The sequence below is a fragment of the Papio anubis genome, chromosome 13, assembly GCF_008728515.1.
Source record: "Papio anubis isolate 15944 chromosome 13, Panubis1.0, whole genome shotgun sequence".
Classification (NCBI taxonomy): domain Eukaryota; kingdom Metazoa; phylum Chordata; class Mammalia; order Primates; family Cercopithecidae; genus Papio; species Papio anubis.
In genome coordinates, this window is record NC_044988.1 from 28784358 (window position 1) to 29028150 (window position 243793).

Below are 243793 nucleotides of genomic sequence, written 5' to 3' on the forward strand. Positions count from 1 at the left end.
TTGGCTCACTGCAACCTCCACCTCCCGGGTTCAAGCAATTGTCCCAACTCAGCCTCCCGGGTAGCTGGGATTACAGGCACCCACCATCATGCCCAGCTAATTTTTGTATTTTTGTAGAGACGGAGTTTCACCATGTTGGCCAGGCTGGTCTTGAACTCCTGACCTTACGTGATTTACCCGCCTTGACCTCCCAAAGTGCTGGGAATAGAGGCATGAGCCACTGTACCCAGCCTTAGGTGGCATTTTGAATGTCCCCTCCCACAACATCCGTCCATCATTGGTGGCAGAGACCAGGGACCCTAGGGTGGGTCATAAATTCCCAGGCACTAAACTCTTTAAATGGACAAAGTGGCTTCAGTAGCCACAGTCAAATCTCTGAAGGAGGGCAAAGCTGCAAGTAGTTAGCAGCAGAGCCCACAGAAGCTGGGGTGTGGGCACACAGAACCAAGGGGGAGTGGGATCTGGGAAGGTTTCAATGGTGTCCCCCAAAGCTCTCATCAAAAAATGAATTCATGAATGAAGACCCCCAAAAGTTCCTTTATATAGAAAAATCTGATTTTTTTTTCTCCCGATACAGAGTCTCACTCTGTCACCCAGGCTGGAGTGCAGTGCGATCTCAGCTCCCTACAACCTCCACCTCCTGGGCTCAAGTGATTCTCATGCCTCAGCCTCCTGAGTAGCTGGAATTTCAGGTGCACGCCACTGTACCCAGCTAATTTTTGTATTTTTCAGTAGAGACAGGATTTTGCCATATTGGCCAAGCTGGTATCAAACTCCTGACCTCAAATGATCTGCCTGCCTCAGCCTCCCAAAGTGCTAGGATTACAGGCAGCCACCACATCTGGCCCCAAAAATCTAATTTTAACACATGGGACATTACTTTTTTGTTTTATATTATGCTTATTTACATCCCACTTGCCCAATGTTCTATCGACTACATTTTGGAAAGAAGCATTGCTCACCTAGAAAGCTAATTTTTCCTTATTTAGGCTACTGAGTGTATCAGTCAGAAATCTCCAGAGAAACAAAACCAACAGGTTATATATAAAGAGATATGGGCCAGGTGCGGTGGCTCATGCTTATAATCCCAGCACTTTGGGAGGTCAAGGTGGGCAGATGACTTGAGCCCAGGAGTTCAAAACCAGCCTGAGCAACATGGAGAAGTTTATGATTCCCCAATCTCTACAAAAAATTAGCCACCCATGGTGGTGCATGCCTGTGGCCCCAGCTCCTTGAGAGGCTGAGATGGGATGATTGCTTGAGCCCACAAGGCAGAGGTTGTCATGAGCTGAGATTGTGCCACTGCACTCCAGCCTGGGTGACAGAGTGGGACCCTGTCGCAAAAAAATAAAAAATAACAAAATAAAGAGATACAAGAAAATATTTATTATGGAAAGTGGCTCATGTGATTATGAAAGCTGAGAAGTCCATGATATGCCATCTGCAAATGAGAGACCCAGGAGAGCCAGCAGTGTAATTCAGCCTGAGTCCATAGACCTGAGGAGCTGAGGGGCTGCTCACAGAGCCTCCGAGGCTGCAGGCTTAAGAACCTGGAGCTCTGATGTCCAAGGGCAGGAGATGAATGTCCCTGTCTCCAGGAAGCGTTTCCTCAGTAAATCATACCTTCACATTTCAAGAGTGTGAATTTGCATTTTCTCACCTTTTTGTTCTGTTTGGGCCCTGGATGGATTAGATGGTATTGCCTACATTGATGAGGGTGGGTCTTCTCTACTCAGTTTACGATTCAAATGCTAACCTCTTCCAGAAACATTGTGACAGACAAACCCAGAAATAATGTTTACCAGCTATCTGGGCATCCCTTAGCCTAGTCAAGTTGACACATAACACTAACCATCACACTGAGGTTAGGGCAACAGACCCTCTCATGGCTGAGACAGCAGGACTGAGTCTGTTGCCAGAGTCAGAACTTCTGAAGAAATGGAATACCCAGTGCATGACAAGTGTACTATGAGAGCGAGAAAAATATCATCAGTAAGGTCATGAACCTAGCATGCAAGTGGACAAGATAACTCCAGGCCTGCACTAATAAGTAGGTGACCAAAGAGGAACTAGGATCCTGGATGTCCTCGGGCAGCTTGAGAAGGTGATCATGAGTACAGCATGGAGGAGGCAGGAAGAAGAGATCAATGTTAGGTATCTCTGTGAGGAACAGGCACATCGGCAGCAGTGATAAAGAGTCTACAAAATAATTTTTATGGCAGTAAATCTCTTGCATGATGAAGAGAAGGGCATATAAATGAAAATTCAAAAACTCAGAATAACATGATGGCTCTGTCCTAGTCACTCATGAGCAGAGAGGTACTCATCACCCACTGGCCCAGGGGAAGGAGTAAACATTAAAACCAGAATGACCTTCGTTCAGGGTGTTTAATTCAAATATGTAAGACTATTTGATAGAAATTTTATAAGCTTGCCTACATGAAGTGATAATGTTCAAATAATATATATATTTGAGATGGAGTCTCACTCTGTCGCCCAGGCTAGAATATAGTGGTGCCATCTCAGCTTACTGCAACCTCCACCTCCTGGATTCAAGTGATTCTCCTGCGTTAGCCTTCCTAGTAGCTGGGATTACAGGCGTCCACCACCACGCCTGGCTATTTTTTTTTTTTTTTTTTGTATTTTGTATTTTTAATAGAGATGGAGTTTCACCATGTTGGTCAGGCTGGTCTCAAACTCCTGACCCCAGGTAATCCACATGCCTCGGCCTTCCAAAGTGCTGGGATTACAGGTGTGAGCCACCATGCCTGGTCAATACTTTTCTTTCTTATGTCTCTGTTAAAGGACCTCCAACATAGATGGTAATGCAGTAGAAATATATGCGAATACAAGGGATGATCGCATATATCACTCCATTTATCCAGTCTAGACAATCAACAATTGGCAAACATTATTACAGAAACTATACCCTAAAATAATATCCTGGTATACAGACATTATTATGAAAATCTTGTGTGTTTTGAAGTCTTAAAAACAAACAAGGAAACAAAAAAAATAGTACATTCTGATTCTCAACTATGGTCCCAGGGTTGAGAATGGAATAAAGGCGCTCTGGAAGGCTGAGATGCTGCAGTGTGTGATGTTCCAGAAGGGAGCCCGGGCCATTTCCTTTCTGCCACATTTGAATCCAGAAGGTCTGTATGTTTCATGTGTCCTTGCAGTGGACAGGTACACATTGATTTAAAAGGATTAAGACCAGAACTCATCTAACCCTTGTCACACCCTTTAAAGGAAGCAGAAATAGAAGCCCTGACCACAAACTTGGGCTGGTTTCTATGGTTTGAAAATGTACAGTTAATCCAGACTATTATTATTTCTGAGCTTCAACCACTAGTAGAAATATGCTATCACCAAGGGAAGTTTGAGATTTTTATTACCCAACCTATAAGTGTAAAAAAAAAGGAACTGAAAATGAACTCAACCCATTAACCACTTATTAGGCTCTATGGTTTGCTTTGCTCTGCGTTTGGGGAGAGTGTTGTAGGGTCAGGGGCAGGGGATTAAAAGCATGTGATGGAATCTCTGGTCCTAAGAAAATGAGTGTAAACATCTGTGGTAAAAACGACGGATTAGTAGCGAATTAGAGCCATTCTGTGTGCTAAAAGTTTGAGGAGCTTTCTAGAAAGAAATTTTGTACATATTCCAAAATATTGAAGTGGGTAGGAAAGCCACAGCATTTGAGTCAATTCTCATCTTCTGATTTCTAAATGTGGATGAAGTCACTGCCTGTGATCTTGGGGAATATTTCCCATTGCCAGCAAAGGCTGCTTGATGAAGCCTGCAGCAACAAGCCTTTTGAGGCCCTGCGCAGACTCACCTCATTGCACCAACCAAAGGATCAAAGGATCCAAAGAGAAACTTCCTTGGAGTGGGCTCAGAGCTTCGCTCCTCCCCGTCCATCATCCCCTAGCACCATGGTCTAATTAATGTCCTTACAACAGACTCATCCTGTGACAGCTCCTCCTCCCTGGGGGTAGCCTGTCCTGTAAAGTGGGCTCCAACCCCCCTCTAGCCACAGTCTTCTACAGAAAGAATATGGTTGCAGGTGGAAACTCGGGAGGGAGGAGTCATGATTTCAGGTAGATTACTTGCAGGTTTCTGCTGACTCCCTTAACCACCTTCTACCACCACTCAATCAGTATTCTTCACTATGAGAGAAAAACAATTGGCTGTGCATACATTGTTCTCAGGAGACCCAGGGCTGCATAATAAAATACGTACAAGAGTCATACAAGGAACAGAAATTGCAAAAGCCTGATGGCTATCAGACCTCCTGAAAAGGCATTCAACATCAGGGTTTGTTTGCCTTTTAAAAATTGCATTTGTTTGCTTGCTTTAATGGTGTGCTAGTCAAGCAAAATGCATCTACAGTTTCAATGCTAACCACGGGCCACCAGTGTCTAACCTCTGAGGTAGACCATCCTTTCTCTTCAGTGAATAGGAATAATGACAAAAAAGAAAGAAGCTGTTTTACCATCTTTGTTTATGCTCATGGTTCTCTCTCAAAGGAAACCAGACATTTTGTCCAACTGTGTGTATAACAGCACAATTAGAAAAGAAATGTTTCAAAACACAAGATTTCTTCCTACTGCTAATGCCAAAAGCAAGGATCTAAAGGATCTAAAAATAACATCGATTTTTGAAAATATGCTTATTTGGTACTTCTTGAGGATAGTCTCAGCCTCAGTGAGAACAGTTGATAAAGTCCCAAATGCCTCTACTGGTTTGCTGCAGAGCCTGAAAGCTGTTGGCATTAGCAGTTCTTATTTTCAAATTTCTAAAAACAGTATTAATTAAATAATCAGATATTGAATGCCTATGAGTCATTAGCGATGGGCATTTTACCCAGGATGTTTCTTGCCTGCAGGAATAGAACACTGGTTGACTCAATAGCAAGGGGTTTCTTACTTGATAGACCAACTGGCAACCTCCATTGTCTAGCAAAGACAGAGGTCTATGGGAAATGGGAGGTGAGTTTTATTGTCTGACAGTCTTCCATTCGGAGCATCTCCACCTCCACTGTCTTTTTTTTTTTTTTTTTTTTTTTTTTTTTTGATGGCACCTTCTGTTGGCAGGTGTGAAATCTGTACAACTTCTGACACTCTTAAGAAATAGAAGATTTTCTCCTTCTTTAAATGATCCCAGTACATATGCATGGCCCTTAAAGCTGAGAGAATCTCAGGCAGGGGATGCCACCCACACATCCGTCAATGGGCATCTCACGTGACACCAAACATTTGCAACTTTTTAAATAACCGATTTTTTTTTTTTTTTTTGAGACGGAGTCTCACTCTGTTGCCCAGGCTGGAGTGCAGTGGCATAATCTTGGCTCACTGCAACCTCCGCTTCCTGGGTCCAAGCAGTTCTCCTGCCTCAGCCACCCAAGTAGCTGGGATTACAGGCACCTGCCACCGCACCTGGCTAAATTTTTTTTTTTTTTTTTTTTTTTAAGTACAGACAGGGTTTCACCGTGTTGGCCAGGGTAGTTTTGAACTCCTTACTTCAAGTGATCTGCCCGCCTCGGCCTCCCAAAGTGCTAGGATTACAGGCACAAGCCACTGCGCCTGGCCTTATCTGATTTTTTTAAAGCTTAATTCAGAGTGTGCATTGTGCCATTTTCCTTAGAAGACTGCTTATGGCTGTGTAGCTTCTGCAATACCCACTGGGAACTCTGACTTCTGAAACTCCAAATTCGCCTTATGAAAAATCCTGTCCTTCCTGGTAGTAGGGGGTCAGGAGGAGGTGGTGATGGTTAATGGTTACACAAAGTAGTTTGAGAGAATGAATAATACCTAGTATTTTATAGCACAATGGGTACAAAAAATAGTGTGAAAGAATGAATAATACCTAGTATTTTATAGTCAAAATAGTTTAATTGTACATTTTAAAATAACAGAGAGTATCATTGGATTGTTTGTAACACAAAGGATAAATGCTTGAGGGGATGAGTATCTCATTTGTCATGGTGTGAGTATGCATTGCATGCCTATATCCAAGTATTTCTTACCCCATAAACATATACACCTACTATGAACCCATAAAAATTAAAAATCCTTTCATTCTTGATTCTACCCAGAAAATTAATACTTAACCAAGTTGCTTGTCTTCTGTGTTAATTTTCTCACCATCTAAAAACACTTGACCCTACTTTCCAAACTATCTTTAAGTATTACATGTGTATAGATATATATACTTACAGACAACTCACCCAGAGCAATTTGTAGAAGTCCAATTAGTGAGTAAATTGTAAATATAGACTCAAAACTCTTTGATCGAAAACCCAAGTAGTTCAAATGCCAGATTTGCCATTTTGAACCATGTAATCTTGGGAAATTATTTGCCCCCCTCTGAAATTCTATGTATAAAAACGGAGATAAAACCAATCATCTTGCACAGTTGTTGTAAAGATCATACACATAAGATGATCCATGGACACCAGCTCAGCACTGTTTCTGGTATAGTTTGCTTTAAAAACGTTGATTTCCTTTTCAACTCGTATTCATTCAATTTTTTAGAACTTACATTTGCAAGACCAGGCACGGTGGCTCATGCTTGTAATCAGCACTTTGGGAGGCTGAGGCGGGTGGATCACGTGAGGTTAGGAGTTTGAGACCAGCCTGGCCAACATGGTGAAACCCCGTCTCTACTAAAAATACCAAAAAAAAAAAAAAAAAAAAAAATATTAGCTGGGTGTGGTGGCATGCACCTGTAATCCCAGCTACTCAGGAGGCTGAGGCAGGAGAATCACTTGAACCTGGGAGGCAGAGGTTGCAGTGAGCTGAGATTGTGCCAATGTACTCCAGCCTGGGCAACAAGAGTGAAACTTCTTCCCCCGCCTCAAAAAGAAAGAAAGAAAGAAAAAAAGAACTTAGATTTGCAGCACTTGAGATATTAAACATAATGTGAAAAGATATCATAGAAGTTGAGTTGGTCAAGGGTCTTTTCTAGTCCATCTACTTCAACCATGTCATTTTATAGACGAGGACAATGAACCCAAGGTTACAAACTAATTTGTAGCCAAGCCCAAACTCGAATTCAGGTTTCTGGACACCCAAGTTCAGGGCACTTGCCACCACATTGTCATAAAAGTGGTATTGTTAAATTTTTCACTGTTCATTTATCAGAAATGTGATTTGATGTAGAGCATTCCTTCAAATGCTGGATTTGGCGTTTACAGTTGGGAGAGAGGAGAAAGGAGTTGACAAATATAAAAATAAGTGCTAAAGAGAGAGAGCTACATGGGATAGAGAGTAGTAGGAGACAGAAGTTAGAAGACTTGTAAATAATGGCTAGAGCTGCTGGAAGGAAGAAACATAGTGTAAAAATTACAAGGATATTATTACAGATAGTTTTCAAAAGACTGATTCGCCTGTAGGGGGAGTAAACATCCCAGAATATATTAGGATGTGTCCTTGGTTCATTTGTTCTCTCATCTTTGTTGTCTGAGATGCTGTGAGACAGGGCTCTTTGATGTTTTAGAATAAACATAAATACTGTTAAAATCCCACAGCTTATAAGCCCCAGGAAATGAATACTAAACCTCCTTCTCTCCTCCCCACACAATTCTAAATACAAGTTAGTTTCATTTCAAAAGATTTTAAGAGACTGCCCTCCTCCCAGTTGCTTTTCTTCTTCTTATATTTTTAAAATGGACTTATGTCTGCAATAAATGAAGCATCTAGACTTTGAATATTTGTTTATTGAAATTTGACTTAATTGTCATGTTAACTAAGAAGAAATCTCCCCCAAGGCATTACTTCATAGAGAGGTACCCCGACTTTAAAATCTCAGAGAAATATTGTTCAGTGTTCTTTTAGAAATGCATCCCCTTCCCTCTAGACACAGTAATGATCAGCTGGTTTTATATGCCTGGCAACTGACTCAGGTTACAGAAAGAAATAATTATTGGTAACCATGTCAACCTATTGTGGGATGCAGGCTCCACTTGAGAATACACACAGGCACACTTTGAAGCTGGGAGTCTTCACTTTGTGGGTTATAAAACCCCAAATCATTTATTTCAAGGGAGAAATTTGGTTTTGTAATTGTAAAGACAATTGAAATTTTACGTGGTTGATGATTTTATCAGTTACCTCAATGTTTGACAACCTTGTTAAGCTGCTTTCTAGAAAGGATAGATTCAGTTCAGGCTCTCACCCTCTGAAAATTATATTAAACGACTTTGGTGGACTTGGTGATTTATAAAATCAGTAAGCTTCTCTGTAATGACTGTATTTGTATTTCTGTAAGTGTTTTGTATGAATGTGAGCAGCAAGCTTTGCAAAGGGATTAGGCTCACAGAAATGAATCCATGCCAGGCAATAATTTGGAAAGTCATATTTAAATCTTTAATTAGAACACTAAGTCCTAAAACTTAGCTTAGCCTACGGAGTCTCTTTATATGAATTAGTTCAGGGATGGTGAAAAATCCAGCAATGATTCTTTTATGTCATGCTCAATCCCCCAGAAAAACTAAGCTACACTTCCCAGATTTTCCCAACTTCTCTCCTTTTATGAGAAAATGGCATGAATGTAAAATATTAAATATTAAAATAATAGTATTGTTCTATTGCTCAGAACAATTTTCTCGCAAGTATTCTTTAATAGGACAATGGTTCTCAAACTTGGTTGAGCTTCAGAATCGTCTGGAGGACTGTTTAAACACAGATTGCTGGGTGCCACCCCCTAAAGTTTCTGATTCACTGCGTCTGAGGTTGGACCCAGTAATCTGCATTTCTAACAGTGCCAAGGCAATGCTGGTTCATAGGGAGCACACCTCAAGGATCACTAAAAATTCTATATGTGTATATATGTATATATTCAGGATGTAATTCCCAAATATGCAAACACACACACACATACACGTGCGTACACAGACACACACACACACCAGAGAAAGAGAGAAAGAGAGAGAGAGCAAAGGCAGCAAAATGTTAATAATTGGTGGATTTGGGTAACAGGTATTTGGGAGCTCCTTACTATTGGTGTGAATTTTCTCTGAGTTTGAAATTATTTCAAAATACAGTTTAAAAAAATTATACCTTATGAAGCTAACACTTGATGTCTAAACAAATAGAAAACCAGTACGAATCAAGTCTTCTTGGGCATTTGTCTTGAGTTCAAGTCATGCTCACCGCTTAACAGCTAATATGGTTTGACTCTGTGTCCCCACCCAAATCTCATGTCAAATTGTAATTCCCAGTGTTGCAGGAGGGGCCTGGTGGGAAGTGATTGAATCATGAGGGCAGACTTTGCCCCTGCTGTTCTTGTGATAGAGTTCTCAGGATATCTGGTTGTTTGAAAGTGGCACTGGCCCCCTACTTCTCTCTCTCTCTCTCTTCTGCTGGCCACGTGAAGATGTGCTTGCTTCCTCTTTACCTTCCGACATGATTGTAAGTTTCCTGAGGCCTCCCCAGAAGCAGAAGCCTGTACATCCCACAGAACCCATTAGCTGATTAAACCTCTTTAAAAAAAAAAAAAAAAAAGTTTCCAGTCTTGGCTGGGCATGGTGGCTCACACCTGTAATCCCAGCACTTTGGGAGACCGAGGCAGGCGGATCAGGAGGTCAGGAGATCAAGACCATTCTGGCTAACACGCACAGTGAAACCCTTTCTCTACTAAAAATACAAAAAAAAAAAATTAGCTGGGCATGGTGGCAGGCACCTGTAGACCCAGCTACTTGGGAGGCTGAGGCAGGAGAGTGGTGTGAACCCCTGGGAGGCAGAGCTTGCAGTGAGCCGAGATCACGCCACTGCACTCCAGCCTGGGCGACAGAGCGAGACTCTTTTGTCTAAAAAAAAAAAAAAAAAAAAAATCCAGACTTAGGTATGTCTTTATAGCAGCGTGAAAACAGATTAATACAACAGCCAACCGAATTCCTTCTTAACTCATCATCATGAATATAAGACTCCAGAGTGTGAGCACACATATGGATTTCTGAAGCAGGGGCTTGTGTAGTGATCAGAATGGGGTTTTTGGCTTCAGAAAGGCCTGGAGCTGATTCCAGAATTTGTCATTTACCAGTTCTGGGAAACTGGGAGTCACTTAACCCAAGGCTGCTGTATTGTGCTCCAGAAGGTTCCATTTACATAGAAAACAAATAATGTTCCCTGTAGTTGTACAAGGCCATAACCCTAATTTACACTTTCTGAACCTCAGTTTTCATATCTGTAGAATGGGGAGAATAATAACGCTTGGAATGGTTACAGAGATTAAATGACAGTGCTTATAAAGAGCTTACTTAACACAGTTGGCGGTCCATAGCAAGTGCTCGAGAAATGGTAGCAGTATTGAGGATGATGATAATGGTTCCTACTGGAAATTATGAATTCTCTTGAAGGAGAACTGCTCTGCATGGTCCTTTTCAGTTCCAGTTCCAATGCTGTGATCAGAGATGCTTCTGTTTAACAAAGGCAACATGAACTTTTCACCTTTATTATTGTTGTTACTATTATTACTATTTTCTCTTGGGGGGCCTTGATGAAAAGTTATTACTAATAATACAATAATTCTAGTGATTTAACTTTTGTCAAAGAGATCCATTCATGATTTTTTCACTCCATAAATAAAAATCATGTCTTCTTTGAAGTGGGCCACTTTTGTAGTACCATTTCTTGGGGACATCAAGATCCAGTGCCTTACTGATATGCCTCAGAGGACGTTTTCCCTTCAAGGACATACTGCACTAGAGATTTTTAGGATATAAACATTTATCAGTTATCTACCTGGGGAGCAAACAGGTTGTTGTTGGAAAAGTCATGCTAGGCAGAAAATCCAATTGGCCAGATAAAAATAAAATCAGAGAAGCAAGAAGTTAAGAGACAGGAGAATGATGTTCCAAGGGCTGGGAAGAAGTTCAGAATTCTGTCTCTTGAAGAAATTGTTCAGCGCTCTGTCCCTGAGTTGCAGGTGTGTGGTGGCAATCTATTTCTAGCCAAAAGACCACTGAGAGAATAGTAGATTGGGAAGCCAGACCACCTGTCTAGTCCCAGCCACATCTCTGAGTATCTCTGAGGCCTTAGCAAATCACTGAAAACTCTTTGTCTACAAAATGATGGAGTTGGATTATCTCGGAATCTTATCAAAGTATTGTTAAGCCATGAAGTCTGATATGGTTTGGCTCTGCGGCCCACCCAAATCTCATCTTGAATTGTAGCTCCCATAATTCCCACATGTTGTGAGAGGGACCCGGTGGAAGATAATTGAATCATGGGGACAGTTTCCCTCATACTGTTCTTGTGATAGTGAATAAGTCTCACAAGATCTGATGATTTTATAAAGAGTTTCCCCTTTTGCTTGGCTTTCATTCTGTCTCTTGCCTGCCACCGTGTAAGACATGACTTTGCTCCTCTTCACCTTCCACCATGATTGTGAGGCATCCCCAGCCACATGGAACTGTGAGTCCATTAAACCTCTTTTTCTTTATAAATTACCCAGTCTCAGGTATGTCTTTATCAGCAACATGAGAAGAGACTAATACAGAATCCTTTGTTGAAATAAATTTTATGAGAATCTTCAAAAGAAAATCAAATACATGCAGGGATGCTCAGTGGAAGTTGGGTTGGTGACTCCAGACGTTCACTCTACTTACCTCTTACCTCTGGCAGCTGCAGAGGGAAATCGGAGGAAACCCAGGGGCTCCATGGAGCACAGATTCAAAACCACTGAACTGAATGAAGTGCCTTCCAGCTCAAACACTTCATCTCCACCTTTGATGTATTTCCTCAAAGGAATGGTCATATTTGACACTAAGTTCCATAAAGTTTTATTCCTCAGAATCCTTTATAGAGCTCTTTTATCTTCCGACAGCTCTGCATGGAAGCCATTATTAAGCTAACTTTGTTCGTGGGCAAATTTTAAATCTATTTGCCCAAGGCATTTGACAGAGGCACAATAAGGGCCAAACTGAAAAGCAGCAAGCTTTGCCTCTGGTACCCAGACGGAAATAAGAGACTACTTTTAGCATTTGTTTCCACTGTCAGTCCTGTAACTCATCACGCAGATTCCATTTGAGTCATCTTTTTTTTTGTTTTGTTTTTTTGATGTTGTTTAATTCTAGCCTTCCACATAACTGAGTTTTCAGAGCTAGAAACCATGTATGGTGAACCAGCCATCATAAATGTTACACAATTTTATGTATTAGCTGCACGGAAGTTGCTGAAAAGCCTGAAGGGAAAGCAGATGGTTAAAAAAATACTCTGTCTTTGTGAATTTGGGGTACTTTGCTATGAGAAATTACAGATTATTATTTTCCTTGTTATACCTTTAGTCAAACAGATGGCACAAGATGGGGAACAGGAATTCTAGACAGTTTCCATGGCAATTGTTGGAGAGCCCTGGCCTCTTTGTAATGATGTGTACCGCAGTATCTAGGGCGAAGGTGAAATTGTGGGATTTCATTCTGCAACACCTACTGATATTAAGTCATCAGATGACATTTGCTGGGTTCCCATTGCCTAAAAAGCAATGTCCTAGTTATTGGGGTGGGGTGGGGAGGAAGATATCAAAGAAATTGAAGCATTGCCTTTTCTTTATAGACATTTGCTGTATTGAGTAAGCTATATATGAATAACATAAGAACACTATACAAGATACAATGAAACCAGCAAACGTGTCATTAATATAGGATTTTTTTCTTGAAACAACTGCTATCCAATTAAGCAGTAGCCAAACCACAATCCTTAAAAGCTGCGTGAATAATCAGCTTGATTTGTGGACCATATAAGAAGTATTATAACCCTGTGGCCAAGAGAATGGGTTCTGAGCAGACTGTCTGTGTTTAAATCCCAGCTCCACTATTTATTAGCACGGTGACCCTGTATCAGTTGTTGAACTTTGTTGTTGCTCGGTTTCCTCATCTATAAAAATGGGACTGACAATGGTATTTAGCTCATAGAATTATTAAAAGAATCACATGAGTTGATCAGGCACAGTGGCTCACGCCTGTAATCCCAGCACTTTGGGAGGCTAAGGTGGGCAGATCACCTGAGGTCAGGGGTTCAAGACCAGTCTGACCAACATGATGAAACCCTGTCTCTACTAAAAATAAAAAATTAGCCAGGCGTGGTGGCGAATGCCTGTAATGCCAGTTACTTGGGAGGCTGAGGCAGGAGAATCACTTGAACCCAGGAGGTAATGGTTGCGGTGAGCTGAGATTGCACCATTGCACTCCCGCCTGGGCAACAAGAGCGAAACTTCGTCTCAAAGGAAAACAGAAGAATAACATGAGTTAATGCATGAAAAAAGCTTAGTTCAGGGTAGGTATGCAGTACGTGTTGAGTATTAGCAAGAGGTATAAGCCTTCAATGTAAGTTCCTTCACTGATTTTCAAAAGGCAAGATGTAACTGAGCTGAAGTAAAGAAAGAGTAGAGTGGTTAAGATGATACTATTATCTAGTTCTGTGATCTTTGACAAGCAGCTTAATCTCTCTGAGCCTCAGTTTTCTCATCTGTAAAATGGAGGCTACTATACTCACCTACTGTAGTCACCTCATGGAGAAAAGATGGACCCCTCACCGAAGATTTGGCTTGGATGTAGAGAGTAATGATCACACACACACACACGCACAGAGAGAGAGAGAGAGAGAGAGAGAGAGATAAAAGCTTTATATCTCACACAATGAGGCTTTCGAGGGGAAGTAAGATGGGCTCCCAAGAGGTCCAAGAATGGTTTAAGGGAGTGGGAAAAGGAGACTGGCTTTGGGGTTTCGCGGAGATGGGAGAGTGGGGCTAGGCGAAGCTTCCGTCTTGCAGTAGGGTTTACATGGTTTGAATGTCCCACCAGCGCCACAGGAGGGCACACCTGGGCTCTTTCATCAGCTTGCCCAGATGTGGGGCAGAAGTGGGAGGGTCTGGTGGTGGGTTGAAAGCTTTCACTGGCTAAACATAAAAAATGCCAGTGGATTCTTTATCACGCTGCCATAGAGCGTTGCTGTGAGGACTAAATGAGATTACACAGACTCTGTCTTTAATTTAGTAGCTGGTAAACAGTAAATGCTCAATAAATGTTGCCCTGTGAAATACACTTTTTTTCTTAAAAACGTCAACTTTTAAAATTTCTCCTAATACAAGAAGCAACACCTGCTTTTTGCTTGTTCTACTTGTTTATACTAGGTTTGTTTTGAAACCTCAATATAATCTCTACATGTGAAGAAACAATTACCAGCGATGAAAAGGCTGTGCACTAAGCATTCCGTTTTAAATTGATTGTCACTTGGAACGCTCTTCCCCATAGAAACAATGTTATAAATAGAGTTAAGTTCCCAGAGGGACCCACGAATTCTTCCTAAAGTGTAATATAGCTAAAATAGTCCTTGACGGAGCAGGAAACTGAACCCTAGATCACCACCTGGGCCTCTCAGAATCCCAAACGCCACTGGCTCAAGGTGACCCTGGGTGAGACTGTACCCTAGGATTTTTGGAAACCCTGACAAAGAGGAGCTGGCGGAATAGGATCTGAACTGAGCACAGTGCGCTTGGTGGGAGACCACTGGCAGTGATGACTGCACTTCCCAGCAATCCCTAAATCAGACTCTAATGGGATCATCTTGTTGAGCTCAGATCTGTCCCACAGGCCTGTGGGTGGAGTGGGGCTTGTCCTGAAGGGAAGGGAAGCTCTTATTCCCAGCCATCCTAGGAAGAGGTCAATCCAAGGGCAAGAAATGAACTGTGGTGGGCCTTAGCCTCAGGCGAGGGGAAAACATGGTCCTTTTTCCTGGAGCTAGGGTCTGAGGTGTGGGGGGCCTGGAGTGGGTGGTTGGGCAGAACTGACTCTGGTCACAGGGAAGATTCCAGGACCAGGTCATGAGCCAGTTCAGGAACCCATCCTAAAATGGATGTGGGCCTGTGTCAAGGAGGGAAGTTATTTTTTGGTGCTATCTCTCTGGTTTCTACCTCCACATGCAATGGCAGAGCTTGGCTCTTCCGAGGTGTGGGCAATTATGGGAGGTGAGGTTGGGTGGAAGAGATGTCAGCAGCACCATGAAAGAGGGGATCTGAGCATGGAAGACGGTGAACTTCAGAAGGGAAGAGCAGCAGCGTAGGCCCAGCTGAGGAGGCAAAGGACAGCCAGGGCAAGGTTGCAGAAGCAGAAAAACATCAGCACCTCGCACAGCACTTATGATGTGCCCAAGACTTTTCCAGGCATTTTATGAGCACATTCAAACCTCTTATCCACTCTATGGCACATTATTAGTACCCCCTTTTACAGATGGGGAAAATGAGGCATGGAGAAGTTAAATAACCTGCTCAATATCAGACAGTAAGTGACGGAGCCAGAAATTAAGCTTTGGCAACTTGCCTCCTGAGGCTGGCGTCTCAACCAAATAGTTTATTCTCTTCCATACACAAGCATTCACCAGGGACAGCCCCGGAAATATTAATACATGGAAAGTCATTGAATAATACACAAATGAAGTTAGTGAATTAGGGCTTTTTAACATAGCAAGCTCTATGTGTATAAAGTATATGAGGCAAACAGTAAAACCCCTTGTGAACTTTGAAAATTTCTAAAGAACTTACCTTATGTTTAGAAGTACTGTTGTCTTACAGGCACTTCTGGCTGGAATATACATCTTTATATATCTAGTGTTTCTATGTGTCTATCTTTTTTACATACACTCAAGGGTCTACATGCACATCTAACTGGTAAGGATTTTCTTTTTTAATCATCATCATCTGGCTGGAATTTTTAACTAAACTCATGTCAGTTGAGTGATAGTATTTTTTGTGAAAGCATTGTCGAGAGGATTCCTAGAAGAGTTCATTATTAATATTCCTCTGACAACATGCCACAAAGGATTTTAGACAAAGACTTTTGATGCTCATTCTCTTAAAACCATTTTCTTTACCTACTATTCATATAAACACCCATCAAAAGCCTCATATTATTTCATTAACTGCAATCCTGTTACTCAGTCTTTCAGTAACCAGTGATATAAGTCATGAGGCAACTTGCCTACTTGTGAAAACCAATTTTTTTTTTTTTTTGAGATGGAGTCTCGCTCTGTTGCCCAGGCTGGAGTGCAGTGGCATGATCTCAGCTCACTGCAACCTCTGCCTCCCGGGTTCAAGCAATTCTCCTGCCTCAGCCTCTCAAGTAACTGGGACTATAGGTGCCTGCCACCACGCCTGGCTAATTTTTGCATTTTTAGTAGAGAAGGGGTTTTACCATATTGGCCAGGCTGGTTTCAAACTCCTGACCTTGTCATCTGCCTGCCTCAGCCTCCCAAAATGCTGAGATTACAGGCATGAGCCATGGTGCCCGGCCAGAACCAAATTGAAATGTAATATCCCGGGTCATAAGTTCAGACCTTACTTCCTCCTATGGTTTCTGCACCCACAGGTGATGGTCTGAAGAAGAAAGGCCTCTGGAAGAGTGAAAGTTAGCATAAGCATAGAGCTTACTTCCACATCAACTGATTGGGTGGTCTATGAATGATAACGATAACAATGTCTGGCACCGGGTAAGCAATTATTTATTACTATTATTACATCATCAAATAGCCATTATTAGTATTCCCTTTGGGGTCAGTGCTCTCTACTTCATGGCTGTAGGGATTTTTGTGTGTTTCGTTTACTGCAGAATTGTGAGTGCCTTTTAGAATAGTACCTGTCACATAATAGGGACTGAATAAATATTTGTTGAATATTAGTTAACATAGCTTTACGCCAACTTAATCTACTTATACATGGGGCAATTTGTGGACAGCAGGGCTATCTTTACCTCATTTCCTTTCTTTGATCCCATTTAAGTTCAGCTCTGCCCAGGTCCTGACCTCTGACTAGATACAGTTTTCATCTGTGCTACTTCCTTCTGGACTTTCAAATTAATCCTGATTTCCTTGGTTTGACCACGGTACCCTATAACGAGTGACACTCTGTTTTTTTCCTGCCTCGTTACTTAAGGGAGGAAATCCTGCCCTGCCTCTCACCTTGAGAACAAACTCTACCTCCAGCCTCACTGATTTTGTTCAAGTATTTATCAACTACATAGCAGGCAATCTGCTAGGCTCTGGAGACACAGTGAAGAAGAAGAAAGGCAGGCTCCCTAGCCTTTGTGGGATTGGGCTGTAATTTGTTTTCTTAATATATTAAGACCCAGAGGTGGGAAGGGACAAAGCCAGGTTCATCCAATGAACAGGTTGCAGAGCCATGAAGAGAGAGAACACGGCTAAACTGATTAGGCACCCAACCCGGCTTCCTGACAAATAGCCTCAGCAAAGCAAGTGACCCCCCCCCCCCCGCCCCACCTCGCTTGTCTTCCAGCTGCACCCCTTTCCCATTCTGAATTGTCCAGGTTATGTGTCATGGACCATGATAGAATGACTCATCTTTTCAGAGGGCACCCGTCTGCATCAGACTCCACATCTTGGGTTGCTATGTCTTGAGTTGTTAAAATAAGAATCAGAATGTTCTTATTCTTTGCTCTCTGTGAGTCAAGCCCTGGCCACCAGAAAAGCCCTGGTTGCCCTAAAGAACTTGGAGTCAGCTGGTCACAGTGACTCACTCTTGCAATCTCAGCACTTTGGGAGGCTGAGGCAGGTGGATCACTGGAGGCCAGGATTTCAGGACCAGTCTGGCCAACATGGTGAAACTCCATCTCTACTAAAAATACGAAAAACATTAGCTAGGCATGGTGGCACATGCCTGTAATCCCAGCTACTCAGGAGTCTGAGGCATGAGAATTGCTTGAACCCAGGAGGCGGTGGTTGCAGTGAGCTGAGATTGTGCCACTGCACTCCAGCCTGGGTGACAGACTGAGACTCTGTTTCAAAAAAAAAAAAAGGAGAACTTAGAGTCAGTAAGGCAAAATTGTCCTCCTTTGACCTAGAAGGCTATTGTATTTATGTTCCTCAGGATGCAAAGGGAAGATGAAAAACTGAACTAATGATCATTCTACATTTACTTGTATCTGTGGGTACCATATGACAATTATTTTTAGACAGACGCAGTGTCTTTCCCCTAAACTGGTGGGTCTACAACATTACAGAATGCACTGGAAGACTTGCCAACATACAGATGGCTGGGACCATCTCCCAGACCAGTTTTTTTTTTTTTTTAATTTTTAATTTTTTTATTTTTTGATGGAGTCTGTCACCCAGGCTGGAGTGCAGTGGTGCAATCTAGGCTCACCTCAACCTCTGCCTCCCAGGTTCAAGCGATTCTTGTGCCTCAGCCTCCTAAGTAGCTGGGACTACAGGTGCCAGCCACCATGCACAGCTAATTTTTTGCATTTTTAGTAGAGACAGGGTTTCGCCATGGCCAGGCTGGTCTCGAACTCCTGACCTCAGGTGATCCACCTGCTTCGACCTCCCAACGTGCTGGGATTATAGGCATGAGCCACTGTGCCTGGCCCGACTCCCAGTTTGTGATTCAGTGGCTCTGGCGTGGGACCTGAGAATTTGCCTTTTAAACAAATTCCCAGCTGATGCTGCTGCTGCTGCTGCCAGACAGGAGAGTACATCATCCTCAACAATTCCACTGTTTCCGTTGTTCCCTAAATAAATAATCCTGACCTAGCAGGCTTGTATACTTTCTCTTCCATGCCCTTTTGGTATCTTTGTACCTTAAATATCAGGGAGAATGCTCCTTTGCTTTCTATACCCAGGTCTTAGTAATGCTCTGTCTACCAAATATCTCATACCTGAGACCCCAGGGAAGTTGCATTTCAGTCTCTGATCACCGACACCGCATACCAAGTTTCTTCTTCGAAAATTGGGTTGGAAATGTTGGGTTGTTTAAAGTTTATTGCTGTGAAAACCCCATGATAACACAAAAATAAGCCCCACAAACTCTTAAAGGTTTTCTTTGGCACATTGATTCCACATTGCATTTCCAGAAATTTGTGTGTTTTAGAAGATACCACCAAAGTTTTATCTTATCATAATTATAATCCCTGTGAGTAAAATGCATGATCTAAAAGTTCCTGGACTTTTAAAATTTAAGCTTTGTACCCAGTAAATGATTATTGAAGCAGTCTCTGCGATTTGAGTACTGTTCTCAATTTCCTGTAGACACGTGGGGAGGAGGTGGCAGGGAAGCTTGTTAGAAATAGAGTACTTCAAAGATTCTAAGTTCCTTATAGTAACAAACACAATTGATTACTAAAAAAGAAAGATTGCATGTTAATGACTATACATCACAGTAAAATTTCCCCTTCAACTCTGCAATTTTACAGAGCAGTATGAAGCTAGGCATAGCCTCTACCAATATATCTACATTTAGAAGTCTTATGCCCCTGGTTGTCTTTGCTTTACCAGCCGGTCTTTCCCAGAGGCACACAAGAATTGAATTCATGCATTTGCATAAGAACAACACTGGCTAACACTCACGTAATGCTGACTGTGTCCTAGGTACTGCTTTATGTCTTCGGGATAGGTCAACACCGTTAATCCTCACTACCACTTTGTGAGGTAGGTACCATTCTTATCCTGGGGAAACTGAGGCACAGAGCTGTTCAGAAACGTAATGCAAGGTCATACTTTCACATTATTTGCCCAGCCAAGTAATAGCTCAGCCACTTTGGCTATTAGGTACTTATTTATTATTTGACTCCGTTAATATATATGAACTTGACTCCGTTTCGGTTTGTTTGTTTTTTGTTTTTGACAGGGTCTCACTCTGTCTTCCCGGCTGGAAGGTTGTGGTACAATCGTAGCTCACTGCAGCCTTGACCTCCTGGGCTCAGGTGATTCTCCCACTTCATCCTCCCAAGTAGCTGGGATGGCAGATGTGTGCCGCTATACCCAGCTAATTTTTGTATCTTTTTGTGGAGATGGGGTTTTGCCATGCTGCCCAGGCTGGTCTTGAACTCCTGAGCTCAAGTGATCCAGCCACCTTGGCTTCCCAAAATGCTGGAATTACAGGCATGAGCCACTGCGCCCAGCTGACTTCGTTTTTTTAACTTAAGTTTATTTTAAAATGGAATGTCATGTCTCTACTGTAAATGGAAAATCAGTATCACTGGTCATAAATAGGAGATAACTATGAAATGGATACAACTAATGAAAAACAATGATATAAATTCTAGCTTGAGGCTGGGCGTGGTGGCTCAAGCTGGTAATCTCAACACTTTGGGAGGCTGCAGCAGGAGGATTGCTTGAGCTGAGATCAGCCTGGGTAACCTAGTGAGACCCCATCTCTACAAAAAATTAAAAAGTAGACAGATGTGGTAGTACATGCCTATAGTCTCACCTACACAGGAGGCTGAGGCAGGAGGATCACTTGAGACCAGGAGGTTGAGGCTGAGGTGAGCTGTGATCCTGCCACTGTCCTGCAGCCTGGGCAGCAGAAAGAGAACCTGTCTCAAAAAAAAGTCTAGCTTGTTTCTCTTTTTGCTAAGAGGAAGGGAGGAAGGGAGGAAGGGAGGCAGTGGAGAAGGGCTACTATTGTAGGGGTGTTAAAAATATCAAAACCAAAATATAAATACAAAACAAAGTAAAGAAACAAAATAAAATAAAAATACGCATTAATACCAGAGTAAGAGTTTCTCCTTAATATAATCATAACGAATGAGAGGTTTCCAAATCTGTTTTTGTCCTTTCTTTGTTCTACGTCATCTAACTGCCCTGAACCTCACCTCAGTTTTCTATCTGAAAATGGAAACAACTTCAGAGGTTCAGATATAACATATAGCCGTAGCCTGGCACACGGTAGGTGCTCAGTAAGTCATTATGATTAACAGTCGCTTCGTGGTGGCAGACAAAATGTATGTTGGGTATCTTAGCTCTGTGTTTTATATCTGGACTCTCACTTGTACTTATTTTGTTCTAGAAGACCAACAGGAGAGGTGGGTGGGAGTGACAATACACATTCAGCAGTGACAACAGTGACAAGGCAAAGATGCCTTAGGGCTATTGATGTAAGAAATCTGTTCATCTTCTGGGAGACATTAGAGACCTAGAATCCATATTTCCATGATCTCGGCCCTAGGATCTTAATTTACAAAATTATTATTGGCTTCAGCGCTATCTATTAATTTGCTAAAATGTTTGTAGCCTTTCTTAAAAAAATAGAAGAACATGACTGTCTTGCCAAGCTCTGATTACATCCATACTCCAAGAAAAAATCCATACAAAGGGAAAATAGTTGCAGTTGGGGCTTTGGTCTATCTCAAGGGAATTTTTACTCCATGGGACAGCGCTTGGTGAGCTGCGTGCTGTGGAAAGTGACCTGGCCTCTGCAACCCAGCCTCTCCAAAGGGGAAGGGAAGGAGGGCGGAAACAACGCGGGAGGCTGAGTGATAGGTCAAAACCCCAGCCCTGAGTGGTGCAACACAATGCCAAACCCCCAAACTTCCCTCAGCAAGGGGGTTGGGTGGGGTGCCTGTGGATTGCTCAAGAAGACAGGAGGAGGAGTCAGTTCTGGTAGGAAAAAACATAGTGAAATGATGTTAGCTGTGATGAAAGTTTTGAGCATGAATTCCTGTGTTCATACTGATTCCTGGAACCCTTCTCAAAAAATGAGTTGGATCCTTTTGAGGGAAGCAGTTTCCCCCCGCCCCCCTGCCCCCACGGGTAACAAACAAGGACCTGGTTGGAAAGGTTGATGAGTGAGAGAGCAGCTGGGTGGGGACCTAGTGAACTCAAGGGCACGTGACCCTTTCTCAAAAGGCAGCTCACGTTCAGCTCCTGCCAGTTATTATCCATGCAGGCACGTGGATGCAGAATTGCAGACAGGCTGGTGATGAAGTGACTGTCTGCCCTCCTACATGCTGCTCCGTGATGCTGGGGCTTTCGTGTTAGAGTCTGCCAACAGGGGGCACCAGAGAGAGACTGGGTGACAGGATCTGTGGGAGAAGGGACTTAACAGCTTCCTATGTGGTCGCCAGACCCACCAGCATGACCCCGGCGCTTACTTTCTCCCTGGAAGCAACAGCTGGTTTCCGTTTCCTGCTTTCCTTCACACTCCCAGAACCAGCCTTATTGTGCTACCTCGAAAGTACCAGTCACTGCCAGGGACTCCCTATCCTCAGAGGCCTGAGTCTGAACTCCACATTTTCACTGAGAACTTCCCCCGCACTGAAGGCCACTACCTTGTCCAAGAATAAGCTCCTTTCCAAGGATGAACCAGTGGCCAATGGCTGGCTGATGCAGGGAAGGAAAGGCCAGGCCCCCAGCTTCAATTTGGGACACCTCTGGAGACCATCCAGTTCCAGAACTCTCTGAAGGACTGGTTAAGGCCTCTCGGTGGCAGCCCCTTTGGAGATCAGCTTCTCCCCTTACCCAATTCTGCCTTCGTCACTTCCTTACTGGTGCAGCTCCCTAAAGCACTCCCAATAAACTCTGCACGCAATTCTCTATCTCGGAGGCTGTTTCCAGGGAACCCAATCTAAGCCAAGGCTGCTTTGTTTGATGTACAAAGCATTGCTCTTATACATGAAATAAGTAAAGAAATAGAAATGCTGTCAAATTCACCAAAATATATTCAACTGGAAAGAGGGAGGAAAGGAATGAAGGTCAAAGAGTAAAAAGCAAAGTGAGGAGCAAGGGAGAATGACTGGGAGACTCTACAAGGTATATTAAATGGAGGTGAAGCAAACAGTACCTAGAAGCAGAGTGGTCATTGAGAGCATAATGACTTCCTTGGAGCTTTTCTATGAACCTCAGCATGTGTCATTCCCCAAAGCCAAGAAGACACAGCAGTCATCTCAGCCTTTTCTGGCACCCAAAGGCCTAAATGAAGAGAGCAGGGGAAATACTGCCAGGGACTTTATTTGAATGCAACTTAAACTTGCTCCACCAGCAGAGGCTCTCCATGGCCTAATGGGGGAGTGAGTGCCTTTTCCATCTGCGTCTGGTCTCTGGCGTGGGACAATAGCAACATGGCCTGTGCTCCCTTCCTGCTGAGTAGCACTGGGTGACAAGGGATAGACATGCTTCCAGAGTCCCAGCTTATGGCAGGGAGGCCACACTTCATCTCTTTCTGACACCTACCCAGCCTAGCTAGGAAAGAGGACCAGCTACAGCAGGAAGGAGTCTGAACTTCCGTTGTCTACTGCACTGGTTGGTGTAGAAGAAAAGATAAATGCAGGTTGAGGTTTGGCCTTTGTCGTTTCTCTAGGGTGCAGTATGTGAACCTCCATCATGTGTCCCAAGGTAACTCTTTCCGGAAAGTGAAATTGCTTTTTTATTAAAGTATAACATGTCCCTTTCCCTTCTACCTTCCTCTGCAACTCACCCATGCTTGTGTGCTCAGCAGGCCGGTCAGCACAAGCCAGAATCACGTCAAAAGGGTAGCAGTTGGGAGGCAGGGGTCAACCACACTGTAATATTTAACTGTGTTACTTAAAAGCAAACGGAGAAAATGCATTTTAAATTTCAACTTCAAAGAGAGGCCAAGGCCAAGGGGATTATTGTAGTATCTCTCCCTGGGGACATATTGAGGAATAATGTTTGAAGGATATGAGAAAGACGTGAGGCCTCTATTATCAGAAAGCAGCAGCCTTGTTATCTCCTTCCTGTTTATAGACCTGGCACTGGCCTGAGAGTGGAAGAGACACAAATAACACAAAGAAGTGTGAGAATGGGTCACACTATTCTGGGTGTCACTAAGTCACATCTATGAATGTGTATTCTGCTGAACAGCGATATAGTGAAGTCAGGTTGAGAGTGAACCACGTTAGAGATTGGATTTGCCAGGACATTACTCTCAGATGAGTGGTAAAATCAGAGCCCTAGTGAACACAGGCTTCTGCTCGGCAGGTGAACTTCAGCTGGAGTTCACAGCCATTTGGACTGCTAAATAGGTCCAGAATATTTCAAATGGCAACAGTCCACTTTTAGACAATCAGGTATCCTTTTTAAGGATATAAAATTACATTGGTCACCATAATTGTTTAAAGAAGTATCTTTGACACAGCTTCCTTCATCTGTCTATTCAATAAATAATGACTATGCCATCATTGCTGAGTATCAGATCCTGGGCTTGGAGCTATGAGTAACCAGGTAAAGAGGGGAGACAGAGTCCTTGCCTCGATGGGGCTTGTAGTGTCAGATGGAATCGAGACCTTACAACAAATAAATGCTTACAGTTGTTTTGTGTGTTATTCCGGGAGGACTTAATCTTATTCAGGAAACAAGGAAGACCTCCCTAAGGAGGTAATAGCCTTCTGAGACTTCAGTGAATAAGGGGGAGTTGGATACATGAAGAGATGAGGGGAGAAGAGAATTCCTAGAAAGAAAAGCACCTCCAAAGTCCCAGCTGTGAGAGAGTATGGCACGTATGAAAAGCTGGGAGCAGCCCCAGACAGGAAACAGTGAAGGCTAGGCAAGGGAGACAGTCAGGGACCTTTATAAAAGGCATTCCATGACAGATTTTTTTTTTTTTTAATGTAGTTTTTGAGACAGGATCTGGCTCCATCGCCCAGGATGGAGTGCAGCGGCACGATCTCAGCTCACTGTAACCTCTGCCCTCTGGACTCAAGTGATCCTTCCACCTCATCCTCCCAAGAAGCTGAAACTACAGGCTTGCCTCCATGCCTGGCTAATTTTTGAATTTTGGGTAGAGGTGGGGTTTTGCCAGTTACCCAGGCTGGTCTTGAACTCCTGGACTCAAGCGATCCTCCCATCTAGGCCTCCCAAAGTGCTGGGATTACAGGCGTGAGCCACCATGCCTAGTTCCATGACAGGTTATTGATTTGCAATTTCCCCTTATATTTAAATAGGAAAGTGACATGGTTAATAGATCCCTCTGTCTGCAGAGGGAAGAAAGAATTGGAAAGAAGGAAGAGATGACATGGGGAGGCGAGTTAAGGAAGTGAATGTGCTTGTCCAGAAGTGGGATGACAGTGGTTTAGATTAGGATGATAGTGTGTAGCGGAGATGGGTAAAAGGTATTTCAAAATTACATTTTGGAGAGGTGAATGGGAGTGAAATAAACAGCATTTGGAGACAGAGAATGTTGAATGTGATGGAGACGGAAGGGCCAAGAATGACTCCCAGAGTTCCAGTTTCCTTAGTTTGGGTAGATGGTAGTGTCCTTTCCTAATGCAAGAAACATAGGAGGAGGAGATTTGGAGTGGGCAGTGGCATGAGGATGGGGGCAGCTTGAAAGGGGACAATGGTGAGTCTGGCTTTGATTTTCAATTGCTCCAAGCTTTCTGAGTGAACATGTTGAATAGACAGTTGAAGACATGGGCTTGGAACTGACAGATAAATATAGAAGATATACAGAATAGAGATTTGAGAGTCATCAAAATAAATGAGGCCACAGGTACCTGTGGCTCCCTAGATTTTTTGAAGGGGATCTACAATGTAAAATGTGTTTTGCATTACACATGCACACTCCATAAATGAAGGTTAGCCTGAACAATTCTTAATCTGGCCATATGTGATGTTCAATCATATGCTATTATTTCTCCTAATGCTGGTGACAACATTCCACATTGATTTAATGATCCATCAGTGAGTGGCTACCCATAGTTTGAAAGGTCTAATTTAGAGAATGCAGAATGAGAAAAGAAAAGGGGCCAAAATAGAACCCTGAGGAAGTCCATTGTGTAGGGGTCAACTAGAGAAGGCGGTGCCTGAAAGAAGATAGTAAGGCTCCAACGGAGAGGTGAGCAGAAAGAACCCAGGGACCAGCAAGGTCTTTCCTTACATTTGTAAGATGAACAAAGCAGTTCTGACAATCGCCAGGTAACTTCCAAAGAGAGGAAGCAGTAAAGTTTCTACCTTGGGCTCCAGCAGACCAAGGAAGCTCTTCCTAAAAGCTCCCACCAACCTTCCCTTTTGTTTCATTCACCAAGATTGGTGACACAACTAGGTCCAAGCCAGTAACTGGCAAAAAGAGTGGAATGACCACACTTGGCTCAGGCTGATTAAAGTCCTCACTCTTCGAGGCTGGGAAGGGGTGATGCTGCCTGAGCACAGGGCAGGGTGAACACCTGAACCTTAAGGCTCTCATTACAGGAAGGAGTTAGCTTCCTTGGGAAGGGGAAGCTGTTGCCTGTACTCCTTGCTACTTAAAGTGTGGCCTGGGGAGCAGCAGCATCAGCGTCACCCGGAAGCTTGTCAGAGATGCAGAATTTCCAGTTCTACTCTCTTCCTGCTGAATCAGAGTCCGCACTTTCTTGAGATTCCCCAAATGATCCATGTGGCCCGTGTGAGAAGCCCCGGCCTAGACGCCAAGGGGGCCCACAGTGACTGCTGTGTTGACTCAGGTCACCCTGCTCTTTGTCCATTCCTCGTCCCACTTGTACTTCCATCACAAATCCCACAGCGCTATATATGCTTTGCAAGGTTTTGCTCCATTAACAAGTCCTCTTTCATTTTCCACAGAAGGAGGCAGAGTAGGGTCTTAGTGTAAAGGCAGCAACCTTCCAGCTGTGACTAGCCCGGGCCATCAGCATTGCTCCTTTCAATTACCCTGTTTCTGGGAGGCATGAAATTCTAGCCCAGGGCTGACAATGTCACTTGGCTGCTGAAAAGTTCCATGTTTAACAACTCTAGGTGGGGTTTGGGGGTTTTGTTGACTTGATTTTAAATTTATTTATTTCTTTATTTATTTCTTGAGACGGAGTCTCGCTCTGTCGCCCAGGCTGGAGTGCAGCGGCGCCATCTCGGCTCACTGCAAGCTCCGCCTCCCGAGTTCATGGCATTCTCCTGCCTCAGCGTCCCGAGTAGCTAGGACTACAGGCGCCTGCCACCACTCCCGGCCAAGTTTTTGTATTTTTAGTAGAGACGGGGTTTCACTGTGTTAGCCAGGATGGTCTCGATCTCCTGACCTTGGGATCTGCCCACCTCAGCCTCCCAAAGTACTGGGATTACAGGCGTGAGCCACCGCGCCCGGTCAATTTTTTCATTTTTTAGTATAGCTCCTTTTACTCAGTGCACAGAATTGCATGCTCTAGATTAGAACTTCTATACACAGGGACTGCGAGGCAACCCTCACCCTGAGGCCCCAGAAACTATTAAGTATTAGAATAAGCTTGCATGCAGCAAGTTCTCTCCAGTATTTGAGGCTCTGAGGCTTTAAGAGACACACAGAGGGCCTAGGAAATGTTCAGAGAAGAACAAATTTGCTTAGAGAATGGGAGGACCAAACCTAAGAGGGAATGTTAAAATCATTCACATACCTTAGGCTCAAGAAAGGAAGAAAAAGAAGTAATTAAACATGTACAATTAGATAACATTTTACTGAGGCATCACCCAACTAGTTCTCTTCAGTAATATTTGCTCTTTCTTTCTTTAAAAAAATCAGTTGTGCATACTCAGAATTTGATAAATTATGAAAGGATTAACATATAATGCCTTCCTTGACTTTCTTCCTACCCATACATTCATTCATATTTATTGATTACCTGTTATGTACCAGACACTCTGTTCTGACAATCTTGTTATTTTGCTCTACTTAGCATGAGAACATATTCTTCTAAAAAAACCATAAATGTGTCAAGATGGAAACATTAATCAATTTGAGACAACATTTCTGATGTAGTTCTAATAAAATGTAGCGGTTTCAATATAAAGGGCACTGTTTCCTTGTGTGGCATTCAGACTTTTATACTCTGTCCCCAGATGACTTTTCAGTCTCTTGTTTCCTTCCTAGTCTCATTTACCTGCCAGTCCTCTCCCATCAATCCACTCATCTTTGCCTTGAACTCACCAGACCCTTTCATGCCGTTCCCTTAGTTTAAGTACTTTTCTCCCTAAAATACCTTTTGATGCTTTAAAACCCTTTAAGCTTTAAGAGTGCATCTGTAGTATTCTCTGCAAAGGCTTCTGGAGTCTCACCATTTTAAGTTAATCATTCTTTCCTCTGTCTTCCTTGAACATGATGCTTCTACTACAGTTTCACATTTACCTGCTTTGCATTATGGTTGTTTGCATGGCTCATGGTAAGTTTTCAAAGGACAAAGAGCATATCTTATTCTTTGTGTTCCCTCCAGCACTTAGTTACATTCCTGGTGAGGTAGAATTAATAGTGCCCACCAAATCTTTCTAGCTATTTGAATCTTCTGGGCCTACAGTAGATTTACCCTTCTTGGTCTCCTGTGGTTGGTTGGGGACATGTGGCCAGTTATTGCTAATGAGTTATAACAAAGCGATGTGTGAACCCTCTGGGCCAAAATTGTAATCGTCAATGCAAGACCCTTCAGTGTCATCTATTCTCTTGGCTAGTGTGACTATTCATGTTCAGGAAAACAGCTACTCCCTCAGCTGCATCCTAAAGTGAAGATAAGGTCAACTTAGAGCAAAGTTTTAGCTGACCTATGATGGACTCTGTGAGAGAACAAGGAATACATCTTTGTCGTTTAAAACCATGGAGATATGAGGTTGTTTGCTACAAAGCAAATCCTAGCTGATCCTGATTGATACACTTGTAAATGACAGGTGTTTGATAAATACTGTGAGTCTAAAATATTTTGCAAATCTATTAGAAGCAGCAATTAATAACTAACATCAATTATAAATGTATTAAGAAAAATTGCAAATGTTAAAATCAGCTGTGCAGAGAGGCATTGTGATGTAAGATGAAGAATGTTGGACATAGGGTCAGCAGGGATGTGTTTGTAAAGTGACTCTAAATGACCTTGAGTAGGTCACTGATTCTCTCAGGACGCAGCATCCTTCAGCCTTGAAGGGAACTTATTTACGTTGCAATATTGTTGTGAGAATTAAAGATAGCAAAAGTAAAATTGCCTGGTACACGGAGGTACTTGGTACATAATTATGATTGTTTTAGGTGTATTTTTCATATTGGACCACGTGAAACATAAGAAACATGAGAAACTGTACATAGTTCAATTTAAACCAAGATATTCCTTGCTAGTCTTTCCTACAGATCAGCAGCAATTTTCTCCCTCCTTCCTTCTTCTACCCATTTTTCAAAAACTAAAATGTGGGCCCCTATTGATTTTTTAAAAATTAATGCACATTGTATATGTATATGAAGATATAATAATTTATGTCTAAGTCTCATTCAGAGAAAAAAATATTGTTAATGAATTATTCAGCTTCTTCTTGGGCTAGACATTAGTGACTCACATTAAATAAACAGATGCATTGAAAAAAAAAAAAGAAAGAGAAAAAAATAAGACCCAGGATTTATTTTTAAGCTTTTGTGACTAGACAATGGGAATCATCTGTTTTTGAGGCACTCAATTATATTTGTGAAATTTTTTTAAAATGTGAGCTTGATGATAAATCTATGTGAGGATAATGTTCACTACTTGATTATACTCCTGGCTATGAGGAGTCATTACTTCAGTCCCTCAACATAAGCAGAGCATGACTCATCTTTCTGAGGCAGTAAATAGCAACTTGGGTAGATCAGCACCATCTTTATACTTCTTAGAATACCTTTAACTTAGAAACACATCCCCTCAGAAATACTTTATACACATTGTGACATGTGCTGAAAGAAACATGGTGTTCCAAAGATAGGTTCTTGTCTCTAGGGCTCTAATAAGGGGGAGGAAAATCTCAACAACCATATTTTCCAATTCAGCTAAGGATTCTGCTTCTGCAATAGCAGCACAAAAGGAAAGCGGGAATAAAATCAAAATGATTTTGCAAAATGAATGAGCAGATTTAATCCTCCCCTATTTCCGAGTCAAACTTACTCCCTTTTTTTTCCCCATCCATCCCCTCTCTTAAGTTTCTGCCTTGGTCCTTACCTATTCTACTGAAAAAAAAAAAAAAATCAGACTGAATCATGAAGACTTATAGAGCTACTATGTGCCAGGAATTTCAATTTGTCTTAAGGATCTACAGTGCTGACATTTTTTCTCTTCTCAAGGACCTTATTATTTAGTGTGGAAGAAATAAAAGAATATGAGTAATTATTCTTGAGTATGATAAACAGTGAAGATTCATTCAAAATATAATCATTGAAAATACTGTTTTCAAAAAACGCATGTCATTATAGTAAAAAAGCAAAATACAAAATTACGTATACAACGTGATCCTAATTTTGTAAACAATACCCACTCATATCCTCATATACTCAGAAAAAAAATGGGGATCGAATTGGCAGGCTGAACACATCAGTCTACTTTCCCCCCACCCTTCAAATTCCATTAAAATACCAAACAAGAAAAGTTACAATCAAAGATCAGAAATTGTGAAGATTTCCTGGTATACAGACCAAGGACAGAATTGACTGACAGAGAAATCAAAGCAGAAAAAGACCAGAAGGAGGTTACTGCAAAGGTCAGGGCTGTTTTGTGCACTAATGTTCTAGAGAAATTTCAAGCTCAGGATTAACTTGTACAGTGCAGGGAGGGGCCTTGTCAGTAATTATGTGATCAATAAATTAAAAGATTGCATTATGGGCTGGGCGTGGTTGCTCATGCCTGTAATACCAGCACTTTAGGAGGCTGAGGTGGAAGGATCACTTGAGCTCAGAAGTTTAAGACCAACCTGGGCAACATGGCGAAACCCTGTCTCTACTATAAACACATACACACACACGCAATTCAAGAATTAGCCGGGTGTGGTGGTGTGCGCCTATGGTCCCAGCTACTTGGGAGGATGAGGCAGAAGGATTGCTTGAACCCAGGGAAGTCCAGGCTGCAGTAAGCTATGACCATGCCACTGCACTCCAGCCAGGGTGACAGAGCAAGACCTTGTCTCAAGAAAAATAAAAAATAAAATCAAAAGATTGCATTATGAATTGCCTGGCCTGTTATGATCTTCCCATCACTCTCACGTGCCGCATTTTTGGCAAGAGTGGTGTTTGCTCTCTGGTTAAAGCCTCAGTAACTGCTTTAAACAGTGAACCTGGGGAGTTTCCTATCAGAAGGGCTGGCTCTGGACAGAGAAGCAGAGCAGAGTTGAGTAACTGACATATACAACAAGGCGTGGCCGGAGGAGTGGTGGGAAGAAAAGGAAACCATTAGCTGCTTCTGACTGTGAGAAGTTCCCAGAGCACTTATGCTGGGGAGAGGAACCCCGCCCACATCAATCAACATGATCTACCTGAACACCTGCCAGCTTCTACCCCAACACTCTAGAGGATTATGGCTCCCATAATCAGAACTTTCATTCACTGGGGTGACTGTCACAGCCATAAAATAGAAAAAGAAATAATTGGATTTCTGGATTATTGAAAATACAATCACTGTTACTTTAAAAATCGGGCAGAATACTCAAATAGATGCAAATAAGTATTAAATTAGCAAGCTGGAACATGGGGTCTGACTTTTCCAGGACACAGTGCAAAGAGATAAAGAGAGTTCCAGAAGCTCCTACATCTACCAAAAGGGTTTGTAAGGAAGGGAACTCTGCCGCCCAGGCTGGAGTGCAGTGGCGTGATAATGGCTCATTGCAGACTTGACCTCCCTCAGCAGCCCCGTCCCCAACCTCCCCACCCTGAGTACCAGGGACTACAGGCACACCACCACACCTGTCTGATTTTTATATTCTTTTGTAGAGATGGGGTTGCCCAGGCTGGTCTCGATCTCTTGGACTCAAGTGATCTGCCTGCTTTGGCCTCCCACAATGCTAGGATTACAATATCCCATATTCTCACTATCCATAAGACTACTGAATGCATATTAGGATTTATTTGTGGATTTTGTGTTTGTTTTGTTTTTCACTAGAGTCTTTCCCACTGAGTGAAAATATTGCAATTTAAATTTACTTAGAATTTTTTCTTATGGCAAGCAATCAAGCTGATAAGAAGTTAGGTTCATTTGTTACCTTTTTTAAAGACAAATTTTAAGGATTGCTTTGTTTTTTAGTTTTGATTTAATTTGGTTTTTAATTATGTAAAATATGCATATAGTTCCAATGTTATAACTATTTTAAAGACACATTCAAATAAGTCTGTCTTCCAATTGCATCCTTCCTACCCTGTTCCCTCCCTCCTCCTAAAGGTAACCATTTTAAAAATTAATTTTATTTGATACTCTCATTGTTTCTTTTTGAAAATATTGACATATATTCATACATATTTGTATCTCCTCCTTTTTTATACTATAAACTTTGTTAATTGATTTGTTATCTTATCAGTATACTCTAGAGGACATCTTAGTAATACAGAGATATTACTCATTCCTTTTTACAACTGAATAGCATTGTGACATGTGAATGTACCTTAGTTTATTCAACTGGGCCCTTATTCATGGCCATTTGAGTGTTTTCAGTCTTATGTAATTACAAACAATGCTGCTACAATAAGTAAATCTGTACATTTAAAATTTTGTATTTTTGCCAATGTACCTTTGGTATATATTTCCAGAAGTGTGATTTCTGGGTCAGAAGGAAAAATGCAAATGTAAGTTTGCTAGCTGTTGTATTCCCACTTGTGATATATGAAGGTCTTTGCCCTGCAGCCTTGCCAACAGAGTGTGTTGTCACACTGAGATTTTTGCTGATCTGATAGGCAAGAAATTGTATTTTTACTTTCCTTATTATAAGTGAGGTTGAACATGTTTTAATTGTTTAAGGGCTATTTCCTATTTCTTTTAAAATCACTTATATGTTTATATATTTTGCTCATTTTTATATTAGGTGAAATTACTTATTATTTGGAAATAACTGACACTAAGAGCATGGCATATAAAAATGTGTGTGATTTGGGTCAAGGTGACACAATGGGTGGTGCTAATTATATTTATTAGAAAATAAGATTGGAGATAAATTAAGCATACTACAAAAAGGATGACAAAACAGTCATTAAACATAGACTAATGAAGTCATTAAAGATTAAAGCAAAAACTGCTGAATCATAAAACTAATAGAATTGTTTAAAAAGGCCTGATTTACTGAAGATACTACCCCCAAATGACAAAAAATCCCAAGTAGACTAGAGTAACTTCAGAAAATTATGAAATATAAATTTATAAAACAAAATAAAGTCTTTCTTTAAAAAAAGCCTTAATGATTATAAAACTAAATGCTGACTCTTAAGATCAATACATGAACAAGTAGTTTAGAAAAATCTATTGAAATAGCTATGGGTAGTCTCATCAAAAAAAGAAAAAAGGAATAAAGACACAAATAGCAATTGTGAAGAATTGGGAAGGTGATATACCTAGAAAATTAGATGAGATTTTAAAATTATAATTGAATACTGCATATATTATAACCATATATTATATTATAAGTGAATGTCGTGTGTGTGTGTGTGTGTGTGAACAGAATTGGAAGGCATATAAGTGGAATTTTTTAAAGGAAATTGTAAATTTAAAAAATAGACTTCAGGAGAAGGGATAACCTTAAAACCTTTAGGAGAATTTGAAAAACTAATTGAAGTTTATCATAAAGAAATGGTGCCAAGGATATCCCCCCTTCTGCCCAGGAGTTTGAAAGCCTGAAAGAGCATTGCTCTCATCTAACAACCAGAAAATGCCTGATAATCTACAAAAATCATAACGTTTCTTGACTCCATCAAAGAGCTGAGGTTACAGGGCAACTGAATAGCTTCAATCTAAGGAAAGACAGGAGCCTCCAATGGAAGCTGGGACACAAGCCCTGGCTCTCCTATGACGGGGCCCAGGAATAAGAGACACAAATGTCATACAAGACAGTAAGAATAATTCAGCTGAAGTTTTAAACTAATTGTTAGATGCCAAGTGTGGGCGAATGTGGGAGTACAGAAACACTGGGAGCTGTAGACATGATGGTGCTTTACACCCACTTCTGGGCTCTTCTCCCATGGATCTCCACCCAGCTGCTGCAGGAAAGTGTCAAGCCCCAGCTGGACTCTGTTAAGCTGCTAGAGTTGGGAGGTGGCAAACTCGCTTTCCCCCAGGGCACAGGTGAAACCCATGTGGCTGGGAAAAGTGAAAAGAAAAAGCCTTCTGTCAGGGAGGATCAGGAAACTATCCTGAGGTCAGATTGTCAGAGGAAACTAATGCTGGAGAAAGGGTAGGTTCACTGAGAAAGCCCCCGTCTCCAACACCAGGATCTTAAGGCCTACATAAGACTAAAGTGGATCAAGACAACAGAGAAACCCCCTCCCCCTACCACCCAGCTAGCAAGCACCAGGTAATAAGCATAGTCTACTGCTGAGGGAATAGGCAAGAGTATGAAGACCCACCCTCCTCAGGTGCAAGTACTCAGTGAAGGTCTAAAGTTGAGGATAGAGGAGAAACATGGAGAAAAACCCTTCAGCAAGCCATCCCTCACCCCAAGCACCGGTTAATACCAGAGGAATTTGAAGCCAGTAGTGCACTGAAGGGAACCATAATAACAACAAAACCCAGACTCAGCTCAACTCTTTACTAGATTCGCTCAACTCCCTACACCGAGAGGTGAGCAATGGCAGTTGTGCCCATGTTCAGGTATGGCATATCTACTATTTATCTCAGTCTCTACTGTCCTACACAGTACCTAGCAGTCAATAAAAAATTACCAGGAAAAAAAAGTAAGGAAATAAAAGGTCTTGGACCCAGTGATTTTATGAGTTCTACTACATCTTCGAGCAACACATATTTTGCTATCACTTAAGCTATTCAAAAGTATTAAAAATAGGAAGTGGTGAAAAGGGAAACAGAATATTACAGAGAATTTTGTAAAGTGGGCACAGAACCTGCTTCATATTTACAAGTCCCTGCCCATCATGCCAGGTGGTGTCAATGCAGGCAGATTCTGCCCTGGCTTGAGGCTTCTGATTTGATCCAAAATGGCCACAGAAGTGTGGTCTTCTTTCAGTTTTCCAAGGATCCCCAAATAAATTAAATTTGTTCTGGTTTATTTGTGGATTAAATTGACCTCTCTCTAGAACAAAATGTATCTTCCTGTTTGTCCGAAAGACAGGACCAAATTTCCTCACCACAACTTTATTTACAGAAACAGGCTGCTGCCCCATGAGCCATATTCTGCCAATTCGATTTTTTAAAACATTGCTGGAAAATATGATTTGTCTTGATTACTGAGTTCCACCCTCCCCACCCCTCAAAATCCCCAACAAATTTCACACTCTAGGCAAGTGCCCCGTGGTTCCACCTAGTCCTGGTCTCCACAGAGTCCCCGGGCCCGGAGACCCACTAGGTTCTGCCCAGGGTGAGTGGGGCCTCAGTGCTGCTCTCACATCAGCTTACCTTACTGTGCCATGCACTTTGCAAGAAGCTATTCTTTGCCAACCAAAAAAAAAAAAAAAAAAAAAACCTTCATATAAATCTTCTCCTGACTGGGGGAAAAGGAGGGGTGGGTGGAAGGTTTCAAAAGCAAAGAAAACAAGAATGGGAAAGAGGAGGAAGTGGCCAGTGCTCAGTGAACCCTCAAGTGTGAAAGGCTAATCCAGAAATCACTCAGTAATCACCACCATGAAATCAGGCAGGGCTGACATCTCTTGCTACACATATGCGCACCTTCCCTACCTCCCACAAAGCCTCACTTCCTAAACCAAAGTGACCTTCTGAAATCTGGCCAGTCTGCCTCAGCTCTTGGCCCCATGGCCCTCCTATGCAACAACTTCTACACACCATTAGTTTCCTTCCAAAGTCCCCACCAACTTCTCATTCACAGCAATACTCTTCCTGTTTTCAAAACAAGGGTATTGGACCATGTGCCTGGTAAACGGAAACTAGAGTGCATAGGCCTGTGAGACGTTCCAAGGCATTTGTGTATTGCACAGGAGAGTTTGAAAGAAGGGTGAGGTTTGGGGGGCTCTGATGTGCAAGGTAAGGCACTCAGTGTTCAGAACAATCCTCATGGGTCTGTCATGCTCAAAGGAACAGTATTGAAAGAGTGATTATGGTTTAAGATGATTTGACTGTCAACCCAATAACATGTTGTTGCTTATTGCCATGTCAGACACTTCTGCTGATTGGTGAATTTTTAAGAGGAAGAATAATAAGCAAATAGACTAGTTTAAAAGCAAGGGATCATTTCCTTGGTGGATCTCTTGAGAAGGAGATGGAAACAGTGATGGGGGACTTTGGCTTGGCCTCCACTGGGTCCCAGAACTTTTCTCTCTCTAGAGGTGTGAGCCATACTCCTCCAGCGTATCCATTTTCCCATCAGTTCCATACTGTGTGTGAACTTCGGTGAATCATCAGTCTCTCTCTTCTGCAGTGTTCCCACCTTTAAATGGCCCCTTACTCTCATAATCAGTGCTGAGTAGTGGCAAGGGGGAGAAAGTGGAAAAGTTGGCATGGGAAAGAAGGCAGATCCAGAAGATAGGATACAGCTCAGGTAAAGGGCCAAAGGCTCCTGAAATGACTCTTTAAGGCAACTTCTTAGTGTTCGACTGCCTCTTTATTACATTCTTTTTATTTTGCCCCAGCCCTGAAAATGGGGCCTGATTTTCTCTTCTGTTATCACAACTGCTCTTCTGCTAGGGTTTCTTCTACACCTTCAAGATGGCTGAAGAACAAGATGCTTTCTCTCCATGTCTGTGCTGTTTCACTGTGAGTAAAGCAAGTGTACATCTACTTTCATTTCCTTTTCAAAAATGTTATTACTGCTAGTGAGTGTGGGGAAAGAGGGCATACTGCAACATAAATAGGAGGGAAACTGCAAGTAATAAAAATTGTTTAAAATTACAAGTAATTGGTTTTAGTGACTCTTGGTCATTTTTGAGGCACAAAAGGGGAATAATGCTTATACAGCAGTGAGCCATGTGGTTTAGAACTGAAGCAGAAAGAAGACATTCATGCAACCAACAATCATGTGAAAAAAGCTCAACATCACTGATTATTAGAGAAATGCAAATCAAAACCACAATGATATACTATCTAACACCAGTCAGAATGGCTATTGTTAAAAGTCAAAAAATAACAGACGCTGGCAAGGTTGTAGAGAAAAAGGAATGCTTATACATTGTTGGTGGGAGTGTAAATTAGTTCAGCCATTGTGGAGGACAGTGTGGTGATTCCTCAAAGACCTGAAGACAGAAATGCCATTCAGTCCAGCAATCCCATTGCTGGATATATACCCAAGGGAGTATAAATCATTCTATCATAAAGACACATGCACACATATGTTCATTGCAGCACTATTCACAATAGCAAAGACATGGAATCAACCTAAATGCCCATCAATAATAGGCTGGATAAAGAAAATGTGGTACATATACACCATGGAATACTATGGAACCATAAGAAAGAACAAGATCATGTCCTTTGTATGGATATGGATGGAGCTGGAGGCCATTATCATCAAACTAACACAGGAACAGAAAACATATTTACTGCATGTTCTCATTTATAAGTGGGAGCTAAGTGATCAAAACACATGGACACAAAGAAGGGACCAACAGACACTGGGTCCTATTGGAGGGTGGAGGGTGGGAGGAGGGAGAAGATCAGGAAAAATAACTAATGGGTATTAGGTTTAATACCTGGGTGATTAAATAATCTGTCCAACAAACCCCCATGACACAAGTTTACCTATATAACGAACCTGCACATGTACCTCTGAACTTCAAAGTTAAAAAAGTGGGCACGTACCCGATATAGATATAGCTTAATATATAATCTCCATATATGTATGACTACACTCATAGCACATATTACAAAGCACACAAAAAGTAAAGATCAAATATTTTCAGAAAAAAGAAAGTATGCACAACAATGACAACCTTCATAATAACTCTTCATAATAACACATGATAACAGCGTCTTTTGCTTACAGTACGATGTTGGTTTTGTGTTATTACTGTAAAGTACAGTGGTGGTTTACTTACACTGTAAACCAGTGTAAGTAAACCAGAACTGTCTCAAGATGCTATGATGCTCAATTGTGTTAACCAGTTTATAATAAGTCAACCTAAGATTGATGATGGCAAATGAATTTCCAGGTATCCAAATAAATTTGAGGGTGAAGTGTAGTTCCTAAAAACTATGCTGATCTCTGTTTTTATCTGCAGCGTTGTATGTTATTTGACAATGAGAGGGAACACACTATCTTTTCAACCTAATTTTTCTTATAATTAAAATTACCATTTTAAGCATTGGTAATTTTTTACCAGCAAGTAAAGTTTTCTTTTTTTTTTTGTTTGAGACGGAGTCTCGTCTGTCGCCCAGGCTAGAGTGCCCTGGTGCGATCTCGGCTCACTGCAAGCTCCGGGTCCCGGGTCCACGCCATTCTCCTGCCTCAACCTCCAGAGTAGCTGGGACTGCCCATCACCACACCCGGCTAATTTTTTGTATTTTTAGTAGAGATGGGGTTTCACCGTGTTAGCAAGGATGGTCTCGATCTCCTGACGTCGTGATCCACCCGCCTCGGCCTCCCAAAGTGCTGGGATTACAGGCCTGAGCCACCGCGCCCCGACGCCGGTGAAGTTTTAATTACTCATAATAAAGTTTTATGATGGGCAAAAAGAGGAACTGAAGCAGAGTCAAGTTAAAAAAATTGCAATTATTTAGTAATGTATATTTAATAATAAACATAAACATACAAAATAACCTCAACAGTATTTCTCTTTCTTTTGCCTTTTAAATTTGTTTATTTACTTTTATTTGTACAGATTTAGGAGGTATTTCAGGTACAGTTTTATTACACAGATAGACTGTGTAGTGTTCATTAGTATTTCTTAGTCATTTTGAAGAAATATGGCTCCCTGTGATACTTCATATTTCCATATTGATTTTTTTTCCTTTTCTCATCTACCTCCCACAGATGCTGCAAATGTTCCCAGCCCTTTCCCCTTGATGCCCAAAATAAATTCCTCAAATACCCTGAGCCCAGGAACTATTCTTAATTTCACGTAAATTTTATGTAAAGGGACTGAGTCTTTCCATCCCCCTGCCACTTCCTGGATTTTGCTCTTCCATACCTAATTTCTCACCAAAAACACACCACCACCACCACCACCACACTGCTGTGGAATGACAGGAGCCTCCTCAAAGGGCATTGGAGGGGAAGGAACCGTCTGGCAAACTAGAAGGCAATGGTTCTAGTGTACTTTATTGGCATGAAGGAGGAAAAACTACAGAGAAACTTATTTGCTCATATGTTCATGTGATCACAAGAATGAGGCCTGGCCTGTCATAACCCCAGTCTAATTTCTGCCTCCATTTTTGTCTAAAACAGAGAAGCCCAGCTGTCTGATGGGCAGTTCCCATTGAGAGTACTCTTCCTCCGTCACCTGATTCCTAACATTATGCTGGGACTTTACCATTTACCTGTTCCTGGGACCCAACTCCTAGTGCAGACATTTCAGCTGGGGGTCCTGGGTCTTCCACAGATTTTTGGAATGATGACAGCATTGATAATAACAATATTGGTGAGGGTGATTACAGATAACCTTCATAGGGCACTCTCTGGGCCAGGTACTGTGATAAATACTTAGCACTGATTGTCTCCTCTGATTTTCAAAGTCTTAAGAGAATTTTTTTAGTTATCTACTACTGCCTAAAATATTGCCACAAAACTTAGCATATTTTTAAAATATACATTTTTTAAACTTTTGACCTCTTTTATTTGTTAAAATAGTCACATCCACATAACATGAAATGATTTGATCATAATGCATTCGTTGATTATGGCTCTTGCCATCTTGTGGCATCTAGGATCCTGGCTGAAACATCTTATCTCACAGCTTCTGTGGGTCAGGAATCCGAGTATGACTTACCTGGGTCCTCTACTTCAGGGTCACTTAGTCAAGGTGATGCTTGGGAGTAGAGTCATCTCAAGGCTCAGCGGGACGAGGATTCGATTCCAAGTTCACGTGGTCATTGACAGGATGCAGTTCCTTATGGGCTGATGGACTAAGGGCCTCAGTTCTTCACTGACTGTTGGCCAGAAACTGCCCTCAATTCCTTGCCTCATGGGTCTCTCCAATATGGCAGCTTCCTTCTTCAAAGGGTGCAAGCCAAGAGGGCAATAGAGAGAGTCTGCTAGAAAGATGAAAACCACAATCTTGGGTAGCCTCCATGGAAGTAACTTCCTAACACCTTTACCATATTCTATTGATTAAAATCAAGTCACTAGGTCCAGCCTACACTCAGGGGAGAGGATTACTTACACAAAGACATGAATATCAGGAGGTGGGATCCTTAGGGATCATCTTAGAAATCTTCTATCTCATGGTTTAGAGAAGGAGGGAATAAGAGCTGTTTTAAGATTACAAAGACAATATCAAGACTAGAAGATCAAGGTAGTTCAAGGTTAAAACTGAAGCTAATAAAGGTAAGGGCTAAGGGTTGGAATGGAGAAGTGCCTTATATAGTTTTTGATCCATAGTGTCTTCCTAATATCCATGTCTCCCAGCCCTAACATGAAGGTAGAGCTAAGGAGACGGTGGGTATGAGACTAAAGGTTATATGAGGGATTACTAGGTCATGGCACAAAAAACTGCTTCTCTCATTGGGAAAGTAAATGGAAAACAATGGTAATTGAGTAGTGGAGTGGAACAGCCGCAAAGAGGAACTGAAGCTATCTTGAGTAAAAGCAACCCAGGGTTCCTATGGGTTTTGGCAGAGACATGCCACAGTATCAAATAAAAAAGGGCAGAGCCGGGGCATACACCAAGTCTGAAATAAGCTATCCACAATCAAAGACAGTCAAGCTAAAGAAAACAAATTCCAGCCAGGAAACAGAAGGCTGGCGTTGGAAAGATTTTTTGAGGCAATGCTACGTAGAGCAGAGGTGTGGAGGAGAGGACAGGGAACATTTTTAGCAGCATCCTCTAAAATGAATTATATTTCATATGTACTTTTTGAAGGGGGAAAGATTGCAGGAATTACAGGCCCCAAATCCCCCCAAATTCCCGAGGCTCTGACTATTATAGTCCTTCTCTCCAGCACTCTCCTTCCCCTCCCACTCAAGCTCTTCATCTTGTCAACAGAGCAGGAATCGCGGAGTTCACATTCTGAACTTTTGTCTTGGAATTATTCCAGTATCATAGTGTGGGGGCAATAAGTGGGGATTCGTTGAGGGGGGCAAGACAAACATGTTAACAACCTTGAAGAAATGCCTTTTTAGTATAGAGAAAGGGAGAAGGAATCAGGAAGGGATTTCTTACCAAACCACAAAGATCGTTCTTTAAAGAATGCTAACTTCTCCAGCTTTTAGTGGGGAATTGCCCTCCATGGGGATTAAGAGACCAGTGCCTTTTAATCAAAGGAGGGCCAAACTGGGAACAGCTGAGTGTCCCACCCAACTCTTAAGAGCAAAACAGCTACACGAAGCCACTCCTTCCTGCAGTATACAATGCTGTTTTTTGGCTGATTCTCCGAGGATATTACAGTTACTTTCAATGGTTAATGAATAGCTTCTAAGTGCCTGTTTCATTTAATTGTCCAAAGGCCAGTGGGTCCCAGAGCGTATAAAGCTGCAAGCTGGCTAATGAGCTCATTCTCTTGGAGCAAGCAGGGAAGCAGAGGAGCGGCAGGGTCAGGTGCTGGGTTCCTGAGGTGCAAGGATGCAGAACAGAACTGGCCTCGTTCTCTGTGCTCTTGCCCTCCTGATGGGTTTCCTGATGGTCTGCCTGGGGGCCTTCTTCATTTCCTGGGACTCCATATTCAACTGTCAGGGGAGCCTGATTGCGGCCTATTTGCTTCTGCCTCTGGGGTTTGTGATCCTTCTGAGTGGAATTTTCTGGAGCAACTACCGCCAGGTGACGGAACGCAAAGGAGTGTTGAGGCATGTGCTTGGACAACACCTTGCTCATGGGGCCCTGCCCCTGGCCACAGTGGACAGGTACTTGCTGACAAGCAGAGGGACCAAGAAGGGCTGAGATGGTCTGAGCTGTGTTAAGATCTGAGTAATTTCTGATCCTACTATGGAGCGACTTGCATGTCCCATGGGCTGTCTAGAACCAAAGCTTTATTGTCAGGGAATTACTCTGGGGTTGTTATTAGGAAGAATGGTGTCACCTTTGGGGAAAAACCATGATATAGGGGCAACTCATCTCAGAGAAACCCTACCACCACCCCCAGTGAAAACCCACCTAAGCCAATTTAGAAACCCAGGCTCATTTGTTTTATCATGGCAGCTGTCATTAATTAGTGGCAGGTGATGGTTTGTTACTTCCCATAACCAGGTTCTAAGGTTCTAAGGAAAGCAAGTCGCAGACCAAATTCTGCCACACAACAAATGAGGAAACCAACATAAAATGAGTCCTGGAATCTCTGTGAGCTCAGAGAAGTCCCGGTTTACTCTCCTTTTAGGTGTTGTGATCTCATCTTGCGTAAAACATTCCTTCAGGGTAAGGTGATAATGTTCTAGAGGTAAGATTCATTCTATCTCGCCACCTCACACCTTAGGATAGTTATCATCAAAATACAAAACCAAACAGCAAGTGTTGTTGAGGATGTCAAGAAACTGGAATCCTGTGCATTGCTGGTGGGAATGTTAAAATGGGGCAACCACTGTGGAAAACAGTGTGGAGATTCCTCTATACATTAAATATAGAATTATCATTTTATCCAGCAATTCTACATTCTGAGTTTACACACAAAAGAACTGAAAGCAGGGATTCAAATGGATGTTTGTACAGCAATGCTTGTAGCAACATTTATTCACAATAACCCAAAGGTGGAGACAGCCCAAATGTCCATCAATGGGTGAGTAGATAAACAAAATGTGGTATACACATGCAATGGAATATTAGCCTTCAAAAGGAAGGAAATCCTGGCACATGCCACCACTTGGATGAACTTGAAAACATTATGCTAAGTGAAACAAGTCAGGTACAAAGGACAAATATTGTGTGATTCCACTTATATGAGTACCTAGCGTAGTCAAATTCGTAGACACAGAAAGTAGAACAGTGGTTCCAGGGGCTGGTGGAAGGAGAGATTGGGGACTTATTTTTTAACGAGTAGAGAGTTTTAAGGTGATGGTTGTAGAGCAACATGAGTATATTTAGTGCCACAGAACTATACACTTAAGAACAGTAAATTTTATGTTATATATATTTTACCACAAGAAGAAAAAAGATTAAGTTAATCTTATGGTCAGCATCAGGCAACAAGAAACCTCCTAATTCTTGGCTAGCCACAGGACCATTTAGGGATAACACCCTAGGCATCATTCTCAAGATACAGGCTACAAGACTATAAATTATTTTGCCCTCTTTGTGCAAGAGTAGAAAATATCTAAAATATTTTAGCCACTCTACGTATCTTGAATACAAGTAATCTTACCCATGAAGATCCACTTTCAGCATCCTTTATGCTACTTAATAAGATAAGTATGAAAACCAAAACTTATTTACAGTGTTATACTAACCAGCAGAGTTTCTGGGTTTGATTAAAAATTGTGATAAATGAAGTGATTGTAGAAGATGCCTCTAGAGTGATGATTTCTTTTTGCATAAATGTTAGAGGACTACCTCTGGAGTGTGAATTTCTGATACATGTAACTGATTGCCTTTAGGATATAGCTCAAATGGACTAACACATGCATAATATTACAGTATGCCAAAATGTTTGAAAGTCAATTATGGACATCGTTACACCCCCATTTTACTGCCTCTTCTCGCTGCATATACTTAGATGCTCATCCCACACAGAATGGCTAGCAAGTCAGCCTGGGAAGTCACATTTCTCCAAAGCATTTGCACTCAAAATGGATACCCAGGTTGAGATATCAAAGCAAATGGGTCTCCAGTGATGGAATTCAGGGGACTGGGAATGTGGATGGCAGTTGAAGGAGGGTGGGGTTGGGAGAGGTAGCTGGGATTTGGGGTAGGCAGCAGTCATCCTGGAACCTTTCAAATCACTCCAGGGAACAGCTCACCTTTCTGTGTAAAATGCCTTTACACATGTGCCCCATGACTCAGCCTTGGCTATTCCGAGTGAAGGCTGAGATTTATGCCTTACAGTAGACAACTTCTTCAGCGACTGGCTTTGGGCCTGGTAACATTTGGAATGGAGTTGTGGCTACAAATGGCAGTCCCTGTTCTGTTGTGGTTACACACCATAAACACTCCCTGTAGGCACTGGAAGGATGGCTCTATAAATACACAACTCAGCTGAGCTCACCGGTCTCTCTTCCTCTCCTCTCCCCCTCTCCCAGATTCATTCATGATGGAGAAGCCAGGTGGATTTAGCAATTAGCAATGCTGGGCAAGATGGCCAAGAGTACATCAGCCCCCGAACGAATGGCTGCTTTAGCCTACTGTCATAGAAAGGGTTGCAATTGAAATCTGCATAAAGTTGTCAGTTGGTATCATGTAAGAAATGAGTATGCTTGTATGTTTTCTTTGAAACTAGCTACTGAGTCTTGAAAGGGTGTTAGGATAGAGATGGGGCATCTAGTATAGTTCAGGGATCAGCACAAAGTTGGTTTTCATTCATTATTTTGTTGACTGTGATGATCAGAGAAAGTGAGTGCAATTGAGGGGATGATGCCATGCGAGAAAGGGAGCAAGGATGTGAATGGACTAAGTACTCGGTAGAGAGAAGTTCCCTTTCCAAAGCCCCCACCTCCTCTACTGTTGACAAGGATCTCACACTGAATGGCCCTGTTTCCATGAGTGAATGAGCAATAGAGAAGGAATGGCTTGGCATAACCCACTGGGAAAAAAATATGACTAGAGGCAGGCATCCTGTGGCTGATAAAAAGGTTCTTTTGGAAGAGCAGCACATTTTTAAAAAACTGGTGATGCCAGGAAGAGGTACATCTGTTTCAAAAATCCATGTTTCTTAACAGTTTAGCTTTGCACAATTTGAGCTGAGAGAGGCAGCCGTCTGCCTCTTTGGCATTAATGCCTAAATAACGCATGCATGTTTGTGCTGTTTTGTCCCCTAGGCCAGACTTTTACCCTCCAGCTTATGAAGAGAGCCTTGAGGTGGAAAAGCAGAACTGTCCTGCAGAGAGAGAGGCCTCTGGCATTCCTCCACCTCTATATACAGAGACGGGCCTAGAATTCCAGGATGGAAATGACTCCCACCCAGAGGCCCCACCATCTTATAGAGAGTCCATAGCCGGCTTGGTGGTGACAGCAACCTTAGAGGATGCCCAGAGGCAAGGCCAAGAGTGCTGAGGCAGAGAAAGCTCTCCAGCACTCATGATGCCGCCGCTGTGGGGGAGCAGCTACTGATGATAAAGGCAAACAAGGGACTGTGGAAGGAAAAGCCACACCAGGGACCCCACACAAGAGCTTGGGGAGGGGATGACAGCCCTGAATTCCAGACATAATTGACCATGCCAGGGCAGGGCAGGCCAGGGGCCCTGGAAGGGTGTGGCCAACACCAAGCAGACATTTCAGAGGATTCACACTAATCCTAACCCCGGCAGGCCTTGGGTCTCCAAAGGTGTTACTCTGAGAGCTCTGCTTACAGAGATTCTTTCTGCTTCTACTCAATTTCCCTCCCACCACCTCATCTCCAGCCAGGGAGGAATAGATGCTGGTTGTCAGGACAGCCACATGCCTTCCTGTTCTATATCACCTAGTAACCTCAAAGGGAAGGTTTGTTATTTAATTTATGGATTGTTCAGCCTTTGGCGTTATTAGCTTGTTTGCTAGTTGCCTCCAGCTGACCATACAACCAGAGTGAGGCAGTACTTCACATCCTGGGACATATGCCCTTGGAACCCATGAATGTTATTTTGTATTATTTTATTTTCATGATGTGTATTTTTTCTATGTAAAAGGAAAATGACTGTAATATTTGCCTTCAAGATGGTTCAAACACAAAATGTTAAATGAGCTGTTTTTTAAAAAGAGGTCCTTATGCAAACAGACGTGATAAGATTGCTTATAGACCCAAATGGAATAGACAGAATAGTTAATTCATAATACATGGAATTCCGGGTATAGGGTGGAATTTGTACTGGCCATGGATGATATTATACTACTTGATATAAATCTTATAAAGTTTAAAAAATATTTATATGTAATTCAAAGAATCCCCTTATAAATCTCTAAAATTTGAAAGAAAAGAAACTCTAATGGTGTATGTTCATCATCAACAGAAATTTCTTGTGTCTCAAGATACAGATCTTGACTTTTAGACTCAGGACATTCATTTTTCAATCTGATGGTTTCTCTTCAACTTTATTGTATTTTATTGTTTTGTGTTTTAAATACAAGAGGACAAGTCTGGTTGCAGGGTGGTAGAAAGAGGTGCAGCCTGATGCTTTTGAACTTGGGCCAAGGATCTTCATCTCTCCGGCCTCAGTTTTCTCCTCTATCAAGTGAGGCATTCATGCTGGCTTCACAGGTGTGGAATGCCTGTTATATGGCAGGCTCTGTGCCATGAGCTTCTCATGCGTGTTAGCCTCCATTCCATCTTTAAGAGATAGGCACTATGATTATTCCCATTTTACAAGTGCATAAAACTGAGATTTTGAGAAGCTAAGAAACTTTTCCAATAACACAATGACTTCTAGGAGGGTGAAGAAGGGTCCCTAGAGGGACATGGGAGGACTGGCTTACTTCATACTTGTGAGCTAGGTAGCCCTGTCTAACTTCTCTCCTTCTAGGAGATGGTTTGGATTTCTCTCTCCCTTCAGAAAATGGGCTGTAACAGAAAGTGGAGCCCCAGGGTTGCTGCAATATCTTAAAGCCCTTGGAGAAGCGGCAGAGATTGCTTTAGGGTTAATCGGCTTCTTTTAAAATATGCAAAATGTCCTCCAGGTTTTCTGCCTAGAAACTGGTCCCTCGCCTCATAGCATAGCTTCCCCCTGATCGTTACATGGATGATGAAGAATGATTCACAATGGAGACAGCCCTTGGTGAATGGGCACAGGAAGGGCTTTAGACAGTCGGTGAGAAGGATGTAGATCATTCAAAGAGGAAGAGGGTGGTCAAGATGGGATGGAGCCTCCTTTGTGGGCTCCTCTTCTCCATCATTGCTGAGTGCATAGATAAAGTGTATCCTGACAAATGCAAAAGAAGCTTCATAAAAGGAAATCCTTGTCCATGAAGCATGAATTTGGGAATCTGTTATTTAAATCCTTGGCATTGACGGCATAAAAATATGAAGGTCACTCATGGTTGTCCAATAAGGAAGTGATCATTTATTAGTAATGTATATTTATTATTCCTCTCTTGTCATCTCTTTCTATCACTCTACTAAGAGAGTTAGCCTGAAATTCTCCCTGGTGGTCTGAGCACATTCACTGACTTGAACAAGCACCATCATTGGTCTTTTCTCCAGAGTTTGCATTTGTAATAGATGGTTTTTCCAACTACTGGTAGTCAAGTGAAACAAATGTTGATTTTGGTTTACATAAGAAATAGTTTTAATCTATTTACTGCAATAAATTTTGTGCTTAAATTTTTCTTTTGCTATTTTTTTTTGCATCAGAAAAAAAATCAATAAAAGACCATAGTTCGAAGTATTATTCTCTGGTTAAACTAACAGTGTCAGAATGAGTTGATCTTTCTGCAAACCCAAACATTATTGAACTCTAACTATTGATCTGGAAAATAACCTGGGTGTGTCTTTTTGAAAATAAAATGCTAATAGTTATTTGTTGATTTAAGCATATATACTCTGAATCATGTGTCAAGAACAAGGGTAGAACACAAAGCAAATTCTACATTTGAGAGACCCAGCAATTAAAATCCACTGGACAAATCAGACAAAAGTATCTGATTGCGGTTCATAATACTATATTAGTCATCCCCTAGATGATTCACTCAAGGTAAATAGATACTGCCTCTGCTCTTCCTTCTCAGGTTTATAAAATTAATGGTCATGGACTGGAAACCACAGTTCCATGAATGACAGGGAGAGCACTTGCAACATAAGAAAGTGAAAAGAGAAAAATCCCTACTACAAGTCTTTGCTCATTCTCTTCTCTCAATTGTGGATGGTAGGTTCACATGTCAATGGGGAAGGGAAGTTCTCAGAGTTGAAGACCCTCCAGTATTGTAATCTCATAATGTCCCTTTGAGCAGAAAGTTTGAGTAGGCCTTACCACCACTCCAGAAGGTAAGGATAAGGTCAGTTATCCTCAATTATAGAATAAGTTATACTGCATCTTTTGCATATCTGAGATGTACTGTGTTCATTTTCGACCCTCCATGCAAAACCTTACCATTGCTTTTAATGACACTCCTATCTATCATTTAAGATTCTATTTAAATATACTGTCTTTGGTGAGGCATTGCTCTAGCTCCCCTGCATTGCAGGGCACATATTAGGTGCAAATAGGCATGGAAAGACGATAAAGACATGGACTTATAATTTATATCTTCTCCATATTCTGTAAGGTTCCATGACAACCTAGGCTGACTCACATACCAAGTGGGCTGTCAACTGCATGGGCTATTTCTTCTAGTAAGGACTCCAGCTGGTCGGAGTGGAACAGACATTCTGTAAGCTCTGCTGCTTCGGATAATCTCTTGCTGTTTGTAACTGTCAAAGGGCCAAAGACTGATTTACTGGCAGTTACATTATTTCCAAAGGCACACAGTTTCTCAGACCTTTCTATACTCAGGGATGGGAAGCTCCTTAAGACAGGTGTCTGGGATTTCAGTGTCCACATGTTTTGAGAGTATCCAGTGTGTGATCCAGCAACGGAATGGAGTCACACAGTTATATCATTACCAGCTCCTGCAGATGCTTTTCAAATTCCCCACACCCATATGAATGTCAAAGTAAATCCCATGCCTTACACTGATCCATGGGACTGTGCATGAAGCTGAGACTTCCTGTGCAGAAAGCCTGCATGTCACATGCAAGCCCTTCCGCCTATAATGTCATGCAACACAATTTGTCCTGCAAATACTGTGGATGTATACTGCACTCAGATCAGTACAAGTTGGTAAACAATCTCATTTTAATAATGACTGCCTATCTATTTTCAAGGACATTTAATAAACTCAAGATTCCTGGGTGACGCAAAACAAATTTTTGTTCTGGGGGACTGGCTAACGCCTGGAAGGATATTTAGCGTGTTTGCTTTCCTACTACTGCCACTAAATGCCTCTCTGGCAAATACACACACATTTCCAAACACCCGCCCTGGGTGAAAACCAGCATGTGATGTATCGTGTTGCTTGCCATTTTTCTGCAGGCACATGGTGTAATGAGTGAACCCCTCTGTAACAGCAGATCACCAGAGTTGCCCTGGCAGTTGCCATACTCTATCCATAGTTTCCTGTATGATTGACTCTTGCAATTCCCACGAAATTTTGGACCTTTATTTACTCTGTTTCTTTTTTTTTTTTTTTTTTTTTTTTTGAGACGGAGTCTCACATTGTCACCTGGGCTGAAGTGCAATGGCACCATCTTGGCTCACTGCTGCCTCCTGGGTTCATGCGATTCTCCTGCCTCAGCCTCCCGAATAGCTGGGATTACAGGCACACACCACCATACCCGGCTATTTTTTTTTTTTTTTTTTTTGTATTTTTAGTAGATACGGGGTTTCACTATGTTGGCCAGACTGGTCTCGAATTCCTGACCTCGTGATCTGCCTGCCTCGGCCTCCCAAAGTGATGGGATTACAGGCGTGAGCCACTATGCCTGGCCAAGTCATTTACTCTTAAAAAGCAGTGACTACAACTCCTTTTTTTTTTTTTTTTTTTTTAGATAGAGTCTTGCTCTGTTGCTCAAGCTTGGAGTACACGCTGCTCCATCTCGGCTCATGGCAATGTCCACCTACTGAGCTCAAGCTATTAGCCTGCCTCAGCCTCCTGGGTAGCTGGGATTACAAGCATGCACCACCACATCTGGCTAATTTTTGTATTTTTGGTAGAGACAGTGTTTCACTATTTTGGCCAGGCTGGTCTCAAACTCCTGACCTCAAGTGATCCACCCACCTCAGCCTCCCAAAGTGCTGGGATAACAGGTGTGAGCCACCATGTCCAGCCTACAGCTTCATCTTTAAGAATATAAAGAACATTATATGGGGAACAGTGACTTCCTGCCTCTCTCCTCTCCTGAGAATTAGGCAAGAGGTCATACACATATAGTTTGGCAAGAGAAGTTTGGATTTCATGTAAGGCAGAAATAATATCTTGGCAATGTGAATCAGAGCAGGTTCCAGAGTGACTGTGTCCTAGACCCACCAAAAGACCTTCCCTTGACAACATAGCTGAAAAAATCTCTGTAAAAATAGGCAGCTACGCAGCTGCTTCTTCTGGTGGCTAGGCCCAAGGCTTTGCTCTGCCTGGCATTCACAACCCTGTGCCCGCTTCAACCCCATGCATCAAGCCACCTCCTCAGGAGACCCCAAGCAAGTCTCCTCTCCAGCCATCCTAACCCTCAATTCCTAGCCTATCTGCTGACTTCACTCACCCTTGATGAAATTCTATAAATGTTTACAAATCCCAAGAAACTCTACTGTTTGGGAAACCGCTCTCATGCCACCATCTCTGAGTCTATTGCCTCTCTCTGTGTAGTCCCACAGCACATTGTTTGTGCCTCCTGTAACATTTTTATCTGATTATTTGTGTATGTTTGTTATAGCCTGCTATTCCCAAATTATAATCTTATAAGATCAGGAATAATGTTTCATCCATTTCTCTGCCCCATCTAAAACAGAACCCTGCCTAGATGAGTTGCTCAATCAATGTTCACTGAATGAATGAATGAATGAATCAACAGATGGATGGATGAATGGATGGACTGCTGGGTAAATATATATTTGGGCTACTGGCCACACATGACTCCATATCAAAACAAAGAAATATAATTTTTATGTAAGGACTAATTTACATTTGAACTTACAAGTTAGAGATCATTAAAAGTTCGGCAACTTGAGAAAATAAATAAGTATTTTCTTACCTAGAGCTGATACACCTAAGAATACATCTGAGTGTCCTGACTAACACATCCGTGATTAATGAACACACGGATGGCTAGCATGGACGTCCACTCATGAGACAAGACCTTGAGAACCAAGGCTATGGAATTTTATTCCAATAGTTATCAATCTTGAAAGGGTTTTTTTTTGGTTTTAGAATCTCAGCTCAAAGTCACCTTCCTATTATTTTGAAATGAAGACAGTTACAGTGGAGGTCTAGATGCCATTTCAGTTTCTGCTGACTCCCAAAGGCAGTTTTGAGTAACTTACCTTTTCTGTTCCATTTAATACCTGTCTCTAGTCATAATAGTGAAAAACAGCCCTTGCGGTTTTTCTGAAAGGCAGATTTATCAGGATAGGTCACCAGTACTGGAGTTTATCAAATGGCGAAACAAACAAATAAGTAAAAACCCACAATCCTTGGATAAGGTTGAAATTAAGAATTTCTTTTTTATTGGCCACTAAATGTCCTAGCAAGTTTCTGACAGAAGCATAGACAGAAAATGGAAACAAATACCTTACTGGGAATGTTTCCTTGCTTGCACTAACCTTGACTACAGCAATAATGCATTGCTCAACAGTCAAAGTGCACCAGGTCATCTCCGCAAATGGCAGGATAAGTGACTGTGCCGTTCCCAAAGAAGCAAAACAGATGCAAACAGGTCCCACGGGTGTCCTGGCTGAGTACAGAGGAGGCTGCTGGAGCTGCAGTACCCTTTTCCTAAGCAAGGAAAGCCAGCTGTGACCCCCTGCTTGCCGGCAGGGGTCCCCACCCTCCCCTCCATCATCCGGCCCATAGCTGTACCATCAATTACATTTTCTTCCAGCATCCACTTCATTTCCTACTTTTACAGCATTTCATCCTCTCCTTTTGCAGCCATTACAAATAAGATCAGAACCGTGTCCAAACAAGTGCATTAAGATAGGCCCCTATTGGCAAAGTCAAAGAGCTCTCACACATGGTGGTCTTTTTGTCTTCTCAAGAGGAACTTGTATAAACCCATGTACCAACATACTTGATGTAATCAAGGAAGGGTCTCCCCAAATTGTAAGCATTTAATTGTAGAGTCTTGTCAAGAAACTTCTTCCCACCTTTACAACTGAATGGCTGAATTTGAAAGAAGGTATCCAGCTTAATAGCTAAAATAATATTGTTTACAAAATAAGAGAGGAAAACACCTATTGATATATTTTGTTGGAAGTGTGCCATTGTGATCTGTAGAAAGCTTTAGAAGATGTGAGAGAAGGTGGTACAGGGATGTTGGGGATGGGATGGGGGAGGCAGGGCCATCAGGTGGGTGGTAGGAGTGACATGGGCTGTTGGGAGTTCTGTAATAAAACCTTCCCCCACTGTAGACCTGACATAGGATGAAAAGCTAAACCCTTCTCCACACTGGGAGTGTTTCCTTCTGCCTGCCCAGGGGCACCTGGGACTTAGGGTCAGCTTAATTCTGGCACTGTTCTCTCTTGTGATTTTAGAACATTTTCTCGCTTGGCACCAATGATGCACAGATGTTGTGATTAAAAGCTGCCTAGCCCAGTCATTGTCAAAAGGGGAGGTTCCTTTGTGTGACGAAATGTAGATATCAAATGATTGTGCAGCTTTAATAGACAGCTAAAGGCCCTGTTGCATTTGGAGGAATGGGACAAAACCAAAACCAAATGGAATTTTTTTCTTTTCCCACCCACCCTCTGTCCCCCAAAAGCAAAATATCTTTTGTTTTTCCAAAGTCATAAGAGGCACAAACAGGTAGCAAGAAGGCATCAGTGAAGCATCTCCCGCTGAGCACTCTCTTTGGCCCTGATGAGTGATCTTTCCGCTACTCAGGTGATGACAGTGGGTCCCCTCCGGCCAGTTCTCTCATGAATCTGGGATATTTTCAGTGCGATGGCTATGAGAGGGCTCAACACTGCCTGCAAAAGGAAAAGGAAAGTCTGTGAACAACTCAAGTCAGTTACATTTTGGGGCATCTGCTGGATTTCTATGATAAGCATCTGGACTTAGATTCCAATTCACTGTTTACAGGCAGAGTCTTCATGGGCAGGACATCTGTCCTCTCTCGACCTTTGCTTCCTCCTCCACCAATGGAAGTTGGAATGGGCGGGGCAGGAGAGTAGGGGGAGAAGGTGATCTCCAAAGTCTTAACCAGCTTCAAAAGAAATTTATTTATAATAGGAAAATGTACAGCCCAACTACCAAACATGAGAGCACTGTATGAAGACAGCATTGTGAATTAAGGGAGTTCAGAAAACTCCCAGTCTTCTGCTGCTACACCCTCATTCTCACTACACACACACACACACACACACACACACACACACACACACACGAGAATAAAAGCTCATTCTTCATCCTAGGGCCATGAATTTAAAGAACCTACAATCCTGATGTTTCTGAAATGACAGACCAATTCATTGGCCAATGTTGCAGAAATAACTGATCATGCCTTCCCATCACATAACACCGGGCTTATGAGGCACCTCAGTGGGTTCCCTGGAGGAGGTGGGCATGCTTTAGAAGCCTGAGGAATAGGTTCTTGGGAAGGCGAAGGACATGAGGAGGAGGAAGACTCATTTCTTTCTTATTGTTTCATGGGATTGAGGCATTGTTTTCTGAGGTGTGGAGCATGCAACACTCACGATTTTCAGTGGTGCGTGGATATGGTATTGCTAATAAACAGTGAGAAAATCAGTCTATTTTCCATTCCTCTTCAATTCTTCTGATTTCATCAAGGAAAAACTCTGTTTGCTGCCAACCAATCCTTCTGATTTCATCAAGGAAAAACTCTGTTTGCTGCCAACCTTTAACACTTTAACCAAGATAGTGCATGCCTCAGGCAAGAGTTACCCAGCTAGAAGGTAAAGTCACTGCATGTTTTTATTGAATTCATGTTCATGATGTGCTTATATTTATCAAGTGGGATTGTTTTTTCCATGTAGAGTACTTTTTATAATAAATAAGTAGATTGAGGTAAAAACAAAGTGAGTCAATTTAAAGACAAATATTGGCCATGCGTGGTGGCTCATGCCTATAATCCCAATACTTGGGAAGGCTGAGGTGGAGGATCACTTGAGCCAGGAGTTTAATACCAGCCTAAGCAACATAGACCCCATCTCTACAAAAAACAAAAATCACCTGAGTGCAGTGGTGTGTGCCTGTAGTCCTAGCTACTGGATAGGCTGAGGTAGGAAGATGGATTGAGCCCAGAAGTTCAAGATTACAATGAACTATGATTGTATAACTGCATTCCAACCTGGGTGACAAAGTGAGACTGTGCCTGTCTCTAAAAAGAAAAAATAAAAATAAAATAAAAAATAAAGACACATACTAATATAGAGATACTAATAGAAAAGAAGTTTGGGTAACACTACGATAAGGGAAGAAACAAAAATTCTGTAATTCAGGAAAATAAAGCTTGCATTTTGGGAGGGGAAAGGAATTCAGTTCCTTGTGGGCCCTAACCTATTCCCATGCATGAAGGGAGTACACGCATTCCAATCCACACAACAAGAACACAAGAAAATGCACAAGGTACAAGACAGCACAAGTAGTCCGTTGTGTCTTGAGTGGCATATAGATACAGAAGAATCCTGAGAGATGTGAGCCAGCCTTGTTGGGAGGGATCTAAATGCTAGGGTGAGGTGTAAGGATTTAATTCATTAGGCAAGGGGAGGCATTGAAGTGTTTTGGGTTGGAAGGTGACATCAGAGCTGTGCTTTGGAAATATTGATATGGCAGCAATTTATGGTTACAAGTATTAAATTATCTTACTCTATGAAGATGGCTAGATGGACAAGCTCACATAGACTCCTGGAAGCTGGAAGAAAAATGAAAATCTAGAACACAGGAAAGTGGCACTTTCCTCTGATTCCATGTTGATCATCTTGATTCGTAAAAACAGAAGGGATTCTTTTCCTCTTAATAGCCCAGTTGGTGCCCAGAAACATTTTATACTGGCACATTTTGCCAGGACATATCCCATGTGATGCCAAGATAGAGGGATCTCTATTCTTTAGGAGCAAAGTGCCCATTTTGTACAGAAATTCAATTTTTAGCTTTGTTCCTCTTCTTGTCTTCTCTTCCCTCTTTCCTGCTCCCCTTTTTTGGTTATGTAATTCTTCATTAACACCCATCAAAGAAGTTAAACTCAGACAGAAGGAGAGTGAAGTTAAACTTAATCACTTTAGCTGATGTTTTAGAGGCCAAATAAAGATAAACATATACTATCCTATTATTTTAAGAAAATGCAATGAAAATGAATTTGAAACTTACAGAACTAAAGGATTAAAACATATTCGGTTTTACATCACTGTAAATTTCAAGATTTTTTGACTCCACATCTTTAAGTGGTAGTACTTATTGGCAAAAGGGTGGGGAAGCAAGTTTTAACAAATACTGTAAACACCAGAGAAGTTCTCTTTACTGATCTCCACTTAACTCTACAAACTAACACATGCTTTTCACTTCAGTAAAACATCTTGACTCACATCCATAGCTCACTAGATGTCCGTGACCAATAGGTCACTCTCTAACACGCTCACCTACTCTTACCTTCAGCAGTTGCATTCTGTGTTTATCAGGAGTCAGTTAAGTTTGTTCCCAATACGTTAATGCCTATTGTACTAATTATTGAGACTATGCAATTTAATTATATGTAAACCAATGAAATGTGAATGCAAATAAGATGACTTTTTTTTTCTATGAAAATTAAGTTGAGTGTTTTGGAAAGAACAGATAATGGTGATTAGCTAATCCTGTCAAATTAGATGTGGGTGAGACACTACAAAATATTGGGGAGAAATTTTTAAGTTATAGAAGAATTAGTTTTTCAGATTGCTTCACAATTGTCATTAAGTTCCTATTGTAATGTAAAGGAATCAAAGACAGATGTTATAGATGATGAACTATGAGTGGGAATCTTTTGAAGAAAGAGGATTACAATGGTAAACAGTGTGCTCATATTAAAGAAAAGGTCTTGGACCAAAATCAAAACATTGGCAAATGCATGTACACTTATATGTTTTATGACAAAAATGTAACAGGATATCTGTGTGTATAGTGGACCTACTTAACTCTCTTTCTGGATTCATCAACCAAGCACTTGTCCCTTCTGTTCATGTCAGAGAAGAGGGCTTCTGTGGTACTTATGCAAGCTGAAGGGAAGAAGATGCCACATGAGGAAACCCCTGAACATGAGGATTCCCATCCTGAGCCAAGAGCCCTGGGCAAATCTGGCACAGATGCCATGGAGTCATCTGCCTTCAGGGAAATATGAGTGTTTGGGAAGAAGCACATCAAGGATAACTACCTCACTGATGTTCAGTCTTTTCAGCCATTTTCCAGGAACCACAGAACTTCTTTAGATTTTGTATGATCCTAGGAAGGCCTGGGAGGAAGTCCCTAAAAATACCCAAGATTGAATTTTTTGCCAGCTTTGTGGAAAGGAAACTTCAAGTTAAGCTCCCATTTTTAAGACTAATGAACTAATTTATTTTTTCTTCCCTGAGTGTATAAATTAAATAGTCATGTGTCACTTAATGATGGGGACACGTTCTGAGAAATGCATCGTTAGGCAATTTCATCCTTATGCAAACATTATAGAGTGTACTTACACAAACCTAGATGATATGTGTATTTTTATTTATATATTGTTTTTCATATGGGAAACTAAATGTCCCAGCACCATCGCTAAAGATCAATTATTTCCCCTACTTGCTTCACAATGTCAGTATCAAGTGCCATGTATCAGGTTTCTATACACGCTCCATTTCAATACTATGGGGCCACCATAGAATATGTGGTCTGTTGTTGACAGAGACATCACTACACCATGTATGATGTTATATATGTGCTAGAATGAGTGGCCACATCATGAGGGACAGCAGAAACTTTCTCTTATTCATTGCTAAGAAAAGTATCTACTGCTTACGAGATACTCAATACATCTTTGTGGAGTACATGAATGATATATTTGATGAAAAGATGATGAGGCAAATAGAGACTCCTGAGGGCATTCCTGGAGGACATTGTGTACATGTGGGAGGGTCAGCAGTACTGGGATTTTACTCATGTTTTTCTTTAGAAATCACACCTCTGATACATGTAAGCCCCAGACACTTCTCTCATATCATCAACCATGCCTCATACTGGGTGGGAGTTAATTTTCCTGAGGCAATTGGACAGGCCATTGGAATGAGGAGCAAAAAAAGGGGTTATGAACTGTGGATGTGAGTTTTCTAACATGGAGCTGGAAGCACAGAATTTCAAAAGCAGAGAGGAATGTGGATTGGTGTCGTTTGATTTCTTCATGGCACAGATGAGGACGCTAAAGCCCAGTGCGACACAGGATTGACCCACGGTCACACATCTGTTTGGTGGCTGAGCTGGGATAAAAACATAGAGTGGCCTCCTCTACTGCACTTTCCATCATACAGTTCTGCATATAAGACCTGAGAGTGACAAAGATAAAGAGAGAAAGACAATATGCACTGAATGGGGAGGAGCAGGGAAATCGTGGGATCGTCACCCTGTTGGACCAGATGAGTCCCACATCAGATGAGGAGCTGGGTAGGATTGACCAGTCTTCCTCCCTGACCAAAACCAGGCAGACAGTGGGAGAAGAGGTGTTCTCAGTTATGTGGGTTATGTGAATGTCCTGGAAACTCCAAAATGACCCTTTGTGAATAAAAGAAATAAATTAACAGAGACTTTAATAAATTATGTTAGAGTATAGCATTGTTTTTCTAATTCCAGTGTTTTTTAGAGTACCTAACATATTTTTTCTACAGTCAAGGGTAGGAAGCAGTGACTGCTTATCTTGCTCCAAACCAAGCAGGTCACGCATCCTTTCAAGATGGCATCTTCTGCCACCTTGCAAGGTTTTCTGGACGTTTGCTTTTGATTTTAATTGCACTACAATATTTATCTGGATTACTGAGTATTTTGGCATCCACACCCACTTAAATTTTGCACCCAGTTAACCTCACATTAATCGTAGCCCACATAAATCCTAGATTAGGTTTTAACTTGTTCATACTCCCCGGAAAGGCACAGAGAGTTTCTCTTTTTACTTTCTCTCCCATCTTCTGTTTTGCTTTATGTCATTGTTATAATCCACTTTCATGTAAATTAGATTCATTAAAAAAAAAGAAAAACCTAACAAACTGAACTTCTTACCCTGGGACAAGCAATAGACAGGAGGGATGTAAATGATCGGAATGTCACAAGACTCAAAGTAAATAGTTAACTGATTTTTTTGGAGGAAAACAATACCCTAACCAGAATCATAATCACTTATCAAGCAAGATTTGTCAGAATTTTTGGAGGGAACCTAGTGCTGGGCTGGTCTCTATGAGGAATGTGCATTTGTACAGTCAGGGAAGGAGTGGAGTCACGAGTGGAGAGTGAATAGGTGTGGATGACGATAATTACCATAGTTCATCTTTTGGGGCAGTCAGTACAAATCAGAGAATGCAGGTCATCCAACAACAGAAAACACTGACATTCTGGCATCCATAAAATAGAGATTTATAACAAATGCTACTTTCTCCTGATCCCTAGGATCAACTAACAACACTCCCACTTTGTTTAAAACCTGCTAAACCTGAATGCCAGGCTTTCTCTCTGGATTTTATGCAAATATTCATTTTCAGTCAATATGCTGTTTGCATAGTCTAAGGCAGTGGTTCTGGAACTTGAACATGCACCAGTATCCCCTGGTGGGTCTGTTAAAGTGCAAACCGCAGCACCCCTCGTCCTGAGTATCTGATTCAAGGGGTCTGGGTTGGGGCCCAAGGACTGACATTTCCAGCAGCTTCCCAGGATGCTGTTGGTCCAGGAGCCACATTCTGAGGACCACTGCTCTAAGGTATGCTAATTATTGTGCCTGTCAAATGCTTTGCTCCAGCCAAATCCCAGGCTGCACTGTTTGCATCACATGATTCCAACCCTTGGCTGCAGCTGATTGGACCAGAAGTGGCCATCTGATCTACAGGTAGCCAATCCAGAGGCTGGCTAGCAACCTACAATAGAGCCTGGGGCAAAAAGTTCACCTAGCCTAGCAGATTATTAGCCTCAGGGATTTGAACTGTAAGTAATGAAAGAACGGACAGTTAGTAGTGGGAACTAAAGCAGGAGGTTATAATTAATTAACCGGGAAGGCATAAGACTCCATGGTAACCCTGGATTATGAGAAAGCAGAGACTCTGAGAAAGATGACAAAAAATGATAAGAAAGCAGGGTGAAACCAGGAGAAGAATTAAAAAGAGCAGAAGGAAATAATAAACGAGTTGGTAGAGAGAAAACAATGGCATGATTCCCAGTGATCTCTAAAGACCCACTACCTCCCACTAGGAAGTCCTGAAGTGGTAACTGTACTCTAGGTCTAGTCTCTGAGATTTGGCCATGTGACAGACCCCACTCTTGGCTTTCTTGAGCTAACTTAGATCTTTTTGCATATTAAAATCAAAAATTTTAAACAAATTAAAATAAAACCACAATTAATAAGATAAACACCCGAAGTGTATTTCTCTTAGATTGTTTTGAGGTATCATCATGGTCCAGTTTTCTACCACCAACTAACCAAAAAGCTTTTTTTCTTATGAAACGTAACATCTTGCAAACCAAAATTAACTTCCTCGCCGTGCCAGTCCATGGTGCCACCTTCTCTTTCCTGCTAGGAGCACATCCCTCTGAGCTCTCCATCTGCTCAGCTAGAAGTATTCCTCGGTGGGTCCTTCTCCCTCTCCTGTACATCCAAGCAGTTGCCAAACCCTCTGATTCTATTTCTCCCCATCTACTTCCTCATTCTCATCCCCACTGTTTCCTTAACACAGTGCCCCACCATCTCCAGCTTGCATGAGTCTGCTGTCTGTTCTCAGTCTCATCAGAGAGAGCTTCTTTTCACAGGAGACTTGTTCACGTGAGCCCCTGATGTAAAAGGTTCAGATGGCTTCACCAAGGCTGTGGTCAGCCCCTCTCAGCCTGGCTGTCAGGCTCTTGACATTTAGATTTCACCCTCTGTTAGGCAGAATAATGGTCCCCTAAAGATATCAGGTCTACTTCCCCAACTCTATAAATATTACCTTATTTGGGGAAAAACAGGGGTTTTGCAGATGTGGTTAAGGAACTTGCAATGAGAACATTATCCTGGATTATTCTGGTGAGCCCTACAAGCAATTGAAATTATTCTTATAAGAGAGAGTCAGAGGGAGATCATATACACCCAGAGAGAGAAGACCACGTGAAGGCGCAGGCAGAGGCAGCAGTGATGTGGCCACAAACCGCCGACTGCCTGTAGCCCCCAGAAGCTGCAACAGGTAAGGGAGGCATCTCTCCTAGGGCCTCCAAAGGGAGTGTAGCCCTGCCCAGTCCTTGGTTTCACACTCCTGGCCTCCTGAGCATGACAGAACACCTTTCTGTTGTTTCCAACCACCCAGTCTGTGCAATCTGTTACAGCAGCCACAGGAAATGAGTACATCCTTCATCTCCGCTCCTCCTCCCCAATCCCCTTCCTGCTCCTTCTCCCATCTGCCCGCCCCCATTAAGCTGTGATCTCCCAGTCTGAAGCAGCCCCTGCTCCCACTTTCTCTCTTGTACTTTTTTATGCATTGTTCGAGTTTAGAATGATTTTAAAATCTCACCCTCCCTCAAGGCCTCCTGCATGAAATCTCTCTGAACACCCCTCCCCCACCCAAGTAGGACCTCTCCATTCCCTGGACCCCTCTCTACTAATTCCTGTTTTTTCTTTCTTTTTTTTTTTCTTGAATTATAGGAATTTGTTGGGGAGTTTTCTCTTCCTTCACCACACTTCAACTGAAGTCTAAGCTACTGGGAGGTAAAGTTTTCTTAAAAGTCTTTGTTTTCCTTCACAATACGTATCTTGCCCGAGGAGATGCTCAAAATAATCACTGGTGGGTTTGAAATATTCTGTCAAAAGTGAGCCATTAGGTGTTGAAGGCGCTGGGGTGATCTACTGAGAGACCACCTTGCTCTTTGTACTCCTTTCATCCAGAAGATTCATCCCGATTTACGAGGAAGAGATGAAGCTAGCCACCCATCCCCCATGTGCCTCCCCATCAATCTGACTGAGGGTCCGGGCCTTTGTGCTCCTCATTACCTGCCTGGGAAGGCTTAATAGGCACTTGGATGGTTCCAGCTGAGCCACTGAATGCTAATGTGAAGAAGGGGCTGGGGTGGTGGGTTAATAATTCCAGAGGTGAAAGAAAAAGAAAGCTGCCCAATCCAGGAATGTGGTGAAGGGAAAAGGATTGTGCATTCTGGAAATGGTGTGAACCATTTCCTTGGATGTAGTGCCGCCAAAAAGGAAAGGAGGCACTAGGAGGAGGATTGCCTGTGGGTAGTGGCAAGGACCACCAGGGAAAAAACTCTATGCCCATGCCCAAAGCAGCACAGCAGACAGGTGGGCGGGGGGTCAACAGTCAGAGGTGGCATGGCTGAGTAGCTAAGAACCCCATTGCAATGGCAACCACAGAGACCCACTCTCTTCCCCAGGGCAGCATGAGGCCTCCTGTGCCTTCCATCCCTCTGGACTGTCTTTGACGATCTGGAAAAGGGGAGGGAGCCCCAAATGATCACTACTGAGCTTCCTGTCTATTCAAATAGGGGGTGGTGAGCTAGAAATTGTTTGATTTGTACGATACAGAAATGTGACATCCCTCACATCCCAAAAGTCATGGAACAATTCCTACCTGTTACGATGATAAACCTGGAGTCACCCTCTGGCTTCATTTCCAATACAACTCAGTGTTGGAGACAGGTTCTGATTACATTGCCCTTCAAATCCTCAACATCCATGCAATGTAACAGAAAGAGCCAAGTACAAGGCTACGTTATAAGAACCCCTGCCCACCAGGATGCCAGGGAGGGGAGCGGGAATTCATCCCAAGCTCCTCTAGCCCAGCAGGAGTCCTGGCAAAGGTCTGCCTCTTCTGGGAGGCTGTCCCCCAGTCCCTTGTCCTGTGCTCACCTATGGGGGGGCACCTTTTCCTAATCTGCACAGAAGCACCCTAAATGCTATTTTACCCTAAAGGCTTAATGCTGTGTGTTTACAGTAGCCCAGGTTCTAGGTAACAAAGATGACTAGCTATTTTAAATCCATTTTGGAAGCCTACAGAATAGAAATTATCACTGAAAATGAAGTCAAAGACATTTTTGCTAATAAAATTAAATGAAAATACTAAACATTGCAGACATGTTGATCCTTATTATAATACATACAACCCCCATCCTAACTTTAATCCCCTTTTCATGTCATAAACCTACTTGTCTCTCTCGATCCCGAATGGACCTAAAATTAGCCAAATTAGACAATATGAAAAATGACTACAGATAAATCTGGATTTAGAGCCCAACCCTGAGAGAATCAATCTATCTTGTCAATTTCAGGAAAATAGCCCGTCTCAAAAGTTCTCTTCTGAGGAGGAAAAAAGCTATTCCAAGACAGAAATAGATGAAATACTCCCAAAGAGGCTCATCAAAGCGAAACTAAGCTAGCATTTTGGGAACGCAGTGACCTGCCTGACAGAAACCTGATAGACCAGGGAGGCTTGGCCTCCTTCTCCACCACTCTCCCCACGTTTGCAATTGATTTGGGACTTTAGGAGGTGAAGGCATTTAGAGTGCGAATCCAAAATAAAATAGAAGAGTAATGAGGCTGATTTTTTTGGAGACAGAGTCTCACTCTGTCACCCAGGCTGGAGTGCAGTGGCATGATCTTGGCTCACTGCAACCTCTGCCTCCTGGGTTCCAGCAATTCTACTGCCTCAGCCTCCTGAGTAGCTGGGATTATAGGTGCACACCACCACACCCAGCTAATTTTTGTATTTTTAGTAAAGACAGGATTTCTCCATGTGGGCCAGGCCGGCCTTGATCTCCAGACCTCAGGTGATCCACCTGTCTCGGCTTCCCAAAGTGCTGGGATTACAGGTGTGAGTCACAGTGCCAGGCCTGATATTTTTATTCAAATGTGAACTCTAATTGGCTCCATGCCCTGTGGGGATGGAGAAAGGGAGACAGCAAGAGCACTGGCCACTGTCTGTGGGAGCAGCTGAGAGGCTTTAGGCACCATCTCTGAGCCCTTTGTGCTGCTGAATACTACCAACCCACCTGCAAGAGTTGACAGTTTGAATTGTTAGGACTGTTTCCCTGGCCACGGTTTCCCTGTTCCTCTCTTCTTTCTTTCTATCCATCTCTCCCCTCACCTTCTGCCACCAAAACATTGAAAAGATGGGGAATTACTAATTGGTTCAGATCCCCATCCCTCCCTCTCATGTCTTCACATTTCTATTCATTGGGTATATCCACACTAAGCTTCCAGGTTTCTTTCAAATGGAATACACTTGCTAGTTTAAAGGGAAACTAGGATCTCCTCTGCCTTTACCAAATGGTTAGCAGAAATAAAACTTCAAGATTGAAACTAGAGGTTAAAAAAACCAAAGGGCCATTGCCTCTCCAGTTTGTTACTCAAAGGACTCTCTCCATTCTCCATTGTCCTCCCTTTGGTCAGTGTTCTCAGTCCTCATTGCCATTTTATATAGTTTGTGCCTTGGATTCTAAGTTTTGATTCTTTAGCAATTTTTTAATAGCTGGCACTGAGTACCCAAAATGTGCCAAGCACTATTCCAAAGTCATGCATTGAATTAATCTCTAAATAGTCTATGAGGTAGGTGGTATTATTCTCATTTTACAGATGAGGAAACCGAGGCTTGGAGGCATTACATCACTTGTGCAGTCACACGGCAAACAAGTGGCAAAGCTGAGCTCTGAACCCACTCAGTACTGTGATTTTAACCTCAAAGCTAGCCTGTATCTCACTACCCTAGATTGCCCTTATACTGAGGGAAATGTTTTCATTTTCTGAAAGTTTAAAAATATATTTGTCTTAATGCCAAAAGTTTCCCTGTTTCCAGGCACACTATTTGACAATTACCTTTTTAAGGATTGTGAAATATAACAATCACAGGGAAATGAAAAAAATTTAACGTACTCTAATTATATGTAAAACGGATGCTTGTCCTTCTGAAGACAAAGCCTATCTAAGTTCTAAATGGACCCATCAAGTCATTCTCCCTTGTTAGCATACTGTCAGCACATAGCGCCTAGTCCAGTCTTTTTCTTTAGCAACACCTTTTATGATATTAAAGGGCTTCCCTTTGATTCCCATTCACAGAATTTTTATTATGAAGAGATGATACATTTTATCAAATGCTTTTTTGTGTGTCAATTTTGTTTTCACTTTCGAATTCAGTTGCCCTTATAATACTCTGTATTCTTTCATTCCTCAGCATATAGGTAATTTTCATACGTGTCCTCTGTGGCATGAAAAGAATTTACACATTGAGTTGATGTTGCATGGTGTAGTATCTAGATATGTCTATTACATCAGGTGTGTTAACTAAGTCATTTAAATATGCTATGTTCTTACTAATTGCTGTCTACTTATTCTAATAATTACTGAGAGGGGTGTTAAAATACTCCAGGGCAATTGTGGATTTATTTTCTTCTTACATTTTCATCTCTCTCTCCCTCTTTTTCCTTTATAAATTTAAAATTGCTGTGTCTTCCTAGGAGATTTAACTCTTATCAGTTTGAAGAGTCTCTCTTTATCTTTAGCAATGCTTTTGACCTTAAAGTCTATTTTATCTGAAATAATAGAGCTAGTTTTTAGGTTATTATTTGTATATATCTTTTTCCATCTTTTAACTTTCAAATTTTCTGTATTTTTATATATAAGATACATCTTTTATAACGAGCCTATAGTTATCTTTTTTTTTTTTAAGAAAGGGTCTCACTCTGTCACTCAAGCTGGAGTGCGGTGGTATGATCATGGTTCATTGCATCGTCAATTTCCCAGGCTTGAGCAATCCTCTCACCTCAGCCTCCTAATTAGCTAGGACTACAAGTGCACACCATCACACTTGGCTAATTTTATATATTTACTTTTTGTAAAGAAAAGGTCTCCTTATGTTGCCCAGGCTGGTCTCAAACTCCTGGGCTTAAGCAATCCTACCACCTTGGCCTCTGAAAGTGCTAAGATTACAGGTATGAGCCACCATGACATTGTCTGTTTCCTACAGCAGTTAGTTCACTTATATTGAAAGTAATAACCAATAAATTCAAGTTTAAATTCACCATCTTATGTGCTTTTTACTTGACCTAGCTGTTTTTCTTTCTTGATTTTTTAAAGTTCCTATGTTTTCCTCTCTTAAGAAGTTATGTAATTTTCTTCTATTTTTTTTTAATGGTTACCTAGAAACCACAACATGAATCCTTGACCTATCAAAGTCTAATATTTATCTATACCTTTATTTTCTTCCAATATATTCAAAGACCTTACTTTAACTGCAATTATTCTCATGGTGTTTAGTTATTGTGGTTGTATAATTTAATTCTCCATCATATTAATATACATATTTCAGCACAAGACATTATTATTAATGTTTTATACAGACAATGTTCATTTATACCAACTCCTATTTTTAACATTTCTTTTATTCCCTGCTGCATTTTATTCCAAATATTCATCTGGGATAATTTTCCTTCTTCCTGAAGAATATCCTTGAGAATTTCTTTTTGTGTAGATATTCTCTCAGCGTTTTTCTGAAGATGTCTTTATTTTGCTTTCATTTTAGAAGGAAAGTTTCACTAGATTAAGAATTCTAAGCTGTCAGTCTCCTTATTTTTAGTGTTGATATAGAAAAATTAGTTGTCAAACTATTGCTTCTTTGCCTTTGATTTTCAGCAATTTTAGCCTGATGTGTCTAGATGTGAATTTATTTTTATATATCCTGCTTAGCTTTCTAGAACCAGTGGACTGACCTCCTTCTTGGTTCTGGGAAATCTTCACCTATCATTTTTTCCAGTGTTGCCTGTATCCAAGTCTCTCTCTCCTCTTTGGAGACTCCAACTAAATTATGTTAGCACTTCTCACTGTATCCTGTGTGTCTCTTACCCTCTATTCTGTATTTTTCTGAATATGATCTTTCATTGTCTAAAGGCAGCAATCTTATATTTGTTCTGCAAATCATAAGGACTGAACTGAAAAATCAGATGCATAGTCCCTTCTGAAATATTTTAAGTTCACTTATATTCTTCAGCTGCTGTTAAATCCATTTATGTTCTTAACTTTGGTTATCTTTCTCAGCTCTTTAATTTCAACATCTTGATATCTTTTTACAGTTTTCAGTTATTTGTTGATGTTTTTACGTTCAGTGCGTTATTTCCATGAACATAGTGAAAACAACTATTTTACAGTGTGTATTGAATAAATTCCAGTATCTATAGGTCTTTTTCTGTGGTATGTTGTTTCTGTTGATTCTGGTACATGTTGCTTTGTGTATCCAAGTGCTTTATAATCTTTTACTGTTTGGTGCCCATTTTGTTTGAAAAATTACTTATAGAAATAACTGGAGACCTAGAATATTGTTTGTTTCCTTAATTTCATTTCATGAGACTCCCGAGGGAGCCAGAATATCAGAGCCATGGATTTATACTCCTCTGGAGTACAGTCTGTATACCACTTTTGGAATGGTCTTCTTTAAGTTTACAACCGAGAGCAGGGGTTGTTATCCCAGGATCTCTGCCTTTGGTGTGTACTTAACTAACCACATGAAAATGCCACACAGGTCTGCCTTTTTGCTGCCTCTTTGGTTAGTCTCCTGGGTAGCAGAGGCAGACTGTAATAGACCAGTCCTCCTCTACCTGGACCTGATGCCTGTCACCTTTACCTTGTGCCAGTCATCAAAAGCACCTCTTCTTTAGTACCTCTCCTAGATAGACAAATTCCCTAGGACAGAAAGAGCTTTGGCTCATTTCCCTGAGTGCCAACCCTCTTCCTGTTCTTGTTACTGTTTTATTAGGTCATTGGTCAATCATGCTTTTAATAAGATGCTTTAATGTATTTCTTTGAGCTCTTTTCAGAGGGAAGGTTAGTTTGAATCACCTAATCCACCACTACTAAAAGTTAGAAGTCCTTCATATGGAAATTGTGTTGTTTTGTAATCATTTTCCTGCCAATATTTAAAAATCAAATTTCATTTGAAAATCCAGATATCTTGCTTCTTTTAAAATCAGAAAACCTGGCAACCTTGAGCTCACATATTAACAAAGCAATAATTAAAGACAGCTGAGCATCACCAGCGTGCCCACCATGCTCTATTGTCTTAAAATGGCTCCAATCTAGGACTTACTGCCTGTGTTGGTGGGCGACTGAATTTGCTACCACTGAACAAGCAATAGTGGACTAGAGGCAGTGAAATAATTTTAACATTAGTAAGTATAAATTTTACCTGGATAGTTACATATCCAGGAATCTGGGGCATTCTAATTTAAATTTTCTCTTTTTCTGAAGTAGAGATTTTTGTATTATGAGGGCCTTGAAGACTACTGTGGAGGGCTGGCAGATTTGCATAAGGAGCCCAGCAACCATTTGGGGAGAAAAAGTACTGCAGTCCTCCACGTCCCCTATTATGCCTATGCCCTGAGATGCAAACTCTCAGCATGGACTGAACTGCTCATGACTACAACAGAGAACTAGGCCAGGCACGGTGGCTCATGCCTGTAATCCCAGCACTTTGGGAGGCCGAGTGGGGTGGATCACCTGAAGTCGGGAATTCGAGGCCAGCCTGACCAACATGGATAAACTCCGTCTCTACCAAAAAAAAAAAAAAAAAAATTAGCCTGGCGTGGTGGTGCATGCCTATAGTCCCAGCTACTCGGGAAGCTGAGGTAGGAGAATCGTTTGTATCTGGGAGGCGGAGGTTGCAGTGAGCCAAGATTGCACCACTGCACTCCAGCCTGGGCAACAAGAGCGAAATCCCATCTTAAAAACACAACACAACACAACACAATACACACACACACAACTATATAAACACAAAATCCAGGAACTGTCTCCACTCAACCCAGCCCTCCTAGGAGCACACCAGAGCTGGCAAAGCAGCTGTGCGAAGACATCACCAAAGCAAAGAGGCTGAGACTCCAGGCCCACTTTGGCAAGGAGAACTCCTGGCTGAGTGGAGCCCTGAGAGTGTGTGCTCTCTCCCCTCCCATGTTGAGGGGTTGCCAAGGCCCAGGCAGGGTCCTTCAGTGGCCGGATGGTGGAGGCTCACCCCACTACCTCCTTTCAGACCTACCCATGGTGAGGTTCACCCCAGGGTGGTGATGCTGCTTCTCTGGGAGAGGAGTTCACAGTCTCTCTGTACTTCCCACCACTGCCACCCCACAGCCTACTTGAGGTAACTAGTTACAAAGTAGCACAGTGGCATTCTCCAGCTTCCAGAGGGTACAGCCTTATAAGAAAGGACTAGCCCTTGGGAAAGGATTTGAGGACATAAAAGGGAATAGGAGGACTGAAAGAGAGACCACACTTCCTACTAGTCTGGAATTGTGGGGCTTGAGGACCGCCTCTGACAACATTCTTAGAGGACGGATTAAGGTGCATTAACTGTGCCAGATTGAAGATGGGAACGCTGGTCTACTCCAATTTACTTTTCATAGGTGGGTGAGCACCCCATATTTTTTGAAGGCACATAATAAGGACCTTAGTTAAGGTCTTGGACTCTGAGGCCCAAATGTAGGTTCAAATACCAGTGACGCCGTTTAGAAACAGTAGATTGTTCAAATTCTCAGGGCCAAAGTTTTCTTATTTGTAAAACATGGATGGATAGCATGACTACCTATAGCATTGGATTGTGGTGAGAATGAGATATAACACACACAAAACACATAGCATTCTGCCTAGCCCCCATACAGGGCGAGCACTGATATGTCCTGATGAACACTATTATTATTACCACTATCATCATCGAAGCCATAAGCCTGACTTGCTATTAATAAAAAAGAAGGCTACAAGTGAGTGGACCTGCATACCAGTCCCAATGAGCTGACCTTTGGTAGATAGTCAACAACCCTTCTAGCTTATGTTTATTTGCCCATAAAATAAAGTTCATGTTATCTTTTTGATAAAAGATAAAAAGAGATTAAGAATGTTGAGGTGTTCCCAGCTCTTGGAGTGAGAAAGCCACTCAACTCAGAGGCAACATCTCTCTGTGTCAGCGAGAGGGTCAGTGACACACCCAGTGGAGGAAAGCTTGCCTGCATTTTTGTGTGCACCATGCCCTATATATCGAGCCAGAGAGAATACAATCAGATTGCAGTTGCATAAGACAATGTTGACAAGAGAAGGAACGGACATCACAGCTTTTGAAACACATTCCTTAAGGGTGTATCAGATTCTAAAGAAGTTAGCAAAGACTTCCACATTGAGCAAAGCAGAGTGGCAGAGTTGAGGTGAGTAGCAGAAGCAAACTAGAAGAGAACTTCTGCTACGAGGGCCACCTGAGTCTTATGGAGGAGGCAGTAGTGGGACAGTCATTAACACCAGGCACTAAAAACATGGAAATGAGCCCTGTAAACGAGGAGAGACTCTTCCCCACAATAGAAAGACTATTAGTGAAATTAATGGATGGTTAATGCACACTTTATGAATGCAATTTTGACAAAGGAACATGCTCTTTTATGGCCTTTGCCTTTAGACTCTGCTGCCATTTAACCTAACATATTTAAAGTGTTTTAAATAATTGACCTTTTCCTAGTAATTGAAGTTGTGCTAGACTGTCTACCCACAATTTCAGCAAGGCTTTGTGCCTTGGCAAAATCAAATTAGAACTTTCTTTAATTCATCCACGTTTATTTTGAATCTCTCAGCTCAACTAGTATAATTGTGTGAAGAAAACAGTCTAACACTGCTGAGTTGATATTGAGGAAGGGTTTCTACGGAGATGCAAATTGAAACTGATTTTCTTGTTTCTTTTTTTGTTAATTGACCTGAGAAGCAGGAACAAGTCTTTAAGGATCTTGGCACATTTGTCTGGGTTATTTTCTGCATGTTTTATGATTTTCCTAAATGAGGAAGAAATAGAGGCCAGGCACCCCTATAAATGCATCCTATTTGGTTTGGCCTTAGAGGGTTTATCTGGTCTGGAGACAATGTCAAGCCTGCTAAGCAGAGGTGGAAATAAGGATCCCAAAGGTCATCCATCACAGGACTTCTCACACTTTTATTTTTCTCCGTTTTTTTTTTTTTTTTTTTTTTTGAGACGGAGTCTCACTCTGTCACCCAAGTTGGAGTGCAGTGGTGCAATGTTGGTTCACCGTAACCTCCGCTGCCTCCCAGGTTCAAGCAATTCTCCTGCCTCAGCCTTCTAAGTAGCTGGGATTACAGGCACCTGCCACCATGCCTGGCTAATTTGTATATTTTTAGTAGAGAAGGGGTTTCACCATGTTGGCCAGGCTGTTCTCGAACTCTTGACCTCAGGTGATTCACCCACCTCAGCCTCCCAAAGTGCTGGGATTGGAGGTATAAGCCACCGCAGCCAGCATCCGTTTTCTTTTTTTAGAGACAGGGCCTCCTTCAGTTGCCCATGCTGGTCTTCAACTCCTAAGCACAAGGGATCCTCCCCACCTCAGCCCCCTGAGTAGATGGCACTCTGTAGGCTAATGCCGCCACGCCCAGCGTTAGGACTTCTCAAACTTCAATGTGCACATGAACCACCTGAGGAGCTTGTTAAAATGCAGGATCTGAATAAGTAGATCTGGGCTGGGGCCAGAGATTCTGCATTTCTAAGCAGCAACCAGGTGATGTGGATGGTCCAAGAACGACCCTTAGTGTAGCAAAAGTATAAAGCACTGTTAATAACAGGGTAAACGTACTTTCTTTTAAACTTTTTATCGACTCTTATCCATTAAAAGGAAAGCAAATTCATAATGACTGTAAATTCTGGAAAACATGGGTTGATATGAGTCAGAGTCAGCGGCTTGATTCAACAATATAGAAACACTTACATGGTCAAAGACAGTGTAAAATGTAAAACTGGGAAATCTTAGTATATCATCAAAGTCTCTTAGCTTTTGTTAGACACCACACCGACTATCCTGACTGTAATTCCCAAGAATATAATTAAAAGCAAAGAAACAGAACAAAAACAACACAATTGCTACTTCCTAGGGAAATGGGGTGAGATTCCTTGGAGACTGGGTTTGAGGATCATTGTTAATGTGACTGAAATGCACTAGTACATTGTTAACAGCTCCCAGAAGCCCCATTCACACGGGCATGCAATGTCACAGCACTCCCTGGCTTGGGGTGACTACTGAAATGTCACGTGTTTGCTTCCCATTCTTTGTAAGAATTCACCAGGGCTCATATTCATACTTTCTTTCTTCATCCCATTTATCCATTAACGTTTTCCCCTTTTCTTCTGACATAGTGCTGCTCTTCTGAAAATCATGTGTAAGCAATTGCTTTAAAAAGAAAAACGAAGAACCCTTTTGACAAGAAACAAAAGACCTGAAAAAGGAATTTGATTTCACAAATACAATCGTTTCCCTTTCATGTTTGGCTGCAATCAAAAGCTATGGAGTTCAATCTCAGAAGCCTAATGCTGGAGATTTCCAGAGAGATTTGATATTTTTTCCCCTAAAACTTTACAATTCATCTATATATACAAATATACACAAATACAAATGTAATTTTAAATTTTACAGTGTGGATGGTTTAGACAAACTCATGTTGATGCATGCTGTATTGAATGTAATCAGAAATTGTGAATAATGTGTCATATTCAGAAACCTATAAGGCAAGGGTCAACAAATTATAGTCCTTAGGCCAAACCCAGGCCACCACCTGGTTTTGGTGCAGCCATAAAAATGGTTTTTATGATTAATGGTTGGGGGAAAAAATAAGATTTTGTGACATGTTAAAATTATCTTAAGTCAATTACAGTGCCTATAGTTTTATTGGAATATAGCTTCACTAATGCATTTATGTATTACCTGTGACTGCTTTTGTGCAACAGTGGCAGTTGAGAAGTTGTAATTTGTCTTCCATAAGTGCATATGTTGAGGTCCTAATTGCTAATAGCTCAGAAAGTGACATTATTTTAAGATGGGGCCTTTACAGAGGTACTCATGTTAAAATGAGATCATTAGGGTGGGCTGTAATCCAACATAACAGGCGTTCTTATTAAAAGGGGAAATTTGGACCCAGAGACACACCAGAAGGAAGATGATGTGAAGAGACACAGGGAAAAGACAGCCATCTATAAGCCAAAAAGAGAGGCCTGGAACAGATCAACAGCTCCTTCCCTCACAGCCCTCAGAGGGAACCAGCTCTGTCAACACACTCACCTCAGACTTCTAACCTCCAGGGTGAGAAACAAGTTCTTGTTTTGTAAGCCACCCAGTTTGTGGTACTTTGTTACATCAGCCCTAGCAAACTAATACAGCTAGCAAAGCCTAAACTATTTACTCTCTGGGACTATTCAGAAAAAAACTTGACTCCTGCTCCAAGGAACCAGTTTTTCTGTTTAACCCCTTGAAGCCAGAGGGCACATGCCTCCTGCCTAGTCAAGAAACTTCAGGGGTCCTTTCTTCAATGAACTTGCCTTTCATCACACACCCACTGCAGTGTTCAAGCCCTTTCTCTCTGGTAAAAGAGCTTGGAACAACCAATGGATTGCACATTATTTGGATGAAATGAAATCATTGAACAACCCCTGCTTACTACCTCTTACTCCAAGCCAGGAAGGTAGTGAATTTGTTCCATGAATGGAGAGACAAGTAGAGAAACTCCACTTCATCCTTGAACCTTCTGACAAAGCATGGTACATCTAAAATGCCATGTCATGAGAGCCCTGGGAGCTCTCAGAGAAGACCTAGGTTTTTAGAAGCTGTCAGTTGTCTTGGGACATTTCTCATGGATCCAGTTTGCTCTCTGAGATGGTAATTTGGAGGGAAAAGGACAAGTCAATTGCAGTATAAAACAAATTGCTAAGTAATCTGGGAATCTTTTATCCTCGTGTGATAAGAAAACCAGTCAACACCATTATTAATAAAAATAATGGTGGTGAAACCCCTTCTCTACTAAAAATACAAAAATTAGCCAGGCATGGTGACACATGCCTGTAGTCCTAGCTACTCAGGAGGCTGAGGCAGGAGAATTGTTTGAACCTGGGAGGTGGAGGTTGCAGTGAGCTAAGACTGCACCACTGCACTCCAGCCTGGGACAGAGTGAGACTCCATATGAAAAAAAAAAAAAAAAGGCAGAAACAATAACATTAATGACAATAAACATTTATTGAACATTTATTCACATGTCAGGTATAAACCAAAAATATAATTCTAAGCCCCAAACTGACTAAATGGACATCTCCCTGCCCCCCATTATTGGCCAAAAGGATCCCGAAAACTAGTCCAGGCCGTGACAGGAAAAGGGGATAACATATGCCTCAATATATCCTCCTCTCTGGAGCTTAGGTGTTGACAGTTAGAGATTCTAGGACTGACAGAACAGACTCTTTGCAGCAATAAGATACCAAATTCCAACCTGACCCTGATACAGCATCAGATGACAGATAACAGACACTGAAGGAAATCAAAGCATTTTACCCCAAAATATATTTCTTGGACATAATTTGGGATGGCTCTACAAAGCCATCTTTTGTGGGGGAAATCTGCCTTCTGTAGAGAATCCCTGTCCCTTGCTAGATCTTTTCTGGAGAGTCTGACACCCTTTGAGGTCTAATAAGAGATATTGACCATCTATTCTCTCTGAAGCCTGCTACTTAGAGGCTTCATCTACATAACAAGAACCTCAGCTTCCACAACTTTATCTTAACTCAAACATTTGTTTATACTGACTTTACCTCTTCTGACAAAGCTTAACTTTTTCAACCAATTGCCAATCAGAAAATCTTTGAATCCACCTATGACCTGAAAGCCTCTCCTTCTTTGACATGTCCTGCTTTTCTGGGCCAAGCCAATGTATACTTTACATGTGTTGCTTGTGTCTTTGCCTGTAACTTCTATCTCCCTAAAATGTATGAAACCAAGTATAAGCCAACCACCTTGGGCACATGTTCTCAGGACCTCCTGAGGCTGTGTCACAGGCCATGACCTTTAACCCTGGCAAAATAAAACTCTAAAATGATTAAGGCTCATCTTGGTTGTTTTCTTTGATTTACACAGGCATTGTGCAAAACTCTTTACATATATGAATTACCTGATTTAATCATTACAGCAATATAAAATAAGAAGTATATCTATCTCAATTTGACTGATGGAGAAATTAAGTTGCCCAAGATCACAAAACTGGAAAATGGCAGAACTAGGACTCAAAACAAAAATAGCTGATTTCAAAGCCCAATGTTTGTATCAGAGGCCATCCAGCCTTGATGGTATGCGAAAAAACCAAAATCTTCTTGGGGTGCTGCCTAACAATTTTAGCCACCTGAGAAAGTGACAGTGGTTTTGTCTTTTCCTCTGGCTGTTAAGCTGGTGTTTTCATTCTAATGCTTTGACATCTTAGGGCCTGGCTGACTCTGGAAGGTTTTGTTCTTCCCAGAGTTAGCTAATTCTTAGAGACAGCAAACAGCACACCCTGGAGCTTACCTTTCAGATGCAAACCAGACACTTCCTTTCTCAGCCCACACAGGGCTCTCAAATTGGGCCACTATTTCTCTGCCCTAACCACCCCAAGGCTAGGTACCAGGCAATTAGGGACAGTCCCTATGCCCCAGAGCCTGCTGAAATTATTCAAACAAGCTAATCCTAAACCTGCTCACCATGCTTTACCTTGCCTTTCCCACAGAATCCCCAAAAAGGCTTCACCCACATTTTCCCTTTGCTCATTCTGCCTCCTGTCTGACCCTGGCGCTTACCTGTGTGATCCTGTGTGGCGTGTTGTGCCCCCTCCTCTTGGGAACTGTGAGTAACAAACTATCAGTCATCTCAACATCTGTGGGCCTCCCCATACCTGAATAATAATGAAGTCTACATTTTAAGCCACTCTCTCAGCCTCATCCACCTTCCATCTCATATCATGACGGTATAGTACACAGGCCCAGCCTGCCAAAATATGCCTCATGTGATGATTTGTACCAACAAAAATGCTCAAAAATAAAACCAAAAACACAAACACGACGCCAAAATTGTACAAACCTCTAACGGCTTTCCCTCCTGCCCAAGGCTTAAGCATTCTGGCATTGAGATGCTCCTCCCTGGAGTTTGTCAGGCCTGCCAGCATTCCTGGGAGTCAGAAACAAGGGATGGGAAACTCCCTCACCTGCATCTGGAACAGGAATTCTCATTCTGGGATTAGGGCATCGAACTTAAAATCAGCCAAGAGTAGACAGGAGAGCAAAAACAGCCACATTCTCCCCTTGACAGCTCAGATCCTGTATTCTGCATGTGAATGAAGCATGACTGTGGTGGGAAGCCCAGGCAAAGCTGCCTCCAGATGCTGGCTAATTGCACACACTAGTCCAGAGCTTCCTTCTGAAGGCCACAGCCAACCTCCAAGTTCACTGTCAGTCCCCATTTGTTAAGATACACTCTTATTTATTATATAAGCAAAGCAAATGATTTACTGTACACCAAGGAAGGACACCACTTCAAAGAAAACCGGAATCACCACCAGTTCATGAGACCTGGGTAGCTTTCTCCTGAAAGGCACGGAAACGTGATTGTGCTGTGCATCTGGGCTGGAACAAAAAGGCTGCTGGGAAAGGCAGATTGTGCTGGACACAGCTTGTCAAACCCATTCATCTGGCAAGAGAAGTGATGACCAGTGACCTCTGGACTTGTGTGACTGTTGCAAATTCATTCATGCTCCTTTTTCAGGCTGAGTAAACAAGATCCAGCAAGACTCAGTGATTTGTGGATATAAACATCGCTGGGTTAACCAATAGCTGGTTAAGCATGTGCTTTAGACATGGTAAAACCGGCACCAAAACAAAAGACGTTTTGGTAAGAAGCTGATATTTAATATTTTAGAAATTAGAATAGCATCATAAGGAAAAAATCAAAATGTTTTTAGGTTTCCTTATATTTATTTTTAAAGCTAATTTTGTTTTTTATTTTAAACGACATGCAAGAAAGTAGGGAGGAGATACAATTTTTTTTTTAAGAGTTCAGGCTTTCTCAACTGTAATCCAAACTTGACCCAAAGCCAGGATCAAGGCATGCCTTTTGGTTCTTTAGTGTTCTGTTCTTAAGACCACTGGTTCTCGGGATAAGCTGGCGATGCTGATATTCTTGCAAGATTTGGAATTAAGGGCCTCTTTTGTATATATTGCCATGAAGGGACGTGTGAGATGGGCTCTGTCTTTGGGATTAACATGAGTGGTTCATGGTGGCAGTCCGTAGTTTCCCACAAGTCCCAGACTGTGTGTAGTGTGGATACACAGGGCTTCGCATACTCAGTACCTTGAAAGGAGATCTGATCATAATGTTTGGCCAAGAAAAAGGCTTATAGTCATAAAAACTCTAAAAAATCCTGGTCTACGATAGACACTAGGCCCTGGCGGAATCTCCCAGATTCCTAACCAAGGGAGTTTTTCACATGCCATCAGATGACCAACCCTCCCAGGGGTGTTCTCAGCTCCAGGGAAAACAATATGTAGTAATGGCAGAGTATGAGTCCAGATTTCAATATCTAAGGGAGGAAAAGAAGGACTGTTTGCCCCGGTGTTTTGTTTGCCTTTTCAGAAAGTACTCATCTAAGTAGAAATAGAAAAAAACCTATACATCTTTGCATCTTTCCAAGTTTAATTCCCCTCCAAGAGCCAGTTATGAAAACACAGCCATATTAAATTCCTTTCTACACCGCTAGAGGGAAATCTAACCCACCTGACCAGAACTTGTTTCTTCTTTAAAAAAAAAAAAATTATAATTACAGAACTAAAATTTTAAGACTGACACTTACTTTGAGACATTATCCTGCTCAATACTTTCTACTCTTGCCCCTGTTTTAAAATTATTTGAATACATGTAGGCAAAGAGACTTAGAAAAGCACAAACCAGCCATCCTAATTGGGCAGGAGGCTTGACAGTTGAGAAATTGTTCTAACAGTCAACCTGAATCTCTTCCAGTTCAGCTTGAGTTTATTTCCTCAAATTACATATTCATTAGTTATGGAGAACAGCTGGTCCTCTTTCCCCGCCTCACATTATTCCTTAAATTCCTGAAGACCTCCAAGTCACGCCTCTCGTCTAAGCGGAAAGAGCCAGCTCCTTAACTTGGTCCTAGAGGTTAGAGCCCAACTCTTCACCAAGTGTTTCTCTTCTAAACTCTCTCTTCAACACTTTGCCCTCCCCCATAGCTCCAAAGTGCAGCAATACCGACCAAATTCTGAGGAGAAAAATAAAATGAGGTATTTCCTCATGTTTTCCCTCATACATATGGCTATTAATATATCCTTGCTCAGGTTTTCTTCTTAAATAACAATGTTTTTATTTATTTTTAAAGCTGAATTTGTTTTCATTTTTAACTACATATGGGAAAGTAAGGAGAGGAGATATAATTTTTTTTCAGGGTTTGGGGGGCTATAAACTGTAATCCAAAGTTGACCCAAAACCAGGACCGAGGCACAACTTTTAGCTCTTTAAATCACATATACCTGGTATGGTCCCAAAATCATGCTCTCATACACACATGCATGTACACACATATACATATACAAAAATCTTTATCTTGTCGTGAAAGTACATGGCTAAGTGAATGAGGATTTGTGTCACTTCTGAACTCCATTCTGTTTCTCTTTCACATCATGTGTATTATATTCATTTCTAATTTATTCTCCAAGTTTTTGACTACTCACTCTAGATCCCCTATGAACTAGAAAAGATATCCAATATTTATTTAGAATATTATTTCCACAATGTTTCTAAATCCTATTCATTGCTAATTCAAAATTAGTACAGAAAACTGGTTGTTTTTAAGGCACTGTTCACTTTTATAACTGTTGTTAAAGGAAAAACCTTAAACAAATTTAAGAGTTTAACTGAGCAAAGAACGATTCTTGAATCAGGCAGCCTTCAGAACCAGATAGGTTCAGAGCAACTTGGAGCTGCCACGAGGTCAGATAACATTTATGAACAGAAAGAGAAAAGTGAAGTACTGAAAGCAGAAGTGAGGTCCAGAAACAGCTGGATTGGTTACAGCTCAGTTTTCGCCTTATTTGAACACATTCTGAAAAAGTGGCTGCCTGTAATTGGCTGAAACTCAGCCGCTGTGATTGGCTGGGACTCAGCTACTTGTCACAAGAGTAGGTTATAGTCTGTTCAGTCTGTTTACACATCCAGTTAGGTCATAGTTCACTATGCATGGAAAAACCTTTAGGCCGAACTTAAATTATGTAAGGAGGCAGCTTTAGGCTAAATTTCTCTTAACAGTGTGGAATAATAAACACATTTGGTGTTTGTCCTCAATTTCTGGCACAGAGCTCCTAAAACTCTTGGAACTTCCTGAATGATAGGAGTGTCCTTTGTTATTTCAGCCACAGCAGACTTTATGCTAATGAGGGACTCTTGGTGAGCCCCAACATAGTTTCAGGTGGAGGGCTGGCTGCCAGAGGAACCAAACAGGTGGCTACAGGGCTGTAACGTTCAGCCCCACCCCGTGACCTACAGGGAGGGGAGCAGGGCTGGAGACCAAATTCAACCATCAAGGGTCAATGATTTAATCAACCGTAATTACCTAGTGAAACCTCCATAAGAACCCTTCAACAGGGTTTGAAGAGCTTCCAGGCTGGTGAACACATCAAGGTGCTGGAGGGTGTCTTACTCAGAGAGGGCATGGAAGGAAGCTCCACACTCCTTCTCCACACCTGGTCCTATGCATTTCTTCCATTTGACTGTCCTGGGTTCTAGCCTTTATAATGAACCAGTAATGCTAAGCGAAGCACTTTCCTGAGGTCAGTGGGTCATTCTAGTGAATTATTAAATCTGAAGGGGGGTTGTAGAAAACTCTAAATTTGTAGTTGGCAAGGCAAAAACGTGGGTAGCCTGTGCACCCTATTTGCAGCTGGCATTCCTACTAGGAGCAATCTTGTGAAACTGAGCCCTTAACCTGTAGGGTCTGGGCTAAATCCAGATAACATCAGAACTGACTTGAATTGTTGCACCCAGTTGGTGTCAGAGAATCATAGAATTGATTGATATGAGGAAAAAGCCTCTCAATAACACTGAACTGAGGCTCCAGAGGTAGCCTTGGACTCAAGCACAAGTAAAAAGAAATTCTCTTCTGGGCCTACAACGTTAACATGGGCAACATGGATTTTGTTATAAGAAAGACTTAGTTTGAACCTCCAGTCCAGAAACTACCCACTCCATGAATCTGAATTGCTCCCTGACTCAGTTTCCTTTCCTGCAAAAGCAGGATAATTCTGCCATGGGGCTACTGGAACGATGAATAAGATAAAGGATGTTTCTAGAATGGAGCCTGCATATTGCAGGGACCTTAAAAATGGCATTTATTTTATTCAAAACCTCAGTCATAGGAGGAAACCCGATGATAGCACAAACATTCATCCTGAATAAAGAATATTTCAGCTTCTTGTGTGATATAATTGGGCTGAGATATTCCAAAGTAATTAATGGTCAATATTGCAATAATTTGGCAAAACTACATTGGGCATTTACCACATACCAGGTGCACTAGGGCTACAGGGAACTAATCTGACAAAGTCCCAGCCTCCTGGTGCTTCCATTCAACTGGGTGGAAACAGACAATAAAATAGAATAAACAAATATATATAGATAAATATATATACATATATGTAAGATGAGGATAAACGCCATGGAGAAAGCAAAGCAGGGTAGGGAGGTAAGAAGTACCTGCATGTGAGGGCTATTTTATATCAGGTGGCCAGGGACGCCCTTACCAAGAAGTAAGGAGACAAGCCATGCAGATGTCAGAAGGAAAAGCATTTCAGGCAGAGGGAACAGCCATCATAAATAACACAAGGCAGAGCGTTCTCATCGTGTTCACCAAACAGCAGTTGGAGTGGAGAGAGAAGCGGGAAAAGAGATAGGAAATGAGGTCAGAGGGAGAAGGGGGCCATTTCCAGTATGTCGTTCAAGATCATGGTAAGGGTTTGGGCTCTTCTCTGAATGAGGTGGAGGGGAGGATTTTAGCAGAGCTATGAGGTGGTCTAACATGTTTCAGGAGAATCACTCTGATTGCTATGCTGAGAACAGGGTGGGTAGAGAATGGGCAAGTGTGGAGGGAAGGAGACCAGTTAGGAGACTATGTACTGCGCTAGAGAGAACAGTGCTTGGCCCTGGGTGGAAATGGTGGAGGTGGTAAGATGGGGTCAGATTCTGGGTGTGTTTTGATAGGATTTACTCTTGAATGAGAAGGACTGAGGCATGAAAGAGAGGAAAGAAGAAGTCAAGGCTGAATCCTAGGGTTTTTTGGCTTAACCATTTGGAAGAATGGAACTGCCATTTACTGAGATGGAGAAGAATGAAATAAGCAGGATGCTGGAGTTTGTTTTGGAGGCATGCACAGGAGGCTGGTGGGAATTCAGTGTTGCACATGTCAAGTTGGTGATGTCTATAAGACATTCAAGTGGAATCCAATAAGCAACATAAATAGAAGTCCAGGAGACAGAGATCAATGTGTGGAACGGTATTAAAAACAGGTGCCGCTCATTCTACAGTTTTAAAGAATTCAAGGTCCTGCTGCTAGCACTTCACAGTTCACTTAGCTCTTTGCTATTCAACGGGTGGCTCCTGGACCACCTAACAAGGCTTGTTAGAAGCTCCAAGGCTTGTTAGAAATGCAAAATCTCTGGCCCTCCTCATACCTGAGTCAGAATCCACATTTTAACACATTCCCAAGGTGATTGACCGGTAATTAAAGTTTGAGATGCACTTGTCTAATTAATATCATCCGGGAAACTTTTAAAAATCTACAGGTCCCACCTCAAAACAATTAAAGTAGAATCTCTAGGACTGGGGCCAAAGCATAGGTACTTTCACCAAGTTGCCCGAGTGGTTCTGATGTGCAGCCTGGGCTGAGAACCACTGAGCTGACTCTTCTCATTTCTGTATGTTCCCTCTTTCAAGTTTCGTTGCTAGTGTTCTTAGAAAGCCATCTCCACAGAGATATGCGGTTCTAAGAGAGGATGCACGCTGGTAGCTAATCATGTCTCCTGGTTTATTGGGGACAATCTAAACATAATTACAGTTATCTTTCACTCACAAAAGTACAGATCCCCAACTTTTGCTAGTTCTACTTAATGATTTTTCAATCTTATGATGGTGTGAAAGCAATACACATTCAGTAGAAACCGTACTGTGAGTCCCTATATGACGATTTTTTCACTTTCAGTATAGGATTCAATCCATTTCATGAGATATTCAGCACTTTATTATAAAATGGGGTTTGTGTTAGATGATTTTCCCCAACCATAGGTTAATGTATGTTCTGAGTTTGTTCAAGGTAGGCTGAGCTCAGCTCTGATGTTCCGGAGGCGAGGTGTATTCAATGCGTTTTCAACTTATGATGGGTTTATTGGGGTGTAACTCTGTTATAAATCTAGGAGCATCTGTATTCTGGTTTAGATTACAAATCATATATTCTCCCTATGTAAAACAAAATGGCTCTATACTTTATTTCTGGATTACAAAGTCTTATTAAGAACAGGTAGAACACAATGACAGATGACCTTTGGTTTGACAGGTGAATAAATATGAGGGACCTGGTGCTTAGGTATTAGTCGTTAAAGCCTTCTAGGTACAGCTTATCAAAAACACATACTTAAAGCCGGGTGTGGTGGTTCACACCTGTAATCCCAGCACTTTGGGAGGCCGAGGCAGGTGGATCACTTGAGGTTAGGAGTTTGAGACCAGCCTGGCCAACATGGGAAACCTTGTCCCTACTAAAAATACAAAATAAGCCAGGGATGGTGGCAGGCATCTGTAGTCCCCGCTACTCAGGAGGCTGAGGCAGGAGAATCCCTTGAATCCAAGAGGTGGAGGTTATAGTGAGCTGAGATCATGCCACTGCACTCCAACCTGGGCGACAGAGTGAGACTCTGTCTCAATAAAACAAAAACAAACAAATATTTAAATTCCTCAATTTTCAGGATGACTGGGGGAAAATCAGGCCCCTCCCGAGGACTGGGGTGCCATGGGGTGTGACTGTATTCTGCAGTGAAAGTACTAAAGCCAAGGGTTGATTAGCCACAGGCTGATTATCAGTCTGTGATTTTCCTAGCCCTTAACAAAACTTCTCCTTCCTTTTCCTTTTGGATCTTCTATTGTTCCTTAACTACTCCACCCACAGGCTGAAAGGGACAAGGGAAGAAGGTCAACGAGAAGCTAATTTAGCAGCCCTGCTAATAAATTGGATGGGAAATAAAATGGAAACAATTGTACTGTTTCTGGTTACCTGTGATTTTAAACGCTTTTGGCTCATTCCTTTTTCCAAATGATTACCAGCTGGTTTGAGGGTTCATTGAAGGCCTAGTGATTGCTGGTAAAATTAAAATAAACTTGTATTTTAAAAACTAGGTAGTCTTCCAGCAACAAGCCTTTGGAAGCTTTCCTTCCTGATTTACCAAGGACACAGAGTGGGATCAGGGCAAGCACCTGCTCATTTCATCAGGGCCCTCCCCGGCCCATCCTCTCCTTACCACCAATTCGTAGGCACACATGGATAGAATTTTAAAACAATATTTTTGATGTAGATAAGAAATTATTTGACATTAACTTAAAACAAATAGCATAATCACTGTTCTACAAAAGGATGCAAATGGGAAATCTACATGTGAAGGTATGGTCTAAATGCATATAGATTATATCACAAGTTTTCCTAATTGCATCACTAGGATTGTTATGAGTACGTCTGCAAGGCAATCAGTGTAAATGTTTAAAATATGCTCTGTTCACATGTGTTCAAAATGTCTGGAAAAGAAACTATCCATGGGCAAAGTAAAATAGCCAGATGCTAATAAGCCAGTTGAAGGGAACTCTCTGTTCTCTTGCAAAATAATTTGAGTGTAGATGGCTATTGAGTTAGCATGGGTAAAACGTTAAAAACTCCCTGTTGAATTGGAACAAGATTCACAATGGAATCTTTGCAGATTAGAGAAGGTGGAAGGGGTTCTTTCTGTAGCTGAGAAAGCAACACAAGCAGGTCTTTCCAGTCAGGCCCTGATCAGGAATAACACTAGCGGCTTCAGGAGTACATCTTACTTTGATCTCTGTTCACAGTTAATCAAAGGCTTTTTGGAAGGCAGAAGCAGGTGGTCCTGGAAAGCAACCTTATAAGGAGCCTCCAAAATGCTCCAACTTAAAGGCTTAGGTAGAGTTCAGCAGTAATTAAGACAGGTTGGCCTGCTGAGAGAATCTTGCTTTCCCTTAGGTGGTTAGATTTCTTTTAAAGTCTTACTCTATGATATATCCTGACTCAAAGCTATTATGCAATAGGGCTTAAGTTGGTGAGTGAATGATGTATGGTATTTTAACAAGGAGTTCTATTTTAATATAAAACTTTTAGCTAGATCATGTGCTACATCCTTGGGGGCCCATCTAGCCAGGTCTAGGAAAACTCTTGTTTCTGAGGAGAAGGGAGGGCAAATCAGCAATTGCAACAGGAACGTCAGTGAAGGGATTCACCAACCCTTCAAAGTGGCAAATTCTTTCCACCAACAGGATGAGAAATGTGCAGTCATGGGGACCAAAACCAGCATGACTTATGTTTCCTTTACTCACACGACCTTCTAAGAGTAAGCCGATGGAGGTTTTCAGCTTCAAAGGAAGCCTGGGGGCGGGGCAGGTGGGTTGGAGGATCAAAAGCACTACTTTTGTGGACTGCCTCAGGGAGAGACTCGTGTGCATAGGATTGTTGTGACACTTGTCTAATGGCCTGGTCTCAGTCCAGCGTGGAAGGTAAATAAAAATAAGCAAATATCACAACCACTTACCCTGTGCAAATAGGGAAAAGAATGTTGAGGAAAAAATAGCCCGGAGTCAGAGTGAGTCAGAGTTGGTGAGGCCAGGAATATCATTCCTCACTCTGTACGTAGCTCTGGACTTTTAGGCCCCTGCTTTAATCTCCCTCCCCAACATGAGATGTAGAATAGTGTTTTATTCGGAAAGACAGGGTAAGCCTCAAATTCTTGCATGATTTGGTACTATCTTGGGCGAAATGTACTCACTAACAAATTATTTTGGCAGAGTTTGGCCCATCCCCTGCATGGAAGGGCTATGATCCTGAGAGGAAAAGCCAAGGTCTTCACGCTGGCCACATGCTTTGCCCACTCATGCTCTTGGTTAACCCTGAGAACAGCTCTCAGCCCCCTCCAGCCTCTCCTGTCCCATCTAGGATGATTTTACTCCAGGCAGATCTCCTGGCTGCAGGGGTAGGTGTAAGGATCTTAGCACCCATTATTACCAAGTTCTTTGAGACTCTCCAAAGAAACCGACCATGAAAAAAAAAAACACAACAAACAAAAAACAAAACAAAAACAAAACACTAAACTACTGACAAAGAAAGAAGACCCTCCCAGGTATCTTACTCCATCAGGGCAAATTATAGCTAGAAATTCTGAGCACCTCTAAAATCAGTAGCAGTGAGTATTTCTCTGTTTCTCTACTTTTCCACAAAGGAAGTATGGCAGGTAGAACAAATGTTTTCATCTCAAAAAATCATCTCATCAAGGATCTTGCTTCGAAACCTGGATTGAAGACCAAGAAGGCAGGAGCAGCCAGCTGTATAGCTTGAAGTACCCAACATTAGAGTGGGTTGTTTCTGGTATTAATTAATGTTGCCTGGAGCGTTAATGCATATGGGAGTAGAGAGGCTTATGGTTGTGTTATTTATGATTTTTCCGAGTTCTTAATTGGCCTTATTGTTGAAAACATGAGAAGATTTTGCCAAGCACAATCTAGCTTAGCCTTGTTAATGTCCTTCCTTAACTTAAAAAGCCACCGATATCCTCTCCTCTCAGAGTAGACAATATAGCAATCTCAGAGACAGATCCCATCTGTATTGGCACCTCAAGATCATGGTCCAAATATCTGGAGATTCAGAATTTACATGAGCATAGTCAAGGCTCTGAGAGTTTCACCAGTTTGACTCTAACGCTAAATTTCCTTGTCTATAAAAGGTGCCTTTTCTTTACCCCAATTAACAAACCACTGAACATCAAGAGAGGACAGTTGTTTGGGACATGCTGGTCTAAACGGATTACAATTCGATGCGAGAGAGCAATTTTTCTGTTTCAAACACTATAATGAATGAATTAAACTTGCTTGGAGTTGCACCGAGCTTGTCCTCCAGCTGAAATTATCACCTACCTTTCCAGAAGGTAAAATAGTCCCATTAAAGCCCCATGGAGCTAAATTTGCCAGGAGCTGCAAGACACACTGCTGGGAGTACAACTGTTTCTGTACCTGTGGCTCCTGGTCATGGCCGCTGGGGTCCCTCTCGTAGCTCTCTGCGTACAGTCTGAGGGTGGCCCGCACACCACTGGAGGAACTGAGCCGGAAGATGAGCCGTGACGCATCCGAGAAAATGATCCTCAGGCCCTGAGACCGAGAACATCCAGAATGGAGCAGTGAGCAAATGAATACACAAGTAATAATCATTAATACCTGTCATAGAAATCAGCATGTTTTTATACCTCAACACAATCAGAATCAAGACTATTTATATATTGGCTCTGGACACAGGGCATGTGATGAACCTACTTAGAGTTACCCATTTGTCTCTTTATTCTACTTCCATTGCTTTGTGGTTAATGTGGGGAAAGAGGAGCAAAGCTGTGAACAGATACTCGAGTTCTCTTGGGCTAGTGATATGGGAATCAGAAAGAAGTGGAAGTCACAAGGATGAAATGATATTCAATAAATATTCCTAGGGCCAAAGTTTGTCCCTTGTAAATCTGTGGATGCAGTGAAAGTAGGCAATTTGTCTATTACAGTAAGATGGATTGCCCATATTAAAGTTACCCCAGCATGAGGTTAGGCTGCAGGTTCCTCTGCTGGCAAGGGAACCCTCCAGTGAAGTGCCCAGGGCTGGAGCCTCAGCTAGGCTCTGAGGGTTGCCAAGTACACTGCCATCCTTTTGTCTCTGTCCTTTCTTCCATCAATCAAGAAAAGTGACAAGTCTCAATTATTTTAGGAGGTTTATTTGCCAAAGTTAATGACGCACACCTGGGAGACAGGTCTATGCCTTTCTCCAAAGATGATTTTGAGGGCTCCAAATTTAAAGCGGAAAGGGCAAGATATTGAGAGGTACACAATTTTCATGTAAGAGGTGGGTAGGGAAAAATAGTCATTCATGCCTTTGTCTGGTTCATTGAAGCTGCATTTTTTTTTTTTTTTAACATAAGATGACATGGACAAAGGAGGCAGAGGAAAATTGCAGGGAATCTGCATTTTACATAAGATAACAGACAAAACTGGGCCAGGGGAACAATCAGATGTGCATTTATGTCTGGCAGGCCAGGGGTGGCTGCACCTATAAACTATCAATTTGCATTGTCATGGTGAAATTTTAATAGAAACACCTTTAGAGTAAAGATCTAGTAGCTCACCAGGAATTCCCTTGTGGGCAAAGCATGGGGGAGGCACTTAGCTTTCATCTTGTAGTCATCTTATTTAGGAACCAAAAGGGGGAGGCAGGTTTGCATGACCCAGTTCCCAGCTTGAATTTTCCCTTTGGCTTAATTTGTTTGGGGGTTCCAAGACTGAATTTCCTTTCACACTTCTTACCTGACTTCTTCTTTGGCCTGACCACCAGAGTGGGGTGGGGTCAGAGCTGTGGCCTCACCTACTAGTGCTGCCTAGGATTAATTCCTCATTGGCTCAGCACAGCTCCATTCGCTATATATCTCTTCTCAGTAGAGGCAGGGATATTGTAAAATTATGACCATAAGATCATACTGTGACTTCTGTTGAAGGAAATGAGTTCTCCTAAGACAACTGATAAGGTAACTCTTGTAAATAAGCAAATTGGCAGGGGCCAGGGGAAGGAAGAGGAGGGAACAAAATAATATATCTGGTGACTTGTTATTTTGGAAAACTTAGATGTCTCAGGAGACATTGATATCAGGCATTCTCCCAAAGCAATTTATCCTTGAAATTTCTCTGGCCTCAAGTCCTGTTTAAGAATAAGCCATTAGTAAAAAAATATATATACCTGCTGCATATGTGACTGCAATTGTTTACCCCCACCACCATCTGGTGGTATCTGCTAGGGGACACTATGGTTCCATCTGAGTGGCTTTCTGCTTTTAAGTTTCCCAAATAAATATTTTAAATTCCCAAATAAAAAGCTTCAGTTTCTTTTGGAGTGGTTCAATGTCTGCCACAATTTGTGTAACCAAAGGGAGCTATCTCCCCTACTGGCAACCAATCACTCTGTAATACTGGCTTTGCAAACAGGATATTATTATCCAGGATTTATTCACTGGGCAAACATTTTAGAGCAGCCCTTATGGATTAGGTACTGCACTAAATCCTGGGTATATGAATATAAAGACACAGTAATTGCCCTCCTTAAGCCTGGAGTAGTTTATTACAACGAACAGAAACTGTCTTCTTAACCACCTTATGCTGCTGGAGAGGTGAATAGTTACAAAATTCCAAATGGAGCAAGTGAAGCATTTACTGACTGTTTACAAATCCCTGTATTTCAAATTATGTTCAAACTGACAATAAAGCCCCAAAGATCTCACAATTATATTAATATTCATAGCCTTGTTTTTACAAACTCTTTTGAAGCTGTTACTTATGTTTAAGCCTACATTCCCATTGTCACTACACATGGGGCATGTGACTACATGACTCTGCTCAGAACTATGGCTTACCCATAAATTGATTAAAGCAATATCTAAGGATGAGGTCCTAACCCACCTGTTGCAGATTCCAAGTCACTTGGGGCTACTTCTTCTGATGAGCCCCTGGACTCAATCCTTTAAAATACCTCCCATTAAACAATTAACCTCTCAGATTCATTTTTGACTAGTGAGGGGGAAATTTAAGAATTCAGGTCATACCAAACTATAAACATGTGTTGTCTGCTCATAACTAAGCCTTTTAAAAATGAAATAATGTTATTGTTTTCCCCTGTGGTTAATTATAATGTCTTTGACTGTACTACATGCTACACACCTAGAAGATTGTTAGAACTTCTGTCTGGTAGCCTGGAATAGATTTCTCACTTGGAAAGGTGATGAAGATGTGAATAGCAAGCATCAGTCACTGGAAATGGTCCAGCATCTTCCCTCTTTCCTAGGAAACCAACCATGAGATGTTAACTGAGAATCCGTGTTGCTTTTCAAGACCATTCCAGGTGAGGAACATCATAATTCTTCTTCTCCACAGGGAATGGAAGGGTTTCTTTAGAGCCAGCCTAGTTCTGTGCTGCAACAATCCCAGCACCATGTCGGCTGAGGGCCCCTTTTATGTGTGAATAGCTGTATTGGATTGCTTTGGGATCTGCATGTTCTTTCAACGAACATAATGAATTTGCAACCCAAACACGAGCCATGTTCTTTCCATCATGTGCCATCACACAATAGCATTTAAACTATGAAGACAAAGTTACCACTGACCAAGACTTGCAAAGTTACCAATTGTTCCTGAATTTCAATGAAAGAATACCAATAATCGCATTTTTTTTTAGGTTATACCAGGGGTTGGCACTATGTAGACTGTAGGTAAGAAGTTGACCTGCCACCTGCTTTTATGAATCAAGTTGTATTGGGGCACAGTCATGTCCATTCATTTATATCTTGTCTATGGCTGCTTTTGTGCTACAGTGGCAGAGATGAATAGTTGTGGCAGAGATCATCTACCCCCCAAGGTATAAAATATTTACTACCTAGCCCTTTACAGAAAATGTTTGCTGACCCCTGGTATAAGACATTACATTATTCACAACATAGAATACTTGCCCTTTATCCCTGCACCAGAAAATAGAAAATATAACCATTTGAATTATCCAAATCTCAGTAGAGAGAAATTATGTTTATGAAGATTGTTATAAGGATATAAAATCCCTCCATTCCCTGGTGTTCCAGCTTCTAGTCATAGGTTCATCTGAACCTGTATTTGGCTCAAATCAATTTACCTCTCACCACCTACTGCTAACATAAATGAATTTATTAAATTGCACTTTAGTTTTATGTTCTCACTTTCATTGCAGGATGCTACAAGCTATGTCTTATAAAATCCACTTTTGTAGTCACTAGCAGAAATATTGTTAGAGGCTGTATGAAGCTCTGCCTGAGACATTTCTTCAAGAGCCAAGTATTAGGAAAGCCTTTCCTTCCCTAAGGAACTTGTATTCTTTTTCTTTCTGACAATAAGAACTCTGCAACTAACCACATTTCCCTCTTCGATATGGCTGCCAGGATACTTAATGCCAAATTTGAGGTTCAGCCCAAGTGGATCCTTATGACTTGCATGACTATAAATTTTTCTTCTTCTGTTCTTGACTCTACTCTTACTCATACATTCCCTAGTCTTGATTTATGTTTCTTATTTATATTCTAACAACTTCATTATGTGTGTTTTTGCCACCACAAGTCTTGACAAAACAAGGCTCAGTGAAAATGAATAAAACAAGTTTCCACTGCAGTGTTAACCCTAAAATTTTGGACTTGCTGAGTTATGACTTTGGGTTCTTCATTAGCTAACAAGCTCTGGGAGGACAGAGCCTATATACCTCGTTCATTACCATTTTATCCACATAGCTTAGGACAATGCCTGGCACACAGTAGACCCTCCATAAACACTTGTTGAATGAATGTCACTGCATGTTCGACAACTAAAGTGAGCACCACTGCAGTCCCCCTGAGGCAGTCTCAGAGAGCCTCCCTTCACATTTAGCAAGGATCCACAGGCTACATGAAAACACATGCACATTCTTCATGGTGAACTAGAGCTGATGTATCTACCTTGAAGGGTGGTTGCAAAAGATAAACTAATAAATAGAAAGTGCCTGGCATAGCATCATCATGGCAGGGCTTGCCTGTTTACTCCTCTGCCATTTCTCAAGATGTCCTGAGACAAGGGCCAGTTTTGGCTAAAAACAATGGAGTTGAACCATGGTGGGTTCTTGTCCCCAGAAGTATGGTCTTAGACAAACCATTAGCTCATTAATTGCAAACTGCTACCTATTGGAATCAGTGGGAGGTCTTTAAAAAATGGTGCCTGGCTCTCACCCCCAAAATTGTGATTTAATTCTTTTGGGGTGTCACTTGGGCATTAGGATTTTAAAAGCTCTCTGGGTGATTCTAATGTGCAGTAACTAATTGCAATAACCTCTTTTTTCTGGGCCACTTGCCTCATCTATCAAGTGACTGGACTGTGCTACATGTCTGTTATAAGGAAGGTCCCTTTAGGATTTAAGGTTTCATACATAGGCTATCACTGCGCTGGGATCTTAGGAAGGCTGTTAACACAGTGAGGCTAATAAATCAACTTCATGCCACTGAGTCCTGAAAGCTTCCTCCTGGGGCCTTGTCAGCAGCAGAACTACCTCTTGAACCATCTGACATTATTATTATTTTTTTTAGCACAATCTTTGAAGGAATTCCTGGAGCAACTGTGAAAGAATTCATGATATCTCCCTAGCCACAGCAGCTAGAGTAGCCAGAATATCCAGGATGACACAGAGCCACACGCTCAAAAAAGGGAAAAATATGCTCTCCTTTATTAGAAGAGAATGTTAATTATATGGTGGGGAGGAGGGTGGGTATCAAAAGAACACTTCAGTTCCAGCTTAGTGTTTTCCTTCCTTTTGAGTGCCTGTGGTTGTGAGCTTTAATGATGACAATGGAGTTCTGCTCACCTTAGCTCTGTCCCAATGAAGAATGGTTGTTAAAGGATTTCATATCCCTTGTCCATATGCAGCTGTCTCCACACAAAAATCCTGCAGTGTGCTTCCAGTTATCACTGTAGCATCTCTTTTTCTCCCTGGATTTGCCCCCTCTTTGATTTACTGTTTATGAAGAGTCAGTTTGGAAATGGTACAAGAATAGCAACTGGATAAACTCAGGCTAGAATGCTGGCTCGATCACTTTTTAGCTGGTGGTCTTGAGTCTCTTAAGCTCTCTAAGCCTTAGTTTCCTAAAAAGCAGATGAAAAATAATACAGCCTAGCTTATTGGGTTGTTGTGAGTGTCAGATCAGAAAATGTATGTGAGAAGTGCTTTGAAAATTATCAGTATCACAATATATAAATATTATTCTTATGCTAAACTTTTAATCAAAATGGTGCTATGCACGAAGGCTTTAGTTAGTAATCATTTGCAAAATATGAAAGGTTGGAAAATTTAGGGCGTAGCACCATTTTCATTGAAAGTTGTTGGCTTGTGATGTGATGGTGCATATTTATTTATTTTTAAATTAGGCAGAATTAAGGTTGATTTTAACTTTGCTCTGCCCTCTGAAATCACTACTAAACTCATGGATCTCTTGCAATTTATATTATCTTTACCTCTTATTGAACTGGCTTATTCCTTCATAATTGGTCAATTTAGACCCTTAACATCCTGAAAGAAGGATCTTAGAGTCGTTCTTGCCGATTTCTCTTTTTATTGAAAAGAAAGAAGTTAAAACACTTGTCAAGGTAACATATTTAGTAAATGGAGGAGCTTCATTTACTTCCATGTAGGTCTTCTGACTCTAGGCTTACAATTTGAGGTTGAACCATATGCAACTACTGATATTCATACATTGCTTTTCATGCGAAATATCTGAAAAATATCTTGTGTTTTGTATTTTTCCCAAAGCTGACACAGAGCCTTATGCAGAGTAGGTGTCTGATAAATGTTTCATAAATAAATGTTAGAGTTTTTACTGTTTTTTTTTTAATTTTTAAAATAAATCCTTATGTAAATCAATACAGGGAAATCTGTAAGTTGCTAAATGCACACGGAGCTGCCAGATGTTAGTTTGGAGACTGTAGGACATGTTGCAGCCAGGCAGGGAAGGGTGAACTGTACATTACCAACAGTTATTTGGCAGCATCGAACCTAGTCAAATACTGACTTAGGATGAATTCCAGGGAAAACAGCATATGGCCCTGCAATCTGGTGCAGTGTCGCATATATAGTCAGTTGGCCACACCAGGCATGTGAACCTGGAGACAGGATGGCCTTGGAAGAGAGAGACTCTGCGAGCCTAACTCAGATGTTATCTCCCACAGGAAATCACAACAATTTATCTGGAAAGCGTCAAGGTGAAGATACTGCTTTGTAACATCTGAACCATATTTTGTAGAAGCGGGCATGCAGCCTAGAAAGCAGGAGATTTGGATTGAACAGACATATCTTTCCACACACACCAAAAAAAAAAAACCCACCTAGAATTACTCATTTTTCTTTAATTCATAGAGTTACCTGTGAGCATGAGTTCAAAAGTGGTTGAGCAGGCAGCAGTCAGTCCATAGGGTGCTTTTGTGTGAGTGAAAAACAGGTGCCCCCTCTCCCCTCAGCATGGATAAATTGCAGAAAACCATCCTTCCTTTGGCTGGCTTGGACTTCAGCTTCTCCTTCCCCATTAGGCTGGGTGCCTTTGTGCAGTGTGCTGACTGCACAGCCATACTCAGCTGCCCTGCTCTTGGGAGCAGTTCTCACCCAGTCTTTTTTTTTAAAACCAACCAGCTCTCTTGGGGGCTAACAATTGTAAAGAACTATCTGGGGAAGTCAAGGTCAAATGACTCCTTACATGTTCTTTTAAAGCACCCACCTGGAAAAGCCACCCTAGGTGATGAGAGGGCTGCTGAAGGCCAAAGATTTGAAAACTATTCCTCATCCAAATTCCAACTCTCAAAACTGGAACAATGGAACAAAATCATGCACGTTCTATTTCCCCATTTCTTTGGCCAATGACTGCTGATCCCTGTTCACACAATATCTACCCCAGTTCTGGGATATTTTGGAGTCAGACACACTTTACCCAGACAGCAGCATAGATTCCTCCCTTAGTTTCTGTGATCATTTGCAGCTTTTCCCTTTTATATTTTTATTTCCTGGTGAAGCTCACCCACCGACAACACAGAGACAATAGTATTCCAATAGAAAGTAATCATGTTGCCATTCTAGAATGCTTACATGTTTGCTACACATTTTAGGACAATTTTACTACTGACACTTTAGACAACAGTTCTAAAAGAATCAACTTACACCAGGATAAGGTAATTCTTTATAACAAAACTCCAGTTAACCAGAAACAGGGGGATAAGAACTTCCTGACTAGCCAGAAACAGTGTCTCCCTCATTCTATTATCTTTCTTGCCTTTTTTATAATTTGAGATGAGGTCTCACAGTGTTGCCCAGGCTGGTCTTGAACTCTTGGACTCAAGCAATCCTCCTGTCTCAAGTAGCTGGGACTACAGGCATGAGACATCACACCCAGCTTCCCATTTTATTTTCAAATCAGCTGACAGGTTTGCACTGAATATGTGTTTGGCCTTCAGAGGACAAATAGGAAAATCACAGGAAAAGTGGCTAATAGAAATTTTTTTTTAATTCATAGTTTTCAAAATGTCCTAGCACAAGGCATAGTTAGTGCAATACAGAGCCTGACTGTCTTTATTTTCCCCAACCACAGTGTTGTAGAATGAGCACTGAAGTTGAGAATCCTAAACACAGTTATTGTAGCATCCCATTGAGAATGCCTATAAGAAACCTTGGCTCTTTAACTGGAGAGCTAAACAACCCTATAACCACCACATTGGACTGAAGAAAAGCACAGTCTGATAAAACGGTTTCACCTGGGCTGCCTTCTACCCATTTTTCAGGGTATGGCTTAGATATCACCTCCCCATGGAGAGCTTTCTAGAGCCATAGTCTAGTTCCCCCTGCCATGCATGCCAAATAAGTTCTTCCTCCGTAATATTGTTCAACAAACTCTACGGTAATTAGAGCTTAATATCAATGCATCTTCCCTACTGCATTTTAAGCAGCAGACAGGAATCTCAACTGTCCTGAATACTGTTGTATCCTCGGTGCCAGTGAGCTGACTGGCGTCTAGTAGGTGTTTGGTAAATATTCACTGAATAGATGAAGATGTAAATGAATCCACCTTTAACAACCTTCACCATATTGGACTAAGTTAGGAAAGGAATATATGTTTATGGCAGAGATTCTTTTCAACATCACAATTTTCAAAGAAAAGGATTTTTTTTTTAACCCACATCCAATCACAATATACTAAATGTGATAATAGCCCATTCACTTAAACATTTCTGTGACTCAATGTAGAAGGGCTATTTGTGGGTATGCTAACTTTCAGATTTAACCAAATTCTATAGGTAGGTTAATCAGTTTGACTAAAATGATTTCTGAGACTCTACTTCCAGATGCGCAAACCACACTCCAGCAAATGGCACTCCAGCAAAAGGGACAATGATAAATTGTTACGATTACAGTCTCTCAATTAGTTCATTGATTAGAATGTTATCAAAGTTGAAGTTGAGGCTGGGTGCAGTGGCTCATGCCTGTAATCCCAGCACTTTGGGAGAACGAGGCAAGCAGATCACCTGAGGTCAGGAGTTTGAGACCAGCCTGACTAACATGGTGAATCCCTGTCTTTACTAAAAATACAAAAATTAATTAGGTGTGGTGGCACACACCTGTAATCCCAGCTACTCGGGAGGCTGAGGCAGGAGAATCACTTGAACCCAGGAGGCGGAGGTTGCAGTGTTGCAGTGAGCCAAGATCATGCCACTGCACTCTAGCCTGGGTGACAGAGCAAGACTCTGTCTCAAAAAACAAAACAACAACAACAAAAACAAAAAGTTGAAGTTGAAAGTTGACTAGCTAACTCTGAAGAGAGAAGAACTCAATCTCAAAGCTTCAGATTCTTCAGTTGATACGATTCAGTTGCTTTTATACAGTGCTGGGGACAACGTCTTAGTGAGCTTCTTCATATTTGTTGACCAGGGGTTGGTAGCATCAAGGTACATATTAAAACACCACATGCTGGAAATAAAATGTGATTTTGAGATTGCCAATTTACTGTTTCTAAATACTGAAATTAAAAAGAGCAGACACCTTCTTGCAAATTAAAATAACAACTCTAAAAGAAAACTGACTTCAAAATCAGTCTTCAAAGTGTACTTTTTCTCTGAACTGAATTCAAATGGTTCTTTTTTTCCGGGTTAAGGACAACATCAAAATGTTTCCACGTAACCTGCTTAACTTGAAGAGGTATTAATCAGCTCAGAGTTAGCCTGACATAATCAAATTGGACTTGGTTTTCCACATCAGCTAACTGGTATGCATTTATTTACATTAGCTTTTTAACCATCAGCTGAACTGTTACTTGCAGATGACTTCAGCACTGGAAGAGTTTCATGATTTTTGAGCTTGTTAGATAGAAATACAGGAGTCGGTTTGGGAGGCTGAAGTGGGCGCATCACTTGAGGTCAGGAGTTTGAGATCAGACTGGCCAACATGATGAAACCCCGTCTCTACTAAAGATACAAAAAAAATTAGCTGGGCATGGTGGTGCACACCTGTAATCCCAGCTACTCAGGAGGCTGAGGCACAAGAATCACTTGAACCCAGGAGGCAGAGGTCGCAGTGAGCCAAAATCACGCCACTGCACTCCAGCCTGGATGACAGAGCCAGACTCTGTCTAAAAAAAAAAAGAAAGAAAGAAAAAGAAAAAAGGAAAAACAACAATATAGGATTTGGATGAGTCATAAAAAGAGACTCAGTTGCTTAAATTTTGCTCCCAAAGTGTCAAGGTTTCTCATTTCAAAGTCAATTTTCAAAATATAGGTCATGGTTCTGGATTGATACCCACCATAGTGGCAATATGCTGTTTCTCAGTGTGGAGCCACTTCTGTCACACTGTCCTTCACTCACAATACCAGGATTGGAGTATTCCTTCTATCAGAGCTGGGGGAGCCTCAAAACTGCGGCACTGAGTGGGGATTCCAGGACTTAGGCCACATGTTAGAGATGGAGAAGAGATCATAGTAAGAGACAATCTTGATAATATTCTTTGGGATATCGACGGTGAAGGGAAGAAAGAGCTCACCTAGCATGATGGATGGAAACCCTCAATGTTTGCACAATGAAGTTGCCCCTGAAGAAAGAGTGGCTCACCCTGCAACCCATACGAATCACACAACTCCTGTCTGTCCTATCTCTTTAGAAGGCATAAATTAGGAACTTCTTTAACTACTTAGCAATTTGATCAAAGTGCTCCCCTATTCTCATTGCAGCTATTGGCTTATTTTTTTTCACTCATACTTGAAGAAAATAGCATCAGTCAGTCATTTATGTGACTAGATTTCGCTTGAAAATAGTGACATTCCTCATGAAGATAGAAGGAAGAACTGCAGTTGTTGAACCATGCCTCATGAAAATGCTTTCTAAATCAAACAGAGTTTCTCTTGGGCCCTGTATAATGGAAAGCACACATCAATTTTTCTCTTGGCATCCAAGGCCACACATACATCAGACACTTGGAGGCAGCCATAGTAAATCCCATGAAACCAAACACACCACATTGAGGCCAGAGAGGTCCCTGGGAGATCATGTCAGGGGTTGACAACTTTAGGGTTTCCTTCTTGCTCCTTGAATGGCCCCACAGAGCCAGGCAGGATAGACTTCACGGAACATTTCCACAGCAGCAGGGTTCGCAGGAGTGGAGTGGTTATCACCAGAACAGGATTTTAATTTCATTTTGGATGGAGAAGCATTTCTACTTTATCTCTAGAGATGTATGTGAAACAGCATTTTCTCCATGGTTTATTTCCTGACTCTGACCTCAGGTCAAGGACATAAAGGAGACCAAGCTGCCTCAAAAAACCTTTTGCTTTCTGAAGCAGAGTGTGTGTGTTGGGGGATGAGAGAGGGGGAGAAATGTGAGTTTGAATTAGTTCCCAGATGACTTAGAAACTGAAGGGGCCTTCTCAAATCTTTACGTGACACTGCAAAATTGTGTGTTTTTTCTCTGCTTTTCTTATCACCTGTGGTTCATTAAATGTTTTTCCAAGGATGCTTTTTTGATATAAATAATTTTATTTAACCAATTGCTATCATTTGTTATGTGCCAGGATTTTAAAAGTATTATCTTACTTAATTCTCCCAAAGGCTTATATGAGATAGCCACAATTATTATTCCTATTTCACAGATTTCAAAAAGGCAGGTAATAGGGGGGTTGAATAGCTTGCCTAAGATACCCAGCAAGGAGGTGACAGAGTTGAGGCTCAAACCCAAAACTTTCTGACTTTAAGCCTGCACACCCAAACACTGCTCACACGATTTGCAGTGGCACCAAGGTGCCTTGGGTGCTCTGGAGCACAAAGCTACGCTTGAAGAGAATTTCTGGATAAAACAGGAAGAGCACAAATTTTGTTTAACAATTCACTGATGAAAATTATTTCTGTTATCTACTTTTTTTTAAGTAAGTAGAATTTAACCCAAACAAGAGATAACTGGGAATCTTCCACTACCTTGGGATCATCCATCTGAGCCTCAAATTTTACTGCAAAGTACTTTTAAAATATAATAAATAGAAGAATTGCGTGAGTGTTTTCTAACCCAAGGGCACACTGATTATTACTTTTAAAAATATACACCTGGGGTGTGTGTGTGTATGTGTGTATGTATGTGTGTGTGCGTGTGTCTGAAAGAGAGAGACAGAGAGAGAATAGTTGTATCCTTTTCTTGAACTGATATTCAATCAAATTAAGGATTCTGGTCAGGGGGAGGGTGCTGATATTTCTTGAGCATCAGTTAGGTACTTGCCACTGTACCTGAGGCTTCGCATGACTTTCTCTTCAAACCTTCCCCATGATGCATGTGTGATAACTATCACTAGCTCCTCCCCTCAAGTTGAAGTTCAAAGAAGTTAAATAACATGCCTAAAATCACAAATCTAGGCAGTGACAAAGCCAGCCTTCAATCCTGTGTCTGACTCCAACACAAGAGAATACTGAAGAGAACCACAGCAATCTGCCTCCTGTAGGAAGCAGATACTTGGCAGTATTATGTCTCCTCTGAGCTTTGCTAACAGAGAGATATAGTTCTGTTTCTCCTTATAGAAATAAAATCTCCTTCTATCTTAATTTAAAAATCATCCATAATATAGTAGGTTGTTTTAAAATAACAGTATTTTAAAATCACAAAGACATAATAACAAGGGTTAGCATCAAAGGTGTGGAGAAACTGGAACCCTCGTATACAGTTGGCAGGAATGTCAAGTGGTGCAATTACTTCTGAAGACCGTAGGGCAGTGCCTTTAAGGGTTAAACATAAGTTACCATTTGACCCAGCAATTCCACTCCTAAGTGTGTACCCAGGAGAACTGAAAACCTGTCTCTGCACAAAATCTTGTAGATGGATGCCCATAGCAGCATTATAGTGAAAAAGTGGAAATACCTCACATGTCCAACAACAAATGGATGGATAAACAAACTGTGGTACATCCATATGATAGAATATTACTTGGTAATAAAAGGAATGAAGTACTGATATATGGTACAACATGGATGAACCCTGAAAACATGACACTAAGTGAAAGAAGCTAGTCATAAAGGACCAGGTATTATATGATTCCATTTATATAAAATGTCCCAAATAGGCAAATCCATAGAGACAGAAAGATCAGGGGTTGCCAGGGGCTGGGGGTTGGAGGGATGCTGGAGGGAAGATGACAGCTGAAGAGCACAACATGTCTTTTCTGGGGCAATGAAAGTGTTCTGAACTGGTTGTGGTGATAACTGCACAACTCTGTAAATATACTAGAAACTGTGGAAGTATGCCCTTTAAATGAGTGAACTGTATGGTATATGAATTGTACCTCAATAAAGATATTATATATTTGCATTTTAAAACTGTACCATGAAAAAAACAAATTATGCATTTGGTAGGCTGTCAATAAATATCCACTGAATGAATGCACTGAGGTACTTAATGGCTATTTTAGAACACTAGCTTATTTAAATTCAAATAAGTCTTTTAGATGTCTGTAGTGTGAAAAGTATGCTTATTTTGCACTATGTTACCTAAGTGTGCCCCAGACTCAACTATCCCTGGGACTGAATGCTGATGAATGCTGACATCCTGAGAGGGTCTCCACAACACTGCTATGCAGGGATTCCACCTCTACCCAACAGGACCAACTGTAGCAAAGGAATCATCTGTAACTTGCCAACAATGGGGATGCTGCTAAGTATTAACTAACTGGTCTCTCATCACCCCCATTGAGCCAAACCCAGACCTGCAGAGAAGCTCTAGTGTGTCTCAGGACTACCAGCCAATGAAGATATCACCTGGGTCCTGGAATCTGGGGAAAGGAACAAAAATCTTCTTTCTTTACCAGAAACATTCCCAGAGCAGATCCTGGTGGCATGTATCTATTTATAGCTACATTTGAGCTCAGAAGAGCAAAGAAGAGACTGGGGGAAATCAATATTGTATCAGTCCGTTTTCATACTGCTATGAAGAAATACCCAAGACTGGGTAATTTCTAGCAGAAAGAGGTTTAATGGACTCACAATGATGGTGGAAGGTGAAGGAGGAAAAAAGACACATCTTACATGGCAGCAGGCAAGAAAGCATGTGCAGGGGAAGTGCCCTTTATAAAAACATCAGATCTCATGAGACTTATTCAGTACCACAAGATCGCACAGGAAAAACCTGCCCCCATGATTCAATTACCTCCTACCTGGTCTCTCCCATGACACGTGGGGATTATGGGAGCTACAACTCAAGATAAGATTTGGGTGGGGACACAGCCAAACCCTATCAGATACATTCCAGTGTAAAAATGAAAACCAACAGTCAGAGTTATTGAGGGGGAGGGGAAATGAAGTAAATAGATGAACTGGAGATCCAGTTGAGGAATTGGCCTGATGTGAACAGTTAAAGAAAATCCAAGGAAAAGGTATCCAAACACTGAGTACACTGAGGAAGAGATAAGGTAGAGGAATACTGGATTAACAGCAAAACAAATAAGCTCAACAGACAAGCTTCTTGCAAGTAGATAAAATCCATAACTGAGTGCAGATTAGACCACTCCCTCAAAGGAATGGTTTCTAAGCCTTCCTTGTCAGTGAGCAAAAATATCCCAAGGATACTTTAAAAAACACATTATTTTATATCTCTTGAATTCTACATCAAAATGAGACTTGGATCTAAGAAAAGTTTGTAAAATGGAAGTGGGAATGTGGTCCAAAACTGGAAAAGTTCTATCCAGGGCACAGGGGCTCAAAGATGCCAGCTGAGCTCCTGACTTCACATCTCCAAGGACTGATTCATTGGTGTTATTTCAGAGTGAATTCAGTCCAGTCTACAAGCAACCTTCCTTGAGTGAAACAAAACACAACAAAAGATATATTGTGCACCCCATACATAAAAGATAGCTAGGAGCTTTTGGGTATTTTATTTCATTTCATTTCTAAAGCAATTCTGTGAAATAGGTATTTTACAGATGAGGAAGAAACTATGGCTCAAATCAAGCAACTTTCCCAAAGCCACACACTACTAAGCAGTAGGGGTAGAATTTTATTCTGAGTTTTCTAAATTCTTACCCACTATTTTCTCTACTGCCCTGTGTATTTTCAAAGCGGGGTTGTAATCAATTTGTTGGGTCAGGGAAGGGCTTCTATAATGAAGGACTGGTGTTTTGATAGAGATGAAAGATCATCTAAGCTAACCAGAGAGAGAACTAAGCTAATCAGAAAGAGAATACCAAGATAGTAACAAGAGGCATTAGACTTTGGAGTATCTGCAAGTCAAGGGACCGTAGGACAAGGAGGACATAGGAAATACTAGTCAAATTAAAATAGCAGTAACTGCCATTGTACGTAGTCCCAAAATATCTGCAGCTTTGACTTAACACTCTGTACTTATGAAGAATATATAAAAAGATAAGAATTTGGAAATTTTAGAATGGAATTTCTCTTAACATTGCTCAAGGTATGTTATTTAGACTGTAAACATTAACATGTGCTTCCAGAAGGGGCAATATTTGCTATGGCCAGTAAATAAACCAAACTGAGAAGAGAAATAATCATAGTAGCTATCAACTTTGCTTACACAATTCATAAAGACAAGACCTTAATAGAAGCTGCAGTTGATTTACCTACTTATCTATGATGCTCAGTCTGAACCACATGTCTTCCTTTTGGGTTTTCTGGGTACCAAACCCACCCAGCTAAGCTCCTGTAATTTTTTTTAGTGACATAAGTAAAATATCCCTGTACGTAGGGGCGCAAGGACAGGGATCTTTAGTTCTTGGTAACTTTTCTGAATCCGTCACCAATAATGGCCACCACATACAAGCACCTGCAGCTACAAACATTTCAGAAGGAAATATTGGGTCTGTATTTATTTGACATATTGGTCTATCCATTACCAAGTGGAAAGAATACTGGACATAGAGTACTCATGTTATTTTGTTGTTGTTGTTGTTTGTTTATTTTTTTGTGCGTATGTGTATGTGTGTGTGTGTGTTTGAGACATGGTCTCACTCTGTCTCCTACGCTGAAGTACAGTGGTGTGATCATGACTCACTGCAGACTCAACCACATGGGCTCAAGTGATCCTCCCACCTCAGCCTCCCAAGTGGCTGGAACTACAAGTGTGTGCCACCATGCCCAGCTATTTTTATTTTGTATTTTTTTGGTAGAGATGGGGTCTCACTTTGTTGCCCAAGGTGGTCTCGAACTCCTGAGCTCAAAAGTGATCCTCCCACCTTGGCCTCCCAAAATGCTGGGATAACAAGTATGAGTTACTGCGCCTGGCCAGAGAAGGCCGGTGTTCTAATCTACCCTGTGCACTAACTTGTTAGGTGTCCTTCATCAAGGGCTTTCTTCTTTCCTGGCTGCAGAGCTCTCATCTATAAAATGAGGTCATCTTAGATCATCCCTAAGGACCTCTCCAGTTCTAGGACATTTTGGCCACTGGTTCTGCCTGATAACCTGTCTTAGTGATTTCCTGGAAAGTACCTGTTTCTTGGTCACAGTGCCATCCACAGGGTCCACGTATTCAAAGCTATCCGTCTTCGCCACACTGTAGACATGGCTCCCCACAGCAAACTGCTGGCCAATGAAGGATTTGTCTGTGACCAGGGCCTCCAGGTCCCTCATGATATAATATGTCGTCTTGGGATCCAACCCCTCATAGTCAAACCTGGTGAGGACACAGGAGGAACAGAAACCAAATCAGAGAACCAGCAACTGGGTGGCCCGCTTACAGTCATCTAATCATTGGTTCTGTTTTCAGGGAAGGACAGTACAGAAATGCACCTTCAACTGATCTCCCCTCCTCCATCTGACCCTTACAATCCATTCCCCATACAGTGGCCAGAGTAATCTTGTAAAAATCAGATCATGCCACTTTCTATTAAATCCCTCTATAAATTCCTATCACATTGAGAACAAAACTCAACACCTTAATCTCGGTCTATCAGGCACTGTAGGATCTGCCCTTGCCCACCTCTTTGACACGACTTTGTTCTGTCTTTTTACCCTTGTTCACTGACTCCAGCCACACTGGCCTCTTCTCCAGTGCGCATTGACATTGCACCCATTCCTGCCTCTGGGCCCTTTGCACTTGCTGTGTGTTCCCTCTACCTTGTACATTCTTCTGCCAGCTCTTCAAATACCAGGCTCATTCTCTTCTTCCATTTTCAAACCCATTGTCACCATTAGAATGTGACCTTCTCTGACCATCTGTTTAAGGCAGCTTCCCCACTCTGTCTTCTTCTCTCATCGCCCTTTATATTTTCTTTTGGTAGTTACCCCAAACTGTATGTATCTTGTTTTTATATTTGTTTATCTATTCATTATCTGTCTTTGGCCACCAGAATGTGAGCTCCAGGAGGACAGACACCTTAGCTGTCTTGTTCTCTGCTACTTCTGGTACATAGTAAGTTTTATGTAAGTAGAATGGAATGAAAAATGGGAGAAATGGAAGGAAGGAAAGAGAGAGAAAACAAGGTAAAAAGAAAGGGAGAAGGGGAACTGAGCATGCTATAGAACTCTTGGAAACTTGGAAGACATGTCACAATTGTTCTATTCAAAAAAGACCTCCTAGCCAAGAGTAGCAAATGTAACAATGGGACTGGAAGTCAATTAGAAAAAAAAAAAAAGACTAAAAATAATACCAATTGCATTTGTCATTGTGGGGTTTAAAATATGGTGATGTATACCAAGAGTTGGCACAGTGCCAGGCACTGGTGCTTAAAAAAGCTAACTACTTTTATTTGCCATCACTACCATAAAGAAACTATCTTTCACAATGTCAGATGGTCTTGGCTGAGACCTAATGGCACACCTAGGAGTGTCTGTTTAAGAAGGAAGCCATAGGAGGGGCAGCTCACCCAAGTCACTGTGGAGGATCTTACATTTGGGCTTCCTGTAGCATAGAAAAAAGGATGTGAGTTCTCAGAGTGAACTGGAAGAAGGAAGCTCTAAATAGTTGTTACTACTTTTTTCCGCTTAAAATCTTTTAAGACATCCAGTAAACATCAGCATATTAGCCAAGATGCAAAATATGGAAGAATACCATGTCTAGCAATGGGTCCCCCGCACCTATATCCCTTTCTTTTATTCTCTTCCTCCTACACAAGGTGTTTTTTTCTCAGCCTCAGACGGATAAAAAAGGAACTCCCTCAGAACATTCTTTTTCAGCAGTGCATATATTCTGAGACTGCAGTGACTTTAAAGGTAGACATTTGGGGAAGATAGAGACCTAACAAAGGAGAAAGGGGCAGGAAGACAGGAGAAGAGAGTCTAGCAGGAGATAGAGAGGCATTGAAAGAGATTCAGGAGTTGAAAAAAATCCACTAGTATGATTGATCACATTCAGTCTAGGGTTGAGAATCATCAGATTCGTTTGCTCAAACGTTCACCTTCATATACAAGCAGGATCTAGCACTGCCTTCCACCCCCAAATCTCCATCTGACAACCACCAATAACAACACACTTTCAAGGAAGAAACCCTGAAATGGAGGATTCGTTCTGGAGTCTACTCATACAAGGAAAACAATCTGGAAGATTTTCTCAGATATTCAGGCTCAGTATTAGTTAAAGTGAAATTGTTTTATTATTTTCAGCTTGCCAAGAAAATTGTCAAGCAAGGAATAATTACATTTCCCAAGCACCTTTTAATTTGTCATTCGCTGGGGGTTGAAGGAAATGTTTACCTTTCATTCTATGTATTTCTCCTCCCTTTTTCTTTATCTCTGTGATCTTTTTGGACAGAAATCTGAAACATAACTCAATGTCCTAGAAGAAATTAAATCTATCGCATATTATTCTCTAATATGGTATTTGTTATGAAGAAGTAATTATCGTGTAAGCTCTTGGCCACAAAAAATAAACTACATTATAAATACAGTTATCATAACACCGATTATTCAAGACACCAGCAGAAACCTAGATAATCATTCCACAAATTATGAGGAACACATCTCTGATTCAAAGCGATCTCACTAGGCCAGAGGCTGTCAATCATAATATATTTTGTCATGTTGGACTTTTTGGAACAGCTTCATGCAACTGAAGAATGTCATCTGCCAATTAACTCTTGGTATGCCAGGAAAAAAAACACACACACACGAATCAGGGGGTTTTGGTACTTGTTAGAAATAATGATGAGTAAACCAAGTTTCTACCTGTCCTGAGAATTCATTTTTTATGATACACTGAATAATTTGAGGTGTTTTGCAAGCTATCACATCCCCAGCTTTCTTGACTAAATGGGAACTAAGAATATGATATCATTGTTGTCTACGTCTCCCAGAAGATTGCAATCTCTTTGATTTAACGAGTACAATCATGGACTTCCTTATTCTCTGATACACATCTAAGTAAAAGGCTTCTTAACAGAAGAAATAATCACCTTATAAGGGAAGCCTAAAGCTCTCTTTCTGTCCCTTGAGCTCTTGAAACACAACCAAACATTCAAAGTAGTTAACTATTCATAAACAAAGCAAAATGAGTCACAATCTTTCTGTTTTTAATACAGAGTCTCTGAGACTATCCAAGGATTCCCTTGCCCCACCTCCAAGATCTTTACAGTTAACATCGTTTCCTACTCCCTCCTCCTACCCCATGGCTTGGTTCTTGTTATGTACACACATCTAGCATACCTAGGTTCACACTCCTAGCAAGTAACCACACTTCCAGAATACTCTTACTTTCATTTACTTAAACAACAGGAAAGTGACATAGACCCCCAACCCTAAGTTCCTACCCACTGATCTTTCCTTTCCTTCCTTCCAAAATAATGGTTTCCTTTTCTGTACTTCTTTTCCCCTGTTTTTTTGTTTATTTGTTTTGTTTTTTGTTGTTTTTGAGATGGAGTCACACTCTGTTGCCCAGGCTGTAGTGCAGTGAGTGGTACGATCTCCACTCACTACAACCTCCGCCTCCCAGGTTCAAGCGATTCTCCTGCCTCAGCCTCCCGGGTAGCTACAGGTGGGCACCACCAAACCCAGCTACTTTTTGTATTTTTAGTAAAGAAGAGTTTCACCATGTTGGTCAGGCTGGTCTCAAACTCCTGACCTCAGGTGATCCACCTGCCTCGGTCTCCCAAAGTGCTGGGATTACAGGCATGAGCCACCATACCTGGCCTGTACCTTTTTTCATGAGGATAAAACTTTAGCAATATCTGGGGCTCTTGAACCATGAGGTTCCTTCAAAGGGTGCCAGCTCAGGCATCTTGGACATTGAACCTGATTATTGGTGAGGAGGTAAGACAGAGGTAGAGAGAGGATTATGAAAGCACCCCAACCTGTCACAGCTTCTGTGTCTGCCTTTTTTCACTTGATAAATATGGATGGAAAACCAACAAGAAATGCCTCTGGTTTGACTGCATGACTCTCACAGCCATGATAGTAACTAAATAACTTTTCAAAGCTCTGCAGTTCAGAGTTCGTCTTGAGATGGACATCTACCTTATAAGCATTGATGAAAAGATTACAGAGTGATGTCATGAGGAGAAAGGAAATTGGTGCCTTCCAGCTTGGTAGCCTTTGACACTATCCCCAACCATCTATAAGGGGTGATTCAGCTCCAGCCTCTGTGTTCCTCAGATCTTCTGGGAAGATGCCTCCTTTTTAAGGTTCTAGCCCATTAGTTTTAGAAACTTGTTCTAGGAGTATTTCTTCAGGGTCCATACAGAGACCCTTCCCCTTCTCCTCACCTGCAATAGTAGTGGCGGCCAAATTTGGCCCAGTGATCTCGGACAATTTCCTCCACACTCTGCTTTCGGGCAGCAATAATGGAGAGCCAGACCAAGACAGCCCACAGGCCATCCTTCTCTCGGAGGTGGTCAGAGCCTAAGGGTGAAAGAAAAATTCTACTGAGGATTCATTTCTGGGAGCAAAGCAAAAGCTAAATGAACTAAGAAGGCCAGTTAGCAATTGAGTGTTATGTAGACATCATCACCTCTTTATTTTCTTCAAAGCACTTGTCCTTATTTGATGATTTAATGTCCTTATTTAAATGATTGGATCTATTTATCCATTATGTTAAATATGTGTCTCCTGATACATTTGCATTTCTGAAAAATATGCAACTGAAATTCAAATAAAATAACAAAAAGTAAAACTTGGATTCTGAAGGAATCAGAGAGCCAAGTTGACATCTCATTAGCCCAATGAGATTATTCATTTATTCAGTAAATATTTGGTGACCGCTACAATATATCAAGCATTGTTCTACATCTTGGGGTAAAGCAGTGAATAAGATAGTTCTTTACTCATAAAGTTTGAATCCAAGTAGATGGAGTTAGGTGGAGAAAGGCAAAGAAAAGTAGATAAGAGAACAAGATGCATCAAATAAGGATAAGTGCTTTGAAGAAAATCAAGAGGTGTTGATGTCACAGAGCATAACAGCACCAAAAGCTGCTTTACCTAAGGTGGGCTGGCGGTCCCCCCACCCAACAGATATGTCCCCCTGGAACCTGTGAATGTGACCTTATTTTGGGAAATACTCTTTGCAGATATAATTAAGTTAGGAATCTTGAGGTGAGATTATCTCAATCTCATCTGGATTATCCAGGTAGCACCTAAATACAATGATAAATGTTCTTATAAGAAGAGGAGAAGACACAGAAGAGGAGAAATACAGAAGGGCAAGCTATATGCAGATGGAGGCAGAGATTACAGTTATGCCACCACAAGTCATGGAACGTGTGGAACCACCAGAAACTGAAAGAGGCAAGGGGAATCCTCCTCTACAGCCTTCCAAGGAAGCGTGGTCCTGCCAACACCTTGGTTTTAGACTTCTGGCCTCCAGAACTATAAGAGAATACATTTGTACTGCTTTAAGCCACCCAGTTGGTGGTGATTTGTTATGACAGCCCTAGGAGATTAATACAGATAGTTAGGGTTTGCCCCCTCTAAGGTAATGGCATCTGAGCTGACACCTGAGAAGGAGTCAGCCACGCCAAGATCTGGGGATGATGTATTCCAAGCTAGGGCACAGAAAAAGCAAAGTTCCTGAGGTAGGAATGAATAGAGAAGCTAAATCCCACAGCTATTCATACAGAAAGAGTTAGAAGCAGTTCTTATTGCATCATGCACACAAATGAAGACTACAGTCTAAATGACCAGCTTCCTGTGCAATGAGAACCCAGAAGAGTGTGTCACAGGCCCATTTAGGTATCTGTTAGCCAATTATAAGCTCTTTCTGAAGTGAATAAAGCCCTGAATGTAAAGAAATGTGTTGTATTGCGAGACATGTGGTATTCTGGCGAAAGCTTTAGAATTAGGGCTTAAGCCAAATTGCTACCTCACAGATGTGTGGAAAGTTATTACAAAGTCATTAATTCCCCTGAGCCTCAGCTTCTCATTTGTAAAATGGGGACCCCATCACCCATTTTGCAGCATTGTTTTATCAACTTAATCAAGTTAAGAGGACAAGCTCTAGAGTTAAATTTCTCATGTTCTAATCCTGGCTCAGTCATTTAGCTTTGTTTGCAGTACTGATCTGTAACCTATGGACAATAACAGCCCCGACCCTATGGGGTTACTGTCAGGATTAAGCAAGCAAATATGCCTAGATGTTTAGAACAGTGACTGGGATATCACACATTTTTGCTGTTGATCTTGTTAGTGATTTTAATAAAGCTGTGTGCATTACCGCAAGGTGCTGATTCCTCAATACACACTTTCAGAAATTGTTCTTGGTTATTCATGTAATTTTATCCTCTAACTCTAGCAATAGTAACATCTTAAGAAACAGGACTGGGTCCATGGGGTGGACCTTCTTGCAGCAGGGCAATGAGAATGGACCACAGTGCTCTTGGGTTTCAGAACTATGAAACGTACGTAGAAAATATGAAAACCGACAAGGGAGACCCAATGCCACAGAGCTGTTTAACCCCTGAAAATGGGATCAAACAATACTTAAGTCAAACATCTTTGACAACTTCTAACTAAAGCTACAGACCATTTATCGTGCTTGTGACATTTATGGTGTTAAATGTTAAACATTTTTTCTCAATAAGGAAAACATGCAAATGTGAGGGTGGCCGTGAAGGTACTAAAATCAATAAGAGAAAGGATCAGGTTTTTAGTTCTTCCTATACACTGATCAAGGGTCTGTTAATGGCACTGCTGGATGTCCAGTTGTGGTTGACTCTGGGTTAATAGGACCCTGGGCATTAATCATCACACCATGAAGTGTCTTTAGTCTCATCCAGTGAATTCTTCACACTGCTACAAAAATGGAAGAAGTTTGGAAGACTGAGTTAGCTCCATGGCCAACTGCCAAAAAACAAGTCTAGGAAACCCTGCCCAGTGGGATCATTTCAAAACCTTTTGTCCTTTTATAGCTGAAAAAAAAAATCACTTTTATTTACTGGCTAGAGAAAAATACCCTTTTGTTCTAAAACGTGGGCTTTGCATACCTTCGAACTCCAGCTGGATTACATTACCTAGAGATAGAACCGTTAGATGCTGTTAAATCTGTGAGATAAGATGTCATAATTTAGTGCTAGAGGGACATAAAGTTCTTTTAGTTGGATAAACAAAAAAAAACCCACCTCAACATTTGTAGCCAATTGCATAGTAAATTGTGAGTTGGCTTGAATATCCTTGCCTCCAAGTTAAACATTTGCCAAGGTTAATAAGGGGCTGATGATGAAGTAAAATTAACAATGCCCTTTAGAGTTCTTTGAATTTGGGACAGAGACATTAATGATGCTTCAATTACACAGATGTTTTCACTGGATGATTATAGTGTACTTTGGAGTGGGTTTGGGGGCTATAACTCTCCTTTTAAAAAGCCTTTCAGGCAAGTGAACGCTAATGCTGTATCAGCGACAGGCAGATTAAATAAGAAATGCCAGAAAAGCACAAAGGCATCAAACAGTTTTCTAAAATCCCACTATAAACAGAGTAAAAATGGGAGTAGAAATGTTCACGCTATATATATAACAGGGATAATAGGCTGGATATTTTTAAATGTTTTCATAAGTCAATAAGAAAAAGAGAAACCTCAATGGACAATGGCATGAAAGGGCACAAGCATGCAATTTTCAGAGGAAAATACTAACAGTCAACATGGGAACAAAAGTTCACCCTCATTGTGGTCAAAGAAAAGTATGTAAAATGGGATACCATCTGGGGCCTGTCAGGTTAGCAAAGGTTGGACGGGGGAAGAGTTAACTTGGCAATAATGATCAATAGTCTTTAAAAATATCATTCAGCTTTCAACCCAGCTACTTTATTTCTTAACCTTAAGTCATAGGACATACAATGAAGTAGATACAAGGATAAAGAAAAATTGGAAAAATATTGTTGTTTTATTTTTCTGAGACAGGGTCTTGCTGTCACCTGGGCTGGAGTGCAGGGGTTCGATCATGGTTCACTGCAGCCTCGACCTCCCAGGCTCAAGTGATCCTCCCACCTCAGTGTCTCTAGTAGCTGGGACTCTAGGTGCACACCACCATGCCTGGCTAATTTATTTATTTACTTTTTTAGAGGTGGGGTCTCACTATGTTGCCCAGGCTTAATTGTTGAACAATAGGATCATTGTACAAAATTTATTCAAAACCTTGTGTGTAGAAAAAATAAATAAGAATCTTTGGTAAGACAGAAAACCATGTTTATTCAATTCTTTTTATTTTATTTTATTTTTATAGTTTCAGGAGGTACAAGTTCATGGATATATTGCCAAGTGGCCTTTAGTGTACTTATCACTCAAATAGAAAACATTGTATCCAATAGGTAATTGTTCATTCCATTTTAATAAATGAAAAATCAGTTTACTAAAAAAGAATATTCAGTATATTTTTATAAAAAATATGTGTATATGTGTGTGCACAGGTAAACAGAAGAATATTCACCAAACTGTTAACATGGATATTATCTCTGAAGTGGTAGAACTGCAGATGTTTTTCCTTTCTTTCCTTTTAAATATTTTCACAACAATGTGTTATTTCATAAGAAAAAAATAAAATTGTAAAGTTGTTGGCCGGGCACGGTGGCTCACACCTATAATCACAGCACTTTGGGAGGTTGAGGTGGGTGAATCACCTGAGATCAGGAGTTCGAGACCAGCCTGGCCAACATGGTGAAACCTCGTCTCTACTAAAAATACAAAAAAAAAAAAATTAGCCGGGCATGGCGGCAGACACATGTAATCCCAGCTACTTGGGAGGTTGAGGCAAGAGAATCATTTGAACCCAGAAGGTAGAGGTTGCAATGAGCTGAGATCACACCAATGCACTTCAGCCTGGGCAACAAGAGTGAAACTCCATCTCAAAAAATAAAAATAAAAATAAAAATAAAGAAAGTTGTCAATGGTGCATAGAAATTCACATTTAAAACATGCCTTTTCTAGAGTCATATAGTTGGGCTCATCTAGTATGTATTTTTTTTCTGATTGTCTTCTTTTGCTTAACAATATGCATTTATGGTTCCTTCATGTCTTTTTATGGCTTGAGAGTGCATGATTTTTTAGCACTGAATAACACCAGCACAATTTTTGAAGCTTGCTGCCTGGCTCAGGACATTGCAGGGAGAATGTACCCATATTTCCAAAGCTGTAAGTACCACTCACCTTGCCTTTCTCATCCAATGTAGCCCGGCCCAAAGCCCATGCAACCTTATTCTGAGCAGCCCTGAGAAGCAGCCATTTCCACCCACACACCAGAAAGAGGGCGCTCAGCTCTTCTCTGCCATAACTCCAACAAAAACTGGTACAAAAAAAGAAGGCCGTTTTTTTTTTTCCCTAGAGAAATATCACTGTTCCCCCTCCACTCAAATTAAACTTTGAATTTTCTCAATCTTCAAAACCATGCTACGTGAACTAGGCAGTACACTAGTAAGTATATTGCCCTCACAAAAGAAAAGGAAAAATAAAGACAATGCTCAATCATCTTAAAGGTGTTTTCTTCACATGGAAACACCAGTGTGGACACAGCTCAATAAAGCATCACATGCATTACTAACAGATCAAGCCACTACAGCTGAAACTCAGATAAGGAAATTCTAAATTTGTCAATTAGGAAAAATGTAAGTCAATTTGCACCTGTTGCCAACTCCAAGTTGTAACATAGGTTAACAATTTTCAAGTCTGCACTGCACATTAGAATCACCTAAGGAACTTTTAAAAAATACCAACTCTCAGGTCTCACCCTGAACCAATAAAATAAAAACTTTTAATGATGGGGCCCAGGCATTGGTATTGCTTTTTTAAAAACTCCTTGGGTGATTTTCACAGGCAGCCAGGCTTGAGAGCCACTCCCTTCAGCAGAAAGGCACCGACCGTATGCAGTCTCATGTTTGGGGCAGATTGCCTGAGGGTAGTGAGTTAGGCCTCTTCCTCTTTTTACTTGAATGTGGTGCTAAGGGAAAGCAGCCATTGGTCTCCCATTTAATGCACGGCTCTGGCCTTGCTAACATGAGGGTTCTCACTGGAGTCAGCTTCAGTATCAAGGTCTCTCCTTGCCATTTTCATCTGGAAAACTGAGGACCTTGCCAGCTTTGGAATGACCAGCTCATCCTGGTTTGCATGGGATTTTCCCACTTTTAGCACATAAAGTCCCACATCCCACAGAACTTCTTAGTCCTGGACAAACCAGGATTGTTGGTCATACAATAAGAAAGGCCACTCACTCAAAGAGGTTCCTGATTATTTTTGAAGCACAATTACAAAGAGGATAAATTCCATTCTAAGAAGAAAGCAGCAAGGCACCAGGCACTGTGCTAGGGGATTTTATGCATCTATTATTTAATTTCCACAATTTGATAGCCCCCTTTTACAAATAAGAGATTGAGCTTAGGTCATCTGTATGAGGTCACACAGCTACTAAGTGGTAAAAAGAGGGTTCCAAGCTGGGCAATTTGGCTCCAAAGCCTATGGACAACTGCCACTGGATTATCCCAGCAATGCTGTGGCCCTCAGGAGTTGCAAGAAAGCAGGTAAAGCATCCTGTGTGGTGAGAGCTGGGGCAGGCTTTCTAAAGGACAAGCTGCAAATTTTCCCTTTATTTCTCCAGTTTACATTTTTTCATTTAGAAATGGTTTTCATTAATTTGCAGTGAAATTCTCTTCATCCTTTTTCAGCTACTCAAGACAAAACTTTGTCTTCGAAAAATAGTGGAGTTATGAGGTTGAAGTGGGGCCACTCTTTTTGGGTGGACCTGAGATTTGAGAACATGCTACAGAATTGCGATGGAGATAGATCGATCGGTACACTGATAGATTGATTTTCATTTCTCAAACCACTTACGTTCAGATCTTTAATATCAGGGAAAAAGCAAGACTCACTGAAAAAAAAGTCACCTTTCTATGCTTAAAAACATGTTCTTAAATGTACCAATGTTCATCAACTAGAGAACAAAGCTCTCCCACATGTAAGTCTGTCAGTGTCAGGTGTGAGCGCAGAAGAGTCAGACAGCAGCAAAGGACACATCCTGTGCTGTGGGCAATGTGGCTCCCAATGAATAATTCTATGTCACAACATATTTAATAAGTAAAATAATAATAAATAGTGTTTCACACAAGGCTGATATCCTGACCACAGCAACACCCTATAAACTCCCTGAGGGAAGGGCCTGTGTCTGAAATTACTCCTCACTCTACCCTGGGCTGGATCATAGAAGGTGTGCAGTAAATGTTCATTGAATGAATAAATGAATGCCTCTCTAGTATGTAGTACATTTAATTCATCAGATTTGCTCCTCACTAAGGGTAGCTAGTTAGAAGCAACCTGAAATATCATGATGGAAGAAACCTACAGATCATCCCCTCAAACGAAGTTGTCTCATAGTGAGGAAATTGAATCACAGAGAAGCTAAGCTGTTTGTCCAAGAGAGGGGGAGTCAAGATGGAAGCTGGGTCCCTTAACCTCTCATGCCATGCTGTTTACATGACACCATTCTCCCAAGTTCCCTGGCATTCCTTCCATCTTCATCCAAAAGAATAACCAGGAGGGGACTGGGGAGGGTGGGAAATGACTCATCAGCATGACCTGAAAATAGCAGCAGCAGATACTGTGAAGCCAGCAAGGTAGGGTTTGAATTGTGGCTCAGCCAGTGCGACCTTGGCCAGCGGCTTGACATTCCTCCCTAAACCTCAATGACTTCATCAATAAAATGGGGTCATTAGGGTCCCTACCCCATCATTGTGAAGACGACTTTAAAATAAAGTACAAGCAGCGCTAGGAATTGTGTCTATCATTTAGGAGGCATCAAGCCATCTATCTCAGAGCAGGGAGCACATTAACCATATCATGGCCAGCCAGCTGGCACACTTCCCTCACAGAGCATACCAGCGAGCTCCTAACTCATATATCCCAACTCATTTTTTTTTTTTTTTTTTTGTCACCAAGGCAGATAGGAACAACAGGACTCTGAGTTGTCTTTTTCTTTTAGATGGAGTCTCACTCTGTCACCTAGGCTGGAGTGCAATGGCATGATCTTGGCTCATCACAACCTCCACCTCCTGGGTTCAAGCGATTCTCCTGCCTCAGCCTCCCGAGTAGCTGGGATTACAGGCAACTGCCACCACACCCGGCTAATTTTTGTATTATTAATAGAGATGAGGTTTCACCATTTTGGCCAGGCTGGTCTTGAACTCCTGACCTCAGGAGTTCACCCTCCTTGGCCTCCCAAAGTGCTGGGATTACAGGTATGAGCCACCACACCCAATCTCTCTCTCTTTTTTTTTTTTTTTTTTTTTTTTAAAGAGACAGGGTCTTGCTATGTTGCCCAAGCTGGCCTTGAACTCCTGGCCTCAGGCAATCCTCCTGCCTTAGCCTCCCACATAGGCACAAACCACCATACCCCATTTAAGAGTTATTCCTTGACAGGTCATACACTGAACCAAAAATCTCGCCAGTGGCTTTTAAGGTTGAAGACCTGTCACTTCTACAGTCACTATACTGTGTTCTCAGTGGGGCCACCTAGTAACTAGTAGTCTCCTAGAATGCAGATTGGGAAGCCTCAAAGCACAACTTTAGGGATTGTATCTAAATCCCAAGGGACAGTTCTCCTTGTTAAAAATCCCTTACTAGACACTGGGAAAAGAACCCCTTAGTCGGTTTGGAAGTCTTCAGTCTCTGACCAGAGGCCATGATGTCCCAGTCAGTCCCAGGATACTCTGGTCAGTACAGATGTGGTCTCAGAAGCCCCACTCCTTTGTTTCTGCTCCACAATTAGGTGTCACACAACACTCCCTCTTACCACTTTTCATCAGCTTGGAGGATTAATAGAAGGATCAATGGAACTGGGACCATTGAGACTCCAAGAAAGGGATCTCAGGTAATGGAGACATTCTTCCAATGCTAACTGAGAGTTCTGTTTCCTAGCACAGGTGTTGATCATTTACAGAAGATCCAGAAGGGAGTTTCAATTTTCTGGCTTTATAAGAAGGCTCACGGGGATGTCAATCATAGCACCTCTGTGCTCTGGCCCAGCCTAGATTGAACTGCATACATGCACTCAGACTGTTTCAAATAGCCCCACAGAGAAACTGCTCATCTAGCACTGATAATGCTGTCATCATGGCCTCCTAAACCCACATCTGCAACCCAGCCAAATTTATACACACTGGCCACAAACAAGAAAAAGAAGTGCAGTAGGACCTCAGTAATCTGAAATGCATGGCTATATGGCCTCTTTCTCCCTCCTAGAGACTAGAGTTGGCAGATGCAAAAATAGACAAATGTATAGGGAATAACCATCCAGACAGGCAATGGACTAAAGTTTTCCTATATTTTACCTTTTGAAGACATAAAATAGTAAATGTAATAATTGTATAAATAAGAGACAGCTAAACTTATTCAGTGTTTGTGCAACAGCACTACTGTGAACCCAATCTTCAGTTAGGATATACATCATTCATATGTGAAATATAAATGAAGAAAGAGGTGTGGCCCTAAACATGTTACAAACTCTACAACTCTCAGGGGAAATAAAATGTTCATTCACAAAGTAACTGGAGAATAATAACATAAACCATAAGACAATAAAGCACAAAGTGACTATGCTAAAGTCAGTAAGAATTTGGTGCATACAAAAGATCACTAAAGCTGGAACCTAGCCCACTATTGAACATGGCTATTTCTGTTATTGTCAACAACCACATGCATAAGAAATAAACAAGTTAATACAACAAATTATAAATACTTTAAAATCTGTTTATTAACACTAGTTTCAGGAAGGGAGATCTTCCTAGAAGCATGTTGTTAGCTATTAGTTTGTACTGACGATTATAATGATTGAGAATATTTAAAAATTATATTTTATATAATTCTAGTTTTATCATTCATAACATTTCTCCCCATCCCTTTCCAAATAGTCTATATTTGTGCAATTTTGTTTTATAAACCTTCCCAAATCTTGGGATACCCAAACACCCAGATCTTCAGAAACACATCCATTTAAGGATGACAAAAAGATAACTACTAGTAATGCAAGGAAGAAATGACAAAATGAAAATTCTTTGTTTCTTCCTTCCACCCACCTACCTTCCATTCATCTTTCCAGCCTTCCTTCCCTTCTACCATTCATCCTTCTATCTTTCCACCCATCCTACAACCATTTACTTAGGGCCGAACATTTATCAAACAAATAGAGCTGAACAAGATAGACATGGGCCCTGTCTTCAGGGCATTTACAATATTGGCATGGAATCCATGCATGGAAGCATCCAGCAAACCTCAGAAGACTGGAAAGATACTCAGGAGTCCTTGCGACACAGAATACACATATACTCGGGGCCTCATCTTGTGCTAGAAATTGTGCACATATGAAAACAGTCAACCTCAAGAGCACCAGGCTGTACTCAGAGTTCACAGTGGAAAAATTTGGTGTGACAAGTATGGACAACTCATGCTAATGCCAGGAGCTCTGGATTCAATTCCAAATTTCTAGAAAGAGATGAATACATACAAGAGGTACATACTAAGTGCTTATCAAAAAAACACTATTATTTTTGTGAAAGACTCAACAAAGTACTTACTTGGAAATAATAAACATTGTTACATCACTTGATTTTTGTTGGCAAATTTGTATGACTATTGACATTAGTTTTTCAAGAATACATAGTCAAAAGCAATAGTGGCCGGCATGGTGGTTAATGCCTGCAATCCCAGCACTTTGGGAGGCCAAGGTGGGTGGATCACTTGAGGCCAGCAGTTTTAGACCACCCTGGCCAACATGGCAAAATCCTGTCTCTACTAAAAACACAAAAATTAGCCAAGGGGTGATGGCGCACGCCTGTGGTCCTGCTACTTGGGAGGCTGAGGCATGAAAATCGCCTAAACCCAGGAGGCAGAGGTTGCAGTGAGCCGAGATAGTGCCACTGCACTCCAGCCTGGGCAACAGAGCAAGACTCCATCTCCAAAGTAATAATAATAATAATACTGAAGATGGTAGCCAGGCTTGGAGATCTTCCAGGCATTCACAAAGAGAACCATTCTTCAGTATACCTGTGAGTATTAACACAGCTCTGGGCTGTGACAATTTATATATTCCCAAAATGGTATGACTTCTTAGAAAACTAACGATAATGATGGAAACCAATAGAACATTTTCAACAAATTCCCCCCAAAACTTCAAAGTTTTTGTTTTATCAGATCTTAATGTTACTGTTTTAACACAGTATGTTTTTGTGTATGGGAACAAGCCCAGATTTCTTCAAATTTGGAACTTTAGAGGAGTAGCCAGAATGCCATTTAGATGAACAATCTTCTTCTATTTAAGTCTGAGGATTGACAAAACAGTCTCCTTTTCCCTTGTAAAGCAGTTTTCTGAGACCCTTCCCAGGAAGTGGGTGCATACCTGGTCCCAGCACAAAATATAACTTGTCTTCTTAAGTGACCTTGGTTCTTCAATAGAGCAAGAAATGCAGGCTTCTTATTTTCCAGGACCTGGAGCTTTCCAAGGGAGAGAAGTTCCAGCACTGACACCTGTCACCAGCTTATGACCTTGGCAAGTTCTGAGAGCTGAAGATGCTGGCAAGGGAAATTTTCACTCAGGATATATCTTTCTTCTTTTGAATCTATCCTTGGGCAAAAGCTTAGCATTCTCAGCCTGAGGCAGATCTGTATTTTGAAGCTTTCTTGGCATGAAACTACACATTTCTGGTTGGTACTCAGTTCCATGACCCAGGCATGCTGGAAAAAAGCCTTCAGTTGAGAAAGCTTGGATCAATTTTAGAAGTTCCCCGCCTGTACCGAGGCTAGAATCTTCCATCTTTCCTCCTGTAGTTAGCCCATTTAATTCTGAAAACCATATCCCAAGATGGAGAGCGCCTATGATCAGCTGACTTTTACAGGTTGTGAATAAGAGTCAGAGAGGCCACACGGCTTGTCTATAAATAGTAGGCAAGGGTCTCGAATATGGGTCATCAGCCTGATATTCCTGTGCCTTTGTACTGCCACGTCCAAACCTGGTGTGGCATCTCAGCACATTCTTGCTACTCATTCTCGTGAAAAGCAAAACTACTGGTTTTCCCTTAAGCAATGTTTTCTATTCCTGACTGCACATGGGAATTACTTGAGGATCCGAATTTAAAATGCAGGTTCTCAGGCTCCACACTGCCAGGGATTCAAAGTGGGGGTGGGGTGGAAAATCTGCATTTTTAATAATCTTTCCTTGTGATCCTGCCACAGCCAGCTCAGTGCAGTAAGGAAGCTCAGTGCAAGAGCAGAATAAAGCTACTTTCTCTTTCCAAGGCTGGGTGGCCTAACTCCTTCAGACCTTCGATGGGGCATTTACTGCTGAGTGCGGGAGAGAGAGAATTAGTCATTGTTTTCATGGGAGAGACTAATTAGCACAGTGGAAAGTGTCATACACTTTAGGGCAAGGGACTTGTCTTTTAGTTCCATTATAATTTTTTTTCTTTTCTTTTTTTTTTTTTTTTTTTTTTTTTTTTGCCATAGTCTCACTCTATCTCCCAGGCTGGAGTGCAGTTGTGCAATCTCAGCTCACTGCAACATTTGCCTCCCAGGTTCAAGTGATTCTCCTGCCTCAGATTCCCAAGTAGCTGGGATTACAGGCGTCTGCCACCACACCCGGCTAATTTTTGTATTTTTAGTAGAGACGGGGTTTCATCATGTTGGCCAGGCTGTCTCAAACTCCTGACCACAAGTGATCTGCCCACCTCTGCCTCCCAAAGTGTTGCGATTACAAGCATGAACCACCACACCCGACCTGTTCCACTGTAATTTAATTCAAGCGGAGAACTTTTCCAAGCTCCATGGGCACGAGTGCGTCACTTAACCGTGTCCTGGGCTTGGGGGCTTTATCTTGTCTGTCAAAGCAGCCTAAAGTCACTTTAACCTGCAGAATGGCAGAGAAGGCAGTATTTTAAAGCCTTATACACTGAAAACTCTCTTGTGCTCCTTTAAAGGAAAATGATAGATAACTATAAATTGAGAGACTTTTAAAACTACATTCAAGCCCAGCCTATGTGTTGCAATCGGCATAGCTGTCTAAAAACAAAGCTTGCTGCCGTGTCTGTAAGCAGACCTCCCACCATGCAGAATGTGGCATCCTATTTCCGGTTGACTCACGTCCCAGCATCCAAGATGTACAGGCAAAGGGCTTCAAGAATTGCCCCCTCACCTGTATTTCCAATACTACTTTTTGAAACTTCCTTCTCTACCCTACCCTATACATCAAAGGTCAGCAAACTACAGCCCATGGGCCAAATCCAGACTTAATTTTTTGTAATCAACGTTTTATTCAAACACAGCCTTGCTCATTTGCTTATGTACTGCCTATAATTGCTTTTGTGCTACAATGACAGATTTGAGTAATTGTGATGGAGACCTTTGTCTCACAATCTGGGGGCCTCTTGGCCCCCAAAGCCTAAAATATTTGCTATCTGGCCCTTTATGAGAAAAGTTTGCTGACCTCTGCTATAGAATCAGTTTTTAAATTTAGACTTTTTTGACTAAGACCTACAATAAATACATTTTTCCATGCAACCTGCTATACCCATACACACATGTACGCATATTTACATGCACACATGAACATTTCAAAAACAGGATCTTTACTGCATGAAATGAACATGCCCCCACATTCCCTGCTCTCCCACCTCTATTCCTCCCTGGACATCACTCCCTGGCAAGACCTTGCTCTTTCTTCTCTATGTGTACATCCACTGCCCCAATCCTTCTGTAAGCACTCATTTAACTTCCATCTCTCATAAAGTGTGCTTCAAATCTCCAGCCCAAAAGCACTTTCTCCTTTTGTCCTCTCCCATAGCACACTTTCTACTCCTCAGCTGCGGTGCTTCAAAGTTTCTGCTTTGTAGAGGAATCATCTATGCATCTCTCTTTCTTTCTCTCTCTCTCTCTCTTTCTTTCTTTTTAGACAGTGTCTTGCTGTGTCACCCAGACTGGGGTGGCATGGCTCATCATAGCTCACTGCAGCCTGGAACTCCTGGGTTCAAGAGATTCTTCTGCCTCAGCTTCCCAAGTAGCTAGGACTACATGTACATGCCACCCCCTGGCTAATTTTTTTATTTTCTGTAGAGATGGGGTCTTAACTTCGTTGCCCAGGCTGGTCCTAAACTCCTGGGCTCAAGTGATCCTCCCTCCTTGGACTTCCAAGTGCACCTTTCTTATATGCCCTAAAGTGCTCAGAAATTCGGAAGGGTGTGGTGCTGAGCATTTTGTATTCTACACACTGTCCAACACAATGCCTGGTACTGTGTCAGCACTGAATAAATGTTTATTGAATTGAAATAGGCAAATATTTATTACTAAAAGCGTAACATGGCTTACACATGGAATGTTTATCTCTTTAATTGGAAACTAAAAGTCTATAATATATTATAAACACTTAATAAATGCTTATAAAGACAGAGAAAAGGGATAACCTGTACTTACCATTTTTCATTCCAGTTTCTAGATTTGTTTTACTAACTAGTGACAGAATTATTGTATACGATATATAATTTCCAATTTTTTGAGTTACAGTCACTGGTCTAAGCACACCAAAGAGGAAGGAAATCACTCTATTCGTTAGGGCCCCAGCAGAAAAAGGGTATACTAGTTTTGGCTGTCCAGAGCAGAGCTACCATCTGCATATCCTGAATTTAGACAGTAGTACCTGAGAAAGCTTGATACGGTCTCTTTTTGTCCCAGGAAACAAAAATGTGTGACATCTCTCGTGTACTATTAATTGTAGTGTTGGTAGGGTCCAACTGATTCGTGTAAGAAGAGAAAACATCCCAGGAAAAATTCCTTCATGAAGCCCAACATGACTTGAAATACTCATTATGATCATTTAGAGTGAATTTGTTATAATCTGTTTAAGCAGGACCCATAGGACTTATTCTCAGAAATTCAAGTATGAGTTTATACCAGGAAATCAATTATGATATTTCATTATATTCATATAACAAAAAAGAAAAACCATATTAATATATCACTAGATTCTGACAAGGTACCTGATAAATCCAGCAGTCATTTCTAATAAGACTCTAAGTAAATAGGAATGGGAACAATAGTCTATATAAACATGATAAAGATTTTACCAATATTAAAAAGCAATCATCAAAACAGATGGTAAAATATTAATACTAAATCCATTGCCACTAAAATTAACTTTTTATTACTTATTATTTTGAAGATGATAGCTACTGAAATAAGATAAGAATATGAAATAAAGGGTGTATGTATGTTCTCACTTATAAGTGGGAGCTAAATGATGAGAACTGATGAACACAAAGAAAGAAACAACAGACACTGGGATCTACTTGAGGAGGAGGGTGGGAGGAGCGAGAGGAGCAGAAAAGACAACTATTGGGTACTGGGCTTAATTTCCGGGTGATGAAATAATCTGTACAACAAACACCTGTGACACGAGTTTGCCTGTGTGACAAACATTCACATGTACACCTGAGGAAAGAAAAAGAGAGACAGAGGGAGAGGGAGAGGGGAAGGGTTGTAGATATTAGGGGAAAAACAAGAAAAATATTTTATTCATAGATTATATGACTGTATATTTTAAAATCCCAAGAGAATATAGAATTTTTGGAAAAAATCCACTACAATTAATATGATAATTATATTAATAATTACTATAATTGCAACTAAGGAAGTTGCAAACCAGAGAAAAACCATATTAATCAATAGCTTCTCTTTACACAAACATTAAGCAAATTAGAAAGGAAAATTAGGACAGCAGCATCAAAATTAAGGCAATTTTAAAGCTCTACAGGAAATATGACCCAGTTTCTTCAATGAATAAATAATAAGGGCAAAATGTAAAGAAGAGAAATGTAGATTAAAAGAGACTTAAGAGACGTATCAGCCAATTACAATGTAAGATATTTTAGATCCAATTAGAACAAACTGTTAACGGGAAGGGGGAAAATGAAGATAGAGGAAATTATTAAGAAATTACTTTCGGAGTTCCACTTGTGTACTTCTCTTTAGGATATGGAAATCAGTAAGAGAAAGCTATTCCCGTCCTAGCAATGGTAAAAGACCAGGAAATCTCAAACATGATAAGTTTTCTTGAACTCAGAGATCTGAGATAACAAGACAGTCAAGTGAATTCCAAAGAGAAGCCACTCCAAGGAGAGACAGATCCTGAAAACTCTCTCAGCTTTGGCAAAGCACAGGAGAAAGAGGAGGCTGCCATAAAAAACAGATAATAAGAAATCACGTAAGAGTTTAAAAAATTCTTAAAGGCCTAGTATAGGCTCTCACGTTACTTTAAAATCATTTGGGGTCCCAGGTACAAGGGGCACATTTTCAAGTTATTTTCCACAGATCTCCACTGGGTCCTCACAAAAAATTAGGAACAAAGAGGGAAACTTGGTGGTACAAGTATGCAAGCAATGATCAGCTGCCGCTGGGAAAGCATGAAGCCCTTCTGCTCCTCAAAACCCTTCTCTCAAATGAAACAAACGCTTTACGCTCCTAGGTGTACACGCTGAAAACCTTCTCATCCCCAGGTCCAGAAAAAGATCTATTGTCTCTGAGAGACGGGCAAAAGTAAGAACCCTTCTGCCTCTGGGGAGAGGGTATGAAATCTTGTGGTCAGAATCCTGCACCAACACTAGTCAGAGGTCAGTGCTACCAGGGAAGGTTTAAGAGCCTGGAGATAGAACTCTATTTTGTGTCACAGACTTGCAGTCGCTACTGAAAACTAAGGGTGAAACAGGACCACTTAAAAACCTCTCCAGTACCCTTCCCCAGTTCCAGTACCCAGTAAAAATATGCCACTGCTGGGGGAATTTAAAACCTGTGGTTCACTGAAGGTTAAAACAGAAACAGTAAAACCCAAATCCAGTTCACCGCTTGACTAGGTTAACTTAACCTTCCACACTAATTGCCCCAAAAAAGAGTTGTACCCATTTCTAGGCATAAATACAACTGACCTGAATATCTACTGTTCTTATCCACATATTGTTCAGCATTCAGTAAAAAATTATGAGATCTACAAAAAGCAGGAAAACCCTAACCCTTGTCAAGAGATAAAGCAATCAACTGAATCAAAGTCAGAGAAGAACCAGAGATTGGAACTATCAGACAGGGTGTTTAAAATAACCATATCTAATATGTTAAATGAGCTAATGAAAAAGATAAACAATTACATAAACAGATGGGGAATTTCAGAGAGCTGAAAAATATTTTAAAAGAGTCAAAGATAAATGCTAAAAAAAAAAAAAAAACCAGCATCAGAAATGAAGATTTCCTTCAACAGGCTCATCAGCAGATTAGACACAGCTAAGGAAAGAATCAGTGAACTAAAAGGTGTTCCAATAGAGATGATCTAAACTGAAACACAAGAAGAAAAAAGGGGAGAAATAAATCAGAACAATGAAGGTAAGAGCTCATTTATCATCACAAATTATCTAACACATGTGTAATTGGAGCCTCAGAAGGACAAGAGATGAAGAATGGGGAAGGAGAAATATTTGAAAAAATAATAGTTGAGCATTTCCTAAAATTAATGAACAACAACAAACAACAGAGCCAAGAATTCAAGAGAACCCCACACAGAGTTAAACACATACATGCATACACCCCTAGACATATCATTAATATAATAAGACCTTTGAAAATCAAAGATTAAAAAAAATTGAAGTCAGCCAAAGGCAGGAGATTTTGGGGTACTTTACATACAGAGGAATAAATATAAAAATTAAATCCAACTTCTTGGAAATGATACAAGCCAGAAAACAACTGGATGACATATTTAAAGTATGTAAAAAAAGAAAATGTTTTTAATATTTTAGGTGTGATAATGGTACTGTGGTTATGTGTTTTTTCTGAACAAGAGCCCTTATATTTAAAGATTCATCTTGAAATACTTATGGATAAAACAATAAGCTACAGAGGATTGCTTCACAATAATCAGGGAGGAACATTCCCCTGTGGATGAGGGTAGAGATAAAGGAAGACTGACCACAAGTTTATGACAGTTGAAATGGAAGTGACAGGAACATGGGGATTCAATGCAATATTCTCTCTACTCTTATACACTTTAAAGATTTCCATAATATAAATTTTTAAAGAAAGAGAAATTTCTAAAAAGAAGAAACAAAATGGACAAAACAGGTAAGCATATCACAACACATACTCTACTAGGTTTTTCTGACTTTTTTGCCTCTATTTAACTGTTCCTGTGTAATTCACAGAAAGTTCACAGGTCTCCAAACTGAGATCACAAAAGGCTGCAGCCACCCTCCCCAGTAACATCAACCCAACAAAGCCTACCAGTGCCAAAGCTCTCTTCCCCACACAGATTGCACCGTCCTGAGTCCATCAGATTTGAGAAGAATCTCCATCCAGCTGGGGTCTCATATACAGGGACCTTCATTGATTTGGCCACTCTGAAAAACGAAATTTGAGAAAAGTCGATTCATACACCTCATTTTCAGTTTTTTCTCAGCATAGTAGGGGAAGTCTTTAGGATCTACTAATTCCATAGCTAGATTTCAGAACAATTTGGGTAGTGTTGACAGATTTCAGGATATCAAGTCATAAGTTAGAAAATAATAAATAACCCATTTCAATGGTTCTCAATTTTGCTTTCTCCACCATATAGAAAATATTAAGTTAATATACAGAATATTTTTTACATTTGTTTCACTTCTATACATTTTTCTTTATCTTTTTGGAAAGAGTCCACGTGGGGATATCAGAATCTAAATTAAGAGGGTATTTGGGCACAAACACTTTGCAACATTGTTTAACAGTATCTACTAAAGATGAACTTACCCATATTCTATGAACCAGAAATTCAACTCCTAGAAATTACTAATGACATGTAGCGGACACTGTGATGTGCTGCTCAGATTTACCCCGACCACACCCACCCACCTGCTCCCCAATGGACACACACGTGCACACACACATACACACACACTTTAGACATCTTAGGATTAAAATATGCATCCTACCAGCTATTAGGAATGCTGATTGCTGACAGCTCGCAGATGTGGCCCCTATTCTTTGCCAAAGAGAGATGTCTCACCCCAAATCATGTTCCCATGCCTGGGTTAATCCACATTCAGTGACTGGTATAAAGGGTTGTTTAAAGACCTGGCCTCCTTGCCCCAATTTTGCACAACTCTAGAGGGCCATTTCAGCTCCAGAGCTCCCCACAGGTTGGCTGAGGCCTTTGTTGTGACTGCATTTCAATCCAACTTCTCTGTGTTCAATCCTCCTTTCTCACTCCCCCATAAGTTTTTATCTTGAATGCAACTTTGATCGTGAAGGCAGAAAGGAATAAACTTCCTGAAAGCAAATATCTCTCAGAGTTGCTTCCTGGGGAACACAGTGTGCAATGTTGCTCAACCGGGTGTATATATAAGATTTTACAAGAATGATCATAGAATCACAATTTGTAATAATTGAAACAATCCTAATGTCCATCAAAGTAGAATGGACAAATAATTTGTGATATACAATGTAATACTATAAATCCTATTGTGCAAACTATGGCCACATGCAACAATTTGAATGACTCTCGTAAATACCACCCAGACAGGATCTGGATTATGATGGCTTGACTTACAATTTTTCCCCTTTATGATTGGTTTATCCAGTTACAATCCCATCATAAGTTGAGAAGCTCCTATGACTTATGGTGGGGTTGTGGTTTCTACTGAATGACTCTCGCTTTTGCACCATCATAAAGTCAAAAACTCTTAAGTTGAACCATCATACATCAGAGACTGTGTGCTGTGTTGCCAGCATTAAATGCATTTTTGACTTAACGATATTTTTGATTTAAGATGGGTTTATCAGGATGCAATATCATCTTAAGTTAAAGAGCATCTGTATTAAGTGAAAGAAGTCAGTAACAAAGGTATATACACCGTATTGTTCCACTTAGATAAAATTCAAAAACAGCCAAAACTTATCAATGCTGTCAAGTTTCAGGCTCAGAGAAGTCAAGTTTTTGTTCAAAGTCTCACAGAGGTAAGGGGCAGTGCTAGAAATGGGACCCAGATCTGCTTAGTTCTCCTCATGTTCCATTCCATTACACCATCCTGTCTCTTCAAATGTCTTAGTGCTTCATGAGGGATGTAGATCTCAAAGCAGGCTAGGGAATGAGCTGATACCACAGACATTGGCCTGAAGAGTTTCATCTTCCCCACATGCTAGCAACTCAAAGAGAAAAACACCAAATGCCTACCAACAGCAAGATTTAGTTATTTAAAGGCTGTGAGTGCAGGGGATGACCATAGAGTGGGATCAATGAGGGTCTTGAGAAAGAAGAGGAAGAAAGACAAACACAGGATAAAATACACCACATAGTAATGATTCCTTTAGGTTGGCTTTGCGGCCAGCTAAAGGAAAAAAACATCTAGAAACTCTTGCCATGGGAAGGTGAACACCTCGCTTTTCACAAACCCCAAATACAACGAATGTGCTCAGGACTGAAAAATTGTGTGCTGCCTCTTCCAGTTTGTATTGAAAAGCACTTTTCAGGTGGTCAGCTGTTATTTCAAATATTCTGTCTTCTCTCTTTTTCAATGGTTTAAGAAAGATACAGAATCATGCTTACATCCTGGTAGGAACAATGAAAGAAACCATCCACAAACTGTACAGCAAAGGTAAATTTTCATTTACCTTTATAATAACATTATTTTCATGGTCAGAAGACTATGGAAGGTCAGAAAAACATTAATTTCATCGTCAGAAGCTCAAGGAAGAGAGAATAAGTCACACAGAAGCCTTCTGGGACAGCACATAGTCAAGCCTGGGTCAAAGTTAATTCAACAAAGATGAATGCATATGGATGACAAATAAAATGCGCAACATGGGGCAGAGGTGAGGGTGAGAGTGAGGGTACAGGGTGTGGGGATGTATGTTCTCTGACCAAAACATTCTTGTAGGTTCAAAGCCAAGTTGGCAGGTCTGAAGGGAGGGAAAAGGATTTCCCCAGCTCCCACCCTTTCGAATTAATCACTGTCAGGAGGTCATCAAGCTGAAGGCTGTGGCTGGATTTTAAAGGAACGGATACTTTTATAACTATGAGCCACAGTTGCAGCTATCCAAGCCAAAATAACAATATGGGTAATCAAATTCCAGGATGCTGGGTATGAGTTAATTGTGTCCTAGGGTCAAAAAGGAATTTCCCTCTCTCCTCCCTCTCCTGAACTTGGGATTCATCCCAAACACAGCATTCAGCAGATACCATGCGTTAGACAGGTTTTTGGCAGGAGGCCCCTGGAATCTCTGAAATCCTCTAGTACAAAAGCTGAAAACGAAGTTGCCCATGCTGAGGGGCTGAACCCTTCTCCCCAACTGCTTGCCATTGTGTGGGGGAGATAAACATGAGAACTCACTTGCTAGGAAAGGCCAGAGTGTGAAGGGAAAAAAGGAAAAGTAACCTGGACCACATTTTTCCTGCAAGTGAGAATGAGCCTGAAAACTATGCTGGATATAACTCTTTAGTCTGAATTTTAAAACCTCCTAAAATGTGACTTAGGTTGGAAATTGTCTCAACCTAGCTTTCCAACAGTTTCTCCCCACTATTCCTTATGTGTTCTATGCTGCTAACAAGATGAATGATTTCCTATTTTCCAAATATACCCTTAAGTTTTGTTGCTGTATATTGCCCAGTCCTTTTATATGCTATTCATTTTTCCTGGATTAATCCTTCTTTCTCACCTCTGTCAGAATACTTCAAGTTGCCTGAAGACCTACCTTAAATGCTTTTCCAGCATAAAGCCTGTTATTTCATTTTGTGCTCTTATAATGGGATTGCTTGTACTAGATAATTTATAAAAAATAGAAATTTATTTCCTACAGTTCTAGAGGTTGGGAAGTCCAAGATCAAGGCACCAGCATCTGGTGTGGTGAGGCCTTCTTGCTGCACATGGCAAAGGCAGCAGGAAAGCTAGCCTAATTCTGTGTAAAGGCTTTTTTATAAGGGTCTTAATGCTATTAATGAGGAAGGAGCCCTCCTGGCCTGATCATCTCTTAAAAGCCCTCTCTCTGAATACTATCACATTGGCAACACCTGACTTTTGGAAGGAATGAAGTTCCAGCATGAATATTGCAAGCGACAAAAACTTCCAAACCATAACAAAGCCTGTGGCAAAGACTCCTAGGTGGTCAAAAATCCATCTCATCTTTTCGGACACACAGGTGGACTGTAGTTCTCAACCTCCCTTGAAATTAGCTGTGGTCATGTGACTGAGTTCTAGCCAATGAAACTCAAGTTCTAGCCAAGGGAACCCCTCTTTCAGATCTGGCTATAAGATCTTTTCATTTTCCACATTCCTTCTCCTTCTGCCAGCTTGATGTGGACAAACCCAGCAACCTTAAAAGCCTTATGTTGAAGATAGCTGACCCACGAGAGTGGAGGACCTGGATCTCTGAATCACCATCTGGTACAGAGTCAACTATGAATCAGGAATACCTGTTTTTAACTTTAGGAGATTGAAAACACCTTTTTATGTGCTTGAGTGGTTATACATCTTGGGGATAGTTTTATAGTAGCAGCTACACTATCTTAATGAATCTAGTCCTTTCCTCATCACTGAAATCAATCCACGTGACCCTTCCCGCTGTGGAGCTGCCGTGGTATAGGTCTTTATGTTCACATTGTCCTTGCGCATGCTGTGTGCTGACTGAACACTTTCCCTCCACACACAAACACTATCAACACTACCAATGTGCTAGAACTTCTATGAGGGCAGGACCTGCATCTTATATGTCTTCATGGCTCCTTCAATGTCTAGAATAAAACAGTGCCTCTCCAGACTTGTCCTCAATAAATGCTATATGATTTCAGTTGACTAATAAATATTATTTAAGGAGCTGTTAAAAGGGTTTTTAAATAGCAGGGGACTAAGTAAATCTATTTTTATGGTCTTTTCTCCTTGAAGTTTTCTTTAAAATATAATTAAGTCATTTCTGCATGTTTTATCTAAATTAGTCATTTTGAGAAAAGATAATTTCTCCAGGTATTAATTAGTGGGGCTATTAGGATGTGGCAAAGGCATATCTTAGAAAGACAGATCTTACAGAATGAGGGGCAGTGACTAAATGATCATCAAAGGTTTGAGGAGCAAAAGGACACATTATTTTTATCTTACCATTCTGATGGTCACGCTACCCTTATGTGATCAAACAGGATAGTAAATACAAAAGTACCTTAAAAGTGCCCTGAAAGCTCACTAAGCATAGGGGTGCTGACATATCCACCTTTGTGCCTCCAGTGTCCTGGCCAGTGCTTGCCCATAGTAGGTATTCAAATATTTATTAACCCAAAGCACTATATCATTATGTATGATAAGAGTCGACCGGAATATCATATATTGATGATTCTTTGTTTACCTTGCAAGAAAGTAGCCAAATAAACACAGGCTGATCATATCAAGTGCATGAGGCATATCCAGTGCTCTTGGAATCCTCCTTCAAGAAAGTTGTGACAGATTTAAAGAGCACAAGATCCAGGTCTCTCTTCCTTTCCTCTGTCTTCAAATGTCCACTTTCTTGAGAGCCAAGAAGGGCCCATGGTACTATTTTTTACACCCTGAACTCTCAGACCCCTTTTAAGACCCTCAAATACACAGATTAGAAAAAGATATTTGTGTCATATATATCTAACAAAGGACTTACATGCAGTTTATATTTTAAAAAACTCTTTTAAACAAGGTTTTTTTTTCTTTTTTTCTTTTTTTGTTTTTAAGGCAGATAACCTTAAAAAATAGGCAAAAGTTTTGAACAGGCACTTTACAAAAGAACATATTCAAATAACAATTAGCATATGAAAAGATGCTCAACATCACTAGAGATCAGAGAAATGCAAATTAAAACCACAGTGAAATATTACTATGTATCCACAAGAGTAGCTGGAAAGAGTGGTATTGCTAAGTGCTGGTAAAGATGTGGAGCCCTGCCGGGCGCGGTGGCTCAAGCCTGTAATCCCAGCACTTTGGGAGGCCGAGACGGGCGGATCACGAGGTCAGGAGATCGAGACCATCCTGGCTAACATGGTGAAACCCCGTCTCTATTAAGAAATACAAAAAACTAGCCGGGCGAGGTGGCGGGCGTCTGTAGTCCCAGCTACTCGGGAGGCTGAGGCCGGAGAATGGCGTGAACCCGGGGGGGGGGGGGTGCAGTGGGTGGAGATCCGGCCACTGCACTCCAGCCCGGGCGACAGAGCGAGACTCCGTCTCAAAAAAAAAAAAAAAAAAAGATGTGGAGCCCTAATGTACTGTTGAAGGGATGCAAATTATTACCAATTGTGGTGTATTTATTCAATGTGGTATATTCACACAAAGGAGTACCTTAGGAAAACAAAAATGAACTGCCTGCCATTAGATGAAACAATAAGAATGAATGTCATGCTCATAACATTGAGTAAAATAAGCCAGACCCAGAGGAATATAAACTGTATGATTTCATTTATGTATCATTCAAAAATAGACAAAACTCATCATTGATGGGAAAAGTCAGAATAGTGGTTACCTCTCAGGAGGAGAGAGAATAAATGATCAGAATGGGGAACAAGGAAGCTTCAGGTGCTATTCTGTTTCTTGATCCAGATGGTAGTTACAAGGTATGTTCATTTGGTGGAAAATTCCTTGAAGTAAACATTTATGAGTTGTGCCTTTTCTGTATGTCCATTATACTTCAATTAAAAGTTTATTTAAAACAAAAAGCTCTCTGCAGTGGTTATGACTAAGTGCATGTTTGAATTAGCGATGTTTACATAATCCCAAGAAACAAACTACTGAAGATGGAGTTTAATAGCATCCTGGATATACTGGTTAATGTCTAACAGACATTTAACACAACAGCCCTCAAGTTAGCTCTTCAATATTTTCACATTGATGAGTTCACTCCCAGATCCCTTCTTTGATGGCTAGCACTGCTGGCTGGGGCTGCTCTATGGTAAAAGGCTTATATGAGTTTGTACTTTAAAAGTCTGTTTAAGAAAGCCTACCTGGTTCATATATGAATGAGGCAGAGTTCAGCTAAACCTGGTTTTCTAATAGCAATCTTAAAATCTACTCTTAAACCCATTTTTTTGGATGGAACAACTCACACTTTCAGGTATTAATAAAATAAACATAAAAAATGAGGCTATCATAATAAGGGAACTATAAAAGTTTTTCAACCATATATATAAATTTTAGCAAAGGGCTATTCAATCCTGGGACCTCCATTATTTCAGCCTGGTCTAAACCTCAAAATCCACATATTAAATAACTCCTTCCTTGCCTGTCTTATCAGAGAGGTTGTAAGGTTCAAATGGGATAGTATATAATTTTGCAAAATGGCCTACAGAGTTGCAATATTGTCACTGCTCTTAGTACTGGACCTTTCACTTAACCCAAAGGGAACTAAATATATCATTTAAAGAATATTTAAAAGAAAAAGCAAAAGATAACTGCATGTCTCATAGTACCTCTAAACTTCTAGCGTTTGACCAATTATAAAACATATAAAGGTGGACCCCAACCCCATGGGCCTTTTTGCCGCTTTACCTAGAAGCTTCTCCACTTTCATTTTAGGTAGGTGTCATGGGGAAAAGGACTCTTTCCAGTTAGATCTTAAATTTTGTTAGGCAACATTGGCAGGCAGATTTCTGAAAATCCTGACTTTACTGGAAAGAAACAAAACAAAACAAAACAAAAACTTGGCTTTAGGAAATTGACCAAAGATCCAAGAGAAAAATAGTAAAATTGAAACTACCACACTCTCTTCAACTGTTAAATAATCTGGACCCCTACATCTGGGAAATTAACAAGTGTCTGTATTTACAACCTTGATGCTTGAGCACTTTAATGTAAGCTGTTCCTGGCTCTGGTTATTTTCAAGAAAATAAATTGCCAAGGGTCTAGGGCTGGGGAATTTTAAGTCTCAAGTGCTCCAGCTAAGTTGAGAGATAGTTAAGAGACAATTGTCAGCTACCCTTCAGGCTTCCATGAGTTGTTCCCAGACTAGCAAGACATGAATCATCTTCTTATCTTTTTGTTTTGTTTTGTTTTATATTTTCCAGCTTATACAGACCTCTTATTGAAGCCTTTTGGAAGATGTAAAATCAGTTCATTCACTCCTATAAACTAAAAGTGGTAATCGCTGACATGACAGCTCCAACCCAGGAGATAAAGCATTTCTGTAAAACAAAGCTTTTTATGTTTCTTAAACTATTTTTGTTTGTTCTCTTTTCTATGTCCAATTGGCATGTTTTCTTAGTATTATGAAATCTTATTGAATCTATGTCATAAGACACAAGCGAAAGGACACATCTAGGCACTGTACATTAAATGAATATACAGCAACTATAAATGGATACTTGCTCTAAAAGAAGAAGAAAGAACAGAGAAGACTAGTATTTGTATAATGCTGCTTCACTACTCTATGAGTAACAGTAATTCTATGAGGCATGGGTATCCATTGAAATACAATGGCATTATCAGTGTTCCCAAAGCAAACACCTGTTCCTTGCTATGGTGTTTCATATTGGATGCTGTTTCAGCAAGGCCACAGGGACTTCACTGTCTGTCCCGTGTTCTATGAGGGGGGGATAAAGAATGGCCAGAATATTCTAAAAGTTGGGTCTAAATATAAGAAAAAGATTGATAAATGTAATCACATTAAAAATTATAAAATTTCCATTTGTCAAAGACACTCAAAAAACAAAGTAAGCCATAGATTGAGAGAAGATAGTTGCAATGCATAAAATGGAAGGATTAATGGCTAATCTAAATGAAGAGGTCCTACAAACTGATAAGAAAAACTCAGATGACCTAAGCAAGTCACAAAGGAGGAAGACTGATTGGCCAATATGAAAATACATAGTAAATCAGGGAAATGAAAATTAAAATAACAGCCAGGTATCATGTCACATGCATCACGTTAGCCAAATAAGAAAAAAAGAGGCTTGGCACAGTGGCTCATGCCTGTAATCACAGCACTTCGGGAGGCCGAGGAGGGTAGATCACCCAAGTTCAGGAGTTCAAAACCAGCCTGACCAAGATGGCAAAACCCTGTTTCTCCTAAAAATACAAAAAATTAGCCAGGCATGGTGGTGGGCACCTGTAATCCCAGATACTTGGGAGGTTGAGGCAGGAGAATCACTTGAACCCCGGAGGTGGAGGCTGCAGTGAGTCGAGATTGTACCGTTGTACTCCAGCCTGGGTAACAAAGTGAGACTCTGTCTCAAGAAAAAAAAAAAAAAAAAAGAGGCCAGGGCACAGTGGCTCTTGCATGTAATCCCAGCACTTTGGGATGCCAAAGCGGGTGGCTCACAAGGTCAGGAGATTGAGACCATCCTGGCTGACAGGGTGAAACCCTGTCTCTACTAAAAATACAAAAAAAAAAAAAAAAAATTAGCCAGGCGTGGTGGCGGGCACCTGTAGTCCCAGCTATTCGGGAGGCTGAGGCAGGAGAACAGCATGAACCCGGGAGGCAGAGATTGCAGTGAGCCAAGATTGTGCCATTGCACTCTGGCCTGGGTGACAGAGTGAGACTCCGTCTCAAAAAAAAAAAGAAAAAATCTAATAATACCAAATGTTGGTGAAGTGTCATGAGAAAACAGAAAAGAAAAAAAAAACAAACACAAGATTATAAGTTGGTACACTCACTTTATACTCAGAGTTGTTTGAGAATTCCTAGTAGACTTGATCATAATCCAGCAAGCCCCACTCTGGTATCTTTCCTAGAGAAACTTGAACCCACGTGCACAAGAAGATGAGGCTCAAGGATGTTTACTACCACACTCTATGTGAAAGAGAAATAGAACTAAATCAGAAGCAAGCTATTATCCATCAGAAAGGCACTAGACAAGCTGTAGTTTATTTCTACAGCGACAAACAGCTATAGTCCAAGGCCACCAAATTATAGAATGCAAAAGAGCCACAAAAAAGAAATTGTATGTACTTTTGTCTTGCAATATTATCTCAGACTCCTGCTATTCCAATTACTGTTTCTTCATCAATAGTCCATATTGAAAACCTAGTGGGATATTGCTCAAACTCTTTAATAACAGGTTTCAGATATTTGCAACACTGAAGAATAAATGGGACTAAATGAAGAGACAACACCACCTGGCTCAGAGAAGAAGCCAGAACCCACCAATGCCACTAGGGCTGTGGAGGAACTTGGAAGATCCCCCATAACTATGCCTCTGATGGCAGAAGGCACGTCTGTGCACGCTAGCTGCAGCAACTATAATTAATTAGCCTGGGCATTTCCCAAGATTCTTAGTGTCTTTTATTTACATGAATAGAACTCAAAACCTTTCCTGTTTTTTTTTTTTTTTAACTAAGAGATGCTGTTGACATTTTGTGTGCTATGAACATTTCCCCTTCCTTTTCTCCTGCTAACCTGTCCACCAATATCACAGAAAAGAATTCATCAGTCCTGTATATGGTTCTTATTTTTGGCTCTCTTTAGGGAGTTCCTGCTTTTTGGACAATAGATTAGTATCTCTCAGGGCCAAAACTCTACAGATTCCAGGTGGAGATGCCCTGAGCAGGGCGACATGCAAACCTTTGGGTTCCCTTTGGGAATGTGAGTGTCAGCTGTCCATGATGGGTTCAGAATACTATGGAGTGAACACCACATTCCACCTGTTTCATTTCATCATGTAACTCTGATCTGTGACCCAATGGATGACGCACACTGCTGTTTCCTATGAAGCCAAATCAGGTCACAGGCTGCTCTCTCTGTCTGGTTCCGAGAAGACAAGCATATATCAAGGGATGCAGAGGCAGCTACCCCACCTGAAAGGAACCTCTTCAAGACTGCACTTATCTTCCCAGGGTTTTCTTTGGTCACTCAGGTTTGTGTTTAATTTTATCAGTAAGCATAAGGAAAGGTCATGCCATACTAATTCTGCTCTAATGTTGTCTTTTAAAGAAACACTTCAGTTTAATGACACATAGTTATGAGGAAAGGGAATATTGAAAATATCCCTTTTCAATATGATGCTGCTTCAGTTCTTTGCACACATCATCCACTTAGGTAGGGATACTCCTTGTATCAGTGAGGGCCCCAACAGAATTGATGGCACACTCAAAACTGAGTAATTTGAGAGTTTAATACAGGAACTGTTTACACAGGTGTGGCTAGTGGAGAGGGCAAGTAACATCAGGGCTACCAGCATCCTACTCCTAGATTCATTACCGAAATCCAGGGACAGATCTGTGTGGAGAGGGCTGCCTGGCAGGAACCTTGACCTTCAGAAGAATCATGTTGCCAGTCTACAGAAATCCTATAGAGAGAGAAAGAAATCCCTGCCTGCATTCTCCTCCTTCTGTCTAGTAACTGCAGTGCTCCCAATTGCCAAAGCCCAACTAAAATCTAGAGGGAAGAGGGGGTCTCTTGATAGTCCCTGTAGTTCAGTCTGCAGGACGGGGAGCAGAGAGAAAGAGATGGAGTGGAGGTCTTGAAGGCAAATGAAAGACACCAGTACACTCTTCATCCATCCCCTCCTGGACTCAGAGCACTTCCTTACTTTCCAGGTTTATCTAGCCAGTCCTCTCTTTGTACTGCCACTGCAAACCCCAGGAGTTAGACACTCAGCACAGGATATTGCGTTAGATGCTGGGACACCTAACTCCCTCTCTAATCCGAAAGCTTCTTGAAGGTAAGTGCTTAAAGACACTTGCTCATTTCATGCAAACGTCATGGGGCCCATCAGAACATGGACTCCTCCTACATTAGTATAAAGATGATTTAGATTCCAGAACTTGGTCTTAAAATACCAGTGGAAGCAAATACATGGGATGATTGAAAGTTTGAGATAAGCAGGGAGATTACAGCATGTTCACACCTATAATCCCAACACTTTGGGAGGCCAAAGATGGGGGATAGCTTGAGTCCAGGAGTTTGAGACCACCCTGGGCAAAACTCCTGGCTCAAAAAAGGAAAAAGTACAAAAATTAGCCAGGTGTGGTGGTGTGCACATGTAGTCTCATCTACTTGGGAGGCTGAGATGGGAGGATCGCTTGAGCCCAGGGTGGTCTGGGTTCAAGGGTGCAGTTAGCTATAATCATGCCACTGTACTCCAGCCTGGGCAGCAGCAAGACCCTGTTTCAAAAAACAAAACCAAACCAGAAAGCTTAAGATAAATTAAATGATGGTGGATGAATTTCCCAATGGAATTACATACAAAGGGTTGGCTGAAAAGGTTAATAACCTTTTATGTTAATTCACCAAGTCCAGTGCTATAAATTTATTATGAAAAGGTAAGAGACTATGGTAAAAGTGGCCTCTCTACTTTGGTGGGATGTTTCAAAACCAAATGCTCATTTCGTAGTAAAACTTCACAAAGAGTAGAGTATACATTTCTCACATTTACACAGAGCACCTTGTGGGGTTGATGGTTTCATTCAGCACACATGGGAAATGCTGGCTAAGATTTACCAACCAATATTTTCTTTATATGACTATGATAATGGTGGAGTTCTAGGGAATTTACTCCCACTGAACACTTTTGAAGAGCAAGGCAGAAGGAGTATGTTAAATGCTCTTAACTCACATCAAGGATTCCCAGCAAGATGCCTTGTCCAAAGAGCCTTGAGAAAGGAGACGTTGGAAGGGGATGCCTTGGAAGCAGAGATAACTCCTCCTCCAGATCCTAACTTACACTAAGCTCTGAACTCAGCAGGGAGGGGCAGCCCTGCCTTAGCGTCCACTCTGGGACTAGCCTAGTGGGGACAGCTGGAGGCATGGTTAGTGAATGTGGCTGACAACAAGTCTGTTTGGTATCTGAGTGACGTGTGCTCTGTTCCCCTGAGCAGTCTTGTTCTGGGGTTCAGACCCAGGGAAGGTTGTAGGGGAAGAGGAAGGAGATGGGAACAGCAGCTGTTTGCATTCAGGATCAACCACCCAGTGCTACCTGCACTGAGACCGATCCTCTCTCAGAGGGCCTAGTCGTCTCTGGGAGACAGAGACCAAAATAGGTTGGTGAGAACAGGCAGTTCCTGAGATCAACTGGAGAAGCAGAGACTCCCCAGGGAGATGAGAAGGCCACTTAACTGACCCTCCCCCTTCTCTGGAGACTAAGGCAAGGACCATGTTTGTCTGTGTGGTTCTATTCCGTGCTTAGGTTAGGAGAAATTTTCTACTAAGAAGGGCAGGGAGCTTTTACTTCAAGGACTAACTGCCAGAGAACAAGCAAGCCTGCTGGTGGCAGAAGGGCAAAGGGCTAGTAGAGAAGTGAATGGAAGACTCCAGGGCTTCTGATCTTGGAACTGCTTCAGGGGCAGAGTCTTGTGGTGGGGGAGGGGGCTGGTGAGCAGTCCCTTTAGGTCAAAATCCCACAGCCAACACAGGAGGGAAGTAAAGACAATGGAGCAGGAGGAATACCTCTCTCTTTGTCAGACCAGGGCTGAAGCCCAAGCTGTGCCTTTTGTGCTAAAGATATCCCTTCTTCAAGACCCAATAATTTATGGCTATTAAAAAGTATTGCAGCACACTGAGTTTCTCAGAACACTTTAATGCCATCTGCGAAAGCGCTGTCATAATAAATACTCAAATGCAGGGTGTTTGCAATGGGAATAATGCCCCCTTGGTATGTGGTGCCCTTACACAGTGCACATCCTGTGCAACTGGATGCAGCAGCTCACCATTGGCTTCACCTGAATTCAGGCAGAGTAGAACCTACTGTCCTCAAATCCCCTAAGGACATTTATGGTGTAGCAGGAAGTGGACTACACCCTTCAGATATGGTCACACGATGAAGATGAAGAGTGGCCCTGAAAGCCTTTCACCATCTTTGAGCTGTTGAAGACACAACTTTGAATGGCATATTTTATTTTTTCCAATTGTGTGCCCTGTGCAAAAGCATTTGGTGGTGGTAAACTCTGTGAATGTGTGTGTGTGAGGCCCCATCCCATGTCACACTAAAAATATTAAAATACATCCACATCTCACATAAAAATCTACTTTTTGCCCCAAAAGAACCTGAGAGAATTTGTATAATTTTGCTTTTGAAATGATGAGGCTACAAGTCACTCATTTAATTAACTACTGGCAATGATATTACTCATGCACACTCTGGAAACCTTTCAAAAGAAGATAATATATCCTACAAATTATTCTAAAGTGTTATGGTGATTTCTTGAATATTAAATTTAAGAATAAAGTGACAACATGTGGTATTTTATACATATTCAATTAAGCAGTTAATCATGTTGGTGCTGCAGATGTCTTCATTTTGGAGCTTATAATTATTTTCAGGTCTTTAAGTAGGTTCATGAATATCAACAGTCCTAGGCAAGGGGCTGAAAGTGCCAATGAGGGATAAAATGCATGTGCGTGTGTGTGTGTGTGTGCTTGTGTGTGTTTGTGTATGGATGTTCGAGTGGGTAGGTGGCTGTATATTTTGGGGACACAGAAGGATAGTTTAACTCATCAGGACCTTAGGTTATTTCTTGCACAATAAAGTTCCAGGAAGAATCCTCTACCCTTCCTACAACATTCTGCATATCTTGTTTTTACTTTCATAAGGTTCTACAAATTTATTTCTGAACATTCCATCCCAGAAATTCTCTCAGCCAGCTCACATTTTCTCTGTCAATTTCCAATGCAGTTAATTATGCAGATTTGGAATATGAGATACAGACACATGCAATCCCAGCACACTAACCCAGCACTAAGCTATTGACTGAGTTTCTCTGAAAATCTTGAAACAATGTTCCAAGAGGCAGAAAAAAGAAATGATCCTTCACTTACATATTTTCTAGCTGGATGAAATATGACAGTGGATTTTTTTCCCTTCATGAAACCAAATGTGCATATCCAATCCAAATAAAAGTAGCAAATTGACTTCATATGATGTAAACTTTTATTAAACTTGCAGTATGATTACACATATGGAATTCCCAGATAGTGGCCTTAAAGGCCTAACCTAGCAAATAAGCTTGGACAGCATTTCCCCCTCTTTTTGGCAAGCTGTAAAACATTCTGAGATGGGGCAGAAGGTGGTACTTAATTATTCACCTTCTCGGAAGAGGTTAAAGTTTTTCACACTTTCTTGATAATAAGAACCACCTGGGGTGCTAATTAAAAATGCAAATTCCTAGACCTCTTTGCTAGAATATTCTGGGTTACAGGTCTTGGTTAGAGCCCAGGTGTCAGTACTTAGAAGTAGTGTTTTATTGTTGTTTTGTTTTTGTTTTTGTTTTTTAATTTCTAGAGATTTTTGTTTTTAGGTAAGTTTAAAATAGTTAAGACAAACTGTATGCAAATGATAGTGGTCAATTAACACACGCAATTGTATATATCTATTCACAGTTTCAATAGCTGAATTTTGATGCACGTATTGTACAGTGTTTAAGAGGTCCTCAAAGGATATTATCTGATTGGGGGTTCAGACTTGAACTGACATTGAACATTTGTGCTGGTAAGAGAGTCTACCATGTGAGCATGCTGACTATGCTAGTCAAACCACAGCAGGCTGAGGTCCAACTCTTGCCTCCCCTTGACATCTCTCTTAAATGTAAGCAAAGCAACTGTCCTCCCCACCCTATCCCCATAGCTGTAAGCATCTCACTGGATTTAAAATCTGACAGACTGGGGTTTGAAGTTCCACTCTTACACTATTAATTCGGTGACACTTGCAAGCCAGTCATTTATCCTGTCTTATCCTTAGTTCCTGCATCTAAGATTAAAGAGGCTGTGCAGTAGAGTGAAACAAGGTCTGGCTCCTTGGGTAGACAAACCTGGGTTCAAATCCTGACACCCACCTTTCACTAGCTCTGGGGACTTGGGTAAGTCACTGCTTTTCTACAAGCCTTCATGTCCTCATAGGCAGAGATGAGGGTAGTTGTGACACACGATAAACACTCCATAAATGCAGCTATCATTTAACAGGTAGAAATCCTTACCTTGGGTAGGGGAAAGCGCTTGTGTGAGTTGAAAGTGCTCTGACCATGGGGTCCCCATCAGAGGGCACCCATAGCTGAATTTGACCTTGAGGAAAAGAATCTCTCCTCTCTTGAGGAAATACTCCTCAATTTCACTTTCCAGGGACTCCAAAGGCTTGCAATTCCCAGACAAGCCATGCTTTTTGCCCTCCAGGACTTGGTGATGCTGCTTCCCTCACTTCGGCTAGCTGAGTCTTAACTGTCCTTTCAATCTCAGCTTCTGGGAAGCACCACTAGAGCCCCAGAGCTATAGACTAAAGGTCTGTGTCCACTCCAAATTCGTATGTTAAATCTTAACCCCCAACGTGATATTATTAGGAGGTGGGGCCTTTGGGAGATGATTAGTTCATGAGGGTGAAACCCTTATAAATGGGATTAGTGCCCTTACATTAGAGACTCCAGAGAGCTCCCTCAACCTTTCTGCTACATGGGGATACAGCAAAAAGACAGCCGTCTATGAACCAGGAAGCAGGCCCTTGCAATACACTGAATCTGCTGGGTCCTTGATCTTTGACTTCCCAGCCTCCAGAACTGTGAGAAATGCATTTCTGTTGTTTATAAAACCACTCAGTCTATGGTACTTTGCTATAGTAGCCCAAGTGGACGAAGAAGTCTAGAATGAGCGGTCCCTCCTGGGGTTCCCCAGACACAGTCAGCCCACCATCTGCTGTCCCATAGCACCTAGAGCATTTCTGCCATAACACCTTTCACACTATGCTGTCCCCCGCATGCATCTCCAGCAGCTTCAGGAGGAGAAGGGCTGTGTCTTTCTCTGAATAGCAACTCAGTTCAGGGTGTGGCAATGAACGGGGCTTGAGGGGTGTCTATTGATTGAACAATGATCTCCAGACTACGTTCCAATGGGCGTAAGAAGGATTATCAAAAACTCAGGGCTGAAGAGATTCTAATATACAGAGCCCCAGCTGGTTTGCAAATCACTGCAGGTAGCAAGTGGTGCTCCTGCTGCAAGTGGACTTTGGCTGCACACAGAAAAAGAGTTTGAGAACCCCTGAGCTAACTGAGAAGAGAAGGGAGGTCCTGGTTAGTGCAGGTTTGTTAATGAAATTAGCATGACTCTTGGGTGCTGGGTGGAAGCCTCTGATTGGGAACAGGCCTGCCCATGAAGGTGCAGGGGTCTCAAGAGAGGCCGCACACAGCCTTCCCTAAGTGTATCCCCAAATAACCTGTGGCCTGGGTGACTCGGCTACCTGGGTGCCCTGGGAACAGCATTGCTACTGCCAGACCTGTCCCAGAACAGAGGGTTCAGATCTTTGGAGGACACATACTGTCACATTTCTGTAATTTTAGCCTCTCCTGCAGATTTTTGTTTACTGGGAAATATACCTCAAAAAGGTGGATTTCAAAGAAGGTGGATTTCAAAGAAGGAAATGAGTCTAGGATTAGAAACTACTGGAGAAGATAACCTATTTGCCTACAAGTAGAAGCACCTCCTCCCCTCAAAGCCCCTTTTCCTCTTCCCCATCTTGTAAAATAAACCATAGTTTATTTCAGTGAAATTGCTATAGGTTTACAATCAATGCTTTCTTTTTCTTTGCTCCAATTTAATTTGTTTCTGCCCCTGGCAACCCAAATGCCTGTATTTAAACAACCAGTATCCTCAGACTACTAACTGGAAAACTAAATTACCGAGAGATTAAATAGTTTGTCCAAAGCTACGAACTGTAAGTAGCTGGGCAGGGAGTCAGGCCCTGTCCTGCCCAATTCCAGAACCCATTCTCTGTACACTGAATCATGCCAAGATGTTCTTAGGGACCTCTACGGGTATTTCTGGCTATGTTTTGCCTATAAAAGATTGTTTATAAAAAGTGTGCTAGATTGAAATAGTGGAACTGTAGGAAATACTTGCTGCAAAGACCAAAAGTATAGCCTTCTTTTAGCAGTAGTAGTAATAATAATAACAGGTAACTTTTCAGCATTTACTATGTGTTAGGCACTGTGCTAAACACTGTAAAAAGATGTTATCACCTTTATCCTCCCCATTCTTAGTAGAGGATATTGAGACTCAGAGAGGTTATATGACTTGTCCAAGGCCTCAGAGCTAGTACAAAAAAAGCCCTGTGGTTCAAAGCCAGCTCTCTCTCTCTCCAAACTCGAGCCTCACTGTACAGAAATGAATGGTACAGTGCAGGCAGGACAAACAGAAACCTTAAAGAAGCAGTGGTTGCTTCTCTGCAGCCATCATTATAATTCACAACAGGGAGGCATGTCCAAGTAATATCAGGATGCGCAAGTTGTGAAATTTTCACTAAAAGTCAGAAGGCCAGTGGTGAGATGGGATTTTAGTGAAAACTAAGAGGTCGGCTGCATTTGTTAGTGAGCATGATCCTCAGACATTTTCCTCCCTCCAGCTTGGCACCAGCAACCCCTTGTGATTTATGCTTCAGAGACACACAGAGTTTGCAGGCACCAACTCTGCAGTAGCAAAGAAAATGGATGGGCTGCCTTGGGATGTTTTCCCTGCACGCACCACGTTCCCTTAAAAGGCCTGCAGTGTATATACAGTTCTGACAGGAGGGCAGAGTTAAAGAACGGCTGGGCCGCTCTTCCCCCTTATATGGTCAAGTATTACAATGGCATCCTCCCTTCTAATTTATGAAGCAAAGGAGTGGAGGAATGCCGATCAGGAGATGGGAGGATGTTTTACCAGAGAGATGATATAAAGCTCATCTTGCTGGCAAATGACTTATAAGACCAAGTGGAACAGAACACAGACTTGATGAGTTGAGTTTCTTTTTAACTCTAGAGAATAAACACTCTTATTCCTCTCTCGAATGTCAACATTTCATGAAGCCAAAGTATATGCAGAGCTCCTCCACCCCAGTGTTAGAGAAAGTGAAAAATAAAGCAAGAATAAAAACCTGTAGACTTCATCCTTCATAAATTTATCTCCCTCCTTTCCTAGTCTTCGTTCCCCCATTAAACACATATACACACAGAGACATGCACGGCACATACACAACCAATCAGGTGTCCAAACAGAGACAACAATTTCATTTGAAACAGAACACAGAAAGAAGATAGGGTATAAGTCCTCTACAATGAGTTCTTCTCCCTAATGGGCCTTGGCCATGTTGTTAGAGGCTGTAGACCAAGCTTCCCCATTCACTCTCTATCCTAAGGCTGGACCCAATGAAGACAAGAGGGTGTATGAAATGAGAATGTACAGGAAAGTGCGTTGCATATTGTAAACCATATAATATCCATAGTTATTTCAAACATTGTGGTAATGTCCTCCCAGAATTATTACTTTTTAAATTACTATTTATTGGTTTTGTTTAATACATAACTGGTTTTCTTGGATGTAACCGAATATAAGTTATGACATTATTTAAATTACTTTCACCCTTGTTATAATTCACTTTCATTTGGTCAGTACTCTGGATTTATTTGGAAGGACATACTGGGCCAAATGAACTCTTCTATCCTACCTCAAAAAGCCAAGGAATGCTTGGCATCCATGCTACGTTTTAATGGAGCATCATACAAGGTAGTAGACAGAGAAAGACTCAGGCATTTTATACACATAAAAAATATTCCTTCACTATTTGTAAACCACATGTATGTAAGAAACACCTTGATGTGAAACTGATTACTTTTAAAAGGCACTTGGAGATCCCCAGATACATGGTAGAGCACAAATAACTACACTTAAGAAAACAATGGACAACACTCCCTTCAGTGTAACTCCCCCGTATGAGAGGTGTTAGTGTAAATGTTTAGCCTGGAGGTTAAACTTCTTAAAAGCAGAAATTTACTAAAGCAGGCACTGCTGAGCCCCAATAGGTAGAACTTGAAAAGGTTCTATTTAAGATCTTCATGCAATCAGAACAATAAGGAAAACTCACAAGGTACTCATGGCAGACTCTCTATCCTTTGGGTTTATTGCATGGCTACACTTGAGTCAGAGTGAACGAGCAGGTGTAAGGAGAGAATGCAAGATCTCCATGTTGTGTCCCAATATGCAGGCAGTGGAGCCCCTGGCTACCCTAGCGTCCACTGTATTCCAAGCATCCTCACACTACCTAGGGGGCCTAGGAGGGAGTTTTCAAAGGGTATGTCCAGTTGTTCAACTTTAAACATTTTCTAAGTGCTTGCAGCTCCAACTGATGGGGTTTCCTTCTAGCGACTGGGAGTCAAACAGGTGGTGTGCAGGTCTTTAGCTTTGATCACCTGCATTGGAATTACCTGACAATCTTGTTTAAAATGCAGATTCTTGTGTTCTATTCAGGAAGAATGGATCAGAATCTCTGGGGATGGGGCCCTGGAATCTGCATTTTACTAGGGATTTTTTTTCCCCCCACTAACCTAATCCTGATAAAATTCTTACACACTCTAACATTTGAAGACCACTGCTATAAGCACTAAAAAAAAAATCCTATTGAGTTTAACACAGTTTTATACTTAGCAAAGAAATTATATGGCCCTAGACCCAAAGTATATATTTCTTAAGATTTGTAACAAAAAGGGATATTAGGGGACATCTAGTTCAGCCTCTTCAAAACCTTTGCTTTAGAAAGCAAAGGTCCCGGCAGAGTAACTGACTTGCCCTGGGGTCTTAATGCCAGCGGAAGGCCAATCCCTGTGGCAGTTCTTGTCCAGGTCTAGTTCCAAAACTATTTGTTTTTCTGCCATAATACCCACCACACTCTCCACTCCTTCCTGTACCCCTTCTATGCCTATCTGCACACCCTCCAGGGGTGTTTAGTTTAAAATGTAGAATAACCCACCATGGTCATCTGAAAGATGTTGTTTCTGCCTTTCAAATACCCAACCCCTGCTGAAGACAAGAGATCACTGGTTTACTTTTGTAGAACTTTTCCCCTCCCCAGTGTATGTCACTCAAGGTGATCTCCTCTTGCCTGGCCAAAGAGTGGGCATGCGACTCAACTCATACAAAGAAAATGCTGAATCTTGAGTGAAGTGAAAATGGGGCAAATGTATGTTGTTTCTTCCTTGATCTGGAAGACAATTCTCTGAAGAGATTGCCCATACATAATTCCTACCACCTAGGTTCCTATTATTTTTGAGACCAGCTTTTTCATTGATTCTGGGTTACTCCTTATCCTTCCATTGCATTCCTTTTAAGTAATCTAAAATTGGTCTTGCTACTAGCACCCCAATAATTCTACTTGACCCATTTCCTTATATCATAACCATAAGCACTAGCATTTGACAGAATCCTATGGAAAGAGAAGTTAGGGTTAAATATCTCCCTTTTGGAAGCAGAGAGGATGTGAGACTTGCAGTTGGATGGGTGGAGATGAGGCAGTACTGGAAACCCCAGTCTCCCTCAATGCCCACCACTCTACATATTCCAAATAGCTCAATATTCCTGTCTTTCATCCCAAAACACCCCGTCCCTGAACTAAAAGGCTATCTGTGCAACTGAAAATAGAAAGTCTGCCCACAACTGCAAAGTCATCCAAAAAAAAAAAAAAAAAGAGAGAGAGAGAGAGAGAGACTCTTCTAAGTAGTGCATGCAATCTCCTCACGATCCAGTGCCAAAAAGCAAACGGGCTCCACCATATCTGCACAAGCAGACAGATTGTCCTCCTTGTCAGTCTGGGTTTCACCTTTAATGTTGTCTCCCTGGGACAGCACCCTGATCCCTGACCTACACTACATCTGCATGCAATTTCCACATAATAGGAGTTACTTTAAAGCCATAAATGCCATTAAGAGGCCTTTCTGCCAAAACCCATATTGCTCTTTTGTTACAAAGCTATACAAATATTTATGTTTTCTGTTTGACTTGGCAGAACAAAAAACTCTTAGACTCTCTACTGCTCTTGCTTTGAAAAGACCCCCTATCTTCTGCTGCAAGTTACTTGCCATTTACTGTGATTCTCCAAAATAAGTTCTAACTTTTTGGAGAAGAGTTGATAAAGAGGTCTAGCATTGGTAGTTGCCCCAGAGAAGTGGTACTCAAGCTGTGCAGCACATTAGGATTAAGAGGAAAGATTTAAAATGTATTTTAAGGTTTTAAATTAACCTACAATGAAATTGACTTTTTGCTGTGTTCTGTTTTATAAATTTTGACATGTGTAGATTTATGGAACTAGCACCACAATCAGGAAATATAACATTTCCATCACCCACAGAAACTCCCTAATGCAGTCACACACCTCCCTCCACCCCTAGTCCCTGGCAGCTACTGCTTTGTTTTTGTCTCCATAACTTTGTCTCTCTGAGCATAATATAAATGGGATCATACAGTATGTGACATTTTGAGTTGGGAACCTTCCATTCAGCAAAATCATTTGAGATGTATCCAAGTTGCGTGTTATCAGAACTTCTGTGTAATTGCTGAGTAGTATTCCACTGTATAGACATATCACAGTTTATTATTCACCTGTTGAAGGACTTTGGGTTGTTTCCATTTTAGGGGCTATTACGAATATAGCTGCTATAAATATTTGTGTACAGTTTTAATTCTGTAGCTATAGAATAAGAGTGGGAGTACAGGGTCATACGGTAAGCATCTGTTTAGTTTTATAAGCAATTGACAAACTGCTTTCCAGATTGCCCCTTTTAGCATTTCCATCAGTACTATATGACAGCTCTAGATGATGTGCATCCTCATCAACACTAAGGTAATTTTTATTTTAGCAATTCTAATTGTTGTGTAGCAGTATCTCATCACAGTTTTATTTGCATCTTCTAATGGTTAATGGTGTTGAACACATTTTCATGTTCTTATTTGACATCCATATATCCTCTTTGGTGAAGTATCTGTTCAAATATTTTATATAATTTTAATTGGGTTAACTGCTTTAACTCTTTAAATATGTTGAAAAGATTATGCCTTCTCCTATGAATTGCTTTAGCACCACTGTCAAAAAACAGTCACATTTATTTAGGTGTATTTCTGGACTCTCTATTCTGCTTCATTGTCTCTGCCTGTGCTGATAACACATTGCTTTCGGTTAATTAGAAAGTGTGATTCCTCCCAGCACTTTGAGAGGCCGAGGTGGGCAGATCACCTGAGGTCAGGAGTTCAAGACCAGCCTGGCCAACATGGTGAAACCCCATCTCTATTAAAACTACAAAAATCAGCTGGGCATGGTGGTGGCTCCTGCTGAGGCAGGAGGATCACTTGAACCTGGGAGGTGAAGGTTGCAGTGATCTGAGACCGTGCCATTGCACTCCAGCCCCGGCAACAAGAGCAAAACTCTGTCTCAAAAAAAAAAAAAAAAAAAAAGTGTGATTTCTATAGCTTTCTTCTTTTTGAAAATCGTTTTGCCTCTTCTAGTTCTTTTGCCTTTCAATATAAATTTAGAATCAGTTTGTTTATATCTACCAAAATCCTGTGGAAATTTTTATTGGAATTGCATTAAATCTATAAATCAATTTATAAATAAATGACATCTTTACTATGTTGACCATGAACATTGTATGTCTCTCCTTCTAGGTATTCTTTGACTTTTTTCCATTAATGTTTTGTAGTTTTCAGCATATAGGTCATCTATGTGTTTTAATAAATTTACAGCTAAGTATTTAATTTTTCAGCAATCTAAACAGTTTTTTTCAATTCAGTTTCCAATTGAACATTGAGAGTATATAAAAATAAAATTGACTTCTGAGTACTGACTTTGTATCCTCTGACATATTTTTATTAGTTCTAGGAGTTTTTGTGTGTGTGTATTACTTTGGACTTTCTATGTAGACAATTATGTTATTTGTGAATAGAAACCATTTTACTTTTTCCTTTTCACCCTGTATGCCTCTTAATTATTTATCTTGCCTTATTGCATTGGCTGGGTCTGTCAGTACAACATCGAATAATATTGGTGAAAGTGGATATCCTTGTCTTGTTCCTGATCTTAGGGGAAAGGTGTTCAGTCTTTTTGTATTAAATATGATTTTAGCCGTAGGGTTATTGTAGATGCTCTTTATTTGTTTGAAGAAGTTATCTTTTATCCCTAGTTTGAATGGATGTTGAAACTTTGCCAAATGATCTTGTGCCTCAGGTGATATAATCATGTGGTCTTTCTCCTTAAAAGATTAATAGATTGTATTAATTGATTTTTAAACATTAAGTCAGCCTCACTTACCCAGTAAATCCCACTGATTTTTCTTTTCATATATTGTTAGATGTATTGTGTTAATATTTTGTTAATGATTTTTACATCTATATTTATGGAATATCGGTCTATATTTTCCTTTTTTAAAAATTCTATCTTTGTCTAGTTTTAGTGTCAGGTAAACCCTCATGAAATGTGTTGGGAGTTTTCCATCTTCTTCCTTTTCCTGGAAGATATTGTTTAGAATTTTTTTAATGATTGGAATAATTTGCCAATATATTTATTTGCACTTGGATTTTTTTGGAAGGTTTTAAACTGTGAAGTCAATTTCTTTAATAGTCATGGAAATATTCAAATTATTTCATGTTGGGTGAGTGTTGATAATTTGTATTTTTCAAGGAATTGGCCCATTTCATCTAAGTTGTTGAATTTATTCATGAAGAGTTGTTTGTAGCATCCTCTTAGTATTCTTTTAAAGTCTAAAGGGTCTATAGTGGTATTCTTACTCCTGGTATGTATAATTTATGTCTTCTCTCTTTTCATCTTTGTTGGTCTTGCTAAAGGTTTATCAATTTTATTTACTTTTCCAAGGAACCAGCTTTTGTTTCTATTGGTGTTTTAAATTGTTTTCCTGTTTTCATTATCATTGATTTCTACTTTTATCTTTATCAGTTCCTTTCTTAGGTTTATTTATTCTCTTTTCTCTATGCTATTAAAGTAGAAGCAAGGTTTATTGATGTGAAATCTTTCTCTTATAAATATAAGCTCTTAATGCTTAAAGAATTTCCCTGCTAAGCAATGTTTTATCTGCATCCTACAAATTTTGATGTATTTTCATTTTAATTTAATTCAAAATATCTTTAATTTAGTTCAAAGTATCATTTGACAAAATTTCAATATCCCTTCAAACTAGGAATAAAATGTAACTTCTTCAACCAAATAAAGAACATCTACAATAACCCTTGAAAATTTTTCTTTGATGGATTACTTAGAAGCATATTGTTTACTTTCCAAGCATTTAGAGATATCCTCGTTATCTTTCTGTTATTACTTTTTAGTCTAATTCTATTATGGTCAGGGAATATACTTTGCATGGTTTCAGTTGTTTTACATTTAGTTAGTTATTTAGTTAGTTTGTTTGTTTGTTTTAATGACCCAGGATGTGGTCTACCTGGGTGAATGCTTCATGTACTTGAAAAGACTATATATTCTGTTGTTGGTTGGAGTGTTCTATAAATGTAAATTAAATCTAGTTGATAGATTGTGTCCAGTATTTCTGTATCTTCCTGATTTTCCATCAGATCTATCTGTTTCTGTCTGTTCTGTCAGTTTCTCACACAACACTGTTGATGTCTATAACTACAATTATGGATTTGTCTGTTTCTCTTTTCCATTCTGTACATTTTTGCTTATATACTTTAAAGTTATCCTAATAGGAGCATACACATTTAGGATTGTTGGATCTTTTTGGTAAACTGATGCAACATGATTTCAATTCTCAAAGACTTTGCAGTACAGTTTAGTTCTCAAGTTTTATGTACACTGTTTAGGGTCAGATCCACGCATGCCCAGATCAGAGGTGAGCCCAGGAGTTTCTACAGAACTTTAAAAGTCATTTTCCCTAACTTCACCCTCTTTCTTGATATCCCTGATAATTTGCAGCTTCCCTGGGACTCTTTTTGGTATTCTGATCAGAAATTTGGGGCTTTATTTACTCTGTTCTGCCATACACTTTCCATGTCTAATATTTTTTTGTGTGTGTGTATGTGTGTGTGTATATGTGTGTGCGTATTACATATATCCACGTGTGTGTATATATGCATATCTATATTCTTGTCTAATTTATATATATATATACACACACATATTAGAATGACCTGGGGTAGACTCTGAACAGTTGTACATAATCTGTAGCTGTTTGACCATCTTCTGAGAAACAGCCCTCATATATATACATATATATGTATACACACACACACAGACACACACACTCATATATATGGCAGACATGGAGAGCATATGGCAGAACAGAGTAAATATATATATAGGCAGATGCGGAAATATATATAAATATATATATATTAATATATTGAAACAGCATCTTGCCCTGTTGCCCAGGCTGGAGTGCAGTGGCATGAACACAGCTCATTTGCAGCCTCGACCCTCCTGTGTTCAAGAAATCCTCCCAACTCAGCCTCCCAAGTAGCTGGGATCACAGGTGTGTGCCACCATGCCTGGCTAAGTTTTCAGCTTTTTTTTTTTCTTTGCAGAGACAGGGTCTCACTTTGTTGCCTAGGCTGGTCTTGAACTCCTGGGATCAAGTAATCTGCCCATGTCAGCCTCCCAAAGTGTTGGGACTTCAGGCATGAGCCACCATGCTCAGCCTGCCCATGTTTTGAAAGAAGTGGGGTTATCAGTAGGAAAACATAGAAGAAAAAGAGGCAACAGTGTTTCCCCTAGTCTCTTGGGACCACCACTTCTCCAGGTGGCAATGAAGGCTCTCCTCCCTTCCAAGTTTTAGGCTCTTTTTGGCCACCTTGGATTGTTTGGGAGCTATGGTACAGAGGGTAAAGAAAAGAAAGGGGAAAAAAGCCAAAATAAAAAATGAGGAATCTCTCCCTCCTCTCCAAACATACACACTGTTATTACTTTTTAGTTTAATTCTATTATGGTCAGGGAACATACTTTGCAATGTTTTATCTGCATCCTACAAATTTTGATGTATTTTCATTTTAATTTAATTCAAAATATCTTTAATTTAGTTCAGAGTATCAGAGAGACGCTCTCTGACTGTTAAGTTCCTTGAAACAGAACTAGAGGACTTTCCTGGAGTTCTCCCTGTCTACACTCATGCCTGCTTTCAGGTTACAGGCTATGTTGGGTTCAAGTGGAAGAATACTGGACACAGACAAAAGAGAAACTCATCATCAGTTCCCTGTTGTCTTAAATTCTAGTCTTCATCTCCAATCTATCTACTATTATTTACTTTTTCAGAGTCCTCAAATAGCTTATTTCATACATCTTGTTCTAGACTTTATAGCCGCATACAATGGGGAAGACTGTGAATGAAGTGTGCTTACTCCATCTTACTCAAAATCAGAACTAAATGGGAAGCTTTTTCAACATTCAGATTCCCTGACTCCACTGTAGACATACTGAATCTGAAAGGGGAGCTGGGAAATAGGTGATAAAAGGTAGATTTTTGGAAGACTCCACAGGAAATGTTGGTACACATCTGAGGTTGACAGCCATGTCTCAGAATATGGTCAAACAGCTACAGATTACCTTCAACTGTTCCGATTCCATATATATATATTTTTTGACAGAGTCTCTCTCTGTCACCCAGGCTAGAGTGCAATGGTGCAATCTTGGCTCACTGCAACCTCTGCCTCCCAGGTTCGAGCGATTCTCCTGCCTCAGCCGCCCAAGTAGCTGGGACTACAGGTGCATTCCACCACACCTGGCTAATTCTTTGTGTTTTTAGTAGAGACAGGGTTTTGCCACGTTGCCCAGGCTGGATTTGAACTCCCGAGCTCAGGTGATCCACCCACCTCGGCCTCCCACAGTGCTGGGATTACAGGCATGAGTCACCTCGCCTGCCCAGGAACTCTGGGTTCTTAATCAGAGATTAAATGTCTCCATAGGCCAAGCACGTGACATGTGGTAAAGCAGCCAGCTGGATATATGACAACAGCGAACTATGGGGACAATGATGAACTAGAGAGCCTGTGCGGCTGTTAGGAACAGCCTCCACTCAGCTTCAGACAAATATTGCTATAGGGAAATGTAGGCCCAGTACTGCCAGAACTGCAATTTTTCAATAATGCCACAACTTGGATTTTTATATGAAATATCCCCATTTCTAAAGGTTAGCAACATAATTCAAAAAAAAAAACTGCAGAGAATGTTTGCTACTTTTAGTCTAGAGAGATACTGGCAGCATGTCTACAAAGGACTGTGGGTGTGTATATACAGTATCGGAATGTGTGGGTAAAATGTGTGTGTATGTGTCTGTGCGTGTGTGTGCGTGTGTGTGTGTATGTCCCTTTGAAAAATTTGATTCCAATCCTTGAGATGCCTAAAGATCCCCTATCTGTAGAAAAATCACTTGTTTAGCACCTTTGTAGTGCAGTATCATGTAAAGCACAACATCAGTCTGAAAGAGATATTCACCAATTTGCAGACTGTTGCCTAAGCACTGGGCTCCCTGAGGCATTACTGTAAATTCCTTCCTCTTTAAGGCACATCATTTCACGGAAGTTGCCAAGCTTCCTTTTCTCCACTAATAATATCCTCTGTCAGAGTCTCTTCCTTCAATAAGAACCCAGATGTAACAAAACAAGAGGGGAAAATTAGTAAAAGAGATAAAAATCTCAAAAATAATCATTAATCTATGTTGCCAAGAATTTTTAATTTGCATGTCACTGACAGGTATGTGTCATGATCTCATTTGATTTTAATTTCAAAGTGATGTGAACTGATGGAGATAATGAAGGCAAATGTATGCTACAAACACATTTTCATATACAAACCCGTTCTAAATTATTGTCAATAATGGAAACTCAGGAGTTAGCTATGCATTAATACAAAGGCATTTTTAAATTTTAGTGAAGAAATTCATTAATACACTTCTTTCCAAGCTGGTTCACTTAGCTGATGGGAGCACGTTGCTATCACAACTGAAGTTAAACTCATGAATGAGTCAGGAAATACAACCGGGTGCAAGGTAGAGGGTAAAAAGCTTAGACCTTGGAGTCAGATACATCTGGATCTGAATTCCACAAACTTCACTTTCCTAAAACGTGAGCTCTGGTTTCCTCTTCTGTAAAATGTGGTTAATATTGAAAGTTTTAAAATCAGCTTTTCTGGTTGCAAGGAACAAAGCCTCAACTCAAGTAACCTCCAATAATAGGGCAGGATTTTGTGAGATGAAGTGGTTGGTACAAATACACTTGGCAACGAGGACACAGAAGTTTCGATCATGAGGCCAAGCCTTCAAAGACATACAGGAAATGCTAAACGACCAGGCCTCAGAAAGAGAAAAAGCCTCATGTTGTTCAGAATCTAAGGAGTGTATACAGCTTGTCATTGGCTTGTCATCACCTTGACCCGGATCCTCCTTCTCCTTTGCTGCTCGTCTTCATTCTATAAGTACATTTTTTCAATCTTCTGGGTCCTGCTTTCTCATCATTCTGGCTGTGTATAACTTCCACGATCATCATGACCTACCAGCTTCCCTCCACCTGAGGACCTGTAAACTACTCCCGCTAAGTTTTACCTACTTATATATTCAAATTACTAGGTTTCGGATTATTAAAAACAAGATATGAGAGGCTTGGTAATTCCCTGTTTGGGTAGAGCGTTTTGCTCTACCTCAAAGGACTCTGACCGGTTTGTAATAGGCTACATCTGTGCTGGTTGCCCTCCTTTGGGCTAATCTGTTATGGCTCAAGGGTGAAGTTTTGCTGCTGGAGTTAAGTTGTGCAGTGTGAAATAGGCAGGGGGTGGCAGGGCTAGTTCCATTAGTAAGTGTGAGAATGTTGGTGCTGGGGCTGACATTTCTGGCACAGTACCTACTTCAGGCCATATCTAATATAGGCAATCAGCACCGTGCCAGATGTCTGGTAGGTGCAATGCATGTCAGTTTACCCAAAAGTTCATCAAGTCACTAACAAATCACCTATTTTGTAAGGCAGAATGCTAGGTTCTGTGGCAGTAAGAATGACAAGGCAGATGTGGTCCTTGCTCTTACAGAGTTTCTACTCTAGTAAAAGAGACATCCAAAAATATATATAAGCAACCCAGCAAGCCCACTTTTAGATATAGGATACAGAGAAAAGAAAACACATGTTCACATAAAAACTTGTACCCAAATTCTTACAGCAGCATTATTCATAATAGACAAAAAGTATAAACAACCCAAATGTCCATCAATGGACAAATGGATAAACAAAACACACTATAACCGTATGGTGAAATATTAAGCCATAAAAAGGGATAAAGTTCTGATACATGCTACAACACTGATGAACATTAGAAACATGAGGCTAAGTTAAAGAAGCCAGATACAAAAACCTCATAGTATATGATTTTATTCATATGAAAGACTGGAATAGGGAAATCCACAGAGACAGATAGTAGATCTGTGGTTGCTCAGGGCTGGAGAGGTGAGGGGGGTGTGATGGGTTGATAGCTAAAGGGTATAGCATTTCTTTTTGACCCGATGAAAATCGCCTACCATTATGATGATGGTTGCATGTATCTGTGAATATGCTAAAAACTATTAAATTGTATACTTTAAATGTGTAAACTGTCTGGCGTGTGAATTACATCTCAATAAAGCTGTTAAAATTCTAAAAACTAAAACACATGCAGAAAATTAATAAAAATAAATGTGCATGGGCAATAACGGAAACAAGAGACTGAGATAAAAAATAAGAGGGGTTCTCCTTAGGTAGTGTGCTCAAGGAAGGCCTCTCTAAGCAGGTGACACAGAACCTGATAACTTAAGGAAGAATGGGAACCAGCTGTGCGAACAGCACTCCCAGTAGAGGAAACAGCTTGTGCAAAGGCCTGAAGGCAGGCAGGACTTAGCAGGACAATGGCCGTCCCTTTCTCTCCCACTTAGGATGCAAGTGATTCCGAATGACGTTAAGATAATTTTTAGTTAATTCCAATGTATTTAAAAATCAAAAAAATCAAATTAATACCACTCTTTGGCACCTTAACTATAAATAGGAACAATTTATTTGTGATATGCAGTAGTCACCCTAGTCAGGACCCTGCATCACAGAAAGATCACAATTTTTTTTTCTTTTTTTTTTTTTTTTTGAGATAGAGTCTTATTGTCTCTCAGTCTGGAGTGCAGGGTGTGATCTCTGCCTCCCAGGTTCAAGCGATTCTCCTGCCTCAGCCTTCTTAGTAGCTGGGATTACAGGTGTGTGCCAGCACATCCAGCTCATTTTTGTATTTTTAGTAGAGATGGGGTTTCACCGTGTTGACCAGGCTGGTCTCAAACTCCTGACCTGACCTTAGGTGATCCACTTGCCTCGGCCTCCCGAAGTGTTGTGATTATAGGTGTGAGCCACCACACCCAGCCAAGATCACAATTTTAACACCGGGTTTCACACCTTTGACTAACTAGCAAACAAAATTATTTACAAATAATGTTTTGCAGAGTGGACCTCAAAGTACCCTATCAATGCAAAATTCTCAACCATACCTGTATTGCTGTGAACAGATTTCAAATCTTCATTTTGATATTTTCTTTTTCTTTCTTTCTTTTTTTTTTTGAGAGTCTCACTCTGTTGCCCAGGCTGGAGGGCAGTGGCACAATCCTGGCTCACTGCAACCTCTGCTTCTTGGGTTCAAGCCATTTTCCTGCCTCACCCTCCCGAGTAGCTGGGGTTACAGGTGCCCACCACCATGCATGGCTAATTTTTGTATTTTTAGTAGAGACAGGGTTTCACCATGTTGGCCAGTCTGGTCTCAAACTCCTGACCTCAAGTGATCCATCTGCCTCTGCCTCCCAAAGTGCTGGGATTATAGGCGTGAGCCACCGCGCCTGGCCCACTTTGATATTTTCTCTATTAAACTCGAATTGTTTCCTTGAGGGTCTCTTAAGAATTGGTGAATAGGATGTTTTATACAGGATCGTTCCAGACATCTGCAGACTTATTCAGTTAAGTACAGTAAATAACAACATCCCTATCATTCTACTTTCCTTTTCTTTTGGCCCTGAGCCTTCAATAAGCAGTAGGTTGAAAGGAAACAAACCATCTTTCCTGACCTCTTCATTTTATTTATGTATTTGATTTTTACAAGGTTCAGTGAACAAAACATGGCCTTTAAGTGAAAGATCACTATCACATGAGTGCTGTTATCTGACTTGGAACTTGATTAAAATCAAATCTGCTCATCAGCCAACAGGTCAAATGTGCCCAGTCCCAGGACTGGGAAACATTTAAGATCATGCATAAACACACAGCTATCAAACTGATTTGAACTGGACAAAATAAAACAAAATCTGGCCTAACTGGGAGTTTGCCCAGTGGTGGCTCTCAGTTTTCAAAAAACTGAAAGAAAAAGTCACAGCTTGAATATGTCAAAAGAATCTTATAGGACGTTCATGGATTTGTTTATTAATCAAAGCTTAATCAGAAAAAAAAATTAGCTCTGCTCTTAACAATCTTTTAAAGAGCAAATTTTCACATGAGTTTGAAATAGCCCCAAATAATTATCTGAAATTTGGCAACATCAATTGTAAAGGTAAATACTCCACGGGACATTGGAACACAGAGATCATCTTCTGTTCCACTTTCCTCATTTCACAGAGATGTGAAGAAACAGCTTGCCCAACATGTACAACTAAACAGCAACAGAATCCAGATTAGAGCACCTGCCTTTTGGGACAAAGGGTTTTTAACTTTGTGGAGGTAGGTTGGAGGGGGTGGGTTGTAGCATCAGCAATTAAAAATGTGAAAGCACACTCTTTGACCTAGAAACTACAAGAAGAGAAATCAACAGTATAGAAACACTAAGGCAAATGTATCAAAAATATATATACCAGGGTATTCACTGCAGTATTGTATATACAGTGCAAAATTGGAAGCAACCTATATATTCAACAATAGGGGAATTACTGTGTACAAGATTCCATCATTGTATAACGGAATAAAATGACTGTTTTAAAAAAATATGGTACATTTACGCCGGGTGCAGTGGCTCACACCTTTAATCCCAGCACTCTGGGAGGTCAAGGCAGGTGGATCACCTGAGGTCAGGAGTTCGATACCAGCCTGGCCAACATGGAGAAACCCCATTTCTACTAAAAATACCAAAAATTAGCCAGGTGTGGTGGCAGGCACCTGTAATCCCAGCTACTCGGGAAGATGAGACAGGAGAATGGCTTGAAGCTGAGAGGCGGAGGTTGCAGTGAGCCAAGATTGCACCACTGCACTCCAGCCTGGGTGATAGAGTGAGACACTGTCTCAAAAAAAAGGACATTTAAATATTCTGACGTGGATATTCATGACAAACTGTAAGTTGAAAAAAGCAAATTTCAGATCAAAGTGTAAATATATCCTCAATTTTTTGTTTGTTTGTTTTTGTTTAAAAACATGGTCAGTCACAGTGACTCATGCCTGTAATCCCACCACTTTCCGAGGCTGAGGTGGCCCAATCACTTGAGGCCAGGAGTTCAAGATCAACATGGACAACATTATTCAAAAATTATCTGGGTGTGGTGGTGCATGCCTGTAATCCAGCTACTAGGGATGCTGAGAAAGGAGAATTGCTTGAACCCAGTAGGCAGATGTTGCAGTGACCTGAGATAGCACCACTGCACTCCAGCCTGGGCAACAGAGCAAGACTTTGTCTCAAAAAAAAAAAAGTTAATTAAAAAAATATAAAACAACATAAAACTCTGTGTGTGGATGTATGCACACACAATGTCTGAAAAGTCACACACCACTGTTAATAGTGATTCTGAATAGGAAGAGGGATTTTTTTAAAAAAACAAAAAAACCAACACAACAAAAAGAACCCCACAAGAATTATAAAACGACCCATTTCCTGAGACATACTAAATGCAAGAAGGTCTCTTGGTCTGCAGACATCTCACACATGAGCAGTGGGAGCTTCCAGGAGTAGATTGGAGGGCTGTTTTGACACCATTGATCTTGATCACCCACCCCCATCCCCACTCCTAATACTTTGCTGTGAGAAAAGATGTTCTCTCCATCTTACATAAAGTGCTGTTCAAACCCAAGCTTCATTCTCCCCAGCTATCCCCTCCCAGCCGGCTCCCTCGTTTAGCTACTCCTAGAAAGAAATTCTGGAAAATCTTGGCACGGAGTCCTGGCAAATCCCCCATCCTTATAAGATGGAATAAACTCCAACTCTTAAAAATGTATTTTGCCCCTCTAGCTGTTATAAGATCGTTCTAGAAGAAGGCTGTGATTTTATCTCCTGAGGTTTCTCTGAGGGCACACTCCACTGCCACAGCCTTCAGAACTGTGGACAGGTTGCCTCTTTTGGAAAATTCAACAAAGTAAAACAAGAACTTTAATAGCTGCATTAAATCCTGGCGTTCTTTGTAAAAATGCTTTGGTGACAGAGACAGAGTTTATTACTACTTGAGTATTTGCAGCCTCACTCTGAACCCTCAAGGCCTCCGCTTCCCAGTAAAGATAATTTTGTCTTTGCCTGATCAGCTTCTCTTCTTTGTCTACCCCAACTTGACTCCTGGGTTCCTGTGATACAGAAACAGGAGAATGGGAAGAAAGAGGTAGGACTAGAAAAACAGAATACAAGAGGCAAAGAAAAGTGGACAGTGTGGGCGAGTAGTAGGAAGGAGGCAGGGGAGAACAAGGGCTCTGGATGGGCTGCAGCAGTGAGGAAGTGGAGACAGTAGAACCTTAGACGATGTGGCTAGGATCTGTAAACTGAATCTCTTTTAATGTGTTCTGAGGACTGTAAGCAAACTTAGAGTTTCATTTGCTTTTGGTTGTTTCTTTGAATGTCACACTGTCCTGAAACTTGGTCACACAAGGCCCAGGATTTATTCAGGTTATAATATATTCTAGAGGAAAAGGTGGGTATGATACCTATATGACTGTCTTTAAAGAGACCAAGGTACAAAACTGATTGTTAAGGACTATTTATTTAGAAAGTATAAATATTTGATGCATATTATGATGAATACTCTAATTACAAAAGACAGCTGATATTCAAAGAAAGAACCATGTAAGAAAATAAACTTCTAATTAGAAAATTACAATCACTGAAAGTTTTCAAACTCTGTTGTTCTTTTTTATCATAACAGTGACAAGACATGGAAAATTAAAATGCATATACTTAGGGGTATGGAAGAGGAAATCTGAAATTTCCCTTACTACAGAAAGTTGAAGCCATTTTTATACTTGGAAAAAAATAACTGCAAGCCCCCAAATTAGAAATGGTATCCAGAGAAACCCGATTCCAGAAAAGTTGATGGATGCATTTAATGTCCTTGGGCCTGGAGAAAATTAGGATGAAATTAGGAAAGAGGAAAATTTGAAAGTCAATGAGGAAAGTACAAGGATTTACAAAAATGCCATTCTAATTTTACTTGAAATTATTTACCTTTTATGTGAATGGTATAATTACAACCAATGATACATAATAAGTTGAATTTATTTTAACAGAATAAACACTGTGGAAAGGGAAAGCATGAAATGCACTCATTGGCTATCCATGAGACCCAGAGCTTTTTAGGCCCCAAGACCATAGCTCACGCACATCCACTGCAGGCATAAAAATTTAGAAATAAAATAAAAACAGTCACTCTACACTGTACTGAAAAACAACCTGCACACTGATGACAAATATCCCATTGTTAAATTTCAAAACCATAGAGGAGACAAAGGAAACCATGTATTTTTAAAATTATTAATTGTTGAAAGCTATTTCCATTATGTTTATTTTTTCAGTGTTTCTACATTTCAAATGATATACCCAACAGCAGAATTTTTAAAATTAGGTTTTGCATTTCAAACAAAGCTCAAAGATGTTGAGAAAATAAAGGAAACAAAACCAACCTAAGATATCCAGATATTGTTCTTCCTTCCAGCAACACAAAAACTGAGTCTTATTCAAGATCACTGGCATTCTTCCCTGTGCGACAGAGGACTGTGAGGTTCAAGTCCATACACGGCTGTTGTTCAAAGGATGAGCAGGGAAGAGTGGCTAAGAAGAAACAGTCTTAAATCGCAACAGTGGAGATTATCTCTAAGAAGGATTTCCATATAGTGATAGCTGTTAAATTCCAGGATGGAGGCCTGAGAAAATCTGCAGCCTGTTCTCCAGATGTCAGGACAAATAGAAGGAATGCATCTTAATCCAAGATGCTGCAATTGGTAGGAACCAATGGAAAAACTGCAGAGGGGGAAATTTGTCACCCCATATTTCATTCTAAAATATACTTATTTCATTTAGCTTCCAAAAACATTGACAAAGACCATGGTCAGGTAGGGAGTTTCTGTCTTTTGAAGGCTGTAAGAGTAATGAGCACTTCCTGAAGGGAGAGTATTAAATTGGAAGTTTGAATTGACTCTTTAAGATTGTGTTTTGTGAAATTTGTGTTAGTGGTAAATACGATTGTCATTTTCCTGCTTTAGAATCTGGATTGGTTTTTTTGTTGATTGCTTGGTTGGTTGATGATTTTTTTAACATTTGATTTATTTATTGCTCTAGCAATGCAGAAAAAAAGTGAGCTTCCCACAGTAGGCATACATCAGATTTAATTAGAGTTCTGTCCACTATCAGAAGCAGAGAATTAATATTTTCTTGAGTTGAGAATTAATATTTTATGGTAATAGTAGTAACTAATGCATACTAAAAGCTTATTATGTGCTTGACCTGTTCTAAGTGCTTCAGAGTTTAACTTCACATCATTTTTAAAATAAGACGGTACAATCCTTATAATCTGGTACTGTAACTGGAGCAGACCCTGAAAGTATTTCATCCTTATACTGTAGACCACTGGAAGACTCCAAACCAAGATCATTTTCCTCTCCGTTTTGCAGATCAAGAAAGCAAAGGACATAAAGGTTAAGAGATTTTTCCAAGCTCACCCAACTAGTAACAGAGTTGATGTTTGAATCCAGTACTGCACAATTGATACCACCTCCCCAGTTATGTGGCAGTAAATTTTTGCATGAAATCAGAGTTATGAGGAGCATTCTCCAAAACACAAATACTCACAGAAATTTCATTAAGTTTCATAGAATGTATGTGCATGTAAAATTGCAGAATGTGAAAGATAGAGACAGCAACTTCTAGGAACAACTGGCTCTTCCACAGCTGCTTTGAATTAACATTAAGAACCAACATTAAGACATGAGAAGCACAGAGCACAGTGTTCTCCAACAGGCACTCCTGGAAATCCCAATTCTATGCAGAATCACAAACCCCAGATATATATTTCCATACTCCTGACAGGCTATTAGCTTGCAGCTAAAACACAAGATGTGATCTTGGCTCAGGGGAAACAGGCATTAGGATGCCTGCCTCAGAGCCAGTTAACAGAGGCAAAGAAAAAAATAGACACAGGCGCTTTTGAAATAGGAGCTGAGATGAAAAAGTTTGAATTTGCTCATGAATACAAATTTGGGATAATGAAACCATCTACACATAGCCAAAAAATAAATCAAACACCTCGCAAACCTCTAATTGTATGTGCACATATGAAATTGCCTCCAATATCCCATGCAACACAACAGTGCTAGAGCCATCTCCCAGGGAACATTTAAAACTCACAAATCATTAATGTTTCTATCCGAAACATAGAAACAGTGCTCAGTCCCAGAGATGAACATTGACTAAGTGACAGACTTGGGCATATACTACTTTTCTGGTCAAATTAAAACAAATTATAAATATTACCAAACCGAGTTTCATCTGTTTATAAGTTCAAGTGTGTTTATTTGTTCCAAACTGAATATATGGTTGTACCGCAATGTATAGTCATAAAGTGTACACATTTTTAGCCAAATCTGGAGAGCTCTTTACAGAGAATTGTAAAAGGAAAGCCACCACGTTCTAACTCATAAAGAGAACTCCAAGTCTTTACTCAATAGCGCAGTGTTCAACATAAAACGACCTGGGGTCTCAGAAACTTGTCAGAGTTCTCTGTGAGTTTCCACAGAGAACAATAACAGGAAGTTTAGAGCAGAACTGCCTCTTTGACAATCTCTGCCCACAGAGCTCAAGCTAAGCCAACACTACCAGAGGCATCATGGAAAACCTAGAATTGGTTTTCATCCAGCCTTCAGTAAATTACACAGACTTCCAAGGAACTAGCTGCAAGACAGCCCAGAGTCTGAGGCCAAGGAAAACTTTCTACACCCCCTTGCAGAACTATTTGCTCAATTTCTGCACCCTTTATCAAATTTTCCAGCACTAGGCAAATGGGAAGCATATAACGTTTAGACACATTTATTTATACACAAGTGAAAAGCCCAGAACTCGGATCTTTCCTGAGTTGGCCAGAGACCCCACCCTCCCCAGCATTCATGCCCACAGCAGGTGGCCTTATGATGCTCGATAGGATCAAACAGGGATTTTCTGCTCCAGAGGGGATTTGGAAACCCTCCCTAACCCTGCTGTGTCAAGGAACTCTGTTCTCATATCCTGGCTCAGACAACAGAGCTTGAGGTTCTTTGACACAGGATATGGTTGTCAATAACATTGCAGAGGCCCCTTCTGTCACCTCCATCTCTGTAACAAGATCTGTGTTACAGAATGACTGATATTAAGGGGTAGATGATTAAAATATTTGGGCAGAGCAAGGGTCTTCCCTGCAATCACATTACATCAGCCAAGGTCAACTCCACCCTTGGACCCCTTCTCAAGGAATTCTCAGATTCAAGACTAAGCTCTTCCATTGCTGGGGGGAGGGGAGCTCTGCTTGCTAGGCTGACGAGGCCACCTGTGTCACATTTGCCTCTCTGTCTCCAGTTTCTAGCAGCAGCGCCTGACATTGTTAATAACTCTTTGATGAATGAATACTTCGGCAAGTCAGGTGACCATAAGGAGCCTATCATGTATTAGCCATCTGCTCAGTCTATTTCCACTGAACACTCACTCACTGAGTTCTTCTGACAAGTCAGGCCATGCTAGGATGCAAAGATGATTAAGGCACAATCTTGTCCTGAAGGACCTTGCAGTCTAGGGGAGGCCTCACAGGCAAGTGGTTCTGAAAGAGCCTGAAAATGGAAATATGGCCACCAAATGTAGATTCTGAATCTTTCTGGCAACCTTCGAGAAGGCATTTGAGTGCTCTGTGACATTCTAGGAAAATTACCAACAGAAAGATACTTGGATGAAGTGAAAACCTCGAAAGATAGGTTAGTTAAAAAAAAAAAAAAAAAAGGTCATTCACTTTGTTTTTTTTTTTTTTGAGGCGGAGTCTCGCTTAGTCGCCCAGGCTGGAGTGCAGTGGCCCGATCTCGGCTCACTGCAAGCTCCGCCTCCCGGGTTCACGCCATTCTCCTGCCTCAGCCTCCCGAGTAGCTGGGACTACAGGCGCCCGCCGCCTCGCCCGGCTAATTTTTTGCATTTTTAGTAGAGACGGGGTTTCACCGTGTTAGCCAGGATGGTCTCGATCTCCTGACCTCGTGATCCGCCCGCCTCGGCCTCCCAAAGTGCTGGGATTACAGGCGTGAGCCACCGCGCCCGGCCAGGTCATTCACTTTGACTCCATAATCTCCCTTCTGGAACTAGTCCCAGAGAAACTGACCAGAAAAAAAAAAAAAGGAGAAAGACAAAAGCCTAAATGTACAAAGATGTTTATTACTGCACTATTAAAATAGTGAACAAATGTAAACCATTTAAATGTCCATCAACAGGGAAAGGGCTAGTAAATTATGGCACAACTATAACATTAGATATGAAAAGTGGAACATAAATATGTATAGGGTTCTGTGATTGAAATCATATATACATATGAACAAAGATCAGAAAGGCGCTAAAAATAAATTATGTATAGATGTAAGAAACCTGAAGGTTATAAGAGGTTTTTATATATTTTCCTCACTAGATACCCACAATAATCCTGGAAAATAGGCAGTATGATTGTGACATCCACTTTTTTTTTTTTTTAATACATGAGGAATTGGGATTTAGGAAGATAAGTGACTTGTCCAAGTTCAGAGTAGAAAATTTAAACACAAGAAAGACATCTCACCTCAAATTCCTCCTTTCCATTATACTCACTGCCTCTGGGGAATGAAAATAGTTGCTGGGCAACTTCTGCAAGTTGTTAATCATGAATATACTTTTTAAATTTCAAGTGCTTTTAATAATAAAGTCAGTTTTAAAAATATATAGCTAAAGCAGCATAAAGAGGTTTTACACACCAAATATCAACCACCACCACCACATTAAAAATCTTAGCTGAGAAGTCAGAAACTACCTCTCTTTTTTCAATCTAAAACTAAAAAATGTGAAATGTGAAATCTAGTGTACTTTCAATACAAACTTATTTTGATTTAAATTATAGAAAACCACTTTGGGCATGCCTTGGTGCTTTTTGTGTCCTGGGTTTAGTTACAGTGAAAGTCAAGACTTTGCATCATTAATCAGTACAATTTAACAAACTGTATCATACTGTTTGTTTGGCCAATGAACACAACTAATTCAAGATGGTTTCTCTCCCACATGCCAATAAAAAAAAACAATGAACAAATAAACACCATTTACCCAAAATATTTAGCATGTGACCTATCCTGGATTAAAAATATTTCTAAAATTTAGGTATCTCAACTCCACAATAGGACAATGCTCAGGATAGGATTTGATCCAAACCCAATTCCTCTTGGAGTACTCTCTTGGGGTTTTTTTTTTTCTCCATTATGTACATCAAGGAATATAAGATATATATTTGTGAAATTTCAAGTCAACCTTCTCCAATGTACATAAACAATGGAAAGTCTCCACATCCCTCCATTACCAGCAATAGCTCCTGGGAATCTCCTCTACTCTAATCCTTACTACTCTCAACCCCTTTCATGGTGGATTGGACAACCAGGTAGGCTGCTTTCACTGTGGGCCCTGCCTGCTATTTTTTGAAAACAATTCAGCAGCTTGATGCTTCTACCACATCATCAAGGGAGTTGCCTCTCCTGTGTTCCTCTCACTCTCTTTTCTCCTCACTCCTGTGGAACTTTTGATAACTCTGTCTTGTTCCAAAACTTGTCTTTTTGCTTGCCAAGGAACAGTAAAAGAGAAAGAGGTGACTTACACTAGAAAGAGCATACAGAAAAACCCTCAAAAAAAGATGATCTCCCATTATAATTATCTAATTAATTGTTTATTTCAAATAAGAAACTTTTAAAACAATGAACAGCAAATGAAGAGCTAGAGGATTATACCAAATTTGTCTTAGTAGAAATTTGTTTAATCATATAATTATATGAGTTTCAGAGAAAGGAAGAAGGTCAATTTTGGACCTCAGACGACAGGTCTAACTAATAAGGGCAACTTGAAGTCATAGTGTCAGGTTTTGCAAGTGTTCTTTAAAATCAAACAGTGCAACCTCCCACTAGTCCCTTAAGAGACATTAATAGGTGCACCTGGGATAGTAGTTCATTGCTCAAATATGTTTGGGAAATGCTGCATTCTGTAGTCCTTACTGGAGGATCACAACAACCTGTCAAAGGCTATGAAAAGTGAAGAAGAAACTTGTTCTATGTTTACTTCATCCTTTTCCAAATTTATTTTGTCCATCGAACCCTTCTGCCTTAAGAACGCCCATTAACATTTCTTGTGAGTAGTGCTATAACTTTGGTTGACCCCAAATTCTCATGTTGAAACCTAGTCACCAATATGATTTTAGGAGGTGGGTTGGGGGTTATTAGATCCCGAGGGCAGATCCCTCATGAATGAGACTAGAGCCCTTATAAAAGAAGCCCCTTAGAGTTGCCTTGCCCCTTCCACCATGTGAGGACACAGCAAGAAGAAACCATGTATAAACCAGGAAGCAGGCCCTCACCAGACACCCAGTACACCCAGCTCCTTGATTTTGGACTTCTCAGCCTTCAGTACTGTGAGAAATAAATTTCGGTTGTTCATAAGCCACACTGTCTGCAGTATTTTGTGACAGCAGCCGGAGCAGACTAAGACAAGGGGTGTTCCATGAAACACTTTGTGGGAAATGCAAAGTTGAGTCTTTTCTACACTAAACAACATCTCAGGCTTTTTCAGCAGCTCTTCATAGGAAACATTTCCAGATGCTTTACCTTCCTTGTTCATCATGAGATCTGAGGCTTCTGGAGGGCAGATATGTATAGAGAGGAGAGAGGAGTTCTGAAATGAAGTTAGAAGAAATTCGGCCACAGACTATGTCTACTTATTTTGCCAAGAGATACAGCAGTAGTGAATCAGGGTGAGTTTGGAAGTAAAACTCAGCCTCCTCAAATTCAACCCAGTCTTCCCCATTTAGGTACATTCTGTTTCTCCAATACTGTCCTGTTTGCTTGTCCACCTCCTGCTCCTTCCATGGCAAGGAGGAAAGAAGGGAAGGGAATGGAGTTGCATGTATGCACGACCACACTTTTCCCACACAGAGGAACACGCTGTAATAGTTGAGGGATGTCGCTGATCATTTATGGAATCGCAAAGGGTCTTCAAGGGCCTCAGCCCCCAAAAGAAAGAGAGAAAGAGGGAGGCAGAGAGAGAGAGAGAGAGAGAGAGAGAGAGAGATGACTTTGTGCTCTTGGGGTTATTTCCCAAAGGCTGCCATTCCAGGGGAAGAAAAACAACCTGATTGAACCTAATGTCAGCTCTGCATGCCATTCTCAACACCGAGCTCTTCAGTCCTGCTCCTCAGAGCACTCTCCCTTCAAAGGCGCCTCACCACCATTTATTCTTTCAAATTCAGGTTCTTGTGTGTTCTTTTAAATTTTTGCCCTTGCAGAATGGCCATAATCCCAAAATCAAAAAGTATAGTAGATGTTGGTGTGGATGCAGTGAACAGGGAACACTTCTACACTGCTGGTGGGAATGTAAACTAGTACAACCACTATGGAAAACAGTGTGGAGATTCCTTAAAGAACTAAAAGTAGAACTACCATTTGATCCAGCAATCCCACTACTGGGTATCTACCCAGAGGAAAAGAAGTCATTGTACGAAAGATACTTGTGTATGCACATTTATAGCAGCACAATTCACAATTGGAAAAACATGGAACCAACCCAAATGCCCATCAATCAATGAGTGGATAAAGAAACTGTGGTATATATATATATACAATGGAATACTACTCAGCCATAAAAAGGAATGAATTAACGGCATTTGCAGTGACCTGGATGATACTGGAGACTATTATTCTAAGTGAAGTAACTCAGGAATGGAAAACCAAACATGGTATGTTCTCATTCATAAGTGGGAGCTAAGCTATGAGGATGCAAAGGCGTAAGAATGACACAATGGACTTTGGGGACACAGGGGGAAAGTTTGGGAAGGGGATGAGAGATAAAAGACTACAAGTTGGGGTGATGAGTGCACCAAAATCTCACAAATCACCAGTAAAGAACTTACTCATATAACCAAACACCACCTGTTTCCCAATAACCTATGGAAAAAAACATGTTTTTAAAATTATGCCCTTGCAGACTGCTTTTATCATATTACTTATTTTCTCATTGTTGTGCTAATTTCTTTTAATTACCTTATCAACAATATGCCTTCTTACTTTTCTAAATGAATGGGGAAGAAAGCACACCAGGCCCGGCTAGGTGGCTCACACCTATGATTCCAGAATTTTGGGAGACTGAGGCAGGAGGATCGTTTGAGATCATCCTGAGCAACGTAGTGAAACCACCACACAAGCAGTGACTCTTGAGGGCCAGTTTTGTTACCAAGAGGTAGGGGATGGGGACATTAGCCCCAACAGTAATCTCCTTCAGTTCCTCAATAATATAACTCTGCATGAATAAAAACTGAGTGTTTGCTATGCAAATGGAGTTCCAGGCAAACCCCCGATATAGATAGTTTTGAGCCAATCAATGCTACTAAATGTTTTTTCAGGTCAATTAATTATTATTCTATTGTTGAGATTTTTCCTCCTACTTGGCTACTTGGTCTATCAAAAGTAAGGAAAATTATAATAAGGTCTCTTACTATATAGCTTCTAAAATTTTTTTTACATTTAAAAATTATTTATTTATATATTTTGATGCTGTCATTCAATACATAAATATTTATGATAGTTACTTAAAATAAATAAAAGTGATCTTCACTGCTTTAACATTTTATTACCGTGATTTTTGCTTTTTTCTCATTTTTTATATATTTGCCTAATTTTTAATTTTAAACCATTTTGAATCACGTTTTTAGACATATATTTTATAAACAGTACAAAGTTAAATTCTATATTATCTTTTTTCTCACAAATTGTTCTATGCATGTCTTAATCTAGTATCCATCTACAGAGTAAGCATCTGGAATGAGTCAGGGACCAGTCAGGAAAGCAGAATCAGCTCTAAGTATTTCTGTTTTGTTTTGTTTTTGAGACAGAGTCTCACTCTGTCACCCACGCTGGAGTACAGTGGTATGATCTCTGCTCACCGCAACCTCTGCCTCCCAGGCTCAAGTGATTCTCTTGCCTCAGCCTCCTGAGTAGCTGGGATTACAGGCACACACCACCACGCCTGACTAATTTTTGTATTTTTAATAAAGACAGGTTCATCCATGTTGGCCGGGTTGGTCTTGAACTCCTGACCTCAGGTGATCTGCCTCCCTTGGCCTCTCAAAATGCTGGGATTACTGGCGTGAGCCACCATGCCTGGACATCTCTAAGTATTTCAAATAGAAGGAATTTAATATGGAGAATCAGTTGCCCAGAAGATGGAAGAGCTAAGACACCAAACAGAAGGAAGTGAGACCACCTAGAGATAAACAACATCAGGAAACTGTTGTAGCCTTTGAGGCTGGAGCTACCCAACAGGACCTAGCCCTCCACCAGGGGTGAGAGAAGAAGCAGGCCATCAGCAGAGGCCTATGCAGTGGAACTCCTGGAGATACAAGGCAGATTAGGGGAAGATCAGTGAACGGGTCAGACTGCAAATGTGAAAATGATCAGTACACACTTCGTCTCCTCTTTGTAACACTATGTACCCTGACATGGACATGTGCACCTGTATGTCCACGTGTGCACATATACTCAACACACATTATTCATTGACCTAGCTTTTGTCAGCTTTTCCTTTCAGATAAGAAACCATCCATGGACAAAGCATACATCCCAAGTTACATCTATGATCATCATAACACCTTACACTTCTATAACACTTCACTGTCCCAAAGCACATTCAAAACCATGTGTGAATTTTTATTTTAGCTTTCATAACCACCACATGAGGCAATTGGGGCATTTACATCTTCATTTTATAAACAAGGAAATTTGGAGAGATAAAGGTATCCAAATAATGCATCAAGGAGTCAGGTATGACATCCCAGATTCCTCAAGCACCAAGTCCAGGCTCTATGTTGTGTCTCCTGATGAACACCTGAAGGTCATGGGTGTATACAGTAAGATCTATAGGCTCTAAGGTACCACATCTGACCGTAGACTAACAAACAAGGCTACACTGAACTAATTACTGGCAATAGTCAGCCTCTCAATTCTTTATACTTCACGTAACCCATTTTAAGAAAATGTCATCACAATGATCATTTGTATAGTACATGACAGCTTACCATGTGCCTCCGTATTTCCCCATTTGATGTAATATTCCTAAAATACAGCATGATAAATACCCCTATCTAACTAGCATGCATTGTGAGTGAATAAGCTCAAGGTCAGTTGAGCCATTTTTATAGTCCTCATAGATAATATGAACCTTGCATCCTACTTCATGAATTCAAAGGGGTCAGTTTCCTTCTGTTGTACTCAAGATCACAAGCAAAGAATTTTTCTTCAGATGTGACCTATTTCTGACTACTCCTCCAACCCACAAAATCACAGACGACAAAGCAGCTCTGACTCTGTCTTTGAGCCACACCGAGCCTCAGAGGTTTGCTACTGGGAGGAACATAACTCTAGGGTCTTCAGAGCCCTTAGAGGGAGGGCTGAGCTGAGACTGCCATCAATACAGCAGGAATGACTGAGCCCATTAAATAGCGGGAATTCCTCTAGGTGTACATTTTCAGAAAGTGTTTGATAATACCTTGATTTGGTGTGCAAGTAGTGACAGGTCCAAACACTGGGGTCAAGGCATTTTCCATGCACTTGAAAAGCTTCCTTAAGTGAGACTACAGATCAAAGGCAGCTACGTCATTTGGTAGGGAGATTCAAAGCCTGATGGGAATCTGATTTTAACAGACGGTCTTCCAGCAGCATTAACACTCTGCAGAATGGACATGAGGGGGATATCTCAACAATGTGAGGCTCTAACAGAATGCTCTCAAGATGAGAAAAGGACATCCACTGCAAAAGAGGCACAAATCCTGCCCTAGTGTTACACTGAAAATTCTTTGATTTCTACCATAAAATTGTTCTGTCTTGGCTCTGAGATAACTGACATTGCCAGACTGGGGGCATTTAAATGCTAAGTAAAGACAGCAATAGATACTGGTTACCAGGGAATGCTTCTAAGCAAAGCTAAGTCTCTGAGAGGATCAGCAGAGGAATTGTGGAGCCATCCTAGTCCTACTTTCTTCCCCTGGACCTCTAAAGTATGGTTTCTTCTGCCTCAGCTTTAAAATGCCCCAGCTCGGTCTGAAGCAATACCTACTCCGATCATGGCCAAATCCTCCCCACAACTAATTCCTCCCAACCAGGATGCCCTTCTTTTCTAGACACCTGACTGGTGGAAATGGAGGAGGAGAAGCAAAGATAAGAGCTGGGAGCTCAGCATTAAACCTATTTGTGTTTTGCTGTTTTGCCCATAAAATGGCCAGTGATGGAGACCCGATATTATTCGTTGAAAATTGTCAGCAGCCTTCTTAGAACTTTAAAACTTGGTGGAAAAAAAAAAGTTAAAACATATTATCTTCTATTCATCTTCTTTCTCCAACAACCAAATCTACACATCATGGTGCCTATATCTCACTCCTAATTAAAAATTAATAATCAGATATGGAATTGAGATCAATTGTGTGTTACATTTAATCAAAGGTATTTCACCAGATTCATTTGATCTGATTTTTCTGTTGAAATTTTAAAGCAGAAGTTTATTTCTACCTATACATTGGGGCAGGGGTGTACTTTGTAAAGTATTAAGTAAAAGTTCCAGCCGTTTTGAAACGGGCCACCTGATCCTTACCACATTCTCTTTTTCAGCCGACTATAAAGCTCACATAAGCCTGGTTCCACCCACGGTATTATTTTACCCTCTGAACTTCATCTCCCAACACCTCCTTACTCTCTCTGACTCTGACACCCCAAGCAAGAGGCCACAGGATACTAGAGGGGGTTTAGGCTGGTGACCTGGCAGGGGTTCCCAGGAGAAGGAGAAGGGTGGCTTGACAAGTGAGCTGTTTATCTCCCACTCCTGCCGCAGCCAGCTGATAAGACCCCCAGGGCTCACAGGGCATTCAGAAGGAGCCATCACAGGCACAGAAACCACAGCGCAGCCAGTTAAGTGCAGCCGCAAGTCATCCTGCCAAATAGCAGGCCACGGCAAGGTAAGAAACACAGGGGAAGGCTTCCCCAGCAACTGCAGCATCAGAGATTTCTTCTACTTGAACACAAAGCATCCTTTCTCCTATCGCCTTTTCAGTTTAGGACAAGCTATCAGTAACAGAGTCTGATTTCCAAAGCACTTCTCTCTCACACCCTCAATGCAGCAGGATGTTAACTAAAAGGTCTGCAGGCTAAAAATAATACCACTTGTTGTCTGTAAAGCTGAGCACAGGAACAGTGTCGGTTTCTGAACTCAGATACTTTGTCTAAGCCAAAGTAGAATGGGAGGTGACAGAAACCCCACGGGGCTAATACCCAGAGGATCCCTTCCTGAGTCCACAGAGTAAATACAACAGCATTCTAATTGATTTGCCCAGTGAAATGGGACACTTTTGTGGGCAGGCAGATATGATCCCTGAGCTCAAGACACCTTTAGTCCAATTCAGCAAACAAAATGGAATCACGCCAGCAGGTGACTATAGGAAGACATACAGGGATGTGATACAGTGAAGGACAAAGTGGAGAGAACGGCCCTTGGTGGTCCCAAAACAGCTCTGCCTCTTTTCAGGGGAGAAACAGCAAAAAAAGAGAGAGATCAAAGACAGAAGAATTAAGTTCGCCGCTCCCTGGTGGTATCAGAGAGGGCTTTGACAATGGTGCATCTCAAGTGAAGCATAAGGCACACAGGGAAGTTACTGCCAGAGGTTTCCATAACACAGAAAGTTAAATCAAAGTAGCCCAAGAAACCAGAGGCAGGCAAGAGACATGGTCCAACTGAGGCAGAGCTAGAAAGCTTTTCCTGACTTCCTCCAAGGTCTAGCATCAAATCCCAAGAAATCTGGATGGCCACATAGAACGGTCTTTCAAGACAGGCAGGAAAAGGAGTAAGGCCTCAGTGGCTATAGCTGAAGCATATAAGTTTTGAAGACAGGAGTTGCCCCAGAACTGTGTTGCATTTATATGCTTTCTTGTCTCTTCCTGCTTGATGAGGTGTGTCATGTACTAATCTCCAACATTAATTTTACTTCTCAATATACTCTGCGGTCAAAAATGCCTATCCTATATTTTGAATATCACCCTGAATTATGGAAATGAAAGGATACGCATCTCAATGTTCCATGACGTGGATCATCCAGGGTCATTGATCAAAATTTTCCACTAATGAAGATACAACACAAGCATTTCACACGTTCCCCGGGCTCAGGGGAAGTACAGCCTCTTGTTCTCTGACTCATAATGTTTCTTCCCCAAGATCTCCTAGATTTAACAGGGATCTAGGGGTCAGTAAAGAGCTTCTTGGGGCTAATCACATGTGCTTCTCAGCAGGATCAGCGTGAAAGCTGAAGGCATAACCCATTGTCAATGAAGGGACCTCCAAATATGGCTCTGTCATTATATCTCACTGTATTTTGACAAGGAAACCCTGTTTCTTGGGGCCTTCTGCAAAATCTAACTTAAAAATTTTGCCTACTTTATCTAACTGTGCTGCAGATGGTCCTAAAGATACCAGTAGGCCTGTATCTGTTTCAGAGTGTTTGTCTCATCAGCATGGAGAACTTAGCAGCTGGGTGGTGAACTCATTGAACATGGGCTGGCCAGTCTTTGCACCTCCCATTGGTATTTGATCTTGGCTTTCCAGCCAACCTACTGAACCCCGTTAGGAAAAAAAATCTGTCAACATTCAGAGCCGAAGAGGAAACAGCATTTTTGAGATAAAATTTTCTTTGTAGCAGATGTATATTTTACTAGCTTTATCAAGTGTCTTTTCTCAATAGAGTTCCACAGCAGCAGGCTGTAAAATAACAAAATCACACATAATCATGAAAGCTAGAAACACCCCTTTGAGGTCGCCTGCTTAAAGAGACCAAACAGAAAGCCCAAGAATTGGGCACGTTTCTGAGATATTCTGCTACAATTGTGTAAGACTTGTCTGCAAGCCTTAATTTTCTTATTACCTACTTTTTATAAGTCAGGCACAAATAATTGGAACTGCTTATATAGGGAAAATTGTTGAGGCTTTAAAATGTCTCAACACCAAATGAGAAGAAAGAGAATACATATTCTTTGGTCTTAATTTGGTTCCCCAGGAGCAAATTTGAGTCCTGAAATAAGAATTCACACTCACATAGTTTATTTTGTGGGGAGGAAGGGAGTGAAGAGAACACAGGTAGGGGAGAAGGGAAATAAGACAAGGAAGAGAAGAAAACTAATAAAGATAGGCTTCTCAAGCCAATTGCCACAGTAGGCAACTGAAACTTAATCCTATATGAGCATGCTAGGGGCCCATGAGAAACACATGCTTCACGGTCCCCAAGGGTTAAAGGAACTGACGTATTTATACACCACATCATCATGCACTACTGCCGGAATCCCAACAGAGCCATCCATCACTTCCTATATGGACTCCCTTTGGCTCAGAGCATTTCACCTAATATTTACTTTTCTTTTACTATTTCATATTTTTTTGTGGATGATGGGAAATCACTGGCTAACCAATAATCACATAAGCAGAGCATTTGTGGGAGGAATTCCTCACACTCTATGTCTTCTCATAAACATGGCCAATTTATTTCAGATCTGATAGCAATTCCACTCACTTAGAATTTGGATGTCATTCAATACACACCAGGTCACAACGGAACTGGACAGCCCTTTCTAAATTTCAATAACACTGACATCTCTCACAATAGTTTCTAGCTCCCAGAAAACATAATTTCTATTCTGAAAGAGGATGAGATTAATTCAATTAATTTCAATTCAACAAAATGTATTTATGTATGCTATAGCTAAAATACCATTAGTGTGTGTAGATGATAGATATTTCCCTGCCTTAACAAATTTATAATCAAGAGTTGAAGTAGAAACGTATAAAAATACTATAAAACAAAGCATATTAAAATTACTCAAAGCATAAATAAAGTGCTATGCACCATTAAGGAGAGGGCAATAAATTCCAACCAGGTGAAAATGAAGGAAATTTCATTTCCTTCAGAAATGAAATGAATTTGAGTTATGTCTAAGTAAAGTTGGCTTCTGTCCCTAACTGCAAGCTCCCTACCTGTGGTCAAGGTCACGGCTTCAGCTGTCCACATTCCTGTGTCCATGTTCCAGGGGATTCCTCCAGGTTCCAGGCCATGCTTTGAATCCCCTTGACTGTGGTCAGGTGTCCCCATTGTCAGCCCTGAGTTCCCCTGCTGGCCTCTGCCCTGCTGGATTCTGCCAGCCTTTGGCTTCGGGGTCTCCCTGCTCACTGCCTCTCAGAACAGCCACCTCCGTTCCTCTCTCTGAGAGGTGTAAGCAGATCCCACACTGCCCAGAGCTCTGCCCGGTTCTCTAGGTCTTCAGACTTTGACCTGGCCCAGGTTTTCCATCTGCATGTGAAGAGCAACTGGACACCAGACAGTGCTAGGCCTTGAATGACCAGCAAGTAAATGGACAGGAAGCCAGACAGACTTTGCATGGAATGTGGAAAGATCCAGAGAAGAATTGGCTCCTTATGACAAGAAGAATTAATGAGGTCCCAGGGCATAACATGGTGCCTTCTTTCCTCCAGTCTCCTGGCTACTCTTTCAGCTGCATTACCATTGGTATGCTTATGTGTACCGCTGTGACCCTTCAACAAATGGTTCATAATGGTCACGACTGTCAGTCTTGTCATGTATCTTAATAACCTGTGCCTCACACCCTTCTACTGATGGCTGTCCACTGCCTGTTATGTCCTTTCAATATTTCTTTCTGTCCGCTAGGCAAATTCTGATTCTCTAAACCTTCTATTCAACCTTCAATGTACTCTCCAAATACCTCCTCCTCTCTGAAACCTTTTCTACCCAGCAACCTCCAATCTTAGGCAAAGCTGATTCCCCCCTTCTTCATACCACCAGTGTACCTTAACCATTATTTCTATAATTGGTTTACTTGTCTATATGTCTTCTTGGGCAATGAGATTCTCCAAAGCAGAGATGTGCTTTATCATTTCCTTATGCACCTCCTCTCTGTACTGGGCACAGTGTCTGGCCCAGAGCAATGTGGTCACCAGCCTGACCAGGGCAAAGGAGGTTGGTAAAGAGAAAGAAGAGTTTGTTTGTTCACAGTGGGGAGACTGACATCTGGAGCACATGTGCATTTAGGTCATTAGGTAGGAAGCAGGAAGATGAAATGACAAAGTAGCCAATAGCATAACCTTTCATTATCTTTTATTTGGACCCATAGCCAGAATCAAGAACAAAGAACCTGGAAGCTCCTGGATTTATGTCACCTGGTAGTCTGAGTGGACTCCAGCGATAGGGTGTCTTAGTCCATTTTGCATGGTTATAAAGGAATACCTGAGGCTGGGTAATTTATTAAGAAAAGAGGCCTATTTAGCTCATGGTTCTGCAGGCTATATGGGAAGCCTGGTGCCAGCATCTGCTCAGCTTCTGGTGAGGCCCTCAGGCTGTGTCCACTCATGGTAGAAGACGAAGGGGAGCTGGCATGTGCAGAGATCACATGGAGAGAGAAGAAGCAAGAAGGTGGCGAGGTACCAGGCTCTTTGTGACAACCAGCTCTTGTGGGAACTGAGTAAGAACTCACCTCCAAGAGAGGGAATTAGTTTATTCATGAGGGATCTGTCCTCATGATCAAAACACCTCCCATTAGGCCCCATCTTCAATACTGGGAATCATATTTCAACATGAGGTTTGGAAAGGACAAACATCCAAACCATAGCATATAGCCTCATGCAATTTCTTTTAATTGATTGATCTATCCTACACCAGAATGGGTGAAAAAGACCTTATTTTTTCTGTATATGGCTATGTTGTTTTGTTAGGAGATGACCTCCTACATCAGGACATGATGGGCACTAGTATTTCAAAAATAGTGGAGGTAATAACCTGAGCTCAGTGGCATGAATCCACACTTCACATTTTATTAGCAGTGTAATAATTTTCTAAAATATTAGTATCACAGATGCACTGATATAAGAATGCTTTGAATTCTCTGAATTCTCCAGAGGCATATTTTAAGTGTCAGATACAAGCTTTACTTTTCCAAATAATGAAAACCAAGGCAGTTTTCCTGAAGGTAAGAACATCTTTAATTAATTCTAGGGAAGTGATTCTGAAGGTTAACCAGAAGAGGCAGGTATACCTTAGGTGTAGTGGACAATCTCCAAGGTTTTGTGAGTACTAGTGTGTGTGCATCTGTGTGTTTGCATGGTTGTTTCTCAAAATATTTGGGAAACCCTTGGGGAGAATCCCTCTCCATTGAGAGCCACCACCACAGGGAGCCTTTCTTACCCATGAGAGAGGATATGGAGGCAGAATTTAGGTTGAGAACTGTTACACTCATAATTGAGGCCCTGAATGGAAATGTGCTGAGAGAGAAAAGCATAAAGAGAAAGACACAGAAAGAAATGAAGATAGCCAGACAAGTATAGAAGGAACAAGACTCCCTTTAAACAGGGAAACAGCCGCATGATATTCTCAAGTAATGCTGCTTTGTTGTGTCCATATTTTGACTCGTTGTGGTACCTGTCCAAATAGCCCTGATTTCAGGCCAAGCCCTGGCTTGATAAATGGAACTCACACAGTAACAACAGGTTTCCTACCACATCGATCTTGTTGATGTTGGAGCAAATTAAAGCAGATGTTTCCTGTCAACTGTGAATCTGTTCCCAAATAACACATCAGCATCCTCAACCTCTTCAAGCCACGCAAAAGACCAGGGACCTCCATGCAACTGAATTTATCCTTAGCCGCACCATTCTATTTGTTAGGTCCATTATCTCTAAACAGTTAACATGCTCTGAGATACTGTGTTCTCATAAATGGAATATAGCACATGGCCCTATAAAAGAAAGAAACTATTAAGAAAATGGTCCCTTTAGCCGATGAGAGGAAATATAATTTCTGACACAGGGCTGCTATGGCCAGCTGTATAGTGAGGCATAAAGATACCTAACTGTTTGTAGCAGAGCAGGAGGTGGGACCCAGAGTGTGAGCACTGAGGTGATCTAGAAATTCCTGCGCAAATGGATCCATCAACAAAGGGTGATTTTATCCATTAAGGAAAACCAAGCTGCTTGTGGAGAAAATTTGACAACTGTTCAACAGTGCTTTTTCCTCCTTTAGGAAGTAGGGAACACTGAGTAAAAGGGAATGTAGGAGACACTAGCATGTGATATTTATCAGAATCAGACCAGAAATGTCTTTGTAAACTTCATGACTCTCAGATACCATGATAAGTTTCACTTCCAGCTGCCGGTAATGTTATGTTTAGAGACAGCATTTTCTTCAATAAGCAATTCAATAAAGTTGAAGATTTAAATAAGGAGGAAAAATAATGCAGACTACATTATAAAGTAATAATAGCAGATAATAGTCACTGAGTGCTTCTTCTATGCTAATTACATTTATTATCCCATTCAAGTTGCATGACAATCAGACAAGAAGCAGATTAGAAAAGAGAAAGCATTCTGTAGCAAACCATTCATTGTAAGTAACAAAGTGCTATGTATGGTGTCAGAGAGCCCGGGCTTTGAATTTACAAAGATCTGCTGAAGTCCAGCAAACACCATTACTAGCTGTAATGTAGGGAAGCTACCTTACCTGCTCACCACATTGATCAACTACTATAGTCAAAGTACTACACCCAGACCAAAAAATAAAAACAAAGAAGTTGTGGTCCCTGTTCTCAGGGAGCTCATTTAAGTGCTTCCCATGAGCAACATTCATAATCTAAGAGAAGAAAGCTTTATTAAAGCCACAAGTTCCGATTCCCCAAGCCAACATAAGTGGTTTCCTCTAAGCATCCTCATTGCCTCCATTGTGGCATTCCATGCATTGTATTGTAAATGTTGCTGAAGATATCTGACTCTGTCACTAAATCAAAATTTTTTTTTGACAGTAAGCATGAATTTCATTATTCATACACTATCTGACCCAGAGAAGGTTTTCAATAAATGTTTATTGATAAGCAAGTGAGTAAGTTGTAATAAGCAAGTGACATCCGAGAGCAATGATATTTTTAGGGAAATATCCATAATTCTAGAATTCTAGATTGTCCTTAAATATTGGGAAAATCATATATATATATATATATATATATGCGCACACACACACACAAACACTATATATTTATATACATACACATACTACGTATACGTGTATACATATATGCACACACACATATACGTATATGTGTATACACACACACACACACACACTTTTTAAAGAGATAGGGTCTCTATATGTCTCTATGTTGCGCAGGCTGGTCTTGAACTCCTGGGCTCAAGCAATCCTCCAGCCTCAGCCTCTGGGGTAGTTGGGACTACAGGCACACCTGGCTAATGGGCAAATAACCTATGAATGAATTAGAGGTGTTGACAGTTTCCCACCCAAAATCATTCCAACTGCTTTTCATATTAAGAGAATCATGACTTTATTCAGGTACTTAGTCCTCAGCAAAGGTGAATTTACACAAAATAGGACAAATATGGCACAGGAGGGCTTCTGGAAAAGTTTCCTTGACTTTAAAAAGACACATAAAGAGTAGGCAATCTCTTTTCTGCCCTAAGACCACATCATATGTGAGGGTAATAGCTCGCACTGCTGGGGCTTTTCCGTGAGGAAATCTCATCAAGGTCAAAGACCACATCCTGAGAATGATAGAACCTGGTTCCTTGAAGACGTTGCTGAGGTAATGAATTACCCACCTCTGCTGCTGCCCTTTCTAGACATTTTAATACAAGATGTAACTTTTTCCTGATTGTTTATGCCATTTGGAATTCAGTTTTCGTTACTTGCAACAGAGAGCCACGTTGCTTCCCAAAAACCTTGTTCCCAATCTTTGTGGCTATATCATGACTCCATAGATAAAATGTGGTTTGGCCTCAGAGATTTGCCTACTCTGAGCATCCATTTACTTATTTGTAAAATGGGGAAAAATACTTTCCTCATTGGGTTGTAAATTGTTATATCCTACACCCTGGAATATTTTCTCTGGTAGATATTCCTCCTCTCCTCCTACTCCTCCTCATCATCATCCTCATCACCATCATCAAAAATATCATCATCATAGTTTATGTCAGCATCCTAAATTCTTTAGTCTGAAGAAAAAAATGGCAATCAAATATTAAAGATATTTTATATCTTCAAATACTGCAATATTCTATACTGAATGTTTAGGACATCATCTAAACCCATAATACAGATAGCTAGTAACTCTCATTCCCCTCTATCTTAATAAGACAACCCCTGGCTTTTAGCCATGCTCATAGCATTCAGAATGAAGACTTCATTTCTCAACTTCCCTTGGAGCTATGTGTGGCCACATCACTAAGTCCTGGCCAATAGGATATATGCAAAAGTGTCAACTGTCCACTTCCATGAATCTCCTTAAAAGATAGTGTAGTCCTTTGCCCTTGTTCTTCATCCTCTCTCTAGTTGCTGCCTAAAATACTGGCATGGTGGCCGGAGCTCCACTGCCTGGAACCCTGAGGACAAGGGCTGCATCCCACTAGGGAGGCACAGCTATGAGCTAGAGGCAATATTGCCCTTGGGGGCTCTTTGCAGAACAGCCACTATCCCAGCCCTTCTAGATGGGGAAAGCGAGGCCCTGAGAAGTGATGAGAATCAGTGGCAAAGTCAGATGTACCACCACACTCACACACTCACATCTTTTTGCTTTGTTCTACAGCATCTGCTTGAGTTCTTCCTCGAGTCAGCCCACCTTGGCTCAATGGCATGCCTACCCGCAGCAGCAGCCCAGCCTCTGCTCTGTGACCTGCTCTAGGAGTTGGCCCTTGACGGAAATTTCCTCTTTAAATCCAAACGACCTTATCCAAATCTCACATTTCTTCACTCTTACATTTCTCATGCTCCTAACACCCACCTGATTTGATAAGAGTCATGTAAAGAAACCCCAACTGGGGGAAATGTCTACCTTTCACTTCCCAGTCTCTCCCTAGAGTACCAGAGAAATTGACTAATGGCTTTGCAGATAAAGGGACTCCAGATAATGTTATGAATTTTTCTGAAGTCATTATAAAAGCAAAAAAATAGCCATTATAATGATAAATTGGGGTTGAGATGCTAATTGTTAAAGAAAGTAGCCAGTGTTATATTAGTAACAAAGAAGTCCACTTTCACAAACCTCTCCTCCGTCCTCTCATGCCGGTGCACAGGTATATCAAAGAGCAATTCTTTTGCTCAGGATGTTTCTCTTATTTCACTTTTGTAGCTTTTGGCTGAACTACTAAATAGGTTATAAAATGAACAAATGCTTACAATATGCACACAAATCACATTATATGTTTTAATGGGATGTGTGGGCAATATGAAGCAAACTCCTATTATCAGAAGTAGTGGTAGGGATAAACATTTCAGGTCTGTTTGGGGGTTTGAGGCTTTTGGCCGGCATACAGAGACACAAATGTGTTATAAAAGAAACTCTGTATTTTCCCAGAAGGATAATTTTTCTAAAGAGATGGGACTTCTAGGGTCCTATATGTGTTCCATGGAAGCACCTAACGGAACAGTGAATTTTCATTTGTTTTAGAGGATATTAATCAAAAGGTATGGATCAAAAGACAATAGGAGCTGGGCATGGTGGCTCATGCCTATGATCCCAGCACTTTGAGAGGTCGAGGCAGGAGGATTGCTTGAGTCCAGGAGTTTGAGACCAGCCTAGGCAGCGTAGTGAGACCTTGTCTCTACAAAAAAATAAAAATAAAAAATTAGCCAGGTGGGGTGGTGCATGTCTGTGTTCCCAGCTACTTGGGAGGCTGAGGTAGGAGGATCACTTGAGCCTAGAAGTTCATTATAGTGAGCTGTGATTGTGCCACTGCCCTCCAGCCTAGGCAACAGACAGACCCCTTCCCCACCCCCAAAAAACATGGGTCTATTCCTAGGTCACTAACTGAAAGGCTCAACATATTAATACATATTTTTAAAAAGCTAAAGAAAATTAACAAAAATTATTTACAAAGTAATCTGAAAAACTATAAAATAGAGATATGTGAGGTTCACATGACAGAGTCCTCCGGAAGCTCTGATGTACTCTGAAATGTGAATATACACAGCAAGGGGCACCCCTGCCTCACTAGCATCCACATGTGGAAGACAGGGCCTGAGCATAGCCACTGGCCAAGATTTAGTCCTTAATTGGAAGCACAGGAGACTACTCATGAGAATCCACTGCCATGCTTCAGTCTGTTACCTATAAAGCCCTATCACCGTGATAATAATAGCTAACTTCATTAAACGCATACTGTGGACTGGCACTGCTCTAAGCACTATACATATATTACCTAATTTAATCCTTAGTACAAGACCCTGTGCTATGGTTTGAATGTTTATCCCCTTCAAAATTTCTGTTGAAACTTCATCCCCAGTGTGGCAGTATCGAGAGGTGGGGGCTTTAAGAGGGGATTGGGTCCTGAGGACTCTGCCCTCACAAATGGATTAACTCATTCATGGATTAGTAGATTAATGAGTTACCATGGGAGTGGGTCTGGTGGCTTTATCAGAGGAGGAAGAGAGACCTGAGCTAGCATGCTTGGCTCCCTCGCCCCCTGTGCCACCTTGGGACTCTGCAGAGTCCTTGCCAGCAAGAAGGCTCTCACCTGACATGCCCCTGGACCTTGGACTTCTCAGCCTCCATAACTGTAAGAAATGAATTCCTTTTCTTCATAAATTACCCAGTTTCAGGTATTCTGTTATAAGAAACCAAAAATAGACTAAGACACCCTGAGAAGTTAGGTAAATGGCCCAAGGTCATAAAGTCAGAAGGCAGAGGAGTTAGAATTCAACCCCAGGTGGTCTGAATGCAGAGGCCAATAAAGGTCAGTGAGTTCCATGTCCCACCTCGTACTTGAGCTCATTTGAGTACACTGGCAGACATAAATGCTTGCTTTTCTTAAACTACATTCCCTCTCTCTCCCTCTCACCCAAAATATAGGCAGTAGAATCCGTGTGAGACAATCTGTATAAACAATGTCATCATGATTTAAAAGCACTCCCCAGCTCTATCCTTGAGATTCATATTGAAGCCATGAACCTCCCTGAATCTAGCAGAACACCTTACGCAGAGAATATTAACATATTTTGTTGGCAGTGTAATTTGCTAAAGGAAAAGGGAACGTGGAAGGGAAGATGAGCTCCATCAGGAATATCCAGTACCACGCAGTGTGCTTGGCACACGAAAGGGGCTAAAAAAGGTTTTTTGGAAAATGGAAATGTGACAGGTAGGCAAGGTGGGGAGGAAGGGAAGATAAGAAAAGAAGGAAGGGAATATAAGAAAGGGAGGGAGGGACAGAGGGAGGAATAGAGATGGAGGGAGGGAGGGAGAGAGGAACAGAGATGGAGGGAAAGAGTGGGAAGAAGGAAGAAAGGAATAAAGAGGAGAGGATGAGAAAGAAGGACAGAGGACTACTTGAGCACATACAAAGGTAAGAGGCAAGAACCACTGTTCCAATTTGGATACCGTTGTCAGTTATTAGTGAGCCTCAGAGGATTTGCAGGGGTAGGAGGAGATAAGAAGGTCCTGAATTCCTCCTCCAGAACTACACCCCAATGGATTCACCTAGCTCATACCCCTTTGCCATCAATTGGGTCCTAAATACTGCAGTTACTCTTTCTGGAAGAAAAAAAAGCAAAGCTCTTGCTTTGGAGGACAAATGCATCCATTCTCAGTCATTTAGTTTGGGAAGGAATGACCCTCATTCTAGCTCTACCTAACGAGGGGAAGGAGGCTTAAGACTGTCAGTCTATCCCAACCTCTATAGCCCCAAAGAATCAATGAATCAGAGAAAGTACAAAACCCAACTGAAGTCAAGATTGAGGTGATGTTTTCAGTTTCTTCTTGGAAAGAAAAGCTTTGTCTTCCATCTTCATAGACAAGCTGGTGTAAGAGCATGGGGTCTAGAAATCCTACAGACACTTGCTGCCTGGACCAGGAAGTCAGAGGCTCAGAGCCTAAGGATGAGAGTGATACCATCTAAGGCAGAGCAGACAAGAGGGAATAGCAGGTCAAATGTTAGTATCATGTGAGCTGCTGGATCACGGTTCACCTAAGGCCGATCTACTTCAGTTATGTGGGCCAACACATTCCTTTTACTATTTAAGCCCCATTTCAGCTAGTTTTCTCTCTTTCGCTGCACAAAGATCCCGAGTGATATGATCTGTGAGTCCTAGTGGATCTTGCATTCTTAAATACAGGCATCAACTCACAAGGAGTTGTCCCTTGTGCCAGAATATAAACCACCAATGCCACCAGGGACTCTAAAAGAACTTGGAACTCCAAATGACAAATTTAATCCTCAGGCAGAAACCTGATCAGAGATGAGATGACTGGATTCCCAGGTCTGGATTCCACCCTCACCTGTGTAGGGCATATAGATAGGGCTGACAAGATTTGTTTTCATTTTTTCCTAGGCTCGGGTGTCTCATATCCAACTGCTAACACATTATTTACTAGAGGATCTCATTGTACTTAATCGATATCTTTTATGTTTCTGGTCATCGGTGTTGTCTGTTTCAGATTTAAAACTTAGGCTGGGTGCAGTAGCTCACACCTCTAATCCCAGCACTTTGGGAGGCCAAGGCAGGCGGATCACTTGAGGCCAGGAGTTCAAAATCAGCCTGGCCAACGTGGCAAAACCCTGTATCTAGTAAAAATACAAAAAAAAAAAAAAAAAAAATAGCCAGGCATTGTGTCACATGCCTGTAATCCCAGCTACTCGGGAGGCTGAGGCATGACAATTGCTTGAACACAGGAGGCAGAGGTGAGATTGCACCACTGCACTCCAGTCTGGGCAACAGAGCAAGACTTCATCTCAAAAACAAAACAAAACAAAACAACCTCTAGAAGGAATCATACCTGCTTAACCCACTTTACCCAGAATATAAGGGAGAAAAGCTGCTGAAGCCTGATAAATACTTTTTAGTGCAGCTGCTGCTGCTGATCTTCAAGCAGATCCTGAGGCAAGGAAGTAAAATTCCAACCTTACCTTGAACTACAGTCAATATTTTCCTGCAAGTCTTAAGTTAAAGCCAGGATTGCTTCTTTCAGAGTTTTACTAAACAGTAGTGATGTTCAACGTCAAAATTATAGACGTCTTGGGTTGAAATTAATTCTGCTTATCTGATGTCATCTACCACATTGGGGGTAATATAGGTCTCTCTCCCCACTCCCACCCCTACCCCTACACCAACCCACACGAATGACTTTCACTCGGAGTATAATCAGAACTTTTCCTGCCCCCCTAAATAAGGAATAGTGAAGAGATTACGATGCTTCAGCCTGATAATCTGGTACCAATATTGACTAACTTATTCTGTGTGACCTTGGGCAATTACTTAACTTCTCATCATCATATTTTTCTGTAAATACAATGTCAATAATAGTGCCTACCTCAAATACTTCTGAAGGTTTGCATGACAATCAAACAACATACTATATAACACAGCGGTCCCCAACCTTTTTGGCAGCAGGGACCGAGTTTGTGGAAGACAATTTTTCCACAGACTTGGGGAGGGGGATGATTTGGGGATGATTCAAGAGCATTCCATTTATTGTGCACTTTATTTCTATTATTACATTGTAATATATAATGAAATAATTATATAACTCACCATAATGTAGAATCAGTGGGAGCCCTGAGCTGGTTTTCCTGAAACTAGATGGTCCCCATCTGGAGATGATGGGAGACAGTGACAGATCATCAGGTGTTAGATTCTCATAAGGAGCACACAACCTAGACTCCTCACATGCACAGTTCACAGTAGGATTTGCTCTCCTATGAGAATCTAATGCTGCCACCGATCTGACAGGAGGTGGCGCTCACACGGTAATGCTCACTCACCTCCTGCTATGTGGCCCGGGCTTGGGGACCTCTGCTGTAATAGAGTTCACTTGTAAATAAAAACGCCCACTCGAGCACACAAAACTTTCCGGCAGCATCTTGATTCACCCTGTACATCTATCTTAGATACTATCTTTCCCTCAGCATGACCAGTAAAGTGAAATCAGTGATATTTAGCAAGCATTTAAGCAGTGTTTCAACAGACCCAGCTCAACACTGCCCTAGAAAGTTGAAGCTAAAATCCATTCTAAAACTTTTTTGGTGGGGAGAGCTACAAAATACATTTTGAAATATAAAGCACACACAAGAACTGCAATACTCTTTCACTCCAGAAGTACCTTCAGGCCTAAGATGACTTACCATTATCCTCCTTCATTTTAAAACGTTGTCAAGCACCAACATTCTCTGGTGGCTTGACAAAGCATATGGTTCAGAGTTAGGCTGGGCTAAACTACCTTCCTTATATCTTTTATATCACCAGTAAATTTGACTAATGACTCTGATATCTGAGAACCTCCAACTCTGTAAGTTATGTCTTTTCCAAAGACAAGATTGCAGGCCATATATTTATGTCCTGGTTCAAACAAAAAGGAAAGCAGTAGACAGTAATACCAGAGACAATTCAACTCACCTGAACCTAACCAAGGTTTATTGGTGGTCTAGTAAATACAAACCTCTATGCTGGGAATTAGAGTCATTCAAAGAGAGCAATGATTCTTTCCCCTAGTCAGAAAAGAAGTTCCAAAAGAGATGCTTTATTTTTAAATAAATAGAGTTTGATTATTTTTATCATCTTTATCAAGGTGTAGTTTATATAAAATAAAATTCATTACTCCTTTTTTTTTTTTTTTTTTTTTTTTTTTTAGGAGTCTCACTATGGTGCCCAGGCTGGAGTGCAGTGGCAGGATCTCGGCTCACTGCAAGCTCTACCTCTCAGGTTTAAGCGATTCTCCTGCCTCAGCCTCCCGAGTAGCTGGGATTACAAGCCTGAACCACCACCCCCAGCTAATTTTTACATTTTTAGTAGAGACAGGGTTTTACCATGTTAGCCAGCCTGGTCTTGAACTTCTGACCTCAAGTGATCCACCCACCTCAGCCTCCCAAAGTGCTGGGATTACAGGTGTGAGCCACCCCACCCAGCCAAAATTAATCACTTCTAAGTGTACAATTTCATAAGCCTTGACAAATATATATACGTATATATATATATGTATGTGTGTGTGTGTATATATATATATATGGCTGTGTAACTACCATCGTAATCAAGATATGGAACACTTTTATCAGCTCAAAACATACCTCATGCCTCTTTGCAGTAACCAGTGGGATTGATTTTTAAGTTGAATAAATATTTTAAGTCACAGGGAATAAAAGAGAGGTTATTTAACCAAATGGAGCCTCCGAAGACCAAAATTGAGATTAGAAAGGCAGGCCATGAAGTTAATGTTCCCATTGGAGAACAACAGCATGCCACATGTTTGAGACTGGATGGCACTGACACTGGATGGCATTGAAACCCCAGTTTAAGTAGCTTTGAATCCCTAATCAGACAGGGTGATATTAAGGAGCTTCTTTCAGTATTGGTCCATCTCCTCTGGTCAAAGTGACTTGTTTAGATCAGTGGGAGGGCTAAAAATAGGCTGCTGGACACCCTAAACAATGACAATGCCCTTCCTGAAACAGAATATGAGTGTCAAAGAGTCCTCACAAATACAGCAGATACAAGAGAGCTGACTTCCAAAAAAGGCTCATCTTTCAGTTCTCATGGGAAGGTGATGACGACTATATACTTCAGCACTTGGGTTACTTAACACTCATCTAAGTGTTTTTCTGACCAACTCAGATAGCAGCAACCCAAGATGGCTCAGAAAAATTGAACAAAAGATAATGTATCCAGCATTTCCAAATCTCCTACAGTTTATAGTTTTAAGTGTTAACAATTTATTCCTCTCACTCTAGCCAGGTTAACATATAAATGCTCTTTACTAACTACAGGCATGTAGTTCCCATTAGATACCAACTCTTAGAAACACACAACAACAGACTTGAACCAGTTTCAGCATCCTTTCTAGTAGGTCAACACACAAACCACAAAGGAAGGCCATGTTACGCATCTTGTAAATGTCTTGGTAATGAATCCAGTCCTCATTCGATTTGCCAGGGCAAGGGATAAACAACCTTGAGCTGAAGTTCAGGCTGAGGGGGTTTTTCATTATCGACTAGGAAATAACTACAACTCAGTTGCTTCCTTTCATCTCACATTGATTAAGCTGTATTTGCTAAGAGAGTCAGTACCCACATATTATTACTAAAAATTCAACTAATTACAAACTCACCTAAATGTAAATGAAAACCATAAATCGGCATAGTTTTATTATACCCAAAGGAGATTGGGTCGTTACACATCATTCATTTTCTTCTTATTATTCGGGTATATTTTTCTTTGCAACCAACAGATAGCATCACCAAATTTCTCTTTGTACAAAAGTCAAAAGAAGCATGTTGATAGCTCACAGTAGCTAACTTTTTCAAATATCTATTGGGGTGGAGGGAACATTGTATCAAAGGACTTACTGAGAAGGGATCCTTGACTCAAGCCATAAAAGACAAAGAACAACAAAGTGGGATGAAGTGGGGCAAAGGGAATACATTTCAGGGACAGAAGTGCACACAAAGGCACAGAAATGTGAGGGCATCGAATTTGAGGAACTGTAAGCAGCATGGCATGTTTAGAGTGCAGGATAACAATGTCTGCAGGAGTGAAGTGTTTATAATCAGGAGATTATGCGTGTTGTATAACCAGAAGATGGAATCTCCTGCAGGCATTCAAAACCCTCCAACACATTTTAAACAAGGGAAGAAAACGCGCAACTTTCTGCTTTAGAACAACTGCCCTTGGGACAGTATAGAAGACGAAATGAAGAAGAGGAAGTCTAGAGGAAGTGGGAGCAGTTTATTGACTCTTACAATAGTCCAAACAAAAGATCATGAGAACCTAAAGTAGAAAAAGAAAAGTAGGAATGGAGAAGAAATAATGATTTAAAAATATTTAAGGGATCCCTCTAACAAAACCCAGTGATTAGTGGTACATCTGGAATGAGGGATTATTCCAAGGTTTATTATATAGATAATAGGTGACTCACCCAGAGACTAAACACAGGAAAAACAATTTTCAGGAAAAATTAGAAAAGTTGCGATTTATACAAGTTAAATTTGAGCTGTCTATAACCGATCTGTCTACTGATATCAATTTGACTATCGAACTCAAGGGTAAAATTTTGTCTAAAGACAAAAGATGAAAATTAGAATTGCCTAAAACTGACAAGGGTCTAGTATCTAGATCATCCAAGGAACTTCTGCAAATTCATCAGGCTAAAAAGAAGAACCCTAAATAGAAAAAAAAAAAAAAAAGGTCAAAGGACAGGAATAGGCAATTAATAGAAAATAGAATTCCCAAATTTCTCATGCATAGGGAGAGATGCTCAAGCTCATTAGTAATGTGAGACATGAAAAATTAAAATTACAATGATATGTTACTCTCTATCTAGTCTACTGGATAAAAATTAGAAAGTTAGACAACATAAAGTGTTGGCCTGGATTTGAAGATGTAGGAACTTAGAGATTGGTTGGAGAAGCAGGCAAGAGATGGGCATTCTGGAGTGCAATCTGACAGTATTTGGTCAAAATTGACTAAATTAAATATAGACACCCCCTCTGGCCTAACAATTCTGCTTCTGAATACATGTGTTAAAGAGCTTCTCACACATATCCACAGGGTGCCTGTGCAGCAGTATTCACTACAACAGGAAGTGAGAAGCAGTCTGAGTGTTCATTGCTGAGTGAATCAAGAGTCAAAATATCATGGATGCGCTCACGGACAAATAAGCAGCAGTTAGAAGCAACATCCTAGATGGATGTACAGTCATTGAAAGGATCTTAAAATGTGGTCTTTTGTGGAAAAAAGGTAAGAAATCAAATACAATCTCTTCTATAGTACTAGTCACATTAAGTAAAAATATATGCAAAAAATATATACACAAACAAAACCCAATAAACACATTTTTTGTGGTTGTCTATGGTGGGGCAGTCAAACAGAGAGAAAAGAAATGCATTATCTTGAAGTCAGGTAGCGTGATGCCTCCAGCTTTGTTCTTTTGGCTTAGGATTGTCTTGGCAATGCAGGCTCTTTTTTGGTTCCATATGAACTTTAAAGTAGTTTTTTCCAATTCTGTGAAGAAAGTCATTGGTAGCTTGATGGGGATGGCATTGAATCTATAAATTACCTTGGGCAGGATGGCCATTTTCATGATATTGATTCTTCCTATCCATGAGCATGGAATGTCCTTCCATTTGTTTGTGTCCTCTTTTACTTCGTTGAGCAGTTATTTGCAGTTCTCCTTGAAGAGGTCCTTCACATCCCTTGTAAGTTGAATTCCTAGGTATTTTATTCTCTTTGAAGCAATTGTGAATGGGAGTTCACTCATGATTTGGCTCTCTGTTTGATGAACTCACATCCTTTGTAGGGACATGGATGAAGCTGGAAACCATCATTCTGAGCAAACTATCGCAAGTACATAAAACCAAACACCGCATTTTCTCACTCATAGGTGGGAATTGAACGATGAGAACACTTGGACACAGGGTGGGGAACATCATATACTGGGGCCTGTTGTGGGGTGGGGGCGGGGGTGAAGGATAGCATTAGGTGATATACCTAATGTAAATGACGAGATAATGGGCCCAGCACACCAACATGGCACATATATACATATGTAACAAACCTGCACGTTGTGCACATGTACCCTAGAACTGAAAGTATAATACAAAAATAAAAATAATACAAAATAAAAGTTTAAAAAGAATGGAGATTTTAAAAAAGAAATGCATTATCTTTTTGAAGTAATAAGAAATGAGACTTCCATCAGACCAATTATTAAAGGATTGTTCAATGATGAGTATGATTAACTCGACTTCTCTATGCCTGAGGTCCAAAAAAGAGGAAAGAGGATGAGACTAGGAGATAAGCAAATAGAAATTAGCAAAAAGATGGACCATTGTGCTGGTTATGCTGGTGACTCTTTGTCCCCTTCTACCTCAAAGTCCCCACTTCATCAAATGCCCTGTTCTCTTCCCCAGGAGGCAGAACTCCATATGCTGCCCTCTGGCTTCCAGTGCGGTTTGGTTTTAGGAGGCACCAGCAGGAGGTTGGAGGGTGAGAATAGAGACAAGTTGGGGTATTTCTCCCCACTGCCAAGTTCAGCTCTTGTCTGATAGCCCACTTTTCACAACTCCAGACCTCACTAGGCTATGGTCACCCTGACTTCTCCCCTGGACCCTTCTTAGTCCTAGGGGTGTTAACAGCTTCCTGCTATTGCTGATGCTAAGGTGCCTCCCCATTCCTTTTTGGTTTTTTTGGTTTCCTTAACCTTACCCATATCTTAGACCAGCTTATTAAGTTACAATTACTAAATCCTCTTTAGTAAGCCCTTTTTGAGAGTGCCACCTCTTTCCTGCCTTGATCCTAACTGAATCAGCTATACAGTTTCAGGGCAATAACTTACATGATAAAGGGCTTTCTTTTTTTTTTCTTTTATTTTAATATAGGTTACATTTGAACATACTTATCTGCTAAAGCAAAATAATTCCCATCACTCTGTAGCAGAAGCAATGTACGGGAGACTGAGTAATTAGATATTACTGAGTAATTAGATATTACACATCACTATCTCTTCCACCACTGTCATCCATCATGACTGTTCTGGGAGATGAAACAGCACAGATCTAAAGGACACGGTAAGAATCGAGGTCACCAGAGATCAGTAGATACTTGCATACTTGCAGGATTAACACTGTCTGGATTCCAGCGATCAGCTGAGTATGTTCAAGATAAAGCTATAGCACATATTTTAGATTGGGGATTGGCAACAAATAGCTGTAGACTACATTCTGAGGAATAAGTGTTTTCACATGTGTGGGTGTCATTTCTAATCCCAGCATCACAGTCAGGTCCAGATGCCTGTTTCTGATCTTTGGTCCTACACCTAATCTCCTCCAAGAGTCCTTTCTCTGGGTCTCCCATCTAAGCAAGATGCTCCATACCCACCAATGAGTACTGCACCAAGTTCATTTCCACTAGCCTGTGTTACGATTTGTGTTTCTGTATGTTTTCCTTACGTATTATTCTTTGTCTTCTGCATTAGACTGGAAGCACCACCATGGGGACCATGTCTAGGACACAGGAGATCCTTAATAAACTTTTCTTGAGTGGATAAATCGTGAATCATAGGGGTGGCATAAGAGCAAATAGAGGGTAGATGAGCTCTAATCCATTCACCACCATGTTTGTGGGTGGTGGACCTTGGATGGCCTTTTTCATAGTCAAAACATACTTTTTAGATCTGGCTTCTTGGGATGTATTCAAGGATGCTAGCCTTGTTTGAGACTGTAAATATGTCTAGTGAGTAGGGCTTGAATCTGTGTGCATTTGCCTTGTTTTGCACAGAATTCGGCACAGCCCCAAGCACAGATGGGTGCTTCATAAATATTATTGAAGGATGATGACACAAAGGATTATTTAATACCTCCACATGGGGTGGAGATGGACCTCAGGCCGCAAACATACTTTCAATGTGTTTTACTTCTGAAATCATTTGAACCAAAATGTTTCAGCAACACAGATTCATCTGCAACCACAAATCAGACACATTCAGAATGACAAAGCCCCAAAAGAATGCCATTTCAAGACTGAAACTGTATTATTCTGGGCTAAATGGAATCCTTGTTTCAGTGACACTATAAGAGTAGAAATTAAAGACACTGAAAATCTTCCCTTGGGGAACCACAATTATCTGTGAACAATGAAAGTTTGTCTGAATAATTCATCAGTCTCAAGGGTACAGGCCTCCCCTTATTCTGGAATCCCAGGAGTTTAGGCAAGTGTGTCATTTAATGGGTTTCAACTGTGTCCTCTGTTGTTATTCTTCCAGGGCCCGGCATTTATGGGCACATTCCTATAATTTTACTAATTTTTTAAAAATAAGCTATATGGGAAACCATTGTCAAGGTCAAAATTTTGACGCTGCATTGATTTTACCTAGGAAGAAAGAAGCTTATAAAGTGTCCATCATGAGAATCCACCTGGGACCTACACAACAGATCAAATACCCAGAACAAATCGCCACGTCAGAGCCCCACAGAATTCTGAATCCCAACCAGCAAGCATGAATAATCCTTTTAAACGGTCACTTACATATCAGAACAGGTCCTTTGTGAAATTTCTAAGCAAGGCCTCTGGTTTCTGACTGAAACAGATATTTATTGAGAAGGGGGGCACGTAAAGTGAAATCAAGAACTACTGGGAAATTTCCACAAGAAACAAGGACAAATGGTTTTTGTTGTCAGAATGAAACCAGCTTCCCCTAGCCATGGTTTGGAAAGTTATTTGCTAGCCCACAGGGGACAATATTCTCAACTGGTTTATCAGGGACCCTTTTGATCCAATTATAGTTACTGGGCAGATACAGTCATACCCTATTATCAGAAGACCTAGTTTCAAATCCTGAGTCAATTTCTAATTCACTGTGTGACCTTGTACAAGTCACTTAAGCTCTCTGATCATTGGTTTAACATCTTTAATGTGAGGAGAGCAATGCCTATCTCAATTACCTCACAAAATTATTGCAAAGATCAAGTGAGATGATATGTTACAAATTCTTTCTAAATTGTGAGATTCTGTTTAAGTGGAAGGGTTAAATATACTCCCATATTACTAAATACCCTACATAGCACTCAGGATCCTACATTACTCTGAGTTCTCAATTTCTAGAAATGGTCCCATTTTTGCTTTGTTCCCTACAATTCTATGGAGTCTTTTTTTTTTTTTTTTTTTTTTTTTTTTTTTTAAGGAAGGGTGTAGGCAAAGGTAAATGGGAGAAAACATGGAATCACATGCCACTCTTTGGTACTGTTAGACAAGAATTTTAAAGTGAGTTTAGTTCACCATCATGGACTTAATGTCCATATCACCTCAGGGAGACAAGTAGAGTGGGAGGCATCCAAAAGGTAGTTGATTCTTCTCCCCTCTAGTGAAGAATACAAGGTCAATTTACAAAAAAATACTAGCAGCAAATAACTGGAAAATTAAATTTATAAAACATTTATAATAGCATCAAAATAAAGAAAATCCTCAGAAATAAATTTAACAAAAATTGTATAAGATTGCTACATTAAAAATTATGAAATACATGTAAGAGAAATTAAAGAAAACCTAAATAGAGAGATATACCATATTCATGGATTGGAAGATTCAATATTATTAAAATACTATTCTCCCCAAATGGCTCTATAGATTCAACATAATCCCAATCAAAATCCCAGTAGGCTGTCATAGAAACTGAGATGTTGGTTCTAAAATGAAATAAAATGCAGAGGACTTAAAACATATAATTTCCCTTTAATTTGACAAAGAAGAAAAACATGTTGGAGAGTTCGCCTGATTTCAGTGTAATATTTACATACAAATCAACAAATAGATAGTGGTATAGAATAGAGAATCCTGAAATAGATCCACATATATATGGTCAACAGATTTTTAATAATGGTACCAAGGCTATTCAGGGGAAAGAAAATTCTTTTTTAAAAATAGGATTGGAACAACTGGATAAGGGAAATAAGTGAACCTTGACCCCTACCTTATACTATGCTCAAAAATTAAATCAAAATCATCATAGACATAAGAAAAGTTAAAACTGCAATGACTCTAGAAGAAAATATAGAGAAAAATATCTTTCAGACCTTGGGGAAGGCAAAAATTTCTTGTAGTGGAAAAAGACATATATAATAACCATATAATCCATTAATAATAAGAAAAAATAAACTGGACTTCATCAAAATTTAAAACTTCTGCTCATCAAAAGATACTAAGAAGAAGATTAAAAGTAGCCAGTTTCAGTGGCTCATTTCCATAATCCTAGCACTTTGGGAGGCTGAAGCAAGGAGACCACTTGAGGCCAGGAGTTTGAGACCAGCCTAGGCCTCAAACTCGTTTTTGTAGCAACGAGATCTAGTTTCTACAAAAAAATGCTTTTAAAATTAACTGGGTATGATGGCACACGTGTAGTCCTCGCTACTCAGGAGGCTGAGGTGGGTGGATTGCTTGAGTCCAGCAGTCAAAGGTTACAGTGAACTATGATCGTACCACTGCACTCCAGACTGGGCAACAGAGTGAGACCCTTTCTCTAAAATAAATAAATAATTTTTATGTCATCTGAAACCAAGATCATACTCAAATTTTCCCTCAGTGTTCTCTTGTTGCCCAGGTTGGCATGCAATGCTATGGTCTCAGCTCACTGCAACCGCCTCCTCCAAGGTTCAAGTGATTCTCTGGCCTCAGCCTCCCAAGTAGCTGGGATTACAGGCATGTGACATCATGCCTGGCTAATTTGTCCCACAGAATCTCATTTTCTGGATTTTGTGGTTATTTTCTCATGGTGTTGATTTATTTATAAGGTAAGATTTATATACAGTGAAATGCAGCATCTTACAGGTACAATTCAATGAGCTTTGAAAAATGCATACATCCATGTAACCACTACCCAGATTAAGACAGAACATTCCCATCACCTCAGAATGTTTCCCTGTGCCTTCTTCCTATCCCTCATAGGGTAAGATTGTCATAATTTCTATTGCCATATATATGTTTACCTGTTCTGAAACTTCACAGAAATGGAATTATATATTATGTACTTGTTTGTTACTGGCTTTTTATCATTTTATATATTTTTATTCATCCACACCCACAGCATGTGTCAGTATTTCATTCCTTCTTGTTATTGTGTAGTATATAAATGTGTAAATATATCACCATTTATTTTTGCAATTTCCTGTTGATGGACATTTGTGTTGTTTCCAGTTATTAGCTATTACGAATCATGCAGCTATGTATCTTATTATACAGGTTTTTTGTGGACATATCTTCATTATTTTTGGGTAAATATTTAGGAATGGAACGCTGGTCAGATGTAAGCTCCATTTTACAAGAAACTGCCAAACTGTCTTTCATTTTACACTTTTGTTTGCAATGTATGAGAGTTCTGGTTGCTTCCTATCCTCATCAACATTTGGTGTGGGACTACAGGAATACGCCACCACACCTGGTTGATTAAAGAAAATTTTTTTGTAGAGACAGGGTCTTGCTGTGTTGCCCAGGCTGGTCTTGAATTCCTGGCCTCAAGTGATCCTCCCACCTCAGCCACTCAAAGCTCTAGGATTATAGGTGTGAGTTGCCACGCCTGGTCAAAATTTATTAATTGGTAGTTGGCGATTGTTGATGGAAAAGAAAAAGCAGGTGACAAGCCATGTACCTTTTGATGTCTTTAGTATTATAAAAGGCAAATAAATTACATATGCATATATAATGTATATTATATTATGAATTTTAGTAATATGTGTATAATGTATATGTATAGAAAGAGATACAGTAAGTAATATAAATTTTTCTATTAACATAGGTAACCCAAGGAAGGAGTATGATGTTTACATTTTCTTATTTGTGCTTTCTAACTTTCCACCAGGCGCATATACTGTTTCTATAATAATATATGCTGTTTGAAAATGTCAGACTCTGAAATTCAATGTTTTATCATACAGGGTGATAGATGGGAGGGATGCATAGAGCAAGAAGAATGAAACCTAATAGGGTTAGTTAGAGCCCTACTGAGTGAATCTCTTGTTGGGTATTTTCTATGCACTGTCTCATTTCATTCTTACAATAAACCCATGAAGTATCATTTTTCTGTTTGGACAGAGCTAATAAGGCTGTAAGCTAGCATTTGAACATAATATAATCTGATCTCAAAACCCATGCTTTTTTCCTCTCACTTATACATACATACTTTCAGGTTAATACATTTTGTTGCTAAACATTTATGTAGTATTTACTATGTACCAGGCACCATGTTGAATATTCTACATGAATCACCTCTTTTGTACTTCATAACAATCCATATAAAGATATTACTATTATTATCCACATTTTACAGATAAGAAAACTGAGGCACAGAGACTAAATAAGTCTGCTAAATTCCCACAGCTAGTAGGTGGCAGAACCAAGAATTAAGCTCAGGCCACCTGTTTCTCCAGCTTCTACCCAGTACACTATACCATGTTCCCATGCTTTCAACACATTCCCAAATGGAGCAGGGGAGAGTGAGTGCCAGCAACCAACAAAAGAGACATCGACGTCAAAGGTCTACCATAAAGTTTTTCATGGTGACATCCTTGCTTACCTGTCCAGGGCCATGCTGGTTGGCATACTCCTCCCAAACCCGCGGACCCCCATCTGACGGAAATACGGAATGCAAGGGAGGTTGGCAGCAATGATGGCCAGGGAGTCAGAAGGGCTCACAAAGAAGCCATTTTGGCCTAGGATCATATAACGGTCCTGTAGGAAGGAATGCGTAAAAATGATCAGACAGAAGCATCTGCTAGCAGCCCATTCCCATAATCATCACAATCCACTTTACTGCCATCTTATATTTAACAACCTAACAACTTGAACAAGGCCAAAGAGAGCATGGGAAACATTCTTCTAAATCTCTGAGTATCAAGGGCCCAGAATCTTGACACACCAGGAATATGTTCCACCTGTTGAAATGTGGCTCAAGCTTTAGAAGCCCCCACACTTAATTCTTTCTTTCTCCCAAACATAATAGAGAACACTGGTTCTTGCAGAAATAGCTGATTTCTTAACTTGGTGCTTTCAACAACACCAGCCATAAATAAAGATTTATTGAATAATATATATTTTTAAATAAACAACCTTTGCATGCCATAATGTAAATCTGGACCTCAGAAAAGTAATCACTATTTAATTGCAATACTTAGTCATTAAAGAGAAGGGCAGATGCAGAGCCAGTTACGGCACACATGTCCCATACATGTTAGCTCCAGATGTGTTCATTAATTCTCTGATTTCCAATTCATGGCTCATTATATGGTCAAAGTGTCAGCAGACAGAGAACTTTCCTACTTACCCCATCAGCATCAAATGCAGCTCCAAATCCATATTCTCCTCCTTTCATTGCTTCCAGAAGAGTCGTTGCATATGTCAGGTTTGGGTCAGGGTGCTGCCCTCCGAAGTCTTCCAGGGGAACACAGTTTATTGCAGAATTGGCTGGGGCCCCCAGTTCATCACACAGAACTTTTCTCACATAAGGTCCCATAACTAAAAATAGATACACAGCAATATTAAATATTTGCAGAAACTTCTCCCTAGAGTATTTTGTTCTGAATAGTATAGGAAACACAATTTAATAACTCAGAAGAAAAATATAAATTTACAATCTTTTTAAAGACACAATAGAGAATGATATTTGCTTGAACTACTATTTATTGAGCATCTACTATGTGCCAGTTACTGTGGTAGGAATACAGAAGATGCATTCAATCATCTAGTTACATAAATTTTTTCTCCCAAAACTTTTCTAAAATGTTGCCAGAAAGAAATCAGCTACGTAATAATGATTCATTGTCTGTTGCTTTTCATGTATTAAGAGCTTTAGCTGAACATACGCAAAAGTATTAAAGGGCTCTAGCAATGTTCTTTGTCTCTGCAATCATTGGACTCTGCCAAGTATATAATTAAACACTATAAACCACTGAAGCATATAAAAACAAGCACATTTTTACCAAAATACTTGCCAAGGAATAGTATTTTCCAGTTCAATGAACATTATGGAGTGCCTAACATAGAGCTGCTCTGCTAGGAAATGAAGGGATCATATTGAAGGGGTGCAAAGCACATAGTTTCTACATTCCTGGGCTTGTAATCTAGTAGTGGGATGAGTAAAAGCTGCAGATGAATGACTGCAGTGGTAAGACTAAACAATGCACATTGATGAAATAATTATATCCAATGGCTTAAGAGAAGCAATAACCACACATAAGGCTTCAAGGAAGAAGCAGCATTTCTGATGGAACTTGAAGGAATAATATAAAGTTGACAAGGATTTGGGTTTGGAATGGGAAGCCCATCTAAACCGAAGGAACATTATGAGCAAGGGAACAGAGCCTGAGGTAGAACATAGGGCACATTTGGGGAACAGCATATAATCCTCCTAACTGAAGTATCTGAAAGATACTGCTTTCCACTTATTTTCCATCAATACAACACAAATCCTCCAATAGTGAACATCTCTTGATTGTGTCTGCCCAGTACACATTTCCTCTTCCTGTGGATACAGCATTTGCGATTTCTATTGGAGAAAAACTCCCTTCCCCATATCTCAGCTCATGGGGTCTGGGTATGGCTAAATCCCACCTCCCCAAGGCTAAGGAGGTGACCTAGGCCTGCCCAATCAGTGTCCTCCATCTCCTAGCCAGAGTAATTGATTCAAAGATGGACATACAGTATAAACAAGGCAATGAGGCTGAAACCCAGAAACATTGCTCATACTGTTTGGAAAAAGCAGCAAAGCTGTCTTCCCTGTAGGTCAGATCATGCTAAGGCAAGAACCTGGAAGTTCTTTTCCTGAGGAATATGATCAGCCCACCAAGAAAGAACAGAAGAGCCTAGCCAGAAGCCTTTAGAGTAAAGCCCATGGAGAAGACCCACAGCAGGCTCAGAGCTCCCAGCAGATTTTTAGTGCCTCATTCTTAAATACGCCAGGAAGCCAAGGATCACCAAAATTTTGAGGAACGTATTTGAGATGAGGTGAAAATAAACAAAAAGTAAAGAGAAACCTGGAGGAAACAAAAATTATACAGGGAGAATAAAACTTTTAAAAATATATCAGTAATACCCTAATAGAGATTAACAAAATAGAGTAGAATGGCTAAAATGGAAAAGACTGACAGTACCAAGTATTGGTGAAGATACAGATAAATTGGAGCCCTCATACATTGTCAGTAGTGCAAATGGTACAGGTATTTTGGAAAACGGTTTGGTCATTTCTTATAAAAGTAAACATACAAGTATCATATGACTCGGCAATCCCATTCCTAGCTGTTTACCCAAGACAAGTGAAAACATACAGACTTGTTCACTAATGTTCACAGTATCTTTCTTTGTAATAGCCAACAACTAGAAGAAAAAGAAACCTAATTTTCATCAACCAGTGAATGGATAAGCAAATTGTGGTATATCAACCACACAATGAAATTGTACTCAGCAGTAACAAGGAACAACTACTGATACATGCAACACCAAGAATGTGTATCAAAATTATTATGCTGAGTGAAAGAAGCTTGAAGCAAAAGGCAACATATTGTATGCTTCCATTTATATAACTTTCCGAAAAATGCAAAACCATGGGGGCAGAAAGCAGATGAGTGGTTGCCAGGGGCTGGGGATAAGGGGAGAAGTTTGACTTCAAAGGGCTGCAAAAAACTCTGTGGGGTGATGGAAATGTTCTATCTTGATTGTGATAGTGGTTACATGACTGTATATTTTGGTCAAACCTTATCAAACTGTATACCTACCAGGAGTAAATTTACTGTATATAAATTATACCTCAGTAAACCTAAGTTTAAAAAGATATGGTATCCATGAAACATAACTAGGATGCTATTATTAAAAGAGAGAATCTTTGGAAAATACAAACAAAAGTTTTGGGAAATTAAAAATATAATGGTAGAACTGAAGGACTGGAAGATAAAGTCAAGGAAATTTCCCAGAAAGTAGAACAAAATAAAGAGATGAAAAATTGGGGAGGAGAAGGGGAAATAGAATAATTAAAGGATCAGTTCAGTAGGAACAATAATCAAAATGGTTACTAAATAGCAATTCAAAAACTTTTCCAGAGTTAAAGGGCACAAGTGTTCAGACTGAAAGGGTCCATCAGGTGTCCAACACAATAAAGATAGAGTCCCACACTAAGATCCATTATTGTAAAACAGAGGAACACTGAAGACAAGTCAAAGGTCCTAAAAGCTTCCAGAGAAGAAAAAGGAAGACAATGGATTAAAAATCAGAACAGCATTGGATTTCTCAAGTTTAATATAATAGCTATAACACAGTGGAGCAATGCTGTCGAACTTCTGAAGGAAAATAATATCCAACTTAGATTTCTATATCAGTCAAATATTAATCAAGAGCAAGTTAGAATAAAATATATACAATATTTTATTGTATATATTTTAGATATATGATACTTTTCAGGTATACAATACTCAAAATATTTACCTACCACGAGCTTTCTCTCACAGAGTTCCTGGAGAACATGTTCCTCCAAAGTAGGAGTAAATCAAGGTGTTGGACAAAGAAACCAGGGAACAGGACATTCAACATAAGAGATGTGTAAAAAGAATTACTACCATGATGATAAAGGGAGATTCCATGATGGCAGCATGCTCACAGAGCAACCAGTGCAGAGTGGGGCAGATCAAAGTCTCCAGGAAAATGAAGTGAAGGGAGATTTAGACACTGGGGGAGAGCTTGAGGATTAAGAGTGGTAAATATACTTGATTAAAACCAAGCAATGAGAAAACAAGACAACTGCTATTTCCAAGGAAACCAAAAACTTGTACTGTAAAGGAAATATAATTATAGCATATTGCATGGCTCAGCTGTGTTGTGGTAATGTAAACACTAGATACTGATCTTACCAAACTGATGATATAATTAGTGAAGCATGCTTGGATTCCCTAACTGGTGGGTTGAGAGGTGGGTGGTGGGTGGAAAGGGTGAAAAAGAGCTGCAGCTCCAGTTTCCATAGTATGAAATCAGTAATGCTCAAAACTGAAAAATCAACAAGAGTCTGTATATTCATAATATTTAATGATAGGGAGACAAATACAAAAAAGAAACAGCTGAAAAAATTGAAAAACTTTAACTCTGGAAGGTAAATGGGGGAAGACAGAAGTTGGGTACAGATTTTTTCATAATAAATCTTGAACTACTTGACTGTTTAAACTATGCCATGCATATGATCAAATAAATAACAGATTTACTATACTGCACACTCAAACATGCATAACCTCAAACTCATTTGTTCAACTTTTGTTTTCGTTTACATCCAAAGACAGAAATAAGGGTCCTGAAGTTTTCCAGAACATTCCAAACATCTGAACATACACATGTTGTGTTAATATCTATGAATCCAACTTTCCTCGTAACCGCTGAAACCCAACGGGTGTAGAGGTCTCAATATTTCCTGCCCACTGATTGGAGAAAACCATGAGCTTACCTCCATGCATTGCATCAACGCGAATCTTCAGTTGGCTGGGCCCAGTCAGCAAACTCTTGATGGCATGAAAGTCAAAGATGGTCCGAAGGAGGTTGAGATAGATATCCACTGGGTCCACTATCTCCACTAAAGATAGAAAAACAAAGGAAAATGTCATTGACTGTACCCATGAAAGATACTTGGAAACATAAAAAGAATCACTACCTTAACAGCATGAAATTCTGATCACAAGCCCATCATATCCCTAGACATGATGTGGGAAGTAAAGTGTCCATTTGTTGACGAAAATCACAAATCAAGGCACAATCAAGATACTACAAACTTTTCAAGTGCTCAGTGGGTATAAATGATACCGAGTTATAAATTCTTCTTTGCAAGGAAAAAATCAACCACAAGAATAAAGATAAAAATGTGCCCTGTTACTCCTGCCCCCAGTTCCCCGCCCCCCAAAAATGCACACAGCACACATCTCAATGTTTAGAGGCATTTTGGCATATCCAGTTGCCTTTCCTGTGGGGGCTGGCCAAAGACTGACTCAGCTGGTATGAAACAAATCAGTAAGTGACCTCAGTAGTGACCCCTATTTTCCAAATGCCATTGTGCCTACCAGATTCGAGTGCAGAATTGGTGATGAATATATTTCTGAGTTTGCATGAAATCTCATTCATGCCCAATCTCCACCCAATTTCCAAGTGAATGGCAAATATCTAGAAATTCTCATTAAACACAAATGCTCTCCAGCTTCTAGCACCACCCAGTAACCAGGAATCCAAAAAGTTTTATTCACGTATTTGACATACCAAAAAGCTCAGAATACATTTTTCATACTTGTCAATCAGTATATAACTAATGCTCAGAAAGTACTTGTCCAAGAAGTGGTAAATCAATTCTTTACGTGCTAAAATTTGTCTAGGAGCCCTGCTTTTTTAAATTCATAGCCAAATTTTGAAACTTAGGTATATTGTTTTCAGATTTTTCAAATACATACTACTTTGAAACCCTGAAATACTTTTAAACTTGCACTGAAGATACTACCAATCCGCTTTCAATAATTTTTAGTAAATCCAGGTGTGATATTTAATGGATGAGATCTTAATGTGCCATATAATATTATCCCTTCATCTGATCAAATACATATCTAAAAATATTTTTTCTTGCACTTAAGTCAATGTAATCTATGTGTCCATTCAAATAATTATATTTGTAACATGGGTACTTTTTAATTATCTTTTTACATGAGGAGCATAATAGTCTATAAAGTAATTAAAAATTAATCCATATAAAGTGTACACCTAACAATGGTTAAAATGGTAAATTTTGTTATGCATATTTTACCACCATAAAAAAATTAATCTGTAAGACAAAAGTTTATGCCCTGAGTACTTTGTAAGTTTTACTCACTCTACATTATAGGATAATATTTTTGACAATTTCTTTCTGGCTCTTCAATTCTTTTTTTTTTTTTTTTTTTGAGACGGAGTCTCGCTCTGTCACCCAGGCTGGAGTGCAGTGGCCGGATCTCAGCTCACTGCAAGCTCCGCCTCCCGGGTTCACGCCATTCTCCTGCCTCAGCCTCCCGAGTAGCTGGGACTACAGGCGCCTGCGACCTCGCCCGGCTAAGTTTTTGTATTTTTAGTAGAGACGAGGTTTCACTGTGTTAGCCAGGATGGTCTCGATCTCCTGACCTCGTGATCCGCCCGTCTCGGCCTCCCAAAGTGCTGGGATTACAGGCTTGAGCCACCGCGCCCGGCCCTGGCTCTTCAATTCTTAAACCACTTGCCTAAATACATTTGGTATTTATAATAGGCAACACACAGTACCAAACAAATGTGAAAAACGGGGGAGCAAGAAGTCAGGAAAAATTGAAAGTTCACATCAATTAGTTCATGCTCTTGACACTTCAAAGTGAAATGCAAAGGAATTATTTCTACTTAACACAAGCTTTGCTCAACACTTGAACCAGCGAGAATACAGCACATAAATTATCCCAAACGATTATCTCCAAATTCTCGGAAGCCAAGGAATCCCTCTACCCACCTCCTGGTATCAGTAACATTTTAGAAAATTCATGCAACTAGCAATGTGGCTGCAGCAATGAGCCTGAATGAGAGCTCACGAAGATTTGAGTCTCTTGGACAACTATAAAAATTGTGAAGATACCAAAAATAAGCCCAGTCCTTCTAACCTTATGTAATTAGCATATTGAAATCATTTTGCTTAATATAATGTACACCTTGCCTTCAATTGTCCAGCCATCCCATGTGTGTGCACGCATATGCCTGCGCATTCTCCCAGCTAGATTAGCAAAAGCAGGCACTGTTGCTTCCAGTTATTATCATGGCTCTCTGCAAATTTGTGCTCATTACCTAAGCAAACAACTGACTCAAAACCTCTCAAGAAAGACTTGGTAACATTGGGCCAATACTGTGACCCCCACACAATCCATTTAAAGCTTTACTCTGTCCCTAAAATATCACATGGACACAAACCAGGTATTTCATCTTCTAGGCTAAGTTAAATTACTTCTAAAATGAGGATACCATCTTAATACAAACTGTATCCAAATTTATAGTAGCAGTAAAAAAATAAAACGTGTTAGATCTATTGCTATTTTATACCTTCTAGGAAAAAGCAATAGGATAAAATATAAGGGGGAAAATGATATACACACACATGTTATTAATGTTGTCATATGGTTTAAAATTAATCTATAAAATAAAAAAACTATTGTCTGAGTACTGTAGAAGTTATATTTGCTTTACAATATAAGATAATAGTTTTGACAATCTCATTTTGGTTCTTTAATTTTTGAATCACTTGCCTAAATATATTTGGTAGTTACTGAATTCCTTTGTAAAATCTCCTAACACAGTGCTTGGCATAGGGTAGGTGATCAATAATTATGCATTCAATAAACTGATGTATAATTATTCCAAGCTTGGTTATGGCTTAGAAAAGAAACTCCGACCTTTCATGAGAAATTTAATAACCCCACTGACTTGTTAGGTTCCTTCTTAACTAAGGCATTCCAGCATCTTCACCTTAATTGCTTAGACAAGTTTTGGCAATTCACAGCCTATTCTTGGAATGTTATAATGAAGTCAACCATAAAATTTTTCCTATATTGAAAATGATACCAAGTTTGGGAAGTGGTTTTTGAGAGTTTCCAGTTCTGAATATCTTGGCTGCTCTCATGTCTTCTCTCTACACCACATTAAGTTTACACGTATTTATCAAGAGTCACCCCTGAGATTGACAATGCAATAATTTTCATGAGTGTACTTCCCTACAGAAACCAGTCAGCCCCATCCACATGGTTACTCTGACTTCTTCAAAATAAAACCTGTTACCTCTGAATGGTTTGAATTTGTTCTCTAGGTCAAATTCTTGTCTTCCTAGTCGAGATAGGTCAATTCGGAGATCAGGACATATAGCATATTCCTCAATCGTTTTGCTGATTTGGTAGATTTTGTCTGAGACAACATCGGGTGCAGGACCTAAAATTTGAACACCAAAAATACACGTTTTTAAAAGTCTCATGAATTTCAAACAGAGAAATGTTACCATCCTCCTCCACCAGGCAGAGAAAGATTCATTTGTTCTCTAAACAATGATCAATGGTTCACAGTTCTATTAGCCTTGACATTTCTTATACTGTACTCATCCACCTTGGGGGAAATTTGGTCAGCCTCACCTGTTCTATGTAGACTAACAACGCATATGTTTGTTTATTTGTTTTAATCCACTTCTAAGTAGTGACACATCTTTCCTAAAAATAGTTTCACACCTGCCAGGGAAACCTGGTTACGTAATCAGCTTTATTCAGGATATGAGACACAAACAGGATATGCATTTGACAGAAGTGAGGGATTCCAGATTTACACTGCAGCTTCCCCAGTGCACCTAGAAGAGGAAACTATGCTTTCTTCTGCTGCCTAACTGATGTGTGAGCTTAGCAGGGTAAGTTAATTATTTTCCCCAACTCACAATCTCTAGTCACTTCCCAGTTTCTAAAATGAAGCTCAACTAAAAATAAATGATGCATTTCCTCGAAAGGCCAAATTGACAAGTAGTATTAGACTTTAAATAAATTGAACATGAAATCAATACTTGTTCACCTTTTGGGATTTTGCTTTTTTTTTTTTTTTTTTTTTTTTACCTTGTATATCTCAATACAAGCCATTTTAGATTTTTGGTTTTTTGCAACAAGGTTGAAAAACAAATAAGTAGATTGAAAGATCTAAAGTATAAATAATTGACAGATGTATAGCTTTCTGTATGAATCTTACTTGTCAACTATACTGTAACTTTCTACTGAACAAAAATTGTTTCTTGATTTTTAAAATATCTCAGTCCTTAGAACTGCATTGTCCAATACAACACAATAAAAGTTACTAGTCACATTTAGCTGTTGAGCACTTAAAATGTGGCTAGTCGAAGTGTGCTGTAATTGTAAATACACACCAAATTTCGAAGAGTTAGTAGAAAATGCAATTGATTGCATTAATAATTTTTATATTGATGACATGGTATAATAATATTTTAGATATAATAGTTTAAATAAAATACAATGTGAATTTCACTTCTTTTCCCTTTTTTAATGTGGCTACTAAAAATTTAAAGTATGTATGTGACGCATAACATTTTTCTCTTGGACAGCGCTGCCTTAGAGTGTAGCACCATCACCGTATCCCACTAAATGCTCATAAAAAAGAACAGCAATAGTCCTAGTTTAGTAAGTGGGAGAGAAGACAGCCCAGAAGATTTTACCAACAATTTTCTTGTTGTGTGGGAAAAGTGAAGACCTCAAAGAAATAAACATAGCCCTTTGCTTCACTCCTTACCATTTTTTACCCTTCACGAAACTTAAAGAATAGGTAGTCTTGTTTAGTTTTTGCATTATTTTATGCTTGCCAGATTACAGAATGCATGAATATCTCCCTCCACTCCCTACACCCCAGGCACCACACTATGTTTTTGGCTGTGTCCATCATTTTCAAGTCCCTGAGTTTTAATGCCAAAGCACACTGGTTTCCAAAAGTAAAGCAAGTACTGTCTCTCTAGATAGTTGTCTATGATGCCGTTTAACCATCCATGTTGATAATTTCAGAGTTCATCGACAACTTCTGAATTCCTTGCCAATTTCTAAGTTCTCTGATGTGTATCTTCCACTCCAATGACTTTCATCATATGCACACCAAAAATATGTACAATTATAACATATATTAAAATAATTGTGTTTTAAAGGATACAGCAAATCTATAGGGACTCATATAAATTTTAAAATGTTAAAAAAGAATACCCAGAGATTTTAAAGTACATAAAATAAATGAAAAATTGAAAAAGCTTTTTAATTTGAGGTAGTCCCATTTATTTGTTTTTGCTTTTGTAGCCTGAGCTTTTGATGTGATATCCAAGAAATCATTGCCAAGGCCAATGTTCAATAACTTTTTCCCTATGTTCTCTTCTAGGATTTTTATGGTTTCAGATCTTACATTTAGGCCTTTTATTCATTTGGAGTTTATTTCTGTGTATAGTATAAAATAAGGGTCCAATTTCATTCTTTCACATTTTTGTTTTCCCAGGCACCATTTATTGAAGAGGTTTTTTTCTTTCTTCATTATATTCTCTTGGTGTCCTGGTCCAAAATTAGTTGACTATATACATTCTGATTTATTTCTGGGCTCTCTATTCTATTCCATTGGTCTATGTTTCTGTTTTTATGCCAGTATCATACTGTTTTGTTTTTACTTTAGCTTTGTAATAATATAATTTTAAATCAGCAATTGTGGTACCTCCAACTTTTTTTCCTCAGCAATGTTTTGGTTTTTTGTGGCTCCATACAAATTTTAGTATTGCTTTTCTATTTCCATGAAGAATGTTATTGAAATTTTGATAGGGGTTGTGTTAAATCTGTATATTGTTTTGGGTAGTATGAATGTTTTAATAATATTAATGTTTTTTGATTCATGATCAATGACCACAGGATATCTTTCTATTTATTTGTGTCTTGTTCAATCTCTTTCACCAATGTTTTATAGTTTTCAGTATATATTCACCTCCTTTGTTAAATTTATTCCTAAGTATTTTTTGATGCTATCATAAATGGAATTGTTTTGATTATTTTCAGCTGGGTCATTATTTATGTATAGAAATGCTACTGGTGTTTGTATGTTGATTTTGTATCCTGCAACTTACTGAATTCATTTATTAGTTCTAAAAATTTGTGTGTGTATATCTGTGTGTGTGTGTGTGTCTGTGTGTGAGATCTTTGGAATTTTCTGTATTTAGGATTATATTGCCTATAAATAGACATTATTTTACTTTCTCCTTTCCAATTTGGATGAGTTTTATTTATTTTTCTTGTCTGATTGCTCTTGCTAGTACTTCCAATACCATGTTGAATAGAAATAGCAAGAGTGGGCATCCCTGCCAGGTACTAAATAGTGGAAAAGTTTTCAATTGTCCCCAGTTGATTATGATGTTAGCTGTGGGTTTCTTCAAAATGGCCTTTGTTATGTTGAGAAACTTTCCTTCTATACCTAAAGTGTTAAGAGTTTTTGTCAAGAAATAATGCTGAACTTTGCCAAATGCCTTTCCTGTACCAATTGAGATGATCATATGGTTTTTATCTTTCATTCTGTTTAGCCAGTCTTGCATGTCAGGGATAAATCCCACTTGGTCTTGATCCATAATTTCTTTGATGTGTTGTTGAATTTGGTTTTCATCAAAATTTATCAGAGATATTGGCCTTTGGTTTTCTTTCCTTACAATATGTTTGTCTGGCTTAGGTTTCAAGGTGATGCTGACCTCATAAAATGTGTCTGGAAGTATTCCCTGTAACTCTATTTTTTGGAAGAGTCTAAGAAGTATTGGTAATAATTATTCTTTGAATGTTTGATAAAATTCAGCCATGAAGCCATCTGGTCCTAGGCTTTTCTATTTTGGAAAGTTTTTAATCACTTCTTCAATTTTTTATTTGTTGTTGGAGTGTTCAAACTTTGTTTCTTCCCAATTCAATCTTGATAGGTTATTTTTTCTAGAAATTTATCCATTTCTCCTAGGTTCTCCAATTTGTTGGCATAAAATTGTTCATAATAATCCCTTATGACCATTTTCATTTCTGAGGTATCTATTGCAATGTCTCCCCTTTCATTTCTATTTATTTGAGTCAGCTTTTTTTTAGTGAGTCTGGCTAGGAGTTTGTAGATTTTATTTTTTCAAAGAACCAACTTTTGATTTTATTTATATTTTCTAGTTTTTCTGTACTACATTAACTTCTGTTCTGATCTTCATTATTTCTTTCGTTTTGCTCACTTTGGGTTTAGTTTGTTCTTTCTTTAGCTCCTTAGGGCATAATGTTAGTCCACTTATTTAGATCTTTTTCCTTTTTTAATGTAGGCATTTATTGCTATAAACTCTCTTAGAACTGACTTTGCCACATACTGTAGGTTTTGATACATTGTGTTTCCATTGTCATTAATCTCAAAATATTTTTTAATTTCCCTCTTGATTTCTTCTTTGACCCATCTTTGACCCATTAGCTCATCATAAACATGTTGTTTAATTTCCACATATTTGTAAATTTTCCAAGATTCCTCCTGTTATTGATGTTTAACTTCATACCATTGTGGTTGGAAACAATACTAGACATGATTTCAATCTTTTTGAATTTGTCAAGATTTATTTTGTGGCCTAACATATAGTCTATCATAGAGAATGTTCTATGTATGCTAGAGAAGAATGTATATTCTGCTGTTGTTGGATGAAAAGTTCTATATAGGTCTGGTAGGTCCATTTGGTCTAACGTATAGTTCAAATTTAGTGTTGTCTTGTTTTTTGTCTGGTTGATCTCTCCATTGTTGCAAGTGGGGTACTGAAGTCCCCTATTAGTGTTATATTGCTGTATATGTCTTCCTTCATGTCCATTAATATTTGCTTTACATATTTAAGTGCTTCAGTGTTGGATGCATATATATTTAAAATTGTTTATGTCCTCTTGATAAGTTGACCTCTTTATCATTAAATCATGACCTTCTTTGTCTCTTGGAACAGCTTTTACTGGAAGCCTGTTTTATCTGAGATAAGTATAGGCATCTCTGCTCTCTTTTGGTAACTCTTTTCATGGAATATCTCCTTCTATCCCTTTACTTTCAGTATATACCTATTCTTAAAGTTTAAAAATGGGTCTCTTGTAAGGCAGCATCTAGTTGGATCTCATTTTTGATTCACTCAGCCATTCTATATCTTTTGATTGGAGAGTTTAACCCAGGTACAAGCAAGGTTATTATTGATAAATACTTACTCCTGCCATTTTGCTAATTGTTTTCTGGTTACTTTGTAGATAATTTGTTCCCTTATTCCTCGATTGTCGTCTACCTTTGTGGTTTGGTGGTTTAGTTTTCTGCTTTGTGGTTACAATGTTGTGGGTTTTTTTAAATATTCAACATGAATACACTTTGTTTGGATAATGTGTAAAACGTCTGCAAGGAGGGATAGATAAGTTTTCCCCTCAGAATGCATTGTTTTGCCTGGGATCAGGAATAATTTATAATGGTAACTGTTGCTGGTTAAAATTTGGCTCCTACCCACATTCATGCAAACTCAGTGTTCTAGATTAAAAGAGATTTAAGAGACTTGCCAAGCAAATGCATGGTCCTTAGATGTATCCTGATTTGAATAAAACAGCTATAAATAATAATAATGTTATTTTGGGGATTATTGAAAGTTTTGACTATAGATTAGTTTTCAGGTGGTATCGGAGAATTAGCATTATTATTGTTAGGTATGTTAACATGGTCATGCAGCAATATGTCTTTCTTTTTAAGAGAGGCATACAAAAATATTTGGGTGTGAAATATTCTTATGCTATAATTTGCCTTAAAATTCTTCAGAAAAAAAAGATAAGCAAAATAGAAAAACAAGATAACGGGTACATGTTATCTATTTCTTATTCTCCCTATTTTTGTGTGTGTTCAATTTTTAAAAGAAATTTACCCTCATACATATATTCCACCCCCTTCACTAAGGACCCCCAAACTATAAATTGCTGTAAGTAAAAGAAAAAGTGAAATAATTCTATGATTTTGAGAGAATGTCAACACTGTAGGAAAATGAAAGCCCAGGATTTGGGCTAAAAGTCATTAATCTGACCCTGATCAACCCTGTGGCCTTCAGCAGTAACTCGGCCTCTCAGGCCTTTGATTTGTTCATGTGTAAAATGAGGGTCATTGTCATTCAGACAACGACCTTCAGGATATGTTTTAATTTTAACATTCAGAGTCCTTCCATATCAGATAAGCATCAACTATTCAGTTGTTTGTGTTGAGGAGTATGGGGGACCAACAGACTCCCCAGATGGGTTCATGAGCCCGCTGTGCCACTTCCTTGTTGGATTACTTCGGGCACCTCACTAAATTTTTCTGAGCCTGGTCCTCTTCACCTTGTTTGTCTATCATCAAAGGGTCACTGTAAGACTATAATAATATGAGAGGAAAGAAATCGTGATTATTAAGCATATTCTGAACCACATACCTCCATTGGCAACATTAAACTTCACTCCAAACTCGCCCCCTGGTCCTCCAGGGCAGTGACTGGCTGTTAGAATGATTCCACCAGCTGCCTTGATCTTCCTGATAATGCAGGAGACGGCAGGTGTCGACAAGATTCCATTCTGTCCAATAATCAGTCGTCCAATCTAAACCATTCAAAAAAAATAAAATAAAATCAATCCAGTTGCTTGAGATTAAAGGCATTTCAATAGGAAAGTGCCCCAGGCTCTGTTAACATACAGCCAATCTCTTGACAAAAGGAACAGAGTGGGCTTTAGATTAGGGGAGGCAGAGTAGGGGGAGCTCTGACATTGTCTCTCCTTTCTAATGTCTCTAAGACCATTTGGGGCACCCACATCTAGTAGTCAATTATTAACCTGTAAATAGGATATGCTTCATTGATCTTCAGTAGTTTGAAACATCTGCTTTTGATAACTGAGGGATTAACTTGAATCACACAAGAAGTTCTTAGTTTGGTACTGACTCAGAAACTATGCCTGTACACATGCCAGAGATTACAAGAAAAAAAAAATGGAGTGCTTCTCTGCTTCTTCTGCTTCCTCTAACTTAGAACAAGCTCAGAAAGCAAGGGGACTGATTTACTACAACCTCATCATCTGTAGGCATGTTTTAACTGTAATCTTCAGGAATGACTGTTCTCCTGAAAGTAGGAATTCTCTTTCTGCTGTTAAGTGACAGCATGTGCTGGAGGCATTGGAGAAATTACCCAGTCATGCTAAGCAGAGATCTGGAGGTCATCTGTGGATGCAACCAGATTCTTTCTAGAGCTACAAAACTGACTTTTTAAAAAGTCAGCAACACAGCCCTGAAGAACATTTATTGCTACACTTTGTTTTAAAATTGGATTCAATATCATCCAATCTAGTAGTTCTCAATATTTCTACAAAATAGAATCCCTTATGAAACTTTTTTAAATCCCAGTACTCAGACTACATTCCAGACTGATTATATTGCGATCTCAAGAGCCCAGCATTAGTAGTGTTAAAGCTCCACAGGTGATTCCAATGTTCAGCCAAGCTTGGTAATCAAGCCCCCTTGTTACTCAAAGGGCTGGCAGCATGGGCATCACCTGCGAGCTTGATAGAACTGCAGAACCTCAGCTGGGTGTGGTGACTCACACCTGAAATCCCAGCACTTTGTGAGGCTGAGGTGGGCAGATCACCTGAGGTCGAGTTCCAACCTGGCCAACATGGTGAAACCCTATTGCTACTAAAAATACAAAAATTAGCTGAGCATGGTGGTGCACGCCTGTAGTCCCAGTTACTCTGGAGACTGAGGCGAGAGAATCGCCTGAACCTGTGAGCCAAGATGGCACTGCTGCACTCCAGCCTGGGCTACGGAGCGAGAAGGAAAGGACAGGAAATGAAAGGACAGGACAGGAAAGGACAGGACAGGAAAGGAAAGGAAAAGAGAAAGGAGGGAAGGAAAAGAAATAGGAAGGAAAGAAGGAAGGAGAAAGAAAGAGAAAAGAGAGAAAAAGAAAGAGAAAGAAAGAGAGAAGAGAGAAGAAAGAGAGAGAAAGAAAGAGAGAGAGAGAGAGAGAGAGAGAGAGAATACCGAACCTCAAGGACCACCCGAGGCCTACTGAATAAGAACCTGTGTTTTAATAAGATCCTCTCCTCTCTTTCCAGATAATTCATTTGATAAGTACTGATATAACCCACAAGCCAAAACAAACTTTAACATACAGTCCAACAGCAAAGTTGCCCTGGCACCATCATTTCTAGAGGTCAGTCACCGACCAAATATAACAATCAGCGAGATCAGGGGAAAAAAAGATACAGAAGAGATTACACACACACACACACACACACACACACACACACACACACATATCCCCCCCACCAAAAAAAAAGCTCAAAAGCAAAGCAGTCTTGGGATGATTTAGTATGGAAATCCACAAGATCCCCAGGCTACATATTTTCAAGTAGAGGAGACAGATTATAAACAAATAGGCAATAATAATAATAGTTACTAGTGGGGTACATATTAGAAAGAAATTAGACTGCTGTAATAGAGAATAAAGGATGTCAATTTTAATAATAACATAATAATAATAGCTAAAGGAGCTTAGATTTTATTCTAAGTACAACTGGAATTCATTGAAAGGTTTTAAACAGTGGAAGTGACCTGACTGCATTTTTAAACATCATGTGCTGAGCAGCCCAAATAGTCCTATTAAAAAGTAAGTCACATCAAGTCACTAAAACATTCCAATAGCTTTCCTTGTCCCCCACCAACTCAAAACAAAGCCGAAGTCTTCATTATAGTCTACAAGGCCCTACAAAATCTGACCTCCATCACCTACCATTCTCCACTGCCCTCCCGCCCTCACTCTTCTGTTCCAGCCACAACGGAACAGAAGAGCTATTCCTCAAACACAACAAACATGATCCCTCCTCAGGGCCCTTGCATTTTCTTTTTCCTCTGCTAAGAATACTTGCCCAGATATTAACATACCTGCCCTCTAACATCCTTTGGGTTTCTGTTTCAATGTAAACTAATCAGAAACAGCACCCTTGACAGCCCTATATAATACTATAGCCAGAAGTCCCTAACTTTTCTATTGTTTCCTATTTCCTTCACCCTGCTATAAATTTTCTGGATCACACATATTGCCATCTAATATTTTCCATATTATTTATTTTCTCACTGTATGTAAGGCCCAAGGACTTTTTTTTTCACTGCTATATCCCAAGAACCTAAAACAAATCTGGCATGTGGTAAGTGTACAATAAATATTTGTTGAATTAATGAATGGAGAATAATGAATGAATGATGAATGGCTTCTCTGGGAGAAATACCTTGAAGTGGGGCAAGAGCAGAAAGAGGAAGATCAGATGGGAGACTCTTCAAGTCGAGTGTTGACAGAGTCTTGGACTAGGCTAGAGCCCACAGAAATGAAAATTAGTCATTTGGTTTGAGATATATTTTTGGAAGGAGGATGAACAGAATATGAGGTGGACTGAAATATGGAAGAGACGGGCTGTGGTAAACAACCTCCAAAATGGCCCCAGTGGTCCTTGCCTTTTGGCATTTGTGCCTTTGTGTGGTCCCCTCCCACACTGAATGGTGCAGATCTGGGTAATCAGTATATATTGCAGAAGTAATTGTGTGTGACTTCCGTGGTGAGGCCATAAATGGCATGGACACTTCTGCCCTGCTCTCTTGGACTGCTCTTTTTGGGAGAGGCCAGCCGCCATGTCATGAAGACGCTCAAGAAGCCCTGTGAAGATGAAGCAAGGCCGGCCAACAACAGCCAGCACCACCTTGCAGCCAAGGGACTGAGCCATCTCACAGTGGATCCTCCAGCCCCCGCCAAGCCTTCATACCACCAAACCCATACCAACATGTAACTGTCACTTCATGTGAGTCTCCAAGCCAGAATACCCATCTCCTATCTCATAGAAATGATGAGAGATAATAAATATATGTGCTCACACATATTACCATCTAATTTTCTACATTACATGTTTATTTCTCCACTGTATATAAGACCCAAGGACTTTTTTTTTTTTTTCACTGCTATATCCCAAGAACCTAGAACAAACCTGGCATATGGTAAGTATACAATAAATATCTGTTGAATTAATGGGAAAAAATGAATGATTAATGGTTGCTCTGGGAAAAATACCTTGAAGAGTGGCAGGAGCGGAAGGAGGAAGATCAGATGGGAGGCTAACAGCCAGCACCACCTTGCCAGCCAAGTTACTGAGCCATATTGAAGTGGATCCTCCAGACCCCATCAAGCCCCAACTAAGCCACTAAGTTTCATGGTAATTTCTTACACTGCAATAAATAACTAATATAGGAGCAGTGAGAAAAGGAGTCAAGAATAATCTCAGCTTTCTACCTTTCATAACTTAATGGATAGTGGTGCTATTAATCAAGTCAGGAAAGAGAAAGGACAATAATTACCCCCATATTATTATCCAAAGTCATGATGAATTATTTTCCATATGGTCTTGCTAAAATTTATGTAGTCATTCAACTCATTTTATTGAGTATCTACCAGGAAACAGGTAATATGGAAGAACCTTCTGATATAGAACTGAATATAATTTAGCCACTGCCCTCAAGTAATAAGTCTGGAGAACCAAGAATCTGAAAAATATTGTAACTTTTGTTCAAAATTTTCTCTCAGCCATTTAAAGGGAAAATTTTGAAGATTATATAGTGGTGACAGACTGGGATAGTAGTCCACAAAAACTTAGGATGCACTTTCATAGCGCAGAGTCGATGCTGAGGAACAGCTGCCCAGCCAGGGGCTACATTTTCTAACCCACCCTTGCATCTAGGTGTGGCCACATGGTACATTTGGACAATGGGTGATAAACTAGTATGAGAATGAGAACAGAAGTAATGTGTGTTTCTTCTAGGCTGAGGATATTAGAAAACAGATATATCATCTCTACACTGCTTATTTCTCTTCCCACAGATTCAGTACAGGTAATCATGTGGCTCTAGGCAATGCCAGAGTCACAAGAAAGGAAGGAACCTGGGTCCCAATCCCATTTGGTAGACAAGAGTCTTTGCCCACCAGGGACATCTTCATTGGACTATTGTGTGAGTGAGAAATAACATTCTATTGTTTTTAAGGCAATAAAAATTGCCTACATTTCAGGTTTATTTATTACAACCACCCGCATTTTCTTAAGCAGTAGCGAAAGAAACATAAGCAATAGTTTAATGCTAAATCAAAAATATCAAATGCAAAATTATTTTATGCTATTACAGTATAAAATCATGCCCACTTTGGGGCAAGGACTTAGAAAAATGCAGAACTAAACATGTAAAGTTTGTTAAGTAGGAGAGATTATAAATTTTTATCTTATTAAATTTCAGTTATTTTTGAAAAGGCAATATGCATTCTGTTTAAGAAGGTTAAAGTGAGTAATTACACTTGAATAAAATTTCAACCTGAAATATTTTAGTTATAATTGGAGAATTAACAGAAGATTAAATTCTAGATATACGGAAATTTTACCTATGTGAGATCTGCTCATTAACCCATCAATACCAGAGAGAAGAGGTATTGCTGGATATTGTCCTATCGTCTGAGGGATAAGTACTGGAGGAGATGTGAGAGTGGGTGATGGGGCTTCTAAGGTAAGACACGGAAAATTGTGAAGATATTTGTATCCCATATGGACACTCACCAAATGGTGACCTAGGCAGAGGAGGATTTTAATAATAGGATGACCAGTTCTGTGGATGTCAATAAGTGTCTTTCCCCCAGCCATTCCTGTCATTGTCCAATGGGCTCATGAGCAAAGTGGCTGATATGGTTTAGATGTTTGTCTCCTCCAAATCTCATGTTGAAATGTAATCCCCAGTGTTGGAGGTAGGGCCCAGCGGGTGGTGTTTGGATCATGGGGGCAAATCCCTCATGAATGGTTTATCACCATGCCCTTGGTGATAAGTGTATTCTCACTCTGAGTTCACATGAGATCTGCTTGTTTAAAAGAATGTGGACCTTCTCTTTTGTTCTCTTGCTCCCACTCCTGCTGTGTGATATGCCTGCTCCTACTTTGTCATCCACCTTGAATAAAAGCTCCTTAGGCCTCACCAGAAGTCAAGCAGATGCTGGCACCAGGCTTGTACAGCCTTCAGAACCATGAACTAACTAAACTTCTTTTCTTTATAAATTACCCAGCCTCAGGTATTTCTTTATAGCAATGCAAGAATGGTCTAATACCATGGCCATCATGGCAGGGATGAAGGCTATGCACGGGCTCAACAACATGGACTTTCACTCACCAAGGCTGACCTGGCTATGGCCACTGCAGAGTGCCTACTCTACCAGCAGCAGGGACCAACACTGAGTCTTCTTATGGTACCATTCCCCAAGTGATCAGCCAGCTACCTCGTAGCAGATTGGTTAATTTGGGCCACTTCCATCACGGAAGGTGCAGCACTTTGTACTTAGTAGAATAGACACAAAGAAGAGGAGATATGAAGACCAATGCAAAGATTGGAGTGATGCAGCCACAAACCCAGGAAGCCAAGGAATGTATTCTGCTGCCAGAAGCTGGAAGAGGCAGGGAACAGATTCCCCCTAGAGCATCTATAGAGTGTGGCCATGCCGATAGCTTAATTTTGACTTCTGGCCTCCAGAACTGTGAGATAATAAATTTCTGTGGTTTTAAACCACCAAATATGTGGTAATTTGTTATGGAAGTCCTAGGAAATGAATGCAAAATTTGCAACCTAACACAAAGTTTGTATTAGCTTCACAAGGCTGCTATAACAAATTGCCATAAACTTAGTGGCTAAAGGCAATTAAAATTTATTCCCTTACATTTCTGGAAGCCAGAAGTTCAAAATCAAGGTGTCAGCAGGGGCCTGCCTCATCAAAAGGCTCTGGGGAGGGTCCTTCCTTGCCTCTTCCAGTTTCTGATGGCTCCACATATTTCTGAGCTTGTGTTCACATTACTCCAATCTCTGCCTCTGTTTTCATGTCACTTTCTTCTCTGTGTGTCTATGTCTTCTCTTCCGTTCACCTCTCTCTGCCAATTATCCCAGGATAAATGTCATCAGAAAAGGTATGGCTTTCAAGATCTAATCATTGATAAAAAGAAAGATAACTTTTGGAAGCCCTTTTGTATAAAGAAAAAGCACTCAACTTGAAGTTAAAAGGCATAGGTATGAGTCTTGACTCTACCCCTGACATAGGATCATTTAACTTCTCTGAGGCTCTATGTCTTTATCTGAAAAGCCAAGAAAGAAGAGGATTGCTAAAATCCACCGAAGATCAGATTCTACAAACAAAAATTCTTTATTAAATTAACTATGACACAAATTATTCTATTGTCTTCCCCAAATCCCACAACCCCCTCCAACATTTAAAATTCATCTTTAGATAGCAGATTATCCCTTAAACTACCATTTGACTCTCTGAAAAAGTTCTAGAAATACTATCCTCTGTCAATGCAGCAGACCGCTACCTTTCAAGGAAAAAATGGTTTACTTACATAATTAGCCTTAGTTTTGTTTACAGCATTGAAGCAAGCAATGTCTGACTTTCATTCCCCAGTGAAATCCAGACCACGGCCCAGGGAGGACCAAGCCATGGCATTCTGCTGCTCCCCACTGAATGTCCCACACCATAGGGTCTGGCTTTGGCTGGAAGAAGGGCAACTTCACCCAGTCCTCCAGAAGGTACACACACCCAGGTAGATGTTACTGCCACTAAGGGGCATTTCCTTCAACTCCCACATGGAAAAGGGGGCAAAGTGGACCCTAGTCCACTGTCACTCACAAACACACACATAGGAGGCACACAGATACACATCCCAGGATCCACATCTATCACATATATGAACATTATCACACAGACCCTGCAGACACATCTGTGAGGCATATGCATTCCCAAACACACAGACAGACTCAGGATGAATTTGTTCCTACCCAGCCATGACTTCTAAAATGCTTGAGGAAATGAACACATAGTAGAAAGGAGTGTGCAATTATTTCCCATGATGCCATTGCTTAAGAACTCTTTATATCTGTCCTTCTAATGGCACCAATGCCTCCCATCAAGCCTTAAACCTCACCTAAATTATGTCACTGGGCTTTTTCACCTGCAAATGGGCATAGTAGGTGCCAAGGGAATCAATATGCCCTTTCACATGCCTTAGACCAGTGTCCCAAGAAAGATAAAATGTTATTCTATTCCTTTACATTTTGTGCCATATACAACTATGGTTTTTTAATGATCTTATTTCTGACAGCTGTATTTCTTCAGAACATCAACAACTTCTTTCCTAAATTAGTTTTAGTATAAGTTCAGTTTCTAATTAGCTCAAATTAAAGTCCTAGAGAGCAGCGAGGTAATACTTAAACACTCAACCTAAAATCTCAGAGTAGGTGCATAATTTTGACTCTCAGTGAGTTTTTCCTGTGACATAACACTCGTGAAAGCAGGATTGCTTTCATGTGTGAACTCTCTTAAATCAGACTTACCCTTTGTGATTCTCTTTTAGCTTTAAATGTCATTTAAGAAAAAATAAAGAAAAGAAAATTAAGCATGACATTCTCCAGTACCTCTGCTCACTGTGTTATAATCCCTATCACTCCCCAAGTGAATTGGAGAGAGTGAAGACACAACGAACAGAAACTTCCTTGATGCTTCACAGAGGAAGTGTTCTCCAGGACCACACAGCCTCCACCATGTCCATCTGTAAGTGCTGTGGCAAGCCATACACAGAAAGATGCCTGTTTCCTGTCTTCTCGGTTAAAAACAGAAACAAAACACTGGAAGAAACCCCAAAGCCAAGCTGCCATGGGTTGCAGAGTGCCAGCCCTTAAGTAGTGTTGTCCATAGGTAAACAGGAGACAGATAAGGGCAATTTCAAGAAATAACAAACTCAAGGCATGAATGTGGTTATCCAAACATCAAGGGACTTCTTCATTTGCATTTGGATAATTGTGCAGTTATATGATTTGTTACATGGAGACCAGCTGGAAGTAAGAGAACTCATCCTCAACTTCCTGTACCTATGGAAGTCTTTACACACATGCTGGAGAGAGAGATGAGAGTTCATTAGCATCAAAACAACATGAATTTCACAATCAATTCCTAATATCTGAACAAATACAGAAAAGTCACAGGCATCTAGAAGTGCAGCCCAAGTTCTGTTCTTCAATCGGCCCACCCATTTCTCAAGATTTCATTGAGAAGATCAAGAAATCTAATCTTCCTTGGATGCAAAATGGAGGTGGTAAAAATTGGAAGTATGTCCTTCCTGGTAATTAGGCAATTTCAGTAAGTAGGAAGTACTCTGAAATCTTTAAGGTATAGAGTCTGACTCACTAGAACAAGAAAGGGCCCCACTTGTTGCCATTTTATGAGGTGACCATCCCAGTTGGATCCCAGGATAAGAACTACAAGTGTCCATTGGGTCTACCTGGGTCTGAGTCAAGAAAGCAGAGTTGAGTGCCCTGAAGTAAGCTGAGATTTTGGGGTTCAATGGGAAAGAACATAAGAATTGACTTTGCCACCTACTGCCTGAGTGACTTTGAGCAAGATCTCAAATCCCTATGTATCTCGGTTTTGTTATCTAAAAGATCACGTGATGGAGGATGCAAGGAAGTAACACAGGCAAGACCCAGTTTACAGTGTCTAGTACCTAACAGACTCTTGACACGTTTCACTTGCCCTTGAGTCAATCTTTCCATGTCACTGAATATTCTTCCACAACATGATTTTAATGGATATAGTCTTCCATTATTTAAATGTACCATTACTGACCAATATAAAAATGTTATTTTACCTCAAATTGTTATATGTAAAACAAAAACATGTTTGAGGACTAAACCCACACTGTAGTATAAATTAAACTGGATGTAGGCCAGGCATGGTGAGTCACACCTATAGTCCCAACACTTTGGGAGACCAAGATAGGAGGATGGCTTGAAGCCAGGAGCTCAAGAGCAGCCTGGGCAACATGGCAAGACCTCATCTCTACAAAAAATAAGAAAAATTAGCCAGCCATGGTGGTGTGCACCTGTAGTCCCAGCTTCTTGGGAGGCTGAGGTGGGAGGATCCATTGAGCCGAGGAATTTAAGGCTGCAGTGAGCTAGGATAACCACCGCACTCCAGCCTGAATGACAGAACAAGAACCTGTTTCAAAAAAAAAAAAAACAAACAAACCTAAAAACTAAAATCTGGATGTAGTTTGCCAATAACTAAACAGCAAATTAATTGTAATATGCTTACATATAAATGATATCTTTATTCTTTAATCATAAACCTGCTCACTAAGAAGCTGCTGAAGTCCATGGTAGTGACAGGTACATGTCTGCATCCTTGTCCTGACCTGCATCTTCTTTGATTGTCCCCATCTGTGTCTCCAACTGGCACTGCCGAACTGGCCTGCTACCTGATCAATGTTGTTGAGCTCACTGCACAAAGCCGTTCTTAAAAGGTAGATTTCTGCCTGGAATAGTCATACTCACACCACTTAAATTCCTTACTCCTGATCCATCCAGCTCAGCACAAGTTCTATTTATTGCCATAGAAACGTAGGTCATTTGGAAACACCTCCTTCATTTCTATGGAATGTTCAAACATTTCTGACATTTTGGACTCTGTTCTAGCCTCTTGTTAAATATATCCAGAAAAGAGACAAAGCTTTATGGGGAGGTTATGTGCACACATATGCTATAGAATAAACTATCTAAATGCTTAAAAATACTTTCCATCTGGCACCGCACCTTAATAGGTAGACAGAAATTATGTATGTGTCTATCTACCTATATAGATACACATAAATACATATCCCCAAAACAGAAACTCATTCTCTTATTTATATATAGGTGAATATACATATACCTTTATAGGTAGAACAAAAAAAAACCCTCAGCCTCTTTAGGGCCATGCATTTTCTCTGAGTAATTGTCACAATTAATTAAAATACATTTGTATGCATCTTTAGATAAATTCCATCAGACCAGTTTCTGTCCGGTTGGAAAATAATAACTGCCTATTTACTAAGTGCCCCTGCCCCCATACTACGTTCCAGTGAACTAAAGACCTCTGGCAATCATAGATTTACAACGCAGCAAGATTAAACAATTTACTGTTATTTATGACAGCCAAGCTGGATCTTCTGTATTATATTCCACATTAGCATCTATCACTTTACATTTGGGAGATCCTGTCCAAAAAAAGATTATGCCTCCTAACCAAACATTCAGCAGGGCTGCAGGAACAGGCCCCCTGACAAACATCCTGCCAAAGTACTTTAAAGCACCGTGAGCTCCTGCAGCTGTGCATTTTCAGACGACTCAGCAGATTAGCGTGGAGTCTCTTAGCCTCTGCTTGGTCTGTTCCTTTCAGTAATCTCTCACATGGCCCAGTCCATTCGGCTTGAAAATCCTCATGAAATGAGCAGATTAAGATCTGGCTTCAGTAGGGGGCCATGGGTTGGGCATGGAGGGGAGAGCCGGAGCCTCAGAAAGGTTTCAGATGGAAAAGCATGGCACTGACTCAGCTCATGCTTAACAGGAAATAATGCACAGACCACACCAAAAAAGTCCTTTATGTTGTGTGAAAGTCTACGCTGAAGCAACTGCTGCCACTTCATGTACTGTGATAGAGTGCGCATGTGTGTGTTTGTGTGTGCATGAGTGTGAGTACGCACACAAATGTGTGCTGGGACGGGGAGGAGATCACACGTTCAGCAGTCATCACCTCAGCCTTAGCTAGCAGCATGGAGAAATGCCAAAAGTCAAGAGGAAGCTGCACCAAAGCAACTGTGATCACCACATCAGCAGGCGCCTTCTGGTTAGTAAAGCTACTGGGACTAAAACACACACACGAACTCGTCCTTCTTTTATTTTAACCAGAGTAAAATATTTTTATAATAATTGTATTATATGAGTAAATAAAATAATTCATAATGCTGTAACCCATTATCACATTCAATCCTCCCAACAACCCTAGAAGATACGCAGACAAGTATTATTACTTTCCCTATTTTTATAAATGAGGAAATAAACCCCAGGAGGTGACTTCCCCACAGTCATGTAAGTTGCAAACAATAGTATCATGATTCAAATCCAAAACTTCTCCTTTTGTCTTCATTATTGTTTTAATTTTGAAGGTAATGCAAATGCATGTATGATCTTTTAAATCCAGAGATGTATATGGGATAGGAAAAGGGACTCTCCTTCCCCATCCTACACTCCCTCCACCCAAGCGATACCCACTGTTGACTGGAGTATGTTTTTCTAATCCTATTTTCTATGCCTACATAATATAGAGAAAAGCAGGATTACATTACACACAATATTCCAGTCATTGCTCTTTTTCACCAACAAGCTATCATTCACATCTTTTTCATACTACATATAAATTTATATCCTTTATTTTAGTGGTGTATATTATGTGGTTGTGTCATAAATTATGTACCTGTTCTCTGTTGAACATATAGATTTTTTTTTCTGAGTTTTTCCTTAGCAAAATGCTGCAGTGAGTACCCTTGTACACAGAAGTTTGTACATTTATTCTAGAAAAATCTACAATATAGTTTCTTAGATTAAGAGATTCCTGGGTTATTAAAACAACTACTCTATTAATTTAGATATATACTTCCAAATTGCCTGGCCAAAAAGTTGTGGCAATTTAACTTCTATGAACAGTATACAAACATGACAATTTTCCAACACCTACACCAACTCTGGGTAATTTCATCCTTTTTTACAAGTTGATGGATTGTTTTAATTTATATTTCTCTGGTTATTAATAGGGTTGGCCACCTGTTCATGTGTTAGTATTGATGATATTTGTATTGAATTGTTTGATTTTTCTTGATTTGGAAAACCTTTTTACATGTCATAGATATTAAATATTTGTCGTTAAACTCTCCTTCCAGTATTTTGTATGTGTTTTGTCAAGTAGAATAAATTCTTGTCCTCTGATTTCAGATTCCTTTCTCTTTCCATTAGAAATCCCTAAATGTAAAACTGGATATTGATAGCTAAAAACCAGGATGTTTACTAGAGAAAAACAATACAAAGGCAATAATTAAATATATTTATACAAAATACCTACTAGTCCAAACTTAAAAAGAGAAAGTAAAAGTCAAATGCTTCCATGACTTCAGACTAAGAAAAAGAACTTTTGAGGTTGAATGTTCCTGAAACTTTTCTTTTCATACAACTACAGACATGATTCCAAAAGTTGATGTCACTAAAAATGTAAGATATGAAAGATATTTGAAGACTCAGAGAAGGTGGATTTTCATTTTAACGAGTCACATATATATTCTAGATATCCTCTTATTTGTAACTAAGAGAGTCAAATCAAATGAAAGAATCTAAAAATGTCCCTTTGACTGTGGTAAGTAGAAGTAGTGGAGGTGTATTGGCCAAACCTTGAGTGTTTGTGAATTAACTCTTAAGGCTATGGGCTGACACAGGCCATTGAAGCCCCAGCTTTTTATCTTTAATTTTAAAATCCCTGAACAATTTATACTAATTTTTCTTGTCCATTATTTCCAAATAATCTTGTTTAAATGCTATTACAGTGCTTGTTCATGTTACTGTTGTCTAACAGAAGGGTATCCGGGGCCTTAAAACTGAGAGACTTAGGATTAATGACTCCAATACCTATGCTTGGACTTCTCCAAAAGTGGGTTCCAACTTCTTGTCCTCAAGTCTGTATAGAAACTAGCAAACTTCCAGAGTTCACAAAAGGCTCAAAGAGAACAGATGTTTTATAGAAAATTCTTAGAGCAAGTTTCACGCATAATGTTGCTGATGTGTGTCTGCCTTTTCAATAAACATCACTATGCTTTATCACAAGATTTAATAAAGCAGCTTAGTTAAAAATGCCATCTGGGTCTCTGGACACATTAAACAAAGCTTAAAATAACCACTCCAGCAACTGGGAGGACCCAGCTGTTCTCACAACCTCTCCCACTCCTTCTACTTCCCCATAAAAAGAGTGAATGAAGACCACAGACTAAAAGCATCCAGAATGAACTGACACAAACAGGGAGATAGGTGGAGCCAAGGGCTCTAGTAAGTTTACTGTTGTTCACATAATAGATTTGCTAATTCCACAACTTGGGGATGGGGATTCAGAAAGGGAAGCAGAAAGAGGGAAGAGAGAATCATGGAAGGGCTCATTCAAGTTTTCTAATGTATCACAAACCTGTCCTCCCTAATGTCTGGACTATAGTAGCCCATTCCACTCACCTATTCTGTAGTGAAGTTCAGTAGAAAATACAAAGCAATCACCACCCAGTTCTTTCTCCCTTCTAGAGATGAGATGTTAGCCACCCAATCCCAGACTCTCAGATCCATTCCAGGAAAGAAGCCCTAGGTATTGAAGCATAGGTTTCCCTCCCTGCTTTCTTCTACCCTTCCTCCTTCTCTCCCTCCCCGAGCCACCACCACATCCCACTTTGCTCCACTTCCAAATCTTTGTTGCTTGGTTTGGGGGCCACGCCAAGATTTGTTCCCCGGATAGTTCTAGTAAACGCCAAACCAAGTATATTCTCATTCTTTAGAGCAACCAGCTTTTCATGGCCAACTGGAATCAAATACAACCTGCACAAACATCTATCCGGAGGACAATCCAAGGCTCCGACTGAGCCAGCCTTCTGCATACCACTGTATTTCAACTTCCTATTCACAAGACACTGAGACATTCTTGAATTCTGTAAGGTGCACTGCATGTTAATACATTGCTGCTCATCATGTGGCCAATATAGGGCATGACTAGTCAACAAATTTTCTCTTGGCTAAAACTTGTAACAAAACTGTAAGTTGTTTACCAAGGGGCCCACTACAGGTTATATTCAATACATACAGTCAAATCATAATTATCTGAGGTATATTCAGTTGACCATACGCCTTTATATTTCAGTAAAAGTTCTTTACATTTCCCAGTGCTATCGATGTTACAAAATGCTTTCATGTGCAGTGCTTCATCTGATTCCCAGGATAATTAAATGATGCTGTCATACCTGATTTTTAGATGAGGAAGTAAGTGGTTTCTGGATATTTCAAGAGGCTAACGCATCTGCCCTCCAACTTGTATGTGTAAACCAAAAACAAAATTCCAAGGCCCTTCAACTATCTGAATGGACTTTGACTCTTTTGTTCAATATATGGCAGAGCTAGGAAAAGAAGGTGAGTCTTCCAGCTGCTGATACAGGGTTTTTTCTGCCATACTGCATTACCTCCAAGGCTAAAATCAAAAGACGGTGTGGTTATCACAAGAAAAAAATCTGGTTTGGATTTCCCAAATGTGTATGTAGTGTTTGGTGATTTATGTTAATTTAACCTATTGTTCTTTTGGGTTGTAACAGTCAGACTCCATTTTTGAAAACAAAACAGAATCGATTTTAAATGCTAAATTATTGATCATTGCTGTCTCGTATGGTAGCTACTAACCACTTATGGTTATTTGCATTTCTATTTTAATTAATTAAGTAAAATGCAAAATTCAGTTCTTCAGTTGCTCTAGCCACATTTCAAGTGTTCAGTAGTCACATATGGCTAATGGTCGGGACAACGCAGATTATAGAACAGTTTCATCATCAGAGAAACATCTATTGAACAGTGGTATTACATAATGTCATCTCCAGAGAAAGAAGACTTGTAGAAAAGGTCAGAAACAACTGGGCACAGCGGCTCACAGCTGTAATCCCAGCATTTTGGGAGGCCGAGGCAGGCAGATCCCTTGAGGTCAGGAGTTCAAGACCAGCCTGGCCAATATGGTGAAACCCCATCTCTAGGAAAAATACAAAAAATTAGCTGGGTGTGATGGTGCACGCCTGTAACCCCAGCTACTCAGGAGGCTGAGGTGAGAGAATTGCTGGAACCCGGGAGGTGGAGGTTGCAGTGAGCCAAGATCGTGCCACTGCACTCCAGCCTGGGTGACAGAGCAAGACTCCATCTCAAAAAAAAAAAGAAAGAAAAGAAAATGTCAGAAACATCTTGAGGCAGGCACAGTGCTGTCATCTGTCCAATATTGAAGGTGATTTAAGAATAAGAAAGAAGAAGAGAACAAAGAAGAGGAAAAGAAGTTACCTTAGGTGTACCCACCCAGAAAAGGACAAAGGCATTCCTGTGGTCATTGTGTTGTATTTTAGCTCTTAAACTTTTTAAGAGATTAGAATAATTTGATACATAGAAGATCTAAACTGCTGAAGAGGCTCTGAAGCAGATAAAAATAGAAAGAAAATAAAAAACTAATTAGTTACCAATTAAGCTTAACCACAATTCATTTAAACTATACTATTTACTCTTTACATGATTGGTTTTTCCCTTGCTCTATAGTATGACATAGTTTATATTTTTAAAGGGGAATTAAAATATTTCTGGAAATTTTTAAATGTAAGTTCACATAGACACATAAAAACTGCAGAAACAGATAAAAACTATCTTCTCATTTATTCCCTAATCCATTCAAATTAAATATAAAAATCCAAGCATCCACAGTGATATTTAAAAAAGCAAAAGTGAGACAAAACAAAATTCATTTGTCACCTGTGGAGGTGGTTAACTCACTAAATCTTCACTCCAAACACCAGTAATTTTGAAAAGACAGAAAAAAACATATGCTCTGCCTTTCCAGAAGGAACTATGTTTCAGGGTAGCCAAATAACCCAGTTGTGAAGAAAATGGTCTGCTTATAGAAAAATGCCAGCTAAAACATGTAGATAGAATTAGAGAATTAGAAATTCACCATTTTTAAACCCCTAATGAAATAATCATCTCAAGCAAGGATGATTAATAAATGCTAAAACAATCAAGTAGATATTGATACAGAATATAACTGAATATACACAGTACAAAGTTCACGTCACAGACAACTGACTTGACCCAAGGGGGAATATAATGGAGGAGATAGGCAGTGATCACCCTAACCTTGTGATCATCTCAGCATCACTAATGATGGGATATAAATACACATTATTGCCTATGAAATATTCTTTAAAAAAAGAAGTTGAACCTGCATCTAACTAAACCTTGCAATGGGTTGAACGTGTATGTCTTCCCAAAATTAATATGTTGAAATCCTAACCCCAAAGGTACTGGTATTAGAAGGTGGGGCCTTTAGGGGGTCATTGGGTCATAAGGACAGAACCCTCATGATTGGAATTAGTGCCCTTATAAAAGAGGCCCCAGAGAGCTAGTCTCTCCCACTATGTGAGGGCCCAGCAAGAAGGTCACTCTATGAACCAGAAAGTTGGTCCTATCCAGATACCAAAACTGTGGATGCCTTGATCTTGAACTTGCTAGTCTCTAGAACTGTGAGAAATAAACTTCTGTTGTTTGTAAGTCATCCAGTTTTTGGTATTTTGTCATATCAGGACTAAAAGCCTTTAGAACTAACTTCCAGTTAACCAGAAAAACAGAAAACAGAGTGAAAAGTTAAATGACACCATAAAAAGCAACCAGAAAATTCCAGAAGGGGAAATATTCTACAGGACAACTGACTAGTTTTTCAACAAGTCAATTTCATTAAATAAATACATAAACAAAGAGTGAGGGTACTTTCTAGGTTAAAAAAGTATTGAGCTAAATAATCAAATGCAATGTGTGTCCCTTGATTAGAAGAAACTAATTTGAACAAACCAGCCACAAAAGATATTTCGGGGAGACCAAGCTAGAAGGATCACTTGAGGCCAGAAGTTTGAGACCAGCCTGGGCAACGTAGTGAGACCTCCATCTCTACAAAAACAATAAATTAGCCGGGCGTGGTGGTGTGCACCTATAGTCCTAGCTACTCAGGAGGCTGAGGCAGGCAGATCGCTTGAGCCCAGGAGTCTGAGGCTGCAATGAGCTATGATTGTGTCACTGCACTTCAGGCAGTGTGAAAGAGCAAGACTTTGTCTCAAAAACTAAAAGGACATTTCATAATAACTGAGGCGATCTGAATGTGGACTGGGTAACAAATGATATAAAAAAACGATTTTTTATTTTGTTTGAAAAGATGATATTATAACTATACAGGAAAATGTTCTTATTTTTTAGAAATCTGTACTAAGGAATTTAGGGGCAAAATGTCATTTTCTTCAATATATTTTCAAAGACAAGCAAAAAAATAATCATGACACAAATATAGCAAAATGTTTACAATCTATGTTCTATGTTTGTCTATGAGTGCCATTAATCTCATCTCTCTGCTTTTCTGAAAGTTTGAAAATTTCAGTTTTATAAATTTTTTTACATTCCATAATTTTATAATAAATTTTTTAAAGTTTGAAGCAAATCAACAACTATAGCTTCAAAAATATCCTAAGCCACAATAAACACTGAACAGGGTATATTCCTGCCACTTTCTAAAAAAGTTGGCCCAGGAAGGAGTATGAGAGCTGCCATAACTCTCCCAAGGCTCATTATTCTCCATCACTCCTTGGGAAATCCCAAAACAAATTTTTTAAAAAATTGTTTAAATTTATGTTTTTTGATTCTACAATTTTATAATAAAATAATTTAATAATGTTTTAATTGTATATTTTAATTTATAAAAATTTTTATACATGTTTATGTTTGAAATGTCTATTTCAAACTTTATGAGATATTAAAATATAAGTAATATAGTTCGTCATTTTAGAAATTCCATGTTTTTCTTCTCTCCCAGCAATTACATAATCAAAGAGTAACTATAGTTTTTCATAGAACATCGTTTTGTAGGCTAGGCATGGTGGTTCATGACACTTTAGGAGGACAAGGCAGGCAGATCTCTTGAGATCAGGAGTTTGAGACTAGACTGGGCAACACAGAGAAATCCTATCAGTATTAAAAACACAAAAATCAGCTGTGCATGGCAGCGTGCACCTATAGCCCCAGCTACTCAGGAGGCTGAGTTGGGAAGATCACCTGAACCTGGGGAGGTCAAGGCTACAGTGAACCAAGACTGTGCCATTGCACTCCAGCCTGGGCAACAAAATGAGACCCTGTCTCAAAAAAAATAATGAAATTTAATTAAAAAAAAGAAAATTGCTTTGTAAAATTAACTTTTTCAATCAAAACCAAGATTTTTCAGATACAAAGAATGCAGCCCACTGGTCAGATTTGTCAGTTCCAAGAGAATAAATTCTAGTTTTCTATTTTTCTAGCCTGTTTATGACTATCCAATAGGATATCAAAAAAGACTAAAGCATTTGGAATACAAGTTCAGTACTCCTGAGTCTAACTCAACGTGCCAAATCAGGAGATAAGCACATTCTTATCAATTTTCAATCATTCAAGACCAATTTTGCTTATAATTATCCAGTTATTTTAGACCATCTTTCTCCTGAAGCCAGCCTTATGGCTATTCATTTCACTTTAGCATAAGACCCCAAGTAGGAGAACAAAATGAGGAAATGATTGGTTAAAATTGGCTGTTTGAAATTCTGAAACATGTCCACCATTCCCTTCACACATGCCCACCCCTCTTAGAAGTAGTACTTTCAGATTATTTAAGACTCGATGCTTCTATGTGGATTTTAATTTGTCATCTGTCCTCTATAACAGCTAGTAGGTTAAATTTGACTCTATTTTAAGCATAATTGACCTATGCTAATTATCTGCTAAAATAAATTTCACTCTTAGAGTTAATAAAGTGTGTTTGTCATAGAAGACCCATTGAAGTAAGAAACTGAGGAGTCCTTATGGTAAAGTGGGCCAAGAAATAAGACATAAATTTTCCCATGCAAATCAACAACTGTAGCTTCAAAAATATCCTGACACACAAGTATTGGACAGGCCATGTTTCTCTCACTCCCTAAAAAAATTGGCCGGGGAAGGAGTATGAGAGCTCCCATAGCTCTCCCAAGGCTCATTATTCTCCATCACTCCATGGGAACAGCCTTGTCAGAAAAGAGTGAAAGACCATTTGTCAACCTCTCTTCAACTCCCTGATTCTAGCCAACCTTCATCAATCCCAAGTGAGCAGCCAGAGAGAAATGCAAACCCCGTATCTCCAGCATCATTGTCTGCTGGAGTCAAAAACCACAATTCCACCACCCACCCCAACACTACTGGCCCTGTTTCTCCCAATTGTTTTTTATTATGTTTTTAAAAAAATCATCTTTCCCCATCCCTGAGACACTGAGGAGGGGAAATTATAGTAGATAAATATGAAGCATGGAGATCCTTTAAAAATGTTTTTAATAATAAACGAGAAAATGAAAAGGAGAGGGTTGGAAGGAGAAAATTCAAATGCCAGGAAATGGTTCAGTTTTGCTTTTAAATATGTTAACACTCATTTATACATCTGCAAGAGACTTTCCATTAAAGAAAAATTCTATGAGTGTGGCTCTGGTTGCATGAATAAGGATGAAATTACTTTTTTAGACAATGTTTTCCACAGATAATTCAGAGGCCCCTGAAATTAGGTATCCCTCTTGTAGATGTCCTTGAGATGCTGCCGGACTTGGGAAAGAGGAAACTGGGATATGGGGCTATACCAAAAGGTGCTTATAGTTATAGGACAGTGAGGAAAGGGGCAGTGGGAGAAAAATCCGAAGTCTGAGAATCTGGATTGCAAAAGAAGACTACCGAGGTCGTGGGAGAAAGGAGAGGAAACAAGGATGAAAACCCAAAGAGGAAGAGGCATGAAATGTTGTCAAATGCCAAAAGGCATTTGGAGAGAAGTTGGGAATTGCATTAAGAAAACCACTGCAAATCTCATTTCAGACCATTTAGAGATATGCCTCCTGGGAACTGCGAGCTCAGGCTGTTTAACATCAGACAAATTGATCCACTCCATCCCTACCCTAATTAAATAAATTATTCAATAATTCCACCGGGTTAAAGAACCAAAATATTAAAAACCTTCAGGGCCCACTCTTGCCAAATATGTCAGGGATCGCGTGCGTGTGTGTGTGTGTGTGTGTGTGTTCTGTGACACCACTACTGTTAAATAAGCAGAGCTAAGACGTAGGGGATTGGGAGATTATTGCAAAAAGGGCATGGGCCGGGGGACTTTGTTGGGAGCCTACGAAAGAAGATTGTGTGGGGACGGTGGGCAGCGAACGTGTTGGGAACAATATGAAAAACCAGGAATTGCCTTGGAAACGACAGGGCCGGGCAAGACAATGTCCGAAAGAAAAATGAGCAGGTGCGGGATGTGGCCAGAGTCGGAGAAGAGTCCGGGCGCCCGGAATGGCTCCAGGAACGACGGAGACCCCTCAATGTTTTTGGGGGCGGTGGGTACTAATAGAACCCGGCGTCCGGGATGCGCCAGGGAGGCTGCGGGTGCGGCGGGGGTGGGGCGCTGGAGGGTGAAGAAGCCGGAGTGAGGTAGCGGAGCCGGGCGGGGGCCTCCCAACTGGGCCCGGAGGCAGTCGGGGGACATGGGCTAGGAGAGCGCATGGCGGCGGCGAGGCGGGAAGCGAGGGGCATCCGGTCACTCACCCCATTGGCCGCGGCCATCTGCACCACGATCTCGATGGCCGTCCTGCTAAAGTACCTGCCGTCGCTGCCCACCACCATGGTGCAGCCCTGGCGGTCGCGCAGGTCGATGGACGACAGCACGCTCTGGATGAAGTTGGGCAGGTAGTTGCGCTGGCCCTCGAAGAGGCCGGTGGGTCGCCGCAGACCCCCGCCACCGGTCGGCCGCTGGTCCTCGTAGGGCGCGGTGGGCACCGTCAGCACCGGGATGGGGCTCCCCTCCATGGCGCCTCCTGACCGGTCTTGCTGCGGCTCCCTGAGCCGGAGGGAATCTGCAGCCTGCCCGGGGGCCCCCACCAGCCTGGCTGCGTGCCGGGACTCCGCCTCGTGCCCGGGCCCCCTCCCCAGCAGGTCGGCGCCCTGCGCCCTGCACCCGCCCGCCGGGGGACCGCCCGCCCCTCCTCTCCGCGAGGCCGCTCACTGACTCCCTCGGCAGAGTTTGCTTCTGGCTTCCTATAAAATTTTCTCCCGCCCACCTTCTCTGCTGCCAGACCGCCAGAGGTGCCCTCAGTTTCTTCCCAAGTTGGACTCACTTTCGGGGTGTCCCAAAAGCCCGATTCCAGGGCCTGCTAGCCCGACCCCGGTGACGCCTCCACCCGCGCCTGGCCCCAGCCTTCCCCCGCGATCGCCGCCCTCCGGGGCACACCCTCCGCCAGAAAACAGCCGGCGGGAAGGCGAGACTTTGGGCAGAGTCAGGGTTCCTCTCGCGCGCCCGGCCCCTCTCCAGGTCTCCCTGGGAGTGCGCAGCCTATACGCACCAGTTTCTCTTCAGAACAAGGACGGGGAAGGAGTTGGGAGGGGGCTGAAACCTTTTGCCATCAGCGAACAGCCCCAGCCAAAAATAACCCTGGAAAGGCGAGCTGAGAATGGTTATCTCCTGCCAGCGCTGAAATCGGAGGCTGGGAGCTGCGTGTGGGGTGTGTGTGTGTGTGTGTGTGTGTACCCTCCCACCACGACCATTTGTTGAAGGGAATCACCACTGTCAGACTTCAATCCAACAGGACCCACTGGAGCCATCCACACTTTCCCCAGCCTCTTCCAAAACAGCACACTTTCCGGTATGGACAATTCTTTTCTTTTTTTTTTTCTCACTTGTTTGTTTGTTGTGGTGGTTGCAACAGCAGCAACACAGACGACACGTATTTCTCTATTCTTCCCGCCCTTCTCACCCTCCCTACCCAGCTCCTGCTTTAGAAACAGGCTTGTCCTACTCTGTATTTGTCCACACTGTCTGGATTTTTAACTGAATTAATCGTTTTCAATAGGAGGAGGCTAAAACCCTTATTAATGTCCTACCAGGAGTGAACGAATAAAACCAAGTTAAAAGAGAACTGGGTACCAGGTACTGTGCTAGGTTCCTTTGCATGTATCCTTTCATTCTGCTGGAGCTAAAGATTTTCTGCCTCCTCTCCATAAAACTCACCAAAACTCCAAAACCAGGAAATTCTCCATAGAAAATAGGAGTGAAGAGAGAAAAGACTAACAGGATAAAACCCAAAGCAGGAAGAAAGTTCTATCTCCCATTTCTCTCAAAGAATTTTTGGATCCACCAAGGCTACCATCCTGAAATATCTTGCTGCTTCTCCTTCCCCAAATATTGTCCACTTCCTGAGAGTAAGGCTGACTCGCCACAGGGTTATAAAGTGTTTGGTCACAGTAAGACAACTGTGAGTAATAACACACATTGTATACTGTTTTGCAATTGATAAAAGGCTTTGCATCTGTTTTTTCTTTGCAGGTTGAAGAAAAGAAGAATGGTATTCATGCAGTTCCCATTTTACAGATGAAAACAGGAGGACTTTTTCTGTGAAGTCAAGAAAGTGGTTACAATGGTACTTTCAGCCTGTCCTAATTATATATCGCCCCTCCCCTTTTTATTAATAACATTGAAATGTGATGGGGAAAACACTAAAGCTGTCAGTTGAAACCAGCTGGGACATTTTAGCCATTCTCTTCAACATAAAGAATGGGTATTTTTGGAGGGGGTGAGAGGAATGGAGAAATGTTGTCAAAGAGTACAATGTTTTAGTTGAGACAGGAGAATATATTTTGTTGAGATCTACAGCACAGCATGGTTACTGTAGTTAACAGTGAAGCATTGTATATTTCCAAATTGCTAAGACAGTAAATTTCAAATGTTGTCACCACAAAAAAGATAGGTTTTGAGGTGAATATATTAATTCTCTGGATTTAATTATTCTACAATGTATACGTATATCATAACATCATATTATACCCCCATAAATACATACAATTTTAATTTGCCAATTAACTTTTTTTTAAAAGAATGGTATGGCAAGTCGGGGGAGGTTGTTTTTGTTTTTGTTTTTCCTCTAGTCTCTACTCAGTCTCCAACATCCCATTCCCCATAAAGTTCCTGTCACCCAGCTGGAGTGTAGTGGCACAATCATGGCTCACTGCACCTTCTCCCTATTGGGCTCAAGCGATCTTCCTGCCTACAGGTACATCCCACCACGCCCAGCTAATTTTTGTAGTTTTTGTAGACATGGGGTTTCACCATGTTGCCTAGGCTGGTCTCAAACTCCTCAGCTCAAGCAATCTACTTGCTTTGGCCTCCCACAGTGCTGGGATTACAGGTGTGAGCCACCAAGCCCAACCCATAAAGTTCATAAATTTTTATCTCCCTGGGAGTGCACAGCCTACACACACCAGTTTCTCTTTAGAACATACTTGAGAGTCTTGGTTTAGCACTCAACAGACAGAACCTGAATACTTCTAGGGATCTGTGCACATCTCTATGGTGTGGAGTTTTTAAGATCTCTTTCTAATGACATTTTATTTTGCAAAGCAGGACAGTTTCATTCCCAGAAGAGCAGGTATGGTAAGTCCTTTGTTCCAGCAACGAAGACAATGATCCAACCCCTAAGCCTCAGAGATGCCCAGAAACCCTCCAGGCCTCCATCTCTCTGCTCCTAGCACCTGCCTCTCTGTTGACATCAACAGCATTCTCTGCTCTCACAGCCCAGCTCCTTCCACAGACCCAGGGACTAGGCATCAGCATCTCAGACTAGATTTTAGAGAATTACCATTCAAGAGGCAATCCTCTTCCCTTGGTTCCAATTTCAAGGTTCTCCAAGACTGGAACAGGGTTAGTTTGAGGCAATATGCCCCACCGCATAGCCAGAAAGAACCTCACAGTGAAAAGGAAAACAATTCTTCCCAAGTAAGGGGGTGCTGATCCCGAGGGAGGAGAGATGGGCAACCAAACAGTAACTGGGCCACCATGTACTTCACACTCACTGATCAAGGCTTTCTAAAACTATTTTTCTTTTCTCTGAATTTATATAGCACTTGTATCACTCATAAAGGAATGTTTTATAGGCTGATAACACCTTTCTATTCGTGCTTATACCTAACATTTAAGTTAGGATAATTTCCTAACCTCAGAGTCCTCACTATAAAATGGGAATTATTATAATCCCTACCTCATACATTGTTGGGAGGATTAAAATACTTAGTAAAGTGCCTAATAGAAAGGCATTCAATAAATGTTAGCTATTCATGGTGTCATCATCATTATATTTACCATTATTACTAATCTCTTGTATTGCAAGAATTACAGTTTATATTTTTGTAGACCATCACTGTAGCTAAAGGGTCTTTGGGCATAGGTGATATTCCATAAAGGTTGGTTAAACTGATCTGTGGTTTTTGACTATGGAAACTCCAAATTCCTTCGAAATGTACAAAAGAGGTTTACCTGCTAAATAAATCTCTTCAAAACTGACCCTAGGTTTAATTGAATTAATTCCAATGAATTTGTCACAATGATGGAGAAAGGAAACTGAGAGGGCCCCACAGCTGTTTGCTGGTAAAATGAGAAGTTTGGATTAGACCAATGTTTCCCAAAGTATTTTCCTCAGAATATTAGTGCCCCTCAAATCCTGCACAAAGCGAGAGTTTCATGACCTAGTAGCTTTTAAAATTCCTGTATACTCTACTCCCACTCTTCACAATGCACACTTTCGTATTAAGAGTTCTGAGAGGTTCTCAGTAGAAGACATCTTTTTTTTTTTTTTTTTGAGACAGAATCTCACTCTGTCACCCAGGCTGGAGTAAGTGGCCACTCCTGGCCTAAACATTTTTTAAACTGGTGCTTCCCAACCTAAACTCACAGGGACCAGTTTTCTTAGTGAAAGAGAATCACGCTGGCTTGTAACCACAGCTGGTGACACTCCCATGCCCCACTCCTTGTATGTCCTCAGTGGACTAGGTCAGGAACAAATAAATTTTCCTGATTCTCAAGGGCTGGTCATTCCTTTGCACTGAGCTCAGAGCTTCTCTGTAGCATTGGGTCACAATGAATGGTAGCCCTGATGGCCTAGGGTAGCCTTTCAGCCTTCTCTGAGTCTCTAGAGACTGAGGATCCTTGGCATGAAGAAGGAGCAATTGATATATCCTTGCTTCCCCTGGGGACTCTCTTGCTCTCAAAAAGGCATCAGCCATCATCTCCATCTAGAGAATATACTAGCTGACTCAGCTTGACCAGCCCGTCCCAAAACGAGAATCTAGGTAAAGTAAGTGTTGAAACACTTCATTCCTTGTCTTGTAGATTCACAAAACACATTATCATATTAAAGACTGTGAAGTTCTGCAGGAAAAAAAAAAAAAAAAAAAAAAACCTATTTGACTTCAATCCAACATTGTCAAGTTTTATTTGACCATGGAGGATTTTTCCAAAACACTTACAAACAGATCAAGGACATTAATCTTTCATGAAACACTTTAGATACCCAGAGTCCTCTCCAGTTACATCATTCTGTGATTTTCTTTTTTATTTATGATGCATTAAAAGATTAATCTCTGTCAGACTTCCATTTAGAAATTCACCAGAATGTGCAAAGGCAGCAGGTAAAATTGCCAAAGGGCATTATAAAAATATTCTTCAGTGATTGAGACTTAAACTGAAATATTTATATAACTATGTATTTCAGTTTGTATATGTATGTATATGTGTGTATATAGATTTGTGTATGTATATCTATATCTATGTATATATGGCATTATATCCATTTTACAGATGCAGAAACTGAGCTTTAGACGGGGAGAGCAATTGGTCCAAAGCCACACAGCACACAGGTAGTCACTGATAAAGGTGAGAAACAAAGAGTTGAAACCTGAGGTGTAAGGACACAGAGACAAGTACACAAATGTTTACAAGTTACACATATGACACGTGCCTTTAACATGAAATTCTTGAACATTCATTTAGAGACCTTACAATGAAGACATCAGAGTGGCAGCAAGTTCTGTTGGAATCAGGGGAGCGTGTTCTTCCATACTCCCCTGGCTGACAGGAAAGCACATCGATTTGGCCCACGGTAGTTATACACTCCCATTGAGTCAGGGGCCACTTCTAGGCACACAGAAGGTACTAAAAATATGCTGTTGACTCATAGCCTCTAAAAGCAGAAGAAATGCCAAAAGTATAAGACAAGAGGCAGAAAATCACACGGAAAAATGTCACAGGGCAGTCCTCTAAAGAAGTGCTAGATCACTTTGAAATCTGTCCAAACACTTTCTGGTGCTGGGGAAAGTCAGTTATATATTTCAAGCAACCCCACATGTCATACGAGTATCTTGTAAATGTTTGTGTACTTGTGTCTGTGAACTTACATCTCAGACTTCAACTTCTTGCTTCCCACCCTTATCAATGACTGCCTGCATGGCCTTGCACGAGCTGCTTTCCCTCTTCAAAGCTCAGTTTCTGCATCTATAAAATGGACATAATGCTACCTAACTCATGGGGCTTGTGATCACATTTAAAGAGCTAATATGTGGAAATTGTTTGCACAGTACCTGGCACATAATAAGCGTTTAATAAGTGTTTGATGTAATTGTTATGATTATTACTACTATTACTAAAATAATAATTACTACAATAATAATGATTCTTATTCTCTATATTAGTATTATCTTTGAAAATGGGCATGGATTATGTCTATGTAACCCTTTTGGCACAATATCTAGCATTATATCACATACAAATTAGAGAATTCATGTTATTAAGGATGAAAAAATATTTTTACTGACCCTTAAATGCTTTGTAAGTAACTGCAAAAGAAGCCATTATCCCAACACATGAAGCAAACAAAAAAAAAATCCAGTTCCTCTGGAGTTTGTTTTTGGAGGTAGGCACAGGATACCTAAATTTTTTTTCTTTTCAGAGAGACCAAGGGGCTCACTATGTTGACCAGGCTGGTCTCGAACTCCTGGCCTCAAGCCATCCTCCCACCTCAGCCTTCTAAAGTGTTGGAATTACCGGCATGAGCCACCACATCCAGCCTACCTAAAATATTGAATGCTGTTAATAAATCTCCTGAGGCCAGCATAAGAAGTTGATGGGCAAAACTAATGCAGGTATGTTTTCCTGGCTTCTTTACGTATTGGGCCCATCTTTGAAAAGCACTTCCTGTTAATGGCTAACTTGCAAAATTTGTGATTTATTAAAAGCAGATTTTAATTGTTTTACCTAAAAATAATAGCCCTCTGGTCTGCCAAAGATGAAGATTTAATTTCTTGGTGTTCTCTACAATACCTAGAAACATCAGTGTAATCGATTATTAAAAACTTTGGAAATATTCTCATCAAAGTTCTTTATTTTATAATACAGCAAAAGAAAAGTTTATTTTCTAAAGGCATCTCCATACTTTTTTAATAGTTGAATTTCATTTCTGAAGCCTCCTAAAAAGGGTATAATTTAGATCTTTATTAAAGAGGAAATATATTTTCCATGTTTAATTTAAATTATATTCCATCAGTCATTTGCAATCTTAGCCTACACAGAATTTTTTTTTTTTTTTGGTAGTTTTTATGTTTGGGCTTTAGGAGGGGATTCCCAATAATCTCTATATAAATATTTTAACATTCCAATGTAAATTAGTTTTTTAAAGCTATTTTATCCATAAAAATAATGAATTTGCATGGCTGAGAGTGAAATAATGTGTTATCAGGACCCCTCAGTTTTGGGAGTTGTGAGTAGATCCTATCTTTATGTTCCTCCAGCCCAGCCCAAGCCTGGCTCGGGTCCTCCTCCCCTATTTATCAGGAACCACCATCCCCAGGGATTCTATGTGGCCTGCCTGACCAGTGTTCTCCATCAGATTTTACCAATCTTTTCTTCATTCCCTCAGAGCACAGCTGAGCTAGAGTACACTAATTTGAAAAATTAACTCAAGCAAATAGAGGAACAATATTCCCAACACATTGAATTTTAACATAGGGTTTCCTGGACACACTGTTTCAACCCGAGTTGTGCCAATGGTAGGAGCTCCATCTGCTAAAATATGGCTATCAGCTTCAGAGGGAAATTCATGAACCTCTTCATAGTTTGTTTTTATGTTTCACTTTGCACTGTTTCTAAAATTTCCTCTGAAGCCAAAACATAAGTTATTTCCCAGCACATTGGTCACTTTTCATTTATCATTGGATTGATTTTTCTGACTTACAGTAGGAGCTGATATTGACCAGGAGGTTCTTATCCAACAGACAGCAGCAAAACTCTGTGTATCCGCCTTCCTCTCAACAAATGTGACTTCCTCAATGGCATCATTCATGAGAGTAACACAGAGCTCAGCAATAACATTTCTTCACTAACCCTACCAGGTATCCAACATAGGATGTTACTTCCTTTCACTGTTTTCCGACTCCTGGCAGATATTAATCATTGGGATTTGGGAACAAGGAAATAGAATTTCTGCGAATGCTTGGGAATTCCCAAATTCATATGATTTTCATAACACTTCAAGTTTTTGAAAAATAATATGTGACTATAATAACAAGCCAATAACTGTTTTTTCTGTAACAGGATTATATGAAAAGTTTTAGTAGTCTTCTGTTCTAAAAAGATATAACAAATGATGATTATTATTATGAGCCAATATATTATGACAAGATTATAAAATCCAACAACATTAAGATAATAGAGAAAACATTAAAAAGAAATGAATATTATCACCAAATAAATACTAAAGAAAAGTCCTTTAAAGATTGAAAGGTAACATCACAAATACTTAATGCTTTAATCATTGTTTACATGACATTGTAATACTAATAAGGCATCAATTATGCCCTCCAATACTATTTAAATAAGATAATATTCTGATCTCCTGGCAAGACGAACAGCACCAGAATGAAGCAACTGTCAAAATTGCCGATTTAAGGGCATATTTTGTTTCTAAAACTTGGCATTTCTTAGAACACCTCTCATAGGATTTGTAAAACATATACTATGCCTATGAACACATGAAAGTTTATTTGCAGAAATGGTTCACTGGTAGCAGTGGACAAGGCCATGAACACACACTTATAACACAGCAACAGATACAAGAAAGTCTGACTGAGGCTCCTTTACTGCTGCTGTCCAGTTCAGCTTAACTTTCATCTCCACATGTCAGGGCTTCCTCATCTTGAAGTTAGTGCATTTCTTCAAGCCAGTAAGCTCTCTATACTGACTATTAAGCTGTAATTCTCACAGGAAAATTAGAATGTTTCTCGCCATTTTCCTAATTTCTCAACTGATTTTTCTCAGAATTCAGAATTCGGGAATCCATAAATATTGAAATGCCAGGAGAGAATTTCCAAATGGAAATGCTATTCCTTTAGTCCGTTTTCAGAAGAAATCGTAGCATAGTGTTATCCTTCTCTTCTCCAATTTTTTGTTCTGCAAACTTATGGTTATCACCTCTCTAAGTGCATAGCTCACAATTTTCCCTCCTCTGCAAATGGTCCCAATACAGTGAAGTGGTACCTCAGTAGCTGTGTCTTTACTATGTAATCCTGCATTTCTGACCATATACAGGGAGGGTGACCTAGGGAAGGATGCCTGACTCAATGCAATTTCTCTTGCTGTCTCTAGAATTTGAACACTGGAACCCAGACATACAGAGGCTGGGAGCCATTGTGGTATGCCCTATTGATGACGGCAGCAGTGGGTGGTGCAGGGGTAGTTAATTGACAGCTACCTGTTGCTAATATCCCAGGAACTGCCTGAACCTCCTCTTTCCCAGCCACAAGATACCTAAGATTCTGCAGCATTCTTCATTAAATCCTACCATGGTTTAAGCTAGCCAGAATTAGGTTCTGTTGCTTTCAATCAACAGAACCTTAACTAATACATTATTTCCTAGTTCCTGTTCCTTTAATTTTCCAGGAAAAGAAGGGAAAATGGCTTACTGGTTTAAAAAAGGGACAAGTGACAACATCCCATTTACGCAAAATTTAGAGGCACTCAAAGGAATCTCTGGAAAGTTCCTGAGACACACATAGGTAGGACCAGCATAAAACTTGAACGGTCTGGAGAGGATGTGGAGAAATAGGAACACTTTTACACTGCTGGTGGGACTGTAAACTAGTTCAACCATTGTGGAAAACAGTGTGGCGATTCCTCAAGGATCTAGAACTAGAAATACCATTTGACCCAGCCATCCCATTACTGGGGATATACCCAAAGGATTATAAGTCATGCTGCTATAAAGACACATGCACACGTATATTTATTGCGGCACTATTCACAATAGCAAAGACTTGGAATCAACCCAAATGTCCATCCGTGACAGACTGGATTAAGAAAATGTGGCACATATACACCATGGAATACTATGCAGCCATAAAAAAGGATGAGTTTGTGTCCTTTGTAGGGACATGGATGCAGCTGGAAACCATCATTCTCAGCAAACTATCGCAAGAACAGAAAACCAAATACTGCATGTTCTCACTCATAGGTGGGAATTGAACAATGAGATCACTTGGACACAGGAAGGGGAGCATCACACACCAGGTCCTATTATGGGGAGGAGAGAGGGGGGAGGGATAGCATTAGGAGACATACCTGATGTAAATGACGAGTTAATGGGTGCAGCACACCAACATGGCACATGTATACATATGTAACAAACTTGCACGTTGTGCACATGTACCCTAGAACTTAAAGTATAATAATAAAAAAAAAAACTTGAACGGTGTATCTAGATCCTGTTTGCCATGGTTGCCTTGCCACAATGAATATCTCTATCAAGATCGTATTTTCTCGGTGGGAGAGAGAGAAAGTGGGCCAGGAAGAAGCACAAGGCAGGACTCACATTTACAGTACTCCTTGTTTTCCAGGAACCATACAACCCACTTTGTCTAGAGCTGTTCATCTGAAGTTTGTTATCCCACCATAATCATCAATAGAACCTCCTTTTTCTCTCAAGAATATCTCACTTTGGATGATAATTTCTATGACTACCCATTAAAAACATTTAATAACTAAAGAAAACTGCTTCTCTATATTTTTTGTATGTTTGAAACATTTTATAACAAAAATATCTTTAAAGTTATCACCTACATGGAATATAGCTGCCAAATGCTCCTACTCTGCTATGCTAACCATGAATCCCTTGGGGCCCCTTCCTCCTATGGCACTTGTGAGGATGAAACGAAATAAGCTCTATGAAGTGCCCAACAGTGACCCGCACTGAATAAAATACAGTCACCATACGGTGGCCTTCCTTTATGTTTACCAAACTCCTCATAAGTTATTCAGTGATGTTTTAATCTTAATATTTTATGTAGATTATACATTCATCTGATTCAAAATTCAAAAGGTACAAAAGGGTATACAGTTAAAAGTTTCCCAACCCACCACCATTTATCTCCCTGGAGGCAACTGTTTCCAGATTTTTGAATATCCTTAAAGAACATCCTAGGTATGGAAAAGAAAGATTACATATTTATATGCATCTGTGTATGCATTTTCCCATGAGAGGCTCACAAAGTCCCCTTGAAGAGATATCATTATTACAAATACCCTTCAATTTACAATGGGGTTATATTCCAGTAAACTTATGAAAATATTGTAAGCTGAAAATGCATTTAATACACTTAACCTACTAAACACCATAGCTTAGCTCGGCCTAACTTAAACACATTCAGAACACTCACATTAACCTACAGTTAGGCAAAATCATCTAACAGAAAGCCCATTTTATAACAAAGTGGGCTTTGAATATCTCATGTAATATACTGAATACTGTACTGAAAGTAGAAAACAGAATGGTCGTATGGGTACTCAAAGTACAGCTTCTGCTGAATGTGTATTGCTTTCAAACTCTCTTAAAGTTGAAAAATCATAAGTCAAAATATTGTAAGTCAGGGATTGTTTGTACTTCCACTTTACATGATGACATTGAGCCTTGAAAAGATTAAGTGACTAGCCCAAGGTCACACTGGCAGTTAAATAGTGAAACTTGTATTCAAATTGTTCAGTCACTACACGTATTGTCTTGAAATTTGAAAAAGAGGAAGAGGAATTAACCTACTAAATTGAAGGCATATTTTAGGCATTGAAGAAGCAGGTGCCTGAATGTCCAGGTGATTGTGAAAAGCTCCCTTGCCCCAAAATATGTCTCCTGGTCATATGAAATTCCACTATTTCAGATTTTTACCTGGGGATTTAGAGTAATCTGCTCTTTTCCTAGAGCTCCCCTAAAATAGAAATAGAAATCTTGGAAGGCTAAATATATGCTACCATTGGGAAACTCATTTTCTCCCCTTAGTAAGGCAAGGTACTGAAGGAAGGGACCCTACAGGCTGTGCAGGGACATCCTGGAGGCATGGGGAGAAGAAACTGAAAGGCAAGATTGGATGAAACAAAGAATACCGATCTCAAGACTCTCCCTTGAACCTGCCCTAACTTTGTTCTAATAGATTCAGCCACTGGCCTGCTGTCAAAAGACCACAGTCAATCTGACTTGTTTTCAATATAATGATGAATATTGATTTGGTCCCTTCATCCAACATTCTCAACTGAGTCTTTTTTTGACCAAGGATATACATTACTAGGAGAGTACAGGCAGTTAATTCTTCCACACGGGACTTTGGAGTTTCTGAGTTAACCAGAATCACCCACCTTAACATCTGCCAGTTTATATCCCAAGTTCTGAGCAGTGCCCCCTCTCTGCTATGCCTCATGTTTTCAATATAGCATAAAATCAGAAATGAAAGATGAAACAGCATAGCCAATATCACAGAAATACAAAGGATCCTAAGAAATACTAACCAACTGGATTATCTAGAAGAAATGGACAAATTCCTAGACACATAAAACCTACCAAGACTGACTCATGAAGAAATTTAAAAATCTAAACAGACAAATAGCAAGCAAGGAGGTTGAATCAGTAAGAAAATGTCTCCTATCAATGAAAAACCCAGAACCAGATGGCTTCCCAGATTAATTCTACCAAACATTTTAAGAAGAACAAATACCAGTCCTTCTCAAACTCTTCCAAAAAGTTGAGGTGGAGGGAACACTTCCAAACTCATCTTACAAGGCCAGCATTACCCTGATTCCAAAGCCAGACAAGAATATTACAAGAAAAGAAAATTACAGACCAGTATCCTTGATCAACATAGATCCAAAAATCCTCAACAAAATCCTAGCAAACCAAATTCAACAGCACATTGAAAGAATCATTCACCATAATCAAATCATGGTTCAACATAAGCAAATCAATACATATAATACACCATGTTAGAAAAATAAAGGATAGAAACTATATGGACATCTCAACAGATATAGAAAAAGCTTTTGACAAAATTCAAAACCCTTTCATGGTGAAAAAAAAAAAAAAAAACCCAACAGATCACGTATTGAGGGACTGTATCCCAACAAAATAAAGCCCATATATGACAAACCCATAGCTAACACCATAATCAATGGTGAAAAGTTGAAACTTTTCCTCTAACATCAGAAACAAGACAAGGATGCCCACAGACCCCCCATCTCAGGGTAATTAGGCGAAAGAAATAAATGAAAGGCATCTTAATAGGAGAAGAAGTGAAATTGTCTCTGCT

The 243793-nt window shown here is 40.5% G+C and overlaps 3 protein-coding genes across 6 annotated transcripts; 2 read left to right on the forward strand and 1 right to left on the reverse strand.

The window, feature by feature from the left end:
• The first annotated feature begins 41215 nt into the window (after positions 1-41215).
• On the forward strand, positions 41216-47153 carry TMEM252 (transmembrane protein 252). The gene is made up of 2 exons (XM_003911774.4): positions 41216-41561; positions 44619-47153. Exons 1-2 carry the CDS (start codon positions 41284-41286, stop codon positions 44851-44853), a joined length of 513 nt encoding a protein of 170 aa, XP_003911823.1. The 5' UTR covers positions 41216-41283; the 3' UTR covers positions 44854-47153.
• Positions 47154-50995: 3842 nt separating this feature from the next.
• Positions 50996-231781, reverse strand: PGM5 (phosphoglucomutase 5). 2 transcript variants are annotated; one of them, XM_031654146.1, is made up of 12 exons: positions 231697-231781; positions 230903-231217; positions 209994-210156; positions 203810-203956; positions 200460-200585; positions 196308-196498; positions 195561-195715; positions 123585-123700; positions 105580-105715; positions 101375-101558; positions 84838-84972; positions 52260-52484 (listed from the first exon to the last, which is right to left on the reverse strand). In XM_031654146.1, exons 2-12 carry the CDS (start codon positions 231161-231163, stop codon positions 52395-52397), a joined length of 1704 nt encoding a protein of 567 aa, XP_031510006.1. In that variant the 5' UTR covers positions 231164-231217; positions 231697-231781; the 3' UTR covers positions 52260-52394. The 2 variants fall into 2 exon arrangements, with proteins under 2 accessions (XP_031510005.1, XP_031510006.1); XM_031654145.1 differs by lacking the exon at positions 231697-231781 and having other exon boundaries at positions 50996-52484; positions 230903-231690.
• On the forward strand, positions 230405-243578 carry LOC103878390. 3 transcript variants are annotated; one of them, XR_004177847.1, is made up of 4 exons: positions 231878-231996; positions 232677-232770; positions 237127-237319; positions 238410-240340. XR_004177847.1 is itself a non-coding variant. In XM_031654148.1 (2 exons), the coding sequence occupies exons 1-2, from the start codon at positions 230458-230460 to the stop codon at positions 232746-232748; spliced, it is 309 nt and encodes a 102-aa protein (XP_031510008.1). In that variant the 5' UTR covers positions 230405-230457; the 3' UTR covers positions 232749-233092. The 3 variants fall into 3 exon arrangements, 1 of the variants encoding a protein (XP_031510008.1); XR_638573.4 differs by lacking the exon at positions 231878-231996 and adding an exon at positions 241064-243578 and having other exon boundaries at positions 232003-232770; positions 238410-240226; XM_031654148.1 differs by lacking the exons at positions 231878-231996; positions 237127-237319; positions 238410-240340 and adding an exon at positions 230405-230694 and having other exon boundaries at positions 232677-233092.
• Positions 243579-243793: the final 215 nt, after the last annotated feature.

Coding starts and splice junctions, on each gene's coding strand:
- TMEM252 (XM_003911774.4), top strand. CDS start 41,284: ATGCAGAACAGAACTGGCCTCGTTCTCTGTGCTCTTGCCCTCCTGATG. Junction 41,562..44,618: donor CCCCTGGCCACAGTGGACAG/GTACTTGCTGAC, acceptor TTTGTCCCCTAG/GCCAGACTTTTACCCTCCAG.
- LOC103878390 (XM_031654148.1), top strand. CDS start 230,458: ATGGGCCGGGGGACTTTGTTGGGAGCCTACGAAAGAAGATTGTGTGGG. Junction 230,695..232,676: donor CCTCAATGTTTTTGGGGGCG/GTGGGTACTAAT, acceptor TTTTCTTTGCAG/GTTGAAGAAAAGAAGAATGG.
- PGM5 (XM_031654145.1), bottom strand. CDS start 231,163: ATGGAGGGGAGCCCCATCCCGGTGCTGACGGTGCCCACCGCGCCCTAC. Junction 210,157..230,902: donor AGATGGCCGCGGCCAATGGG/GTGAGTGACCGG, acceptor TGAATGGTTTAG/ATTGGACGACTGATTATTGG. Junction 105,716..123,584: donor GGAAGAGAGCTTTGGCACTG/GTAGGCTTTGTT, acceptor TTTCACCCTTAG/GCTCTGACCACCTCCGAGAG.